The sequence below is a fragment of the Salvia hispanica genome, chromosome 1 (assembly GCF_023119035.1).
Source record: "Salvia hispanica cultivar TCC Black 2014 chromosome 1, UniMelb_Shisp_WGS_1.0, whole genome shotgun sequence".
Classification (NCBI taxonomy): Eukaryota; Viridiplantae; Streptophyta; class Magnoliopsida; order Lamiales; family Lamiaceae; genus Salvia; species Salvia hispanica.
The window spans coordinates 17054234-17338966 of NC_062965.1; the positions used below are offsets into that span (position 1 = coordinate 17054234).

The 284733-nt window shown below is 36.4% G+C and overlaps 30 protein-coding genes, 3 long non-coding RNA genes, 1 other non-coding gene and 2 pseudogenes across 60 annotated transcripts; 21 read left to right on the forward strand and 15 right to left on the reverse strand.

Annotated features, from left to right (window-relative positions):
• Positions 1-16292: 16292 nt before the first annotated feature.
• Positions 16293-18844, forward strand: LOC125188590. The gene is made up of 2 exons (XM_048085534.1): positions 16293-16635; positions 18282-18844. Exons 1-2 carry the CDS (start codon positions 16293-16295, stop codon positions 18842-18844), a joined length of 906 nt encoding a protein of 301 aa, XP_047941491.1.
• Positions 18845-23254: 4410 nt separating this feature from the next.
• Positions 23255-27559, forward strand: LOC125214895. Of its 7 annotated transcripts, none has more exons than XM_048116112.1 (6): positions 23255-23389; positions 23485-23575; positions 25186-25662; positions 25744-25893; positions 26013-26566; positions 26662-27559. In XM_048116112.1, the coding sequence occupies exons 2-6, from the start codon at positions 23521-23523 to the stop codon at positions 27265-27267; spliced, it is 1842 nt and encodes a 613-aa protein (XP_047972069.1). In that variant the 5' UTR covers positions 23255-23389; positions 23485-23520; the 3' UTR covers positions 27268-27559. The 7 variants fall into 7 exon arrangements, with proteins under 7 accessions (XP_047972069.1, XP_047972093.1, XP_047972117.1 ...); XM_048116136.1 differs by having other exon boundaries at positions 25189-25662; XM_048116128.1 differs by having other exon boundaries at positions 23271-23575; positions 26662-27279; positions 27329-27559.
• A 5585-nt stretch (positions 27560-33144) lies between these two features.
• LOC125188598 (ankyrin repeat-containing protein ITN1-like) lies at positions 33145-36838 on the forward strand. The gene is made up of 5 exons (XM_048085545.1): positions 33145-33226; positions 34474-34944; positions 35074-35223; positions 35320-35951; positions 36083-36838. Exons 1-5 carry the CDS (start codon positions 33145-33147, stop codon positions 36686-36688), a joined length of 1941 nt encoding a protein of 646 aa, XP_047941502.1. The 3' UTR covers positions 36689-36838.
• A 1631-nt stretch (positions 36839-38469) lies between these two features.
• LOC125200711 (protein NAP1) lies at positions 38470-48436 on the reverse strand. The gene is made up of 24 exons (XM_048098451.1): positions 48260-48436; positions 46889-47340; positions 46708-46782; positions 46249-46329; positions 45685-45765; positions 45502-45584; positions 45158-45242; positions 44830-44955; positions 44568-44675; positions 44356-44400; positions 43563-43705; positions 43045-43177; positions 42765-42875; positions 42540-42618; positions 41977-42170; positions 41702-41847; positions 41389-41470; positions 41207-41317; positions 40957-41082; positions 40734-40873; positions 40558-40654; positions 39476-40467; positions 39179-39391; positions 38470-39110 (listed from the first exon to the last, which is right to left on the reverse strand). Exons 2-24 carry the CDS (start codon positions 47291-47293, stop codon positions 38615-38617), a joined length of 4152 nt encoding a protein of 1383 aa, XP_047954408.1. The 5' UTR covers positions 47294-47340; positions 48260-48436; the 3' UTR covers positions 38470-38614.
• Positions 48437-50533: 2097 nt separating this feature from the next.
• On the reverse strand, positions 50534-53018 carry LOC125188608 (annotated as a pseudogene).
• A 420-nt stretch (positions 53019-53438) lies between these two features.
• Positions 53439-55597, reverse strand: LOC125207260 (glycine cleavage system H protein 2, mitochondrial-like). Its single transcript, XM_048106530.1, has 3 exons — positions 55436-55597; positions 54500-54759; positions 53439-53712 (listed from the first exon to the last, which is right to left on the reverse strand). Exons 1-3 carry the CDS (start codon positions 55509-55511, stop codon positions 53584-53586), a joined length of 465 nt encoding a protein of 154 aa, XP_047962487.1. The 5' UTR covers positions 55512-55597; the 3' UTR covers positions 53439-53583.
• Positions 55598-56237: 640 nt separating this feature from the next.
• Positions 56238-59566, reverse strand: LOC125209540 (pentatricopeptide repeat-containing protein At2g35130). The gene is made up of 8 exons (XM_048109145.1): positions 59468-59566; positions 58945-59123; positions 58635-58867; positions 58061-58310; positions 57835-57980; positions 57545-57750; positions 57200-57324; positions 56238-57051 (listed from the first exon to the last, which is right to left on the reverse strand). Coding segments are annotated over exons 1-8 (1776 nt in total). The 5' UTR covers positions 59470-59566; the 3' UTR covers positions 56238-56416.
• Positions 59567-60353: 787 nt separating this feature from the next.
• Positions 60354-65017, forward strand: LOC125201728. 5 transcript variants are annotated; one of them, XM_048099963.1, is made up of 3 exons: positions 60354-60463; positions 61287-61696; positions 61794-65017. In XM_048099963.1, the coding sequence occupies exons 2-3, from the start codon at positions 61295-61297 to the stop codon at positions 64710-64712; spliced, it is 3321 nt and encodes a 1106-aa protein (XP_047955920.1). In that variant the 5' UTR covers positions 60354-60463; positions 61287-61294; the 3' UTR covers positions 64713-65017. The 5 variants fall into 5 exon arrangements, with proteins under 5 accessions (XP_047955920.1, XP_047955918.1, XP_047955917.1 ...); XM_048099961.1 differs by having other exon boundaries at positions 60354-60374; positions 60831-61696; XM_048099960.1 differs by having other exon boundaries at positions 60390-60945.
• A 1712-nt stretch (positions 65018-66729) lies between these two features.
• LOC125218599 lies at positions 66730-67781 on the forward strand. The gene is made up of 2 exons (XR_007175990.1): positions 66730-66873; positions 67532-67781. It is a non-coding gene; the product is annotated as an uncharacterized LOC125218599 (long non-coding RNA).
• Positions 67782-68051: 270 nt separating this feature from the next.
• Positions 68052-71785, forward strand: LOC125203119 (uncharacterized protein At4g19900-like). Of its 2 annotated transcripts, XM_048101416.1 has the most exons (7): positions 68052-68223; positions 68853-69857; positions 69924-70097; positions 70312-70461; positions 70656-70790; positions 70951-71145; positions 71452-71785. In XM_048101416.1, the coding sequence occupies exons 2-7, from the start codon at positions 68890-68892 to the stop codon at positions 71636-71638; spliced, it is 1809 nt and encodes a 602-aa protein (XP_047957373.1). In that variant the 5' UTR covers positions 68052-68223; positions 68853-68889; the 3' UTR covers positions 71639-71785. The 2 variants fall into 2 exon arrangements, with proteins under 2 accessions (XP_047957373.1, XP_047957365.1); XM_048101408.1 differs by having other exon boundaries at positions 68853-70097.
• Positions 69639-87578, forward strand: LOC125188616. Its single transcript, XM_048085568.1, has 3 exons — positions 69639-69649; positions 80404-86279; positions 86373-87578. The coding sequence occupies exons 2-3, from the start codon at positions 81807-81809 to the stop codon at positions 87576-87578; spliced, it is 5679 nt and encodes a 1892-aa protein (XP_047941525.1). The 5' UTR covers positions 69639-69649; positions 80404-81806.
• LOC125203133 (protein EXORDIUM-like 7) lies at positions 72116-73251 on the reverse strand. Its single transcript, XM_048101427.1, has one exon. It carries the CDS (start codon positions 73221-73223, stop codon positions 72219-72221), a length of 1005 nt encoding a protein of 334 aa, XP_047957384.1. The 5' UTR covers positions 73224-73251; the 3' UTR covers positions 72116-72218.
• LOC125203142 lies at positions 76820-77331 on the reverse strand. Its single transcript, XM_048101439.1, has one exon. The coding sequence runs from the start codon at positions 77293-77295 to the stop codon at positions 77005-77007; it is 291 nt and encodes a 96-aa protein (XP_047957396.1). The 5' UTR covers positions 77296-77331; the 3' UTR covers positions 76820-77004.
• Positions 87579-93704: 6126 nt separating the features above from the next.
• LOC125202798 lies at positions 93705-95656 on the forward strand. The gene is made up of 4 exons (XR_007173193.1): positions 93705-93881; positions 93959-94040; positions 94919-94981; positions 95424-95656. It is a non-coding gene; the product is annotated as an uncharacterized LOC125202798 (long non-coding RNA).
• A 245-nt stretch (positions 95657-95901) lies between these two features.
• On the reverse strand, positions 95902-110972 carry LOC125201154 (putative F-box/LRR-repeat protein 23). 8 transcript variants are annotated; one of them, XM_048099118.1, is made up of 4 exons: positions 106590-106708; positions 97929-97985; positions 97492-97828; positions 95902-96789 (listed from the first exon to the last, which is right to left on the reverse strand). In XM_048099118.1, the coding sequence occupies exons 2-4, from the start codon at positions 97975-97977 to the stop codon at positions 96126-96128; spliced, it is 1050 nt and encodes a 349-aa protein (XP_047955075.1). In that variant the 5' UTR covers positions 97978-97985; positions 106590-106708; the 3' UTR covers positions 95902-96125. The 8 variants fall into 8 exon arrangements, with proteins under 8 accessions (XP_047955075.1, XP_047955074.1, XP_047955073.1 ...); XM_048099117.1 differs by lacking the exon at positions 106590-106708 and adding an exon at positions 98170-98291 and having other exon boundaries at positions 97929-98052; XM_048099116.1 differs by lacking the exon at positions 106590-106708 and adding an exon at positions 98170-98291 and having other exon boundaries at positions 97929-98057.
• An 851-nt stretch (positions 110973-111823) lies between these two features.
• Positions 111824-112764, reverse strand: LOC125202691 (protein PHLOEM PROTEIN 2-LIKE A9-like). Its single transcript, XM_048101139.1, has 3 exons — positions 112633-112764; positions 112466-112551; positions 111824-112337 (listed from the first exon to the last, which is right to left on the reverse strand). Exons 1-3 carry the CDS (start codon positions 112687-112689, stop codon positions 111968-111970), a joined length of 513 nt encoding a protein of 170 aa, XP_047957096.1. The 5' UTR covers positions 112690-112764; the 3' UTR covers positions 111824-111967.
• Positions 112765-113386: 622 nt separating this feature from the next.
• Positions 113387-115126, reverse strand: LOC125202695 (ribonuclease H2 subunit C-like). The gene is given in 5 exon segments (XM_048101144.1): positions 113387-114112; positions 114223-114392; positions 114725-114817; positions 114904-115004; positions 115006-115126. Coding segments are annotated over 5 exon segments (471 nt in total). The 5' UTR covers positions 115062-115126; the 3' UTR covers positions 113387-114061.
• Positions 115127-115737: 611 nt separating this feature from the next.
• On the reverse strand, positions 115738-119238 carry LOC125204796 (zinc finger protein ZPR1-like). Its single transcript, XM_048103569.1, has 15 exons — positions 119005-119238; positions 118460-118504; positions 118190-118230; positions 118015-118096; positions 117887-117931; positions 117739-117795; positions 117550-117609; positions 117342-117469; positions 116981-117239; positions 116837-116903; positions 116695-116765; positions 116527-116616; positions 116353-116461; positions 116086-116283; positions 115738-115983 (listed from the first exon to the last, which is right to left on the reverse strand). Exons 1-15 carry the CDS (start codon positions 119122-119124, stop codon positions 115856-115858), a joined length of 1500 nt encoding a protein of 499 aa, XP_047959526.1. The 5' UTR covers positions 119125-119238; the 3' UTR covers positions 115738-115855.
• A 1187-nt stretch (positions 119239-120425) lies between these two features.
• On the forward strand, positions 120426-122583 carry LOC125201823 (vesicle-associated membrane protein 721-like). Its single transcript, XM_048100083.1, has 5 exons — positions 120426-120798; positions 121297-121438; positions 121540-121660; positions 122017-122079; positions 122246-122583. The coding sequence occupies exons 1-5, from the start codon at positions 120594-120596 to the stop codon at positions 122387-122389; spliced, it is 675 nt and encodes a 224-aa protein (XP_047956040.1). The 5' UTR covers positions 120426-120593; the 3' UTR covers positions 122390-122583.
• Positions 122584-134691: 12108 nt separating this feature from the next.
• On the forward strand, positions 134692-135977 carry LOC125204684 (BOI-related E3 ubiquitin-protein ligase 1-like). The gene is made up of 3 exons (XM_048103394.1): positions 134692-134841; positions 134936-135221; positions 135316-135977. Exons 1-3 carry the CDS (start codon positions 134783-134785, stop codon positions 135856-135858), a joined length of 888 nt encoding a protein of 295 aa, XP_047959351.1. The 5' UTR covers positions 134692-134782; the 3' UTR covers positions 135859-135977.
• A 12808-nt stretch (positions 135978-148785) lies between these two features.
• LOC125202077 (E3 ubiquitin-protein ligase RSL1-like) lies at positions 148786-152086 on the forward strand. Of its 2 annotated transcripts, XM_048100401.1 has the most exons (5): positions 148786-148823; positions 148992-149050; positions 149279-149992; positions 150103-150839; positions 151506-152086. In XM_048100401.1, exons 3-5 carry the CDS (start codon positions 149597-149599, stop codon positions 151885-151887), a joined length of 1515 nt encoding a protein of 504 aa, XP_047956358.1. In that variant the 5' UTR covers positions 148786-148823; positions 148992-149050; positions 149279-149596; the 3' UTR covers positions 151888-152086. The 2 variants fall into 2 exon arrangements, with proteins under 2 accessions (XP_047956358.1, XP_047956357.1); XM_048100400.1 differs by lacking the exon at positions 148786-148823 and having other exon boundaries at positions 148883-149050.
• A 2845-nt stretch (positions 152087-154931) lies between these two features.
• On the forward strand, positions 154932-158331 carry LOC125200636 (BTB/POZ domain and ankyrin repeat-containing protein NPR1-like). The gene is made up of 5 exons (XM_048098326.1): positions 154932-155255; positions 155351-156309; positions 156767-157520; positions 157589-157786; positions 157869-158331. The coding sequence occupies exons 2-5, from the start codon at positions 155755-155757 to the stop codon at positions 158120-158122; spliced, it is 1761 nt and encodes a 586-aa protein (XP_047954283.1). The 5' UTR covers positions 154932-155255; positions 155351-155754; the 3' UTR covers positions 158123-158331.
• Positions 158332-162595: 4264 nt separating this feature from the next.
• On the forward strand, positions 162596-162696 carry LOC125202951. The gene has a single exon (XR_007173276.1). It is a non-coding gene; the product is annotated as a U6 spliceosomal RNA (small nuclear RNA).
• Positions 162697-164866: 2170 nt separating this feature from the next.
• LOC125188623 (germacrene D synthase 2-like) lies at positions 164867-167246 on the forward strand. Its single transcript, XM_048085582.1, is given in 7 exon segments — positions 164867-164997; positions 165389-165564; positions 165623-165841; positions 166166-166304; positions 166446-166628; positions 166630-166695; positions 166760-167246. Coding segments are annotated over 7 exon segments (1188 nt in total). The 5' UTR covers positions 164867-164883; the 3' UTR covers positions 167051-167246.
• A 672-nt stretch (positions 167247-167918) lies between these two features.
• LOC125188628 (bicyclogermacrene synthase-like) lies at positions 167919-170848 on the forward strand. Its single transcript, XM_048085595.1, has 7 exons — positions 167919-167945; positions 168200-168469; positions 168569-168945; positions 169081-169299; positions 169397-169535; positions 169916-170164; positions 170447-170848. Exons 1-7 carry the CDS (start codon positions 167919-167921, stop codon positions 170735-170737), a joined length of 1572 nt encoding a protein of 523 aa, XP_047941552.1. The 3' UTR covers positions 170738-170848.
• A 5997-nt stretch (positions 170849-176845) lies between these two features.
• LOC125196691 lies at positions 176846-182194 on the forward strand (annotated as a pseudogene).
• Positions 182195-188104: 5910 nt separating this feature from the next.
• Positions 188105-192136, forward strand: LOC125201262 (TLC domain-containing protein 4-B-like). 3 transcript variants are annotated; one of them, XM_048099302.1, is made up of 9 exons: positions 188105-188384; positions 189220-189445; positions 189905-189993; positions 190087-190228; positions 190811-190885; positions 190979-191100; positions 191177-191252; positions 191324-191383; positions 191701-192136. In XM_048099302.1, the coding sequence occupies exons 2-9, from the start codon at positions 189308-189310 to the stop codon at positions 191827-191829; spliced, it is 831 nt and encodes a 276-aa protein (XP_047955259.1). In that variant the 5' UTR covers positions 188105-188384; positions 189220-189307; the 3' UTR covers positions 191830-192136. The 3 variants fall into 3 exon arrangements, with proteins under 3 accessions (XP_047955259.1, XP_047955261.1, XP_047955260.1); XM_048099304.1 differs by having other exon boundaries at positions 189296-189445; XM_048099303.1 differs by lacking the exon at positions 188105-188384 and adding an exon at positions 188876-189002.
• A 21-nt stretch (positions 192137-192157) lies between these two features.
• LOC125201263 (ras-related protein RABF2b-like) lies at positions 192158-194706 on the reverse strand. The gene is made up of 7 exons (XM_048099305.1): positions 194532-194706; positions 193443-193520; positions 193210-193377; positions 193084-193132; positions 192885-192958; positions 192681-192774; positions 192158-192530 (listed from the first exon to the last, which is right to left on the reverse strand). Exons 1-7 carry the CDS (start codon positions 194568-194570, stop codon positions 192430-192432), a joined length of 603 nt encoding a protein of 200 aa, XP_047955262.1. The 5' UTR covers positions 194571-194706; the 3' UTR covers positions 192158-192429.
• A 1674-nt stretch (positions 194707-196380) lies between these two features.
• On the reverse strand, positions 196381-198404 carry LOC125201991 (trihelix transcription factor ASR3-like). 3 transcript variants are annotated; one of them, XM_048100302.1, is made up of 3 exons: positions 198297-198404; positions 197564-198038; positions 196381-196878 (listed from the first exon to the last, which is right to left on the reverse strand). In XM_048100302.1, the coding sequence occupies exons 2-3, from the start codon at positions 197997-197999 to the stop codon at positions 196544-196546; spliced, it is 771 nt and encodes a 256-aa protein (XP_047956259.1). In that variant the 5' UTR covers positions 198000-198038; positions 198297-198404; the 3' UTR covers positions 196381-196543. The 3 variants fall into 3 exon arrangements, with proteins under 3 accessions (XP_047956259.1, XP_047956257.1, XP_047956258.1); XM_048100300.1 differs by having other exon boundaries at positions 197564-198392; XM_048100301.1 differs by having other exon boundaries at positions 196646-196882; positions 197564-198392.
• A 9886-nt stretch (positions 198405-208290) lies between these two features.
• On the forward strand, positions 208291-210450 carry LOC125207506 (U-box domain-containing protein 30-like). Its single transcript, XM_048106881.1, has one exon. It carries the CDS (start codon positions 208796-208798, stop codon positions 210125-210127), a length of 1332 nt encoding a protein of 443 aa, XP_047962838.1. The 5' UTR covers positions 208291-208795; the 3' UTR covers positions 210128-210450.
• Positions 210451-219061: 8611 nt separating this feature from the next.
• LOC125202406 (probable phospholipid-transporting ATPase 5) lies at positions 219062-224648 on the forward strand. Its single transcript, XM_048100796.1, has 11 exons — positions 219062-219623; positions 219904-221351; positions 221433-221543; positions 221624-221900; positions 222000-222088; positions 222150-222228; positions 222325-222537; positions 222619-222744; positions 222823-222921; positions 223014-223205; positions 223892-224648. The coding sequence occupies exons 1-11, from the start codon at positions 219213-219215 to the stop codon at positions 224558-224560; spliced, it is 3714 nt and encodes a 1237-aa protein (XP_047956753.1). The 5' UTR covers positions 219062-219212; the 3' UTR covers positions 224561-224648.
• Positions 224649-227593: 2945 nt separating this feature from the next.
• On the reverse strand, positions 227594-233806 carry LOC125201084 (vacuolar sorting protein 3). 4 transcript variants are annotated; one of them, XM_048098998.1, is made up of 15 exons: positions 233367-233458; positions 232627-233281; positions 232042-232317; positions 231678-231874; positions 231330-231471; positions 230742-231017; positions 230585-230657; positions 229829-229877; positions 229369-229645; positions 229158-229213; positions 228930-228998; positions 228725-228836; positions 228553-228642; positions 228168-228338; positions 227594-228084 (listed from the first exon to the last, which is right to left on the reverse strand). In XM_048098998.1, the coding sequence occupies exons 2-15, from the start codon at positions 232894-232896 to the stop codon at positions 227992-227994; spliced, it is 2151 nt and encodes a 716-aa protein (XP_047954955.1). In that variant the 5' UTR covers positions 232897-233281; positions 233367-233458; the 3' UTR covers positions 227594-227991. The 4 variants fall into 4 exon arrangements, 3 of the variants coding, with proteins under 3 accessions (XP_047954955.1, XP_047954953.1, XP_047954954.1); XM_048098996.1 differs by having other exon boundaries at positions 232627-233795; XM_048098997.1 differs by lacking the exon at positions 227594-228084 and adding an exon at positions 228426-228451 and having other exon boundaries at positions 228226-228338; positions 232627-233803.
• A 2799-nt stretch (positions 233807-236605) lies between these two features.
• On the reverse strand, positions 236606-239730 carry LOC125200822 (delta(24)-sterol reductase). Its single transcript, XM_048098599.1, has 3 exons — positions 239654-239730; positions 237325-238589; positions 236606-237240 (listed from the first exon to the last, which is right to left on the reverse strand). The coding sequence occupies exons 2-3, from the start codon at positions 238570-238572 to the stop codon at positions 236797-236799; spliced, it is 1692 nt and encodes a 563-aa protein (XP_047954556.1). The 5' UTR covers positions 238573-238589; positions 239654-239730; the 3' UTR covers positions 236606-236796.
• Positions 239731-243139: 3409 nt separating this feature from the next.
• On the reverse strand, positions 243140-247285 carry LOC125200823. The gene is made up of 2 exons (XR_007172787.1): positions 247096-247285; positions 243140-243443 (listed from the first exon to the last, which is right to left on the reverse strand). It is a non-coding gene; the product is annotated as an uncharacterized LOC125200823 (long non-coding RNA).
• Positions 247286-258282: 10997 nt separating this feature from the next.
• On the forward strand, positions 258283-259056 carry LOC125188636 (anti-sigma-I factor RsgI-like). The gene has a single exon (XM_048085607.1). The coding sequence runs from the start codon at positions 258283-258285 to the stop codon at positions 259054-259056; it is 774 nt and encodes a 257-aa protein (XP_047941564.1).
• A 20592-nt stretch (positions 259057-279648) lies between these two features.
• On the forward strand, positions 279649-282968 carry LOC125188652 (transcription factor tasR-like). The gene is made up of 2 exons (XM_048085631.1): positions 279649-279834; positions 282726-282968. Exons 1-2 carry the CDS (start codon positions 279649-279651, stop codon positions 282966-282968), a joined length of 429 nt encoding a protein of 142 aa, XP_047941588.1.
• The last annotated feature ends 1765 nt before the right edge of the window (positions 282969-284733 follow it).

Consider the following 284733-nt stretch of genomic DNA (forward strand, 5'->3'; position numbering starts at 1 on the left):
GAGTCAATATGAAAATGGCATGAATTTAATTTATTGTGCGATCAAATGGTATTTGCTTGATAACTGATAAGTACATATTAGAATCCAAATTAGATAATAAAAATTGGAATCCAATTTTTTGGATTCCAAAATAGATAATGAAAATTCGAATCCATAATTGAAAACGATAATCCCACTTATAACTCTCAGCAAAAAAGAAGAAATGAATTGATTTACAAGGGTAAAAGCTTTATGAATATAACTTGATGATATGTAGGAGTTTTGGGTTCCAATCATAGAGCACTTGATAACACTAAGATAAGAAGATGATGTTTAGCTAGCTGTTTGTTGCTTGTACGATATAATTGTTAGAAATAATGGGATAAAATTTTCAAGCCGTGTACAGGCAGTACTCTAACTACTACAATCGAAGTAAATAACAACAATAAAAGTGGAATGAAAATTACAACGGAATTAATAAAACAAACCGAACTATAAGTCGAGTCGAGGGAAGCCCTCTTTCCGCAAGACAAATTACGCCCCGGCTAGTGCTCACGGAATGGCGTATTGCCCCCAAAGATAAAACGACTTCCTCCTAGCGTGTAGAAGCACCTCAAACCCGCTAGGCACCGGCGAACTTGATGGAGTTCCGAGAATCGAGCTATGCAATGCTCCTAAGATGCACACTATGATGTAGAGCTTGAGAGAAGATGTAATGCTTTTGTTGGTGTATTTTCCCTCTTCCAAACTCCACCTATTTATAGGATAGGGGAGGCCACCTCAAAGGTCTTAGCATTAAGGGACATCATAAACCAAATGGAGGTTACAAGAACATGAAAGGCCAAAGGACTTAGCCACATGAAAGGCCAAAAGCCTCTCCTTATTTCACACGTTTTCAACAATCCCCCACATTGGTTAGAGCACTGACAGCTCAAACCAACACAAGACGTGTTTGCATGCATGCAGACTCTTCGCTCAATTCTCGAGAAACAATATTGCATTTGGAATAGTAGCTTGGGGCTTTGAACTTTCCATAGTCAACACTATCGGGCATACCGGCGGCCTGGTGGACGTGATGCCTTGAACCATTCCTCCTTGGTGTATACCGAGACAATAATATTGACACAATACTATTTACAAACTCATCAGTTCTCACGTTTGTGCTTTACTGGCCATGGAACACCACTTTGGATTCATAAGTGATTCACATGTTGAAGCGGCCCACACTTCTTCACTTACATAGGTGATTCTTTTCCAGGTATCCTGCAATACCCACCTCCTCGAGGCTTCTAAGAATCATTAAAAGTCAAAACTTAGCCTCTTACCACATGCAGGTTACAACACTCAATGCTTTCTAAAGAATGGGCGAAGATAAAATATCTTCCGAGTGTTACAACTAGAGTCATATAGCTTTGTTTTCCCATTGAACCAAGCCCATGGGATCTCCAATCGTATGGTTGGGTTACCACTATAATCATCTTTTAAAATGTGGTTTTCAGTCCCATTCCTTTTAGCAATTTATGCATTTGATCACGGTTTAAACTTTTCGTTAACGGATCCGCTAAGTTATCCACTGACCTTACATAGTCAACTGCGATAACACCACTTGTGATCAACTGCCTCACGGTATTATGTCGCCGACGAATATGTCGAGACTTACCATTGTATAAGCCACTATGTGCTCTCCCTATAGCCGCTTGGCTATCACAGTGTATCACTACTGCCGGCACTGGCTTCTTCCAACATGGAATATCTTCTAGGAAGTTTCTAAACCACTCAGCTTCTTCCCCTGCTTTGTCTAAAGCGATAAACTCAGATTCCATGGTGGATCGAGCTATACACGTCTGCTTCGTTGACTTCCACGAAACAGCTCCACCCCCCACAGTGAACACATACCCACTCGTCGAAAACGAGTCTTTTGAATCAGAGATCCAATTTGCATCACAGTACCCTTCAAGTACTTGGGGATAGTTTGTGTACTGCAGCTCAAAGTTAAGAGTATACTTCAAGTATCTCAAAACCCTACGCAGAGCTTTCCAATGTTCCTTGCTTGGGTTGCTCGTAAATCGGCTCAGCTTATTCACCGTACACGCAAGATCTGGTCGGGTGCAGTTTGTGATAAACATCAAACTCCCTATGATCCTTGCATATTCTTCTTGAGCTACAGGCTCACCCGTGTGCTTACTCAAATGCACGTTGGGTTCCAATGGAGTCTTAGCTGGCTCACAGTCAAAGGAGTGAAACTTTTTAAGCACTTTCTCAATGTAATGAGATTGTGTCAAAGCTATTCCCTCAGGATTCCTTTTAATCTTGATTCCGAGAATCACATCAGCTAGACCCATATCTTTCATGTCGAAATTTCTATTCAACATATTTTTGGTCTCGTTGATAATGGCACTATTGCTGCCCATAATCAACATATCATCCACATAAAGACACACAATAACGAAGCCATTATTTGTGTTCTTAATGTAAACACACTTATCACACTCGTTGATAGTGAACCCATTTGACAACATCACATTGTCAAACTTCAAGTGCCATTGCAAAGGCGCTTGTTTTAATCCATATAGAGACCTCACTAGTTTGCATACCTTCCTTTCTTGGCCAGGTACTACAAACCCTTCAGGTTGCTCCATATAAATTTCTTCCTCCAATTCACCATTCAGAAATGCAGTTTTCACATCCATTTGGTGAATTTCAAGATTGTGCAAAGCAGCAATCGCAAGAAGCACCCGAATGGAAGTGATTCTCGTAACGGGTGAATACGTGTCGAAGAAGTCATATCCTTCTTGCTGCTTAAAGCCTTTTACAACTAGGCGAGCTTTGTACTTTTCAATAGTACCATCAGTTTTATATTTCCTTCTCAGGATCCACTTGCACCCTAAGGTCTTACAACCTTCTGGCAAGTCTACTAACACCCATGTGTTATTTCTCATAATTGATTCAATTTCACTATTGATCGCTTCTTGCCAGAATGGCGCATCTGCGCCAGACAACGCTTCTGCCAACGACTTTGGTTCATCATCCAACATAAAGGTTATGAAGTCGGGACCAAAAGTCTTAGCAATTTTAACTCTTTCACCACGTCTTGGTTCTACATCCTCAGGACTTAACCTCGTCCTTTTTGGAGGATTAGAACTAGTGGATTCATCCATCATTCTTTCACTAGAACGATCTTCCTGCCTCTTGCAAGGGTAAACATTCTCAAAGAATATAGCATTCCTTGACTCTATCGTTGATCCTTCAGCCACGCCAGGCACAACTGACTTATGGACTAGGAAACGATATGCACTACTATTAAGTGCATGGCCAATAAAGATGCAATCGACTGTTTTAGGGCCAATAGCAACTTGTTTCGGAGGCGGCACTTCTACCTTTGCTAAACACCCCCACACTTTGAGGTATGAATACGAAGGTTTCTTGCCTTTCCACAACTCATAGGGAGTCACATCCCTACTTTTTAGTGGAATCTTATTCAGGATATAATTTGCCGTTAACACAGCCTCCCCCCACATGTTCTGGGGTAAACCTGAACTAATCAACAGAGCATTCATCATCTCTTTAAGTGTTCGATTTTTGCGTTCAGCAACACCATTCGACTGAGGAGAATATGGAGCCGTGGTTTGGTGAATTATACCACTTGCATGACATAATTCTGCAAACGGCGCCACATATTCACCACCTCTATCACTTCGAACACACTTAATTCGACAATTAAGTTGATTTTCGGCTTCATTTTTGAAGTCTTTAAACGCTTCAATTGCCTCATCTTTACTTCTTAATAAGTAAAGGTAACAATACCTTGTGCAATCATCTATAAATGTGATGAAATACTTTTTACCACCTCTTGTTTGCACAAATTTCAAATCACATACGTCTGTATGGATCAACTCAAGAGGTTTTGTGCTCCGCTCTACCGAATGGAACGGCAGCTTAGCCATTTTGGCTTCAACACACACTTCACATCTTTCTTGTGAGTTAAACTTATCAACTTTTAGTAAATTAAGATTTACTAATCTTTTTATAGCATTTAGATTTACATGTCCCAATCTATTATGCCATAAATCAGAGCTCTCAAGCAAATAAGAGGATGTGTCATCTTCCTTATTGCATTTTCCTTTTCCACGGTGAATGACCGTAACATTCAGCTCAAAAAGCCCATTCACTAGGTGGCCTTCACCTATGAATTTTCCATTCTTGGTCAATATAACCTTTTCACACTCAAATTCTAGTGAAAATCCATGATTTACTAGAAGTGAGCCTGACACCAAATTATTTCGGATGTCTGGGACATGCAGCACATCCTTAAGGGTAAGAACCTTTCCAGATCCTAGTTTTAGGAACACATTACCCACACCAACTACCTCAGAAGAGGCTTGGTTTCCCATGCGTACTTTTCTACCTCCAACAGATCTGTAAGTAGAAAAAATGCTTCTCTCGGAGCACACATGACATGTGGCACCCGTATCAATAAACCATTCATTTGGATTATTACCATGGTCCACGTCGGAGACCATTGCGACCACCTCGTGATCTTTGTTGTTTATAACAACACGTTCAAATAATTTGCACAATATTGTCTCCATCAATAAGTACACAATTATATTGAACCATATGTGCATTGGTATATTCAACACCACATGCATCCCAATTATTACTACCAAGTCAAAATTGGTCTTGCTTGTCAAATGACAAACGATAAACACAATTCTCAAGAGAATAGCTCTCAAGGAATTAACCACTTCATTGCACATCGACATTGCGACTGTTCGTTTCTTCATTCCAGCTTTGGAGCTCATGTTTCCTCCAACTTCGATTGGTATAACCCTGTCTTAGAAGAGTACACTAATTTGTCTTGCGATTGTTAGAAATAATGGGATAAAATTCCCAAGCCGTGTACAGGCGGTACTCTAACTATTACAATCGAAGGAAGATAACAACAATAAAAGTGGAATGAAAATTACAACGGAATTAATAAAACAAACCGAACTATAAGTCGAGTCAAAAATATAATTACATATAGTATACAGTATATGAACTTTGATAACTGAAATAATAAAACACCAATAAAATATCATTATTGGTGTAAAATTAATTTAGTGGAGTTAGACAAAAAGTTGTCCTATTTTGTTGTCTTTCCAATTAAAAGAAATAGTGTGACTATGTTACTAACCATTTCCACATATTATCAAAATAAAATGAATTGTTCCATTGATATATATGTAGAATAAAAGTCATTTCACAATTAAAATAAAATAAAAAAGATATGTATGTTAGTATTTTTTTTGTTATTTGTATTATGCATAACTATTTCTTAATCAACCTCCACGTAAAATAATTGTGACGCCCCATCCTTTTTTTCTTTTATTTTAAGTTATTCTCAAAAGAACGTCAAACATTAAGCAGAATGTTATCAAAGAACTCAAGTTCTTTTCACTTTTACTAGATTGATTAAAGAGTTTTCAAAATGTCAAAAGATTATCTATTACTCCCTCCGTCTCAGATAATTCGTCATAGTTTTCCATTTCGGTCCGTCCTACATAATTTGTCCCACTTTATTTTTACCATTTTTAGTAGTGGACCTCATATTCCACTAACTCATTCCTACTCACATTTTATTATAAAACTAATATATAAAGGTAGGACTCACATTCAACTAACTTTTTCAATCCACTTTTCATTACAATTCTTAAACCTCGTGTCCGGTCAAAGTGACCCGAATTATCTGGGACGGAGGGAGTATCACACTATGCAAAGAAGAATATATGATTATATTATTAAATACTCCAAGTAAAATTAATATTTTTTCTTTTACGAAACAAAGGGATTTAAATACTCCAAGTAAAATTAATATATTTTCTTTTACAAATACCTTGTTGGGCTTAGCAATTAAATAAGAGCCTAGTTTTGGGAAGGCCCAAATCTGCAGCCTAATAAACCACTCCAGATCTTCAACCAATTTTTTGTTGGCGTGATTTATGTTCAGATTTGTCTGGGCGGTTCAGTTTGTAAGATTGTATCCAATATTAAATATGTATTGTTTTTAGTCCATGAGATTCAATTTCATAATTCAATCCTAAATGGATAATTAGGTATAGCTAACTCCCAATGACTAAATATCTTGATATTATTTTATCTAAGAAACCGAACACCACTGTTGTGTTCTAAATTTGTGATTTTGAAACGAGAGAGAGTTCGAGGAGTTATATATATAGTTCTCGGTGTGTGATCAAATACTAACTAATTTATAGTAATAACTAATAACTAATCACAATTTTGTATGTTAAAAATATCAACACAAAGACATAAATTTATCAATATTCTTGTGTTGATAAACTTATGTCTTTGTATTGATATTTAAATATATATTGTATTGATATAATTATATTTTTGTGTTAATAATTTTAATACACAAAATTAAAAGTTATTAGTTATTACTGTAAACTAGTTGGTACAGCAACCCGTTATTACTCCGATGGATTGGAGAAAGAGTGGGATATATTTTTTTAGTTGACTACTTATCTTTTATTAATGTTTGGGCCTAATTTCAAAAGCAACTTTGGGCTGGGAATATGGTGTGTGGGCCGAATTAAATAATTGGGAGAATGGTTTGGGCTGGTCTCCTTATTTATCCATGGACTGAATTATAATATTCACAAGTGGCTGGAATATTCCTTCATGGGTTGAGCTTATTAAATTATATATTGATGAACGCGCTTAATCAAATTCTCTAATTTAATTTTTTTAAAAAAAGAGTGAGAGTATAAAATGAACGCGCTTTTTACCTTTTATCTGAGTCCATACAAATTTAATTTTCACAAAATTGATGGAAAAAATATTCTACTATTGTGAAATTTTTCAGTATGCTAGCGTCAAGCCTAAGTCATAAGTATTGATTTTGAAACATAATGTTTCTGTTATAAGAGGATTTAATTATTATATTTACATTATTTTTTTATGTTAATTATTTTTAAATTAATATTTTTTATGTTATTTATTTTTGAATTTTATAATATTTTTATTGATTTTAATTGTTTTTAAAGTATATCTAATCTTTTTATACCAAATTCACTTTATCGTCCTAAAATCAGGCAGACAGTTTGAGTATTGGAAAAATTCCAATAACATGTATACGCATACAACAGTTTTAAATTTGCATGAAATATTTTTAAAATAATCAACATAATTTCGCAAGAAATGTTTAAAATCCAATTACAAGTACTATATATATTATATAAATATTACTTATTAAATTATTTTTCTTAAAATATCAGAAAAATCAATTTCATTTATATATATAGACAAATTTGATTTCAAGATTCTGTAAATTAGTAGCTAATTGATTTAATATACTGAAAATATGATATATAATTGTAGAAAAATAGGAATGATTAAAATGGGATATAAAAAATATGATTTTTCAAAGTAGAAGACTATAACAATTTTCTGTTATTAATATAAATTCTTCGAATGTGATATTTTAAAAGGTATTCACTGTTACATTTCTTTTCTATATAAATAGAATTTTGCTATGTCACTCAAATGCATTGTATACAACATTCTCTATTTCTTGAAGGAATGAAGTAGTTTTTCATCTTATTTTTTCTTGATATGTATCTATGTGTATGTGTCATATCATCTTTATATTAGCATACTCATACATCAATCATACTACACCATATTAATTTAATTAATTTCTTTAGATTTTTCCTCTCTAATTTCATAATGCTACTAAGTAGCCAGTACATCAACATCTCCAATATTAATACATGTATCAGTTAAATTAGTTGAATTGATATAAGGAACAATGAAAGAATACTTAGATATTTAGGAATAATGAATTATATTCTCCAAACCTAGTGAGTTCAATTCCTAAATATTTGACATATTGATAGGAAATATATTGATGGGCACTAGTCCTATTTGGAAATAATAAATTCTATTTCCCAACAATATATCCAATATATTTTGGAATTGGACTCACTAGGGTGTAAAGAATAAAATATATTATTCCTAAATAGGTATTATCCCATTGTTCCTTGTATCAATTCAGCTAATTTATCTAATATATATATTGTAATATTGGATTTGTTGATGTATTGTTCATAGCGACAAAATCGAAAAATGGCAAATTCTTGGTGGAGCTATTAAAATATGACCACAATTTACTATTTGAGTAAACAAGGACAAACACAATATATTTCATATTGTGTTTTTTTCTTTTACGTCAATGTGTTCAATTTGATGTATTAGTTGGACGGCACACATGAAGAATATTTGTAAATTGTAGCTTACATGAAGAATTCAAATACCAATATAAATTGTGATGCTTACACATTAATGGATTGTTTGTGGGATGTTGTTGAATTGGGTGCACAATGTGTTGAAGCAGCGGTAGATTCATAGGAATTATTCTTCCTAGCGGCGAAATTGGGAAACGACGAATTCTTGGTGGAGTTACTAAAAAATGACCATAATTTACTATACAAAGTAAACGAGGACACGCATAACATATTTCATGTTGTGGTTTCATGTCGCTATCTCAAAGTGTTCAACTTGATGTATGAGTTGGACGGTTCCAAAGATTTGATAGCAACATACGTAGGCACTGATGGTAACAACATATTGCACTTGACGAGAAAATTGGCTCCTCAAAGCATGGCAGCCATCCCGGGGCAGCTTGGAAGAATTGCCGAACCCCATAATATATATGCATATGTCAAGCCACAACACGAAATATGGTCCTCATTTACTTTTGCACAATAAATTATGGTCATTTTTTAGTAACTCCACCATGAATTTCATCGCTTTGAGATTAATTCCGATGAATCTACAGCTGCTTCAACATCTTGTGTACTCAATTCAACATCCTCTCACAAACGATCCACTAACGAGTAGGCCTCATACTTTACATTCATGTTGTGAGTATTTAAATTCTTTATGTATGCTAGTACCGGAAATATTTAGATAAATTAAATATAGTTAGTAGACACATGGAAGAAATAAATCTTGTCCGAAATATAGTTAGTAGACACATGAAATAAATTAAATATTTAGATAAATTAAATATAGTTGAATTGATATAAGGAACAATGGGAGAATACTTAGTTATTTAAGAATAATGAATTATATTCTCCAAACCCAGTGAGTCCATTTTCTAAATGTTGGATATATTAATGGGAAATATACTAATGGGCACTAGTCCTATTTGGGAATAATGAATTTTATCTCCCATCAACATATCCAATATATTTAGGAATTGGACTCACTAGGGAATGAAGAATAGAATACATTATTCCCAAATAGGTATTATCCCATTGTTCCTTATATCAATACGGCTAATGTAATGGATGTATGAATATTGGACTTGTTGATGAAATAGCTAGTTAGTAGTACTCCCTCCGTCCCAGTTTTATAGTTACATTTTGCTATAAAAGTCCGTCCCACATTTATGGTCAAGTTTAGAATTTTCTATGTTTGAACATAAAATTTTACCCCATTATTCACTAAAATTACACTCAAATGTCATTATCAACACAAAAATAAACCAAAACAAAAATAAAAAACCAAAAAGTCAATTCGTGATCCACTTTTAACCAACTCATTTAATTTATTACACACTCCATCATCTCACTTCATTTATTACACACTCCATCATCTCCTTAAAACCCGTGTCATAACTAAATGTGACTATAAATTTGAGACGGAGGGAGTATTACTTAAAAGAGGAAAAATCTTTTCATAGCAACAAAATCGAAAAATGGCGAATTCTTGGTGGAGCTACTAAATATATGACCACAATTTATTATATTGAGTAAATAAGGACAGACACAATATATTTCGTGTTGTGTTTTCTTGCTATTACATCAATGTGTTCAATTTGATGTATGAGTCAGGCGATACCAAAGACTTGATAGCAACCTAGATACGGTAACAACATCTTGCATTTGGTGGAAAAATTGGCTCCTCGCTAGCAGCTCGAACACATTGACGTAGCAATCAGAAACCGTAATATGAAATATATTGTGTCTGTCCTTATTTAATCTGTACAGTACACTGTGGTCATATTTTAATAGATCCACCAAGAATTCGTTGTTTCTCGATTTTGACAGCATCCGAGAAACATTCAGTCCACTATTGTGTAGACATCACATTTTAAGTTTATGTTGTGTGTATTTATTTGAGTTCTTCACGTAGACTAGTACAAAAAAAAATATTTAGATGAATAAAATATTGTTAATAGACACATGGAAGAAAAGAAAACAAAAGTAGAATTTAGTCAATCATATTTCTAATTTATACTCCTGTAATATTACCATACGAATTTATACACAAAACACAATTTTCTTAAATCTAGCTATCTAAATCATATAACAGGAAGTAGGAAATTTAAATAAATGATATGCACAACTAACAATTTCTTGTAATTTTGTCCCAAAATCCTTGGTCTTTGACAAAATAAATGCCAATGGCTTCCGCGCTTGCACTTGCAAAAGTGTCTCTCGCATGTTAGCATATTTAGTCACGGCTAACGTTTACTTCCACTAACCTCAGTGATCTTCTTCTGCCTTCTCGAATATTTGAGAATGACTCGTTTGAATTGCTCGACATTGGTGGAATTTCAAATTTAGATTAGGAAGTCCCATGTGTAGGGGTTGGACTCAAAGACGGAACCAAGTCCAATATTTGAGAATTTCATTAACGGGTCGGGTTCTAGTTAGACCTTCTAATAACGATCAAGTCTGCACGATTTGTCGCTCTTAATTTCATGTGTGTGGTATTGTGTGAATGGAATCTTTTCTTGATAACTAAAGCATCTTTAGATTATTATAAAATGCAAATCTTCATGAATCTATGAAATCACAGGTGTTGTGAAGAATCGATCTCAATATACAAATGCAATTAATACATTATGTCACAAGTCACAACAACCTACTAAACTCCACTGAATCGACTTGAAATTATTCTTCATTTGAAACTCATTGTAAATTTCTAATACATGGGGCCTATCTAATATATTTAAAAGGCAAATTTATTGTAAAGAATCACGAATTCAAATTCCATTTGATATCTGAATTCTATATCGACCAATTGTATTCAGTTATATACTTCTCTTATAGATTTTGTCCCTTTGTTGATGTTGATTTTATTGGCCAGCATTATTATTTCTTTCAATAATTTTACTTTGGCCCATATATTTATTGACTCGAAAGGTAGAAAATACATCACGCTTGTACTTGGCCTCTTTAAAATTTATTGTTCGAATTTAATATGAAATTAATATGCACTATCCTCTACCAATGGTTAATACTTGATAGTAGCTTTTTCTTTTCTATACCACTCACTTCATTTTTTTTATTTAAAGAGAATTAATAATAGGTTTGGTGAATCGAATCTCACATGTTTGAATGAAGGAGAAGCTTTTTACTAAGATGTGCTTCTTCGACTGAAATCTAGACTTAATGCTTATAGTCATGGTCCATCAAAAATAGTGTTAATTAGTAACTTTCTCCGTCTTATTTAAAATGAATCATTTAATTTTTTGGTGTGGAATTTTATGCAATATTATTTAGGAAAAATATAGTATGTTATTTTCAGTGAGATTTCTAAAAAGAAAAAATATAATATTTGGAGTAAACGAAGAGTATTAATATTGTGTGTTAAAGAATACTGAACTGAATAGTATAGTACTATATTCATATAATATTCAAATATATTAATTTGGAAAGTGACCTACTTTTAACGAGAGATGGACTATTAAAGATTACAAAATCATATACACTTTTGGCCTTAATATGTAGATCCGGTCGAACATGATTAGTCAGATTCCATTAAAGCGGGTCCAATACACTTATGCTCAAATCAAAGAAAAAAAAACATAATTTATACTTGACGTTTGCCTAAATAGTCTAAATACATGTATAAGAGTCTAGTTTCCCCAAATCGAAATATCAATGTACGGATCATTCGCCTTTTATAGCATGTTAGATTTTATAAAGTATTTTGTGTTTATTTAAATTGTTGACAGAACTTCCCTTTCAAGTTTCAATCCAACTTAATAGTTGTAAACTACGTTAACATTTTATAAATGTATTAAAACAATAAATAATATAGCCGCCAGCCTGGCTCATGCTAAATTTGCAATAAATATGTCACCCACAAGTGTATGGGGTATGTAGCACGTGGCAAGTTGAAATTATCGATCCTCGAAGACTAAATGCCGGCTTGAGTACTACGATGCAACTTTGAACACTATCTAGACTAATAGAAGGGGTTTTTGGGTTTTTTCTTAACTAAGATCAAAGAACAAGTAAGTAAGTAAAAGCAAAAGGAAATTAAGACAAGAAAAAGGATAGTTTTCACTCAAGTTGGAAAGATAGGGATATTGATCCGTTGGTATGGATCACGGGTGTTCACCTAGGGATCATGCTCATCTAAATAGTCCTATGTGTGGCTAGGAAGGTCGGGTTAATTGGTTAGACCCCCTCTTGGGTGCACCTAACGCGTTGATCGGCCTCTAATGTCGGAGTCTCCTCCCTACACTTCGAAACCAACTCCTACAACCTACGGACCCAAGCCCTCTCTCTAGCTATGTCTCTCTCGAGCACATACAACGCACGGAGTTGTTGGTCATTTAACTATCTAATTAAGCATCTTTCAACGACAATAATTAGAATAAGACATATCAAACTGGTAGCTAATCAATTGGATAATGAAAAAGCACAACAACCAACAAAACCACCACATAAGACATAGATAAGCATAAATCAAGATTTAGCCCATGAATTCCATACAAACTTCACCAATATCCCTAATAAGAACTTAGCTACTCATAATGGAAGCTAAGACAAAAGAAAATACAAAAACTTCAAAGGAAAACATAGTAAGAAAAGGTAATAGAACTCCCTAATGTAGACTTGATGTTGGGGAGGATCTTTCTTCTTCAATCTCTTGAAGATGGAAGCCTCCTTGCCTTCAATGACTTGTATCTCTCGATTTTTTCTCTCAATTTGTCGTGGGGAAGGTTAGGGTTCTAAATTGAGTTAGAACCCCTTTTATACTCGGAGTGAAAATCAGGGCAAATTAGCAAACACCCGGTCGGGTGATTTGTAGGTGATAAAACACCCGACCGGGTTTTCTTCCCGAAGCCCGCTATTTTGCAAAACACCCGACCGGGTTTTCCGAGAGATGGAAAACACCCGGTCGGGTTTTCCTCCTGGAGAACTCCTCGAATTTCAGCTTCGGCTCGTTTCAACCTGTTTTCATCACAAAACTACGACAAACCCATCAACTCACCTAATTAGTGTATATGCGGTGAAAAAACTTGTATTTAACATCTTAAACCATCAAAAGTACTCTTTAATCACCCATAAAACAAGCCTAAAATATGAGTTTGTCACAGCCCCACCCCAAGTAAAGGATCTCCATCGAATAAAACAAATACTAGTACATATATGCAAAGCATTGACCCCACTTTACTTTCCAATAGTCCATGTATGGTGCATCTATCACATATTTATATGATATTTAATATCATTAGAGTGTCCATTGTAGTTGACCGGGTCAAGCCACAAAGTATGAAAAAACTTATTTTACATTATAGTGGATAACTCCAAGCCATCAAATACATTGTTTTTTTTTTCATTTTGTGTATATTTTAATTTAACTACAATAAAAAATATCGAACTATAATAATTATAAAAAAATATAATTTAATTAAAAAAAGTTGACAATTACATGTAAATATATTACTGAAAATTTGAATTTTAATTATTTCCATAATTAGGATGTGAATTGAAATCACAATCCTTAATTAAAAAGTTGACTAATTTTAATTGAAATTTAGTTTTAGAGATGATTTATTTCCTAAATTAATGCCAAATTAATTAATTTTTGAAAACCATCGTCCCTCTCTCTCTCCATACTTCATCTTCTCCAAAATTCATCTCCATAAAATTAGCACAAAATTAAAAAAACAAAACAAAAAATCGGAATAGGGAGAGCCGTGGCGCCCGCCCAAGAGCCGCGGCAAGGCCACCAGAGTGGCCCTCTCATGGGCGCCAACCCCCCAAACCAAAGCCCATGACGCTCACTATAGGAAGTCGCGGTCCTCCTATAGTGGATGCTCTAAAGAGATTGACGTGTCATATAGATTGTTAGGCAACAGACCTACATATTTATTTATGGAGTCAGTGAATCATTCTCTTCACTCACTTAAAAATATTAGTGCTAGAATAAATAAATAAATAAATATGTTTCATGTTCTTTATTGCATGCAATTTTGGTCATTGGTTCTCCGTTCTCATAAAACAGATTCTCTATAGTTCCATAAAAGAGTCATTCTTTCCATTTTGATCCATTCTATAATTATAATTAATTTCGATTTTTGATAACTTTTTTCTTTAATAAAACAGACCTTGTTCTCCACTAATTGCATTCCAATCATTTATTTATTTATATATCTCTCTTATTTTATCAATTATGCACTAAACCTCCTATCAACCCAAAATTATTGCTTTTATGGAATGAAGTGAGTAATAGTATTTAGTAATACTATAAATTTTTATTTGAGATAAGTGCGATATGTGTCCCAAATTTTCGCAAACACTTTATTTTAAACTATAGATGCTCTCAACTTTCACAATATTTGAAAAATATTCCGAAATCAAGAATTTAGTCACGAGATTATGAGTCACATCTCCGGATTCTAGGTTTGGGGCATTTTTTAAATATCGTGAAAAAAGAATATATTTAAAATTAAACGAAAATTAGATACATTTTTGTAGAATATATTCATCAGTTAAGGATAAAAGAAAGATCTTGTTATTTCTTCAACAATTTCTTATAACTAGTGGACCTATTAGTAGGATTCGAAATTAACACAAAAATCCACATTGTGGGGACGTCCCCTTAGATATTATGAAAGGATACTTGCATGTGGTCCGCACCATGCGAACACGACAAAAATTAATAATTAATGGTTTATATTTCAATGGTCATAATTTTTGTGTTTATTTAAAGTGTTGACAGAACTTCCAATCCAACTTAAACAGTTGTAACAACGTTAACATTTTATAAATATATTAAAGAAAATATATAATATAGCCGTCAGTCCCACCCACCCCATGTGTTATGTATTTCCATCACAAAAGCATTGACCCCACTTTAATTTCCAATATTCCATGCATGATGCATCTATGATCTATCACAATATGATATTTAATTGGTAGCAGACAACATTAATGAGAGATTGATATGTGATATATTGTTTGTTGGGTGTAGACCTATATAATAGGTTCTTCATCCCAAAATGAGTAAAAACTTTTGTTCAAAGAGAGATTGATACGTGATATATTGTTTGTTGGACGTAGACCTATACAGTATTTCCTTCATCCTAAAATGAGTAAAAACTTTTTGGCACGGGATTTAAGGAAATAAGGTTTTATTAGTTAGTGGAAAGTGAATAAAATAAGAGAGTGAATAAAGTAGAGAAAAAAAGTAAGATAGAGAATAAAAAAAAATAGGAAATAGATCACTAGAGCATCCATAATGGGGCGGACAATGCGACGGACCATGAGATTGATATGTGATATATTGTTTGTTGGGTATAGACCTATATTGTACTTCCTCCATCCCAAAATGAGTAAAAACATTTTTGCACGGGATTTAAGGAAATAAGGTTTTGTTAGTAAGTGGAAAGTGAATAAAATAAGAGAGTGAATAAAGTAGAGAGCAAAAGTAAGAAAGAGAATACCAAAAATGGAAATAGATCACTTAGAGCATCCACAATGGGGCGGACGATGCGACGGACGATGCATCGTCCGCCACTGTGGCTACGCGGACGATGGCTCCTCCATCGTCCGCCAACTGTGGCATCGCGGACGATGCGACGGACAATGCACACGCGTTTTTTTTTTTGTTTTTTTCAAAAAAATTTCCTATTTAAACACCATAATTCTCTACCATTTCAAACACCCCAATTTCACATATCCTATCAATTATCTTCTCTCATCTCTCTCACTACAAAAATTGAATCCCGACGGCGACAATTTGGGTACATCGGAAGGCTGCAGACGGGTCTTGACTCGAGCCTTGTTCGATGCCGTTAATGAAGCCGCGGCAGAATGCTTGGCACAAATGCAGCGGGAGCAGGCAGAGGCAGAGGCGGAGGCGGCTGTGGTGGCGCGGGTCCCTCGGCCGATTCGACGTCGGACGTATGTCCCCCGCGAGCACGGCGTAGCTCACAAACGTCTGTTCGCAGTGCCAAGCATCCACGGTGGGGCCCGAATGTTTTTCACCGCCATTTTAGAATGAGCCGGGATCTTTTTCTCTGCATTGTCCGGACGTTGGAGGGACGTGATGAGTACTTCCGGTATCGGGAAGACGGCATCGGCAGACCCGGACTTACACCGTTACAGAAGTCCACGGTTGCGATCCGTCAGTCGGCCTACGACACCACAACGGATATGTTCGACGAGTACCTTCACGTCGGGGAGACAACCGGCCGCAGTTGTCTAAAGAATTTTTGTAGGGGAGTTGTGGAGGCTTTTGGCAACACATATTTGCGACCCCCGACTGCTGATGATTACCAGAGCCTGATGAGGATGCACGAGACGGTGCACGGCATCCCTGGAATGCTAGGGAGCATCGACTGTATGCACTGGGAGTGGAAGAATTGTCTGACGGCGTGGAGAGGCCAATTTACCAGTGGCTATAAGGGCACCCACCCGACGATGATCCTCGAAGTCGTCACGGACCATCGCCTATGGATCTGGCATGCATACTGAAGGAACTGGCAGCGAAAGCGGTGCGACGGATTAACATAATTTAAAAATTATTAATCGCACAAATAAATCACATAATAATCAGATCTATTTAGCATATTATTTAGACAAAATCTATTCGCGTAATTCTCACATGTATCATGCTCATAATTTGAATTAATCATGCTTTAAGAATATTGAAACATAAAACATGCTTTTCTACGGAGCAGAAATAATACCTAATTAATTCTCCAAAGAATTGAAGATGGCTAGCGAAAGCTTCTCCACGTGATGCTTTGAATACTAGACCACAAATCTTCTCTCTGGTTCCCGAACTGTACTCCGATATCAGTGTGGGTTGATCTCACCAGAATACTAGGACTTAAATAAAGAAGACAGAAGAAATTCTTTTGGGAATAGGACAAAAAATTCGAGCTCCACTCTATAGGGGGGGGGGGATGAAAATTTGAGTATTAAAACTTATGATTTCTGTCTCCCTTATTCTTCTATTTATATTAAGTTCCTTTTGGGTCCAGACGGGGATCTATGGAAGGTTTTGGATATGAGCTCATCCAATTTACTTTTAACTAATTAAATTGAACCCACAATTTAATATAAGCTTTAATTGGATATTACGAGCAGCCACTACAGAAGTAATATTGAACTCTCCCCATCCAAATCCGAAATTATAAGTAATCCGGGTTTCCGTTTAACTTTCATTTCTCGCGCTTAAGATAAAAATGTCCATTAATTAATTAGTGTCTGCTATGGTCTTAATTAATTAACTTCTTATTAATTCCAAGAGTGGACTTAGCATGAAACACTTATTTAATATTCATAGAGTAATCAAACTCCAACTAGCTAGGTTCCGAATAATAAAACCTTGTTTCGCGCTCCTCTTGAGGACATTATCAAACGAGACTCACTCTCGCGCACGATTCAACATAATAGCAATCCTAGCACCGCTAGATATTAATCACCACTACCCAATATATCAGGATCATTGGGTTACGAAAAACCGCACCATTTGATAAGTCAAAGTAATGCATAATCAATACCGTATGCTCAATGCTAACCTACATTGATTAATAAACAAATATTTATCAAGACCTCGCCTTTCAATAAATAGCCTAAGGACAAGTCTTGCTTGTTAGATTCGTTCAGTGCTATACCACACCAATGTCATCTTTTTTCAGTAAGGCTTAGAAATATGCGGACCGACATTGCAACCTTTCTCGATGGATAGTCTAATTCCAACTAGGTTGTGAAATTCATATTTTTCTTTGTTTAGGACTGACCGTGTTACCTTAAAGTGGACGCCGTCCACAACCGGTCTACTAAAACAAAGACTTAGACTTTGTTAAGGTAACTTATACATTTAAACATGCATAAACATCCATTAAATGTAAAACATAACAACATTATGACAAAAATAATCTGTTTTATTCATTGGAAAATAAAATAAGAGTTTTACGGTATTCAATCACTCGAAACGTGATTTCTAGTATACAAACTCTAACACATACTTCGGTGTAGCCGGGTCGAACAACGACATCAACGTTCTCAACTCGTCCACCCTCTTCGCCGATCAATGCAGGGGTTGCGGCCTGTCCATCGAGTTGACTGCCAACGGCCGTAGATATCATATGGGGTACAACTTGGCCGATGGAATATACCCAAGGTGGCATGTCTTTGTGAAGACGATCAGCTGCCCAATTGGGCAGAGGAGAGTGTTGTTTGCGGCAAAGCAGGAGGTTGCGCGGAAGGATGTGGAAAGGGATTTTGGTGTGCTCCAATCGCGGTGGGCAATAGTGAAAGATCCAGCGCATGTGTGGTTCAAGGAAGTCATCGCCGATATCATGTATGCGTGCATCATCTTGCACAACATGATAGTCGAACAAGAAGTTGGACATGTCACCGATTGGATCGATGATGAAGCCGGATCTAGCTCCAGCACGGTGACCCCGCCTGTCACTCGAGGATTACCGATGGGCTTCGGTGAGGTTCTAGAGAGACAGACCTCAATGCGCAGCCAACAAGACCATGCAGCGCTGATGAACGACATGATTGAAGAAGTTTGGAAGCGCCAAGGCCATTGAGGATTTGTAGTTTTTTTATTTCGTAATGTAAAATTTGAACTTTGAATGGAATGAAGTTGTTTTCTCCAATTTTTGTTTTTGTAGTGTTTTAAATATTCAAAAAATAAATAAAAAGCTTAGGGCAGGACTTAGGGCGGGCTATGGTCCACCCCATTGCAGGTGGCAGGGGCGGAGGATAAAATGCTGATGTGGCGGTGCATAGGGCGGGGCATAGGGCGTCGCATCCTCCGCCCCATTATGGATGCCCTTATCTTGGAACGTCCTAAAAAGAAATGTGAGCAGATTATCTTGGGATGGGGGGAGTATTTATTTATGAAGTCAGTGAATCATTCTCTTCTTTACTTGAAAACTTATTAGTACTAGAATAAATAAATAAATAAGTTTCATTTTCTTGACTACATGAAATTTTGGTCATTGGTTTTCTGTTTTCATAAATACAGTACTTCCTCCGTCCCATTCAAAATGGCCACTTTTCCTTTTTTGTTTGTCCCAATCAAGATGATCACTCAAGAATATGGCCATCTTGAATGGGACAGATGGAGTACTTTCTTTGTTCCATAAAAACAAACATTGTTTCCATTTTGATCCGTCTTGTAAATAGTCATTTACTATTTTTAGTTATTATTTTCTCTAATGAGACTGACCTCATTCTTTATTAACAGTGTTCTAATCATTTATTTGTTTATATCTCTTACTCCCTCCGTGCCATGGAAGATGACCCACTTTCCTTTTTGGTTTGTCCCAATCAAGATGATCCATTACTTAAAATGGAAATACTTTTATCTCTACTTTATTCCTTCTCTCTTACTTTACTCTCTCCTCTTACCACACAAAATAGAACTGCATAAAATCCCGTGCCGCCCAAGGAAGGGATCATCTTCCTTGGGACGGAGGGAGTATTTTAGCAGATATGCGTTACCACCCAAGAATGTCACTTTTATTGGAAAGAAATAAGTAATATTTAGTAGTTCTACAATACATTTCTATTTGAGATTAGTGCGGTTTGTGTACCAAATTTTCTCAAAAACTTAATTTTAAATAAATGTTCTCGCCCCTCAACTCTCACAATATTTTGAAAAATTTTCCAAAATCAAGAATTTAGTCACGAGATGATTAAATATCGTGAAAATAAATGTTTTTAAAACTAAACTAAAATTAGAGACATTTTTTATATTAACCAATTCTTTATTTTTTCGATCGATTAAAAGGAATAAATGAAAGATTTTGTTGTTTCTTCAACAATTTCTGATATCTGATGGACCAGTCAGTAGGATTCAAAATTTAACTCAAAAATAAATAATAAAGGCAAAACTAACACAAAAATCCGCATTGAGGGGACGTCCTAATAGAACATCCACAATGGAGCGCCCTATCGTCCACCCTATTGGGCGCTCTACCCTCCGCCACATCAGCATTTTATCCTCCTACCCATCCACCTACAGTGGGATGCTCTATATCCGGCCATATACTCCGCCCTATATCATTTTATTTATCTTTTGTACTCCCTCTGTCCCATGTTACTTGCACTCTTCCATAGCCATTGCATTGCTAGGTGAAGAGAGACGATGAGTTCCGGACGTTGATGTCGTTGTTCGTGTTGGGGTTTGTATACTAAAAGATGCTTCGAGCGTACATGCCTTTGTACAGTCAGCTTGTGCATGTATACGAGAAACGGCACGTCCACTTGTTTACCTAATTTTGAGAATAAATAATATAATATAATGGTTTATTATTGAAATATGATAAATAAGTCTAAGGCTTTTTACTAAGAAGGTCAAGTAGGGAAATTCGATTAATCTCCTCGTGAGTTTTCCAGTAGGGGACTTGACCAGATCTAGTAAGAAGAAAAACGTATTCACAACCTAGATAGGCTTTGGCTACCTATTGGTACGGTTGCGGTGTTTGTGATAATTCTCTCTTACCTAAGACGGGATTAGTAACACCGGTGTGGTAAAGCACTGAAAGGATCTAATATGAAATGTATTCTTTATTTTTATCTACTGTAAGAATATTTTTCAGAAATTTTAGTATTTTCTAGTCTATGGAATTAATATCAATATTGTTTATTCAGTCATACGCCATTTTGACTTATCAATGTGAGAGTTTGTACGTAACTCAAGTTCATGATATCTTGGGTGGTGGTAATTGAATAACATGAAGGTAATGGAATATTATTTCATAGAATTCACGTGCCCAGTATTGTATGATTAAATCCCTAAGGGGTGATCCCCAAGAGGTGTTTGAAAAGGGAATTTATTATTCAGAAAACTGCGCAGTAGGAATTTATTCCACGAATAATAAATAAAGTTTCAAACTAGAAAACTCTTTGGAGAATTAATTTAATTCTAGTCACATAGCAGACAAAAGAATTAAATTGACGGATCAAGATAATCTTAAACGCGGAAAATATTATAAAATAAAATGGACCCAAGTTTTTTGTATTTTGGTGATTTAAGTGGGAGTGCAATATTATTCTTTAGTGGAACAAAATAATATTCCATTGATAATATATTAAATCATGGGTCATTTGATTTAATTAGTAATTTATCTAATGGGTGAGCCCAACACTTAAATCATTCCATTGATCCCCTTACTAGCCCATTAACTCTATTATAAATAGTGAGGAGTATGGAAAACCCTAGCACTCCATTCAACACAACTCTCCTCCCCAAAACCCTAGTAGCCGTCGCCGGCTATCTCTCTCTCTCCTTGCCTCGGTTTTCGTGCCTTGGCACGTGGGAGAATTAGGGTTTTGTTTTGTTCTTGTTCTATCCTAATTCATAGGATTAGATCAAGACAATATCGAGTTTGTGATTGGTTTTCTTTAGATCTCTTCAAAGCTATTTGTTGATTATTCAAGATCCGCCCACACGGATGGATGATCAAAGACAAGGGAATAGTATGGAAGATACATGGTCGATAAACCAAGGATCTCCGGGTGGTGCAGCAAGCAATGTCAATCCGATGTCGGATTATGAGGTAACAATCGAATCTACATCAAATATACATGATTATGTGTTGATCTGATGTTGTATCTATAGATCTATGTTTATTGCATAAAATTGGAGTCGAATGCATAATCACCTAAATAGATCCGTTAAGGACCTGTTTGTTTTCCGTGTCTTCCGCTGCGGTAGCCCCAACAGTTCGACCCTGCCACACCAAAGTAAGCATGCCAGATTCAAAGCCAATGGTCAGCGATGGCTTCGAGGATCATCGTCGGGTGGCTGCCCTTGTATCCACTAGTAAATTGGCCTTTCCACGCCGTCGGACAATTCTTCCACTCCCAGTGCATACAATCTATGCTCCCTAGCATTCCAGGAAAGTCGTGCACCGTCTCATGCATGTTCGTCAGGGCCTAGCAATCTTCAGTAGTCAGCTTTCGCAAATATGTGTTGCGGAAAGCCTCCACAACTCCCCTACAAAATTTCTTTAGGCACTCGCGGCCAGTTGTCTCCCCGACGTGAAGGTACTCGTCAAACATGTCCGTCGTGGTACCGTAGGCCAATTGACGGATCGCAATTGTGCACTTCTGCACCGGCGTAAGTCCGGGTCTGCCGATGCCATCTTCTGGAAGTATTGATCACGTGCCTCTACTGTGTGGACAATGCGGAGAAAAAGATCCCGCCGCATTCTAAACCTACGGTGAAAAACCGTCGTGCCCCACCGTGGTTCCTCGGCAAAATAGTCTGCGAACAGACGTTAGTGAGCTAAGTCGTGCTCGCGGCGGACAATCGTCTAACGTCAAATCGGCTTTGAGCTTGGACCTGCTCCGCCGCTTCACGCTCGCGCTCCATTTCGGCCAAGCACTCTGCCGCAGCCTAATGAACGCAATCGAATAAGGCCCTCCAAGGTACTCCAGTCGTCGTCGGGTCTCATTTTTTTAGTGAAAGAAAGATTGGTGTGTGGGGAAAAGAGAATTGATGAGAGATAGGAGAGAAAAGCGTGGAAAATGGAATGAGAAATGTGAGGTATATATAGATAAAAATTAAAAAAAATTAAAAAAAAAAAGGAAAACGTGTTACATCGTCTGCGGTATCTTCCGCATGACCCCTAATAGGGCGGACAATACCGCGGACGATGCGTGTTCCGAGGCACATTGTCCGCGAACGATGCATCGGGCATCGTCCGCCTTGCTACAGTGGCGGACGATAGCACGTCCGATGCATCGGGCGGATGCTCTTAGAATACTAAGAATGTGCCCTTTAGATATGTGAAACGATATTTGAGTGTGGTCCGCACCATGCGAACACGACAAAACTTTATAACTAATGGTTTATATTTCAATGGTCATAATTTTTTCATCACCTTGTGGAAATTGCTAGTGATGATAAAGCAAATCTGTCGACGAATATGGAAATTACGATGACATTTCTGCAAATTAGAATATTCAAAAAGAAAAAAATAAATTAATTGGATACTCTCTTTATAATTAGGGTTTTCCAACTCACTAACATTAAGTGAGAAGAATCCAACCTTGTTCTCTCTAAAAATAGTCTCTCTGCAAAAACCGATCTTGAATTCTTCTCTCTTTCTCTGTTCAAGGCAGTAGTTTCTCACCCTTTTTCTTTAGGTGCATTAATTGTTAATTAATTATTTTGTGATAAATATGCATTAATTTATGTATTTGTTTTGTGTAGCCTGCATATTATTCCGTGGGGATTTTTGTCTCAAAAATGCTGGGAAGACAACATGAAAATGTGAATGAAAATGGTTATTCCTCATCCGATCGTAAGTGTTTTTTTTTCATATGAAATTAATGAAATGATTCTAATCGTAATTAAGAGCTTTTTCTCACATGAAATTAAGGGAAAATTGGAGGTTTTTTAAGAGGAAATATTAATTGAGACGTTTATCTAAAAATACTTTGATTAGTCATAAAACAAATTAATTTATTTTTAAAAGTAAAATGGAAAAATTGAACTAGTAAACTAAATAGGAAAAGTGATAATACATCGACCGTAAAGAATTTGTCATTAAATATAACACACACATAAAAAAAAAACTATATCTCGACAGTTTGGGGTGGAATTGTTAGTTATGTGTGGACTGGAGACTTAGGTCAATAGACATTTTGAAATTATTCTGTTTGCTGAAAATTCGAGATAAAATAGGATATTATTCATGTGTTTTCAAGCTATAGTTGGTCACGAAATTTATGAGACATATTTGTAGAACTGCGCCAAAGAATTTCATTTATAAATCTTTGATAATCGAGCATAACTTGGTCGAGTGTGTCGATCTCTCTAATCTTTCATTAGTTATTTTTAGTGGACTTTATAAAACAAAAACGAGCAAAATTACATTTGTATATGTAAAAATTAAACAAAAATACAAAATACTCCCTCTGTCCCGGATAATTCGTCTCACTTTGACCGCGCACAGGTTTTAAGAAATATAATAAAAAGTGAGTTGAAAAAGTTAGTGGAATGTGGGTCCTACTTTTATATATTAGTTTTATAATAAAATATAAGTAGAAATGAGTTAGTGGAATATGGGATCCACTACTTAAAAATGGTAAAAAGTGAAATTGGACAAATTATGTAGGATGGACCGAAATGGAAAATTGAGACAAATTATCTGGGACGGAGGGAGTACTACTCATCTGTCCCTTCAAGATGTTTCAACCAATATGTGATATCCTCATTAAAATATTCTCTCTGTCCTAAGTTACTTGAATCGTATTCCATTTTTGGTTGTCCAAGTTACTTGAGTCATTTCTTTTTTTTCTAAAAACAAAACATTTAATCGCACGTACTTTATTCTTTCTTTGACTTTACTCTCACTCATCTCTCTTACTTTATTCTCGTACTTTATTTAACTCACTAAGCTTAACTTTCTTAAATCTCGTGTCGAAATTAAACGCTTCAAGTAATGTGGGGTGAAGGGAGTATTCCTCAAAAAATCCCTACTTCATCACATTCAACAACTCTGCCTAAAGGAATCTGTCGATAAGAAAGTATCAATTATCTTAAATGAGACGAAAGGAGAATTATTAAATAATTGCTTTAGCGATCTTAGTGTTGAGTCCCAGTCTTTGTTCAGACCCTGCCTCATGGTGTGATTGGGTCGCGTCGGCCTGACCCAGACCCTACCCCTTTAGAATTAGCATTTTTATAAAAATTAATTGTCAAATTTTTGTTGAGAACACTAATTAATAGTAGTACTTAAAGAATAACCGCCAATTTCATTCAATATAACAGTCACTTTTATTTATAGTAAATAGTATTATCAAAATGTCACTTTTACTATAGCCTATAATGATTCAGTTTAATTAGATTTAAAATTCCACAAGGTCTTTTAAATCGAGCAATCTAACGAATCATTCTCGAACATTCAAGCAGGTGAAAGAAGACCATCGACCGATACCGTTGCGCTACACCGAGCCGCACTGATGGGCAACTGGGATGCTGCTTGGGAGCTTTTAAGCAGAAACGAAAACTTGATCAGAACCGCTATAACAGAAGGAGGTGAAATTGCACTGCACGTAGCTGCAGTTGAAGGCCATGAAATTTTTGTCACAAAATTATTGGAAAATATTGAAATAGATGACATGGAAACTCTGAACGAGAAAGGGTGCACTGCACTATGCTTTGCTGCAGCTGCTGGACACACTAAAATTGCTCAAATTATGTTACAAAAACACCCAGATTTGGCAAATATCAAGGGTGAGAATAGTGTTTGGCCGCTCTATATGGCTGCATTGCTAGGATTTGGTGAAATGGCTGACTTTCTCTACCATAAGTCAAATCTCGGATCATGGACCCCACTAGAAAAGGTCAACATGCTGACTTCAGCAATTGAGTCTGAGTTGTACGGTAAGGTCGTCTTAACTGGCATTAGCAATATTGTACTCATAGCATTCTATTATGACATCTTATAATGTGTGAATTAACTAGATTTAGCTAAGAGGATCGTGGGCGACGATAAAACGTTAGCTGTGGCTAAAGACATAAATGGCGAGACACCGTTGCAAGTGCTTGCCCGGTGTCCATCTGCATTTTCTTGTGACAACGGCCCAGGATTTTGGAACAAGATTGCAATAAATGGTTAGTATTTATGTATGGATCCAATCATCCAATCGTTATCTTGTTTTCTTTTTTTGGTTATATAGGATTTATAATTTTTTCAACATAATGACAAGGGTTTAATTACCTAATATATTTAGTACTGCCCTGTATGAAGAAGACAGCGATTGACGACATGAATGCAAGGTGTAATGCCAAAAGATTAATGTATTATTTGATGGATGCTGCTAAATTATGTAAAGAAGATATTGAAATAGGAGGAGCCGTTGAGCCAGCACATGTTGAAGCAACAGTAGTTGTTGAGTCAGCACATGTTGAACCAACAACTCATGTTGAGTCAGCAGATATTGAAGCAGATGAAGATAGGGTTACGGATTTTTCGACATCATTTTTTACAGCAGTGGATGCGGGAAATGATGTATTCTTGGTGGAATTATTCAAAAACGACCATGATTTATTGTACAAAGTTAACGAAAAATCACATAGCATATTTCATGTTGCGGTTTTGCGTCGCAACGTCAATGTGTTCAATTTGATGTATGAGTTGGGTGGTACCAAAGATTTGATAGCAACGTACATAGATGATGAAGGTAATAACATATTGCACTTGGCGGGAAAATTGGCTCCTCAAAATAAGCTTGACACTATTCCCGGGGCTGCTTGGCAGATGCAACGGGAAGTACTGTGGTTCAAGGTATGAAATGCGATACTACATTGGATTTTTCGTGTTAGTCTTTCACTTTATATCGAAAGATACGAGATGTAACATGAAAATATAAAACTTTTCAGGAGGTCGAGAAGCTCGTACAGCCCTCTTACAGACACAAGAAGAATAAGAAAGGGCAAACGCCTCACGAATTATTTGTAGCCGAGCACAAAGGTATACGAGCGGAAGGGGAGAAATTCATGAAGCAAACCGCGAAATCGTGTATGCTGGTGACGATACTGATCGCGACCGTAGTGTTCACAACGGCTTTCACTGTCCCCGGCGGATACAACAATAGCGGCGTCCCAATTCTCGAGAACAAGAGGATGTTCGTGATCTTCCCTCTGTCGGAGGCAGTGGCGATGCTCTCCTCGCTCACCTCGATGCTCATGTTCCTCTCGATCCTCACTTCCCGCTACTCCGACGAGGACTTCCTCAAAGCGCTGCCGATTTGGATGGTGGTGGGTGTGTCGGCGCTCTTCTTCTCCATCGTGGCGATGATGGCGGCGTTCTGCTCGTGCTTGCTGTTTTTCGAGCACGGTTGGGTGTCGGCGACACTGCTCTTGACTTTCTTCGGAAGTGTGCCGATAATGTTTGTGGTGTTAAAGTATCATCTCTTGAAGACTATACTGCTTTGTACCTATAGTTGTACTTGGTTGTTCCGGTCGCACAACCGGTTGCACTCCTAGGAATTTGCTTGGGATGCGGGATGTACTGTACAACTGGTTGCACTCCTAGGTATTTGCTCAGGATGCACCGTACAACTAGTTGCACTCTTATGTATTATCACTTATATAGCTCTAATTAAAGCACCTAGTTATGTCATATTGTAATGTAGTAGTGTACAAATATGTTTATGCATGAGGTTGGTAGTCCTACCTTTTATTCAAAGTTGATTATTAGAGGATCCACAATGGTCGGCGAGCGACCGGCTAGCCGATTCCCGGCGCTGATTATTAGAGCATCCACAATGTTTATGTATGAGGTTGGTAGTCCTACCTTTTATTCAAAGTTTTGAAATTTATACTCCATTCGTCCCGCTTTAGCAGTCCCATTGACTTTTCTGCCCTCTTTTTGTAAAAATTATAAGAAATAGTTAAAGAGGAGAAATGATAAATTAAGAGAGAATAATATAGAGAAAAATCTTATCTACATTATTGTCTCTCTTACTTTACCATTTCTCTATTTTAACTATTTTTTATCATTTTTATAAAAAGAGGGCAGAATAAATAATGAATTCTATTTCCTATCAATATATCCAATATATTTAGGAATTGGACTCACTAGGGTGTGAAGAATAAAATACATTATTCCTAAATAGGTATTATCCCATTGTTCCTTGTATCAATTCGGCTAATTTAACTGATATATATAGTGATATTGGATTTGTTGATGTATTAGCTAGTTAGTAATATTACTTAAAGAGGAAAAATCTTAAGAAATTAACATGGAAATTGTGGTCATATGTAGCGGTGTAATGTATTTGTTCATAGCGACAAAATTGAAAAACATTGATATAAGCAACAATGGGAGAATACCTAGCTATTTGGGAATAATGAATTATATTTTCCAAACCCTGTGAGTCCAATTTCTAAATATTGGATATATTTGATGGGAAATATATTGATGGCACTAGTCCTATTTGGGAATAATGCATTCTATTTCCAATCAACATATCCAATATATTTAGGAATTGGACTCACCAGGGTTTGAAGAAAAGAATACATTATTCCCAAATAGGTATTATCCCATTGCTCCTTATATCAATACTGCTAATTTGACGGATATATGAATATTGGACTTCTTGATGTACTAGTTAGTTAGTAGTATTACTTAAAAGAGGAAAAATATTTTCATATCGACAAAAACGAAAAATGGTGAATTCTTGGTGGAGCTATTAAAATATTGAGTAAACAAGGACAGACACAATATATTTCGTGTTGTGTTTTCATGCTATTACGTCAATGCGTTCAATTTGATGTATAAGTTGGATGGTACCACAGACTTGATAGCAACCCAGATGCTAATGGTAACAACATGTTGCATTTGGCGGGAAAATTTGCTCCTCACCAGCAGCTCGAACACATTGACGTAGCAATCGAATACCGCAATATGAAATATATTGTGTCTGTCCTTGTTTACTCTGTACAGTAAATTGTGGTCGTATTTTAATAGATCCACCAAGAATTCGTTGTTTCCCGATTTTGCTGCTATGAACAATAATTCCGACAAATCTGGAGCGGCGGCTTCGACATCTTGCATACACTATTCAACAGCATCCCATAAAAATTCACTCCACACTATTCAACAGCATCCCACAAAAATTCACTCCACTATTGTTTAGACTTCACAGTTTACTTTCATGTTGTGTGTATTTGAATTCTTCACGTAGACTAATACTAAAAATATTTTGATGAATTAAATATTGTTAATAGACACATGGAGAAAAAGAAAACAAAAGTTAGAATTTAGTCGATCGTATTTCTAATTTATACTCCTGTCACATTACCATACGAATTTATACACAAAACACAATTTTCTTGATCTAGCTATCTAAATCATAGTAGGAATTGTAAATAAATGATGTACACAACTAACAATTTCTTGTAATTAACTTTGTCCCAAAATCCTTGGTCTTTGTCACAAGAAAATATCAATGGCTTCCGCGCTTGCACTTGCAAAAGTGTCTCGCCCGTAGCCATCTTTAGTCGTGGCTTACGTTTTATCTTCTTCCACCATCCTCAGTGATCTTCTTCTACCTTCTCGAGAATATTTGACAATGACTCGTTTAAATTGCTTGACATTGGTGGAATTTTGAATTTAGAAGGGTTTGGACTCAAAGACAGAACCAAGTCCAATATTTGAGAATTTCCTTAACAGGTCGGGTTTGAGTTAGACCTTCTAATAATGACAAAGCCTGCACGATTTGTCGCTCTTAATTTCATGTGTGTGTGGTATTGTGTAGGCCTGCTTATTCGGCCGGTTCCGGTTCTAACCGGATCGGTTGACCGTTTAACTGATTTTAAATTTTTATAAATCCTAGAACCGGAACCGATCGGTTCCGGTTTGGAACTGGCCGGTTAAGAACCGGTCGATTCCGGTTCCGAACCGGAACCGATGTGTAATTTTAAGTCGAATTTATTAATAATTTTAAATAGTTCAATACTAAAAAAAAAATCCAACATCTAGAAATATAACAAATAATCCTTAAGAATTCAAATAAATACACAAAAATACAAACCAACAATACAATAATATTCATATATGGATAAGAGTGATGCCAAGTGTACTAGGTCGGACTAGTTTATGTTAGCAATTTTTTAATTCCATTTTCTCTTTTTCTGGCTAAACAAATATTCAATGGAATTTCCAATACTAATTAACCTTGTTGTGATTTTTTGCTTTATAACGGAACAGTTAATAAATTGTTCACAAACACGTTAAAATCGTATGTTAAATGAATTATTACATAAATTTGTTATAAAGTTAAATTTCTATCATATGAAATGATATTGTATTTGTAAAAGTTCTTTTGGAAATTAATAAAACAAACTTATGATGTTCTACTCATTCTAGTTTGTTCATAAAAAATGGATTGGGGAAATAATTATAGATTCAAAGTATTACGGTTTAAACATTTTAAATACTTCAGAGCTCGCAAATCTAACAATGTTTAAATCTAACAATCACTCAATGTTTTAAATTATTTTACTTTAATTCAAAATTAATTCAATTAAATTAGATTTATTAGTATATTAAATTATAAAAAAAATAAAATTGGATTATAATCCGGTTAGGAACCGGTCGGTTCCGGTTCGGAACCGGAACCGATTTTATTTAAAAAGTTAGAACCGGTACCGGAACCAATACTGATTTTTTTCGGTTCCGATTCCTCAATTAACCGGCCGGTTCCGATTCCGATTCCGGTTAACCGAGAACCGGAGAACCGATTAAGCACCCCTAGTATTGTGTGAATGGAATGTGGATATGACAAAGAATCTTTTCTTCATAAAGAAATAATCTTTAGATTATTATAAAATGCAAATGTTCATGAATATATAAAAACTACTCTATGATATCACATGTGGTGTGAAGATTCAATCTATATATACAATCAAAAGCAATTAATACATTATGTCACAACAACCTACTTAAACTCCACTGAATCGACTTGAAATTATTCTTCATATATTAATTTATTGTAAATTACTAATATATGGGGCCTATCTATACTATATTAAAAAGGCAAATTTATGGTAAAGAATCACAAATTCAAATTCCATTTGATATCTGAATTCTACATCGACCAATTGTATTAAGTTATATACCTCTCTGCAATTTCCTCCACCTTCCACAATATAGATTTTCTGTCCCTTTGTTGAGGTTGATTTTATTGGCCACCATTATTATTTCTTATGTTATTTAGGAAAAATATATGTTATTTTGAGTGATATGTCTAATAAGAAAAATATAATATTTGGAATAAACGAAGAGAGTACTGAACTGAATTGTATAGTACTATATTCATAAAATATTCAAATATATTAATTTGGAAAATGACCCTACTTTTAATGAGAGATGGACTATTAAAAATTAAAAAATCATATGCACTTTCGGCTTTAATATGCAAATTCGGTCGAGTATGATTAGTCAAATTCCGCGGGTTCGATACACTTATGTTCAAACCAAAGAGGAAAAAAAATATAGTAATTTGCATTTGACGTTAGCCTAAATACACGTACTATTAGAGTCTAGTTTCCCAAAATCGAAAAATCAATGTACGCACCATTCGCCTTTTATAGCATGTTTAGTATTTTATATTATCTTCTTTAAGTATTTTGGGTTGATTTAAATTGTGACAGAACTTCCCTTTTATAGAACTTCTTTAAGTATCTTCTTCAAGTTTCAATCCTACTTAATAGTTGTAAACAACGTTAGCACAAAATAAATATATTTAAAAAAAATAAATAATATAGCCGCCAGTCCCACCCCAAGCTCCCTTCTCTCCATCGAAAAAACAAATACTACTTTAATTTCCAATATTCCATGCATGATGCATCCATCACATATTCACATATGATATTTAATTGGTAGAGATGTCATATATAGATTGTTAGGTACAGACCTATATATTTATTTATGGAGTCAGTGAATCATTCTCTTCCACTCAAAAATATTAGCATTAGGATAAATAAATAAATATGTTTCATTTTCTTGACTGCATGAATTTTTGGGTCATTGGTTCTCTGTTCACATAATACATACTCCCTGTAAATAAAAACAACCATTGTTTCCCTGTAAACATAGTCCATTTTTATTTTTGATAAAAAAAATTTATCTAATGAGACATACCTTATCCTCTAGTAACAGCGTTCCAATTATTTATTTATTTATTTATATCTCTCGTATTTTATTAATTATGCATTAAACCTCGTCTCATCCCAAAATATCACTTTTTATGGAACGAAGTGAGTACTTCCTTCGTTCCCTCATAGTTGAGTCATTTTCACTTTATTCTCTTTTTTACTTTTCTATCTTACTTTATTCTCTCTATTCTATTCTATTCTATTCATTTTTACTTTATTCTCTCTCTTATTTTTTTATCTATTTATTTAACACACTCAACATCTCTTCCTTAATCTCCGTACGGATTTCACCTCAACTAGGGGATGGAGGGATTAATATTTAGTAGGAGTACTATAAATATTATTTGAGATATGTGCGGTTTGTTTCCCAAATTTTTGCAAAAACTTAATTTTAAATTATAAACGCTCTCAACTTTCACAATATTTTAAAAAATATTCCAAAATCGAGAATTTAGTCATGAGATGATGAGTCACACCTCCGAAATCTAGGTTTTGGGGTATTTTTTAAATATCATGAAAATTAATGTTTTTAAAATTAAACGTAAATTAGAGACATTTTTAAAGAATATATTAACCATTTCTTTATTTTTCGTTTGATGGGAAGGGATAAAAGAGAGATCTTGTTGTTTCTTCAACAATTTCTGATATCTAGTGAACCTATCAATAGGACTTCAAATGAACACAAAAATATTTTATGAAGGCAAAATTAACACAAAAATCCGCATTGTGGGGATGTCCTGTTAGAATACTAAGAATGTGCCCTTTAATGTTTTGAAACGATACTTGTGTGTGGTCCGCACCATGCGAACACGACAAAAATTAATAATTAATGGTTTATATTTCAATGGTCATAATTTTTCATCACTATGTGGAAATTGCTAGTGATGATAAAGCAAATGGTCGACGAATATGGAAATTACGATGACATTTCTGCTTATTAGAATATTCAAAAAGAAAAAATTAATTATTGGATCCTCTCTTTATAATTAGGGTTTTCAACTCACTAACATTCATTAATTGAGAAGAATCCAACCTTCTTCACTCTAAAAATAGTTTCTCTGCAAAATCCGATCTTGAATTCTTCTCTCTTCAAGGCAGTAGTTTCTCATCCTTTTCTTTAGGTGCATTAGTTTTTAATTATTTTGTGATAAATATGAATTAATTTATGTATTTGTTTTTGTGTAGCCTGCATAATATTCCATGGGGATTTTTATATCAAAAATACTGGGAAGACAACATGAGGGGATAAATCTGAATGAAAATGGTTATTCCTCATCTCATCGTAAGTGCTTTTTTCACATGAAATTAATGGAATAACTGAGATTCTTCTCTAATTTTAATTGCTTTTTTCACATGGGAAATCGGAGATTTTTTAAGAGAGAATATGAATTAAGACCTTTTTTTCTAAAAAAATGTAAATTAGTCATAAAACAAAATTAATTTATTAAAAGTAATTAAAATGGAGAAATACAGTATTAGTAAAATAAATAGGAAACGTGATGATATGACCGTACAACGATTTTTTTATTCATTTCGTTTGCCATGTCATGTAAATTTGTCATTAATTACATACAATACATATAAAAATAAAATATAGTATATATACTACTCCCTCCGGCCCACTGAAAATGACCACATTCTTGAGTGGCACGGAGTTTTAGGTGAAATATTTGTTTGTGATAGATTACAAAAAAAGTGATTGAATATATTAATGAGGAGAGAGGGATTTAATTCTAAATATAGAAAGTGAACATCTTAAATGGGACAAATTAAAAAGGAAATGTGGACATTTTGAATGAGACGAGGGGAGTATATCTCAACATTTTGTGGTGGAATTGTTAGTTATGTGTGGACTAGAAGACTTAGGTCAACACTCAACAGACATTGAAATTATTCTGTTTGCTGAAAATTCAAGATATAGACAAGTTCATTTATTTTTTTAATTTATTCATGTGATTTCAAGCTATAGTTAGTAACGAGATTTTGAGACAGATGTATAACTCCGCCAAAGAATTTCATTTATATATCTTTATAAATCAAGTGTAACTTGGTCGAGTGTGTCGAACTCTCATCTTTCATTAGTTATTTTTAGTGGACTTATTAATAAAACAAAAACGAACAAAATTACATTTTTATCTGTAAAATAACTAACCAAAATGCAAAATATAGTCCAATAATATTGCATCTGTCACATTCAAGATGTCGATCTTAAAAAAGTGATTATCTTAAATGGAACGAAATGGATAAGTTTTTATTGCTTTAACGATCCCAGAGTTGTGTTGTGGTCTTTGATAAGTCTCTGCCCAGATCCTTACCCTTAAGAATATACTTAATTCATCAAATTAGTATCATTTTTATGAAAAACTATAGTCATTTTTTATTGAGAAAACTAATACACTTTCTTAAAGAATAACTGTCACTTTTATTTATAAATATTATTCACTTTTATTATAGCCTAAATTTATTTTTAATACTATAATTTGAAATCGAGCAATCTGGCAAACAAATCATTCTCGAACATTTGAGTAGGCGAAAGAAGACAACGGACCGACAGGGTTCTACACAGAGCTGCATTAAAGGGCGACTGGAATGATGTTGAAGAGCTTTTGACTGAAAATGAAGACTTGGCCAAAACCGCCATAATGGAAGGAGGTGAAATCGCACTGCACATAGCTGCAGTCGAAGGCCATGAAACTTTCGTTTCAAAATTATTGGAAATTCTCGACATAGATGACGTGGCAACTTTGAACATGAATGGGTGCACTGCACTATGCTTTGCTGCCGCTGCTGGCCACGTTGAAATTGCTCGAATTATGTTACAAAAACACCCAAATTTGGCGGATATTAAGGGTGAAACTGGTGTTTGGCCGCTCTATATGGCTGCATTGCAAGGATTTGAAGAAATGGCTGACTTTCTCTACCGTAATTCAGATATCGGACTGTGGACCCCACTAGAAAAGGTCAACATGCTGACGTCAGCAATCGACTCTGAGTTGTACGGTAAGGTCGTCTTAATTGGAATTAGCATTATGCAATTCAAATCTTCTATATTGCATTCTATTATGACATCTTATATTACTATATTCGTTGCATTCAAGTATGACATCCTATAATGTGTGAATTAATTAGATTTAGCTATGAGGATCGTGGACGAAGATAAAACGTTAGTTGTGGCTAGAGACATAAATGGCGAGACACCATTGCAAGTGCTTGCGCGGAGTCCATCAGCATTTTCTTGTGACAACGGCCAAGGATTTTGGGACAAGATTGTAAGAAATGGTTAGTAATTTATGTATGGATCCAATAATTATCTTGTTTCTTTATAGTAATTTTTTTCTGCTTAGTGACAAGGTCTTAATTTCTTAATATTTTTAGTACTGCCCATGAAAAAATCGGCGATCGATATGAATGCAAGGTGTAATGCCAAAAGATTAATGAATTGTTTGTGGGATGCCGCTGAGTTATGTAAAGAAGATATTGAAGCAGCACGTACTGAAACGGTCGGAGTTATTGAGCAAGCACATGTTGAAACAACGACAGTTGTTGAGACAACACATGCTGAAACAACGGTAGTTGTTGAGTCAACACATGCTGAAATAGTTACTCCCGCTGAATCAGTAGAAATTGATCAAGCAGCGGGAGCTACTGAGTCGGAAGATATTGAAGCAAACGAAGCTAGGGCGGTAGATTCTTCAACATTATTTTTTATAGCAGCGGAGTCAGGAAATGATGAATTTATAGTGGAATTATTCAAAAATGACCATAATTTATTGTACAAAGTGAATGATAACTCACATAGCATATTTCATGTTGCGGTTTCGCGTCGCTACGTCAATGTGTTCAATTTGATGTATGAGTTGGGTGGTACGAAAGATTTGATAGCAACATACATAGATGATGAAGGTAATAACATATTGCACTTGGCGGCAGAATTGGCTCCTCAAAATCAGCTCGACTGCATTCCCGGGGCTGCTTGGCAGATGCAAAGGGAAGTACTGTGGTTCAAGGTACAAAATTTTCTACTATTATATTTCATACTCCCTCCTTCCTGTAAAAAATATGAAATTTCTACTTTATCAACTTTTTTCTTTCTAATGATGTGTGGTCATCCTCCATGAACTATACTTCAAATTCTCAGGCTGTCGAGAAGCTCGTACGGCCCGCATTCAAACATAAAAAGAACAAAGAAGGGAAAACGCCTCGCGAATTATTTGTAGCCAAGCACGAAGGCCTCCGTGCTGAAGGGGAGAAATTCATGAAGCAAACCGCGAAATCGTGCATGGTGGTGACGGTGCTCATCGCGACGGTGGTGTTCACAACGGCCTTCACCGTCCCAGGCGGTTACAACAGAAACGGCGCCCCTATCTTGGAGAACAAGAGGATGTTCGTGATCTTCCCAGTGTCGGAGGCGGTGGCGACGCTATCCTCGCTCACCTCGATGCTCATGTTCCTCTCGATCCTCACGTCCCGCTACTCTGACGAGGACTTCCTCACGGCACTTCCAATTTGGATGGTGGTGGGCGTGTCGACACTCTTCTTCTCCATTGTAGCGATGATGGTGGCGTTTTGCTCGTGCTTGTTGTTCTTCGAGCACGGGCGGGCGGCAGCCGCCCTGCTCTTGGTTTTGTTTGGAAGTGTGCCGATAATGTTCGAGGTGTTGAAGTATCGCCTCTTGAGGACTATACTACGTTGTACCTATAGTTGTACTGGGTTGTTCCGATCGCACAACCGGTTGCACTCCTAGGTATCTACTTGGGATGCGATATGTACCGTACATTTGGTTGCACTACTAGGGATTTGCTCGCGATGCCGGATGTACGTACAACCGGTAGCACTCTTAGATATTATCACTTATATAGCGCTCTAATTAAAAGCACTTAGGTTGTCTCATAGTGTAATGCATTAGTGAAACTGGGTGTAATGTATCTACTCGGGATGCGAGATGTATCGTACAACCGGTTGTACTCCTAGGTATTTGCTCTGGATGAGGGATGTACCGTACAACCGTCACACTCTTAGGTATATAATCACTGGGGAGTGTTATATTGCTAACTCAATACCTAATTTTTAACTACAACTAAATAATAGTCATTAGATATTCAAATTAAGAGTCTAGATCATTAGCCTCGGAATGTCAACACGATAAAAAAAACGTCAATAAGGGTATTAAGGTCAATTTACAACAAATTAGGTATAACTAACTTTTGAAAAATATCCCATAATTTTAAAATGCATATAACTTTCTCAATTTATATTATTTTTTCGCACAAAATATATCAAATTAAAGAAAATTTCATAAGGATTCTAACGAGATCCCACTTGCATATGTTCCGATGTCAAAATTTGAAAAAAAAAATTAAATTTTTTAAATTTTTTCGTACAGCAACAATATCAACATGATATATAAAATATGTCAATATAATACATGTAGGTGGCGTTCAGTTGCCATGACTAATTATCATGAGACTATCCATCTAGGATTAAGTTGTGGGATTATTTAGTTGGAGGTGGAGACTATGACTAATAATCATGAGACTATCCATCTAGGATTAAGTTGTGGGGGTCAATCTTATGAACCAAACATGATACATATTTAATCATGAGATTTAGTCTTGTCAACCGAACACCCCCGTAGAATGTCAATATAAGCTACTACCTCCGTCCACCAAAATTTGTCCCACTTTGACTCGGCACGGGTTTTAAGAAATGTAATGGAAAGTGAGTTGAAAAAGTTAGTGGATTGTGGGTCCTACTTTAATATATTAGTTTTATAATAAAATATGAGTAGGAATGAGTTAATGGAATATGGGGTCCACTACCAAAAATGGTAAAAGTGAAATGGGACAAATTTTGGGGGACGGATGGAAATGGAAAAATGGGACAAATTTTGGTGGACGGAGGTAGTATGTGTTAACATTCTCAAAGCATTGTGTTGATATTTACGAATCACTATATTGACAGTTTCATCTAAAACCCTAATTTGGTAGTTTTTTTATCTTTTTCAGTTTAATTAATAAAAATAAAAATTACACGTGGCAAATTGTATACCACAAGTTTTTTAAAATCCTACGATTTTAAATTAGTTGTGGTTAGCAATTAAATAACGGGTTAGCAATTGATCATCCCTATAATCACTTAATCACTTGTATAGCTCTAATTAAAGCACTTAGTTATGTCATGTTGTAATGTAATATTGTACAAATATGTTAATGTATGTGGTTGTTTGTCCTACCTTTTAATCCAAGTTGATTATTAAGCATACTGCATACATAATACTATCATTTTCTTGACTTTCTTTTTCCTGTGGAAAGGTGGGGTAATGGAAAGAGAGGCTGGCATTCCAAAGTCAGTTGTAACTTTTATTTGAAACTTAATTATTCCTTGTCTTTTTTCATAAATACAATTCACTTCATCGAGTTGATTATGACTCGAAATGAAAATGTAGAATATGAGAATCACAAACTAAATACTAGTATCCTTCCATTGTGACATTTAAATTTATGTTCATGTACAGTACTAAATAAATAAAAACATAAAGAAGAGTTATTTTTACATTAAGATTGAAGTGTTATTACAGGCAAAAAAACCACTTAAACTAGGAATATAAATAATGTTATAATAGAAGTTGTACAAAATATACAAAATTGCTTCACGATTGTTACAGCTCTCTTCATTTATATGATATAGGGCCGGATCTCGAAACAGCAAATCTGGGCAAGGGACTGGGACCAGTGCTAGTTGACGTGGACCCTCCGGCAAATTTCGATTTGTGGCTTTGGCTGTAATCCAAGGGCCCGGATCGCCTGACGTTCCTATTTCTGCTATCGATGCTTCTCGTACCAAAACTGTCCATCTCATACTGATCTTGACCGTGGGTGGACGACGGTTTGGGATAGCCCGAGTCGAGTGTGTTGGACAGTGGAGTTGATGAATCGCCACGCGGTTGCCTCAGCGATGGGGATCCATGAGCAAGGGACATGGCCGGAGAATGCCTTGGCGAAGAACCACTTATTTGTGCGAAGGGGGTGGAAGAATTCGAGTAGCATTGACTGTAGATGGAGCGAAGAATGGTGTAAGGCACGTGAGACTCCAACGTGCTCCGTGGAATGTGTGGTGAGATCTCGCAGATTTGATCGAGAAAGATCAGCTTCGCCACAAGGTGGGACCTGCATAAACCAAGATGAGTATGTGTAGGGAGGGAGAGCTGATCAAATTGTGACATTTTTCGAATTACCTATTGCTTTCACTCCAAGAATCCAGAATTATTACTGCTGAGAATTTGATGAAAAGCTGCATTGTGGATTTTATGCTTGCATCGATGGAAGCGTAGTTTGGTGCCTCGGGGTCCAATGATTCGCTAATGTGTCCGTTTGAAAGTGAGTGTTTCTGTCGATACTCTCTTTCGAGCCTCACGAGTTCACTTCCCGCAATCACTGCACATATGCACCTGATAAAAGGTTTTTTAGTCTCTAGATTTTGAGATCATTTTTATGTAATCTGCATAAAACAAGTGCCTATTGCATTTGCATACCTGGCTAAACAATGAACGTTGTTGCTGAAGCCTCCAGTTTCGACGTTGAAAGCAGTTGTATACCAGATATTAGATGTCATAAAAGTTGCAAATAGATACGGCAGCAAGCTCCATGATCCGTCAGTTGCACCCCCGACCTCTTCCAGTATCAATCTGATCCATGCGAAGTCGTGATCACCAGCCACGTTTACAGAGTTCGCTACTCTTCTCATTCTCCTGATCTCCTTGTTTTCCGGTATTTCATCAGGTAAGTGATTTGCAACACCCGTTAGCAGCGAATGAATCAGAGGAGCGCCTTCTTTTAAAACAATACCCGAAGCTTCGGCCAGAAGGGAATCGAAAGCAATGGCTTGCCCCGCCTGGATGCAAAACCTAACCATCGTATCCATATCAACTATCTGCTTTATATTCGCTTCCGTTTCTATCCTATCACCAGAATGCATACTCCCTGCAACTGCCTCCAGATTCTCACGATTTGCACGCAATGTTGTGTCAATGCAGTTCAGTAGAGCTGCAGTGTGCTCTTTTAGCATCCGATCCAGCCTGTCAACTCCGTAGCTCCCAAAAGTTCGAACAAAGGCTTTTAATTCCGTGAGGTCAGTTACTGACTCGGCAAAGTATCCACCAACTGGCCTTGTGCTCTTAAAGCATCGATGAAGAGGTGCAAAGAGGATTCCGGCACCAGCCACATCCTTAACAATGTTTTCTATGTACCAATTGCATACAGCTTCAGTAGCTGAGCCTGTCTGCTGTTCCGCGGGTTTTTCAAACAACTGTAGAGATGAAACGGGACCTGAGTAGGTCTCTGCAAGGAGAATTTCACGAATGCCATTGGTGAGGTCCATGCTGACATGTTGCTCTGCTAGATGAACTATGGAAGTATGTCTACGGATTAGTGACTCTAAGACTGATGGTCTCTGAAGATCGGAATCAGTTTTCAAGACAGTGAGCAATCTCCTTTTGAAGTTCCCTAGGATGCATTCTCTCATATACTGCATCACAAATGGAAATGAATTGAGAAAGATTCAGGTATGGGAATCTAAAAAATCAGCAACTTATATAACCAAAATGGGACGTTTTACCTCTCTGAGAACAAAAACATGGTTTAAAACACATATAGGCTCCATGTCATTCAGGACAGAACAGAGATTTGTCAACCTCTGCATTGCAGCTTCTAACCTGTCATCGAAACAGAAAATAGAAAATTTGCAACCTAGATAGCATAGAGGAAAAGAGGATAAAACAAAAGGAAACTCACATTTTGATGGAGCTGTTGTTTTCTGGATAGCTCTCGTAGCCTGGTAAATGAAAACCATATGAACCCTTTGGAGACTTTGCTGAAGGAATGGATAATCTGGATGTCAAGTTCATGAGATTCGCTGCTTGGTCTGGGAGAAGCTGAAACTTACACAAAATTAATACAAGAAGAGCAATATGTAAACTATGGTTCGTAGCTCAGAAGCAAACAGAGAAGTAGCAACCTGCATCTCCAGGGAACCGAATCCTCCATCAGAGTCGAGAATATTAATTAAACCTTCCAATCCTCCCATTATAGATTCAATAAGGGACTCAACATATAGAACAGCGTCACGGCCAATTTTAGTCACCTATATGTAAAAGAGTTGAAATTATGGACTCTGACGGGAAGTCTAGCACTAAAAACTAGAACAAAATAACACCACTTATTGACTATGACTTGACTAATGTGAGGCACTGAGTTTTTGAAGATACCTCCTCTGGAACAATTGGTGAAGCACATTCCGGGAAACTGCTAGCAACACCAAGCCAAGCACAGCAATGTTGGGGACGACCCTCGGGCCCAAACATGGTGTTGCGGAAAACCTACAGTACCAGTTAAGTCAGATTGACAGTATATTGTATTCTTATAAGATTTTGTACATTATGCAACTTACGGCTGTAAGATGTAGATGGTAGAAGTAAAGTTTCTTCAAACCCCCAAATTTTGTTAATTGAGTTTCAAGCTCATCAACACATCTGCATATGTTCAAAATGTGTCAAACTTTTCATACTCGAAAACTTTTGCGTTATGTACTGATCAGTCAAGGGGTGTTGTTAACATAAGAGCAACCATAGAGTATTTTACATAGAGGAAACAAGAGAAACGATTCTAAGAAGTTTTCCAAGACAACAACTTTGTTCAAATTAAAAAGTAACCAGACTGCATGTACAACATTCTTTCAGAAGATGTTTGGTTAAAGTGAGAACCTGGACCAATTGTATGCAGCATTTCCTTCTGACAGCAACCCCTCTTTGCCAGTGGATACAGTCGCTTTCTCTAAATGTCTAATGTTGATTGATGAACGAGCAGAAGTGACAATCATCAACACGGTTAACCAATCTTTGCGTAACTCCTGAATGTCAGAAAACAATCTGTAACTAGAAGCAAAACTAAACTGAAGAAGTGATGAAGCAACAGTATTTCTAGAACTTGGAAAAACTATGGGTCGATAGAATGAGCAGCAAGGGAATAAACAGCATACCGATAAATCACATGAGATTGTGGAAATATTTTCTCCCTGAGGTTTTGGTATGTTTTCTAGATGTTGAACAATCCTTTGGAAAAGTCCCTTTAAGGTAGCATCTAGGTCAAGTGCCACCATTCCAGGAGTGCCAAGCAGGAAACGGATTCTACCAGCACAGGATGATAGGTATGATAAGGCATAGCCTCTAATGGCTGAGAGAAACAAATTTCCAGATTTCAGTAATAAATCAAATAAAAAGGAGAGTTCAGATTATGCCACTTTGTTTTCCAGCAACCAATGTTAGCGGTGACACACTATTGCTGCAATAAAAGTGAAAAATCTCAGGAGGGCTCTACAAAGCTACTCTACAACACAATGCTATGTTGGAAGTATTATCAGGCCCATCAGATCAGAATCAAAATAATTAATTCCATGTTTTGACATCAATTTTGGAAGTTGATTACTGCAATGAATGAAAAGTTCAGCCATATGCTATAGGTTACACGGAAAAATATTTACAGTCTCATGCAAATCCAACATAAACTTCAAGGTCTGAAAATTTCCTCCACAAGGAACCTAACCTGCAATATACTTGCGGACCAGACAGCAAAGCCGGTCCATCCCATCCAATAAGAAACCAATGGTTGGGTCGTTTGGATCCTGTAATTGTAAATTAAGTAAAAAGATGAAGTGTTTAGATGCCAAAAAAATCAAGAAAGGTAAAAAGATTATATTTCAATAAAATAAACAGATCCAACAAAGAACAGCCCCACGACAAAAATACATTTGCAAGAAACTTTTCTTACATTTTCTACTGACACAACTCGAGCTGTTTTGGATTTAGAAGATGCTACTCCGACATGCTGAAAGTACCATAAAACCTCACTCTGTGCAAAAGCCAAGGCAGAAAAAACCATCTGCATAACCAGCAGCAGATAAAACTTAATATATACGTTGACCTGCCGTCGTCTAACATAATGTAAGTGAATTACTTGCTCCTTTCTTTCTCTGATCCATACTCTCTCAAACAAGATACATAGTCCAAATGAGGATATTGGAAATTCATTATGCCATAGACATGCACACCTGGATATTAGGAGCTAATAAACTGGGTTGATCAGTGAAGAACAGGACCATTCTTCCAATTTCCTGCTTTAACATTACTCTCCTTTCGTGGTGTATGCCATCACAGGAGTAAAGGGCTTGCTCGTGTACCTCACTGTACAGTAAAAAACCACATCAAAAAGGTAATTTGAAGAGGTATAATCATAATTTTATAAAAGATCCAAATAATATATAACAGTTCTGAGAGGAAAGCTTAAGGGAGAAAACTGAATTATGTCCAAATAAGAAATATGTTTGTGCTGAAAATGTAATGAAGCTATGGCCTATGTGTAGAAGTTTCTGAATACAAGTAATTGCCAGTGTGTTTTTATGTGTGTTATAAGCAGATTTTCCAGCAATGTGGTAGATTATAGGCAGGTGATACAATGTTGGCATATCTTCTGATCTTAATATGCAAAGCTTTAGGTGATGTTTCTTCCCAAATAGGCACACAGTCACCAGATATCAATAAGTTAGATAAGAAAGTCTGCATGTAATACCTGATCATTTTCTCTACCTGCTTTGCAACACTATACTCTAGGTCTGCTTCTTTTTGCTTCGTTCGTCCAGACTTTGCCATCTTTTTCGATTCCAATATTCGTGGTAAAACGTATAGCTGATAGTCCTCGTGCAATAATATATGCTGCACAAACAAAACAGAAGGTTTAGGGAAGCTGTTCCATACTAATCCAAAAGAAACAAAAGCAGTCACAATCACCTAGTTTGGGATTTAAAATAGATGAAAAGATACCAAACTATATCAATAGGAAAAGCTGAGTGCAATACAGAAATTTCTGCCCTTGTAACTAAATGGAAAATATCCCAATCTCAACATGAATAGTAGAGACCAAAAACTTTACCATCCATTAAAGGGGGAGATTGGTAACTTTTATGTAGCTGGTCATGGGAGGTGCAGAGAAATCTAGTTGTAAAATCCTCTTCACCACATTACCAGCAGTTATTGTTGTTAAGCAATACTTGCATTGCTTAAAGTTCATTATAATTAGAAGCTCAGAATCCAGTTTTCTTATAACTTTTACAAAAAAAAGCCTCATTATCAACACAAAATAGAACTAGCCGCCATAATGCAAACCTCTAATAGTCAGGATAAGCAGGTTCACAGCAAGGAATATACAGAGTATAGAACATTTAGTTTCATACAAATGATTAATGGAAAGAGGTTTGAAGGACTAGCAGTTCTCCATAGTTTACAACATCCTTCTATTCCTTGCAAAGTGCAGAATACATAATACCCAGACATAAAGTGTCCCTTAAGTAGGATATAAGACTTACTTCATCCCTGAATAGTGTAAGAACTAAGTTTTCCTTCAGCACAACCTGATATGAGAATGAGAAACACACATGAAGGACTGTCAGCTATAACTAGAGGACTGCATCCAGTAAATCAAAGAATGGAAAATATAGCATGCAACCAAAAGTACCATGGACGGCATAATAATAAACATTATAAAGACAAAGAAGAAAAGGGTGGCAACATAGTGTACCAAAGCAATGTCAATGCTGGTCACTCTAAGAAGCTCATCCGGACAAACCAAATATCCAAACAGCACCCACTCACGATAAGAAGTAACATTTGCAAGGTCCTGTGCTCTCTGCATGTATTGTAAAAGAGGTAAAAAAGACTCAGTCATATTTATTGCATAGCTTTCTTTGTAGATACAATTTGTCAATTACATGGTAAGTCATTCTGCAACCTTCCGGAACATGCAATAATGCATTAATGTCAAAAAATAGATGACTTGTTACCATTGGATGTGCAGCGTTTGTAAGTATGTCAGGGTATCTAGGATGAAATGGACTCAGAAAACCCTCATTCCGCAGCTTCCTTGTATCTGTAGATAAAAAGATAATTGGGCCCACAGCCTCTAAAACCTGATATAAGAATTTGCAGAATTAAAAACAGTGAACCCGCTGAACAGTACAAAAACAGCACAAGCAAACTCTCTATTTCTAAGGAAGCGAAGGGCCATGAAAATAATTAATTAACATTGGTTGGAGGACTAAGGATCTAAGAGAGAAATTTAATTTGCAAAGGAAGAAATGTAGGATTGTAGGTTGAGAAAGAGAATATAACCTCTCCGATTCTAGGACTAACAAAATTAAGATCTTCATGTAACCCCTTCAATGGTGGATCATAAGAATCTACAAATTGAATTAATCTGCAAGTCAAAAGAGAAAAGCAGATTAGCAGAGTTGTAATAAAAAATCAGGCATTCAAGAAAGAAAAACAAATAACAGTTTGTATGACTTTTCTTTAATAAGAACCTGAAATTTATGTTGTACAATTAATCATATGATTCATATCATCTACAAGACTACAATAGCATATTTCTTCAGAAAGAATATGTTCTCAAACACATAAAGCATGTCAGGAAATCCCCCTCAAAAGGTCTTGTATATGATAAGAAGTTATCTCACCTATGGTAAAAGTCACAATCACGATCATTCCGTGCCATGGAGTGCAAAAGATTGTATGTTTGCAGCATCATTTTCCTAGGTATCTGTAGTGCAAATATTTGTTCATGTAAGAGACAAAATCAACTTAATTTTCAGCTGAAAAGATGAAAGGAAACAGATCAGTGATGCCTGCCATAGACTCACCTTCTGAGAATATAGATTAACACGAATAAACGAGCAAAAGAGATCCATAAACGCATGTAGTATGAGAGAGTTTTGGTGTGGCTGCAAGGAAGGCAGTAAAACTATTAAAAAGTTATTGGTAATACAGTGTCGAATGTCGATAATAATTCTTTGGAGAATATCACATGAGTTCTATACATATATAGCATGGGTAGTAATAAAATGCAAACTCATATATTGTACAAACTCCAAACTATGATCTGGACCATTAAAAAATATCAACAGATGACAAAATAGTAGCAACAGAAAATGTCAACACAGTGTCAACACAATATCAACACAGTATCAACCGTTGACACTGTGTCGACATTTTCTGTTGATACTATTTTGTCATCTGTTGATATTTTTTAATGGTCCAGATCATAGTTTGGAGTTTGTACAATATTTAGAGTTTGCATTTGATTACATTTCTATATGGCCTTGTAGATAACAAATGTGTAACCATCACATGGATATTGTAACATTCGTAGTTTCGTACATCTCCAGCTTTTCAACAAGAAAATTAATATTGTTTCCATTCCATACCAGCAAGGTAATCACAGTACTGCTTAGGTCCAGAATAAGTCGCAAAGATTGTTCTCGGAATGCCATCAGGTCAAGAAGTAGCTGATGCAGAGATGGAAATAACCATGAAGTAAGTCATAAGTAATTTGATATCAGATAAGCTAATGGGACAAAAAATAATTCTGAAGTTTTTTGTATGAACATTTAATGCTTTTCTGAATGAGTATGCCTGCAAAATACTTCACAGATGCCTGAATGGATCTACCCCTAATCTAACCAAATCATAGCAAAAAGGAAAAACATAATAGTCTTAAACAAATATAGTTACTTTGTAGTAAACTTTTAACAGAAGCAGATTGTTATCAACCAAAACAGTTATCCCTGTCAACTACAAATAGAATGCCACAAAATGCAACATGGAAATTAAAGCATAAATAGCACAATAAAGGTCCCCCAACCCCAACAGGAACATTATCTTACCTGAATCCATGGCTCCATGCTCTGTAAATGAACCTCGGCACTATCATTAATGGCATCCAAAGCAAGCTTGTCAACCTACCACAGAATTTCATGAAACACTGACACTTTAAAGCCAATTCACATGGCACAAAATTGGATAGAATGTTTCTGAGACCAACGAAAAGGGATCTATAAGTGCTACCCGTTCGAGCTGCAGTTTGCTGTGATGTTCAGGAAACTTCTTCTCTAGCAAAGTACAAATCTTCGGGTAGTTAGGGAACAGACCAGCTTTCCAAAACGCTTCAGAGTAGATATGATTAACCAAATCAGGATAATCCAAAATCTGATTAAGTCTATACATTTTCGCCATTAGCCCTTCAGCTACATGAGTGAGCTGGTAAACCCATTGCATGTTCAGACCCTTCTGGGATGAACTACTTGAGTTTTGACTAGTCACTCCTTCGGCTCCAGCATTACTCCTGGATGCTGCATCAAGACCCAAGTACTCAGTCCACCTAGTCGGACCCTCCCATTCTCTCGACCTCACTGATCCTTGTGTGGATGATAATACATCTTGAGCTGGGAAATTCGGTCTGGACTTTGCCATCTCTGTCACTCTCAAGCAGAATTCTCAGCCAAAAACAACTCTCCTTCCTGCTTCATAACCCCATCTTCACGTAATCAGATAATTTACATGATTATCCAAATTAAAATTACCCATTCATTTTTCCAAACATAAACTCTCCAAGAATCTGCAACTGACATTTCTTTAACATAGATAATTTACTACTTTCGGGATGGAATTGGAAACCTCAGATCGTATAAACATGTATTATACCTGATCAACTCATGAACTAACTAGTAGCTTACTAAGATATCTTGACTTCCAATACACAATTTCAACGATTAGACATCCCTGGACTTTTTCCACCATTCTATTTCCTAAGTGCCACATGAAACAAACAATAAACACACAAACAAATGCAGAATCCCCGATCACAACAAGCAATTGACCGTCCCCGCCGACAACCTCAAATAAACACATTTAGGAATTACACACACATCAATAAGTAATTTCAAAATTCTCTCTCTGGCCTCTGCGTGTATAATTACTAGTAAGACAGAGGGAGAATGCCATTAAGTTGAATTCTCAACCAAATACCACTCTTATTCCTGGTTCATACCCCATCTCTCAGATATCAAGCGGAGTAATTCACAAGATTATTCAAATTTCCTAATTAACACAGATAAATTCACTACTTTCAGGAAGGAATCGAAACCTCACATCGTACTATAAACATGTACACACCACAGCTTCAGCACAAAAACATCTCCAATTCCTATACACAAGTAGAACAATTAGGCATCCCCGGACTCTCTACACTATACTCTTTTCCAAATGCCGCCAAAAAAACACATAAACGAACACCTTAATCCCAATCACAACAAGCAATTGGCCGTCTACCTCAAACAGACACATTTGGCGATCACACACGGCAATAAGTAATTCGAAAATCCTCGCTGCACAGTAAGAATACCATTAAGTTGAAATGAGGAGGTTACTGGAGCTCACCATCAAAATTGTGCGCGAGTGAAAACAGCTCCTTCGAGCTCAGATCCAGCTGCTGCAACTGCAACTTCAACTTCAGCTTCAACTATTACTCTCTACGCTGTAAATGCCGGTAGTAGCAGAAATTACTCAAGCTGATTTTGTGAGCAGATTGTTTAGAGAGAGAAAGCAAAATGCTTCCTTCCCAGCACGATGCGACCCAATTTTATTTTCCTCTCTCTTTTGGACTCGTGTTTTTCTTTAATTCGAGTATTAACCCCATTTTTTCTTCAAATTTCATCTGCGCCCCTCTTGTAATTGCAAATAATTTAAGAAATTTATAAAATAAAAACAATAATAATAAATTGTCTAATGAATCATATCTTTATATGTATTAGTTTTATTATATTGAATGTATGATATATTTACTAAAAATGGTATAAAAGAAAAAAAGTAAATAAAAAAGAAAAATGACATAATTATTTGCAAATAGTTAAAATATTAGCCTGTTTTTTTGCTAAGTTTTAAAAATAATTTCTTTTTTGGTTATTTAGAAAATATATGATCTTTGGACTCAATTTGTAGGAGATGACATGAAATCTTTTAGTCAGAAACGTGTAAAGTCTAAGCACGATGTGCATATTCTAATTTATTTCGTAATTTCAGTGTGGAATATATTTTCTACTTAGCATCTAAACAAAACAACATAAGAATTCTGAACACGAGTAATTTATTTTGTAATTTAATTCGCAATATATTTTTTATTTAAATATTATAACAATGTTGACGTGATACCAAAAATATTTTTCGAACATATAGACTCTTACCATATTTGCAATTACGAATTACGATTATGTTATACTCCCTATGTCCCGTTGTCTCATTGACTTTTCTATCCTCTCTTTATGAAAATGATAAAAAATAGTTAAAGAGAAGAAATGGTAAATTAAGAGAGAGAATAATATAGAGAAGAGTCTTATCTACATTATTGTCTCTCTTACTTTATCATTTCTCCACTTTAACTATTTTTTATCATTGTTACAAAAAGAGAGCAGAAAAGTCAATGGGACTGCTAAAGCGGGACAGAGGGAGTAGTACTTTATAAATGTTTACAAGATTAATCTATATTTACGATTCAACCATAATCACATACTGTGAAGTGTGAACTATAAACATGGGTGTAATAAAATTTTAATTAATAAATAGGGATAAAATCATTAAGTGAGATTGATTTTTTATCAATCCCACAACTTTAGACTTTAACAATTTTTTCAATTGTCACGTAGCCAAGAAAATCTAATGTCCTGCATGTCTTATTTTTTAATGTATAGTCGACTTTTGGGAATTTTTTCTACAAGAATGAACAAAGATGAACTTATAAGACATAAATGCATACGTACATCAAAAAATGAAAACAAATAAGTAGAATGCTAGTAGATTTTTGGTCATTTAAGAAAATTATCAAAATTATACTATATAATTGGTTATTTTTTTAAAATTATCATTCTTATAAATGGCGTTAGTAAATTAAGAAATCGTATAATCACACTAGCAATGGTAGCTCTCATTCATTAGAAAAAATTCATGAAGAGAAAAAAATCATGAAGAAATATATGGTAAGATGATTACATCTAATCAGTACGGCATTAATGTTTAATAATAGCACTAATCATGATGTTAGAGAATAGTAAAATCGCATTTTATTTACCACAAATTACGTCACTCTTCGATAAATACTTGGAAGATTACAAAAACAATGACGTAAAAATGATATCGATACCACTATCAAATTTTTAAATGAGAAAGTGGACAACATACTTAACTTTCACATCAAGCCTGAATCATTAAATATTTACTGTCACACACAGCAAAAATTAGCTAGCATACTAGGCTTAATCAAAATTATTACATAGGCACAAAAAAATTCAAAAATGTACGTACACAACTTTCTACAAAGATGAAATGGAAATTAACATGAAATAATGACTACTTGATGAAGATTGCTAACTATAATCATAGCTTCAAAATGAATGTTTTATACATGAAGATTGCTAACTTTCTACTAGAGACAAAAACGCAACCAATTGGAATCTTGATTTAGTAGATCATATGTATCAATATATGTAAGAAATGGCAGAAAAAGGTGAGACATTATTTAGCAAGGAAAAAGAATTCAGTAGCAAAAAGTATACAAGTAGTTATGTAGATGGATGAGTTCTACCTATCCCAGATATTTCCACATTTGCATCATCATTTTGTATTTGGTTAGTTAACATTTGCTATATTTAAATTTTTAGAAAGTGAGGAAGAGTCACTTTCTTGTTGTCACATTGCAGTTTGGGGAGTAATAATCTAATGAAACAAAATTTGCATTCCTAGAGTCCCACATAACAAATCCTAGGTGGTGCTAGAATGCCATGTTGGCGATGTACATGTCATCGCCAACGTGGCCAATAGATCAAAATTTCGTCATCAGTGGCACTTTCAAGAATTATACCTTCTACAAAGGGAGCGCTTCGTATTTCAACAATCCAACATTGTACGGTCTCCTTCTCGTTGGCACTAAAGCAAGGAGTATTTGTATCAAAGAATGGCGATTAATCAGATTTTCTAGTGTACCTCGTGGATTTCCTGTCTTCAAGGGGATATACCGGGAATCTGGGGAACGAGCGGCTTGGCCTTCTTGATTTGCTAGACTAGTATGGCTTGAGTGGTTAGGATCATACCAGCAACAGAAACGGCATTCTGAAGGGCGCATCTTGAGACCCGGCAAGGGTCAATGACACCAGCGCGAATTAGATCTTCGTATCTCCCAGACCCCAGTCATTGCATCATACCCGAAATTCGACTCACAAGCTTTAATTTTTTCCACAACCACATCTCCATCAACCCCTGCATTTGCTGCAATTACTCTTGCTGGTGCAAGAAGTGCCTGAAATTTGTTCCATAGAATAGAGTTTAGAACTGTAAACTAGCCAACTGAAATAGCATTCTCGTGTACGACTGAATTAACTTGCAAGATGCGCGGAAATAAAGCATCATAAGAAGGCTGAAAACAGGTCACAAACCAGGTAAGTACAAAGCAAGCATGGAAATTTGCTCCATTAATTTCATAATTTCTTTGGATTGATATCTTTAAATTTATGCTCTGATTATCAACATTCAAACATACCTGTCATAAGAGCAATATCTTGCAATATAGCTTTCTTTCCTTCTCCAAGCCCCGGACATTTTACAACGGCAACATTAAGCACGCCTTGCATTTTGTTCAAGACTAGAGTTTCCAGCACTTGCCGAGATATGTCTTCAGCAAAAATCAGTAGAGGGACACTCTATTGTGTAGTAACGGAACAATCTCCTTCAATCTTTAGATCGGTCACCAGAACTCTCGCATTTTCAAATTCCACCATCGATTTATCCTTATTTGTCACAAAGTGCGGTGACATGTATCCTTTATCTATCTGTAAGAAAGACTGCCTGAACAAAATTAAAGAAATAATGAAAACTATGGCAAAAGAGAATACTATATGTACGACAAGAATTGGCACAGAAAGAATTGTAGGTTCACAGTGTCTTCGAGGTAATAGAATTGGCACAGAAAGATGGCGATTAACGCATGATAATCAAGTCAGTTTATGCATAATTACCTTCATTCCTTCATCAACTGTCACAGAAGTTTCAGATGACGAAGAAGATTCAATTGATATCACACCATCAGGGCCAATTTTTCTCAATAGCTTCAGCAATCAAGTTTCCATCATTTCCAGCAGACAATGAAGCTACAGCTGTAGAACGAGGAAAAACAATTCAAAGATGCATAATGAATCAATGAGCTATGCATTGGATATGGGAAGGAGATAAATGAAACCTTTAATTTCATCACTCCCTCTTACAGCATAACTTCTCTCTCTCAAAACCTTAACCAATTCCTTTCTTTAAGGATACAGGGTTAGCCCCATTAATAATCCATATCTAATCAGGCCAACAAGATCGCAGTGGTCGTGCCATCACCAGCTGAACCATTTGTTTTGGTTGCAACCTGTAAAAGCCATCACCAATATGATAGCCAGAAGATTGGGTGCAATATAAAGTAGTTACCATCATTGAGAATCTGAGATCAACCTCTTGGATTAGCAGCACCCCGGCATTCTCAATAGTTACACCATCGAGTTTCTCGGACTCTGTAAGGACAACATTTCGCCCTGCATTGTTTAACAAAATGCAAATAAGATTTAAATGAATAGACCATCTATCAGCAAAATGAGGAACGGTTTCAAAGTAATATACAGACATAAGGCAACTGAATCACCCATAATTTACAAAAACAGGATCACCGAGCTTTACCGAAAACCGAGTAATAGGATCAATTTTTACCAACTTGCATTTCGAAAATATTGAAAATACAAGCACAGGAGATCATGACACTGAGCCAAAGCACCTCCACAACGAATAATTCAGAAATGCATTACAACCAGAATGAGTTTAAAAATAAAATAAAAATGATAGAAATAGAGATGCATTTCCAAAATATTGAAATCATGCTACTGAGCCAGACAGTTTAGCAACGATCAATTCAAAAATCTAGCTCCAGCAAGATTGAATAAAGCATTACCTACCAACACAAAAATATCCAAATTTCAAAAATCGAATTTATAAAAAAACAGAAGCAGAAAACCTTTCGGCCCGAAAGCAAAGCATCTCTGCATTTTTTTTGTCAAATTCGATTCTCTTAGGACCTGCTTTCACCACTAGCATCGTCTTCCTCGCGCCTTTTCTCTGCCATAGCCCGTTTGCATTTGATTTTCCACGTAATTACTGAGCAATATCGGAAGAAGCTTCAAGCTGAAATTCTGGAATTGATGAAGGTAAACAGCAGTTGGGTTTTTGGGAGGGTTTTAGTGTTTTACTGATAAGATACTCCAATGTGTGTATTTTTTTATAATAAATTATTCATTGATATTAAACAATTATAGTATCATAACCTCGTTCACACAGTAAAACATTAGTATTGCTGTATTGGTAAGTAAATAAAGAAATCTTCATAAAATTTTAATTTTGAAAAAAAAAAAAAGAAATGATAGATTCACATTTGTTCTTAGTTGTTAACCACTCTATTTATCAATAAACGGTGACAGAAAGAAAACAGCTAACCATTTTCATCCCATCAAATAAATTCATATATGCAACACGACACAACAAAACAAAACAAAAGGAGAATAACTGCAGCCATTTATCACCATTGTCCAAATGTTCAAACACAACAAGAAACAAGGAAACTTGAAAGAGAGAATAAAATATAAAATCCAAAATCCCTTCAAAGAAAGTGATTATTGTGGCATTGAAATTTGTCAGTGGCTAGCATCTTCTTCTTCACAGAACTTGGTGTAGCGTTCGGGGTCCATTAAACAGGGGAGGTCGCTGTCGTCCTCCAGCTCTACCTTTATGATCCATCCATCTTCGTAAGGGCTCGTATTTACCTGAACGAAGGTAAGAGGCAAAGATGTTTACATGAGTACGAGGACAGATTAGTTGGTGGAGACAATAATTAGGGAGGACATATAAACACAAAATCTGGCAGTTCTTGATGACTGATGCAAAGATTTATGTTTATATGCAGCTCTCATTCAAGCAACGGATTATCTGATAATAATCGAGACATGATAAAGATATGGATTTATAGCAGATGCACAAATATGTTACTTCCAAAGATAGTGTGGCAAAGAAAGGAATATGAGGATGATGCAGCAGCAACGACACAAAAAGGACGCAAATACATGGCTGCCAATATACATATAATCGTCGTATCATTTCCTTTTTCATTTTGTGGAACAAAGGAAAATTAGCATGATATCAACGAGCGGTTTCTAATATGTATCAGCACAATACACTTGGATTTAACGAGCGGTTTCTAATAGTCCTCTTCATGACTCATGAGAAAGTAGACCGATGAATTTCCACTTGCTTGGTGCTACTCCAAAGATCTACAAATAGGTTAATTACATACAGGCTAGATCGGAATGAGAGGAATCATATTGCAAATTCAACTCCGGGGTCGCACATTCTTTTCTTATTATCTACATGAGGGAAAAGTTGTAACCACAGAACCTCCCCAAATCTAGAAAAAACATGCTTCATCGAGTCCATGGAAAAAAAAAGAGTACTTTCAGGATAATTGGGGGAGTGGGAGGCTGGGAGCAATCTATGAATAATATGCAATCATGTTAACAATGAGAATAAAGTTAGGCTAGTCTCAGAAAGGCTCACCAAACCAGGAGAATCACTAAGCTTTGTGTTAACTTCGACCACTTTCCCTGAAACAGGCGAGTTCACATCGCTGGTAGCTTTGACACTCTCAACAGCACCGAAACTTGCACCTCGCTCTACCTTACTCCCCTCCTCGGGTAGTTCGACGTATACAACTTCACCCAGGTGGTCTTGAGCATGATCAGTAATACCCACGGTAGCCGACTTCCCATCCACTCTCACCCATTCATGAGAATCAGCATACTTTAGATCCTTCAGAACTGCATTAATTGAAACAAAAAGCATTTACACAATTCACAATTTCACATATCGACTATACACACCATGGAATGTCACACTAATCACTAAACAGCTTAAAAAATTACCATAGAGTGCAATGAAATCTGTACATTTCTCCACAGTCCAATAAATCTAATTATCCTTACCACCTCCAATTAATTTAGAGATATCAAACAAAGCAGATCAAATTATATAGTATTCCACATAATGTCAACACTAAAAAACCAAAAAAATCACCGTAATTTTCAATGAAATCTCTACGGTGAGTGACGATTAAGGAAAAAAATTCATAAACATTAATCCACATTTCGATTCAGCCCACTGCAACTCTAATCAGCCATTCCACCTCAAATTATTTCACAAATATCAAAAAATCACATCAGATGATTTTAAAACACACACAGAGAAACGCAGATCGTTTCACAATCGGAGGAAATTCCAGATAGCTAACATTTCGCATCACAAATAAACGTCAATCAATAAAAGCAGCAGCGATCTCATAGAAATATAACGCCAGCTAACATATCGGAATATCAGATCCTTCATAGCACAACAGATCACAGTGTTTCCATCAAATACAGAAAATGCGCGACGTTAAAATGGTGAAAATGCCAAATCAAATATACACCGATGCAAATTAAACACAGAGAGACTTACCGGTAGCAAAGCCTCTGCAAGGAACATTGATCCGTAGGAAAGAAGCAGCTCTGGTTGCCCACAAACTAGTCGCCATTTTCAAACACAAACACCTGAATCCACCGCTTCGCAGCTCTCAGTGTGTGTGTGTTTTTTTCTGTGAAATATTTCGTTTAATTATGATTTTTTGGAAAACGGCTCTCTTAAAGTGGCGAAGGTTGGTAGGGTAAATCGAGCTACAATTAAAAATTAATTAAAATATTAGTGTTAGTAAAATGTGAAACTCACTTTATTAATGGGATAAATTTACTAATATACTCTATAAAATTTGAAAAATATAGTAGGAGTAACTACTATGTAGTTATTCTTTTGAAAAAAAAATACACTTTCTCTCATTATAGTAAGTAATCGACAGTAATTAAATAAATTACCGTTTTAACAAAAATAAATAAGGAACAATAATAATGAGATGTTGGTGGTTGATGTGTCAGCAAACCAACTAAAAAAGGTTGGTGAATTGTGAGTATGAGTGCTGTCCAATTATGTCCCAAATGCTATAATATAATGTAGTCATTCACAAAAGCATATTCAATTTATTTTTCTCAATATGTCGTTAGTGGAATATAGTAGTAGTGTATAATAATGTAACATAAAATTTTAATCAAGAGTGTTTAACCTGTGTCAATTTATTAGCATCTATTACAATAGTACAAAATATTTTTTCAAATTATCAAAATTCAGCGTAAACGCATTACACACTACTAAATTAATTCAAAAGAACAAATTGCACGGTAATAAATTGTTTCAAAATAACAATGATAACTAGTCGAAAGGTTTTTCATAGATAAAAAATACAATAGTTTAGTTACAAGTACAGAAGTTGAACTGAGTTCTAACCGGTTTCAATTTCCGACACTATGAGCTCAATCTCAACCGATAAAACTAGGTCGAAATCGGTCAGGTTTCGGTGTTCGACTAAAGGTGATAACTAGTGTAAAAAGATCAAATAACTCGACCCATCTCATTAGATGGTTCGATTCGATAGTCGACCGAACCGGCCGTATGCTCCCCCCTATACCTATGAATGGTTCTAATCACATTAGTAACTTGCTCTACTTGCTCATCACTAGAGCAAGAAGCTAGCAACACTCTAGCAGTCCCACTATCAGGATAACAACCACTATCAATCATCTCTTCAAATATCTCAATGCACCTAATATATTGCTTTTTCCTAGAGTATGCTCCAATCCTTGACGTCCACGTCACCGCATCCGCCATCAAATTCTTCGTCGCGATCGACGCGAAAACCTCCTCCATCCTCTCCACGAACCCCGCGCGCCCGTACACGTTTATCGCGATGTTGTACGTGCTTATGTCGGGCTTGCACCCGCCCCCGCCCTCCATCGCGGCCATCACCTCCTCCATTTTCTCGAGATGCCCTAGCCGGCCGTACAAGTTCATCATGGCGTTCAGGACGAACGTGTCCGGCTTGATCCCCGACTCCTGCATCCGCCTCACAATCTCCTCGCACCTTGAGACGTCGCCCGACCTCGAGTAGGCCGAGATCAATAGCATGTGCGATTTCATCGTTGGTTCTATCCCAAGACGATGCATCTCATCAAATACCGCTTGCGCACCTGATTTAAAAAATATAAAAAATCAATAAAAACATCACTTTACCTCAATTTTGGCAAAAAAAATCAAACCAAAAACCGAACACTCAAAAGTCAAACCTATTCAAAATGTTGCAGTAATACACCAACATAACGGATTTAAAAAGAGTACCTTTATGGAGACCGGCTCGACCATACGCGTCCAACATTATGTTATACGAAGCCCTATCTGGCTCGCACCCCATTTGTTGCATGAGCGAAAAGATCTCCGCTGCGCCATAAGGGAAACCTGCACGGCTGTCAACATCCACCTCTTAGACGGGATACGTACACGCCAAGTAGGTAGGGGGGCTTAAGCTCCGTCTACAATTTTTTTAAAAAAACAGCCCTTATCGAACCTGATGCCTAGACAATTATAAAAAAACACTAGAGCCCCTCCCAATATTTTTTTTTGCGTCCACCACGGGATATATACATAACATATATGCCAAGCAGACGCCCAAACGCGACAATTTACCTGTAGGCTTCCATGAGAGCATTGTAAGCATAGACATCAGGCTCAAGCCCTGCCTCTTGCATCAGCTCAAAAATCTCCTCTGCTTTCTCACACAAACCATCTCTTGCACAAGCATTCACCAAAGCAGTGTATGTGCAAATATTAGGCTTACATTTGTTAGCTCTCATCTCTTGAAACACCTCTAATGCCATATAAGATTTATTATCCTACAAAAAAAATTAGTATAAAAATTTGTCACCAGATTTTGATACTACTACTAATTTACTTATAAAAATAAAATAAAATTATACCTTCCCATATAAGTTGATCAGCAAGGTGTAAGTCTCAACATTTGGTACACAATTTTCTCTCTTCATCTTTTGGTATACAGCAAGAGCATGCTGAGATTTTCTTGCTTTCATTAGCCCATCAATATAGGCATTATAAACAATTGTGCCTAAAAAATCGAGTTCGTTAATGCACCTAAAGCCAAAGGTATCAGGTTCGAATCAATACGAACATTGGATATATACATACTGGGAGGAAAGCTGTTCCTTCGCATCTCAGCAAACACGGCCTCAGCGTGCTCCATCTTCCCGCACTTGCAATACGCCTTGACAAGAAGCGCATATGTGTCCTGTGTAGGGATGCAACGAGCTTCAACGAGGTCCAAGTAGATGGTTTCGGCCTTCTTGAACTGTAGCTTCTGACCGTAAGCCTCTATTAGCAGATTGTAGCAGATAATATCGGGCTTGAACGTGCTCCGTTGCGACATCCATTCGCACAACTGACAAAAAAAGTTGCAAATATGGCCCGAAATGTTTAGGATCGACCGCACATTATTAGTTTGATATTGTCCACTTTGGACAAGTCGCGCAGATTGTTTTCCTAACTAATTGAGATTGGACAACAATTATACTGCTTCCAACTTCCCTCATTCTCTTACGTGGAAAGGATTTGCAACCCAACAGAAATCAACGTGTTGTACCTCGAAAAACGACAATAACATGACAAAAACGACGCCAAACTCCCCATTCCCCGTCTCAAACGCCACACACGCGGCAAAAAAAAAAAACAGAACGCTATGCGCAACGAGTGCTAGAGCACGTACCACTATGATCGGGTCCCATTTCTTGTTCAAACGAAGGCGAACCGCGATGCTGATCAAGTCATCCCAAGTAGTATTAGTAGGAGGCAGAGTGTCCAAAGAATACCAGATTCTGCTAACATCCTCCTCCTTCTGCACGAAGTTGAGTATCTCTAGTGCGATAGGGCTCAAAACGGGGAAGACCCCGTCCACAAATCCCGAGCCATACTTCCATCCCTGCCCTCTCAACGAGCCGCCTACACTCGCATTGCAACGACTCAGCCACATGTTAGAGAAGAAATAGAGCAAACTATTATGCAGTTTTAGCTGTGACCTTTTTTTCTTGAGACCTTTTTATGGTTGAAATGTCTCAATTTTCCACCTTTGTTGATGTAGAGGCTGTCTTTTTTCCACTTCTCAGTAGATTGGTCAGTGTTGGTACATTTTGGTCTTAAGTTGAATCCACATTCACAATTAGAGATAATGTAGTTTGAATAGTATTTCAAAGATAACCTTCATATGCCAAGAAAAACGCTCAAGTCAAAAAATGGCGAGTTAACAATACTTTAAACAGAAACAAAAAAACAACAAAGCAATCGTTCTATCTAAAATCAGAATGAGAAGTTGCGATATTAAACTCAAAATAATTAACGGGTGCCGCCTACCCTAAGCGGGCCACACATGTATTATGGGAATTTGCACTTCTAAGAAACGAAGAAGCTAACTGAACTTGCACTGTTCATCAATGGCAGATATCACACAAACCCATATAAATATACATTAAACTACAATAAAATTTGTGTCCAAAAAACTATTGATATCCAACAAAACCTTACGTTAAATAAAAAAAAACTTACATGAATACACAAAAATATGAAGACACAGCTCGATTTTGATTGCTTATTTGAGTATTCTATATACATTATGTAGACAATTTCTATGGATACATATAATTACATAATGCCAGTGTAAGAGATAATATGTGTGCGGTTCGGTTACCTTAAATTATCCGTAGCAGAAGAAGACAATTTGTGTGTGTGTGTTTTCCCATTTCTAAAATAAATAATCACATTCATTTAAAATGGATGATGCAAGATAGAGAGAATTCATATAGCTGGAAAATATTTAATCAATTTATAGTTTGCATTTAAAAGTTGTAGAATGAATTATAATTTGACAAATTTTATAGAATATATAATATGAACAATAGATAATTAAATCAAGCATTACAATTGAGGCTATTCAAATCAAATTACTCTCACAGGTTTTAACTTAATCAATGCTTTTTCGATGCGAGATTAAAAAATTGATATTTAGTGAATTAAATGGAAAAAATATTTATCAAGAGAAACAATAAATACATAAATATGAGAAAGAAAGAAGTAAGAAAAAACATAAAAAAATTAATTTTTGAGGAAATAATATAAGTTGGCACGGTCCCCAAAGAAACGCAAATTGATTATATCGAAATGAGAGAATGTACTATATCCGTCATATTCTGGATCATCTATCAAAATTAGTGTTTTACTTCTTTTGTATGTACTATATCTCAATAATAAGGTGTTCTTATTTTCACTTCAATCATTTTTTATTTCTCATTTTTTAAAATTATGAATTATTTTTTTTATCAATTTTATAGTATTAAAATATGTAGCAAATTATCTAGTGTAATTATTTTTTCAAAATATAAAACGTAGAAAAATGTCATGCCCCACTCCTGTATTCCCATCTTCACCACCTATACATATATATAGCTATGAGTCGGTATAGTTTTTTCGCCGCTCACTCAAGCTCTGAATATTGCAATGTTCTGATTCATGTATGCTAAAAACTTGATTATATAGAATTAAAAGGTAAGGATTAGGATTGGAAATCCAACAATTTGGCTACCCCTCGCTGAAAAAGAGGAGCAGTTTTCACGAAATCCTCTGTTTCTCGATTTTTCCGCTATCTCAATAACCCTAGCGAGTTGGTAAAATTGCCTCTTTTCAGTAAGCGTTGTCGTGGTAATTGTTGTTGTTTTCTGATTTAGAATATCTAGTTTTTTGAATGCATCGTAGCAGCTGTGGAATTCATGAAGTGTAATTTGCTGGATGTTTTTTTTGGTTTTTTTGTTTTGCATTGGTGTTCAATTTCATTCGGTAGTGTGTTTTGATCGCCATACCGCGATCTTCATTATTGCTACATTAATGCGAATTCCTGTTTGATTTGGAGGTATAGATTTATTGTTGTCAGTTTGAGGAAGGATCCAGATCTTCACAATTTTATAGCTGCTGTGATATTATAGTTACTGTTTAGTTTTATTCCCTATGATTGGTTCACGATGAGGAACACGGTGATTTCTCAATTCCTTCCTTGTATGTAGATCTATCAGTGGTTTTACTTGGAATTTTATGCAGAAATCATACATAGGTGATTCTTTGGTAATTAGAAAGTAATCAGAGATATTGAAATGCTCTGTATCACATATGATGCTTTAAACTTGAGAAGATAATCAATATTTTCCATATGTGCTTTGCTTGAAGTTCCATTTGATAGATTGTATCTCAAACCATTAAAAAAAATCTTTGCTATAGTTGATCTTTGCAATTTTTCTGCATGTTGGTTGATTTTTCATCTTCTCTGTGGGTCTCTCGTATGCTAATTTCTACAAGTGGATTGCAAATCCGCTTGCAGTTGGAGTAATGGACAACCATGGGCATGGTAACGGGGCTTCTGGAAATGTTCCTGAATTTGGTGCAATCTTTCTTTCAAACACTCAGACCAAAAAAGAATGCCTTCGACGGAATATATTTGCACTACCATCTTCGCATGCTGAATTTGTGAGACATGTTAAAGAGGGAATGGTTTTGTTCCTGTTTGAAACTAGAAAGAGACAACTCTTCGGAGTTTATCAGGCATCCTGTGATGGCGCGGTGGACATTAATCCCCACGCATTTAGTAGTTCAGGGCGGCATTACCCAGCACAGGTTCGCTTTAGACAAATATGGCATTGTGATCCAATCTCTGAGAAAGAATTCCAAGATGCTATCATAGGGAATTACTTTTGTGCAAGGAAATTCAACTTCGGCCTCTCTAAAGATCAGGTTAGAAAAGCAGGTTTCTTGCTATTTACTATTAACCTTATCAAGGAGATCAAAGCAGCTAAATGTTATTGTTTTCAATTTCTTCTTTTTTGTTTAGGTTCACAGGCTTCTTTATTTGTTCAGTTCAAAAAAGATAAAAAGAAACATCCCCTCTCAGCCGCAGTCAGAAGCTATTGTTGAAGTATCTAAGGACAGAAGGCTGGTAGGAGATGACAGAGACAGACATGGACTAAGTGAGACAGGATACATGGAATCTACTGAATATGATGACCATGTGAGCTCGTTGGCTAAAGGCAGAGAAGAAAACGTGTTGGTAGAGAATAGGGCCAATGCTGATGGGAAAAAATATCATTTTTCTCATGATGATTTTATTGCTAAAAGGAGAAGAATAGGTAAAGAATACCCTGAGCATTTTCTGGATCCTTTAGATGCGAGAGTCCGCGATGATTATACTTCTTTGCAGAGGAGTACATTGCGGGAGGACTATGACATACTCAATGGTCGGCAACAGACATTTGCAAGTGATAACTATGGGAGTTCCCTGGCTCAAGGCAAACGTGTGATTGATGATGATAGGTTCCTGTTAGATGATTCTGTGATAAGAGACTGCGATAGTAATGTGGTTAGGTCTGTTTCTATTAGTGATCACGACATGAAATTATGTAGGCAAGAAAGAGGAATGGTAAAGGATTATGAGCGGTTGATGGGGAGGAAATCGGAAAATACCTTTGATCCTTCTACCAGCCATTTCCATAAAATAAGAAAAACAAATGCAGCTGGGAGGTTTCAAATCGACGAGAATGAACCTCGTCTTGGAACATGTTTTTCCGGAGGCTTATCTTCCAAAACTGATTTACCTCCATGGCATTGTGGTTACAGAATTATTGAGGGAAGGAAGTACCCAGTTCTGGAAGGAAGATCAACTGAAAATATGGTGGATAAAGGTCCACCTGCACTGGCCACAAAAGATGGAAATGTTGCGGATGAAGACAGGCAAGTATTAGATAATGCAAGGTATAGAAAGAGTGAGAGAGTAGATAATAGAGAGGCTAGTCATACACATAGTAATCCTGTCATTTCAATGAAGTACCCTTGTTTCTCCAAGCCAGAACAAAATTTATCTTCATTTCCTGATAAGTTTCCGAAGAAACAGCTCTCTCAATTTACCGTCTCCAGTAATTTTGACATCTCGCCCTCCATTTTTGAGGATGCAACTATTACAAGGACTGTCCCTTACTCACCTGATCACCCCAGTCTTTCTCATGGATGCTCCTCGTCAAAGGAAGCTAACCGATTTTCTACTTCAATGCAAAAAACCCACCCGCGTGATGGTTCTTTGGGGGACTTCTATCCGCTATCTAGTAGTAATAGGTTGCAGCTGTATCCTTTGGAACCGGAAAAATCTATCATACCTCAAGATGCCACACTTGGATATAGAGATAATGGTTTAGCGATGAGCACACCAGGTCTCCAGAGTTCTTTGCTTCGAGAATCTTCCAGTTCTTTTGTAAACCCGGACCTTTCTATGGACATGGATCTGAATACATCTGCTCCTGTTAATTACAGACGGTCGTTGTCTTCAAGGCTTTCTCCACCCTGCAGTGATCCTGAGAACTTTGAAGGCAAAAAAGGTTTGTTGGCTTATTACTCCAAATCAAGAGACCATAATTTCAAATATGATGGATATCTTCCTGAGGCATCAGAAAATAAGAGAACGCATGTTCCTCAACATGGGATGGACATTTTTGCTGGCAAATATTCCATTTATTCCGAATCTCAAGATCCGGGCATGGATATTTGTCAGCGAAAAAGAAATTTGGCGATTTATGGGAATCAGCACTTCAGATTGTCTAGAAATATGAATCCCATGGAACTCCACAAAATTTCTGGAGCTAACTCCACTCTTAAGAGGAAAAGTGTTTTTACTCGTTTGTCTTCTACATCAACCCAGTTTAGTGAAGAGAGAAATGACATTGATGTTAATCTTCAAGACTGCTATATCAATGCTACAGCTGATGAACTCATGGAGATGTTGAAGCAGAATGACAATCTGTCACCGAGAAGGCTCGGGAAATCTGGAGTTGTTGGACAACAAGCTAGAGAAAGTGCAGACCATGAATATAAAACCCAGTATCATATGGAAACTGAGCACTCTACAATGGAGACGGAAAGGCTGAGTAATGCAACTCAAGCTACTGCAGATAGTTCGGATGAAATCCCTAAAGAGACTCGAGCTTTGGATTTCAAACGCCGTAGTGAAAGAAAGTTGGTTGGGACTAGTTCTGGTTCAGCCTCTCATAATATTCCCACTGGTGCTAAAGAAGAGGTCAAAAGTTCCACTAATTCTACTTCAAGACGCAAAAAGTTGGTTAGACCTGCTTTCGATAAAATTGATCCAGCTAGTGATGCTGCCCCACTTGGTACTAAAACATTACAGCTTCATGCTTCAATCCTCGTGAAGGATGATAAACAGAGTAGTGAAACAGCCACCAGCTTACTTGAGCCTGAGAATCCCTTCAACGGTACCAGGTCTAGCAATGTGTTGGCTCCACACACTCATCAAGAGGGGGACTGTAATAAAGAACCCCAATGTCCCAAGGAGAAAAATGACGCAGTATCTCAAGTCTTGTCATCTACTAGCGTTGAGCATGGAAACGATGACCTTCATGTTGGTAAAGAACCCCCATGTCCCAAGGAGCAAAAAGACGCATTAGCTCAAGTCTTGCCATCTACAGGCGTTGAGCATGGAAACGATGACCACCACATTGGTAGTTCAGAGGTTCCAACGGAAACATCTCAACAGTTGATTTCTGATATTCAAACTTCCGTTGATGGAATTTCAGCCGAAGATACTGATGATACTAACATCACCAGCCGGAACCTTCCGGAACCATCTTTTGAAGGGTCCGAACCTGGTGCTGGTTCCAGGAAGGAACTTACTATGGAGAAACATCTGAACAAATTAAAAATCATACTAACTACTGTGAAAGATATGAAGGCTTCTTCTTCTCAGTGAAGCCACAGCACATGGTTTTTGTTCGTTACATCATCTGTAGTCTTATAGCGCGTTAAAAAGCTTTTGGCAGATCTGTGTACTAGCATCAATATGGATGTCCCTGTGAAGGTCTCGAAAGCCAACCTGGCACGACAGCTGATCGGTCAGGCTTATACTTTTTTCTTTCTTTTGAATGATTTTGGTGATATAAGGTGGGATTGATTATCTGCTTGTTGTCTCATTTCATATACTGATGCCCAAATCAGGATTCCTCTTCTGCTTCATATTTTTTCAAAACCAAGTTTTTCAAATCTCTCTCTTTTAAAGTAGATGTTTTCTGGTTACATATTATGTTTCAGTGTCCACAAATCATTTGTGTGTGAGATGTATCTAAAAACATTACTACTAATGAAGAAAAAAAAAAGTTGATAGTAAACAAGATGATGGATTTCTAATGATGGTATCGAACACTCACTCAATGGCCCAACGTATGTACGTTTTTACGTCGGATGTTAATGGGTTCGTGTTAATATCCTATGATCAGATATTAACACGGACGTAGAAACGTGTATGCATTGGGCCACTAAGTGATATTTACCTAAATTTAACCGGAAAAAAACAAGTACGCACTATGCGAGAGAGAGGGAGAGGGGCGTGAAAGAGAAGCATGGAATCTCCTATAGCTTTCTATGTTATCGTTACATTGCCTTTGAAAAAAAACAGAGTTGTCAATATACTATTTGCCTGGATAACATTCTGCTAGAATTAGAATATTTCAATTCCACAACACCTAGATAACATCACACACATTCCCATCATCCTTTTATCTTATCTTGTATTTCGTCAACTACTCCATTGGTCCTATTATGTGGTTGTCCAACTATAACCGGCCTAATTCGATAAAAGAAAACTTCTATATACGAAAATTTAGTCGATTCTAATGAACTTTTGGCGAAGTCATCAATTTTTGGTCTGTTTTCCATGATTTTGCCATTTTTTTCGAATTGTAACTGAAACCAGAGACATTCTCAGTTTTGGATCGAAATCGCTGATTCACAGTTCAGAAATATCAGAATTGGAATCAAACTAGTATAACTGATACGCCAATCCGGTTTAGCCGGGAAGCACCAATTACAGTTCCAAAAAAAAAGGCATTTCCAATCCGGTTCCGAATTTTAAAGCCGGTCCGATTTTAAACAGGCATCTCTCCGATATCATATTTGATATATTAACACTATTAACCTTCTATCACTTCCACAAAATAATTCACACTAATATGGCTAATTCGTATGTAAAATACCAAGTTCGTGCTTCGTTCAAAAGCAAAAAAGTTAAGAAAAGAAAGAGCATTCTTCGTTAATAGAATCATGATATCTAATTAATTTTCACATCAATACTATTTCTAACCAAAGAAAAGGGAAATTACTTTCAAATAAGCCACGTGATTCCATGCATCAATCGACAACTAGACGATGACTTTCCACGATTAAAAGAATGTGATTCCATTACAAGATCCTCCAAATAGTCAACGCCACAAACCACTCTCAACTCACTATAAATAGGGCATGCTTCGACTCTAACCGAAATCATGTCGAAAAACAATGGAAGCATTGATTAATTTTGAGAAGAGGAGAGGTCTAGCATGAAAGATGCAGAGGCTCATTGGACAGCCAGGAATGGCTTGCCTATATAGAAGCCTTCGCCACGACATCAGATATAATTATATGTCGTGGCATGGCTTCTCGGGCAAGTTTATTCCTGGTTAACTGATGGCCTCTGATTGCTCATGCTCGATCTTCTTCTTCGATGATGATGTCACATTGTCTGAGTATTTGGATGGCGCGACAAGAAAGAGGTCTAGCATGATGGATTGGAGGCTATTGGGTTAGCCAGGGATGACTTGCCTATGGGTTTCTTGCACATACTTCCAATTGCTTTTGGATGTTTGGTTTGGCTCATATGCAAGTAGGAACTGGCTATCTGATGGCCTCTTATCATTCATGCTTGATCTACTTCTTTTTCAAAAATGCATTAGTTCATTGTTATGTTTATTTGTGATTGACAGTGATGTATATTCTTATCTCTTGATCGATCGTCTTTTCCTCAAAAGCTCGGCCCTTGGGCCTTGACAATGTATATTGGGTCCGTCTCCATAGTGTCAAGATTACATTGCAAACCACGGGTATGCATTTCTCCTCCACTCTTGTGACTAATTATTCTCAAAAAAATCTCATTTTTGCTTATCCCATGTATCTCATGATTATTTTTGTAATGAACCGAACTCCACCATGTATGCTCGTGATGGTTGGGTTCTCATGTGAATTATCTCTAGTGTATGTGAAATTACACTCCCTCTACCTATAAAAATAGAAACTTTTAGGATGATACGGGTTTTAATACATACTTAATTGGTAAAGTAAGAGATGTAGAAAAAAAGGGTTATCAAAATTAGAATTGTGCTATTTTTATGGGACAAATGAAAATAGAAAAATGTCTATTTTTATGGGAAAGATGGGATATAATGACTTTGCATATATGTAATACTATGATATTACCTAATGGCTAATGCATTTATAGTGGTAGGATTCACACAACTCCGAACACTTCAACACATAGATTTAGAATGAGATATTTATTTCACTTAAACAACTACAAAATTCTTTTATCAAAATTTGTGTTGTCCATAGAATGATCACAATGTTTTTGCAGATGATGTGAGTATTATATAGATGAAACACATCCGTCAACATATATTTATATCTCATACTACTAATAGTTGATCCATAAATGAAACTCAAGAAGTCGAACACAGTGAAAAAGATTATCGCATATGTTGAAAGGTACATGCAGCCTTCACCGACATTGGATGGCAGACGAAGAACAATATTGAACCTCAATCCTAAAGGTCTGGGCTTAGCTACTGCACCTTAGACCTTACAACAACTCCAAAAGTCAAATTTAATGAAGTTTTTCGACTCTCATGGACCGACGGTGTAGACGTGTAATCAGTAAACCTCCGAGCCACGTGAATGTCTTATCCTATACTATTGTATTTTACACAAATCACCTATCCTACATTTTTATCAGTCTCATCGTGTTTCACTATATATCATGCATTACCATACAATACAACATGTGATAACAAATTGAAATACTAGGCTTATTACGGAGTATTAAACTTCAAGAGTCAAATAAATCACTATAAAATAATTATTGAATATGTATATTCACTTGGAATAATTACATTTATTATGCCAATTAATCACCAAAAAATTAATTAATCTGAACTCATTGTGCCAATAATTAAAATAGGCAACCCAATTAATACTCCTATGTACACTTAATTCTTTACCCCAATTTTCAATTTAGCAAAAGGCCCTATGTTAAAGCCCAGCCCATCTCTCTCTCTTTCTCCTTCATTTCCGATCTCTCTCTCTGATTTCTTCATCTCAAATTCCGGCGAGCTCCTCACCGGATCCCCATTCACGCCTTGGATCAGCTCAGGAGGCTCAAACAAAAACACAAAATCAAGGTCGCTTGTTTCCTAATTTGTTTTGCAACTATCTGTTTCGATTCCAGTTTCATTTTCACGATCCATTTCACATGAAATTGACCGGATGGAAAGTTGAAATGCACAATTCATACACTGTTTCACATAGTTGGAAGAGATGATTTAGGTCATGTGTAGTGTTCTGTAGAAAACTGCGAAATCTGATGATGTGTCTGCACTATCAAACTGTATATTTTTGTGTTGGATTTTCTGTGATCAATTGGTTTTGATGTGAAATTAGGTTATGCTTTCTATCGGTTTTTCTGCTTCTACGGTTTAGGCTGGCTTAGTTTGTGGAAAATAACAGAAATTGGATGTGTTATCTATTTTTGAATTGTGAAAATCTGATAAGGCAAAATCATTGCTTGTATTAAGCACAGGATTGGATAACATTCATCTAGAATTAGAATATTTCTATTCCATCAATTCAGATAATGTAACTTAGAAAAATTTCTGATGAAATACACAGAAGCTCTATTCAGCTCTCTCCTAAATCCGCTAGTGGATAACAAGAGTGATGAACTTTGTGAAAATGTCTTTTTTCCTGATTAACTGCTATGGCAATGCAAATTTCAAGTCGGTGAATAATCTTACCTTTGGCCTTTTGACAGGTAAACATCATTTTACTGCTGGCGCTGCCCTCATCGCATGCTTCGTCAACTCCGTACGCGGCGGAGGCCCCGCTACGGCGCGCACATCTGCGCCCTAATCGCGGCGGTGCTCCTCCTCCTCTCGGTGTCTCTCCTGTACAGCCGCCTTTCCTTCTTCAGTTCGCAACCCCAACACCCCCTCCATCACTCACGCGACAACTCCTTCAACCCTCTCCTCGACGATCTCGACTCCGAAACCCTCACCACCACCAATCCCAATGACGATCGCATTGACGAGCTCGATGACGTCATTTTGGAAGAGGGCGGTAGCAAGAATAACGAGGAAAACCTCGCCGACGAAGAGGATGATGACTCCACTGTGCAGAATCAGGGCGCTGCCAGTAAGTCTAGTTACTTTTTTGACCATGTGAACAGCGTCGTTCGGAGATCATTCAATCGGCGTTCTATTGATGAATGGGAAGACTATGTTCCTTTCAGTTTGAAACATAAGTCTGACTTAGGCTTTGGCATTGATGAGTCTAAACTTGTGTTTGGATCGGACGATGTTTTGGTGGACGATAAGTTGAGAAAAAAATTGAGTGAAGTGAGGAAAATTGAGGATGCATTGCTGTTGAAGGGGTCTGTTTTGAGGGAAGGGTGGGGAGATTGGTTCGAAAAGAAGGGTGATTTTTTGAGGAGAGATAGGATGTTCAAGTCGAACATTGAGATTCTAAATCCTTTGAATAACCCAATGTTGCAGGATCCTGATGGAATAGGTGTAACTGGATTAACTAGAGGAGATAAGATTTTCTTGAAGGGTCTACTAAATGAATTTAAGCGGACTCCGTTCTTGGCTAAGAAGCCATTGGCTGTTTCTGAAACACAAGACGTCGTTATAGGCGAAAGAGGTGCTGAACATGATAAGGAGGTCAATAGAGTGGAGAGAAGAGCTTTGACCAATGACAATATTCGCATGGTGAGGAAGAATGAGGGTTTAGAGAGAGAATACTATGCAGATGGCAAGAGGTGGGGTTATTATCCAGGTTTGGATGAAAGGCTGTCGTTTGGGAATTTTATGGATGCTTTTTTCAGAAGAGGGAGATGCAATATGAGAGTTTTCATGGTGTGGAATTCGCCTCCATGGATGTTTGGTGTTCGGCAGCAGAGGGGTCTGGAGAGTCTTCTCCATCATCACCCAGACGCATGTGTAGTGGTGTTCTCTGAAACAATAGAGCTCAATTTCTTTAGTGGATTTGTGAAAGATGGGTAAATTCCTTTAATTTTCAAGTTTTTCTTTTTTTATTATGTATGTTTTGCATGTGCTTCGTGTTTCCATGTTGGGATGCATGCGTTTGGCATACAACATCAAGGATTTTTGTCCATGGCATGCTTATGTTAACCATATTCTTGCTGATCAAGTGCAGTTTCATCTTTTTTGCTTCTGCTGTGTAATTTAGAGTTACTTTTTAAATCTTTGAAGATATAAAGTGGCTGTTGTGATGCCAAATCTCGACGAGCTGCTGAAAGACACACCAACACACATATTCGCTTCAGTTTGGCATGAGTGGAAGACGACAAAATATTACCCAGTTCACTACAGTGAACTAATCAGGCTAGCCTCCATCTACAAGTAAGCAATTAGTTTAAATTTTTGCTTCTATGAAGAAATACTGCTTTAATTAAATATGCATATGAAAAAAGATAAGAGATCTTAAATTTGTGTACTGTGATTTCTTGATTAATGAGAGATGAAGGGAAGTGTTTCCCTGATTAGATCATGATGTGCCAGTATACTTATATCTTGTTTTTCTTTATGAACTTTAGGTATGGTGGAATCTATCTTGATTCAGACATTGTAGTGTTGAAACCTCTCTCCGAACTCAATAACACTGTTGGATATGAACACGAGCTTGGTGATAAAACTTTGAATGGTGCGGTGATGGTGTTCAGAAAGCACAGGTAATATAGAAACTTCCTTTCTGCTTCCGTGTTTTGTAACTTTTCAACTCACTCTTTATGTATCTCAGTCTCAACTATCATTCTGCAGCATTATCTATTTCTACTTAGTGCTTCGAATAAAGCAGTAGATTCTTAGTTAACATTCTTAATTTCCACGCAGTCCTTTTATCTTATCGTGCTTGGAGGAGTTTTATGCGTCATATGATGATGCCCAGCTGCGGTGGAATGGAGCTGATCTTCTAACTAGAGTGGCCAAGCAATTTTTGAGCAGCAAAGACGTTGCTGATGTGAATGCTGAACTCCGGTTGCAACCATCTTCTGTCTTCTTCCCCTTCGACCATAATACAATCTCTAGGTATATACATTCTCACTGCTTTCTAACTTCATCTTATTTATTAATAACCGGAGAGGAAAATAATCGTTTTGCCAACTTGCCTGGATCTGTTTGCTATAGATTATTTACTACTGAAGTCAGCATCAATTCTTATGACATTTACCGATATGAGTGTTTTGGTTGGATCAGCTCGGCATAAGTTTAGACTATCTCGTTTCCTTGCATTTTCATTGAAGTGTCAATGTACTAAAATTCCGGGTCTTTGTTTCTTGAAGTGCTATCCGCTCAGACAACATTTTCTTGATGTCTTGCAACATTTTTTCTCAGATACTTCACTGCTCCGCAAACAGAGATCGAAAAACACGACCAAGATAATCTCTATAACAAAGTTATGCAGCAATCAGTCACCATTCATCTATGGAACAGCGCGACGTCTGCTCTGATCCCGGAGCCTGAGAGCCTCGTTTTTAAACTGCTTAACCTGTATTGTATCCATTGCACTGATGCATTATGAAGATCTAGTGAAGGAGATCATGTCTCTTTTGCCTATTGCTGTCTGTACTCTGTATAATGTATATATTTAAGAACCTAAAGCAATTTTGGAATGTATTGATGCGGCAAAATATTCAAAAAAAATTAGAGTTTTTATTGTTCGGATTTAGATATACATGTAATTTTGTATTAAATCAAAAAAATTATCATTCCTATATGTTGTTCATATTTTTCGACCAAATGACATCTTTCTAAATAAATGGATAACATTGATTAACTTATCATCGACGACATTCACAAATGATTTTTCAGTTATCATATCTGATATAATTTCACTAACAAAATTAATCATGAAACATTTGAGAGTAAATTCAATATTCATAGTTTTTTCTGGCAGACTTTCAAAATGGCAAAATGGACCATATATATAGACAACAAACCTACTAGTCTACAACTCTATAACAAGTATACTTATCAATCAACATAAACACCTAAAAAATCACCAATACTCATCAAACTTAATTGTAACCAGAAGTTGTACAAAAAAAAAATCACCAATTGTCTTCAAAATTAATGATTACCAGAAGTTGTACAAAGCTTATTTAATCCAATGCATTAGGCCCAAAGCACCTCCCCCTCACAGGGTCCCACACCCACTGCACAAGGTACTTCCTCCCCTTCACCCCATTAAAATTGAACCCATTGCCCTTTGAGTCCTTACCCACATTTCCAGTATAGCCTCCACCAGCTCCACTCCCATACACACCCAAACAAAAATCCCCTATCTCGTTCGGCGCGAGCGGGTCGTCCCCCGCGTACCACGCGTTGATCAGCGGATTGGTCGACACCTCAGCAAGCTCGTGCGCGATCACACTGATCATCCCGTCCGTCCCGGGGTCCCCATTGGGCGGGCCCATAACCCCGCTCCCCGCCGGCGGCGGCAGCCCACCCCCGGGCCACGCGAACGGGTAGGCGCACATCCCGGGGCACTGGGCCCCGCTGTTGCCTATCCACGCGTACGGCACCGTGGCCCCCGCCACTGACGCGTACGTGAAGTAGTGGAACCCGCACACCGCCCTGCAGAAATCCTGTACCTGGACGTCAGGCGATGTCAGCACCAGGTACAAACCGTTCCTGTAATTGAGGGGGAGCGTGCCGTTTTTCGATGTGACAGCATTCTTGATGATGGACTGCATAGATAGTCGTGTCAGGCTTTTTCCATGGGAGTAGGCGTGGTCGCTGAACTGGCCTGACAGGGCCACGTTTTTTGTCACGTTGGAGCCAGTCTGGTCGGTGTAGAGGGTCACGGTGCTCCACCACTCGGCCACCGAGGGAGATGGGGCCGGCGAAGAAATACTAGAAATAAAATCCCTTATGGTGGATTGATGGTTGGGATCCCATTTCCCATACCATATTATGTAAATATTGATAGGGGATGTAAGAACCGGCCCCATGTGATATTTGAGGTCTATGAGGTTTGATGAACCCTCATGGTTCTTTTGTTGGTTGAAGGAAAAAATTGGATGGTTTTGGCTTCTTGAAATTGGAAGAGAATGGAATAGTGAGGTGTACAACACTAGGGCTAGAAGAATTTGGTTTTTCAACATTTTTTTCTATAGGATTAGACTAGGCTACAAATATCTCTTATATATAGGGAGAGGAGACATTTCTTGTGGTGGGTAATGGGAGCATGTTCTACATAAATCATGTTTCATCATTGCCAACTTTTAATTAATGGCCATGTTACACTTTTTCTTCTTTAATTATTCGTTTCTCCACATTTGAAATAAGGCTGAAATAGAAAGTTGAAAATTTATTTATTGGAGTTTACGAAGTTGTGATTTATTTAGATTTTGGTTTTTAATGCACTATGCGAAGGGTGTTTAATTATAATAACGGCAAATTGCTATTACTATCGTAAATTTTAATCCAATTCTAGCCATTTTCACAACGGTCAAAAATAGCCAATTGGAGTATATCATTATTTTGACAGTTTTTTAATTGCCCCATTAATTTCGATTTGGAGGGAAATTGTGTATGTTTTGAAACCCAAAAATACTTTTGTGAATGATATGTACATAATTGCAAATAAAACATGGATTTCGGCATAATTTCATACGTCAGTGGGACAATTGAGAAAATTGTCAAAGTTATGATACCATTGGTTATTTCTGAAAGTTACGGGATTGTCCAGAACTTTATCAAACTTCATAATTTTTTCGACAATTTGCCCCAAAATAAAATTTCTTTTATCAAATTAGTAGAGGGGTATGCTTTTTGGTGATTATTTTTTAAAATTTTCAATTTTATAATACTAATATTTGACAAATTATTAAAATAGAACAATTGTATAGTATTTGCACATTAATCAGAGTTATTAATTTTTATAGTCAAAAGGCCATATAAAAATGACAATATATATAATTTACTGTCCTTCGACTAAACCCCAATTATTTATTCTCCACCAAATTTTGTAGAAAAGGACCACGTATATTAATTGTGTTTATGACTTTATGTGTTCTTTACATTGAATAGTAAAAACTAGTGGGGATTACTTTGTCATAATTCATAAAGCTAAAATATATTTGTAAGAATGAGTATTTTTTTTTCAAGATAGGGATAGATGAGACGCAAATTTAAAATTATATTTTTGTAAGGTAAATAAAGAAATAATTAATAATTACTAGTATCAGTTTGATAACTAAAAGCATCAAAGTTAGACAACAACTTGTAGATAGTATTTTATAGGTAAGTGTACACAAATTAGACAGACTGTAAATTTCTACAATATTAAATATTTTTTTTTTATAAGTAAATGTACATAAATTAGACAGAGTGTAAATTTCCTCAATATTATTAATACTTTTGTATTTTAGTCATTTGATAGGTAAAGTGTACACAATTAAGACAGGGTGTAAATTCTCATAATATTTACAGAGTGTAAATTCCCACAATATTATTAATATTTTTGTTTTTTAGGTTTTTGATAGGTAAGTGTGCATAAATTAGACAGAGTGTAAATTCCCATAATATTTAGACAGATTGTAAATTTTCACAATATTATTAATACTTTTTTTTAAAGTTTTTTGATAGGTAATTGTACACAAATTAGACAGAGTGTATTCTTACAATATTTATACAGAGTGTAATTTCCTACAAATATTATTAATACTTTTCTTTTTTAAGTTTTTTAGTGGTAAATGTACATAAATAAAATGTAAATTCCCACAATATAATTAATACTTCTGTTTTTGAAGTTTTTGATAGGCAAGTATACATTAATTAGACAGAGTGTAAATTCCCACTATATTAATTGTACATTTGTTTTTAAATGCGGTTGGCAGATTATCAATAAAGTATTTAGTTACCAACGGTAAATACCTAACAATTGTCAATATACCTTGACCAATAGTCAAATTTACCATGACTAAATTGATTGCATGTTTATGTGTTTGGTATAGTGGTTATAGTATAAAATGTCTGAAATTATAAATTAAAAAATTTGAAAATTATTTGTTCAATTATTTAAAAAAATAAAATAAAATAAACAAATCGAATACATAGATTTGATTTATTTTTCTAAATATATTATGTTGGTTTGTTTCCATAAATTCATACCTACCCTACCTTCGTTAGAACATGTAGAAAAAGGTTAAATTTCATCATTAATTTTTTGCTTTAAGATTTGTCTAATCAGAGACACGATTTTAGGCTAAACAACTGAGCAAAGTTGATTAGAATTGTCTAAGGCAGAAACAGAAAATTATAAAAGCGTTAAAAAGTTAATAGTGCTACTACTACTTTATTATTTATACTATTTTTAAAAAAATTATCATTTCTAATTACATAATTTGAGGCAGAAAAAAGTGCAAATAATTGAAAATACTCAAAATAAGGAAAAGAAATACTCAATTATGTGAGATTTATCATACAAAGAAAAAAGATAAAAAAACGAAACAATTTAAAATTTTAAAGGACCGCTCTCCCTATTTTGCGTCTATAATTTACTTATTTATTTTTTGGGGCCAAATTCTTTAGTGTAACTTTTTTTTAGAAATAATTTAGTTTAACTTTTGGGTTGATTGGTCATCGGAAAACTACTTAATTTTGATTCCATTATCTGAAGCATGTTTTTTTATAAAATTATACTCCTACTAAGTAAAACTTTGTTAATTAATCTTTTATATATGGGCTTTTGATTGTAAGTAGTGTAAGGGACTTTTTATTAATGGTTCCGTTTTTGAATCGGGTAGGGCCATAAATTGCACACATATAACATACGTATTTGCAAATTGCAATCACTCAAAAAAATGGAGAATAAGAAATTATATTTCTGAAACTGCAAAATATGCTAACAAAAAATAATCATAATATAGCCGTGGATTTTAATACTATAATTATATAAATAGATAACATTATTTAATTCATAGGCGGTGATGCTCATGTATGACTTTTGAATTGTCATAAAGATAAAATCTCATTAAAAAATTTCATCATAAAATAATTGAGAATAAATTCAAACTTCATAGACTTTTTTGACAGATTTTGAAAGTTGCATGGCCAAATTTTATGGTTTTTTTGACAATTTACCATATATAAGTATCAGAATAAGAATTACATTTTGCCATTTTTATTTGTCCCTAATAAGAAGTATAAAGTCTTTATTTAGTGCGGAGTAATTTCAAACTACCACTCCACTCTCTAAGTGTCGTTAAAGACTAATGCGTTCTTGAATAACACTATTTTAGATGTAATTATTGAGTGGATTGATGTAGAGAAAACAATATGGTAGCATATTTTCATGAAAAGAGAGACTAAACACATTTTGTTTCAAACAATGAAAGAAGTTATCTTAATTAGAACAAAATTAAAAATGAAACAAGAAATTACGACGTGAGTACACTAAGAACATTTTCTAGATCCCCGACGTTAGCATCACGATGAACACGGAACGCATCAAGAGGCACTACGACGACGACCACCCTAGCATCGACCCGTTCAAGGTTCGGACATCGACTACTCGGCTCCGCGCACACAGGCACAGGTTCCCTAAGTATTTATTCTCATGTTGCTCTGTTCAAGTTCATGTGTGATAACAATTTCAAGAAATGAGGTTTTCAGTTAATTTGCTTATCCATTTCTGGTGAATTAATTGAAAAAGATTCGATTTTTGCTGCTAAATCACAAATTGAAGGCGAATGCATTTCCTCAAAACCTTCAATCTTCAATCTAAGCTCAATGTTTCCTAAAAAATCACAAGAGCATAAAATTCAAATTCGAAACCCTAAATCCTACATACATATTCAAAAATCCCCAAATTCGTGTACACATACATACAAATAAAATCCCCAATTTTGAAATTAGGGCATCGGAAAATTGGGCGGATTTTCAAAATTCGGCTTGATGAGTGGAGAGGCAGACGGAGAGAGAGAGCTTCGCTTGCTCGCACTGGCGGCGCTTGACGGCGGTGCCGCCGCTGGAGCAGAGGGTGCGCACGGCGTCGGACTCGTCGGGGCAGGCCGCCGCCACCATGCACTCGGCCAGGGAGCGGTTGAGGTGGCGGCAGGCCGCCTCGCGCGTCGGTCCAGCTGAGATGCGGCGGTGGCAGTCGGATAGGGCGCGGTAGAGGCGATCGCAGGCGGCGATCGGCGGCGGCGAGTTTCGTTCGCTTGTTGACATATTGTGGGCCCGGATTCTCAAATCACAGCTCTCTCTTTTTCGGTTCTTTTAATTATTTAAATATCTGAAAAATAACATATAAATTAATTTTGATTATTTTCATTTTTGCAATTTTGTCGGCCCAATTATGGTAATGGGTTTCACATTGTTGCAGGCCGGCCCATAACGATATAATGGAATTAAATAAATCTTTTAAATTTTAATGTTATATCATGATTAAAATATATAATCCCCACTTTTTGAATATACACTTTAAAGTATGATAGCTTCTACTCATAAACAATATGTTTTGGTCCATGTTACGACTTGATTATTGGGGTTTTCACGCGCTCTAGGTGGTGAAAATATTTTGTAGATACTTTTGTTCTTAGATATATTTATTTTTACTTTTTAATCAATATAAACTATACGTGCAGACAATATTCAATTCCTAAGGAAATTGTAGATGCATCTAGCAATTCATGATATATAAAAATTCTGGATGTATATGGTGGCAAATGGCAATTCATTTCCTCTTCCAAAATTATTTGGTTAATGAATATTTGGGCCTTGATTGCAGGAAGATTGGATCAAATCATTGGCCCAATACACAAAATCAAGGACATTTGTGGTTTTTTATTGGGAGAAATTAATAAGCTACTCTTGCCATGTTTGTATACTTTATACTCATTCCGTCCTTTCTCCGTCCTCTAAAAATAAAAATAAAAATATCCGTCCTCTAAAAATAAAATTTTCTATTGTTTCTTTGAATGATATGAAACTCATTTTCCACTTATACACTTTTATTTCTACAACTCTCTTATTTTACCAATTTTGAATTAAAATTTGTGTCATTTTCAAAGTTTCTATTTTTAAGAGACGGAGGCGTGTATACCAAAAATTGTTAAATAATATATTAATGAGAATGCAACGAATGCAATACTAAACTCAAAGACCGTAGTAACTTTGATTGCAAGAAAAAAAAAACAAATATTGTGATTATGATTGATGACCCACAAATTAGAACTATGTGAGACAACATTACGAATAAAGATGGTTCTAGCATTATATTAACGATGATAACAAAACAATAATGCATTGTAAATGTGATGTTTTTAGGTCAATTATAGTAGTAATATTTAAAAAATAGGCACCACAATAAAAATGAATATATATTTTGTCCTAAATGAAAAGATTAAATTTAAGTGGAGGAGAAGGATAGAATATTAGAAATATTTTCTCCTAAATGAAAAGATTAAATTTCAAGGCTTTTTAAGCAACTAATTTCAGCAATTCGATCGCCAAAATTTAGTAGATGTATAACCATTATAGTCGTTAACTTTCAATACGAATTCTTTTGGTTTATATTTTCAATATAAGTGGTTTTATATTTTTATAACAACCCCATTCTTTTTCTATAAATAAATTGAAAAACAGATCTCAATAGTTGTATTTGAGCCTTAAATATTAGCCACTTTACTACTACACCAACACAAACATGAAAGAGAGAGTGGTCCTTTAATCTTTCTCTTCTTTAGTTAAAGCTAGCTGTGTCTTTTATTACTCCCTCTATCCCGTAATAGGAGTTCTATTTAGTTTTGTCACAAGTTTTAATAACTGTAAAGAAAAGTGAGTTCAGTAAGTTTATGAAATTCGGGTCTCACTTATATATATTATATTATATTTTATAATAAAATGTGATTGAAATAAGTTGGTGGAATGTGGGGTCTACCTACCATTTATGATAAATGTGAAATAAGCCTCTTATAATGGGATGACCGAAATGACAAAACATTACTCTTATCGTGGGACAGAGAGTATTTGATTTCATTATTTAATCATAGACACAGACAACAAATCCCAACTAAAGACAAATATATGTTCCCCACCCTCTTTAGTTGTACCCTTCCCCACATAAACTTTTTAGTTTTTATTTTTGGAATTATTTGATTATTGGTAGAATTATGGACCTTGCACTTAAACTGTAATTTAAATAAAATAAAATTATTGTTGAGAATGTGAGAACATATGCATTGAACATGGAAAGTTCATTCACTCACAATGGAAATTAATTTTACTAAGAAAATATATATGCTCCCTATAAAAGATCTATATATTCCCTCTATTATTTGAACTCGAGTATGCGACTAGAAAATATGACCAACGTATATCTTTATAATCGAATAAACGAAAAAAAGTATCGATTTTCCCAACAAAGATTTTTAATAGAATCTTTCACTATTCTCTAATCTAATAAATATCTTAATTGGAATCTAATTAGCCAATAGTTAACTTGAGAACTCGAGATGTTAATTTTATGTCGCTCTCCTGATTATCTTTCCTAAACCACGCGTTTAGTAAAAAATGATGATAATATCAATACGTGTCAAACATTTGATGGAGTCTAATTTTAGTAAAAAAAATCAATTTATCATTAGCTTAACCCTTGATCTTATCCAATTAAAAACTCTATTAACAGATGAGGAATAACAGTATTAGCCAAATAAAGGAATAATTGAACTTGAACATTTCATATATATTTAGGAAAACAAACAATGGCCTTTTCTTAAAAATAAAAATTAAAAAAAAACCTCTCCAACCATCCTTGGTATATTTCAGAGACTGGAAAAACTAAGGATTTATTTAACTAAGAATCTCCAAACTCTTTGATATAGATCAAAGTATAATCCTAATTTATAAAATATATGAAATTATAGACTTAGGTTTAATTGAAATGCGGATCATTGTAGTTTCATAGGAACATTATTATATGAGTAATTCATAATCATATTTACCGCAATATTATTATTAAGTACTCCTAGGTTGTTGGCTGTCATTTACAACATTACAAATTTAAATATATACTTTAGCATATATAGTACTATTGAATTCCTTTTATTATGACGTTAAATTTAAATCATCGTAGTCATGAATCTAATTTTTAATAAAAGGTTATATGGGAATCAGACGATATGAAACACATTTCAGTTGGTAAGACGCTTCTCCTCCAATCAATAGACGAGAGTTCGAGTGACTATAGGGGTAGATGATGAACCATATTATATTAATTACTACTCCCTCCGTCAAACATCACATTTCTGCTGGATCTAACAAGTTTTGTTAAGCCAGGTGTGTGTAGCGCTAGATCCAGGAGATGCTGGAGGAGGATATCTAGCGAGGAGCAGGAACGGAATCACGAGGAAAAGCTAGAGGAAGGAAGCCAAAAGCTGAGGGCAATCAAGTCAATCAATACCTCGCTGGGCCCCACCTCGAAGCTTATAAATAAAGGAGTGCGCAACAAGAATGGCAGATCGGTTACACTCCACACACAGTCACGCTCTTAGCACACACACTAGGGATATGGGAAATTTGGGGTGGTTTTCGTTTTCAGGAGTCTCGTATCAGTGCATCACCGTCCCTTGAGGGCGAAGAAACAATTGTTCTTTTAAAATTTCTGTTTGGTACTCAGTTCAGTCTCGAACTTCACGTTTGGAAGTCGAGCTTGTTGTTTTGTTGCTGAATCAGTTTATCCGTTCTATTTACATTTGATTTGCTTTGATGAAGTTAGATTTCGTGTTGATTATTATGATGCTTGCTATTTTGGTTTGTTTATTTGAGATGTTCTCTTGAATTTGTTGCTGAATATTTTAGGAGATTCGAGAATCGTGGTATTGAAGTTGTGTTCGGTTGGATTTTTGTTCGGATGCTTGGATCCGGAGTGGATTTAGCATCCGAAGTGTGGATCTGAACAGGGGAGGTGAAATTTGTGCATGAGATTATGGGGATTTTGTTCTGCTTGGTTTGCTTCGTCTAGTAGTGTGATTTCCGTCGTTGTTTCGTTTACCGTTAAAATTATGTTTCCAATCTACATCTGAGTTTGTTTTTCTCGATCTCTGCATTTATTTGTGTTCGTTGAAGAAGATGAAGTCATTTTCAGTTGATGCTTTAGTTAGTTAGGCTGCAGATTCGATTCTGTCCGTACTTACCTTTTTCAGAGTTTGGTCCCCACTTGTTTTAATCTCCTTGGTCTAGAGATGTTCGTAGAAGTCCCAGATCTAGTAGTTGATTTGATTTAGTTCTTATACATAATTCATTTTTTGCCTAGATCTAGCAGTTAGCATAGCATACTTTATTTCCAAATTCACTTAGTTAAATTCCTCAACCCAAAATATGCGTGGCAGCAGCCAACCCAAAAATAGTTTCCAATTCTCTACGCATGTATTTTACGAGTCCATCTCTGTGGGATCGATCCCTACTTCCCTGTGCTAGTTTAGTATCTGTGGTTGAGGGTTTTGAAGGTTTGCTTGCGTACCAACGACCAGACTTCCAGTCTTGTGAGTCTCTAGACCTTGTGATCTAGTTGATTTACTGGATCTAGGAAGTGTGTAATTAGAAATTGATAGGATACAGCAAGCAAGAAAATCAACTCTTCAAATGGCGCCGTTGCCGGGGATGGATGGCGTAGTTTGTTTATGTGTTTAGAGATTTGGTGTAAATAGTTTTAATCTTTTGAATTTCGCTTTTGGCAGTTTATGAGCAAGGGCTCAAGGTCAGGAATCTGGAGCAACCCATCTTGGTCAAGGAACGTGCAGTTGAAGTGGCAAGTTAAGGAATCAACATCCGCCATAACTACCAGATCGGGGTTGTCAACTGTAGATCCATTTCCGTTTGAATCAGGGAGTGAAGAAGAGTGGAATTCATCGGGGAAAGAGGATTCACGGTCGTCGTCAGAAACTGAGCATTCGGAAAGGGAGGAAGAGGAGTCTGTAATGGCAAACTTAGTGGACCTAGACCCAGAGATTGGTTCGCTAACTGCACATCTCGACGGAGAGCCAGCTCATGCCATAGTGTCAAATCAACGTCAGCGGTCTATTGAGATCAAGACGAATGTGCTGGGCGTTTTACCTACATTCTCTGGACGGAGGAATGAGTGTCCTTATGAGTTTTTGAACGAGTTTAGTAAGCTATGTAGCATCCAGAAAAGGCCTAACGAAACTACCGAGGAGGACTATCGCCTGCGAGCGATTCCATTTGCATTGAAAGGAGAGGCAAACACTTGGTTGCTGAGGCTTCCACCTGACTCGATCACCACATGGAGGGATTTCAAATTGGAGTTCCTGGACTATTTCTTTCCGTCCAATAAGACAAACGCTTTGAAAAAAGAAATTCAAGAGTGTAAGCAGGACTACGATGAATCTTTAAGCCAATATTGGTCTCGGTTTAAAGGCCTGCTTGACGCTTGCCCAAATCACAGGATGACGGAGGCTGAAACATTTTATCTATTCTACGAAGGGGCAAATCCTGAGTCCAAGGACTTAATGAATTCCTCGAGCGGGGGGAATTTCACCAAGAATAAGGCAAGCGAGGCACGCGAGATTCTGGGAAGATTAATCGACGCGAAGAAGGCGTATGACTGCCCGCGTGCTATCATGAGGAGAAGCTCCGCGAACACAGTTAAGGAACGAGAAGGAGAAGAGGTTAGAGACAGAATAGATCGACTGGAGAAGGCACTGCTAAATGCCATTGAAAAGAAAAATACCCCTGGGTCGACTGATAAGGAAAAAAACCCAGGTCAAGAGGAACATCAGCTTCAATTTTACAATAATCCCTCACTCGATGGAGATTTCCAAGCTCAAGTGAATGCAATGGGGAATTGGAATCAAAGTAATCAAAATACCAACTGGAACCAGTGGAAGATTAAGGAGGCACCATGGAGGGACAATCCTTGTTTCAGATGGGCTGAAGGGAACCAACAACCACAGTCACAACACCCAGGTCCAGCGGAGAACCAGCAGACATGGCCCAGCCGGAATCAGGAAGGACCACAGCATAATTCTAACTGGGCAGGGAAGCAGCAAGAGGGGCTGAACAACTGGAATTTCCGTAACCAAGGGGATCAGCATAACTGGAACAACAGGAACCAGAGCAACCAAGGGAATTCTTATGTGCCACCGCATCAGAGGAACAATTCAGGAAACAATCAAAATTTCCAACAGAGTCACCCAGGTCCAGCAACCCAGTACAACAATAATCAAGGAGGTCAGGGAAATTTTCGCCAGAACCAGGTGGTTGGAACCAATCAAAATCAAGGATTTAATCCCAGTTCAATTCAAGGTTTCCGACCACAGCGGAATCTTGATGACATGGTGCATGACCTGGTAAATTTCCAACAACACATGCAGAATAACATGCAGGCTAACAATGACGTGGTGCACAAAATTCAAGATGCCCAGCAGGAGCAGAAGTCTGCCATGGACATGTTGGCAAAGCAGATGTCCCAGTTGGCCACGTCGCTGAACGAAATGCGGGGAAATGAAGGGAAATTGCCTGCCACTGTCAAACCACCAGACCGAGCAAATATTAGTCAAATTACCTTGAGATCGGGGAAAGGCTATGAAGGACCGAAGCAAGTGATAAACGAGGAGACACCCTCACAGATGAACGGAGAAAAGGGGAATCAGAAGTCTCGAGGAGATGATCCTGGACTCAGAGAAATTCCTATACAGGATGACCTCCAGGAGGGAGATTTAAGGGGATCTATGCCTCGACTAAGTGACCCATTTTTCCTTGATCCAGAACCTGAGTTGGAACTTAAAGAGGGAAGCAGGGAGACAGGTGCAGCCCCAGCAGGGAGTTCCACGAATGCAGTAAAGCGACCCAAACCATTCCCATATCGAGGAGAAGCCAAGAAAAAGAAAGATGATACTGAGGACCTTGTGGAAATATTTAGTAAGCTGGAGATTAACCTACCCTTTTTGCAGGCTCTGAAAATACCCACCTTCAGCAAGTTCATCAAGGAATTCATAGCAGGAAAAACCAAACCTGATGGGAAGATTGTTATAGGAGAAAATGTATCCGCCGTGATACAAAAGAGGAGGATGCCGTCAAAGTGTACAGATCCAGGTATGTTCACTCTTCCTATTTCTATAGGTGATATTAAAATTGAGCATGCCATGTGTGATCTAGGTGCTTCGATAAATGTCCTACCGCTGTCAATATATAAAAAATTGGTGGGAGTCAGTTTGGTCGATACTAAAGTAGTGATTCAGTTGGCCGATAGAACATGCATATCGCCTGAGGGAGTATTGGAAAATGTCATAGTCAGAGTGCATGATTTCCTATACCCAGCTGATTTTCATGTGATAAAAATGAGGGGTAATGAATCTGCTGAGTCTAGTGGGGTGTTACTGGGGAGACCCTTCCTTCGCACCGCGAAGACTGTTATTGATGTGTTTGATGGAACCATATGCCTGGACTATCATGGGGAGAAATACACCTTCAACATTGAAGAAGCTATGAAAAAACCGCTTGATGTTGAAAACTTGCATGTTGTAGATGTAATTAACCCCCTAGTCCAAGAATATCTTGAGACTGAACTAATGCAGGAACAGTTTGACAATTCGGAGCTGAGCCAGACTGTAGAAAAGGAGGTGACAGGATGGTGTGAAACTTTTTTCACACAGGACTTGACAGATGATCAGATCAATGAAGCGATCATGGCATTCTGCCACCAGCCACTATCATTCCAATCAGCCAGATCTGTTCAGGAGAAGAGCCCAGACGAGGGAGCGAATCTAGAGGAAATGGCGCCAAGAAGTAAGGCGGAGAACCCTTTACCTCAGGAAGCCATCACACCGAAGAAGGAGTTGAAAACTTTGCCTGAAAATTTAAAGTATGCATACCTGGAGGAAGGAGAAACTTGTCCAGTGATAATTAACAGCCGCTTGACTGAAGACCAAGAGAGTGCGCTGCTGGAAGTAATAAGGAGGAACAAGAAGGCCATAGGGTGGACACTTTCTGACCTAGTTGGAATTAGCCCTGATCTTTGCATGCACCACATCAGACTAGAGGAAGGGGCAAAGGCTCGGCGTGATCCACAAAGGAAACTGAATCCAAACATGAGGGAGGAAGTGCTCAAGGAAGTTCTGAAACTACTGTCCCTTGGAATCATATACTCTATTCCAGATAGCGAGTGGGTCAGTCCGGTTCACATGGTACCGAAGAAATCTGGAATACAAGTGGTGAAGAATGACAAGAACGAGTTGGTGCCTACTCGACTGGTCACTGGATGGAGGATGTGCATCGACTATAGGAAACTAAATGAAGCCACCAAAAAGGATCATTTTCCTTTACCATTCATTGACCAGATGCTAGAGAGGCTGGCTGGCAAACAGTATTTCTGTTTCCTCGACGGATATAGCGGTTATTTCCAGATTTTCGTGAACCCAGAGGACCAGGAAAAGACCACATTTACATGCCCTTTTGGAACTTATGCCTACCGAAGGATGCCATTTGGTCTATGTAATGCACCAGGGACATTCCAACGTTGTATGATGAGTATTTTTTCGGATCTACTAGAGGTGTGCATCGAGATATTCATGGATGATTTCACTGTATATGGAGGCTCATTTGACACTTGTTTAGCCAGCCTTGACCTAGTGCTGCAAAGATGTCAAGAGAAACATCTAGTTCTGAATTTTGAAAAATGTCACTTCATGGTAACTGAGGGGATTGTTTTAGGTCATGTGGTCTCTGAAAGAGGAATACAAGTGGACAAGGCAAAGGTGGAAGTGATTGCAAAGCTACCTTACCCTACAAATCAAAAGGAAGTTAGAGGATTCCTCGGTCACGCAGGGTTTTATCGAAGGTTTATCAAGGACTTTGCAAAAATTGCGCAACCACTCACTCATTTGCTGCACAACGATGTGGAGTTCGAGTTTGATGAGGGATGCAAGAGGGCATTTCAATTGCTCAAGGAGAGACTAGTGTCCGCACCAATTATCAGGGCACCGGACTGGAATCACCCTTTTGAGATAATGTGCGACGCGAGCGATTTCGCTGTGGGAGCCGTCCTAGGGCAGAAGATAGATGGGAAAAACTACGTAATTTTCTATGCGTCCAAGACACTAAATCAAGCTCAGAAGAATTACGATACTACGGAGAAGGAAATGTTGGCTGTCGTCTACTCGTTCGAAAAATTCCGCCCTTATCTTCTTGGGTCAAAGGTTATTGTTTTCACTGATCATGCAGCAATAAAGTACTTGCTAGCTAAGAAAGAATCAAAGCCAAGGCTAATTCGATGGGTCCTACTTCTACAGGAGTTTGATTGGGAAGTAAGAGACAAAAGAGGAACAGAGAATCGAGTGGCTGACCACTTGAGTAGAATTCATCAAGGAGATACGGACGAGGCTATTCCCGATGTTTTTCCCGAAGAGCATTTGTACTATATGGACGAACCACCTAGACCGATAAGCTGGGAATCTGTCTTAGTTTTAACCGGTCCAGGAGAATCTGATCGAGGAAAGCGCGTACGTAACGCAGAACCATGGTACGCAGACCTGGCAAATTACTTGGTCACGGGAGAGGTGCCAAGTTCAGAGGAAGCCTCCCGGGCCCAGAAGATGAAGCTTAAAAGCGAAGCCAAATATTACTTCTGGGATGATCCTTATCTTTGGAAGATGTGCGCAGATCAGATAATTCGACGCTGCATTCCTGAATGGGAACAAAGAGATGTACTCCATCATTGTCACTCCTTGGCGTGTGGAGGGCATTTCGGACCAAGGAGAACCGCAAGGAAAGTTTTAGACAGTGGATTCTACTGGCCTACATTGAACAAGGATGCCTTTGAATACGTGATGTGCGACCGCCCAGAGGTTTTCAGCGTAGACTACTTCTTCAACAAGGGCTTGTTGCAAACTCAAGGCAACAAGACTTACTTCTATTCGCTGGGAGATAAAGCGAAGGCGGAGCCGGAGGAAGCTGAGGAGGCCATGCCAAGTGAAGAGGTGGAAGAGCTTAGGAAGGAGGTGCAGGACATGAAAAAGGAAATGCAACTGATGAAAAAGGAGATGATGAAGGAACTCGGGGGAATACGGAAGGAACTCAATGGGAGTCGGGAAGAAGTAAAAGTTCTGAGCAGCAACGTAGCAGATTTGGCCACGAAATGTGCCAAACAAAGTGAAAGAGTGGCGGAAGCTGTGGAGATATCTACGCGGATGTTGAAATGGCTGCATCAGACGCTTCCCTTGACCCAGTCGAAGTCGACTCCTGGGTCAAGTGGCGAGGCACAGAAGATCATCCACAGCAGTCCCTCGATCAAGCCATTCCAGCAGTTGACCACCCCGACTATTCCCGAGAAAGTTCCAAATCCACCGAGGACGAAAATGCTAATGAGGAAACCAGGACTCGATCAAGCTGCAGAAGGAAAGGAAGAGCTGGAGCAACCAGCGAAGAAGAAAGTGAAAACAAACCGCCCCAGTGTTCCACCACCGTCTGGCTCTCGCGGGAGCCAGCCCCAGAAATGAGCAATTTCCCCAGACCAAGTAAATTTTAGTTTTTGTGTTTCTTTTTCTGTGTTTTATTTCCATGCGTTGCTGTGTTTTATGCTATCTTCTCCCACTTAGCCCAATGCTTGGTCTAAGTGTGAGAAGTTCTATGTTTTCTGTTGGTTTATTCTTCTCCCACTTAGCCCGTTGCTCGGTCTAAGTGTGAGAAGTGAAATTGTTGTTTAATTCTGCATTGAATTCTCTGTTTTCCCCCCTTCACGACGATGGCTTGAGGACAAGCTTGAGTGAAGTGGGAGGGGGAGAGGAATCAATGCAGTGTTATTATGCTTTGAGGAGTCGTAGGTCTAGGGGTGTGTCGCATGAACTAGTGGATATAATACGGCAGATTCCCTTAGGGAGAGCAATTGAAAATAGGAGGTATTCCAACTTAGAAGCCTGATTCTTTAGTAAGCCGAACCAATCTGAATGAAGCGAGAACGATAGTAAATGCCTTTACTTGCTCAGTTGTGAAGCCCTACTCTAGAGGTGAGTTATAAGCCTGTGATAACACTTAGAGCTAACATATGTCAAAAGTCTGCCACTGAATGCTGAAGGAAAAAGAAGAAAAAAAAAAAAATATAAATAAAAAAGGGGGAAAGGAGAAAATATATAATCATAAAATCTGGAGGTATAAGCTGGACGAAGTCCAGAGGAGGAAATAAAAAGAGAGAAAAAAATCAAGGAGGTATAAGCTGGACGAAGTCCAGGAAATCAAGGAGGTATAAGCTGGACGAAGTCCAGGAAATCAAGGAGGTATAAGCTGGACGAAGTCCAGAAAAAAAAAAAAAAAAAAAGAAAAAAAGGGGGATAGTGACGGAGGATAGAAGGAGGAATTCTCATAACCCGAGGTTTCAGTGGTTTGGCAATAACTTAAGAGAGAATCGGTCCTAACATCCCTGGTAAGGAATGAGCGATCGAGTGAATCTAACAATTGGGGAAGTAAAAGGCTATCTTGACGAGCTGACAGATTGGCTAGGTAGAGGGGAGAAAAGGGCCTATTTGGAGGAGTGCAGCCTGTTGGATTGATCTTAATCTTGTGGGGACGGTTGCCTAAAAGTTGAAACCAGTTCATGCATATGTGTTTATATGTTTTCATCCTATGTGATTATGTACTCTTTGTTTTAGTGTCTAGCTTTGCCTCAGTTGTGTCTAGGTGTAGGAGTTTTGTCTAGAGTCTGTAGAGTCGGTCAAGGGGATAACCATGCTTGAAATTCGCCTTATTCTTCTTTTCTTCTTGTCTTTATACTTGAGGACAAGTATGGTTTAAGTGTGAGCAGTTTGATAAGGCTAATTTCATGCATTGGTTATGTAGTGAAAAACATCACATTTCTGCTGGATCTAACAAGTTTTGTTAAGCCAGGTGTGTGTGTAGCGCTAGATCCAGGAGATGCTGGAGGAGGATATCTAGCGAGGAGCAGGAACGGAATCACGAGGAAAAGCTAGAGGAAGGAAGCCAAAAGCTGAGGGCAATCAAGTCAATCAATACCTCGCTGGGCCCCACCTCGAAGCTTATAAATAAAGGAGTGCGCAACAAGAATGGCAGATCGGTTACACTCCACACACAGTCACGCTCTTAGCACACACACTAGGGATATGGGAAATTTGGGGTGGTTTTCGTTTTCAGGAGTCTCGTATCAGTGCATCACCGTCCCTTGAGGGCGAAGAAACAATTGTTCTTTTAAAATTTCTGTTTGGTACTCAGTTCAGTCTCGAACTTCACGTTTGGAAGTCGAGCTTGTTGTTTTGTTGCTGAATCAGTTTATCCGTTCTGTTTACATTTGATTTGCTTTGATGAAGTTAGATTTCGTGTTGATTATTATGATGCTTGCTATTTTGGTTTGTTTATTTGAGATGTTCTCTTGAATTTGTTGCTGAATATTTTAGGAGATTCGAGAATCGTGGTATTGAAGTTGTGTTCGGTTGGATTTTTGTTCGGATGCTTGGATCCGGAGTGGATTTAGCATCCGAAGTGTGGATCTGAACAGGGGAGGTGAAATTTGTGCATGAGATTATGGGGATTTTGTTCTGCTTGGTTTGCTTCGTCTAGTAGTGTGATTTCCGTCGTTGTTTCGTTTACCGTTAAAATTATGTTTCCAATCTACATCTGAGTTTGTTTTTCTCGATCTCTGCATTTATTTGTGTTCGTTGAAGAAGATGAAGTCATTTTCAGTTGATGCTTTAGTTAGTTAGGCTGCAGATTCGATTCTGTCCGTACTTACCTTTTTCAGAGTTTGGTCCCCACTTGTTTTAATCTCCTTGGTCTAGAGATGTTCGTAGAAGTCCCAGATCTAGTAGTTGATTTGATTTAGTTCTTATACATAATTCATTTTTTGCCTAGATCTAGCAGTTAGCATAGCATACTTTATTTCCAAATTCACTTAGTTAAATTCCTCAACCCAAAATATGCGTGGCAGCAGCCAACCCAAAAATAGTTTCCAATTCTCTACGCATGTATTTTACGAGTCCATCTCTGTGGGATCGATCCCTACTTCCCTGTGCTAGTTTAGTATCTGTGGTTGAGGGTTTTGAAGGTTTGCTTGCGTACCAACGACCAGACTTCCAGTCTTGTGAGTCTCTAGACCTTGTGATCTAGTTGATTTACTGGATCTAGGAAGTGTGTAATTAGAAATTGTTTTGTGATGTTAATTGATAGTACTAATACTCTATTTATATGTGTGTGTAATTGGATATAGATTAGTTATGCAGTCATATAAATCCAGTTTTTTCACTCGAAAGTCTGCGGCGTGTTTGCCTGCGTGGATTTGTTTTTTTATGAAAAAGAAGACCAGATTCATGAATTACTCCGCCGAAGATGCGGCGTTTCAAACACGTCTCTAACGGTCTACCAACAGTCTCACATTTGGACCCTTGTGTAAAACCCATATGTAAGGTCTCAAACATGCACAAATATCAATTGTAATCAGATAAGTTGAAAAAAATATCTACTTAGGAACAGGAAATATCCATTTGTTTAATTAGTCATAGAATTTGTGTTGTACATTTAAATTGGGATGAATTCTTCTTGATTATGTTGGAGTACATATATTTGATCACTAAAAAAAAAGGGTGGTTTATCGACAGGGTGCAATTCCTCAGTAATCACCGACGGAAAACAGTGTTATCGACGAAATCACTATAATACCGATACATAAATTTTCATCAATAAGTTGTTATTTTAGTGGATGAAATATGTTGTTTTGTTTATTGAAATGTCAATGTATATATAGTGCCTAGAGGAGATATGGTGTAGTTATTACTACAACGTTTTTATATATAGTTGTAGGATTAATTCATGAGTTGCTTTCATATAGAGTATAAATTTTGGTGTAACTTTAGTACAAGGGTTGTATTACTCTCATATACTTTTGCCTTCAAAATAGGGTATATAAATGTTTTTGTCTAATGTATTTATTCTTGTACACCCTATTGTTTGTTTGTTTTTTAATGAATAATTAAATTTAATTAAAGAGATATAAAGTTTTTTAACTGTTCATGGTCGCCAAATTCTATATACTAAGAAGGTAGATAATTTTACCCTTATACAAATAGGGATGTGATCAAATGAAAACTCTAAATATTGTACAAACTCAAAACTATGATCTGGACTATTGAAAAATATCAACAGATCACAAAAAAACATCAACAGGAAAATGTCAACAGAATTTCAACGGTAGTCAATGATTAATCTTTGTGTTGATATTGTGTTGATATTGTGTTGACATTAAAATCTTGAAATTTTACACTGTGTTGATATTGTATTGAAACTGTGTTGAAGTTGTGTTGAAGAGTTTTGAGTTTGTACAATATATAAGTTTGCATTTTATCAGTACCATATACTAACATATTCAATTACATATCAAATTAAGATATTAATTAAAGATGGTAAAATAAAATGGGGAAAATTTTCATAATTTTATTTTTAAGGTCAATGTATTGCGAATAAAGCGTTGCACTGTAGGATTGGAGGTAACTCTAAAGAGCGAATATAATGAATTTTTTTGTATGCGAATAGCAAATTACTATACAATATTTGAAAAAATTTAATCACTTCCATATTAATTTAGCATTTAAGCTGCAACAGCAGAACAGCTAGCTACCACACAACATCATAAATTGCACATGCTCATTTAATAACTTGCATCATTACATAATTTATTTTCTTATTTATTGAACCACTAATTACATGATATACTATTATTCTTGCACACTTATTATGGCACAACGTGACAATACTTCAACATCAATATTAAACAAAATTAAACATAAAAATATACCATCTCCAACAAAACAAAAAATCTAGCTCCATCACCAATCAAAATTCAAAACGTAGCAAAATCACAGCAATTAATAGTAATATACACACCTTTTTTTTCTAGATAACATGCATGAACATGGGCCCCAACATAGAGACAACGTGGGTTTCGATTTGATTAATTACCATATTTAGACGTTAAAAAGCTAATTAAACCTAATTAGTGAGATTAAAGGCCACTAATTAACAAAATATATGTTGAAATTGGTGTCACGACTTTTGATAAATTAGTCTGAAAATGGAAGTGGTTAAAGAAGATTGTCAAAGACAAATCAAAACTAACAAATCAACAACAACCAAATTGCATGGATTGAATAGTTTAATGTTTCAAATCAACATTAATTAATGTGAGTTCGACTTATACAAGATGGAGAGACAGAATTTGACTTGTTAGCTGAAATTTTATCATGATTTAGTGACATGATTAAGTCATATCCTATATCACATAAATCATGGTATCAGCCTCGTTAATTTAAGGACATGGTACGAATTAGATTTGCCAAGTAAGTTCGGTCTATTTAGATGTTCTCCGTCCACGAGTTTCATGCGTGGGCGCCACGAGTTTTAATGAAATATTCACAAAATAAGAGATAGAAGGGAAAAAAAGTGCGTAAAATATAAGAGAAAGCAATAAAAAGTCAGTAAAATATGAGAGAGAAATTATTTCATTTTTAGAAACGAGACTATTTTTGTGGACAACCCAGAATAAAAAAAAATGAAACTATTTTTCGTGGATAGAGGGAGTGATATAGTATTAGACTGCAAGTTAAGTAGTTTTTTAGTAGAAAATACTTACTAGTTTTTTATACATTTTTTTAAATTTCTTAAATATATTTATTTTTTATTAAATAATAAATTAAACTTAATAACAATAGAAGGGTTTCAAGTTATAAGATTTTTTTCAACAGTAATTCTTACTAATGATTTTGAAATACATATTTCATTATAATACGGAGTATATTTTTACTAAAACATATTGCTCCATGTTTGTTTACAATTTAGTACTATAAATTAATTTTGTGTGCAAGCATTAAATACTTCCTTCGTGTCATTAATAATGATCTTAACTTTTCGTCGCATTACTAAGGACTAAAATTTTGGACACTGAGTATTTAGCACTTAGAGAGTTGAAATTTATGTTAAACAAGGTGCTTTTATCGGGCACCAAAATTATATAAGTAGAGTTTAATAAGGTTTAGTGAAAAAAATGAATAAAACAAGTAGGAAAAACATAAAATAAGAGAAAATTAAGAAAGACTAAAATAATTGATCTTTTATCACAAAATTAAATGGGCCATTTAACTTGGAGTATCCCGAATATTGGTCACTATTTTAGTAATCGTACCCGCTTCTTATTGTCTGTTAACAATACTTCAGTTTTTCTTTCTATATCTCTCTTATGTTATGTAACACCCGCTTTTATTATACCTTTTTACGTTAAGATTTTGTTTTGAGAACGAGCGAATGATAGACCTTAAGTAAAATATCGTTTTTTTTGTTTTGATTGGTTGCGATTGGAAATAGTGAAGGCTTGAATTATTGTTGGTTAATCGTGTGGTGGAAATAGTCGACGAGTTTGACGCGAGATTCATCGATTGAGGAAATTGAGTGATCATTTACAAGTACTTGGAATAACACCAAAGTACTAAAATAAAACACCACAATTTAATTAAAGTGTTAAATCAAATAATTGGGCCTATCAGTTTTATATATCTTGTTTTAGCCCATTTATCCTATTGCAATTGGGCTAATTCTATTCTATGAAATTTATTCCAATTTTTCCCACTTATTTTTATCAGTCAAAATATAACACGGTTTTCTCCCATGTGTCCATGTTCCCTGAAAATCTCAACTGAAAGATCATACTCCTATCTTTCTTCCTCCTCATTGTAATGCACGCAGCCATTCTTCCATCCAAAATCGCAAAATACCGCGAGTTTGAAATCCAATCTGCTGTTATTAACAAAAAGGTAAAATCTTCCACTTCAATTCAGTATATACAAATCTCTGGATATTAAATCCATAGCACCATATATTCATGTCACAGTTGAGAGGAAAAACCGAGCAGCCTGTGAATTCAAATTCTCCCCGTAATCTCAATTGTCAATTCATTCTTTCGTGCTATAAAGGTATACTCTTTGACCTCTATTTCGTGGGAATTGAAATTTTGAAAGTGTTGAATGATTTGTGCTTGATAATGTCTCCATCTTTAATGCCATTAGAAGCTATCCTCTTGTTACTTCTTAATTCCACTCTTGAAAATCCTTTTCTGCCCATCAATAATTGAAACCGAATAATTAGAAAGTTAATAAAAGGTTTAGATTTGGGAAAAAGGGGAGGAGGCTTGCCTGTAACAGAAAGGATTGTGAGCGGAGGGCAGCGGCGGCGAAGTCCAGTCGCACGCCGGCGAGCTGAGACGGCTGGAGCTCGGTGACGGCAGCGGAGACAGAAATGGCGGTGGCGGCAGCGAGTTTTACCGACGGTGTAGTAAAGAGCGATAGAGAGAGATAGTGACTTGATTTCAGTTCGAGAATTTTGAGTGAGGGAGATGAGAATATGCGTTGATTTGGGTTTGTGATTTTGTAAACTGTGATGAGAAGAAAGAAGGCTGTTGCTGCTTGAGAATGGGGGATATTAGGCGTGAGTTGGGTTGGGAGTACACATTTTTACTCTTTTCATTTCCTTTTAGAACATACGTGTGCATGGTTGGGAGTATGTAGATTAAATTCTTTTAGTTGATGGGATTAGGAGTATTTATTTTAGTGTGGGCTTATAGAACAAATGTTGTACTGCTTTTCATAATTGGGACACTTTAATTCTTTTAGTTTTTGGGCCTCTTTAGTTTGATAATTGTGTGTTGGATAGTTAATCGTTGTGCAGGTTTTGGGGTCATGTTTTATATCCGAAAGAAGGATAAGTTGAGCACACACAAATAGGATGCATGCATTGTTTTATATTAAATTTTTTGGCAAAGTCTAATTTTTGCTTATCATGTTATTTCGAAAAGGGTGAACTTGTGCACGTTGTTTGCGGTTGGAACAGAAAGTGGTTAAGGAGTTAAGCTTTTGAGGTGGGCTTTCCTTTTAAATAAGGACTATGTCCTAAATATTTTTATGTGAAAGAAGGTGAAAAATGTTTGTCTTCCCATGTTTTGTGTTTGAATGAATCTATCTGATGGCTATGCCATGTATGTTAATCGAATTCGGGTCCCAGTAGGGCCGCAAACCCTGCTCGGACTGGTGTACACCCAGTAGATCGTGCGCTATCTCATTGGAGTTGGCCGGTCTAGTGACTTGGTTCGTGGCCACGTTCCTTGTCATGTAGTTCAAATATGGTGATGGTGGATGTGGATGGAATATGGTTGCAACTGAATTTTTTGTAAATGCTTTTAGTGACTTGGGTTCTTTTAAATTAAAACCCACAAGATCATTGCTTGACAATCTATATTTTGGCATGTGTCCACTGAGTGCATCAAGTACTCAGCCCTGCATATTGTTTTTCTTAATGTGCAGATTGAGCGGCGATGGATGTGGAGGATGTTGAGCACTGTCGTTGGAAAATTATGTCTTGTTTAATTGTCGGATTTGTCGGGTCTTCATACCGGCATTATCCCATGTCTTGATGCTTCCGCTAGTTTCTATGTCTTTTCCTTTGGATTGTTTATCTCTGGATCGAATTCTTCGAAGTTAGTTTGTTGAGACAGTATTTGTCGTTCTAATTCTTTAGTTAATCTTTTGCTTGGTCACATATATTTTGTTCTTCCCCTTTTCTCCCCCGCTTCTTTAATCCTCTTCTAGTCGCGATCAACCGTGTTTTCTATTCTTAGAAAATGCAGGCATTGGTCGCGATCAACCATATTTTCTATTCTTAGAAAATGCACACGTGACATGTTACCAAATTCGCGCTAAAACTTGTATAGTCTACAAAATCTCTATTTTCAAGCACGAGAGTATATCGTTAAGTAAGAAGTTAGGTAGGTACACAAAATCATACACCCAAGAAAGAGTCTACTAAACAAAGACATCATGCACACTAATAAAAGACATAAAGCAGCATTGACAAAACTAACTGAACCAAAAGGATAGCATAACAATTAACACCACCTAATCAAGCAACAAAAAACCTACAAAAGGGGGGAAGAGGTGAGTGTTATTTATCCATATATATGCCGGAAAATGATAGAAAAGATAGCTTTACCGGCGTCTACCATATGCCTAGACTAATAAGCCAAAGGATTCGTGTAAGTCTGCATATCCGTAACGTTGAATATAATCATCCATATCTTCATTATAATAGTATATGTCCGGATTATAAGTGGAGAATGGAGGAGAGGTAAATGGATCACCGCCTCGGCAACTCGGCCATGGGACATCACTAGTCGAGTCATGAGGAAGTTTAAGATGTTTAATTTGTTGACGGCATCTTTTCCCCAAATCCCCTTCAAGATCGAGATCAAAACACCGCCGAATGTCAAGTGACTCGAGGCGTGGACAGCCGTTAAGGATGATTTCAAGTCCTTTATTTCCAATCAAGAGCCCATAAACTTGAAGATGCTGCAGATTGGGCATACTTTTGCTGATTGCGAGAGCATACAGATTCCGATGAATTGATTCAATAAAAGGACGATCATCATTTTCGTCAACATCCTCTATCAGAATGAACTTAAATGCGTTCAATGAGAATGATTTCAACGTCGGGCATGCATTGCCAATAGCCCGAATATCAGCAGACATAACCCCTGGTTCAATCACACCAAACCTTGGTCTAATCGTAATGTGCAACTCTTCCAACTGTCCAAGCTTTGCAACTATTCTAGCTGCACACGGTCCTGATATGAAAAAGCAAGTTCCAAGTTTAAGGCGTTTGAGATTCGGTGATCTGTCAAACATCAAAAAGATTAGACCTGTGTTTACATAGAGCAAGATCAAAAAAGCTTCTTAAACCAATAAATGCAACTCGTACATTCACTTATGTGATATAAAATCGAGAGGAAGGGTCAAATTTTGTCTATCGTCTACTGCATTATATTAACAACCAAACAAAATCGAAGAAATTTTTGACAGAATTTGTATGATCTTGCAGAAACATAAGCTAACAAACATGAGCAGAACACAGGCTACGATTCAGCGAGAACAAAAACATACAGTTATGATACTGCAGAAAATTAAACCAACTGCTTGAATGATCTTTGCAGAAACAGTAGGCATAACAAGCTAAGATCTTGCACAAAATGGGGGAACATCGGCCGACACTCGACAGCAACTTAAAAATATCTTTAACGAATAATTTCAATTTAATCCAACTTCTGCTAAACGAGTTGAAAATCTGAGGTGGCAAAACTTCTCAATTGAAATGGGATGCAATTGACTAAAATCAATTTGAATATGAGGACGAAACTTGGCCCGGGTAGTGAACAACCAGACAAAATATGGAAAAACTGATAAACTTGAGGAAAATAAGCAGAAGCAAATAAATTCAAGCAAAAATACAAATTTCTGAGAAAAAATATGAAAAAACAGCTCTATAAATTTTTGGAAAGACACAATCACACAATGAACAGCAATGCCAATAGAAATGTACCGATCAGCGATGTATTCCATGAGTTCGTCGCCGCCAAAGTACTGAATGGTGAAGTCGGTCAGCTGCCCCCGGCTGCGGTCGACAGCACGGCGGCACATGGCGGTGTACTTGGCGGTACGATCGATCTGCTTAGTGCCGGAGAAATCGATGACTCGCCACAAGGAAGGATCCTTGCAAACGTTCCACCAGGTAGCACACACTTGCTGCGCGCTGCACAGCATCTCCTCCGCCCCGAGCCTCTGGAGTATATTGGCGGTCACATCTAGAGGCAACTCGATCCACGGCGGCGAGGATGAAGCAACCGCCGGAATTTTGGATCCAATATTCATATTTCGACCTGCAAATAACCGCTCAAATCGATCTCCAAATTATCGACGGAAATGAGGGAAAAACTTTGTAAAAATAAAATTAGGGCTCAATATTGGGGCTAAAATAACCTGAACCGCTAAATTCCGCCGCCGCCCGAATTTTCCGTCTAGTATTCATACTTAGACCTTCAAATTATCGATGGAAATGATTGAAACGATGGAAAAACTTGCTCGATTTCGCAGTAAAATAGGGCTACACTGCAAATAACGGCTCAGCTCGATTTTCAAATTATCGGTGAAAATAATGGAAAAACTTACTCGATTTCGCAGTAAAAGTAAAATTAGGGCTCAAAATTAGGACTGCAAATACCTGAATCGCTGAATTCGCAGCTAGTGGTGAAAAATAAAATTGCTCAGCGCCTCCGATATGAACCCTAGGGGAGAAGAAATCAATATTTATTGAACGGAGCGAAGGGATTTGTTGGAAATGGGAATTGCTGGACTCTTTTGCGCGGGAAAGGTAGCAGAAACCATTAACGGGGCTAAACCCGAACCGGGCCGTAATTCGACTATAACCCTACTCGAGTAAATATGAAATATTTGATTTTCATTGCTTAATTTTATAAACAATTGTTCCGTTGTGAGTTAATGAAAAGAGAAGACATGTAAGAAGAAAAAGTTAAAATAATTATTTTTATTTTAAAAAATATTTTGTTTTTAATAGGCAATTTATTTTTAATAGGATAAAATGAGTACTCCTATATGATTAGATTATGTCAATAGAAAATTTCAATTTCATGAATAGTTAAAAAAATGCTTCATTGACCCAAACAACCGAAAGATAAAGTCTTGACGATCTTAACTTATTAGAGCGTCTTCGGTGGCGACCCTCCCACTAGGACTTCCCACAAAACTGTCTGTCACGTCATCACTAGCCCTTTCCATTCCACTGCCACATCACTAGGACTTCCCACTGCACTAGGACTTCCCACTAGGACTTTCCGCAATTATTCAATTTACGGACTTAAAATTTACGGAATTAAAATGTCGACACGGAATACGGGAAAATTCGAAAACTTCATTAAAAAATTACATAATTAAAAAAAAATAATTACATAATTTAAAGAAAATTACATAATTTAAAAAAAATTACATTATTTAAAAATAAAATTACATAATACCCTCGGCTCTCACTCCTCCTCGTCCTCGTCCCCGTCGCCCGTGCCGCTGCCGCCTCCGACGTGTCCGTCCCCAATCTCGACGCCATAATCATCAATGGGTGGCATTCCTAAATCGCATCCTTGCATACATGAATTTCACAAAGGCTAGATTTGACTCGTTTTAAATGTCAATCATGCAAATTATGTTCTTAAATTGCATATGTTATACATTTGGTATTTTTAATGTGTTTGTTGATAAATGATAGAAAAAGATAGAAAAAGGTGCAAAAACACCAAGGTGCAGCAGCCTCTGTTCGAGCCCATTCTGCCTGCGAGTTTGAAGTCCAATCAGTGCTTAATTCATATCATTCTCTTCGTCTTCGAAAGATCTTTGCGTGGACATCTCGCACGTCTCCATCGGAGTTCTGTGGAGAAAGTTATGACCATTCTACGAACATTGCGCAGTGCAGTCAAAGCTGACGGAAATTAGGCGGAAATTCAAGGAAGGAATAAATTATTGCTCAAATCTCTCCTATTAATTGAAGAATTCGAAAATAATATCTTTTATATTTCTTGGAGGATAATTTTTACCATTCCTAAACCCTTTTTCTAGCCTATAAATACCCAAACCTAATTCACAATCTCTATCTCAGAACCTCCAATCCTTTCCCCTCTACACATTCTTCCATTCCATATTCCACACATCAATTCATCCATCTTCCATTGGAGCGGAGCTCTGCAGATCCAGGCAAGAGAGACTGAAGATTGAAGATTCAACCTTGGGTTTTATCTATTTCTTTCATGTCTAGTACTTTTATTGATTTTTACTACTTGTCTATGAGTAGTTAAATATCTTTTGTATGGTTTTTGGTGAAGACTATTATAAACATGTTTTGATTTATTGAATTGAACTTTTTCCTAGCTCTTGTGATTGTTTTGCTTGTTCTTGTGCTTTTATTGTTCTTTTGTCTGGCCAACTTTAGAACTATGTCCGTTTAACTAGATTAATCGAGAGATAGCTAGTTTTACGTGGTAAAAGGAACGGGTACAACACATAGGTTTATCTGCACTCGAGAGAGGGGACCCTTTGTGAGGACTTGAGTCTTAGGAATTTAAGGAGTTAGAATCTAATCTATTGGAAGGACTTTGATAGTTAGAGTCTAATCTACTAGATAGGTGCACTCGAGAGAGGGTTTATCTTAAAATCGCGACTTTCCTAATAATCCTAGAGACACATAAAGGTAAAGGTTCTATGAGATTAATCATCACTAGGTCGTAGTGGTTGGATCCTAAAACTCAACATTCTTTAGCCTGTTTTGTATTATTTTCTTTTTCTTTTTTTTTTGTTTATTTATTTTTGCCTAGTTTATAAATCCAAAACCCAAAATACTCTGTGTCTCTAAATAGTATATGATGCTTAGTATATGATAGACAGTTGCAATCTTATTCCCTGTGTTCGATATCCCGGTACTGACCTTTAGCTATACTAGATCTACCCTGTAAACTTGCAGACATTTTTAGTGCTAATAAATAGTTCATCAGATAGTCAAATTCCAACTAGGTTGTGAAATTCATCTTTTTCTTTGTTTAGAACTGACCGTATTACCTTAAAGTGGACGACGCCCACAACCGGTCTACTAAAACAAAGACTTAGACCTTGTTAAGTTAACTTATACATTTAAACATGTATTAACATCCATTAAATGTAAAACATAACAACATTATGACAAAAATAATTTGTTTTATTCATTGGAAAATAAAATAAGAGTTTTACGGTATTCAATCACTTGAAACGTGATTTCTAGTATACAAACTCTAACACACAGGATCGTGGTTGTTAAACCACTTACTCGTGATCTGCATCAGGGTCTTCGTAAGCTGCGCGCGGGCGAGACGGTCGCTACTTGGGTCTCCTGGGGCCTCCGATTCGACCTCGTAGGACCCGCTGCCACTTCTCCTCACCATCCGCTGCGCAGCCTTTTGCCCCATCGGGCGACGACGACGTCGAAAGTATGTTCGTGGTAGCGGGGCCACTTCCTCGGCTTCGGGGAGCTCGTGCGAACCAGCACTAATGCTGTACTCACCGGAAGAGTTGATCTCCGTCCGCTTCCAGCCCGAGTCGACATCCACAACAAACTTTTGCGATTCCTTGACCACGAGAAAGGCCTCCCATTGGTCAAACTCTTTGAACTTCAATTATTTGTCGAGGTACTGGGCCAAGGCTCGTCTCTTCACATCATTCTCAGACATGCCGATGGTTGCCATGCGCATGTTGTTTTGGTAGAAGGCGGCAAAACGACTGAGCTTAGGCCTCAACCGAAGCCACTGTTTCCGACATTGCTCGGAAGTGCGAGGCTTCGCCCCAGACGGTTTGCATATCCGGTAGGCCTCACTAATGCGAAGCCACAATCGGTCAACATATTGGTTCGGCCCGACATAGGGATCCTCTACTACACCGACCCAGGCCTTCGCAAGTGCGGCATATTCTCACACGGTCCAGATCGCCCTCCTCTCCTCCGCCTCATCCTCACCCTCCTCCTCTGCCCCCGTGTTCGAGGAAGAGGTCGGGACTTTGCCCTTGCCCCTACCTCCGCCCCTGGTCTTGCCCTTGCCTTTGCTCCTGCCCCTTGCAGCAGGCTCCGCCTCATCGGGAGTCTCACGGATCGGGGATAGCCCCAACTCCGCTCTCAGCTCCTCAAAAGAGAAAGTCTTGATGTCGGCGTACTGAGTCTCCGGAACAGTACTAGGGGAATCGTCGGCCAACAATCTATATATGGGCGATAGACAGATTCCCTAGGCGTCCTCGGGCTCCTGTGCTGCATCGACCCACCCACCGCCATATTTGGCGGCATGCCGCCCATCCCCACTGCCTCGGGCATCATCCCACCCACCCCCGTCATATTTGACGGCATACCGCCCATCCCCGCTGCCCCTGGCATCATCCCACCCACCCCCGTCATATTTGACGGCGTACCGCCCATCCCCGCTGCCCCGGGCATCATCCCACCCACCCCCGTCATATTTGACGGCGTACCGCCCATCCCCGCTGCCCCGGGCATCATCCCACCCATCTGACTCATCCACTGGAACATATTGTAGAACATTTGGGGAGTCATCCTCGCCATCTGGGGATTCATCCCCGCAAAGTTTCCCTCTATTCCGGTGGGAATCGGGGGTGTGTTTCCTCCGCTCGTGGTGGGGGAATTCCTATTGTACTCCATTGTAGTAAAAATGAAATTTGTAGATTTAGAGAGAGAAACTTGTCAACACAAGTGATGTGAATGAAATGAAGTTCAACGAGCCTTATTTATAGAGTTTTTTAAATATATATATATATATATATTCCCATTATCCACAAATCCACTCTTAAAGACCGAACCACCGAACCCTACCAAATTAGGGCTTTTAGATCTAGTTTTTTATGGATAAGATACAAAAATTTATAAATTATTTTCGCCTTCATCACGAGCCTATTTTAATTCATTTGAAGGTAAATAAGTCATACTAACATGTTACGAAGAATTAACTTCGTTCCAGAATATATTACTTCATTCTAGTAGGTTTTTACTTCATTCCAGTAGGTTTTTACTTCATTTCAGTACGTAAATGTGGTTTCGCCGTCGCGTGCCGTTCTTTCTCTCTACAATATCTATCACCAACGCCATGGCGCTAATATGATTTAATAAACACATAGAATAATGCAATAAATTATTGGAATGAAGTATGTGTAGAAGCATTTGAAGTCCTACTGGAATGAAGTAAAAATCTTATCCAATGAAGTAATAATGTTTCTGAATGAAGTAATAAACTCACTTGAATAAATTGCATTTTTAAATGTTAATCAAGCAAAAACCAACGTCAATGAATTTGAATGAAGCATATGTTGAATCATTTCAAAATCTACTGGAAGCAAGTAAAAACATGTTGTAGTTTCAAGGTATTATGTAGAGAATGAAGTAATAAACCTATATAATGAAGTAAAATGGGCTTGTAATGAAGCCGAAAAAATTTTCACAGCAGCACATCTCATCGAGTTGTGATCATTGTCGAACCAATTTTAAAGACCGAACTAGAGACCAAATCTGGGCCATTAGATCTAGTTTTTTTGATGAGATGTGTTGCTGTGAAAATTTTTTCGGCTTCATTACAAGCCCATTTTACTTCATTATAATAGGTTTATTACTTCATTCTGCACTTCAAATGCTTCTACACATACTTCATTCCAATAATTTATTACATTGTTCCATGTATTTATTAAACCATATTAGCGCCATGGCGTTGGTGATAGATATTGTAGAGAGAAAGAACGGCACGCGACGGCGAAACCACATTTACGTACTGGAATGAAGTAAAAACCTACTGGAATGAAGTAAAAACCTACTAGAATGAAGTAATATATTCTGGAACGAAGTTAAATCTTCGTAACATGTTAGTATGACTTATTTACCTTCGGATGAATTAAAATAGGCTCGTGATGAAGGCGAAAATAATTTATAAATTTATGTATCTTATCCATAAAAAAACTAGATCTAAAAGCCCTAATTTGGTAGAGTTCGGTGGTTCGGTCTTTAAGAGTGGATTTGTGGATAATGGATTTATATATATATATATATATATATATATATATATATATATATATATATAAACCGGACGTCCGAGTGTCGCCACAACGGCGTACGTCCGCTCGCCCGTGGGGAGGACGGGCGAGCCCATGCGACAGGCATATGGGACGGGCGCGGGCGCCCTTCGGAGCCACTGCGGCGGACGTCCGATCGGACGTCGGCGACGTCCTACCGGGATGTCCGCCATTGGAGACGCTCTTAGATAGTCCCAAATGTACAAGTCATGTGTATAGGAGTAGAATTTCATACTAGTCAAATAAAAAGGAAAAAAATAATGTAAGAAACAGACTAAAATAATTGATCTTCGTCACAAAATTAAATGATCCATTTAACTTGGAGCGTTCCAAATATTTTTCCGGAAAAAAACCGATGACTTCAAATTTCATGCCAACAGGTTAAAACATTAAATTGGGTCAATATTTAAGTAATTAATTAATACATATTGATAGATTAATATCAATAAACCATCATATAGCTGAATTTCAGTTCCATTTTAAATAATAAAAAGAAAGTAAATCGCATTCTTCATTAATACTAATATTTTCTACATTTTTCTACGTTATCAATTCACATTAATCTCTGCAAAGAGTCGACTAAATAAAGACATGAAGCACTAATAATAGACATAAAGATGTGTTAGTACAAAAGTAGCTAAACCAAAATGATAAACCTGCAAAATGGAGGGGAAAGGTGAGTGTTATTTATCCATATACATGCCGGAAAACGATAGAAGAACGATATCTTTACCATCTACCACGCCTAGACTAAGCCAGAGACTACGTCGCTGTAGCCGTGACGTCGAATATAATCATCCAAATCTTCATAATACCAGTATGCGTCAGGATTATAGGTGGAGAATGGAGGAGAGGTAAATGGATCGCCGCCTAGGCAACTCGGCCATGGGACATCACTAGTCGAGTCTTGAGGGAGTTTAAGATGTTTAATTTGTTGACGGCATCTTTTCCCCAAATCCCCTTCAAGATCGAGATCAAAACATCGCCGGATGTCAAGTGACTCGAGGCGTGGACAGCCTTTAAGGATGACTTCAAGTCCTCTATTTCCCATCCAGTGTCCATAAACTTGAAGATGCTGCAAGTTGGGCATGCTTTTGCTGATTGCGAGAGCATACAGATTCCGATGAATTGATTCAATAAAAGGACGATCATCATCTTCGTATTCGTCAGTATCCTCTATCAGAAGGTACTTAAATCCGTTCAGTGAGAATGATTTCAACGTCGGGCATGCATTGCCAATATCCCGAATGTCGGCAGACATAACCCCTGGTTCAATCGCACCAAACCTTGGTCTAATCGTAAGGTGCAACTCTTCCAACTGTCCAAGCTTTGCAACCATTCTAGCTGCACATGGTCCTGATATGAAAAAGCAAGTTCCGAGTTTAAGGCGTTTGAGATTTGGTGATCTGTCAAACATCAAAAAGATTAGACCATTGTTTACATAGAGCAAGATGAAAAAAGTTTCTTAAACCAATATTTGCTACATTCGCTTATGTGATATAAAATCGAGAGAAAGGGTCAAATTCCGCCCATCGTCTACTGCATTATATTGATCAACAATCGAACAAAATTGAAGAAATTTTTTACAGAATTTGTAACAAGGAGCGGAATCTGGCAGAAACATAGGCAATGAACTTGCAAGAATTAAAGCATACAGTTATGATTTTTCAGAAAATTGAACTAACTACTTGAATAATCTTTGCAGAAACAGTAGATATAACAAGCTAAGATCTTGCATAAAATGGAAGAACATCTGCCGACAGCAACTTTAATATCTGTTTAACAAAGAATTTCAATTTAATTGAACTTCTGCTAAACGAGTTGAAAATCTGAGGTGGCCAAATCAGTGGAGTTTACTTATCCTTTTCGATTGAAATTGGATGCGATTGACTAATATCGATTCGAACATAAGGGCGAAACTTGGCCCGAGCAGTAAACAACCCGACAATATATAGAAAACAGATAAACATGAGGAGAATAGTATAGTAAAACAAGGAAGAAACAGAAGCAATAAATTCAAGCAAAAATACAAAATTCTGAGAAAAGAATATGAAAAAACAACTCTTTAAATTTTTGGAAAGACTTATCACATTTCACAATGCAAATTCAATATGCCAATTTCCAAGGCTTCTTTGCACATGCTTAGCTAGTGTTATGACTTATGAGGGCACTACCCAATATCTAAACAATTCTAGAATTTTCAATCATTAAAAACTAGTAGAGAAATGATTAGACACAAAAAAGATGAAAATCAACCAACGCATATCTCCACAATCACACAATGAACAGAAATGCATACAGATATTTACCGATCAGCGATGTATTCCATGAGTTTGTCGTCACCAAAGTATTGAATGGTGAAGTCGGTCAGCTGCCCTCGGCTGCGGTCAACAGCACGGCGGCACATGGCGGTGTACTTGGCGGCACAATCGATCTGCTTAGTGCTGGAGAAATCGATGACTCGCCACAAGGAAGGATCCTTGCAAACATTCCACCAGGTAGCACACACTTGCTGCGCGCTGCACAGCATCTCCTCCGCCCCGAGCCTCTGGAGTATATTGGCGGTCACATCTAGAGGTAACTCGATCCACGGCGGCGAGGATGAAGCAACCGCCGGAATTTCGGATCCAGTATTCATATTTCGACCTGCATATAAGCGCTCAGATCGATCTCCAAATTATCGACGGAAATGAGGGAAAAACTTTGTAAAAATAAAATTAGGGCTCAAAATTGGGGCTAAAATAACCTGAACCGCAAAATTCCGCCGCCGCCCGAATTTTCCGTCTAGTATTCATACTTGGACCTTCAAATTATCGATGGAAATGATTGAAATGATGGAAAAACTTGCTCGGTTTTGCAGTAAAAGCTAAAATAGGACTACACTGCAAATAACCGCTCAGCTGGATTTTCAAATTATCGGTAGAAATAATGGAAAAACTTACTCGATTTCGCAGTAAAAGTAAAATTAGGGCTCAAAATTAGGAATGCAAATACCGGAATCGCTGAATTCGGCGCCGGTGGTGAAGAATTAAATTGCTCAGCGCCTCCGATGTGAACCCTAGGGGAGAAGAAATCAATATTTATTGAACAGAGCGAAGGGATTTGATGGAAATGGGAATTGTTGCACTCTTTTGCGCGGGAAAGGTAGTAGAAACCTTTAACGGGGTTAACCCGAACCGGGCCGTAATTCAACTATAAGATATGCAATTAAAAAATAAAATTATTTTATTTTGATAGGATAAAATAAGTACCCCTCTGTCCCATTAGAAATGCAACGTTTTCCTTTTTGGGTTGTTCCTCTAAAAATGAAACGTTTCCTAAAATGGAAATATCACTCTCTTTACTTTTTCCTCTCTCCTACTTTACTCTCTCTTCATCAACTCACAAAACAACACTGCATAAAATCCCGTACCGGAAACCAAATGTTTCATATTTATTGGGACAAAGGGAGTATATGATTAGATTATGTCAATAGAAAATTTCAATTTCATGAATAGTTAAAAAATGCTTCATTGACCCAAACAATCGAAAGATAAAGTCCTGACGATCTTAACTTGTAGTCCCAAATGTACAAGTTCTGTGTATAAGAGTAGCATTTCATGAGCTTAAAGAAGAAATAATACTAGTCAAATAAATAGGAAAAAAATAATGTAAAAGACAGACTCAAATAATTAATCTTTATCACAAAATTAAATGAGCCATTTAACTTGGAGCGTTCCAACTATTTTTCCGAAAAAGACCAATGACTTCAAATTTCATGCCAGTAGGTTAAAACTTAAAATTGGATCAATATTTTAGTAATTAATTAATACATAGTGATAGATTAACATCAATAAACCATCATATAGCTGAATTTCAGTTCCATTTTACCCGTGCTATGCACGGATTATTAAGTTACTTTTTTATATTTTTTAATTATAAAAAAATGAAGCAATATGTACATGACATAAAAAAATAATATAAATAAATATATATGCAACAATAATTTAAACTATTAGAAAATAATAACAAATTTAGTAAATTCATAAATAGTAATATAATTACACACTAAAACCCTCCATAACAATATTAAAAAATTATGGAAACCTAAAATCCTAACAATAATTGAGCCAAATACACTTAAACAAATCTGAATTGAAATAGTATTAAATAATTGAGCCAAATAAAATTTTAAAAAAATCTAAACTGAACCAAACAAACCGAACTAATTAAATTAAATTAACTAATTTGTCGTCCCTATTCTTCACTCTCGGTGTAAATTGACCTTTGTTGCTCTTTTTTTTCCAGGGTAATATCAATTATCAAGTGTGCTTGAAACAACATTCCCGAAAGAATACACAAAATACCCACAAATCTAATTAAAAAACATAAACATGGAGTAGTAAAATAAGGAGAAAAAGAATAAAAAAATTAAAAGAAAATAGCCTAACAAAAACTATTACAATAGCATGAAATTTTCACAATCTGATTCAGCTAAAAGATCATCAAACCATGCACAACATCAGCAATATAACTTGAATGATTCAAACTTCATAACCATTAACACGTTTATAATTGACATAAAGCCTGAACCAGTAAAGAGCTTCCACAAGCCAATTCCATAAAAATAAATATAAAATTATAGACGCTAAAAAAGTACATTTGGAAAGCAACATTACACCACCTTAAGATTGAATTCTGGAACTCTTTTAGTTGCTAGAAAGACAAAAGGGAAGATGCACGTACGGCAGGGTATTCTAACTTCATTGAAATTGAAACCATTCTAAAGTGATATACGATTATAGCTCTTTTCCCTATCAAAATGAAGAATGAACAATTAGACAAAGTTAATAATACTGGGTTGCTAGATAAGTGAAAAGATCCATATATATATAGATGCAAAAGCTATGAGTAGAAGAATAGGCCGTAAATAATCAATCATGGTGGAGGGTCAATGCTCCTAATTAATTGTCTGTTTTATTCCTGAAACTGAAAATTAATTTTCATACACAATATTCATAAACTTTATTGATAAAATATTAAATGCTAATTGGCTAGCTAATTTACATCATTAGAATACTCTCACGTTGTATGCTAACTGGCTGCCTAAATTACATCATTATACATTCACATTGTCTTCATTATTTTTTTTCCATGGAATCGGTTACATCTTAAATCTTAGTAGGCTAATAGCTGCTTAAATTACATCATTTATCATTTTATTTAGTGGGAGCCGTTCCAAAGTTAATGATAAATGACCAGTGATAATATGAAAGTATTCAGCCCGAAGATAGTTGGGAACCGTTCTCTTCGTCATTTTAAAATTGTATTTGTATCCCTGGCATAAAATAATTATTCAAAATAACCCAAAACTCACCTTTTATATATGTATAGATAAGAATTCATAAGTAAATCTCATTCTTCATTAATACTACTGATGTATTGTTAAGAAAGAGTCTACTAATATATAATGGACATAAAGATGTTAGTAGTACAAAACTAGCTAAACCTGATAGCATAACACCACCTTATCAAGCAACAAAAACACCCACAAAAGGGGGGGAAAGGTGAGTGTTATTTGGATCCCCTGTCGTGCAAAATGCCGGAAAACGATGGAAGAAAGACATCTTTACCATCTACCACTAGTTAAGCCAGAGCGTCCGTATACGTCTGCGATGCCGTGACGTCGAATATGATCATCCACATCTTCCCCATAAAAGTAGCACTCCTCTATATATTGGTACCTGAGTGGAGAAGCAGCAAATGGATCACCCATTATGCAACAAGGCCAAGGCACGTCCTTGGTCGAGTCATGAGGGAGCTTAAGATGTTTAATTTGTTGACGGCATCTTTTCCCTAAATCCCCTTCAAGATCGAGATCAAAGCATCACCGGATGTCAAGTGACTCGAGGTGTGGACAGCCTTTAAGGATGACTTCAAGTCCTCTATTTCCCATCCAGTGTCCATAAACTTGAAGATGCTGCAAGTTGGGCATGCTTTTGCTGATTGCGAGAGCATACAGATTCCGATGAATTGATTCAATAAAAGGACGATCATCATTTTCGTCAACATCCTCTATCAGATCCAGCTTAAATCCGTTGAGTGAAAATGATTTCAGCATCGGGCATGCATTGCCAATGGCCCGAATGTCGGCAGATTGAAACCCTACATTAAGCGTAAGGTGCAATTCTTCCAACTGCCCAAGTTTGGCAAACATTCTAGCTGCACACTCTCCTGATATGTAAAAGCAAGTCCCGAGTTTAAGGCGTTTGAGATTTGGTGATCTGTCATACATCAAAAAGATTAACAATTGAACACTGATAGAAGCAATAAATTCAAGCAAAAATACAAAATTCTGAGAGAGAAAAAGATGAAAGAACAATTTTTGGAAAGACTTGTAACATTTCACGATTCAAATACAATATGCCAATTTCCAAGGCTTCTTTGCATAGCTTAGCTACTGTTGCCAAATTTCAGATATGAATCAAAGCAGTTATCGAATTTCAAATCATTAAAAACAAGCAGAGTATTAGAATTGAAAATAAAAATAGAATTAAGAATTAGTTTAGGATTTATTAGATGTTATTTTGTGCCTATATATAAGGCTTTCCATTGTATTTTGGATTAACACTTTACAAAATGTAGTCCATAAATGAATTTCCCTTTTTCTCTCCTCTCTCACAATCGACGATTTTCTTCTTCCTCCTTCCAGGGAGGTTTCTCCATTCCTATTCAATTCTCTATATTTTACACAGAGAAATGATTAAACACAAAAAAGATGAAAATCAACCAACGCAATCTCCACAATCACACAATGAACATAAGAAATTTACCGATCAGCGATGTATTCCAAGAGAGCGTTGTCGCCAAAGTACTGAATGGTTAAGTCGGTAATCTGCCCCCGGCTCCGGTCAACAACGCGGCGGCACATGGCGGTGTATTTTTTGTTCAAACCGATCTGCTTAGTGCTGGAGAAATCGACGACTCGCCACAAGGCTGGATTCTTGCAAACCTTCCACCAGGTTGCACTCACTTGCTGCGCGCTGCACAGCTTCTCCTCCGCCCCCAACCTCTTGAGAATGTTGCCAGTCACATCTGCAGGCAGCTCGATCCATGAATCGACCGCCGCCGTCGCCGGAATTTCACATTTAGTGTTCATACTTCGACCTGCAAATAACCGCACAGCTCGATTCTTCAAATTATCGATGGAAATGAGGGGAAAACTTGCTCGATTTCGCAGTAAAAGTAAAATTAGGGCTCAAAAATTAGAACTACAAGTACCTGAACCGGTAGTGGTGAAGAATTAATAGCTCAGCGCCTCCGATTTGAAGCATAGGGAAGAAGATATCGATATTTATTGAACAGAGCGAAGGGAATTGATGGAAATGACAACTCTTTTCTTGCTACATACACCGAGGTGAGAATTGTTGCATACGCTTTTTTGGGCGGGAAAGCTAAGAGGCCTTTAAGTGGGCTTTAAGACTTGTAACCCGACCCGGTGATAGTTGGACGAGATATTCCATGTTTGTTACTCCCTTTCTTCCATATAGTTTGTCTCATTTTTCTATTTCGGTTAGTCTTACCTGGTTTGTCCTATTTCATTTTTAACCATTTTTTATAATGGACTTTATATTCCACTAACTTATTCATATAAAAGTAGGATCCACATTACACTAACTTTTTCAAATCATTTTTCATTATGTTTCTTAAAACTCATGTCCGATAAAAGTGAGACAAACTATCTGAGACGGAGGGAATATTAGTTCTCTCAAGACCAACGTTTCTCATATTTAAACCTCGGCCAATGGCATCTGTTAAATCTATTCTAAAAATTACTTTCTTCGTCCCACAATAAGTGTCATGTTTTGTCATTTTGATTTATCTCACATATAAGTTATATTTCACTTTTACCATAAATGGTAAGCAGGTCTCACATTCTGCTAACTCACGTCACTCACATTTTATTATAAAATTGATATAAAAAGTGAAATTCATATTCTATTAACTTTTGCAACTCACTATTCTTTACATTTCTTAAAGTCTGTGTGCACACCAAATTTGACAACTATTACGACGGAGTGAGTACTTGAATTAGACTATATATGTAACGAAAATGAAGTGAGGATTGGAAATTGCAATACCATGATTCGTATAGCTCTCTAGGATATTGCAATTGGTACGAATATTTGTCTATACCATTATCTTAATTAAAGAGAGGAGGGTATGGTAGAAAACATGATTTAACCAAATGATAACAAAAAATGATCAACTTTTTTATTAGACATTAGAAAACTACATAGAATCATCAATCTCTATATGAAGACACAGACATCCTCAAATTAAATGAAATAAATCTAGTAGTAATCATATATTTAAAAAAATTACTATTCAAATCAAAATTCCTTGACATATGCATGGTGAATCTTGAGACCTCCCTTCCACTTCCCACTCCAAACCTCGTACAATCCGAAGCTCAGCTTCCCACTGTCCGAACCTCCGATTTGATCATTAGATTTCATCAATTTCCCCTTAATCTCAAACTGCCCTAATTGATTAGGGTTGATCTGAATTTTAGTCCACGTAGTATTCTCTTCATTCCCTCTCTTAATCATGATGTAAATCGGATAATTTCCCCATCCAAATGCATCTGCATTCAACGACACACTAAACCCTACTTCGTAGCTCTTCGCAGCCGTCGTCCCCTCCACGCCTCCGGTCACCTCTAGCCAGCTCACTTGATTCAGCTCTGCCGCAGCCGAATCACTAAAAAATAATAAATGGTAAAAAATACTGATTTCAGCAAAATTCTCGCGAAATACTATGAATTCGTTATAAAAAAACACTAATAACTTGATGAATCCACAAATATATGACCGATAAATTTAACTCACTTGTTTTTGTGTACTTTCCAATAGCGGTCGTCGTTGCCCCATACAATGTTGAGGTTTCTAGGTGAAATCTTCATTCCATGCACCTCCTGCATACATCACAACGATTAAACACGACTTAGATGGTAAGACGTCTTTAAAAAAAAAAACTCAAGTGTGTTTATATGTACCTTTGTGAATTTTAATGAGGAATTTCCAGAATGATGTGCGGTTGTGTTGGAGGCCATTTCTATATTTGTGATGGTGAAGAAACAATGTGTTTATGAGCTGAGGTTGTAAATTTTGATGGTTTTGTTGTTGGTTGGTGTCCCTCATATTTATACATATAGGTGAACTAGAAAAAAATAGAGTAATTTGATTTTATTTTTTCTGAATTAAAGTTGGTGGAATAAGAATAAATACTTGTGACAGATTGGACGTGTGAATGTATCGAATAAAATGTGCGCGTAATTTGATAATTATATTACCTCACAGTTTAAAGTGGCCTCCAACTTCGACTATACTTTATAATTCCAACGATATAAAGAATAAAGCTTTTCAAATATCATAGTAAATTTTAATACCCAATTATGTCACGATTTTTTTCTGGGAGTGATCTTTCTAATATATTCAAAAGCATCACAAATAAACTCTTCACAGAATATATAAGTAGTGTATTAGTGGTGAACAACCATACAAATGGATTCCGGTCAGCCCTCCGCGTCCTATGTGGATTCCCCGGCTCACGGACATGAAAACGATACCTCACCGAACAAGATCCTCTATTCCAAAATAATACTCTACCCGTCCCATTGTTGGAATATGAGACGGAATTGAAGTTTGGAACAGAGGATCGCATCGTCTCAATCGCCCACCCCAACACAACCTTATTCATATCCTTCACACACACACACATAAAGGAGTTCAGAAAGTAAGAGTAAAGAGTGCAATCTGCATATATTTAATTCAAGTAATTGCATCAAACTATCAAAGTATTTCCCAGGAACTAAACAAGATAAACAATTTAAGATACTCCTCAAAATAAGTGAGAATAAATAAAACATAGTGGAGCAATAAGCTTAATGCATCTATACTAAAGAGTAAAGAGCCAGCCACCATTTCTTCAAGAGCTGTGAACCGTGGGCTTCAACTACTTTTAACTAAACTTTTCGCGCCCACTTGTCTTACTCGTGGAACGCAGAACTTAAAGACTAATTCACTCTACTGCAAAGAAAGAAAACAAGAGAATCAATGAAAAGAAGAAAAATATTCCTAAGCCATATTTAACAGCAAGAAATTATAGATGGAGAATCATATTGTAATGCGTAGACAATTTCAAAGCACATTCCTTTCCTCAAGAGCTATGAGCCGTGGACTTCAACTACTTTTAATTAAAAGTTTTGGCAGATCTTAAATACTCCGTACTAGTTTAATCTAAAGCAAAGAAAGATAAAAGAGAGAATCAATGAATGAAGAATAATGTTCCTAGCCATATTTAACAGCAAGAAATGATAGATGGAGAATCATATTTTGCATATTGTAAGGCATGGAAGAGTTCAAAGCACATTCCTGCCTAGTCAAGGTCTGTCATCATTGGCCATTGTAAAATAAAACCAGCCTCTAATCAATGCACGCGGATTCCAAATCTTCAGCAGTTACAATTTGATGCAGCTGCAGTTCGCAAAAGAGAAACTTTCAGCAATGGAAGCCAAGAATTCTAATCTCTTTCAAACTGCGTACGTCTATGCATCGAGGTTAAAAACAATCAAACCGAAACTTACAGCATTGGCAGCGGCAAACCAGTGAAAAGCGCGCAAGAATGCATCATCTTTTGAAGGGATTGCTTCGTGATTCCAGACCGTGATATCATCAAAAGTCGCAGCTGTCTCCCAGCAGTGCGAGTTCGCGTCATTATTCCCTTGATCACTACCTTTCTTTCCTATGATGAAACCTATAAAAAGTGATACAGTTATAGCACATTCATTTGAAGCTAAATGTGATTAAAAAAGAAAAGTTTCAAAATCTCCCATCAAATTTGATCACAGCAGAATCCAACTGAACTTTTTTCTATACTAGATTTCACTGGAAATCGGTTCAAAAGCAGATAATGTTGAATCAAAGCACAAATTCCAAAATTATGAAATCACCACACGAACAAATTGGGCGTAGAAATTAGGTTATCTTCCAATACTCAATCCACAAAATATTTCAAACATTTCTTCGCAAAATCAGACCAAATAAAAACGACGGAAATCTGAGGATAAAAAACGCGATCACCATTACCAGAATAGCCAATTGGAAGAGCAACAGTGGTTCCGTGCAATTTCCTCCCTCTGAAGTGTGCTTCCTCCACTTTGAACCCATCCACCTCCATTTCTACACAAGTGAAGCATTCAGTGTTTAGATCAGCGCATAAATCACTTGTACATCGTAGAAGAGTTGTACATTCATCGAATTTTTACCAGTGGGTTTGGGCTTGAAGTAGTGAGAAACAGGGGTGGGTCCATCGTGCTTGATGCAGCACGGCAGCTGATGCACCTTCCCCGTCAGGTCCACTTCTGCTCAGATCGACGGCTACCGGAGCTGCTGAATCCGATGATCCCTCATCTTTTCCGTCCATCGAAGAGCAATGAACAAAGATCGGCTGCAAAATCTCCACTCTTTCGTTGAAAAAAAACACCCTAATTTTAAGCCCCTTTTGTTTCCCGCGCTTTTTAGTTGTTTGTTTGTTTATTTTGCTTTTATAACTTGGAACTTACTCTTATTTCGAACTTCTTATTAAATGTCACATCAATTACGATTATTATGCATTTTTTTATCATAAAACTTAAAAACCTTTTTGGTTTTAGTTTAGCATAAATCTAAAAATTAATACCCCGTTTCAAAATAAGTGAGTAAAAATTTTTCGACACGAGATTTAAGGAAATTATGTTTCGTTAGTAAAGTGAAAATGGATAAAGTAAAAGAGTTAAGAGAAAAAGTAAGAGAGAGAATACCAAAAAAAAAAATGACTCACTTATTTTGAGATGTCCCAAAAATGAATGTGATTCGTTTATCTTGAAACAAAGAGAATATTTTTTACTTAAAATCCAAAAATAAGATTGATTATAAGATTGATTATTGAGGATCAAGAAGCTAATTAATTATCTCATTTTAGATTTAACTGCCTTAGTCCACTTAAACTATTCAACAAGCCACATATGATTCAATTTTGCCGGCGTTAATGGTGAGAAATCTCAAACACGTTCAAAATTCTTGACTTTTAGTCCAAAATTTGATTATAATTTGTATATTAGTGACCAAAGTATAAGAGAGATATGTCATAGCATTTAAACGAAATTCGAAGATTGCTACAAATTACAAAAGAAACTACACTATAAAAATAACAATAATTTGCTCACAAGCAAAGAACAATCATGCATCATTAGCCTTCTCACTTGGCTCAACATTAGCAGACTCATAAGCAGCGTCGCCGGCCGACGTATCCATGTCGTTAAGACCGAGTTCCTCGTTCTGCTCCCACGACCTCTCGTACTCCTCGACTGACCACAAGCACGACGTTCAAGTGGCCGGATCAGCACGGGGGAGACGAACATTACAAGTACGAAAAATCCAACGAAAATGGAGAATGAGGACGAACTTACATGATAACTGGGCATCGTCCTTCATTTCATCGGTCACGGGTGCAACGAACGAATTGGATAGCGCATCGTCGAGAATCAAAGTCCACGGCTCTTCTATCCTTTTAAGCTGCTCGATTTTCGCCTGGAATTCTTTCCACTTGCTCCGCTTGTCGTCATCGATGCTATCACCAAATGTGAACCCGTGCACTCTCTCGAGGCCTGCAATTGCGCGTTGAAGACTTAGATAAAGATTCGAGCTAGAGACGAGATGATGCGTAAGATACTTACTTTCACCAATCTTGGATATCAAGCCTTCAACGGTCGTGACAAGTCCGCCTAATGTGCCACTCGACAGTTCCAGCTCGAGTTCCGGTATTACCACGGAGGCCGTATCCGACTAAAACGATCAAGGGTAATAATTAGGAACAAGGCCTTTGAAGAGATGAACAACGGCTTACATACCTTTATGACGTCGCGGCTAAGATCTCTGACGTTCTTCACACGAACGACTATCTTTTTCCCTTTTTCGGGAATAGCACCACCGGGCTTCACCTGAAAAGTAGACAATTATTGAATCATCGGTGTGAAGATATGATGAGGGCACGGAAGGAACTAAGAGGCCGAACGAACCTCTGAGTTGCGGTAACCACAGCTGTCACAAGTTGAAGCCATGACAATCACTTCTTGGAAGTAAGGGATGTCTGTTTACAGTTAAAGCTAACAACTTTGATACGAAAAAACGGAAAATGTAATGCCACAATCGAAAGGATACTTGTCACGAACATACGACACACGCAGCTCGCGGCACAGGCACCGCAAGTCGATGGAAATGTCATGACCTGTCACGAGAAAGTGTTGTGATCGTTACTCGAAAACATGGTGTAACGTATAGACTCGGGTTTGATGGCGAATGTACCTCTTCCGGAGCTGAATACCGAAACAGAGAATCTGCAATTTCTGCACTGTTACCCTGTGCAATAGCTCGGCGGCCAGCTCTTGCTCCAACCGAGCCGTGTGGCTCCTCTTGTGCTAGAGATACATTGTTCGAGCCGTCTAGGTTTTCAACACCGGGTTCTCGTTGTGACGTGTCTGCGACGTAGCCTAAGGCCGCTTGTTGTTCGGGTGTTCGCTCGTAGAACTTGATAGTCAGTGATGGATCCGACGATGGAGCACACCTATTTCACATTGCAACGTTATCATAAAGAAACATATTTGACCACACCCACAACTACGGTCGTGATTAATCCGAAGGAATGTAGAATTAGAGGATCGCTTACGGATTCTCAATAAAGCTGTTTCCAGCAGGATCATCGAGGATGAAGGTAAAATGCGACTCGCCAGATGCACAAGCTCTCAGTTTCACCAAGAATTTGTCGATTGCTTCAGCCGTCTCGGGATCTACTCTCTGAAACGAAAGGCATTCATCATTATTAGGGCGATGACAATGACGACGTCTGATAGCAAGCAAACACAAGTGAACTTTACCTTCCGCTCTTCCTGGAGAGTCTCCAACCCCTCGATAGCTCTGGCCAGTATCCCTTCTACCTAAACGTGCATCAGAGAATATTAGTACTAGTACTAAATAAGCAAAGACGACGCAGGTTCACTTTGAAATATGAGAGAACCAAGAGTGAAGTAACCTATTCCGGTGTAAAAGAGGTACAAAAAACATACTGTTGACAAAGAACCACGTTGAGCCTCCGGAGGGATCTCAAATTCCAATTCCGGAATCTGCAGAATCGACACAAGAATGAGATAAAACGGAAAAGCCTCTGCATTTGTAAGAACTATTAAACAACAGAGTTGTAAAGCAGCGAAGTACCTTGATTGTGGCCGCCTCGGATTTCACCACTTGACGATTGAACATCTGCGGATAATGATATCAAAATGAGCAACTTTTACAGTTTAAGCTCGAAAATTAATATCAAAGATAAAGCAAATATCAAACACCTTTTTATCGCCTGATGGAACATCCAGTACATAGTGGCAGCCTTTAGGTTGGATTTCACCGGCAAATTGCACGTAATTATTCCTTGTGAAAGAAGGCACAAAAGGGAATATGAATCAACAAAGTTACAAACTCGAAAGCAAAAACATCAGCTGATATCATTCTAGACAGAATTACCTCTCACCACAATGTGGACATTCAAAGGCTGACAGCAATATCTACCACAAAAGATATATGAAAAACGGAACAATTAAGCTTCGAATATAAGATGGATAGTTCTCTAAACATATGTACAATACGCAGGCAAGCACTCGTTACTCCAATTTACACCGAATCTTGAATCTTTAATAGGTAACTTCGAAAAGGCAAATCCAAATAGAATATGATTATGATATAAACAATACAGTCAGAATCGGGATAGTTCAACGAGTAAAGGGAACTAGTTACCTTTCTGAAATGGGGAATTACGGTTAGCAAGAACCGAGTCGTGCCCTGCAAAAAAGTACTTCATCAGGGAGAAAGAAAAACAGGTAAACAAAAAGCTAAAAACCAATAATTGATCAAACACACAAAGGCACACAAGAATGGTAATCTAACTCATACAAATCAAGAGACAGACAAATAAGGAGCTAAAAACCAATAATTTGATCAACAAAGCTTGATTTATAGCTGTAAGTTTCCAAAAGCAATCAATAAAAAAACATAAGAACTCAAACAACAGCAAGAACAGATCTTCAGTCCATCAAATCTACACAAATTACCAAACTCACGAGCTAAATTTAGAGTATTCACCAATCAATCCACACAGTGTGAAGTTCAAACGACCATACAGCATAAATTCAATTGTAATTTTTTAAAATTTGATGAAATGAAATAGAAAAGCAATCTTGCAACTTGGGACGCTCTAATACAATTCCAATTGAAAAACCCAGATAACAGAATTGAAGCATCCGCAGCAAAATTGATGAAAAATGAAATGGAAGAGAGCATACGTTTTCGCGGCAGCGCATGCAGAGGCTCTCGACTTCGTAGAGAGGGGCGTCGAAATCGTCAGCTGAAATCGCCTCCACCACCGAACCCACGTCCACGATTTGGGGCGCGTTGGCTTCCATTGACAGTTCAAACTCTTGCAATTAGTTAGGCTTTGCTCTTGGTGATTGATTCTCGATGCTTCTTCTTGCTTCGCATTTTAAAGAACGGATTTTTAATGGAGTGAGATGAGAACTCTAGAAAGTCATGATTTTCTTTTTAAAGTTTTATTTTTTTATGCTTAATTTTTTTCATTTTTTATGTTTGTGTTAGCTTAAAATAAAGGGGGCGTTCAAGTAGGTTAATTGTCTCATTTTGCCGTCAAATTTATTAAACTTTTTTTATCATATTGCATAATTTGTTGAGTCATATGTTATCTATATATATTTTTATGCATGAATTGTAATTATATATTGAGAGACTTTCGATTTGCTTATTTAAGACTAAATAAAAGTCGATTGATATATAATCCAACAAATTATTCTTTATTGGTCAATTTTTGGTTATTAGTTATACGAATTGACCTACTTTTATTAAACCTTTAAATAATCAAATTGAAAAATAAATATCAAGAATATTGTAACTAAGAACATATGACACCATTTTTTTTTAGCACAAGTTTGTTTTTAGGCAGTTGTATATAGTATTTAGCGATTAAATGAAAATAGAATAAAATTGGAATGAGAAAAAATACAGATAAAGTAAGAGTGGTGAGTGTTGTTTTTTAAGGCCATAAAAGAAAACGTGTCATTTATAATGGGATGACCCAAAAAGTAATACATTTTATTTACAGTGTAATGGGGAAATACTTTATTCATTTATCGTACTTTTCAATGCAATTTTTTTTATTTTCGTATCCAAAAAAGTTTTGCATCAACCTAATTGGGACGGACTTCATTCATCTTTAATGATCGGATGTGATGTTTAACAATATACCAACCGTTCATTCATTATAATCAAATTACTAGTATATGAAAAGTGATAACTATAAATTCAATTAATTAAAATATAAAAAATGTTAAAAGCGCATGTTGTTAGAGTGCATGAAACATAATGAATGAAAAAATAAAAGAAACGTAACGTTGATGTGAATCATACTCATTTTCAATCTCGATCACATTTATTGAAAATGACAATAATTAACCTAAATTTCTATTTAATAGTAATCGAAAATTTAAATAAGCAACCAATGACTTAAAAGTCAAAATGAATATTCGTAACACAAGTAAATTTCAGGAAAAATGTAGTCGATAAAATTCTGGTCTGCAACTTTGAAAATCATCAGAAAAATTATTAAATTTTGATCTTGTTGACAATATTTTTATACTCTTATATTACAAATGTAATATTGCTTTATTAAAGATTATTTAAGCAGATTTAATTGCATTTCAAAATACAAAATCTAAGGAAAGCCGAAGAGAGAGAGAGGTTTCTCTTTCTTGAAATTCAACTAAAGTGATCCATCTCGAGATTAAGAAAGGAATTTATACGGTTGAGAAGAAGAAGTGAAGAACCCTAAATTAGCGCTGCAAATCGAATTAGGCCGTTGAAAATGGGGCAAAACAGCCGGAAGACGCTGATTTACGCGCTGGTGGCGCGCGGAACGCCGCCGGTGGTGCTGGCGGAGTACACCGAGTTCAGCGGCAACTTCAATTCCATAGCCTATCAGTGCCTCCAGAAGCTTCCTGCCTCCAACAACAAGTTCACCTACAACTGCGACAATCACACCTTCAATTACCTCGTCCACGACGGATTCAGTAAGTTCGATAATCGTCGCTGTTGTTCACCTTAGTTGATTGCTTCGGCGGTTTATCGTTTATTTTTTTTGAATCGGAAGAGGCTTGATTTTATTTGCTATTTGCTCGATTAGATCGTGAATTCGCAATTGTTTAGTTTTATGCTCGTGTTGATATTTTAGGTGTCGATTCATACACCGATTTCTGTGTTTTATTGAAATTTTAGATAAACTTATGGTCCTCTCTATGAACAACTAATGATTCGTGGTGATTTATGCTTGTAGAGACCTAGTTCATCTAATTGATTCATAAAATCGATGTGAAAAAATAATCTAGTATAGCTCTACCTTCGCCGAAATGATTGAAGCATTCGAAACAAGTGATTGTTTTGTTATCGTATTTTGCTATTAATGCTAAATTGAAAGCTGATTTATGTTCGCAGAGAGTTAGAAACAAGTGAATTATTAAGGATTCAAGTTGAATTGAGCTCTAAAATGGTAGTTTCTACTTTCTGTGCAGCATACTGTGTCGTTGCTGAAGAGTCAGCTGGAAGGCAGCTTCCGATGGCTTTTCTAGAACGCATAAAGGACGAGTTTGTAGCAAAATACGGTGGTGGAAAGGCTGCGACAGCTCCTGCAAACGGGCTTAACAAAGAATTTGGGTGCATAATTTTCTAGTGATAGTAACAAACTAGCAATATAAAATGTTTTCTGTTGGATATGTCTATATCAGTAATTGATTTGGAAAAAACATGTATTGCAGACCGAAGTTGAAGGAACAAATGCTATACTGCAGCGAGCACCCCGAGGAGATTAGCAAATTTGCAAAGGTCAAGGCTCAGGTTTCAGAAGTGAAAGGTGTTATGATGGAAAACATCGAGAAGGTATAGACGCCACTTTTCGATCATGTGCAATGACTTCCATCATTCCATGTTGTTAACTATGCTCAGGAAACTGAAAATTCAATATGTTTTATGTTCATTTAATTACTTTTGGTCGGTTTGCTAGATCTACATTTGACTCGATGCTGAAAGTAAGATAATATATCTTCCACATTTTCCGTATTGTTTTGACAGCTTTCCGGTTGACTGATTACTTTATTTGTAGCTATTAGTATGACTATCAGCCATATTTGTTTTCTAGTTTTCCTGTTTACATTTAAATATTCGTGTGTATATTTGTTTAAACAATGGCTGTATCTGGAAAGTAGGATACAATCTCATATAGTCATCTAATGCAGGTTCTAGATCGTGGTGAGAAGATCGAGCTTCTAGTGGATAAGACCGAGAATCTTCATCATCAGGTATATATCCAGAAAACACTCTCCTAATTATATAACTTCCGGTTTTCCCAAATTTGCAAAGCACCCTTATGCTTCATCTACTGTTCGAGCTGCATTTATTTTTATGCTACGGATTCTTCATACAAAGATCGTCACATATATCTATTCATTGCTGGATTTTAATCAGGCCCAGGACTTCAGAACCACCGGAACACAAATCAGGAGAAAAATGTGGCTGCAAAACATGAAGATCAAGCTGATCGTTTTGGCGATTATCGTCGCGCTGATCCTCATAATCGTCCTCTCTGTGTGCAATGGGTTCAAGTGTTGAGAAATCGATCTCTGCTGGGAAGATTATGCATCATCACACATCCATTTTGTATAAAGCAGTAAAAACTATACCATGTTTGGTAGGAGAGAACTCTTTTCGAGTTTTTAGGCCATTTTAAATAACTACTACTATGATCTTATATGCTGTGACTCCTAACGCCAATTTTATTTGATAACATATCCGGTTTATGCAAATCGGAGTCTGGTCTCATGTATATTTATCCGTGTTACGTATAAACTAGTGTATCACATGTACGATGCATCAAATGGGTCGGATGTGTAAAGATTTGTCACTTGAATTCGAATCTAACCCAAATAGCAGAATACTGAATAATGTCGCTTGATACGAATATGAATCGAATAAAGTCTACATAACACTTATTTGTATATCGAGTTGAATTGAATCAAATCTATATAATATTTGTGTTAAAATTGTAGTACTCCATTTTGATAGATGATTATATGTCAAATTGTATATTAAATTGGTTTGTGTTTAGATATTGTTTCCACGATATTGCAATAATAATTTTTTTTTAAAATCTTGCAAAAATGGAGCGGATAAAATTGCAAATACTGCAAGGGTATTATGAAAAAATAGTTTAAAATACTTTGAAATTTAGCCCAAAAATTGGACCTTTAGTTAAGAGTGTAAATATATTGGGCTAGGTGCACATGGATTACTCCTTAGAAATTTATAGGCTCGTTTAATTTGGGCCCAATTAAAACACAATAAGTAGTTGGGTAAGCATAATTAGTTTGTAGAATGCTCAACTAACATGACTATAGTTTTTAATTGCAATTAAATATATGGGATATAAGAAAATAAATTTAGGTTATCGGGTAATTATCAATCCCAAATTGAGACCAATTTTCAACCATTAGATTAGAAGATCTTTTGGTTAATATAATGCCAAGTGTAATATATTTTAAATTTAAATAATTATTAATTAAATTAAAAGGATATTAATGTTAGTAATTATAACTAACTACTTTCTCTCTCCTCAAAATCATCTCAAATCTTTAAATTTACGTAACTCTCTCAATTTAAATTATTTTTTCGCAAAAAATATATCAAATTAAAGATAATTTACTAAGGATTCCAACGAGATCTCAATTGCATATGTTCCGACGATGTTCGGGTGATGAAATTTAATAAATTATATTTCAATTTTCGTATATGTTGATAAGCAGCTATTTTCAACAAATGCAACAAAAAATCTCAATATATTGTTAGGCAAAATCTCAATATTATGCATGTCCAATCTCAATAAAAATATGTTGATATTTTCTTGTCCTTGTGTTGATATTCTAATGTCATATTGTTGTTATTTGTAATACACAATGTTGATATAAAAAAACACTCACGAAAATCATATGATAACATAATGACGATATTACCCTTTTGTTAATATTTTGCCTACTATTTATTGAGATTTTGTAAGCTTTAATCTTATCCACTCATTTTAAAATCTAAGGTAAAGATTTAGTCTTGATTTTAGATTAAAATACTATAAGCATTAGAATAGGACCCTGTCATAGATTTATTAAAATCACTAAATATCCATTTATTCTATTTCCCTATGTTCGTTAACCGGCTTTCCGATTTTATAAGGACCATTGCTTACGTATATACGTTGATTTTGCTGTTGGTTATATTCTGACTGATGTTCAGCGAATTTTGTCCGTGACCATTTCCGATTGACAACCCTTTCATACAAAATTCCGAGGAAAAATATTCCATCAAGCACTTGAACTAATTCAAACACTTCAACAAGCAATTGATTGAACTAATTCAATGTATACATATCAAATCAAGTTCAAGATTTGAATAAATCACATAAATTCTAAATAAAAGAAATTTCAACATCATCAACAAACAGTGACATTGTTTATTAACTTATTATATAGGTGATTGCTGACCAGACCTAGGCAACAAACATGAGGCTTATGTAATTACTATTTTATTTATTTAATCAGCAGCCCTAAACAGATAAACATCAAACAACAGAGTCACAATCAAGTTTGGTTTTCATTTACTATTATCAAACAACTTTATTTCATGATTTTGGGCTTATTTGATTCCACGTTTGTCACCACTGTTTTGTTGCATTCAGAGCTGCTTTTTGGATATGTATAGAGTTAGTTGTCATTTAAAGTCAATAATATGAAAACTGACACACAATAACAACGGTCCATACAAATTAATCTTCTCTAATTTTTTTATAAAAAATCAAAATGTTTAGGGTAAATTGCCGAATTATCATTTGTCAAATTCTGATACATTCCAGAACTAAAAAATTAGTCAAAAAAAATCATGAATTTGAAATTTGTTCTTCCATCATGAAAATCTCATATGAAAGTAAAACAAATCATACATGCTCCTAAATTATACTACTATTTATTCATAAAATAACGATATTGTCTTGTTGAAAAATTGGAACAATATATTCTATGAGGCGTCCAATTTTCTTGTTCTATAGAATAATTAAGAACAAATCTACATTTTGTAACCTTTTTCTTGTTAATTTTTAAAGTTAGACCATAATTCAATTAAACTTCATGGTGTTTTCTGATAATTTATCCAGATATTTATATTCGATACAAGCAAGAAATAAATGTCATTATAAAAAGTGCTCAATATGTCCGCTATTATTCCATTTCAGAACGAAGCAAGTTTTAAAATACGAAATTGGTAAAGATAGAAAATGCTACTAAAATGTGATTCACATTTTAATATATTAATTTAATAATTAAATATAAATAAACAAAATTAGTAAAATATGTTAACTATTACTCTCCTCAAATATAGTAAACATGAAATAGAGATATGGATATTAGATAATAATAAAATGTGACATTGAAAAGTGAACCATAGTTTATATGGGAATACGACCGATTCAAGTTAGACTCGTTCTTGAAATTTCAATGTCTAGATTCAAATTTTTAAAGTAAGTTGTTTAATTTTATTTCCTAAAAGTAACAAATGTATCGTTTGTGGGAGTGGGTGACATCAATTATTCTGAGAGGTTGCAACTGTTTAAGAAAAGGACAATTGCTTGCCTAATTATATTTGTATAAATAGCATTTCTTATAGTTACTTTTGCTCACATTTTATCATGAATGACGTGGGCCTATTCTTGATTGGAGTACTAACACATTTAATTATATAATATTATCATAGTCAAATAAAATATTTCAAATATTTTTATGGGCTTGCTTAGAAAAGCTAGAGAGAAAACTCATTGTGTCGGTTGACTAATTTTCTCAATCTTAAGTTGACAAGAAAACCATTTATTTGATGATTCATAAATTCGTTGATTATATTTGCCATGATTCACAACTAGTTCAATTATTGATTAATTAAACGATTTTTCAACTTCATATTTGTGAGAATTTACAATCAAAATGGGTGATGTGATGAAATATATGGACAGCAATGGAATTTTACACGTAAAATATGAGGCTCAAGTTTTCATATTTGACAAACTAGAAAAACATTACCTTTTCTCTTAAAAAACATTAAGTTGAATTTACAATATTATTGTGGAATTGAAACTCATTGTGTTCAAATCAACTTCTAGACGAAAACATGCTAAATTAAATGATTGTATTTCTTATGAAATAAAAATGCTCTAAACCACTAAAAGAGAAGAAGAGAGAGCTATCGTCAGGCGAACAGTTATAAAATACACGTCAAATCATCCACTAGTCAAACAAACTAAGAGAAAGAAAATATTAGCAAAGCACACAAAAACAATCAACAAAACCAGATAATCACAGACAACAAGAAACGAAAGGTTAACAATAATCGAATCATAGCCTTAAACAACGCTAGTCGGCAATTTTACCGAATCTTACGCATACCCTAATTAATCCAATAATAAAGTTGATTGGCCAAAATTGACAATCCAATCTTCTCAACTTCAAAAAAAATCCAAAACCATGACTACAATAAGGTAACGTATCACATCGATGTAACTCTCACATTAAATGCATCAACATACATTTAAATGGACAATTGAATAAATGAAAATTGGGCAAAGCAACGTGCATGGCGTGAACACAAACATACGTTTGTTTTTATATAATCAAGTAGTCGTGGTCCAAGATACGGCTGGGGCCCCACATATTTTGTTCTTTTATACAATTAAGCTTTAAATTGATTGAACCAACACTTGTATTCGTCTAATGTGACACCCCATCAATTCACATAAATACAAATTGATCGAAATTATGATTTCATTTTACAGATGTGAAAATGTGACATGGTGATGGGGGGAAGGGTCCCCAAAGCAAGAAAAATTAAATAAAAAGAAAATTTAATGTGACTCGGGCAAGTGTGTTTCAGACTCTAATGTCATACATAAATATTTTCATATTTGATCGGTAATATTGATGCTTTCATTGAGAGTTTAAGACTTACGAGTGATGATTTGTGAAAAACAGTCGTGATCAACAATGATATTTGGAATATGGCCCAAACTGGTGGTTTGGCAAAGAATCAAGCACGTACGATCAATTTGGTTGTGACCAACGAGAACTCAAAGTGGTGGTCTGGTAATGATAAACCAACCGTGAGCAATTCTCGTTGGCCTTAAGGAGAATCGATTGTTACAAACTCTAATGTTCTATATCTGTTTGGGCTGTAATAATAAATAACATGTGAAGTATTTTTGTCGATTCGAGGTTTGAAAATGGTGAAATCTTTCTATTAATATTTAAACGTTTGATTGTGATTTTGAAATATATAGTCAAATCAAGGAAGCCATCATCTAATAATATAGGATAATGCAAGTTTATAAGTGGTATATTATCTAATTGGATATATGCAACTCACTATGTAATTGACATGTATATTCGAACTATTAAAATTTATATTATACAATTTGAATTTTTATCAAGAGTAGGGATGTTTTAATTGAATTCATATCAGTTGGTACATCTGTATTGACAGAGATTTAATTTAATTCATTTTTTTGAATGAGACCTTGTGAAGAAACAACTAGAAGACTTGTCAATTGATGATCTATTACGCGTCATTAGTTTAGATGTTTGATTTGTATATAAATAAAGTAAATTGTTGATTTTATTTAATAATAAGAATAATGAGTAACACTTGAACGCAACGTCAACGTTTCGGCTGCTTTTGTTTTGTGTGATTTGTATTTAATGTCAAAAGAAAAGTAAAGTAAAAGAAATTTGGAGACAACTTTCTTGGCTAAGTTGCTAATCAATCTAGAATAAGATTAAGGGATATGTTTAAATAAAAAGTGACTAAATAAGTATAATTGCATCACCTAATACATGAAAAGGACTTAGGGTGTTTGGATAATCTTGCATTAAGTAATTAAGTTGAAGAGCTTACTTTTAAGCAATAATAATATTGAATTTAAATACATCCAAAGGAACTAAAACAACATGCAAACAATGTCTAAGTTTAATAGTGGAGTAATATACATTGAAATTGACAACAATAAAAATTGTTTTCTATATCTAACCGAACAAGTACTATATGTAACTAAATTTTTGTTATTGAAAGACTAAAAATAGTTTATTTGTCATGTGAATAGATAAATGTAACTATTTGTAATTACTAATTAGTGTATAACTTAATTGTATAATGTTCTAAATTATAAAATTTGGTCAGATTATGATGTCACTGTAAAAAAATAAATTGGGAAACTATGACGTTTAATCTAGTTCGCAATCAATTATTTTTAGTGAAATTATAACATAACAGTCAAGAAATACATATGGAGTTAAACGACGTCATTTATTTCATCAAAATAATAACGTTTATAGTTGAAAAACATCAACAATATATTACATGTATGCGACCAGTTTTTTTATTGTGAGCAAATTGTGAACAAACCAAATTTCAGAAATTTTTAGCCGAATTTGAAAGTTGCGGAGTAAACAATAATTTGACAAATTTTATTTTTTTTTTTCAATTTAGCCGAATAGGAATGTGATCAAATGAAAACTCTAAATATTATACAAACTCAAAACTATGATCTGGACCATTGAAAAATGTCAACAGATCATAAAAAAAGTATCAATAGGAAAATGTCAACATAATTTCAACGGTAGTTAATGATTGATGTTGTGTTGATACTGTGTTGACATTAAAATCTTGAAATTTTACACTGTGTTGATATTCTATTGAAATAGTGTTGAACTTGTGTCGATGAGTTTTGAGTTTGTACAATATATAAGTTTGCATTTTATCACTACCCGAGCCAAATATAAATATATAGATGATGGTGGCAAGAATTTTATATTAATCTAAAGGGAGTGATTAGTGATAGATTAGCCACTTAATTTTTATTCCAACCGCACAAAACCTTAAGATTCGAGGAGAAGTCGGCAAAATAAATCAATTTATAAAATATGTCAACTATTTCATGTCATTCAAATGTTTTATTCGTAAAAATCAAACTCAATAAGGCTGTTGCACCTCATCTACAATAAAATATAATAAAATAAATTACGTTACCCTTTATTAGTTGTTAAAGGTTGAACTGTTGTCAGCAACATTGCTTTGAAGTTTTGCTATATGTAATTACTAATAATAGATATATAAAGAACTTAAATTAGTTATAAGTCGTTCATAAAAACAGAAGCGACAAATATTTAGTAAAAAAATTCAAACCACGAGAATGAGATTAGAGAAAATAATAATTTAATAGTCTGAACTGTTAGGTTTAAAAAAATACAAAACATACTTTAATGGTATAAGATAAGATGAGATGACATATTTATCTGATTAATTATTATTTTAACAAGTAGTTTGAAATAATTAATTACCACTAATTGAGGAAGGGGATCTATTTCAAGATTGCCAACCACATTAGAATCAATTTCAGTCGTTGTCGAATGAAGTGATCAGCTTCAAATTAAAGTAATTAAAAAATAATGATATGTTTTTTTTCTTAATTATTTCTTAATTTGCAATGATTTTGGTGAACGTGTGAAGACTGAAGATGCGCACTCAATTTTTATTTGTGGAGAATTTCAATAGGGTCCCACTAACCTTAATCTCGTGTAATATTTGATTTGATTGGCCAACAAATAGAAAATTAAACAAAATTAGGAGAAAATTAAGAGACATGTCTACACTTTAATCCTAATCTTTAGGCCAAACCACTCAATACATATTCTTATCATATTATTATTGTTTAATTCCATTGATTTTGTTTTGATGCATACAAATGGCATTCATTAGTAGTAAGTATTTTATTTTCTTTATATTTCTTTTAATTTTATTTGTCACTTTTTAAATAATAAAGCATAATGTCACATTAGTAGTGGGGATGCCTTGTAGACAACCCTATATGCCGTGAAATGATTCCAACATGTTGTAGACTATAATAATTCCATAATAACACATACCTTGATCATCACAAAAGTTAATTTATATTGATTAAACCTTGGTACAAATTTAGTACATATTTACACGTGAAGATCCCTGCATTATTGCTTCTTTTTTGACCAAAATTGATAGAAAATTCAGTTTATAGTAAATTTAAAATTCCATTATTCCAAGCATTTGTTCTTGAAAATATATATATTTAAATTGAAAACGATAACCCTAAGATTTATTCCCATAAACGTAAAATGATTCTAAATAATTAAAGAATATATTCTTGATCTGTACTTATCAGTCATCGCTTAATTAAAAATTAGTAGTTGATGATACACTCAATTAGAGTTGTCAAACTTTAGAAAATCATTGAATTAACCAAAATTGGTTTACTTAAATGTATATACGCGACAGGGAATATTAGAATTTAGAATATTTAAATTAAACAAATCCCTCAAGTCCAACTTAATGAATCTGTATTTAATTAATACATATAATTGCATGTGACGTTCTTACCATCAGTATAAAAAATATTTGGGTAGTTAATATCCAAGGGAAGTAGTATTAATTGAATAATTAAAATTACGGTACTAATTTTAATTTTCGATTTTGGTTCTAATCTTGGAATAATTACTTTTAGTATCAATTTGACAGCCAACAAAATGTTTCCGATTAATAGTTTGATTAATTTAGGGTACGTTGCTATAAATGAAAATTAAATACAAAATCTGAAGATATATTATTTTTTGTATTTAGATTTCAATTTAGTAAAATTGACTTAAAATTTTAGATTTAAACTATTGATAAATTATTTAAATAGAACAATAAAATTGTCTCCGTTTAGTTTGATGAACGAAGGAAAATAAACTAAAAATCATATCTCTATTTATATTTAAGTATGAGAGTTATATATGCATGTAAAAATAATTGAACATTAATTAATTATAATTTCTTATTTCATTAATAAATATTATATATAATAAAATTTTTATGGCATATAATAATATGACAACATAATCTTATTGTAACATTTAAAACAAAATTTATGTTACTTTCTCGAGATATCGCAATCAATTACTAATTGAAACTGAGAAATGTATAGACATTAATTACAAGATGGGAAATTGAATGATAAAATATTACTCTAAAATGTACTTGACTTGCAATTAATATGGAGTAAATTTGTTCAACCCTATGTAAATGGACCACTGAGTTAGGACGAAATGCATCTGTAGTTCTGTACCTAAATCCAGTTGAGAAATTAATAATTGAATTAAAAATTACATACATGTATAAATATCAATAAAAAATATTTTATTTTATTTTTAAATTTTCTAAATCCTAATACGACAATATATGATTTGGACGTTTGTGAAGATAAGGTGGTGAGTTTCAAGAAGTGGTTTTCCAAGATTTGAAGGATTCTTTATTCTCTTTTTCCTTTCTTTTTTTCGAGTAAAATGCATGATTTCAAGCAAAGTATTTTGTTTGTTGCGAAAATTTTGACACAAAAAGTAAGAATGCATCAGTACAAACATATGAACATTATATATATAGGACATCAATTATTTAAAAAAAAATTGGTAAAATTTTAGTCAGTTATAAATGGATAATAAATTTTAAAATTTTATTATTTGCAATTGTTCAATTAAAGTATAAAATGACATTTTTTAGTGATACTAATTAAATACGGGAGAGTCAATAATGTCCAAACTATTGATTCTATCCTCCAAATAAGAGAACTCAAACTAAAAGAATAAATAACTTTTTTTGCATTATTCTCTTGATTTCACTATGCATCCATTATCAAACAAGAATCAACCATATAGTATATATGTAAACTCACAAAAGATAATCGAATAATACAAAACCCACACATATCATACCAACTTTCCAAAAAAAAAAAAGCTCAATATGTAGGTGAATTAACATAAAAACTAACACTCCCTTTTACCATTTTGGTATATCCAAATTACTAATTGAGCAGCATACAAAACTATTCATTCACATCGAAAATAACTTCAATAAAAATCTCATGAAATTCCCAAGCAATTGGACTTACTATAGATTTTCAGTAAAATTTCATTCCATCTCACGCCTTTAAAAATTAGTCAAAAAAAAATCATGAAGTTTGCATTGATCCACTGCAAAAAGAAATCTAATCGCTACACATAATAATTGTTCACGAGTGATTTTAAGAATAGACGATATCGTTTAAATTATCGACCGTAATGTCGTTGTACGAGTTCCCATCTGGTGTAGGTGCACCGGCGAAGTAGACAATAGAAACCCAAGGGTTGAGGTTGTCCTAGCTAAGGCACGCACAAGTTCTGGGAATGGGGACAAGGTATCAAAAGAGGGGAAAAACTGCAGATAAAAACATTATGAAACTGGGCCCACGCAACGGCCTTCTCTCACCAAACAACCATAAAAAAAAAGTTATTTTATTCAATTTTATTTTCTTTCTGAAAAAAAAGGAAAAACAGAAAAAGAAGAGAATCAACTGTGTCTGTCCGCATAGTACATACACACACACACTCACACCTCACACGTGCTCCGTTTTTCCCGAAGCGGGACCCACGCTCTCCCATCCCCTCACGTTTCTGCAACCGCATCTTTTTTTTTTGGTAAAAGAAATTAAATGGGAAAAGAAAATATTAATTGCCAGAAACTGTGGCGTACGGTGGTGTGGGGTCCAGTACCTGCAGCTGCAACGTGGCGGGGAACCCCTTCTGTCAGTTACCGTATCAAACCTCTCTGCCACGTCAACTTTTTTCATGATTTTATATTTACTATTTAGTACCATAAAATAATTATTGCTTTTATTTCTAAGAAATGTTACTCCGTACTTCCTTCAAAAATATGGATTTTTGTGATGACATAAATTGTACTCCCTCTCTCGTTCCATAGTAATAGACTCATTTTACCATTTTGGTAAGTTCTACAGTAATAGAGTCATTTTTTTTTAATAAAATTCAACACATTTTTTCACATATACTATACTCTCTGCTACTTTTTTTTTCTCTTCATCTCTCTATCTTTTTTATTTTTCACTTTATTCTCTATTTATTTAACTCACCTAAAACAATTTTTCTTAATCTCCGTGCTGAAAATAACATCTACATTACTATGGAACGGAGAGAGTAATACGAGTTGATATGTAAAACATAAGAGAGAATGGATAATGTAGATTAAATATTTTGGGATAGATTAAAGTAATAAAATAAAATTTTATTTGTGGAAATATGAGTACTAATACAGCTATAACAATAGACCTGAATTGGATATATAGAAATGATCTGTAGTCTAATGCGCACAATCTAGAAAAACTTCATTTTTTTAATACTTAAGATTTTTTTAATACTTAAGACCGTAATTATTTTGTTCAATTTTTTTTGGTATATGAATTTAAATTATAAAGATCTGTCACGGATGACTTGAACTAGAGATCTTTCATCTCAAGCATTAAACTTACCGCTTAACTAACCCACACACACAAAGTATATTTTTTTTCTTAAATCTATGGAGACGGTCATGACGTTTTTGTCTCTAGTTAGTTTACCGCTTGAAGACGATATTATATTTATTTGGAAAAAACATTATTTATAGTCTACATGCCTTAAGTTAATGGATTAAGTTAAGTGACTTACTTGTTTAGCAAAAAAAAATTCTTTTAATTTCTTTAATTCTCTTTTTTTTTATATACTTTATTCTATATCAACATAATTTCTTAATACTGATATTTAAACTTTATGCGGAAAAGATTTATCTCGATCTCTTGTGATACACTGAGTAATATTATTTTAAATAAATGAGAAAATCATTAGGCGAATACTCTAGGATGGCCCCATTTGCCGTTTGTTGATAAATTTAGCTGAAAAATTTATGAACATAAGTAATGACAACCTATAATTGTTGGTTTTGCCCAAAACTATGTGATCTATACACATGGATCTAGAAGAAAATAGCTACACTACAGAGATTATACATTATAAAGTAGTTTCACTTTCACATCATCTTCTTTTGATATGTTTTCTATAAAAGTATATTATGTATATGTCACACGAGTAATACTGAATCACAAACCTCCTTATAGTATTTCAAGATATAATAAGAAATAAGGAACGTTACCCATATTTCAAAATAAAATAGACCTAATCCAATCATAAAATATAAAGAGTTAACTTTTAAATTCGTATATTTTCGTCAAATTCTAATTTTCCCACTAGCTTTAAAATCCATCTGTGAATTACCCGAATAGTACTATAAATTTATGTTGATTTTGCAACTAATCAAAATTTTATCGTTTAGTTCGATAGCTTAATTATATGACACTATAGAATAATTCAAAACAACGTCACATCGTAAGAATCGAAAAAATCTCGCACTATATATATTGAATTAAATCGTTCTCATCTTTTCATTCCGTCTCACTATTCAATATGACGATGTTTTATTGCCTAATATGTAACGTCAGTTTTGATTAGCGACTGATAGTGTCATTTAAGTGAATCGTCAATCTATATCGAATTTCAAAATCTTCACCGGTTGTAAAACCAGAATTAATTAATATTTTGTTATAAGATTAGACTAAGTCATATTTTAATATTTGATTAGCAGATTTAAAGCTAATGTAATTTGCCTAAAAACATAAAATTTTAATGTGAATCACCGAAATATAAATAAATACACATGAGCCCTAGATATGAGGCCGTTACAAATAATGGAAACCGTGATATGGGCTTTAATAGTGCTGACTTAGGTAAAAATAAATATTTAAATCCTGATTTTGCTCAAGTACGATTTCTCCCTTTATTTTATTTTAATAAACATAACCGGCCATACTGTTTGCTGAATTCAATACAGACCCACTTTTCTCTCTCTAAATTTATTGACTTTCCTTAGCACTTTCTCTCTCCTTCCTTTATATAAATCCATTTATCCCAATCCATTTCTCTAGTCGCCACCTCGTTTCTTCACTCACATTTTCTCTCTCTAGAAATCGAAAACACGAATTTGTTGTGATTCAAAATGGCAGTGGAAGCAAGGCATCTGAATAATCTCTTCTCTCCTCAGCTGATTCAAGACAGGTGTGTTGAATTTTACCGATTTGATTAGGTTTCCGTTGCTTTTTCCGATTTCCGATCGGATTTGTGAGATCGATTTTGTTGATTTGATTTGCAGAGAGGCGATGATGAACGCCTACAACTCGCAGTTCCTCGGCGTTCCTACCGCCGCGGCATTGCCGGAGAATCAGTTCTATTATCCGTCCGCGGCAGCGAAGACCTCCGTCAACACCGACAGCGGCGTCACCTTCAACAACAACATCGCGAGAAAGCGCTCCAGAGAAGCCGATTCCTTCAATCAGTTCCAGAATTTCGCGTCGCAGAAGGCGACAATCGCCGGAGAGGAAATCGTGCCGGGGATCCAGCAGTATCAGTACGAGATCGACGCGATCATCACACAGCACGTACGTATTCACTCCATCGCTTCCGATTTCGCCAAACTCGCGACGATTAATCGAATCTGATCTGAGATCTAAAATTTTGTTTATGATAAATCAGACGAAGAAGATACGATCCGAGCTCGAATCGCGGCAGAAGCAGCAGGCGCGGCTCCTCGCGGCGGCGATCGGCGACGGCGTGGTGAAGAAATTGAAGGAGAAGGACGAGCAGATTCAGAGAATGGCAAAGCTGAATCTAGTCCTTCAGGAGCGCGTCAAAAGCCTCTACGTCGAGAATCAGCTATGGCGAGACTTAGCTCAATCGAACGAAGCCACCGCCAATTCTCTCCGCACCGATCTCGAGCAAGTCCTCCACCACGTCGGAAACGGCGGAGGCGAGCAGCATCTCTCCGCCGCCGATGTCGCCGACGAGGAATCCTGCTGCGGAAGCAGCAGATCCGCCGATGCAGAGGAAAACGACGACGGAAACAGTAGCGAGAGGAGGCGCTGCAGATTGTGCGGAGAGAGAGAGGCTTCCGTTTTGCTGTTGCCGTGCCGGCATCTCTGCCTCTGCTCCGCCTGCGGGAGTGGGTCCCAGCAGCTGCAGTCGTGCCCGGTGTGTAACTTTAGCATGACCGCAACGCTGCATGTTAACATGTCATGATTTTTCTGTTTAATTTTATTCGAAAAGAGGGGAGAAAATACACATTTTGCGATGTAAATTAATTAGCCATATGTAAATTCGTTTTTTTAGGAATTACTAAGAGATTATTATTCTTTTTATTTATTTTATTTTATTTTATTTTGTGGACAATCTTCTGCCATGCTTTAAGCTTTTGAAAGATACCTTTTCCTTTTGTTGGCGAAAACACGTCAATTGGGAAAACAGTAGAAATGAAATCTTTATATCTTCTTTTTTATTATCCTATAATAAAAAATCATGATTCGGATCGTGACAATTTATATTGGGAATCCAACTTTTTTACTCGTGACGCTTTTTTAACCGATGTGGGCCTATCAAAATTTCATTAGGTGGGTTAAGTTGATTTTGTGCTTTGATGGATATAAAGAGTAAATTTTGTCTATAAATATAAAAAATACACTTTGATTTGAAGGCTATGTGCGACCGACGTGTAAGATTCACTTTTTGAGCATGTATCGATATTGCAAACCACTGAGCGCGTCGTGTTCATTGCCCTAATAGAGTCCATCGTATAGGTAACAATCAAATACAAGTAAGACGTTTAATCTGTCAATTCTTAGTGTTAAGCGTTGTGGTTACTCTAATATCGAGATGAATCAAGAATATACCTCATCTATATACTAGAACAAAACACTCTTTAATAACCTAATATTTTTATAAGTCAGTTCTTTGATATTAACGATGTGCATAACGAGTCAGCGTAAGATTCACTTATTGAGCATGTACCGACGTGATGTATAGTTTTTGCTGGCTGCTAAGCACGCAATGGTCGTTGTTTAATCAGAGCTTATCATATGAATAGGTTAATCGACCGATTTCATAGTATTCTGCGTTGTGATTATCCAAAAAATAAGTTTAGGCAAGACAAGAATGATTTCAATTTAGTAGTTTTAGTTTGTGGGGAGATAGATACAATGCAATAAAAGGGGATGGACCATTTTCAATTGATTTTTTTTCCAAACTTTTATTTGTCCGGCCATGTGAAAGCAACTTATTGGATTGATAGGTAGCAAGTTGAAAATTCCTCCCTTGGGGCATGGGATTTTTGCCTAAACCTAAAGCAAAATTAAATTTCTTGCCTTTTAATTTTCTTCCATAATTGATTGATAGGTGGATAGTGATAATAAATAGTAGTCCAATATTGTTTGGTCATGAGTTTTTGTGGGATATGAATTGGTTATCAGTCACCACATCTGTCCCGAAAAATAAGTGGTATAGTCAAATCATCTCTAGGCATTGGGTTATGTCAACTGTTTGGTTGATTATTTATTATACTCCATATATGTCATTTATTGTCCTTGTCACACCTCACACATTTATGGCCAAATTTCATGCTATGTCTAGTCAATTTTATGGTATGGTGCAATTATGTGTAGGTATACTAATTTTAGGGCCTTTGAAATTCTAGTACAACTTAATTGCTTCTTGAATAAATAATTATGCAATTTGTTTGATTTTATTATCAACACGATTTGGACACAATTTTAAGAGTAAATTGTGGAAAAAATTATAAGGTTCCGATGATTTATGATCGATCCCACAACTTTCGAGAATATATGATTGTATCATTAATACAATACTTATCTCGTTTGTTTGATTGATTTTTATTAGAGAATTATTCATGATAAACCAAAATCCGTGGATTTTAGGCAGATTTGTATATATCACTCACAAAAATAAAAAAAATTTAAGTTTTGAGTTAGGTTAATGTATTTTAGTTTCAATAGTCATATTTAATTTACCCAAATCCTAATCTATGAAATAATTATAAAAATATTAAAATAGTGATATAATAGGTTATTTTTAAAAATTATGAAATAGGTCAGATAATGATCAAATCTTCGTATTGTAGTTTTTTCAAAAATTTGCCCATACTTTAAATATGTAGAGAATAGTAGGTTATCCCAAAATATAATTAGGCTGAAACTTATCTCGTTTGAATTTTGTATGCAACTTAAATTAGCTAAATGATAGACATACTGAAAAAGTTGAGAGGTAAATAGTGAATCTTGCATTCAATATATATTGCCAAATTCATATAAAAATATTATATGTAACGTAAATAGACCGTAAAATATGGCATTAATTTCACTATAATTTGTTGTTGGATTTTTCCTTTATGGGGCACAAATACAGGTGCTACGAAGACAAACATGTCAGTGGAAATTTAAGCACTTTCACATTCTCTATTATTGCTTCCTTCAATTTTGGTGGCTCCCATTTCTCTCTCTAAATTTTATTTAATTTTTTTCCCTATGTAAATTTCCCATAAAATCAACCAAGAAAAGGCCAATTCCCTCTTTCCTTCCATCAATTTCCTCTCTCCTTCTCTCATCCTTCCACATTTCACATCTTCTAATAAATAATCAAACTTGCAATTATAAATGATTTCTTATCTTCTAAGATTTTGAATTATATAATGAGTCCAAGACTTGGAGTCATTTTCTAGGAATCATCATATCCTTAAGGAAACATTACAATAAAGTGATGATGATTGTTTTAAATAATATTTTATTCTATATATTGCTTCAATCTTATTATATTGTGTTTTGCCTTTTAAAAACTAAATAACTAATCATTAGTCCAAATTAGAACGTGGACCAGACATATCTAATGGTGGTTTATTTTTTGTATGGACCACAAAAAAATCTTGACGCCATTATTAATTATTCTTGGAAGCTAGAATCCTCTATTATTAGTTGAAAAAAGGGAAAAAAAAATTATATTTAAAGCTCAATGAGATCTTTATTATTATTAGGTAAAAATAAAATTGATATGCTGGTGTATTGATACCAAATTATTCATCTTCTTTTTTAGTGACCACCGATAAGTCCAAATATTTAAGTATTTAACCCTCCAAGATCGTAATTCGACTTTTATTCTAACAATTTTCCATCAAAGAAATTATTTAATGTTCTAAGAATGAAAATTACATGATGTGGTGAAGCATGATCAGTGTCCAGTGACACTAAAAAATGGTTAATTGCAAGTAGAATAAGAAAATATGATCGAATTATGATATATCCCATCTATTTTAATATTTGTACTATAAAATATCACGAAATATGCACATGGAGTGTAAGTTTCGTGATTTAGGTGAATAGTATCACTAAACATGGAGTATTAATGTGCGACGTACTTAAAATAAATTTGATCATATATGAAAATTGCAAATTTTTAAAATTATGATTTATAATTCTAATATGAGAGGTACAAAATAAATTGAAAATGACATATTCTGTATTATTATGGATAATTAATTCTAATAATAAAGACACAATATTTGAAAAAATAACTAATTATTCTGCTCCATTAAGTGTCTACTTTCCCACAATCCAATAGTAATAAATCATTGATATTCTAATCAGAAACATAAATGAAGTAGAATTTCCATTTTAGAGGCAATAATTTATTAATCTACGCAAATATATTGATAATATTAATATCCATAAACGTTAAACTGATTAGCACGTGCCATGTGGCTGCCAAGATTCTGACACTCCACTTTCGGAAATTAAAAAAAGAAAAGAAAAGAAAAAAGTATTTTGATTTTGGTGATGCTTTGATGGGTTGATTGAGCCCACAACGTGTGGATCGAAAACACCACTGCTTCACTTCATATCATATCTGCTGCTGTGCGCAGTGGCGCATTTTAGATGTCTTATTAAAATCAACGCCATCCTGAAACAGACTTAATTGAGTTGGGTGCAGTGGGGCCCACCCTGGCTCCCTCTGCCTGCGCACCCAGTCGGGAAAAGAAGAAGCCTTAAACAGCGCCGCTGCTGCTGCGCTGACCCCACCCCGGCGTATTTTAGTGGACGGTGTACTCGATGTATCATATCTTTTCTTTTTCAATTTATTTCCTACTAGTACATGATATTTACTCCATTTATTACACATTTTTCTAGCATCCACTACGCAATTGCTCTCTATATTGCAATTTATGTTTATACTCTGTCTCGTAAAAATAGGAAATTTTATACTCCTATTACCCGTGTTTGATTCAGTACGGGTTTAAAGAAATGTGAAAAAAGATAATGGAAAAAATTAGTGGAATGTATGCCCACATTTATATATTACTCTCTCCGTCCTGTCTAAGATGACACATTTTTTGCCAACACGGAATTTTAGGAGTTATTGATTTGAGAAAATGTGAGTGTAAGTATTAAAAAGGAGAGAGAAAAAAGATGCATATTTTAATAGGAGTGAGAAAAAATGGTTGAGTGTATTAATTAGAGAAAAAAAATTAACAAAAAATGAAATATGTCATCTTAGTTGGGACAAATTAAAAGGGAAAACGTGTCATCTTAAGTGGGACGGAGGGAGTAGTTTTACAATAGAATATGAGATTAATGAGTTAGTGGGAAGTGAATTCTATTTGCCAAAAATGTAAAAAAAAAAGAAGCAAAATGGACAACATTTCATGGACGGACCAAAATGGCAAAACTGAATAATATTTCACGAAAGGAGTGAGTAGTAAAATTAAAGAAGGACTAAATGCAACATACGTGAAATGAGTTAGTGAAAAGTAGTGTGTACTTACTATTTATAGTAATAATGAATCGAGACTCGTAATGACCGATAGATTAAAATAGTAAATCACAACTTTTAACGGCGGATGAAGGAAGCATGAAATGTAATTTGTGTATAACAATATTTTGGTAAAATAATGATTCACATTTCTCATGCCGACTTTTAGGTCAAAATACATACAATTTCCTAGTGTTTTAGGACACTTAAAATTAATTATTAAAACTAGACCAAATTGCACCTAAAAAGCAAGGTGAGGGCCTACTAGTAATAGTTCATGTGGAAATTTAGCATATTGTTTGTCTTTAGTGCTTTTTGAGTGATCACGTTTCATAAATTCAATTCATATCTTTATCACATTTTGGTTTGTTTTGGAGTGAAGTAATGGCAATTAGTTTTAGATCCTTTTCACAATTGGTGTTTCCTCATGCTCATGTGCACCATTATTATTGCTTTCCCCACATATTATTCAAAGTGATCTGTCAATATAAATTAATACTATTATTTTAAACAGATTAGGACTAAAATGCATAAAATGAATTAATAATGGCAAACTAAAATGGATAGTGATTGGGCCCACATCGTCTGGTCGATGATGGTTGAATTGATGTGGAAATCTTAAATGTGGGCCCCGCAAAATGGGACAGGTTTGTCCCTCTATATGCAGCACAAAGTACCATAATTTAGAGATTTTAATATTTACTTTTATTATAATATTAATATTTTATTTGCTTTTGAATTAAAAAAAGTGTGAGGATATACATAAATGGTGAATATTTACATCTTTTTTTAGTGAATTATATACTCGGTACTTATTATTCTTAATATTGAGAATTTGAACACAAAGATAAAAAAAAATAATGCAACATAGAAATATTTTGATATGTGTTGTACTTTTACGGTCTTACGCGTTGTAGTTGCGAACACAACGTACTAAAATGCCAAAATATTCTACTTCGGCGATAGAGCACGTTAGTGCCCGCTCTAGAAATGAATCTTGAATGCTGATAGTGTATGCATTAATATCACACCCATAAAGGTCATTATACATAATAATATAAAAAAAAATTGGTAATTATCATGAGTATCCACTAGCATGCTCAGTAATTATTTCTCGCTCTGATTTGTAGGCACCTCAATGGTTGAGACAACTGGCCCAAAGATTTTAAGCTGTTTCATATCCAAGACATGAATTACTTGACCATTTAGTTAAGTATGGACGAGTCTCATGCCACTCGACCACACTCCTTGGATTATAATACTATAAAGTTTAGTTCAATGAGAATGAGGAGTGTTATCTACGTGGAAGTTTAGGTTAAACTTGTTTTTCTTTTATATCACATATTAGACGATCAAATTTGCAAAATAATTAAAACATAATTTTAAAACTTCATTCTCCTATTTGAATTATATGATGAAAATTATAAAAATCTTTCTGAATGGTATTCAAATAGTACTCGTATATAAAATAAGAGTTAATTTGACAAAATGAAGGTTCATAGCAACCTCTTTGTTATAATTCATACTTTATTACTACTATTAGTTAGTAAGATAGTTTGAAAATCCATAATTAACGTTGGGTAGCCTAATTACTTTGACTAAGTTAGTGGCTCATTTCAACGATATTTTTACACTTAGATATTTCAATTTCCTTATTCTAGTGCTATTGCGAAAGTCACACATGAAATGGTAAATGCGATATTATGAATCTAGTATTATAGGATATATAAGTCAAGATTAGAAGTTGAAAATTTTCACACATTGTTTCTAGAAATTCTTTTGAATTCAAACAATCTAAGTGAAAGTAATGACCTTTTACTATTCCTACGTTCAATGTTCATGACTCACGTTTCTATCACAAGAATAATTCTGTAAATTTGAAGTGGGATGTACACTAAAAAGTGTTAAATTAATAGACACTTAATTTCCTTTTTTTAGTTTTTTCGTAATGATGAACATAATTTTTTTTTCTTTGGTAGAAAAAAAATACTCTTCTATCTCGAAGAATGAATGGAATCTGGTGCTCGAATACATTATTTTATTGAGTCTCACTATTTTTGTAAAATACATTTCCTTTAATTTTCTTTTCCAAATTTATTCTCCACCTTCTGCGTGTTCATGCTACGAATATTCTCTCCGTTTTATTTAATTTAAAGATTTGAAGATTTATATTTTATATTTTTATATCTGATATTAAATGAATATTTCACCAAAAAGATAAAATAAAAAAGGGAGTAAGTTAAATAAATTATAAGATGTGATTGAAGTGAAGGAAGTAATTTCCATTTCTTTGAAGTCGTCCATATGCAATCCTTGTGGAAAAGCATGTTAATAATTTGTATTATTACGAATTCCCTTTTTGTTGGTAAAGTTGTTAATTAAATATTAGTCGTAAGTCGTAACACACTATTTTCTCTATAATATTTTGACACTTTTAATTTTCTTGTAATTGACTAGCACTTTCAAAGTATTCCACTAAATTCTTCCTTCGGTTCTATTGCTCCAAATTGATAATGGGGGAAAAAAGATGAGTGGCATATGCTCCCATTAAGTTATCTTTAATTCTTTATCACTTTCTTGAAATTATTTCTTTTTAAGCATTTATGAATCAAATCTATAGATTACCAAATCTTTCATATTTAATTCATCAACCAAATTGTTACAAAATAAAAAATTTAAAAATAAAGGCCCCTCCATTTTTTACATTCTCCCCTAACATAATTTAAAAGAGGAAGACATCAATACTATAATGAGATTTTGGAAAGAGAAAGTGACAAATAAAAAGAAAAGAACACATAAGAAAACACTCGAATACATTGAAATGTGACATTATGATGAATTGATGAGAAAGAGAAAGAAGAAGACAAATAATTGAGAATTAGATGGCACAATTATAATGGCATTGATCCAAAACGAAGAATAGACATCATCATCAAAATGCCAACCTAACAAAAACCCCACATTTTTATCTCCTAAATCAGCCTTTGTCAGTTTTTTTTTGACAACCAAGAATTTATTGTTCAATTATACCTATTCCCACCCTTGGTTACCCCACCCCACCACCCACCCACCCTCCCTAATGAATTGACCCAAGCAAAGAATCCCAGTATTGTTGGCCCATGTTTGTTTCTGTACAGATTTGTGATGAGAGCTTTTGTGGGCCCAATAGAAAGTGATTGCACAAAAAGTTGTCCAATGTGCACATTTATTCCCATATTCCCATTTTCTTAGGTAGATCATATGTGAAAGTGGACAAAACCAGGCAATGAATAAATTGACCCCTATTATGGGTGGGGTGGGATGGGAGTGTTCAACCTTTTATGGGTTTGGGGACACATACAAATCTCTCTTTGAGATGATTCTTTTGTTGATGTTGATTTATTGCATTGTGACGACCGATAGATCTAGGAAACGAAACTTGTGAGATCAGACATAATGGACAAGGTCATCATCAGCGTCGATAAGTAGAGGTACTGGTGCGGTCGTCAATAGCAGTGGATGTCGGACGAATAACGAAGATGAACACTGCCACACCGAATTTAATGGAGTCTTCTGACCCTTATAAGCCAGTTGTGGATCAGTCGACTCCCCCGACCCCACCTGCATCCGCTATTGATTGTGAGAGGGGAATTTGATTAGTGGTGATTAAACTATTTTGTCCACACTCCTCATAATACATAAAACATTTTTATGGTGTTTTCTTTATTTTTAAAAGGTAGGTTCTTGAGCTTTCACATCCTTGTAAGTGAAGAAAAATATGAAATGGACCCTCCAAGAATTGTGCCTTGATGGCTACCAAAGTGTGGAGCAAAAGTGAATTGGAGGTAAAGGTAAAGGTATTTTTAGTTTACCCCATTCAAAGTGGGAATCCAAAACCCCAACTAAGTTGAATGATTGGGAAAAAAGCAATATCTTGAAAAGAAATCACACTTCTCCAAAACCCATAGCATTTTCATGGTCCACACATCATATTCCACCACCAAAAACACACACTTGTATGAATATAAATATATTTGTATTTTCACATAGTGGAAACCCAACTCCTCATCTATATCTTTGGTACAATGATTATGCCTACCTTTTCATAGTACAAAGTACTACACAAATCCTGTTACACCAACATCATGACAATGTCAATTTGTCTTAGTGGAATTGATATTTTTCCACATTCTTTAATTTTTTTTTATACCAAAAGTGAAAATGATGCACACAAAGGCAAGAAAAAAAGATATTCTAATGGAAAAAGAGAAGAGTAGTGGACTTCCAATAGCACCATGCATAATTTAAATTACACTTTTTGTTTTCTTTTTTTTTCCCCCACTTTGTGAAGGAATATGAATCCAAGATAGTGCTATTTTCACTATAAAATAAAGTTCACAATATCAAGAATTTTGTTGCCTTTGTTGGGTGTATGGATAGACCAACTTTTTCTTTTTTCACCCTACCTTTTTCACTTTCTTTAGTAATCCTTAATTTAGTAGTATTATTTTTAGCCGCAAAGTGATTAATTTGTTAATACAGCTAATTAGATTCTCTCTCTCTCTCTCTATGATGGGCTTTACTAGGAACGAAAGTAAATGGGCCATTACTATATTGGGTGTTAATTCATTTTAATGGGCCATTTTAATTAAATTTATATATTTGGGCCTTTCAATTCAATTTAATTTGGTCATATGTGTTGTGGTTTTATTCTTGTTACAAACAACGTTTGGAGTCTTTTAGCAATAGTACAAGTCGATTTGAGTTAAATAAACAAATATCTAAGTTTTTTTTGTAGTTTAAATTGAGTCATAAAAGAACTTTATTTTGTTACATCCTGTGAATTAAATTCTTGTTGCACTCATACAAACATACCATTAGTATTGTAAAACATAAATTATGAATTAAATTTTAATTTTAGTATATGGGCAGATATATGTTTTGGGCTTCAGCAAATGCTGTGATTATTATTACTTCTACAAAGTAATGCGACTAAACATTAAGTGGGCCAGATATGTTTTGTTTGGGCCGTTTTTATTTGAAGGCCCAATCACTTAATGGGTTTGCTATTCTAGAAGGTAGCTGAGCTCACATGTAAATGAAATTAGCCCTAGCTGGTACAATAACTAATGGCAGTGGCAACCGTTGACAATATGTGATCGGGCCTAAGCTGCACATAGATCGCCCATTAGGCGGAGCAATCTGGGCCCTCTATACGGACTGTATAGAGGTCCAGGTTGCATGGAATTAATCACTCAGTGAACACCATGTGGTAATGAATGTTGGAAAATTTTGAAACTTTTTTTTTCATATAGCATCAGTTAGAGGGTGTTATATGGGGTTAACTAATGTTTGATTTGTCATTTACATATTGTGCTAGGCCCAAGTTATGGGGTCAGGCCCGCCTAATAAAGGCGGATAGTGTCAGTTACCATAACTCTAAAAATTGGTCTGATACATAACTGGGGAGTAGATATTTTGGGTGCAATTACTGAAATACCCTTGCCATTTACTCATTCTCATCAAAATTAAATTTCTGAATCTCCTCTTTCATCTTCATCGGAAGCGAAGTTCTTCAAACTCTTCGAGTTCGCCTCTATTCAGGCCGAGGCGTTTCCCGATCACTGCTCAGGTTGGCGTACTCGGAGACCCAGCTCGCCTGCAGTTAGGGTGATGGTTTGCGGCGGCAGCGGAGGGGTGGGTAGAGGAAGGTGCAGTGGAGGTAATGGAGAAAGAAAGGGGAGATGAGGGCGGCGGTGGGTGGAGACTGGAGAGGGAGAGTTTTTTATGAGGGGGAAGAGGAATAAGCTGTGAATAAAAAAATAAATGAGGTTATGGTGGAAAGTGATGTTCTTGCACAAGAATCAAACAAAAGTTTTAAAGCAATACAGAATTAAAAAATGACAAACCAAACGTCTAAGTTGGAAAAGCTAACTGCACAAAAGGAACTCCCTATCTGATTCCAAACATTTTCTCAAGAAAAGAAAACTGACAAACCAAACAAGCCCTAGCGTTTTAGAACTTTGTGGTCTCTTCGTGGCACATAGGTGGTGTTTGAAATTGACACGAAAAACAAATGCGATATGAGAATAATATAAGCATGATTCGAATTTATAGCCGTTGCTATGAATGTTCTAAGAGATTATATATTTAAATATCAGGACATTTTCGAGGCCGAACTACCGAAGTACTACTACTATATTTTTGAGTACTACTACTATATTTTTGAGTAACTAGGGCTAGATGAAGATGTAAAAGAGGAAATAATGACAAATGCAATTATCTAGGTGGTCTCTGTCTAAATTCCTATTCTCTCTCATTTCAATTTTTTTACCTACTATACCTAACTTCTTCCATGAAATGTGATTGAGTGGACTCCCTACTAATCCTATTTTCAACACATTTTGTGACTTACTTTATTATACGATTGAGACAGTTCGACGTGGTACATTTTTATACTAATAATTATAACAATAAATTAATACCCATTGATGATTGGATAATTGGTTGTATATTTTTTCTATTATTTGTTAGAGGGTTGATAAATTTTAGCAACTAGTTTAACGACATTCACGTGTAGAGGTGGTTACATATCCTTTTAATAGTTGAAGTTCAGTACAATTGTTTTATTTGTTTTAGTAATAAGTCATACTCCACACTACTTTTCAATAAATTATTCATGCTTTGTAAATGTAAAACAAATACTCTCCCATCTCATATTAGAATTAAGTTCAGCATGAATTTTAGTAAGAAATATTAATTAAAAAATAAATAAATTATAAATCTCATTTTTATATTTATTATAGTAGTATAATGAATCTCTATTGCCGGATAAACTTATATTAACAATGTTATATCGGTGTTCATTTAAGTTCCCACCAATATTATTTTATATAAAAATACAGCAAAATTGCAATTAAAAAAAAGTTGGTCAAAAAGCATTGAACAATGTGATTAACTAAATAGATGGCTGCATATAACCTACCAAGTTCTACCAATTACTATATTTAATTTTGTAAAGAAATTTAGTCAAACAAATTTCTGTACAAAGTTCTGACTTCTGACATTCAAATAGTAATTAAATTAAATATTTGTAAGTCCCACTTTAAGGATGCAATAATCTAGATTATCAAATACAGAGCATTTAAATAGCACAATCAAACTATTGGATAACTGATTAATAGATAAAAAAAAGTAACATCAGCTCTGGGAATATACCATGAAAAAGTGGTCTATATACTTACGAGTCCAATTAGGTTCCATTACTTTAAATAAGTAAAATTTATTCATATAAATAAAAATTTAAAATAAGGGGAAAATTTTATGTGCCTTTACTATCTAACTAGTTCCATTGTATACTTCAAATAAAATTATAAATAGTAGTATAGTACTAGTACTATATACTAAATGAAATGGACTGATATGTTACAGATAATCTATGAGCACCATTTATAAATTAACAAATCATTAAGGTTTATATAATTTGTAAACTTCATCATTCTAATTTCTAATGTAATAAAGTAAAATAAAAATATTCGAACGCCGACAAATGAAATTCCTTCGAATCCATTCCTAGATATTGAATTTTAAAATAAAAAATCAGAACTATATCGATCGCCAATATAGAATTAAAACACACGCACCACACTTTATAGATAATACAACGTTTTATCTTTAATTAATAGATCGGATATTCGAGTCGTCACAATCACGAGTTAAACGGAAGTTGCTGCATAATTTAATTAATTCCGTGTGGGACACCTACCTACAGTTTATAATTGAGGACTGTTTGTTAATGTCAAAAAGGAAATTCAACATCCATTATTGAACTACCAATTATTGTGGTTGCAAAACTTTAATCATATTTAATAGCCATTTTGGTTCCTCTTTCTAATTTTTTTATAATAGTATTTTATTGTTAGTCATGCACATTAATTTGGGATTTCCGTAATTACTTAATTTAATTGCATCAATTTTATCAACGAATTGAAATCCGGCCCAAGCACGATCACTTGTAAATTTAAGTTGACCAAATCAATCGAGAGTAATTACCAAAACATTATCATTTTAGATTAAATTAAGCTAAATGTTCAACAATTATTAGATAACATTTTAAATTAGTATACAAAAATCTGGTCAAAGATCTGTAATTCATAAATAATTAGTACTCATTTTTACTATATATTGGTAGCAAATATAAAGGAGTTTAAGTCCGATTTTTAATGTATTACGGAAATACATAAACAATAATAAATTATATGAATGATTTGACATAAAATACACACAACAATTAATTATTTTAATTATGACTTATACAAATAATACTAGTGTGGTAGTACATGAGTTGGATTTAGTTGGAGAGTGCACTGTTAAAGTAAAGATTCTGCAATAATCACTTGATTCTTCTATTAAATAAGGTATTTTTTTTGTGCTAAATTCTTGGATTTCTTTTGACATTTTCATCGTGGTAAAATCTCCAACTTCCTCTGCAAAAATTAATTTTGATAAATTGAAAAACAATACAATCTGATCCAGAATTTTAGTCTTGCCACCACACACTAACTCTCTCTCTCTCAACAAGGAAGAAAAATTATGGGAAGGCTTCTTTGCAGACACAAATCAGGATTAGCAGAAACAGTGTCAGGTGATTAATTCCTTCCATTCTCTTCTAATTGGTTTCTTTATTATTGTTTAATTCTTGGATTTATTATTTCTGCATACATTATTTTTTAATTTTACTTTGTTGGGTTTATGCACAAAGGAAAGCTTCTTTTTGTGGGCCGAATTTTATGTATATTTGTTTTTTTTTTGTTGCTTTATTTCGAAAGTTTGGATCTTGAAACTGAATTGTAGTTCTTGAATATCCGTACAGAATTCAGTGTGGAGATTGAAGATAATTTGAAATGCTGATTAGGTTTTGGTTAGTATTTGGGGAATAATCTTCTTGGTTTGTTAGCATTTCATTTCCCCTAATTTTGTTGGAAGATAAAGATTCGATTTTTATTTCTAGAAATTTGGGGATAATCTTCTTGGTTTGTTAGCATTTCATTTCGCCTGTTTTTGTTCGAAGATAAATATTCGATTTTTATGTTTATTTCAAAAAAATTGGGGGATTTCTAAATGTGGGAAATCAGTGAATAAAGAGAGAGATTCTTGGTGAGTGATTGGGATTTGGGGGTGATTGGAAGATATGACAATGGAGGAAAAAGGAGTGAGTGAAGCATTGTTGAGGGCGGAAGAAGACGAAGACGACTTCAAGAGCTGCTGCGAAGACGAGGATGAATTGGATTTGAAGGAGAAGGAAGACAATGTGAAGGTGGATTTAGATGAAAATGTAGTTAAGATGTATTTTAAGGGTGTGTCTGTTGCTTGCCCCGGTGATTCGGGCTCTAGGATATCAGGAATTGGGGTGGTTATGGAGAGGCCGGGTTGTTCAGCCCCAGTTCGGATCCAGAAGAAGCTCGATTTCTATGTCGAGGAGCCGATTGCAGAGTGTTTGGCGTTGCTGGATGGTTTGTCCGAGGCTATACAGCACGAGGCGAAGTGCGTTTTCGCCTTCACAGATTCTGAAATCTTGCATAGTCAGGTGAATCTTGCAAAATTTTTAGCGTTTAAGATGTTTGATTTGACTATATTTGATCAAGAATTGGTGTTTTTTAGGTTGAATGTTGAATCTGATGTGAATTTATGTGTTAGATTGTTGATGAGAAGATTGCTGAGAGTCCTCTTTTGGTGGCATTGAGGCAAAGAATCATGGAACAAGCACGTAATCTCGAGACGTTTGTGTTAAAACTCGTCCCGGCCAGCGACCTAGATAGGGCTTTGGGTTTAGCTCGAGTCACTGTTGGTATAGTCTCCTCTTGTGGTGGTGTCGGGGAGGATTCAACGGAGAGCTGCTCGATCTGTTGTGAGGAGAAGCTCTCGTCGATGATGCTCTCGTTCAAGTGCTCCCACGAGTTCTGTTCCAACTGTATGAAAACGTACGTCGAGGGTAAAGTGCGTTGCGGTCGAGTGCCGATCAGATGCCCTGAATCAGGATGCAAGTATTGTATCTCGGCTTCCGAGTGCAAACTGTTTCTCCCCGTTGCCTCGTATGAGTCTCTGGAGAGAGCAAATGTGTTGAGCTCGAACAAGATATATTGCCCGTATCCTAATTGCTCGGTGCTGCTTGATCCCCGTGATTGCTTGTCATCGAGCCAGTTGGACAACAGCTGTGTGGAGTGTCCCGTCTGTCAAGGGCTTGTCTGCGTTAACTGTGAGGTCGCGTGGCATTCCTCCATGACCTGCGAGGAGTACCAAAGTCTCCTGTCGGAGGAGAGGGACGCGTCCGATTCGACCTCGCTTCGTCTGGCTCGGATCACGAGGCGCAGACGCTGCGATCGTTGCAGGACAATGGTCGAGCTAACTCACGGTCGCTACCACATGAGATGCTGGTATGATGATTTCTTGATATTATTGTTGACAGGGTTAATAGCCGTTTAAATCATGAAATTTGGTCACATTCTGGTCGATCCCATGAAATTTAAAATTGAATTATTAAATCACGAAATTTTAGTCCTTTCTCAATTATCCAAAAATGTTGTCTTTTGATGACGTATAAAATGACGTACTCCCTCCGTCCACGAATAGGAGTCCCGGTTGGCCATTTTCATCCGTCCGCCATTAGGAGTCCCGGTTAGACATTTTATCTTGGGAGTATAAAAAATGACCTCATTGTTCCCTTAATTTAGAAGCTGCAATTAATTTTAATCCACTTTGATTGCAATTTCTCACTTTCTCTCTTAATGTTAGATTTCATTATTCCAAAGAATAAAGCAAATAATAATATAAATGGGTCCCACATTCCACTATCACACACTTTAATTATTACACTCAAACTTTTCTTAAAATCCGCACCCAATTCAACCGGGACTCCTATTCGCGGACGGAGGGAGTATTTCATTAATGCGGATGTGGAAACGTTAAACGACTACATTACTTAACACTACTTCAGCTAGTCACGATGACATTAATTTCACTAGAAATTGTTGATTCGTGTACGAGAAATTGTTCGCTACGATTTTCGTTCATAATTCACATGTGCGTGCTCGATTCTTCAGGTGCGGTCACAAGTTCTGCTACTCGTGTGGGGAGGACTACGGGGATGGGAATCGGACGTGCCAGTGCGCGTTTTGGGAGGACGACTTCACGGAAGGGATGGTCGCGTACCCTTCCCAGCAGCTGGAGCAGTGGGCGTGGGACTCGTTCGAGCCGCTCCCGATCGCATCGGGCGCGTACTCGGAACAAGAGCGGTCACAGCTGGCGCTGATTCAGAGGTTCCTCGCTGGGGGCTTCAGCTTGGGCGACGAGGATCCGCATCAAGCCCCTCCGCAGTGCACGGACTCGTATGCGGACACGATGAAGGATCTGCGCCAGCTGCCTTGGCTCGAGAGGTTCGTCTCAGTGATAAGCGACGACTTCTACGAAGACTACGTACAATGATGCGAGATTTAGGAGAGGTAGAGCAACTCACTCTCACTCCTTTAGAAATTACGAGTTTTAGCTGCGATTACCGAACTCGTGCTCGTGTTTGTGTTCGTGTTTCGTGATGTTTAGATTACATCGGATGTATAACGGTCAAGAGATATATGTTTGCTATATGATTTAAAAGCAAAATAGATCACAATTGATTGATTGTTCACTATTTGAGTTATTGCTTTTTTTTTTTCAATTCCATTTTAGTTATTCTTCAATACCATTTTAGTTATTCTTCAATTCCATTTTAGTTATTCTTCAATACCATTTTAGTTATTCTTCAATACCATTTTAGTTATTCTTCAATTCCATTTTAGTTATTCTTCAATACCATTTTTTTAAAGGAATTGTCATTATAAATTGAAAATAATTAACTAATTTAAATTCCTAAATTACATTACATATCAATAAGTGATTCATACGACCGTTCCAAATTAAGTGATACAGTAAATATTTTTTTTGGCAAAAATTAATTGTTTAATCCTTTTCAATTTATTACTTTTTCACTTGTAAATCATAGTATTACTCCTTTATACTTGACTTCAGTTAAATCAACTAAATACCACTTTTTAATTCTTTTTCGAAAAGAAATTTATAATGCTTACTACTTTTCATGCCTCACTCGGTCACTCCTTAATTTTTTCTCCAACACCCACTTCTCAAAGAAAGATTCCAAAGTTTTAATATATCAAATTTAATTATATTAAATCGAGGGTTTTCAAATTTTGAAATTGGAGTCTATTAAAAGAGCATTCACGTTTTGGTCATGATGATTAATCATCAAGCAAAAAAGTGATGATTTATTACGCCTCAAAATTTTTTTTTCTGGTTGTCATCATTGAAATAAGATGAATCAATTTCAATTTAAAAAAATTGACGTTCTTATATACTCCCTCCGTCCTATGTTACTTGCACGGTTGCTTTTCGGCTCATCACAAACTCTTTCACTATTTATAGTTTTAGAATTAATGCATTTTATTAATATATTAGATTAAGTTAAGAGCTCATTTATTAAGTAATTTCTCATTACACTTAAAATTCTAATTTAATTACATTAAAAAATCAATCTCAAATTTACTGTCTACAATGAATAATGCGAGTAACCTGAGAAGGGGAGAGTAAAATTATAATAACAATACAATAAAATCCCATATTTTTTATGAGTGTTTGTGAATAAATCCCATGTTTTATACGAATGTTTGTGAATAAAATAATTAGTAATCACTAATTACACTCACAATTGGACTCATTCAACGGTCTGCTAATCCTTTTTGACAAACATGATTATCAAATTACTTAATGTTGCTAAACTATTAAATATCCAAATCCCAAGAAGCTCAGCCACGTATTTCATTATTTTAATTTAAAAATGGGCCCAAATGACAAATAAAGTCTTAATCTAAAAGACAAACACCAAAGTCGTGCGTAATAAAACACATCACCTCAACTATTTTATTCTACAACGAAGCTTCCTCGTAGGACCCACCACCAAAGAAAAAAATCAAACATTTCAATTTTAATTATTAATCCCACATTCTTTCGGTGTGTTTTACTCATAGCGAAATATTTCTAAATGTCAATATTATTTTCTCAATTCGTCCACCATTAATATATTTAATACTTTTTTATGTCTCTTTTATATTTTTATTAATAAATCACATAGTATTATATTAATTAATTTATAAAAATTATGATTCTCCTCATTTTTATTAAAGTTTCAAATTCAGTCGAGCCCAAATAGATTTTTCATGTGTACTAGTAAAACACTCCTATTTTTTTTAAAAATAACAACTATTTCTATTTTAGGCAGTTTCTTAAAAATAAAAACTTTAGAATTTTTCTATTTAGGATTGGCCCCACAATCCACTAACTCTACTTTCACTACTTTTTCTCTTCTTCTCTCTGACTTTACTCATTTTTCATTTCCTCTCTTTTACTTTACCAATTATTCTCACTTACTTACCAATTATGCATTAAAATTCGTGTCGTTTCAAATATTTCTATTTTTTGAATACGGAGGAAGTAGTATTTCTTCCGTCTCAAGATGTCCACATTCTTGAATGACATGAGATTTTGGATGGAGATGGAGTAAGTAAAGAGAAATGTAATTGATATTATAAAAAATGAGTCACTTACCCTTTAAAAAGCCATATAAGTGGGAGAGTTATCCATACTTATATAGAGGAGCTTATCCATACTTATAAGAAGGAGGGTTTTAACATGCCCCCACGTGTGGACCGGAATAATACTTCGGATTTTCATCACGTGAGTAGGCAAAAGAAGGATAAAGAGATAAAATCCATCATCGACTTGGATCCGCTCTGATACCATATTAGAAATGAGTCACTCCCTCCTTAAAATGTCTTATAAATGGAAGAATAATCTCTACTTATATGGAGGAGCTAAGATCATCACCAAGTCGAGGTGAAAAAAGATTTAAGAGTTTCAATAAATACTTTTAATGAGGATAATGTGGAATAGATGGATTTATTTCTGAATATAAAAAATAAATAACTTAATTAGGACAAACTAAAAAAAAATATGGATATCTTATTATTATTAGTATTATTTTTATACATATTTTATTTTCTATTTATACAATACGTTAAACAATACTATTAGTTTGAATTTTGTGAACAACAAAAACCTGTCCATTTGAATAAAAAAAGAAAATAATTAAATAAAGAAGCAAAACTAATTACGTAAATCCATGATATAAGAAGGTGACGCGATAGCTCATGAGCGGTCGCCGACATCCGAAGCCTGACGTCATACGTGACGCCTTCAACGCAACTAACTAAGTGACACGTCATCATTTATCAGATTAAATTTACTAAACAACACAAAAGCCACCCGACACCTCACTTTGTGGGCCCGAACCCAACCACTCCGCCAAATTTTCAGCCCGCAGACCCGACCCGACCCGAATCCGGTCGGTGGAATTTCCACCTTCTTTCCTTTTAAACACCATTTTTTCCCCCAGAAATTCCTCACTGTTCTTATCAAATTGGGTTAGTGGGTCGATTAAAAAAAACATTTTAAAGCGAATTTCTGTAGTGCATTCGTCTGCAATTTACTGGGACCCGAAATGGCGCTGGAACAAGTGTGACTTCACTGTTAAATTAAAATCAAAAGCTATTTTTCCTCAGTCAACTCACGCAATTTCTTTGATTCCATCACGAAATTTCATTAAACCCACGTGGGTCCCTCTTTGGACTGTTTTCTCCCTTGAATTCTAAGCTTTAATTTTTGTGTTTTGGGTTGGGACTTGGGTGGCCTCTGGATCTAGCTCAATTGCAAATTCCTCCACCTTTTTCATCGCCAGCTTGAATAAGGTAAGGTTTAATTTCGGTTGAAGGGCTTGAATTCGTCTTAAAAAAGTGTTCTTGATTTAAGGGCTTGTTTGTTTTTTTTTTTTTTTTTATTTCAGCCGCGCCAGGAATCAAGAACACGTGAAATCTGTGGTGAATTGGTGTTATGATTGAGGGAGAGGGAAAAAAAACGTGTTGATTTGATGTAATTGTGAATTCTGTGGCTTTGTTGAAAAGGGGTGCCGTAGTATTTGATTCTTGGCAAAAGGGAATTTCTGCCGTGTGTTGCTTCTTTGGCATCATGATTCTCTCTCCTTTTTCTTTGCATAAGAGTGGGAGGAATTTGATGGTGGTGTTGTCAAATCGTTGCTGTTTCCTTGCATTTGTGAAGGGCATGAAATATCTCGAGTTTGTTTTTGGTTAGAGCTTTTTCAGTAGGTAGATTCAATATGAATGCTGTGGGAATTCGAATTCATCTTAGGTAGGAATAAACTCTTTGCTCATATGCTGTGGTGAATTGGTGATGGAGACCTCTGCAGAGCCATCATCTTCAATCAGCTTCACCTCCTCCTCCCGTTTCTCGAATGGATCAACCGCGAGCAACAGAATGCACGCCTCCGGTGGTGGATCGGATGCAGGGCCGAATCTCGAAATCATCAGCTTGAGCAAGCTGAGCAGCAATTTGGGGCAGCTGTTGTCGGATTCTGGTGGCGATTTTAGTGATGCGGAGGTTGTGGTGGAAGAGAGTAGCGTGGGCGTGCACCGGTGCATCTTGGCTGCCCGGAGCAAGTTTTTCAGTGACTTGTTTGCCAAGGATAAGGTTGTTGGTGGGAAGGAGGGGAAGCCGAGGTATTACATGGCGAATATGTTGCCTTATGGCAAGGTTGGATACGAGGCGTTTGTGATCTTCTTGAGCTACTTGTACACGGGGAAGCTTAGAGCTTCCCCGTTGGAGGTGTCTACGTGTGTGGATAGTTTGTGTGCTCATGATGCGTGTAGGCCCGCGATCGACTTTGCTGTGGAGTTGATGTATGCATCCACCATTTTTCAAGTCTCCGAGCTTGTTTCTCTTTTTCAGGTATAAAATGGCTAAGAACTCTACTCATTTGTTCAAGAATCGGATAATGCTTATTTGTATGTCGTTTTACTTGTGACGAACTAATGAGTTGTGAGATGTTTTCAAGTCTCCGAGCTTGTGAATCGTTATGAGGTATAATTGTGATCTTGAGTTGTTTTTAGATCGACTAATGTTCGAACAAGTTAATGGATAGTTTGTAGATAAAAATTAGCAAGTGCTTTCTCCTTCGCGAAAATCCGAGCATTTAGTGATGCAATCTTGAATTGCAGCGTCGCCTTCCGTTGTCAATTGAGTGATGAACAAATGAGTTATGAGATTTTTTTCGTGTGTATGAACTAATTGTGAATCGTTATGAGGTTTAATTAGGAATGTCGAGTTGTTTTTTGATGGACTAATACAAGTAGTTTATATGCTAGTCGCCTTTCAACTAATGTTCGAATGCGTTCTTAAATTGCAGCGTCGCCTTGTTAATTTGGTTGGGAAGGCTGTTGTTGAGGATGTCATCCCGATTCTCACAGTCGCGTTCCATTGTCAATTGAGTCAGCTCCTCACTGTGTGCGCCCACAGGGTAGCTCAGTCGGACCTTGAGACGATCTTCATTGAGAAGGTCCTCCCGTCTAGTGTTGCAGAGGATATTAAATTGCTTCGTCTCAATTTCCAATCAGAGCAAGAAAATCAAGCGCCTCCCGTGGATCCTATGCTCGAGAAGCACATCAAGAGAATACAAAAGGCGTTGGACTCGGACGATATCGAGCTCGTGAGGCTTCTTCTGACCGAGTCCGATGTAACCCTGGACGAGGCCTGTGCTCTGCATTACTCTGCAGCGTTTTGTGATCCCAAGATAGTTTCGGAGGTGCTTAGTCTAGGTCTAGCCGACGTCAATTTGAGGAATTCACGGGGCTACACGGTGCTCCATGTTGCTGCTAGGCGGAAGGAGCCGTCGATTATAGTGTCGCTTCTGACCAAAGGAGCGTCTGCAGCAGAGCCGACGTTCGATGGGCAGAGCGCTGTTAGTATCTGCAGGAGACTGACGAGGCCGAAGGAGTATCAGATGAAACGAGAGAAAGGGCAGGAAGCGAACAAGGACCGGATATGCATCGACGTGTTGGAGAGAGAGATGCGGAGGAATCCAACTGCAGGGCACGCGTCCTTCTTGTCCCTCGCGATGGCCGATGATTTGCACATGAAATTGCTATACTTAGAAGATCGAGGTAGCTCGTTGATTTTGATTTTTCAACTCGATTAGTAGTTCTTGATGTTTGTGTATCGTATTTTACAGTGGCGTTTGCTCGGATGTTCTTCCCTACCGAAGCGAAGCTAGCTATGGAGATCGCGTACGCTGAGTCGACTTCGGACCTTGCTGGCCTTCTAGCATCAAGAGGTTCGAGCGGGAACTTGATGGAAGTGGACTTGAACGAGACGCCCATCTCCCAGAATAAACGGCTCATTTCAAAAATAGAAACCCTATCTAGAACAGGTATAAGACGTTTCTCCTCCAACCAGTAGGTTTGAATGTCGTCTAGAGCTTCGGATTAACTTTTGTCGTTTTTTGGTGGCAGTTGAGTTGGGGAGGCGATACTTCCCGAATTGCTCGCAGGTGCTGGACAAGTTCATGGAAGACGACTTGCCCGATGCGCTCTACCTTGAGATGGGCACCCCGGAAGAACAGAAGATGAAGCGGACGCGCTTCATGGAGCTCAAAGACGAGGTTCATCGAGCGTTCAGCAAGGACAAAGCGAAGCTCCATCGCTCCGGGTTTTCGTCGTCGTCTTCCTCCTTCAAAGACATACCTCACAAAATATATAAAATTTGAGAAAGAAATAGAAAGAAAGAAAAGAAAGGTGTTCTTGCACTGTTTTCTACACTTGTAGAGATGTGTTTTTAGCAAGTTCTTGTAATAAATGTTTTAAGATGCATCAGTTACTAACCTTGTTTATTGAAAGGTAGTTTCTAATTTCTTGATTTTGTGAAGATGTGTAATTTTTAACTTTTGGTATTTATATTGTAAGTTTATTCGTTTTAGAATTTATTGGTAAATTTACCATGATGAATTATTGGTATGGGCTAAAACTGGGTTTCAATGCCAAATTGTAGTAATAGATAAAAATTAATCTAAATATTTGGGTATAATTTGTGTGTTTCCATACAAATGGAGTATACAATTAAGTCTTCCTATTTTAGATTTTGCTAATGTTGACTCAGATTGGGCTAAGAAACAATCGGCCTCAATTTACATTTTACAATGTGACATGTAATTGATGCATTTTTGTTATAGCCCAAAACATTAGTTCATTCCATCTCATTCAAGATGCCACATTTTTGCGTGGTAGTATGAGATTTTAGGTGAATTGTTGTCGGTTGAGTGGAATAAAATAAAATAAAAAATAATAATTGAATATTTTATTAAAAAGAGAAGAGAGAGGATAGTTAATTCCAAAAGTAGAAAATAGACATCTTAATTAAGATAAAAAAAAAACAGATGGGGATCTCGAATGTGATGGAGGAGTATCTTATACTGCTACTTAGAGATGTCAAGTGGACTGGGCTGGCCCGGCCTGGCCCAGGCCCGCTGAAGCCCGCCTATATTTTGGCCCAGGCCTGAGTCGGACTGGGCTGGGCCGGACTTTTCTTAATTTTGCTAAGCCCGGCCCAGCCCAAGCCCACTTGGCAAGTGGGCCGGGCCGGGCTTTATTTGATTTTTTAATTCATGTATGATAAAACAGTAACCACGCATCAAGACATCTGAGCCGTCGATTTTGTTTGATCACCAAAGATCAACGGCTCACGTTTAAATGCAATGGTCGTTTTGGAGATGAATGAGCTACGGGAGATGCGCTCCTCGGCTGGGACCACAAGCTGAGAGGAAGAGCTTCCACGTCAGCATATAAAAGTAGACGGGTAGCTCAATAGCTCACTTTTTGTATGCGTGCGTTTTCATCCCCAATTCAGAGTCTAATTTTAGGGTTCTTCTTCATCACTTGATTAAGCTTAGAGTGAAGCTAGATTAGAAGCGAGAGTTGGAATCTACTCAACGATTCAGTGTTTGTAATCTCTGTAAATCACCATCAATAATATCGCCCCCTTCCTTGCCCGTGGACGTAGATCGATTGGATCGAACCACGTAAAATTCTTGTGTGTTGTTTGTTTCGTTTCTTGCTCAACCGATCGACCCTCGTTTTATATCAAGTGGCGCCGTCTGTGGGAATCGGACGATCAGAGAAATCACCGATGGCGACGACGAGATTCGAAGCAGAGAAGTTCTCGGGTAAAAATGATTTTGGTCTGTGGCAGATCAAAATGAGGGCTCTGCTGATTCAGCAAGGCCTTGATGAAGCGATTCAGCCCATTGACGCGAAGGAGAAGGGAAAGGAAGAGCTCGACGAGAAAGATGCGTTGAAGATGGCGCAAATGGCCAAGAAGGCACACAACGCTATAGTTTTGAATCTGACCGACAAAGTGTTGCGGGAAGTATCGAAGGAGACTACGACATATGGGATTTGGACGAAGCTTGAAAGTTTTTACATGACCAAGTCTCTCGCCAACCGCTTATACATGAAGCAGCGACTGTTCTCATACAAGTTCTTGGAGGATCGCCCCTTTGCCGAGCAGATAGATGATTTCAGCAAGAATCTTGATGATCTTGAGAACGTGGATGGCCAGATGAAGAATGAAGATAAGGCCATCTTATTGCTAAATGAACTGCCTAAGTCTTACCAACACCTCAAAGATGCTATGCTTTTTGGTCGAAATGCGGATGCGGGCATCACCTATGAGGAAGTGCAGTGTGCTCTGCATTCAAAGGAGCTGGAGAGATCCTCAAATGCACCAGCTGATGGGGCTAATCAAGCCTTGAATGTCAAACAATTCAAGGGAAAGAAAAAAAAGGGGCAAAATGGTTTCAAGAATCCACAACAATCCAAGCATTTTGATGCAAGTGGAAAAGAGACCAGGAGCTGTCACTATTGCAAGAAGCCCGATCACCTTAAGAAGGACTGCTTTTCTTGGAAGAAGAAGCAGGCTGAGGGATCTTAGAATCAAGCCGATCTGACTCTTGAAGCAGATCCAGCTTAGGTTTTGAATGTTGTCGATAGAGAGATTGAGAGGGCTTGGATTATGGACTCAGAATGCAGCTTCCACATCTGCTCCTGCAAGGAATGGTTTGAGAACGAACTTGATGCTACTGGCTCAGTGATTCTTGGAAATGACCAGGTTTGTGCTGTCAAAGGAGTCGGGGATATCAGGCTCAGGACATACAATGGAGCAGTCAAGATAATCACACAAGTCAGGTACATTCCTGACATCAAGAGAAATCTTATATCAGTTGGCATTCTTGAATCTAAAGGTTATAAGATCATTACTGAAAAGGGACACATGATAGTTTCTAAGGATGGTGTTGATCTGATAAGAGCTAAGAGAAAAAATAGCTTGTATTATCTAGAGGCAGAGGCTATAGTAGGTTCTATGAATGCTGATTTCCAAAGATGGCATAAGAGACTTGGGCATATTGGTGAGAATGGGTTGAAGGAGCTGATCAAAAAGGGTGTTATAGAGTTACAAGCATCCTCAAAGCCTACCATATGTGAGTCTTGTGTGTTAGGCAAGAGTAAGAAATTTCCCTATGAAACTGGGATTCATTCATCAAAGGAAATTCTGAATTATGCTCACTCGGATCTGTGGGGGCCTGCTCAAACTCCTTCCATGGGTGGAGGAAGGTATTTCCTATCCATCATAGATGATTTTTCTAGAAAGGTTTGGGTGTACATCTTAAAGGAGAAATCTCAAGCTTTTGAGAAATTTAGAGAATGGTCTCTGCAGATGAAGCTCAAGAATGGAAGGTTTCTCAAGTGTTTGTCGATTTTGTTTGATCACCACAGATCAACGGCTCACGTTTAAATGCAACGGTCGTTTTGGAGATGAATGAGCTACGGTAGATGCGCGCCTCGGCTGGGACCACAAGCTGAGAGGAAGAGCTTCCACGTCAGCATATAAAAGTAGACGGGTAGCTCAATAGCTCACTTTTTGTATGCGTGCGTTTTCATCCCCAATTCAGAGTCTAATTTTAGGGTTCTTCTTCATCACTTGATTAAGCTTAGAGTGAAGCTAGATTAGAAGCGAGAGTTGGAATCTAATCAACAATTCAGTGTTTGTAATCTCTGTAAATCACCATCAATAATATCGCCCCCTTCCTTGCCCGTGGACGTAGATCGATTGGATCGAACCACATAAAATTCTTGTGTGTTGTTTGTTTCGTTTCTTGCTCAACCGATCGACCCTCGTTTTATATCAATGTAGATTAAAGAGGTTCTAAAAATATTTATGTCTCAATTACACGAAATATAAATTGAAATAATGATTAAGTTCATTTACTGAATTTGTACTAATATCATTTTCACATTCTTTACTGAATGAACAACCACTATTACAAATAGATGAAGTGGGGAGTGATCAATTGCTAACTCATCATTTAATTGCTAACTACAACTAATTTAAGGCCATATGATTTTAGAAAACGTGTGGTCTACAATTTGCCACGTGTAATTTTTATTTTTATTAATTAAATCGAAAAAGATAAAAAAAAACTTCAAATTAGGGTTTTGGATGAAAATGATATAGTGTTTCGAAAATATCAACACAATGCTTTGATAATGTCAACACAATTTAGGATTGACATTGTATATGCTTTATATTGACATATTATCTTAGCTGCATTGACATTAACCTGTGTACGAAAAATACGAAAATTCTAGATTTTTTTTTTCAAATTTTGACGTCGGAACATATGCATGTAGTATATCGTTGGAATCCTTTAAAATTATCTGTAATTTGATATATGTTATATGAATTTAAAGTTTTAGAATTTCTTTTAAAAGTTAGTTATAACTAACTTGACATTAATACCCCTATTAATATTTTTTGGAATTAATCCTATGGCCTTATTGATGTTTTTTGTTGATCGTATTGACATTTCATGGTTGATGATCTAGGCCTTTAATTTGAATATCTAATGACTATTATTGAGTTGTAGTTATCAATTAAGCATTGAGTTAGCAATATAACATTCCCCTAGATGATGATATATAAGTTATGAAATAACTAATATATGAGTAGTATATTCATTAGAGACTGAGGTTTGAATACCAAGATATGAGTAGTATTTTTAAAAATAAATAAACTTCACAATCATCCTTTAAACATCTTGGACAAAAATATTAGAAAAAAATTGCATATGGTCAAGATGGAATATTGTATTCATGTGGATTTAGTTGAGAACTTGGATATATATTAAATCTATTTGGTGAAATCTAATAAAATTGGAACAATACACAGAATATTAGCATGACTCATTCACAAGATTACGTGCATAAATCAGAAAATATATTATTATTAATGATTAATTAAATTAAAAATATTAATTATATATAAGGTGGGCCTCTAATGGGCCGGTCCTGGACTGGGCCTGGGCCTAAGATAGGCCCTGGGCCTGAGTTTATAAAATGGCCCAGATGGAGCCCACTTCAACTATTGAGCCTAGCCCAGGCCTGTTTCGTTTCACTGATGGGCTGGGCCAGCCCGACCCAGTTGACAACTATACTGCTACTACTATTTTTTAACTAAAAAAAGATTTGTTGGTGAATTGGACAAGGCAAAAGATAAGAAAATTGCTAGAATATAGATATGATATTTTATTAAAGATTGACGTGGCGTTAATCCGAAATTTATATTGCAATTAAAATTTTGATCGATTTTTAGCCTCTAATAGCTGGATTATTGCCCCATGTCATCAACAAAATCTATCAAAATTATTTTATGATAATTTGGTAAAAGTAGTAATTTTTTCTGTTCCACCACATTTTTCTTATGTCGCATGTTGCTTTCCAAACGCCAAGACAAATATATACAGTACTTAAGGTATTTTTTTCATCATAGATAATCCAAAACATTAACATCTCGATCGGTAAATAGGTTATTATTATTGCATTGAAATTTTAACACATGGCATTTTGCAAAAGGAAGTCAAATTATATGTATAGACTTTCAAATAAACAAAGAAAATAGTGCTTAAGATTCGTTCAGTATCAGGGAATCAAAATTATGTTGGAAATTGGAATTGATATTAATTTGAAGTTATACTACTCCTCCGTTCTTAGAAAATAGTCCATTTCATTTTAATGCATGTCTGCTCAAATTAGTTTACTTATATTATTGATAAAAATAATTCCATGGAAATGGACCTATACTATATTGTGAATGCTTCAATCACTTTTTCTTTCTATCTATTATCTAATTTATTAATTCTCAATTTTTAAGGGACGGCAGAGGTATTATTTTCGGTTCGAAAGCATTTGCTTGGTGTTAAGTAATTATAAATTTGTGTTCTACTTTCCATTTTTTATATGTCAAAAATCAATCAAAATTTGATGACTTTTTACCCAATCTTTTAATTGTGTAAAAAATATTTTGAGTTGTTTGTGTGAGTGTATGCGTGTGTGTGCGAGTGTGCAATGTGTTATTGTATATGCAACGTTGTGTAGGTATTTGTATGTGCGCATGTGTAGTATGCAATGTGTTTTATATGCAGTGTGTATTGTATTGCATATAGTACGAGTGCAGTGTGAGTCAATGACAGACCCGGAAAATAGAATTCGCGGGGTCGAAACTATTAAATAAAAAACATATAAAATACTTATAAAATAATAAATAACTATTAGTTTAAAAAAATATAATATTTAAATTATTTTAAAATATGAAATTACAATGTAAGTAACATTACATTTTGTTATGCATTATAGTTAATTCTTATTTTCAAATATTTTATTTTAATTTGCGAGACATTATAAGTATAAATCTTTGTATCATTACTTTTTTAGTAGTATAATTTTATTTGCTATTCTACAAATATTATTCTTATTATTTGTATTTTAAATAAAAATAAAACTCAATAAAATAAATCAATGAAACATAATACTAACAACGAGTACACATTGATTAGTTTAATGAAATTAAATTAAAAACATAAAATAAATAACTTGGGGTTTTTTGCGGTCAAACGAGAAATTATGATCTATGCATAAAACTAAAATATATAATAAAATAATTTTACTAGCCGCCGCCTATGTAACAGCCTCCTCCTCCTCCTCCTTCTTCTTCTTCTTCTTCAAATTGTAGAAACGGAAGTATTTGAATTTATAATTCAATTATAAATCTAAATATTTTTATAATAAAGAATAACAGATTTGAAATTGACTTACTTTATTTGAAGTGTATATTCTTAATTCCATCGTACAAACAAATTGTTTTTAAAAAAATTGGCGGCGAATTTTAATGTTAAGGAGAACAATCTTATCAAAGTGAAACACGTTCATGTAGTTAGTGTCAAATAGATTCACTAAATCTATTGACCAAATCCAATAAATGTGACAGCCAACCAATCAATATATCGGCACCACTTAGTACACTAAAAAAATGTTCCATAGCAACACATTTCTGTCTATTTATAAAAGCCACATATACTTGAGATTTATGTCACAAGTTTGATAAAAGAAATAATTTAGTAGTATTCAAAACTATCACAAGATGGAGCACAAGAATCATATTGCTTCAATCACTACTTCTTCTCGACCTCTTGCAAATTTTCACCCAAATGTATGGGGAGATCGCTTCCTAGTCTACTCTCCACAACCATGCAAGGTAATATATTTTCGATACGAGATTTTATGTGTATTTTAATACTATCTTCACCATCGTCTATATAAGTTATACTATTAATCACAGTATAAGAGAGTTGGCAATGGTACAAAGTAAGTGTATGTCAATGTTATATGATGATACATATCCGTACTTTATGTTAATATGATATCGTATGTTATCAACACAAGTTATACGTACTTTAGTGATGGATACTCGAACTCCACGTTAGCATGATATTGTCTGTTTTGGACTAATCCCATCACATTTATTTTTTGTGACCAATTTTTGGACTAAGCCCATCATGGAGTATATTGTTTCAGTTTTTATTGTTCATCAACGTGGAATGAGTTTGCACGCCAACACGAATTTAATGAAATGTTGTGTGACATAGGATGGTGAGAAGGGATTGGTTGAGAAGCTAAAAGAGGAAGTGAAAGTAGAGCTTAAGGAGGCATCAAACGACATCATAGGGCTACTAAAATTGGTGGATGCAATACAAAGATTGGGCATTGAGTATCACTTTGAAGAGGAGATCGATCAAGCTAAAATGCAAGTTAATTACATCTTGTGATTTTATTTACGTTGATATTATATGTTGTTGATTTTATTGTTGATTTGTGGGTAGGTGGTGGAAAGATTTGGAGGTTCCAACAAAGTTATTTTATGCGAGAGATCGAATGGTGGAGTGCTACTTTTGGATAATGGGAGCCTATTTCGAACCAAAATATGCTAAGGGTAGACACATTACAACCAAAATGATTGCAATAGCATCGCTGTTTGATGATACCTTCGATGCCTATGCTACTTTTGAAGAATTGGAGCTCTTCATGGTAGCAATTGAAAGGTTGATTTCTTAAAGTAGAAATTATGCGAAATACTAAGACCATCAATAACACAGGCTATGCATATTAAAAATTCTAATCAGACCACAACTCGTCCTCTCAAATTCTAGCCATGTCACAATCCCAACAACTTCATATCCCAAATCACACTATGACTTAATTAGTCCTAGACTCATACCGCCAGAGGGGTCTAAGGCCCAGTCCCGGACCAGACCCCTACTTTTGTGGCTTGACCCAAAAAATCCCTACCCTTATCGATGCTCTAAGAGAAACATAGTTGACAATGGAATTCAAATTCATAATGCTAGTCGATCTTATGATTGCAGGTGGAGCATGTCGTGTTTGGATGAAATTCCGGAATATATGAGAGGTTTTTACAAGGCGCTATTGGAAGCCTTTGAAGATATTGAGGAATATATGATCAAAAAGGGGACTTTGTATCGCCTTGACTATGGAATTGAAGCAGTAATTACTTAAACATAACTCCATTTTGAATTTGTTTGTGGAATTCAAATTCATAATATTGGTCTATCTTATCTTATGATTCGCATGAACATTCTTAGTCATTAGTATAATTACAAAATGTTATTTTGTGGGCATGGGCAGATGAAAGTGATGGCTCGAGACTATTTTACTGAGATTAAATGGAGGGAAGAAAAGTACAAACCGAAGAGCGAGGAGTACATGCATGTTGCAACGGCTAGCTCGGCTTATACTTCACTAATAATTTGCTCATTTCTTGGAATGGGAGATTGTGTGACAAAAGAAGCATTCGAATTCGTGCTATCTTTTGCAAGATATTGTGAAAGCTACCTTAAATATTTGCAGGCTCACTGATGATATTGTGGGACATGAGGTAATTATTCTAATTGTCTACATTTTTATTTAATTTAGTAATATAATTTTATTTATTTTTCAAGTTTGAGAGGAAAAGAGAGCACATACCATCTATGGTGGAGTGCTACACAGAGGAGCATAACAAATCAAAGGAAGAAGCTGTTGATGAATTGCTAAAACGGATTGAGACAGCATGGAAGCTCATAAACGAGGCCTTTCTCAAACCAACTAAAATTCCGACCCCTCTACTTACTCGTATTCTCAATTTCGCCCGTGTGATTGAGGTTATTTACAGCAAGGGCGATTGGTACACACATGTAGGTCCTGAAATGCAAAAGCTCATCACTCAACTTCTCATCGACCCCGTCCCGTGAAATTGGGCTGATTTTCGGGGCAGTACTGTGGATGCCCTTATGGTGACTCGTTTCGTGTTGAATTAAAATAAATTATGTTGGTTATTTTTAAAGAGTGTACTCTACGTGCTAATTAAGTAACGTGTATATTAATAATGTAATGTATGTATTTGGTGATGTATTATGTAATAAAAGAGTGTTCTTTGTGTGGTAAAAATCAACGCCTTTTCCATTGTTTTAACACAAAAACAATCAACAATAATATTTCGTGTTAGGACTCACAATTTTGACATGACACGAAAACACTTGAGTCCAGTCTTATCGTGGTAATGTTAGTATAAGCTTGACCAAATAAGGACATGGTAATTTCAGACTGAGTTCGAGTGGTACTTGGGTCAGATTTCAATAACCCATTAATTATTATTTTCATTCTTTATTAATTTTATATTAATTCAGAGTTAAAGTTAGGTTTTTATTTTCTCACTTTTCATATGCCACATGTATTCTTCCATTCCATGTCTTCACCACCTATTTCACAACATTTAATTTTGCGTCACTACATATCAAATCAATGCAAGCTATACGTAGTTCTGTATTACACATCCATAGGTCTTTCACGGTTTTGTTTTAGGGTCATTCCAAAAAACGTCTCATACTAGTGGAACTGATGAAACATTTATATATATTGTTGACTAAAGTTTAATTTTGGTCCCTTACATTTGACCTAAAATTCTTTTTGGTCTCATACATTAAGTCTGTGACCTTTTGGTCCCTAATATATTATTTTGGTACAATTTGGTCCCAAACATATTGTTTTGGTCCAAAATAACCATTTTCTGTTAAAACTAACAATCAAAATGTTTAATCAATTTAATAACTTAATTATAATATGGGACTAAAGTCCAATTTTGATCTCGTACATTTTTTGTAAAATTCTTTTTGAGTCCTATACATTTAAGTTTGTGACCTTGTTTGGGACTGAAATGTACTAAAACAATATGTTAGGGACCAAAAGGTCACAAACTTAATGTATGAGACCTAAAAAATTTTAGAGCAAATGTAAGGGACTAAAATTGGACTTTAGTCTATATTGTTTCAACTTTTGTTGTTCATCGACGGGGAATGGGTTTGCACCCTAATATGAATTTAATTAAATGTTTTGTGACATAGGCTGTCGAAAAGGAATTGGTGGAGAAGCTGAAGGATGAAGTGAAAGGAGAGCTAAAGAAGGCATCAAACGACGTCGTAGGGCTACTGAAATTGGTGGATGCAATACAAAGATTGGGCATTGAGTATCACTTTGAAGAGGAGATCGATCAAGCTCTGCAAAATTTGTCCCAAATCTTTGAAGAGTTTTGCAAAGACAGAGATGATTTATACACCAATGCTCTTGGTTTTCGCCTTTTGAGACAACATGGATACAAAATATCATGTAGTAAGTAATTAATTTTTTTATTTTACCATTCATTTTCTAAAACTTGAGTTTTGGATCTTGAGATTTCAAGTTCTCAAACTATAATCTTCTATGTGTGTACCAATTTTGAGAAATTTAAGGATGTCTTAAAAGTCAATTCCAAATCTCTCAACACAGCGGAGGGTATTTCGGGAATCCTTGAATTTTTCGAGGCCACGCATCTGAGAGTCAACGGCGAAGACATTCTTGATGACGGCTACGTTTCTAGTCGGAAGCTTCTAGAATCTTCTCTGCCACTTCTGACCAATCCCATTGCTGAACAAATGGACCACGCGCTGCACCAATACTCGAAACGCAGGGGACTGCCACGTGTCGAGGCGAGGCACTACATCTCCATCTACGCCCAATTTGACTCTCATCATCCTAAATTGCTCGAGCTAGCAAAGTTGGATTTCAACATGCTGCAGGATATGCACAAAGAGGAGCTATGTGAGCTTTATAGGTGAGTTGTTTTCGCTTTTACGAGACGAGAAACGCATCCTTAGGTCTGTGTACTTTCGAATTTAAAAATGTAAGATACTTAATTAGGTATGTTGATTTTATTTATGTTGAGCTTATACTGTTGATTTGTGGGTAGGTGGTGGAAAGATTTCGAGGCTCCGACAAAGTTATTTTATGCAAGAGATCGAATGGTGGAGGGTTACTTTTGGATATTGGGAGTCTATTTCGAACCAAAATATGCTAAAGCTAGGCACATTACAACCAAATTGCTTACATTTGCATCGCTCTTTGATGATACCTTCGACGCGTATGCTACTTTTGAAGAATTGGAGCTCTTCATGGTAGCAATTGAGAGGTTAAATTTCTTAAATTAGAAATTAAGCAAAATACTAAGACCATCAACAACGCATGTCGATTCAAATTCATAATGCTTGTCGATTTTATGATTACAGGTGGAGCATGTCATGCTTGGACAAAATTCCGGAATATATGAGAGGTTTTTACAAGGCGCTGTTGGAAGTATTTGAAGAAATTGAGGAATATATGACCAAAGAGGGAACTTTGTATCGCCTTGGCTATGGAATTGAAGCAGTAATTACAGAAACATAATGCTCCAATTAACATATTTTATCGAGTATAAAAATGACAACCCCTCTTAAAATGACACCGTGACACCGCTTATACAACAATATTATAAACGTTACACAACAATATTAGAAACACTACACAGCAATCTATAGATTGCTGTATAGTGTGTCGGATATTGCATTGGACAAGAAATATTGCTGGATAAAGACCAGCAAATTGCTGACCGTCTTTTTCCAGATTTTTTGCCACGTGACAGCTTATTATTCGTCCACGTGTACAAATGAATGGCTAGGAATGGTGGTATGATGTTATTTTAAGGGGTGGTGACACCCTAACATGCCCCTATATATATGTATATTCTAATAATTTGTGGTAATGGACAGATGAAAGACGTAGCTCGAAACTATTTTACTGAGATTAAATGGAGGGAAGAAAAGTACAAACCGAAGAGCGAGGAGTACATGCAGGTTGCAACAGCTAGCTCTGGCTATACTTCACTTATAATTTGCTCATTTCTTGGAATGGGAGATTGTGTGACAAAAGAAGCATTCGATTTTGTTCTATCTGAGCCAGATGTTGTGAAATCTGCCTTGAATATTTGCAGGCTGACTGATGATATTGTGGGACATGAGGTATTTATTATAAATGTCTAATATATTTTATTTAATTTGTACTATATGGTTGGTGAACTATTAGTTTAAACTTTAAATCAATGATGAATGATCTATTATCTTTGCTCACCTTCTTAACCATATTAATGTTCTATTCATACATGAATTATTGGATAATTTTATTGTTAACTTTGTGTGCAATGTGTAAAAGTTTTGTAATCAAAATTATGTACTATTTCCTAATAAAACATGATATAGTACGATGAACCTTGTGTATATAATTCTATTTTATTTTATTTTCAGTTTGAGAGAGACAGAGAGCACATACCTTCTATGGTAGAGTGCTACACAAAGGAGCATAACAAATCAAAAGAAGAAGCTGTTAAGGAATTACTAAACCGGGTTGAGACAGCGTGGAAGCTCATAAACGAAGCATTTCTCAAACCAACTAAAATCCTGACCCCTCTACTTTCCCGTATTCTCAATTTCGCCCGTGTTATTGAGGTTATGTACAGCAAGGGCGATTGGTACACAAATGTAGGTCCTGAAATGCAGAAGATCATCACTCAAGTTCTCATTGACCCTGTCCCGTGAGATCGGATCGGATAGGATCCTCTTATCATGGTGACTCAATTTGTATTAAGTTAAATAAATTATATAAATCTTTATACTACTAAATAATTGCCATATTTAAGTTCGACCATTAGTCCAATCGATCCGATGTAATTACCGGTCCAATTTTTTAAACATTGATTCACATGGTTTGACAACCATGATAACATGATTGTAAAATAAGATGCAATCACATTTTTTTTCACTCATTTTGAAAATCTGGTAATAAATATTTAAAGTGAAGATACGATACAGTAAGAGTGAATAATATAGAGAAGAGTCTACTCTACAATATTTTCTATCTTACTTTATTATCTCTCGACTTTAAATTTTTTTATCATTTTTTTAAAACGAGTGCAAAAATGAAACAACTCAACTACCTTGGGACGGAGGGGGTATAATGAACTATATGGAAGGGAGAGAACGCCGGTTATGGCGGCTAGGGTTAGGGTTAGGAGTGTTGTGATGTGTGTTTTGCTAGGGCTGGGTCGATACGATATACCGTATCAAAAATTTTGTTTCGTTATCATACCGAAAATATCGATATGAAAGAATTTCATATCGTTATTGTTTCGAAAGTTTCGGTATACCGTATTTCGTTATACCGAAATTTCGATATGGAAAAAAACTATACCGTTACCGTTTCAAAATTTCGGTATATCGTACCGAACTTCGGTATACCGTTGTGAACGGCATATTGATATTTCGTATGATATACCGAAATTTTATACAATTTCAAATACCTGTATACCAAAAAATATAATTTCAAAACCGAAAAATAAAACCAAAATTAATGTATAATTTTAACATAATAAAATAAACATTGTCCACATCTTCATAATCAAAAAATATATAATTAAGTTATATGGATACATTTATGATTTAAACTTTTAATCTTAAAAAAATAAATTATTATTATTATTATTATCATCATCATCATCATCATCATCATCATCATCATCATCATCATCATCATCATCATCATCATCATCATCATCATCATCATTATCATCGGTATAAACGGTATAACGATATGTATCGATAATTCGATACATATTGATTTTCGATATATTTCGGTGTACCGATAATATCGATATATATCGTATATTCGATATAAAACGGTATACCGCGGTATAAGAAAATTCATATCGTTATCATACCGAAAACTTTCGATACGGTATTGTATCGTACCGAAAGTTTCGGTATGCCGAAAATTCAATATTGTTCGATATTTTTCAATATGATACGATCGATATACCGTTTTTTCGGTATATTTACCCAGTCTTTTTGCATACTAGGGTTTCCCATCTCTTCACTATTTATAAGCTTGGACTTATTGGGCTAGGATGGGGGTCCATGGAATGACTTAGATGTTGGGCTCACCCATTAGATAAGTATCTAATTAAATCAAATGATTCATCATTTAATATATTATCACTGGAATATTATTTTGTTCCACTAAAAAATAGTATTGTACTCCCATCTAAATCACCAAATTACAAATAACTTGGGTCCATTTTATTTTACAATATTTCCTGCGTTTAAGATTATTTTAATCCATCAATTTAATTCTTTTGTCTGCTATGTGACTTGAATTAAATTAATTCTCCGAATAATTTTCTAGTTTGAGACTTTATTTATTATTCAATTGTCGATTGTTCGCGCCTTGATTCTCCACGTGAATCGTCGATTGTTCGCGCCTTCTCCACGTGATGATCTTCAATACTAGACCACGGATCTTCTCTCTGGTTCCCGAACTGTATCTCGATATCAGGGTGGGCTGATCTTATCAAAATACTAGGACTTGAATAAAGAAGACATAAAATTCTTCACGGAGGAGGAGCTGAAAAATCTCACGGATGAGAAAAACAATGAAAAATCGTTTCCTTCTGTAGAGAGAGAAACGAAAATTTCATTAATGTAATAATTAACTATTCTGTCTCCTTTATTCTCCTATTTATATTAAGTTACTTTTGGGCCCAGACAGGAATCTATGGAAGGTTTTGGATATGAGCTCCCCCAATTAGCTTTTTACTAATTAAATTGAATCCACAATTTAATACAAGCTTATATTGGAATATTACGAGCAGCCACTACAGAAGTAATATTGAACTCTCCCCATCCAAATCCGAAATCACAAGTAATCCGGGCTTCCGTTGTTTATTATTTATTTTCCGCGCTTAAGATATAAATGTCCATTGATTAATTAATGTCTGCTATGGACTTAATTAATTAATATCTTATTAATTCCAAGAGTGGACTTAGCAAGAAACACTTAATTATTATTCATAGAGCGATAAAACTCCAACTGGCTAGTTTTCCGAATAATAAAATCTTGTTCGAGCTCCTCTTGAGGACATTATCAAACGAGACTCACCTCGCACGCGATTCAACATAATAGCAATTCTAGCACCACTAGATATTAATCACCACTATCCAATATATCAGGATTATTGAGTTGCGAAAAACCCGCACCATTTGATAAGTCAAAGTAGTGCATAATCAATACTGTATGCTCAATGCTAACATATGTAGATTAAGAAATAGTATTTTATCAAGACCCAGTCTTTCAATAGATAGCATAAAGACACGCCTTGCTGTTAGATCCGTTCATTGCTATACCACACCAATGTCATCTTATTTCAATAAGGCTTAGAAATATGCGGACTGACATTGCAACCTTTCACGATAGATAGCCAAAGCCTATCTAGGTTGTGAAATTCTTCTTTTTCTTTTGGAAAGCATTGCATAGATCTGACCGTGTTACCTTAAAGTGGACGTCGCCCACAACCGATCTACTAAGCAAAAGACTCAAGCTTTGTTTACTTCTTACCATTTAAATGTTTATAAAACATCTTCTAAATGCACAAGCAAACACAATGTAATAATAATAGTGATTCTATTCGTGCGAAACTGCTCGAATAATACTGAATCAGGTTGTAGAGTTTTACGTATACAAGCAAGATTCTCTTCGCGCGAAACTTGCTCGAAACATGCTTTTCAGTATACCAAACCTAACATAAATTCCAACTGCGTAGCTTTCTAAATAATAAATAACTTTTTTAAACACCTCTTGGGGATCATCCTTTGGGATTTAATCATACCACACTGGGCACGTGATTTCTATGAAATAATATTCCAATACATTCATGTTATTCAATTACTACCACCAAAGATATCATGTTTGAGTTACGTACAAACTCTCCTATATTGATAAGTCAAAGTGGCGTCTGACATAATAAACAATATTAATGATATTAATATAGTAGACTAGAAAATACTAAACTTTCTTAAATATATTCTTACAGTACATAGCAATACAGAATACATTTTGTATTAGATTCTTTCAATGCTTTACCACACCGGTGTTACTAATCTCTTATTAGGTAAGAGAGAATTATCGCAAACACCGCAACCATACCAATAGGTAGCCAAAGCCTATCTAGGTTGTGAATGCGTTTTTCTTCTTACTAGATCTGGCCAAGTCCCCTACTGCAAAACTCATGAGGAGATTCATTGAATTTCCCTACTTGACCTTCTTAGTAAGAAGTCCTAGACTTGTTTATTATATTTCAATAATAAACCATTATATTATACTCCCTCTGTCCCACTTTAGGAGTCCCAGTTTACTACTTTTGGGTGTCCCACTTTAGGAGTCCCGGTTGGAATATTCCATAATTGGTAATAGGCCCCACATTCCACTCACCTTTTTCCACTCACATTTTATTATAAAACTAATATATAAAAGTAGGACCCACATTCCACTATCTTTTTTCATCAACTTTCCTTTATATTTTTTAAAACCCGTGCCGAACTCAACCGGGACTCCTAAAGTGGGACGGAGGGAGTATTATTTATTCTCATAATTAGGTAAACAAGTGGATGCGGCGTTTCTTGTATACAGGCATGAGTTGACTGTACAAAGACATGTACACTCGAAGCATCTTTTAGTATACAAACCCAACAAGGACCCCGCATCCCAACAAATGGGGCTGATTTTCGGGGCGTATTGTGGATGCCCTTATGGTAACTCGTTCGTGTTGAATTAAAATAAATTATGTTGGTTTTTCTAAAGAGTGTACTTTATTTGCTAATTAATGTGTATAATAATCATGTAATGTGTGTATTTGGTGATGTATTATATATGTAATAAAAGAGTGTACTTTATGTGCTAAAGATCAACGTTTTTTTTGTTAGGGACTCACAATTTTGACGTGACACAGAAACCCTTGAGTTCAGTCTTGTCGTGTTACTTAGGGGTGAGCAAAATAACCGAAAACCGAATATCCGAATCGAACCAAACCGAAATTTTGAAATTCGGTTCGATTTTTTTGATTTTTCGGTTCGGTTCGGTTTTAAAAATACAAAAATTTCGGTTTTTCGGTTCGGTTCGGTTTGGGCGAAAAAAAAATTCGAAAAACCGAAAAACCGAATTATATTTTAAATATATTATTATATATTTTTATCCTATTAATTTATATTATATCATATATATAATATATATTCTTCTAATATATTTTTATATAATAAATATTATATATATTATATTAATTTTATGTTATATATATTTATATTCTATTAGTATATATAAAATAAAATAAATTAGATATATTAAAATATACTATTTTTTTTTTCGGTTTTTCGGTTTTGTTTTGAAATTTCGGTTTTTTCGGTTTGGTTCGGTTTTTTAAGTTCGGTTTTCGGTTTTTCGATTTTTCGGTTTTTCGGTTCGGTTCAATTTCAATTTTAGCCTAAATTCGGTTTTTCGGGTTCGGTTCGGTTTGGGCGAAAAACCGAACCGAAACCCGAATGTACACCCCTAGTGTTACTGTTAGTATAAACTCGATCGAATAAGGACATGACAATTTTAAACTGAGTTCGAGTTGTACTCGGGTCAGATTCCTATAACCCATTAATTATCATTCTTTTCTAATTTTATATTAATTCAGAGTAAAATTAGGTTTTTATTTTCTCACTTTTCCTATGACAATTTCAAACTGAGTTCGAGTTGTACTCAGGTAAGATTCCTATAACCCATTAATTATCATTCTTTTTTAATTTTATATTAATTCAGAGTTAAATTAGGTTTTTATTTTTTCACTTTTCATATGCCACATGCATTCTCCCATTTCATGTCTTCACCACCTATTTCACAACTTTGTGTATCTGATATCTCCATATCTTACCGTTACCATCACGACGACCACCACCACTGCCAAGTCATATATCCTTCATAACACACATGAGTAATATAGTGTGAGTAATATAGTGTCATTATCCTGAAAATTGTCGTGTACTTGTGTTGGATTCTTGTCATAATTATCGTGTTGTTATTGTATTGTGTCGTTTAGCAAACTACGAATTCATGTCACGTAAGTGTTGTGAGTGTGTGTGTGCATTGTGTATGCCGTGTGTTTTAAGATATGTGCAAGTCTATAATTATTCAAAATTTTAAATATAGATATTGATTATAAACTTCAAACTTTAGAAGTGGAAGTATTTGAAATTATAATATTATAAATCTAAAACTTTTTATTAAACCGTTCAAAAAAATTATCTCATTTCGTCATTTTGAACTGTCCACAAAAAATATAGTCTCATTTCAAAAATAGAAACTTTCTCTTACATTAACTACTCCTTTTTATTCTCTCTCTAACTTTTTCTCCTTTCTCGCTTCCTTTTTATCTTTCTTTTTCTCAATTATTTAACTAATTTTTTATTAAACTCAGGCCGTATATATATGTGACTATTTTTTTTTGGATGGATCGGAATTAGGGGAGTAACACATTTGAAATTGACCACTCTTTTTCAACTCTATAGTCTATACTCTTCATGCCATATAGCAGACAAATGGTTTACAAAAAAATTGGCGGCGAATATTACTTGTATTGGTAACAGTCTTATTGGTAACTATATGTCCATATCTATTGAGCAAATCCAATAAATGTGACAGCTAACTAATCTATGTAACTACGCTACTTAAATACAGTAGTTAAAAAATGTATACCTAGCAACATATTTCTTTCTATTTATAGAAGCCACAAATAGTTGAGATTTATCTCACAAGTTGCTAACAGAAAATAGTTCAATAATATTCACCTATATATCACAAGATGAATCAATTTGCTTCAGTTACTACTTTTTCTCGACCTCTTGCAAATTATCACCCAAATGTATGGGGAGATCGCTTCCTCGTCTACACTCCACGACCATGTAAGGTAATAAAGTTCCGATACGAGATTTTATGCATATATATATTTTTTCTATATTCACATTTGTCAATATAAGTTATACATATCAAATCATGCTACCAGAGAATTGATAATGGTATAAATTAAGTGTATATATGTTAGCATTAGTAATTCGATCCGAACTCTACATTAGTAAGATATCATCTGTTTTAGACCAAACCCTTCACAATTTAATTTTGCGTCACTACATATCAAATCAATGCAAGCTATACGTAGTTCTGTATTACACATCCATAGGTCTTTCACGGTTTTGTTTTAGGGTCATTCCAAAAAACGTCTCATACTAGTGGAACTGATGAAACATTTATATATATTGTTGACTAAAGTTTAATTTTGGTCCCTTACATTTGACCTAAAATTCTTTTTGGTCTCATACATTAAGTCTGTGACCTTTTGGTCCCTAATATATTATTTTGGTACAATTTGGTCCCAAACATATTGTTTTGGTCCAAAATAACCATTTTCTGTTAAAACTAACAATCAAAATGTTTAATCAATTTAATAACTTAATTATAATATGGGACTAAAGTCCAATTTTGATCTCGTACATTTTTTGTAAAATTCTTTTTGAGTCCTATACATTTAAGTTTGTGACCTTGTTTGGGACTGAAATGTACTAAAACAATATGTTAGGGACCAAAAGGTCACAAACTTAATGTATGAGACCTAAAAAATTTTAGAGCAAATGTAAGGGACTAAAATTGGACTTTAGTCTATATTGTTTCAACTTTTGTTGTTCATCGACGGGGAATGGGTTTGCACCCTAATATGAATTTAATTAAATGTTTTGTGACATAGGCTGTCGAAAAGGAATTGGTGGAGAAGCTGAAGGATGAAGTGAAAGGAGAGCTAAAGAAGGCATCAAACGACGTCGTAGGGCTACTGAAATTGGTGGATGCAATACAAAGATTGGGCATTGAGTATCACTTTGAAGAGGAGATCGATCAAGCTCTGCAAAATTTGTCCCAAATCTTTGAAGAGTTTTGCAAAGACAGAGATGATTTATACACCAATGCTCTTGGTTTTCGCCTTTTGAGACAACATGGATACAAAATATCTTGCAGTAAGTAATTAACTTTCTTATTTTATCATTCATTTTCTAAATCTTGAGTTTAGGATCTTGAGATTTCAAGTTCTTCAACTATTTTGTTTTCATAACATCAGCTTTTCTACAATCTATATTATGCATGTGTCACATTTGAGACGTATAATTGTTACTCCTAATTGATAATTTGTGAAATGAGTTTTATAAAATCGTAGGAGTATTTATTTACCAAAAATGAATGTCGTAAAAGTCAATTCCAAGGCTCCCGACACAGCGGAGGGTATTTTGGGAATCCTAGAATATTTCGAGGCCACGCATCTGAGAGTCAACGGCGAAGACTTTCTTGATTACGGCTACGTTTCTAGTCGGAAGCTTCTAGAATCTTCTCTGCCGCTTCTGACCAATCCTGTTGCTGAACAAGTGGACCACACACTGCACAAATACTCGATCCGCAGGAGACTGCCACGTGTCGAGGCAAGGCATTACATCTCCATCTACGCCCAATTTGACTCTCATAACCCAAAACTGCTCGAGCTTGCAAAGTTGGATTTCAACTTGCTTCAGGCTATGCACAAAGAGGAGCTAAGTGAGCTTTATCGGTAAGCTGTTTTTTTGCTTTTACGAGACGAGAAACGCATCTTTAGGCCCCTGTCGGGCTCACGCGACGAGTTAATTAGGTCTTGTGATTTTATTTATATTGAGATTATATTGTTGATTTGTGGTAGGTGGTGGAAAGATTTGGAGGTTCCGACAATGTTATTTTATGCGAGAGATCGAATGGTGGAGGGCTACTTTGGATATTGGGTGTCTATTTCGAACCAAAATATGCTAAGGCTAGACACATTACAACCAAATTGATTGCATTTGCATCGCTATTTGATGATGCATTCGACGCCTATGCTACTTTCGAAGAACTGGAGCTCTTCATGGTAGCAATTGAAATGTTAGATTTCTTAAATTAGAAACTTAAGCAAAATACTAAGACCATCAACAACGCATGTCGATTCAAATTCATAATGCTTGTCGGGCCCAACAAATAAATATCGGCTATTATGAAGTTCTTATATTTATTTATTTGTGAAAATTAATTTTTAAATATAAAAATTAGTTAAAAAAAATTCATAATGCTTGTTGATTTTATGATTATAGGTGGAGCATGTCGTGCTTGGACGAAATTCCGGAATATATGAGGGGATTTTACAAGGCGCTCTTGGAAGTCTTTGAAGAAATTGAAGATTATATGACCAAAGAGGGAACTTTGTATCGTCTTGGCTATGGAATTGAAGCAGTAATTACATAAACATAATTCCACAAGTAACATATTTTATCGAGTATAACATATGTAAATTCTAATTATTTGTGGTAATGGACAGATGAAAGACTTAGCTCGAAACTATTTTACTGAGATTAAATGGAGGGAAGAAAAGTACAAACCGAAGAGCGATGAGTACATGCAGGTTGCAACAGCTAGCTCTGGTTATACTTCACTAATAATTTGCTCATTTCTTGGAATGGGAGATTGTGTGACAAAAGAAGCATTCGATTACGTTCTATCTGAGCCAGATGTTATGAAATCTGCCTTAAATATTTGCATGCTGACTGATGATATCGTGGGACATGAAGTAATTATTATAAATGTCTAACATTTTATTTAATTTATATATAGTTAGTGAATAATCTATTATCTTTTCTCACCTTCTTAACCATATTAATGTTGTATCCATACATGAATTGGATAATTTTAATTTTAAGTGTGTGTGCAATGTGTAAAAATTATGGTAATCAAAATTATACTAGTAATTTTTAATAAAACATGATATAATATTATATGGCTTTTAAATGAGTTTGATTTGATTTCACTTGATTGGTAATTTCTTAAAATTCCAAAATATTATTTTTAGAATTTCAATTTTTTATCTTTACTAACTTCACCTTAGAGCATCCGCAATGGTCGGCTAGCGACCGGCTAGCCGATTCGTCGCGCTAGCCGAACCATTGCAGCCCGGCGAGAGCGTAATCGGCGAGCGGATCGGCGTGGGCTGGCCGATCGGCTAGCCGCCATTGTGGCGGCCCGATCGGCCAGCGCCGATTTTTTGTTTTATTTTTAAAAAAAAAAAAAACCTATATAAACGCGATTTTCATTTCATTTTCATTTGCACCACTTGTTTTAACGAGTTTTCCTCTCTCTAACTTTCTGTACAAGAGCATCATCGAGCGATGAGTAACGCGGGTGGTAGCGGTGGTGGTAGTGGTGGTAGTGGTGGGGATGCTTGAGGAGTACGAACGGAGGATGAACGAGGCTATGGATGCCTACATGAACCGCGGGATGGAGCGGTACATGCGTATGGTGGAACAGCAGGCGATACCTCGCCCTCCATGAGTTGTCCACCACCGAGCGGTGATTGATCGGGATCACGTAGCTGCACATCAGCGGCTGTACGACGACTACTTTTCAGAGAACCCGCGGTTTCCCGCCAACATGTTCCGGCGGCGTTTTAGAATGCGCAGGAAGTTGTTTATGCGCATCGTTGGGGCATTAGAGCGTCAATATCTGTGTTTCCGCTTCAGGCACGATTCGGTTGTGCAGACCCGGCCACACCCCTATTCAAAAGTGCATGGCGGCAATCAGGCAGTTGGCCTACGGAGGCGCGGCAGACATGTGGGATGAGTACCTCCACATCGGTGAGTCGTCAGCCCTGAAATGTCTGAAGGATTTCTCGTGGGGCGTGATCAGCATTTTCGGTGAGCAAGTACCTTCGAAGCCCTACTCCCGAAGATTGTCGAATTTGATGCAGATGCACGGGGAGAAGCATGGGTTCCCCGGGATGTTAGGCAAAGCATAGATTGTATGCATTGGGAGTGGAAGAACTGTCCGACTGCCTGGAAGGGGGCCTACACGACCGGCTACAAGTCAAAGAACCCCACGATAATCCTCGAGGCCGTAGCTGATTACCGGATGTGGATCTGGCATGCGTATTTTGGGGTAGCCGGGTCGAACAACGACCTCAACGTCCTGAACTCGTCTCCCCTCTTCAACGAGAAGTGCCAGGGCGTCGGTCCAGCCGTCTCATTTGTGGCCAACGACAACCGGCATGATATGGGCTACTACTTGGCGGATGGGATATACCCTCGGTGGCCGGTCTTTGTGAAGACGATCCGACAAACAAGTGATGAAAAGAAGGCCTACTTTGCGCAACGACAGGAGTCGGCGCGCAAGGACGTGGAGCGCGCATTTGGTGTGCTCCAGTTTCGATGGGCGGCAATTAAGGGTCCAACGCGTTTGTGGGATGTCGGATGCGTTTCCCAGATAATGTACGCCTGCATTATCCTTCACAACATGATCGTCGAAGACGAAGGCGTACAACTGACTAGTTGGGTCGGTGACGATGAAGCCGGTCCAAGCCACGGAACGGCCACCCCTAGTGTACGACGTGGGGTACCTCTCGATGAAGCCGGCCGCCTTCAAGGAATTTGCCAACATGCGCCAAGTGGATGCTCATATTCAACTCCAAAAGGATATAATTGAAGAGTTGTGGGCACGGAGGATTGCACGGCGATAGTTTTTTTTCTTTATTATGCATGTAATTTTTTTTATCTATGTAACTTTTTTAAATGCAGTTAATGAATTTTTCCGTATTTTAATCGTAAATTTAATTCCGTATTTTAATCGTAATTTTAATTCCGTAAATGTAGTATATTTTGAATTATTTTTATTGCGGCTGGCCTATGGTTGGCCTAAATCTGATGTGGCAGGTAGATTTTTTAGTGTTGCTGACGTGGCAGGGGAGAGAATGGCTGGCCTATGGCTGGCCTAAGCACCATTGCGGATGCTCTTAAAACATTTATTTTATTTTCAGTTTGAGAAAAACAGAGAGCACATACCTTCTATGGTAGAGTGCTACACAAAGGAGCATAACAAATCAAAAGAAGAAGCTGTTAAGGAATTACTAAACCGGGTTGAGACAGCGTGGAAGCTCATAAACGAGGCATTTCTCAAATAAAATCCCGACCCCTCTACTTTCCCGTATTCTCAACTTCGCCCGTGTTATTGGGGTTATGTATACCAAGGGCGATTGGTACACAAATGTAGGATTGGAAATGCAGAAGCTCATCTCTCAAGTTCTCATTGACCCCGTCCCGTGAGATCTGCTATGCTTATTTACCTCGTGGTGACTCATTCCGTGACGAATTAAAATAAATTATATAGGTCTTGGAATAAAGAATGTACTTTATTGCTACAGTTAAAATGGCTTCGGGTCAAGTTAAAATTAAATTATATAGGTCTTTGGAATAAAAAGTGTAATTTATTGATCATATAATGTGTACATTCGGTAATGTAATGTGGTATTAATCATGTAATGGAGAGTTTATTTTATGTGTTAAATGAACGCTTCAACAATTTTCCTCATGATACAAAAATACGATTAATATGTGTACATTATATTAAGCCGGAATTGTATACTAATCATGTAAATTGGAACTTCTAATCGGAGAAGGAGAAGTACACTGATATACTTACAAAATAATGAATGAAAAACTAAATTTTTTATTTATTTCGGATATGCTTACTTTCCTTGTCATTAATCTTTAAATATAGGTTTTCTTTTACGAATTTCCTTAATTATGAATTTATAAACATTGCAATTACTTTGTCATTAAATTATTAAATACGAAGTATGTTAAGAAAATCATAATTTACAATGGAATTAAGTATTTTTATAAATAACTAATAGGATTAACAATTTACTATTATTCCCTGCGTCTCTAGTTATTTGAGTCATATTTCATTTTGGATTGTCCCAAACTACTTGAGTTATTTTTTTCAGTTAAAAATAAAGCATCTAATCCTACACACTTTATTCTTTCTTCTACTTTATTCTCTCTTACTTTATTCTGTCATCTGCTTATTTTATCTTTATTTAACTCACTAAACACCATTTTCTTAAATCCCGTGCCGAAAAGAAACACCTAAAGTAACGTGGGACGGAGAGAGTATATACAAAGGACACAAAGGTCTTTTTATACCTTATCTTGAATTATATCTTGATGAACCAAAATTTATAAATTAATTAATATTTTAAGATAAATTATTAACAATGAAAATAGCATTTTGGATTAATATTCTCTCTCATTTCTGTCTTTCTCTTATTCATGGTTGCGGTTGGAGATTCTATTCACAGCATTCACGAATTTGATCACTCACCATATCCATTTCCTCGATTCCTCCATAATCTTTTGTTGGAATCTATGTCCGATCAATGAACTTTGACCAATTATAATTTCAACGAGACATTTAATTTTGTAAAATTAAATGAGATAGCATCGATCTACATTCGGAGTAGATGACCGTGGTATATTCATTTTCTCAAATCCGATTCCCGGTGAGTGGGAAATAAGGGATTAAAGTTGTGCAAAATTGCAAACTTAATGAGCTATGAGAGAAGCTTAGGGAATAATTAAGAGAGTTAATTATCACACATTGGAAGTTACAACCTTATTAAACTAGTATTTAATAAGAAGGATTATTACATGGAATAATTATAATGGACTAAGATGGGCTGTAGAGCCCACATGCGCGCGCCGCACTTGGACTTGGACTTGGATCTTGGCAATTGGTCTTTGGGTGGTCTTTGGGCTGTTCTTTGGGCCTGGTTGCGGGCTTGACCCAAGTTTAGTAGGTCTAGTTCTTTTTAGACCATCACCGTTTCCACGTCAGCGAGCCAAGCGGGATGCCACCTCGTCGGTATGACGCGGTAAGCCAACGTGGCTGACACGTGATAGTCCACGTCATGAACGAATCTAGAAGCTTCTAGATTCAGACTCTCAGCTTTGTAACGTTTTGTAACGCTTCGTAACCGACGACCGTTACGATCTAGCATTGATGACGGCCATTATGGCCGTTGACCCCCTGCAGTGGACCGAGCCTATAAATAGGCTAGCCATTCTAGCATTCTAAACACACAGAAACTAGAATCCACTCTGCATCATACACTCTCTCCTCCCTCTGCATTGTTCTTCTGTCGAAGCTCTGCCCTCTCCTCCATCCAGTTCGCCGGAGCTCTGTTGATAGTGGTGCTGCTTCACCGGAGACGCAGCCTTTTTATCTTTGGGGACGAAACGCCAATCCGAAGAGCACTACCGGGGCGTATCTCGTCTTGCGGAAAGAGGCCTCCTCGACTCAGCTATTTCCTTTTCCAGTTTATTTGTTTCGAATCTTCTTTTGTCATTTCGATTCAATTAGCTCTTTGTATTCCTTCTTGTAAATCCAGAAACCAACATCTTTCATCGATTCTACTTTCCTTTTTCACGTCTTATAAACTATTGTTTTATTGTTCTAAATGTTTATAGGTGTGTCCTTTTTATTTGTTTTTTATATTATTTTATCTTTTTATAATAATGATATTATCCTAATTATACTTTTTAATTGTATATTTAATATTTTATATCAATTTAATATTGATATATTTTAGTAATATTAGTATTGAAGTATATAGTTGTAATGATAAAGTGTTCGTAATTAAAAAATATTTTCATGTTGGTTTAATTTAAAATTCATTTAATTTTATATCTATAATATTTAACATATTTTTACTATATAATATTATATTTTTAATCTTGTGTAATGATGATGTTATTTTTTTAATTTATTTAATTTATTCATAATATCTAATTAATAGAACAAAAATATTATGTATCGCGCATAGCGCGTGGGCTAACACTAGTATATATTAAAAAAAAACAATATGTAGAAGATTCAGAAGAATACCTTAAATCAAGCAACATTTTGCAGAAAATAGCGAGTAAGTGAATTATAAACTGTCAATGGTCATCTACTCCCTCCCAATCCTAAAGCCTTGTCTCTATCTCCAATAGTCTCACTTATTCCGGTCATAATCTCCCGCTCTTTCATCGCCCCGTGCCGGTGTCATCTTCTCCATCGTGTCAGATTGCCTTCATCTATATAAGAACTTTAAGCAAAAAATAATAACAGTACATATAAACACATATATTAAAATTTGATGATAATATAGAAAATCATTTGATGGGAACATGAACTTATGCCATGATCACAAGTATAAATATATATCAAAAGCAAAAACAATACGTAGAAGATTAAGAAGAATACATGAATTGAAACAAATTTTTTTATAGAAAATAGCAGGTTGAGTGGATTATAAATTATCAATTGTCATGTATTTATAGTCCAAACAAATGAATTTGGGAGCTATGCTAATTATAAACTTTAGTAATATATCTTTTTATAATGAAAAAACGTTTTCTATTAATGATAATAATAATTAAAAATGTAACAATATAATAAAATATCATTATAGAAATTTTTCATAGTTGAATAATGTGTTCTGAGTTGAATTGCCGTCTACACCGTCTAACTGAACTGAAGCCTAAAGATTATCGATTATGACTGAAATTATTGATAAATACAATAAAATAACAATTATTTAAAATTTTATAAAAGTACGCTAACGCATCAGTAATAATTAGAATAATATGCACACATAAGGAAACTCCACCGTGTTTAACAATAATAATAATTTTATTATAATAATTATAATAAAAATTCGTTCTAAAAGTTTAATTAGTTGAATTATTAGCTCAAAAATAAGGAAACAAAATATATGTATGTACATATTTGCAGATTCCATAATTAAACTGAGAAGTTTTCATAATTACAATTTCTTCACGAAAGGTAAATTTCCTAAAATAAACTCAATTATTTTCCATGTTGGAGTTGGATTAGGAATCAAATCCAAATTAAAACTAATACAACAAACCACCTATAAAATGTAGTCACCGAGACAAGTTGCAGAAGCTGAAACACGTAGAATTGTCATTTATCAATTATGAGGATGAGGAGACTTCCAAAGAAGAATGGAGTTTCATATCTTCAAATTATACCTCGTGAATTGACAACACAAATTTTATGTCGAGTAGCATCATCCTCAACAGCCAATATCTCTAGCATTAAGTTAAGGTATGTCTTAATTTTCATGGTTGATTTAATACTACTTGTTTATCAAAGTTGGCTAATTTTATCATACAAAACTTTTACTATATGGAGTTTGAGTTCGATTCTCATCAAACATTCTAAAATACATTAAAAAAATCGAAACCTACACAATACACGTATTTATATTTCCTTCTTTTATGTCCTTTTTAAAATGCACAGATCTTCATTATTCTTTGTGTTTAAATCTTATGCACATCTTATTTATTTTTAAAATATTATACGCATTTGAAACCTGCAGAATTTATACATGTATTTATTTTTTTCTGCTTTTCAGATCTTTTAAAGAATTTTTTTATATCTTTTTCATTTTAGTTTTTTTAGTAATATAACTAATGCATTTTAATAATAAATCATGTTTTTTGATTGAGAAAACAAATTTTAAAAAATAAAAGTATTGATCAAATTTTGAAGCTCCGAAATTTGTCGCATCCCCAAAGAAGAAATCTTGGATATGCCATTGCTATCTTGTATACATTTTATTTAATTTTGCAAGTTTACAACGCTGCATAATACTATTTAAAGTTTAAAATAGATAGTAAAAAAAATATTAGCACACCTTATTTTTTACACATGAAAATCTTGATTCAAGATGATCAGCCGTTTCACTTGTTTTTCAATATACTATACTTTTACGAACTTTCTTACTCTCTTTTACTTATCTTATAAAAACAACATTATTTTACTTGATTTATTTATTTGTTTTTGGTATCACAGTTGTAAAGAATTAAGAGAAATTGCTGAAGATGGAGACGTCTACCGACATGCATGTTTAGACAAATTTCCGATCATAAAGTGGAGTCCATTATGTGAGAAAAAATAAAAGTTTCTCAATAGATGCAAACAAACCTCTAATCCTGAAATATGATATAGAGAAGCACTGGTACGTATTTTTATTTGTAAAATATGCTACTATTTCACATTGAAAATAGAAAAATGTTGCATAAGTTAATATATTTAATTGGTTGGTGTGACAGTTGGATTTTTTCAACAAGGCAAGCCTAGAATCAGCTATTCCAAAGTTGGACAAGGCCGTGGAAGTGGGGCATGTTAGAGCCCTGTATGCTTGTTGTATTATTTCTCTTATGAGTGGGATCGATCAAGTCAAACAGGAGGGGATTAAATTGATGGCTAAAATGATTAGGAATGGATATATAAAGACAAGATTGAGATGGTGTTGTCGAAAACTGAAAGAGGAATTAGGACAAATGTGGATATCCAATCTGGTGCTCAAAGATCCGCCCATCTTTTCTAGCAAACTCCACCGTTGCTACCAAAAACCTAATAATTGGTCCAACGAAGATGAAGAAGACGATTGTGAAGCTTGTGTTGCCAATAGACATGTTCTTAATTTCTAGTTGTGCTAAGTAGTTGTTTTCTCTCTCTTTTTCAATTTCTTTGTTTTGTGAGATGGATTTTCTTAATTTCTCCTGTTGTATGATGATATTCCTCCAATCTCATTTCACATCCTTAATCCCAGTTTCCATTTTGTGGTTGTTCAACTCAAATTTTATTTACTATACTGTACATATTTACTTAAGACATATTTACTTAAGACTTGATCGATTTATGATTGTTCAAAACTTTATCGAAATCAAAAAGTTATGGATACAAATCAAGTGGGATTAATACAAGTAATGCTTATTCAACAATAAAATAATGCAAACAACATCTTATACTAACCATATTTTCAAGACATGAATCAAACATATTGCCTGACTTCTAATTTATAATCGGTACTTATTTTGTGTATGCTGAAAGCAGATTTACTGCAGAATACTTGTGTGTGTGTGTGTGAAAATAAGGGGGAGATAGGTTCTTAAAACAAATATAAATTCTTTAATTTAAATTATTATAATATTAACAAAAACATGGATGCCAAATTCACTAATCTCTGGTATATTTGTGTGCATATTTTTGAATTCTCTAAGTTATTTGATTTTATATTTTTATAATATATTTTTATTATACATATTAGTATTATTAATTAGATTTAATAATAATCTCTCTCTCTCATTCATGGTTGCGGTTGGAGATTCGATTCACAGCATTCACGAATTTGATCACTCACCATTTCCATTTCCTCGATTCCTCCATAATCTTACATCGATTCTCCTTTCCTTTTTCTGGATTGCTTCAATCTCTCTCCAACCTCTCCTTTTCCCCCTTTTTATTCGCTTCATTTTCATCAATTTTCCCCCAAACCAACGAACAATCACAAATCACATTCCCTCCCCCCCCTCTCGCTCGCGAATGTGGAATGCGATTGAATGCCCTAGGGGTTTTCGCGATTTCGCAACTAATTAGGTATTTCCGCGTTCAATTTGTGTGTTTCCGTTTGTTTTGAGGTGTTAATCGTTCAAAATTAACGAGCTTTGAGTTGAATAATGTTATGATCTCCTGCTGCATTTGCCGTGATTTGAGTATTTTTGATTGATTTGGCCTCGCCGTGGCTGGTGTTGTACATTGCGCTATTGATTTTGTACTTTTCGGTTTGCGAGCTTGGCATTGTCACACTGGTCTTGCTGTTTGAGATTAGGGGTTTTGTTTGTAATGATCTTTGCATAGAGAGGATTTGGTCTTGAATCTGAGCTTTGTGATGTGTGATGTGTGTGATAACTAGGCATTTCTAGGTCGGGAAAGGTGGATATTAGTTGCTTTCAGTAAATGTAGGTGGTCCTTATCCGCCGCGTAGCTCATTGTTGCATTTATTCGTATCTCAACCGCGTGATTATTTCCCTTTCATTAATGCAACTTGAATTTATGCACTTATTATATATGCATTGATTATATGGCATACCGAATTTTTGGTAAATGTTGCGTAGTCTTGAAATGAGCTCCTGAAAGCAACCGCACAAGTGAATTTATGATATCTCTATCTCTGCTGGCTCTCGCATTTTATGATCTCATCTCGGAATTTATGAGGTAGAATTGTTTGTGTGTTGGCTTTCTTTTGGAAAATTGGTGCTTGTCTATACATTGGCGTTATATCGTCTTTTGCCTATTGCCGATTGTTTTTTGTGGTTATTCTTATGGATTAAGCATGCGAAAGTCTATTCCTTATGTAGGGGAATGGTGTGTCTTTCCAAAGATTCGATATCTTGCCTTTTTTCCTTTGTGGTTTACGATAATTTATACGCAGATTTGGCTTTTACCGAGTCTGAATCTGTCAATTTGTTTCCACGAGCCCGAGTATTACCAAGTTCTATATGGTACAGTAACTCAGAGTGATGGGGCGTTCTTTAAGAACTGTTGAGACACTTAAAGCTTACCAAAATCAGGCTGGTGTGCTGGTCAAAAACTATGTACTAGCGGATCCTTACATTCCATACACTTCAATGTTTCTTGGAATGGTTACTTGCAAATTGGTATGTCAGTCCTTCCCAATTGCTTATAGATTGGTTTAAAGTGCAGCGCATACTCTGGTACATTTGGAAGTTGTAGTTGTCAAATACTCCCTCCGTCCGCCATTAGGAGTCTCAATTGTTGATGGCACGGGTTCTGAGAAATGTTAAGAAAAGTGGATGGCAAAAAGTTAGTGGAATATGGGTCCCACTTGTATATATTAGTTTTAAATGAAATGTGAGTGGAATGAGTAAGTGGAAGGTGAGACCCTATTACCATTTATGGTAAAAGTGAACCGGGACTCCTATTCAGGGACGGAGGGAGTATGAATATTCGTCCAGTTTGGAAATTCAAACTACATGTAGCAAAATCTAATTATTTATTCGGCGGTTAAAAGTTACTATAAAGAAGCATGTTTTCTTCAGTTCTCTCTTGTTTCTAAGACTTTACTGAAATCCAGTCACTCTTTGTCCCTCTGGCAGGCCTATGATCTGAGTCAGCTCATCAGCACATTTTACTTCATAAATTATAATGCCCTCACTAAGATCCAAAGGATGGACTGGAATAACCGGTGAATTAATTCTCTCTGCGCATTTAGTTTTGCCCTTCTTTTGTATTTAGTTTTGTTACTCTGCTGACAATCGTCATATCATCTTTTTTGCAGTGCCGTTTCCACTCTTCATGCCGTTTTTATTTCGATTATGGCTTTATACTTTGTATTCTGGTCTGAACTTTTCTCTGATCAAAATCATTCTGCTGGACTAGTTACTTTCAGAAATTCATCTATCTCGACATTTGCACTTGGGGTAAGTGCCTGATGTATCTATTCGCTTGCATTTTTATTGTTGCAAAATTATCCATAATAGTGAAATGGCTTTTAAATTCTTAATATTTTCTATAAATCTTCTTAGACATGCTACATTTGTTGATAGATCTATCGTTCAGCAGCATATATTCAACATTTCAATCAAGTACTCTATTGGGGGTTTATGAGCATATGTTAAACATATATTCTGTGTAGAAGGAAGACAGCATGTGGCCACTATAACTTCTGCTGTTTCAAGTATTACAGATAGAAATAGGAGTAGCCAATAAAAGACAATTTTCTTATTAAGTTTTTTTACTCGTTAATCTCTATTGGGGGTTTATGACCTTAATATATGCCATCAAATGAAAATACAGCCACATTTACAGTTTCTTGTTTTGTTACTGCCATATTTTAGTTAAAAAAAAGAGACACAAGTGAACAGATAGTACACAATGAAACCATAAAATTTGACGGTGAAGCACTTCTACCAGGGGTTCTTGTTTCAGCTCTGATGGTATATGTGGTGATGGGTTGTCCATGATATTTATTTTCTCTGTTTGCTTTTGTGAATTTTTGGCAGCTCTCTGTCGGCTACTTCTTGTCAGACCTTGCAATGATCTGTTGGCAATATCCTTCTTTAGGTGGACCTGAGTATGTAAGTGAACTGCTAGAATGAGAATTATTAGGCTCAACCTATCTCTCCATATGCATTTGTCTCTCACTCTAAACAAGTGCTTTTGGATCCTAGGTTCTCCATCACTCCCTGTCGGCAATTGCAGTCGCATATGCCATGTACATGGGGGAGGGCCAGCTCTACACATATATGGTCCTGATATCCGAGATAACAACACCATGTATCAATATGAGATGGTAAGTTTTCCAGGCTGCAGTTCCCGGAATGGGGAGGGAATTAGAACTCTGATTGATTTGTCTGTAATTTGGACAGGTATCTTGATGTATCTGGATTGAAGAATTCCATTGCATATCTTATCAATGGAGTCATCATATTTTTCAGTTGGTTGGTAAGTCAATTACATCATATTAGGCTTCGTTTCTTGTCCATGCTTGATGAAGTTATTATTGGGAAATGCAGGTTGCAAGAATTCTTTTGTTTGGTTACATGTTCTACCATGTTTATCGTCACCACAACCAGGTATGCATGCCTTTCTTAGCACCTCGTTGCGACATTGTATCGTTTATTGCATTTCATTCCTCAAATAAGATGTCTCAACCCAGTATAGTTCTTCAAGTTTCTCATGTTTTCCACTTTCCTTGGCCCTCCTCTTAATAGCATTGTGACATGTTTGTAACCAAGGATTCTTTAAACTTCTCATAGTAGTATTTTGAAATTGAAGGTCGTCTGCTGTCTCGTCTTGACATACCCTAAGCAATTTCAATCTAGCTAGGTAGAGTACTTTATAAGAAGGGAATCTGGCTAGGTGCCTAATAGAATTTACAAACTTTGTGCAGGTGATGCAGATGCACATATTTGGTTCTCTTTTGGTGTTTGTTGTGCCCTTGGCACTCGGAATCATGAATTTGATGTGGTTTGGGAAGATCCTCAAGGGTATGAAGAAGACCTTAATGAAAAAGACATGAAAAACATAGTGCAATGCTTCACCAAGACATGAAGACGATGCTGTACATATCCCCGGCATTTGTGCTCGGATTCCGTGGGAAAGAGGCGAATCCAACGATACACACACACAGTAGCAGATAGATTTCACATTTGGTGCTGGAAATCAACCTGCTGTCAATACTGACCACACATTTTTGTGTCTGAAAAGATGATATGATTCTCTACTTTTAATTCTTCTACTCTTGTAAATGGGCTTATTTTGACCAGGAAAAACAGAGTTGTGGGGAAGAAAGTTAAGTAATTGGTAAACGACGTCGTTTTTTGTCCGTTCGAAACAAGCAACATCAATAAGACTAGGCCAAAATATAAGCCAATACCATTCATAAAACCAACTTACAAAACTAAATAAAACAAACTTCCAAACGCTCAATTTTGTTTTATTTTCACAACATTCTAATTTTGTGATTGTGTAAATGGACCAGAGATTTCATGTGACATATTTTCACTACTAAGTGGGAAATGCTTATATAAAGCTGAAATCATATGTACAAATATGGAGGGTACACAAGAGTAAGCTCTCACTGGTATGGACATAACACCAGCTTGATACGGTCGAATTTTCAAGAACAACAAGAAGCACTGTTTGCACTTTCCGCTGGTCGATCCACGAGGACCATGCCCGATGGATTTGGTGTCTGCTGCAGCCGCGGCAATCTCTTTGCTGTATACACAAGTTTATACAAAGAAAATGAGTGATGCGAAAGAGTTATCACGGCATAAATAGTTACTCATTCGCACGCGGTCACACACCTACAACATATCTAGACTACTGGCGCTTGATTACATGGTAAAAGAGTAATAAAACGCTTACCTATTTCATAAAATACTTCGTTGACGTTGGTTGCTGTCTTTGCAGAAGTTTCCAAATAGAAAAGACCATTTTCTTGGGCATAGGTTTGAGCATCCTGCAAAACAAAGTCCATTTTAGAACCTATGTTTTCTATCCCTAAAAATTCAAAACACTTAGCATAGTTATTCACAGAAAATGAAGGAGAAGAAAATGATAAATGCTTGCCTCGGGTGCAACCGTTCGTCCATCCACCATATCTGATTTATTCCCAGCGAGTGCCATAACCATATTTGGATTACCTTATTCCACAATGCGATAGAGAGTCTTAATATAAAATTAAGGGAAATAGGGCACATTGAATTCACAATTAAGTGTACAAAGTATTGTAAAAAGTTGCTTAGAACCAAGACAATAAGGATATTACCTTGTGCTTGTAGCTCTTTAACCCATTTTTTGGCTCGGTCAAATGAGGCCTGCAAAGTTGACAAGAATAGTTAGAAACGGAATCCATTTTTTGGCTCGGTTGAGTGTGTTAAGTAGTCGGAATTACTTGATTCGTGATATCATAGACAATGATGGCCGCAGCAGCCCCTCTGTAATACATTGGAGCTAAGCTATGGTATCTCTCTTGACCAGCCGTGTCCCATATCTCGAATTTCACAGTTGCGTCATCCACAGCGACTGTTTGTGAAAAAAAGGCAGCCCCTATTGTCGATTCCTAAAACACCAGACCAGTTAAGTCGCACGAAAATTTCAAATCTTTGACGTTTATCATATACCAACCTGGAATTCAACGAACTGCCCTTTCACAAAACGCAACACTAGACTAGATTTTCCAGCTCCGACATCTCCTAGGAGTACCTAAAATAGGGGAAAATCAACAAAACCTCATTTAAATTTGCAATGAGAAAGATAAGACGACTTTACGAGTCACAAGTATGAGCATTTCAACTACATTTCTAATCAGGCCTACAAACAAAATGCAGAAAGCTAATCAAATCTTCCAAAATATTGTATGCAATCTTATCATACAAGAAGAAGTCCCAATTCTACCTTATAACGGCTGATTTAAACTACTCGACATAAACGAATCATACTAGACAAATTCACTCTTGAAAATTAAAGGACTAAACAAGAACTCCACTGCAAAAAAGTACTCCCTCCGTCCCAGATTAAGAGTCACTTTTTGCCATAAAAGTCCGTCACAGTTTAAGAGTCACTTTTAGAATTTTCCATATTTGTTCATACAATTTACCCCATTCTTCATCAAAATTACATCAAAATACCATTATCTACATTAAAATAAACCAAAACAAAAATAAAAAAGGACCCACCTTCAAATAACTCTACCATCTCACTTCATTTATTACACACTCCACCATCTCACTTCATTTATTACACACTTCAACTATTTCTTAAAATCGAGCCATAACAATAAGTGACTCTAAATGTGGGACGGAGGGAGTAGTTGATTTGCTCAAAAAACCAAATCAAACATGGTTTTGGACAGTCTCACTTTTCTGAAATATTCTTTTATCTATTCAATCAAATGCATAATTAACTACCGTAATTCACAAACTAAACAAATATACATACAAATTCAGAAGGCTAATAACTAACTACAATTTTTACAATCAAATAATTTATACAGATTTTTCCAAGACTGTTAACCTAATTATCAAAAATTGGCACAAATTCTACTGCTGGAAACTTAAAAAAAACTCAAATTGGCAAGAAATCAAACAAACACATGGTGTTCGTGACAAATTAAATCAAGCACGAGTTGAAATTTGTGATCTTTTAACGAAGTATGCAGCTGAAATTGATTTAAATACAGGGGAAAAAGTAAAGCGATCGTAATAAAGTAGAAACCAGCTTAGCGTTGATGTTCTGGTTTGCGCTTGATGCCATTAGCAATTTTTGGGGAAAATTCAGCAGATGAATCCGGTGGAGTAGCAATTGAAACTTGGCAGCTGCGAACAAAAATTGGATTGAAGGAAAGGGATTTTAGGTGTGGTTTTGCAATGACGCCAAGAAAGGAAGAAGTTTAAGCATATAATTATAAATTATAATCATATAATGAATCAACCCCCCAATTTTAGTGATTTCCCATTTTTGACCCTCCAAGTTATTTATTTTTCTTTTAAATTAAAATGATTTTGGGATTTATAAAATAAAAATATACGACATGTGTCGCCCAATGATTGGACTATGGTGAAAGTGCGGCACCCGTGTTCAAGCACGCGGTATCGTGTCACCACAACCTGCTCAACACCGTGCTTCTTACTTTTGAGGACAATGGACATTTTGCGGACTATTGCAAGTAATCACAAAAAAATCAGTTGCCCTAATTTCACTACATTTTGTGATTGAAAATGCAGCCTTATTGCATGTCACACTGGAAGTCGATTCCAAATTTTTTCAAAATGTTATACATTTTGACGCAAGTTTTAAGAAAAGTACTCCCTCCCTCCGTCCCACAAAAGATGTCACACTTGTGGAACGGCACGGGATTTAGGAGGTTTTGTATTGTGTGTTAAATGAAGAGTATAAAATATAATTTTTATATTCATGCGAAAGAGAACTTTTTCTAAAAAGGAAAATGTGACATCTTTTATGGGACAAATTAAAAAGGAGAGTGTGACATCTTTTGCGAGACGGATTGAGTAATAAAAAAGGAAAAAGTTCATGAAATATGATTTCCACTTTTATGCGTAAGTTATATACTCCTCTCGACCCACAATAGATATCACATTTTTATTTTTAGTTTATTCTAAAAAAAGTTATTTTCTTTTTAATTTATCCTATAAAACATCTCCAAAAAATCCTATACTAATAAACTGTGATTAGATTAGGTTAATATGATATGAAAATATTACATTTGTAGTAAAAATTAAAAGTGGATTATTATTGTTGTAGATGGACCATAAACAAACAGAGAAGGTGGCAGTCGGTTCACGAGTGTGATCAAAAGCTGAAATACCAATTGATGACAAAGAGACAAAGAGAGCGTAAAGACACTATAAGTTTATTTAATTTAATATTTTTCATTCTTCTCAATACTAGTAGTAAATAAAAATTAAATAAAACCCAAAAACAATGCTGACACCAATAATAACTCACAAAAGGCCACTCTGTTGTAATTGCAGACTTGCAGTCTTTCCAAACTTGAAATCTTGACTCTCTTAACCCTATTTGACCACCTCCTTTTCCCACGTGGCACACACAAATTTTCCCTAATTAATCAATCATTTTAAATTTAAACTCACTAATTAATTAAGTGGGAGTTAAACATGAAATAACGAGTCTCTATACTGTAGACTATAATTGGGTGACGTTTAGTTCATTGGACAATTAAATACACAATATCAGATAAACTAAAATAAGTTACTAATAGAGATAGTAGTGATTTGAATATTTATAGAATACTACTACCTCCGTCCCCCAAAATTTGCTACACTTTGATCCGACACGGGTTTTAAGAAATGTAATGGAAAGTGAGTTGAAAAAGTTGGTGAGATGTGGGTCCTACTTTTAAAGTATTAGTTTTATAATAAAATGTGAGTAGGAATGAGTTAGTGGAATATGGGGTCCACTACCAAAAATGATAAAAGTGAAGTGTATCAAATTTTCAGGGACGGACCGAAATGGTAATATGTATCAAATTTTCAGGGACAGAGGTAGTACAATTTAATCTTAGTATTATGAAGATGAGCCAAACTTTTGAGAAAATTCAATCGAACAAGAGATAAGATTACGCAAGATATTTGCAAATAACCATGATAACCGAAACGGCCCTCTATCTCTAGATCTATGCAATATTTATTGCAATGACTATACATACTATATAAATTATAAGAATTAATCATCAATTAACGAAATGATTATTTGGAAGAGGGTTGGGTTGTATTGGCTGCCAAAGCAAGCATGGAATTAGCTAGCTTGTTAATGGCATCGATTAGGCCGTTGATGCCTCGTCGATTGATCTCAGCCTTTGATTCCTCAATCTGCAGCCTTCTTTTGTATAAACTCGCCATTTCTTTGTGCCTTTCATCCTCCCTATTCTCACATGATTGAATTGCCTCAGCTATGATCGAAGCACTCCTTGATATCTCATACCCTACTTCTTGCAATGTAGTCGCGGTCGTGCCACTCGTTCCTTCTCCCCCTTCGCCTTCGCCTCCTCCTAGTCGCCTTCTTTTTGATTGCGAGCCGGAATCTAGCTATCACAAAATTGGATGATTAATGATTAACCTTAGTATACATTTGGTTCAAATGAATATACCACTCACAACATTAAGATCCATTTTTTTATCTTAAATTCAAGAAACCCTAAAAAAAATAAAGATTGGAACCCATAAAATATAAATTTGTTGGCAAATGTAAAAACAAACAATCCCGCCCACATAAGTATAAAGAGAAAACTGTAACCAATGTACAAGTCTAACGAGTTTTCGCCTTTCATCACCAATTGATTTTAGGATTTACTCCCGTAGACTTCTATCAAAATCAAGATCGCATTTTTTATATTAATTTGATGCAAACATGGCAAGACCATGCATAAAGATTGATAATTTGCTTACACGCCCACGCACTTATGCATTTCATCGTCGATTAATATCTTAACTAACTTAAATAAGTTCATTGAGAAAAATATTAAGACAAGGGTTTTCCTTATGCTTAAACAAGGATAAAAAAAGATGAACTGAACCAATAAATACAACAATATCAAGAAATAGGTAGAAATCTAAAACCTATGTCTATAATTTTCAACCACATTATAGCTTTTAGGGTAGAGTTTGTTACTATTTCAAATTCACATTTTGAATAAAACAGACACGCTTCTCTTCAAATCAGAACCATTATAGATCCTTTTTTTCAATAAAAAAGAGAGGAATAGATACCTAGTGTGGGCAATGGCTGAGCCGCCGGAGATTGAGGAATCATCGGAGAGCGAAGCATAGGATGGACCGTTGAGTGCAAAAATTGTCCGGTAGATTTCTCCACACCGGTTGGTTGGCCTTTCCTCTCCACCGCCGCGACGAGCGCTTCGTATATCTGCAGCAGCATGTTTGAAGGCAAATTGCTGTCTTTCCTCTCGCTTCTCTCCATTTTCCAATACGAATTCCTTTCCTCTCTCCGCTCGAATTCTCTGATTTTCTTGAAATCCCTCATCAGATTGTCCCACTTGTCGTTGCACTGATTCTGGCTGCGGAAGCACCCCCTTCTCCAGCAGTAGTCCTCCACCCATTTCCACCGCAGCTCGGCCGGCTTCGCAGCATCGCCAAGCCGCTTCATCCGCCGCTCGTCGTCCATCCTTTTCGCCTCGATTAGGATCATCGTTTCTTCGAGGCTCCAGTTCCCCCTCCTGTAGTCTCTCTGCACGCCGCCGCCTTGGTTAGATATTGTCAGTTCCATGCAAGAGAGAGAGAGAGAGAGGGAATTAAGGGTTGTTTGGTGAATCAGTTTTTGAGCTTGTTATTGAATGAATCTTTTCATCGAACACGTTGTGCTCAATTTCTGATTTAGGGATTTTAATGCATCATAGCTTCTCTCTCTCTCTGGTCTCTCTTAAAATCATCAAAAATCTAGAAAGTTAAAAGCTTCAAATCTAAAACTGCTAATGCAATGACTAACCCCACTTCACCCTACCACAGCCATGGAAAATTCTAGAGAGAGAGAAAAGCGTTGCCATTTGCCATTAAGAAAAGGCCAAGGAAAGAGACTGTAAATTTTGACCGACTGTCTACACAGATTCTGATTTTTTTTTCCTACCCTTTATATAATTAACAACTTTAATTAGCACTAGTTATCCTTGCCTCTTTAAATCTACTTCTTCATTGTATAAAAAAATTAAAATTTTAGTAAATGGTTATCAATATCAAAGAGAGTGACAATTTTTAAAATGGTAAAATTAGGCATTATGGATGTGGTTTATTTGACGACCGAATGAAATTTGTCTGATATACATGACTAGAGATTTTTTGCATTTGTCTCAGCGCGCAACATCCTATGTGCACCGTATGTGCTAGGTTGTTGCGTGCGATGAAATATATGGATTGTTATCATTAATTCGTATAAAATATTCCACAACTAATAATTGAAATTTATCGATTCGGCCTTGTGTATCAGGTATGAGTGCGAACAACCTCAAATTGTACTTTGTGTATCACGCTGCACGCTATCAATATGAATCGTTAGTATTCGTAACCAGTATTTGAGAATCTCTTCATATCAAAATACGGAGAATAATTTATTTAAATTATTCAAATTGTGCATTTCCTAACATGAACTCGTACATAAATATAGTACTCTATCCGTTCTCGATTAAGAGTCACACTTTGACCAGGCATGGATTCCAAGAAATGTAAAGAAAAGTTGATTGAAAAAGTTAGTGGAATGTGAGATCCCTTTTTTATATTGGTTTTATAATAAAATGTGATTGGATTGAGTTAGTGGAATGTGAGACTTACTTACTATTTATGGTAAAAATGAAGTGTGACTCTTAATTGGAGACGGACCGAAATGGAAAAGTGTGACTCCTAATCGAGAACGGAGAGAGTAATTAAGTTAGATTAAATTAATGAATACGAGGTTGTTATGTCAAAAAAGAAAAAAATCTACTTGTAACAAAGAAGATCGTGTCGAAAGGTAAACCACGTGAGCTCAGTGTAAATATTTGCAGCTTTAGCGAATCCAAGAAAAATTTCACACCAACTAACTTTCTAGAGAGAGAGAGAGAGAGACTGTGATCGTGCACTAATAATTTGTTTGTCATCTAATCTCATCATTAACTTGGTACCTAGATGCATAATAAATGATTATGTTACCCTCGAAAAAATACGAATAATTAATATGGAATTGTGTGATAGTCATAGTATACTCTACTTCTCTGTCTCATTAAATATAACACAATTTTCATTTTAGTTTGTCTCACTCAAAATGATCTATTACTAAAATGAAACACCTTTTATATCTACTTTATTCCCTTCCTCTTAATTAAATCTCTCCACTCAACACACAAGATAAAGTTACTCCCTTCGTTCCATAGTAACGGAAGCGTTTCTTTTCGGCACGGAGATTAAGAAAAATTATGTTAGGTGAGTTGAGTAAAGGGAGAATAAAGTGGAAAATGAAAAAAGGTAGAGAGATGAAGAAAGAAAAAAGTAAGAGAGAGTAAGTAGGTGTGGGAAAATGTGTTGACTTTTAATATAAAAAAAAGAGAAATGACTCTATTACTATAGAACGTACCAAAATGATAAAATGACTATATTATTATGAAACGGGGGAGTACATAAAATCCCAACAATCTAGAGTTGAATTTACTTGTCACAATTGATTTCCTGTGACGATTAATTGTCGCAAAGTCTTTGCCTTTTGTCGCTGTCAATAATCTTTTACCACTGTGTTTAATCTCACGAGTTACATTTCCAGTTGCAAAGTCTCTTCTGACGCCGTCAACAACCTTTTTTTCACTGTGTTCAATTCCACGAGTTCAGTTTCCGGTATCCGCTATTAATCTCATCCTGGATAATACTCGATTGTCATACATACCATGTACAACATGTACATTACTAATGGCACGCACATTTTATTTAAAAATTAGGCAATTGTTGGCATTAGAACATAGATGGTAAGAGTCAACGTTAAAGATGTTGAGTGATCTCAATCTTAGTACACCTTTGTATCAAATTATTGACACTCCAAATTACCCCGTGGGGATAATCATTTGTATTCATGCATGGTTGATACTATTTTTTTTTTTTTTTTTTGCCATTTCAGTTCTTCTGCTAATAAAAGCTTAATTTGATGTTTAAAATAAATTATGACTATGAATATATGTTACATTTCGCTTATATTTCATTATAAAACTTATACTTTATATGTCTAGAAATATTTAAATCATGATTTTTTCATTTCGATCACTCCACCAAAATTAGTCTCATTTAGTCATTTTTCAATATGGTTAGTCCGCCGAAATTAGTCTAATTTTTATTCATGAAAATTTTTCACATTTTGTTTCTCTTTGCTTTTATGTTTTTGTAATTTTGCATTAAAAGTATATCATCCACTGATAAGATTATTTTTTTGAAGGGACGAAGTAGATGAAAGTCCAAATTCAATAACTTTTTCAACCCTTATCTATTTATAGTATTGTTTTTTAAAATTTGTGTAGGAAAAAAAAATGAACTCCTAACAGTAAACATGTGAAGTGTGGAAGTCACACAATTTTTTTGTACGAAAGTTAGTTATTTAAATTATAAAATAAGTTATAAAAAATTTTATACTCCCAATTTTATGTATAATACATAAAACGTTATGTGTTAAATGACAATAATATTAAACACTCAAAAAAGAAAAATACTGCACATCTTATTTGGTGGGACAACAAAAATATTGTTGTATTAAGATGGTGGGGTTGGTCGTGGCCAATTAAAGCTGAGGATGCCACGTCACCAAATTCATACTGCCAGCTACTCCTTTGACTGGCTCTGACCCTTTGACTGAACCAAGTACGGTCTCGTGGGATCCACTTACCATCTTATTTCACATTTCCTATTCTTTTTTAATATAACAATGATTAGTCCATCCTCGACTTGATTGATTAGACAAGATTCAAACACGTGATATGTCGCACATACTAAGGTCCGTGTCTGTATAAACGAGTCGATGAGCTAGAGACGGACACAGAAATAAACGTAATTATGAGCCAAATTTTACCATTGTTGTTTAAAAATATTTTTATATTTATAGGGACTTTTATATAATGATATATAAATAAATTTTGGAATGTTTTAATTAAATTAAAAAAAAAAATTGAATTGTATACGAGCTAAAGCCATTTGGCCTCTCCATGTTGTTCCGCCTATGGCTAGCATTGTCGAGGTGTGGCAAGGGCGACTAAGACTACAGGGCCCAAGGTGTGGCAAGGGCGACTATGACAACATGGCCCAAGGAGATTTCTTACTTGTGTGTTTGTATGTGTTGTGTGTTTTTAGACGTCTTACACTAAATGACACATTTCTTAAAATAGAAACATTATTATATAATTTATTTATTTGTTTACTTTATTATCTCTTCACTTAAATTATAAAATGACACTACATAAAATCACATGTTGAACAAGAAATATTCTACATAGTATGGGGCGGTGGGAGTATTTTTTAACTTTAATGCTTATTTTAAAAATTATGTATATCAATTTAATTAAGACATACTCCATCCGTCCACGAAAAGTGTTGAGATGTGTTATGTACTTATGTTTCTCTTCTAAATTCGTGGAGTATTTTTTTTTAATTATTAGTAAAGGAGGAAAAATAATACTTGTAGAAGTGACTTAATTATCTAATTAATTATTTACCATAATTTTTAAAATTGGTGAATAAAATCATCGACATATGTATTTCACAGGACGGGTTTATAGTGTCATAAGTTCATGATACCGATTTGCAAAGATGATAGTCATTTTGATTATCTTAATCAAATTCTTATTAGCTCCATAACATTTGAAAACAAAATATTAAATTCGAACTTTCAGTTTTCCATAATTGTCCATAGATTATGTGACATAAACAAATCCCAAAATAATAAAATTCAAAATACCATAATCACGATGAAAAAAAATCTAAAATACGAACATAAAATGGTTGATTCACTTGTGTTCCTCCTCCTTCTCCGCAGCCAGTGACGGACCTAGGTGGGGTCGCGCGGGGTCGGCCAACCCCACCGCAGGTCCGTGAGTGATGCCGTGAAGCTTCATAATCGACAACGGGAAACTCCGCCCTCCGACCCCACGAAAGGTATACCTTCATCTCTATTGAGGAAGAGAGTAACTGGAAAATTAGAGAAAAATAGAAAGGAGAGGGGAGAAATAGAGAGAAAGTGTTATTGTGGAAGTGAAGAAAAAGAATGAACTTGAGGAGAAAGTTGAATTGAAGAAGAGAGCTTGATGAGAAAAAGTTGCAGAATCAAGGAAAGAGAATTGTGGAAGAAGCTGAGAGGCGCCGTTGCTATTCATTTTTTTTTCAATTTAATTTATGTTATAACTAATTAACATATTTAAGTACTATATGGCAGTTAATCTATGTGTAATTCATTTAGCAATAGTAGTTTATGAGTAAATTATAGTTGTATAAAATTAACTACAGTTCATAACAAAATAAAAATAAATTTTAAATTTTAAAAGTTTTTATAATAATTATTTAAAAAATATATATTTAAAATAATAATAATTAAATTAGTAAGTATATACTACTAATTCTTTTATCCGACCTCACCATTTCTATTTCCCGGGTCCGTCATCGTCCGCAGCACTGAGTTTGTCAGCGATGCTACATACAAATTTAAAAGGAGCATTCAATATATGTACGAGTAAATGATTAACGAAACTGGTCAAATGATATGGAATAAGGGGCTCACACACACAAACCGGTACATAAACAGACTGTTAGGAGACCAGTGAAGCGAAGTGTAGCAACGTAATCCCCGGCCTTGGTTTGGACAAGTTGAAACTTGGAATAGCGAAGACTAGTATCCAAGTTGTCCCTATCAGACTGGAATAGGTAGAGTTGAATGTTGGTCCCTGGACCATACACAGCTCCCAAGACTACCGCATATCCATCCTCATTCTCATCCTTATCCTCCTCACTCTGACCCTCAACCTTCACTTTCCCAACCTCATTGGAAGACAGATGGTAGAAGAACCAACCATATGTGCTGTCGATAATGAATAGAGAGTCACACCCTACATAGACAAGGTTCCTCTTCCCCACGTGGAATAATGGTTTAGGGAGGTCTTGTGTTATGACTTTCCACACATGTGTGTGCATGTTGTAAGAGAGGAAAGACGGTTTTGTTTCTGTGTAGGAGAATGTTGGTTGGTAGAATTCTTTTGTTTCGTATAAACAACAGTGATAGTATATCACAACCACTTGGTCGGTCCACTGGAAGCAAGAATTTGGATAGGGATACCCGATTTCTTCATCATAATCATACGTCAATTTCCTAGCCTCGAACTGGCCTTTTACTGGGTCGTAGATCTCAGCCCAACTTTCTAGTTCGGCAGTGCCCCCGCAGATGAATATTCTGCCATCACGTAATGGGAGTAGCATGGGGTTGGATCGCTCTACATTCATAGGCGTGGGGCAAAGAGTCCAATCCACATTTAAAGAAGCAACATCTACTTTCCACATACACTTGGTGGGTTTAAAAAGGATGTTACCTCCCACCATGAACAATGTAGCATCCACACGGAAAATTTCATGACAAATTGGAAGGTCTTTTCCTAGTTGTCCTTAAAAATCACACATTTTAGGATGTACATCACTACAATCCTCCAAATCCGACTCGTTGAAACTACAATAGTGCAGAGTCTTATTCAAAGGATCCGCCCTTTGGGTAAGCAACGTGAAGCGTAAACCGCCCTCCATATGCTATGCTGCTCAATCAAATTAGCCCTAATCCTAATCGAAATTAGATAAACAAACATTAATCACTGAATCTCAGTTCAAATAAATTTAATTGAAACTGAAACTGTTTCACCGATCAATCATTCTACACCACTCCCAAGAGCATCTCTAACCATTTAGACCAAACTCAAATAATTTTTTAGTATACGTCACACCAAAAAGTAGTTTTACTCCAACAATTTATACCAAATTCAAAATTTACACTATTTTTGGATTTTTGTCTCATAAATTTTTTGCAGCAGCACCATATTTGGTGTTGTTTCACAAAAAGCACCAAAAATAAGTTTGAGTTTGGTGTATGGTTGGAGAAGATTTCTACACCAAAACTCATTTATAGAGTATGGTTGGAAATGGTCTAAATTAGATAAACAACAATCACTGAATTGTGAATAAATTTTAATTGAAACTTGTTTCACCAATCATCCTAGGCTAATTTAGATTCAACATATTCAAAACGTAAAATAAATAATTTCTTACACTATTTTCGATCGATCGAGAATTTTGGGGGATGGCCGAATTCCGCCGCCGATTAGAGAGAAAATGACTTGAGAGAGATGGAGGCGTTTCGAATTATAAATAATGAAGTTAATGGTTCGAATTATAAATAATTGTACGTAATTATTTACCTTAATTATTTTTTTTACTATAATTACATTTTGACTAATATACTCTACTATTAACAAATTGATCAAGATTTGATACGGCTTCTTTTTTCTTTCCATTTTGTAAATTTAGTCCTTAATTTTAGTAATTATTCTTTTTTGCATATAACGTTATTAAAATCTTTTGATCGTGCTTGATAAGAGTTTCAAAAAATTATTCATCTAATCAAATAAGATACCATAAAACCTAAGAAACAAATCTCAAAATACTGAAGCAATCAACACGTTGCAAATATCATAAAACATGTCACATCCATAGAAAAGATTTATAGAACTATGGTAAACATGTCACAATATTTTTGTACGAAAGTTAGTTATTAAATTATAAAATAAGTTATAAATATTTTTTATACTCCCAATTTTATGTATAATGTTTGGTGTGTTAAATGAAAATAATATTAATTTTAATTTTAAAAATACTACTATTCTTTTATAGTTTAAATGAAACAACTCAAAAATATCTGATTTGGTGGGACAAATGGAGTAATATTATTGTATAAGATGGTGATTGGTGGGGTTGGTCATGGCCAATTAAAGCTGAGGATGCCACGTCACCAAACTTCATACTGCCAGCTAGGGGTTGGAAAGTTTACCCGTACCCAACCCGATATCCGTCGGGTATTGGGTATCCAATATCCACTTTTGTGGGATTGGATATGGGATTAGATATTGAAATTTAAGATAATTCGGGTATTGGGTAACCCGAATGGATATCGGGAATTACCCGAATACCCATTTATTATTTTAAGTATTTTTATAAGTTAGGTTTAGTCATTTCGGGCTTCAAGTGTCGGACTAATTTATTTACTAATTATAACTTTCTCTAAACTTATACTCCCTCCGTCCCATTGAAGATGATCCACTTTCCTTTATAGTTTGTCCCAACCAAGATAACTCATTACTTAAAATGGAAACACTTTTATCTCTACTTTATTCCCTCTATCTTACTTTACTCTCTTCTCTCAACACACAAAATAAAATTGTATAAAATCTCATGCCGCCCAAGGAAGGGTCATCTTCCTTGGGACGGAGGGAGTAGTATAAATAAGTCAATCTCTCTTACTCTAGGTCACTGCTTCTATATTTTAATTAAATGCGTAACTTTTACTGTTTTACTTACATTACCAATCCTCATAAATATAATCGTGTACACTAAAATAAAAGTAACCCATTTTTTTTTATAGTTTTATACTACACAATAAATGCAACAATAAATATATTAGTCTATTTAAATATCTATAGTAATATAAATATAATTATAATTTGAATTTTTTTTATTAGTTATTAACACCTTTAAAGAGTCGGGTATTTGGGTACCCGATTCGTCGGGTTTGGATACCCGGGGCGGGTATTGGGTTATCTGAAAATATATTGGGTCGGGTATCGGGTGGACATTTTAGATGATTTTCGGGCTTGGATACCCGATTTTTTCGGGTCGGGTATCCACAGATACCTGTATTCCCACCCCTACTGCTAGCTTCTGACCCTTTGATTGAACCAAGCACGGTCTCGTGGGACCCACTTACCATCTTATTTCACATTTCCTTTTCTTTTTTTTAATATAACAAAGATTAGTCATTGCTCGACTTGATTGATTAGACAAGATTCAAACACGTGATATATCGCGCAAGCTAAGGTCCGTTTCTGCATAGACGAGTCGATGAGCTACAGTCGGACACAGAATTTAATGTAATTATGAGCCAAATTTTACCATTGTTGTTTTAAAATATTTTTATATTTATAGAGACTTTTATATAATGATATATAAATAAATTTTAAAATGTTTTAATTGAATTTTAAAAAAAATTGAATTGAATACGGGCTAAAGCCATTTGGCCTCTCAATGTTTTTCCGCCCATGGCTAGCGTTGTCGAGGTGTGGCAAGGGGCAAGGGCGACTAAGACTACAGGGCCTAGGGAGATTTCCACTCGATCTCACATTATCAACTTTTAGGTTCCACCTCGACTCATTATTCCATCGTCCCATCATCTGACACTACTGTCATATCGCCTCTAAAGCCGATCAAGACAATATTAAGAACTAACCCATCAAAACCTCAATATATTTATTATTTTAATAATGATTTACGTAAAATATGATTTTTAATTTTCATAAAGAATTAATTATGAACAATGCCAAAATAATGACACGAACGCAAGCTTTAATTTATGTTATAGTTGATCGAGATGAAAGGCTTCTTTCCAACTATTATTGAAGAAAACTATGAAAATTTGAAAATTATAAATTATTCTAAAACTAAGAAAAAAATATCTAAAATTTAAAATCATTTATAGAGGAAAATTTTGATACAAAAGATTATTTTCGAACGGAGGAAGTAAAATACATAGGGATTGTTTGGGTTTATTAGTTCTATGGTCTGCTTGGGCCATTAGTATTATGCTAATTGAAAATGTTCAACTGTAACAAAAGCAATATATTTCAAGGCCCAAAACTTTTATGATCCGTAATTACAGATTTTCATTGCATTTATTAAAGTTTTTCTTTGAACTAAAATTTTGAGATGTGTTAGGTTTCTCTTCTACATTCTTATAATCGACTCATATTTTTTATTTCTTATTAAAGGAGAAAAACAATAGTGGTACTCCCTTCGTCCGGCACTAGGAGTCCCGGTTGATTATGTTGACTATTTTCATCCGTCCGACATTAGGAATTCCGGTTAGACATTTCATAGAAAGTGAAATAAAAATATTATAAAATAAAACACTAAAAAACACAAGTAAAAACACATCCAAAGATTAAAGCAAATAATAATACAAATGGTCCTACATTCCATTATCACACACTCCAATTATTACACAGTCAAATATTTTTTAAAACCCACAACCAACTCAATCGGAACTCCTAGTACCGGACGGTGGGAGTACTACTTTATTAGGTTGGAGGTGATTTAATTATTGTCCATGATTTTAAATTGGTGAAAAAAAAACTCATTTTCACTTAAGAGAATAGTGTTAATTTTTCACAATGGGTTTTATGGTGATTGGTGACGGTCGAAAATTAATTATAAAAAAATATTCTCTCTTTTCCATTAAAAATAAAATATTTTTCTTTTTAAATTATCCAATTAAATTATTTTAAAATTAAAATAACATTATTCTTACTTTTTTCTCTTTCTTACTTTCCTCCCTCTTTGTTAACTCATAAAACAACACTATATATAATTTCGATACGAAAAACAAATTTTTCATATTTATTGGAACGAAGGTAATTATAAAAATTAATTTAATACTTTGCTTTAATTTTGTTTTACTTACTGGAATGATCGAAAATCTTGATTTAAATAAATACTATTATCCTCAAAATTCATTTTATGAACTTCTCAACATTTCCCAAAAAAATATGCTAGTATTTTTTTTTGGTAATTCAAGTTTATTTAATAGAAGTGGATCTGGATTCTGGGCCCAGAAAGAAAGGAAGAAAAAGAGAAATGTAATATAGCCTAAGCTGGACCAGATTTGCTTTCTCTATCCTCACTTTCTATCTATCTAGTTATCTGTCCCTTTGCCTGGATTGCCTTTGAATCATTATTTGTCACAGGTTTTTGTCATCTGTGACTCACTTATTTTCTTGATTTTCTGTTGCATTTTGATAAAAATCCAGTCTTTTTTACCCTTTATGCATCTCTGTCTATTTTGATTTGTTTGCTCCCATTTTCTTCTCTGTTGAGTTCATCTCTATTTTGGGCTTGATTGAAAAAGATAGAAAGATTGATTTTTGGGAAGTGTGTTGAAGTATGAGTGTTGAATGATGATGGTGATGAGTCTTTTGACCAGTAAAAGGGGGAAATGGATAAAGTAGAGAGAGAAACCCCCAAATAAAGATGTCCCCTTCCCAACAGTTGTTGATGTAGAGCCTTTTCATTCTTTCATTACCCCCTTTTCATTCATACACATGTGTGCTTTATATATGCTTGAAATTCTAGGTTTTATTACATGTTGGTTGATAATTGAGTAGTTTTTTTAGCATAATAAGGTTTTTGGTAAGAATGCCTATGTTTAAGGAAGATGGGATTCTTGGAATTGAGGTGAGATTAGATGGGTGCATATTGGATGTAGATAGAGAGGTTAAAGATGGGATTTTTAGTGGAATTGTAGCTGGGAATTGTAACTATGTGGGAGGGGAGAAGTTGGATCTCAAGAAAATGATTGAAGAGCTGAATATGGTTGAAGTTCCATCTGTTTTCATTTGCCCCATCTCCCTTGAGCCAATGAAAGACCCTGTGACACTCTGCACGGGCCAAACCTACGAGCAATCAAACATCCTCAAATGGTTTAGCTTGGGGCATTACACGTGCCCCACGACGATGCAGGAGTTGTGGGACGACACACTCACATCGAACAAGACTCTCCTCCATTTGATCCATATGTGGTTCTCTCAAAAATATGTCCAAATGAGGAAGAGATCCGAGGACGCTTATGGGAGGGCGTCCGAGCTTCTTGGTAGCCTTAAAACGGTGAAGGGGCAATCGAGAATCCTGGCTCTTAAAGAGCTGAGGGGAGTTGTGGTGAGGCATTGTTTAGGTAGGAAGGCGGTTGTGGAGGAAGGGGGTGTGGCTCTGTTATTCTCATTTCTTGGCCCGTTCACCTCTTATGGTGTGGGGTGTGAGGTTGTTTCGATTCTTGTGAATTTGGACTTGGATTGTGAGACGAAGAGGGAGTTGATGCAGCCGGCAAAGATGTCATCCATTGTTGATTTGTTGAATGAAGGGTCTGTTGAGACTAAAGTGAATTGTGTTAGGTTGATCGAGACGTTGATGGAGGAGAGCGATTTTAGGGCGCAAATCGTCTCGAGCCATAGCTTGTTAGCTGCATTGATGAGGCTGGTGAGGGATAAGAGGCATCGTTTCCCCGGTCTTCGCCTACTCAAGCTCGTTTGCACTAGTGAAAAAGCCCGAGTCTTGACAGTCAGCATCGGGGCTATACCTCAGTTGGTGGAGCTGATACCGGCCTTGAATCCGGAGTCCGTAGAGCTGGCCCTTTTCGTTTTAGACGCCCTGTCGTCCGTGCCAGAAGGTCGACAAGCTCTTAAGGATTGCTCGGGGACTATACCAAATGTCGTGAAGCTGTTGATGAGAGTGTCCGAGAATTGCACAGAACACGCCTTGTCGATCTTGTGGTGTGTATGCAAGGTTTCACCCGAGGAATGCTCACCCGTTGCAGTGGAGGCCGGCCTTGCGGCGAAGCTCCTCCTCGTCATCCAGAGCGGCTGCAGCCCTGCGCTCAAGCAGCGTGCGTCCGAGCTTTTGAAGCTCTGCAGCCTCAATTACTCGGACACGACATTCATCTCCAAGTGCAAGCTAACTAGGACAATGAGATGAGCTGTTGATCGAGGTGGTTCGACGAATGTGGAGATCCATGTTGTACGTAAACGCACGCACGCGCCTTGGCCAATGCGGCTCGTGCTCGTGCGTTGCAATAAGGCACTAGAGAAAGTGTCATTGTAAAGATATTTGTGAGTCTCCACATTTCTTGAATGTTTGATGTTTGAAGGCCCTCCAAATTACTTCTGCAGATTTTGTATAAGTTTTTTTTTTGTTTTTTTGTTGATGTGAACTAGAGTGTAAAATGTAGAGAAAAAGGGGCGTTTGGGCTCCAATTTTTATATTTTTCAATTATTATTGAATCTTGAGTTGGTTTGATTGTTGATTGATACAAATTGAAGAATTAGAAAAAAAAAATACAGTGAGATCTCACAGTAAGTATGTAATCATAGGCAAAGGTACATGATGGGCTGGGCCCCATGATCCCCAATAATTTTGTAAATTTTAGAGATATTTTAGTATGTAAATAGACAAGATTTTGAATGACACAAGTTTTAATGTATAATTGGTAAAGTAATAGAGATATAAGAAAAGTAAAAGGTAGTGAAATGAGTGTTAGTGGATTGTGGATCCACAGAATGATGTATAAGTTTAGTATTGATTGAAAACTTTTCTTTTTGAACTTAATTTATTTTTGTGGACGGTTCAAAATGATAAAATAAAATTTGTCTATTTTTCGTGGACAAATAGAGTATAATAATACTTTCTCCATCTCTGAAAAGTATGCACTATTTCCGTTTTTGTCCGTCCCCAAAGAGTGAACATTCCAATTTTGGAAACTCTCTTCTCTCTAATGAATGGGACTCATTCTCCACTAACAATACTTTAAAATTTTTTCTATCTATCTTTCTCTTACTTTATCAATAATGCATTAAAATCAGTGTCATACTCAAATTCATACTTTTTGAAGACGGAGGAATAGGAGTAGTATGTTAAAATTTTAAATTATTAGTAACATTCAGTTACTTGAATTTGAGTAACACTCAATATAACTCCCTTATTAAACGCATGTAATTAATCCAAATCAAATAACACCCAAAAATTCAATTTTGAAGATGAAACTTACCCTTGCAAAGGCATCAATTAATTACTCCCAATTAATGACACAAACTACTATATAAAACAAATCAATCTCATCAAACAACTCCACACTAATACCTAAAAATGGCTTCCTACTCCAAAAAACTTATCCTCATCACCCTCATCCTCACCATCACAATCCCAATCTCAACCGCCCATAGAAGAAGATGGGGGAGAAGATCACCTAGCCGCGGCGACGACAAAAACGCGGAGCAATTCCTCAGAGACATTTGCTCCAATCACGAAAAAGCCGACGCGTGTCTGAGCCTCATAAAGGGGGACCCGCGCCTATTTGACAACTCAAACAGCGCTGACGCGGTCTCCGATGTGATTGATTTGGCACTAGAGAAAATTAATGCTTTTGGGGAGCAGCTCAACAAGTGGTACGAGGATACGAACGACAACACCATCAGAGAGAGGTATGGCTCGTGCGCCGAAAACTATGATGACGTCAGGGCCCACATTGAGGATGCCAAGAGGGACTTCGGGTCGGATGACTTGCGGAGCGTGGCGGACCGGGTTGACGAGGCTAGGGATGAGTTGGACCGGTGCAAGCGGGTGTTCGGGCCCGGTTCGATTGACCCCGGTCATGTTGAGAACCGGAACAATGAGATTGGGATTTATTTGGACATTGTTCGGGCTGCCACTACCCGCTTGGACTAGTTAATCAGATGGAAATATGAAATAATATGGAGTTTTATGAGATTAATTAAATTATTGTGGAAGTAATAATATATGAAAATATTGATAGTAGAATATTTGTTTTAAAACTTGACATAATAGTGATAGGACATGGTGTGATCGATCGAGACTATTAAAGCATAAGCATGATTGCTTGAATTTTATGAAAGGTAATGGAGTATAATATTTTTGTTGTTTCAGTTTTATTTAGTGTATAACAGAAGAAATAAATAATTGAACATTATTAAACTAAAATAACACCTCATTTTAAACCTAATTTTTAAATAACAAAGCTAGACAATACCCTAAAGTAGGGGAACATTAGGGTGCCATCATAGTTAGAGTGACAATGTACAACCAACCTCGTGCTGCCACGTGGCACGCTATCCAGCAATATTAGGGGCTTATCCAACAATATCATAGTAAGCGTTTTAGATGGATTTCCACAGATTGCTTGATAGTACTACGTGGATCGTTGTGTAGAGTAATGAGTATTGCTGTATAGGCTATACAACAAAATAAATGTATAAAAAGGCAATATGTCTATGTATATACTGCAACTGAAACATTCTATGCGTATACAACAATACTCAATAATCTACACAGCAATCCACCTACTACTATCATGCAATCAGTAAACGCATACTAAATGAGTATTGTTGGATATGCCTCTAATATTGCTGGAAAACATGCCACATGGCAATACGAGATTGGTGGTACGTTGTCACTTTAAACAGGGTTGTCATCTTAACATATACTCCCTCCGTCCCATTGAAGATGACTCACTTTCCTTTTTGGTTTGTCCCAACCAAGATGACCCATTACTTAAAATGGAAACACCTTTATCTTTACTTTATTCCCCCACTCTTACTTTACTCTCTCCTCTTAATACACAAAAATTAACTGCATAAAATCCCGTGCCGCCCAAGGAAGGGGTCATCTTCCTTGGGATGGAGGGAGTATATCACTAAAGTATAAACAAATTTTTTAAAAGAATAAAAATAATTAAAATAATAATATTATATATTAATGGGCTATCCAAATCTAGGGCAACTTGAAAATATCAGATTTCTAGCAGGCCAACCCGATAAGGACATTAGATTCGATCCAAACTCATTAATTTTGTGTGTGTTTGTATTAGATTTTCTTATCGTGTTGCTTAGGTCAAAACAATGAGCTCGGGGTTTACATGGACATGACTTGAGCTGCAACGGACGTTTACAATTATAATGATTTGGATCACAATTAAAATAATATTTTTAATAACAAAATATGGAATTAACTTCGCCAATTATGGAATAAAGTAATAGTAATGAATAGATTGCCAGTGAATTGTTTTATTATTTTTATCTGTCTAGATCTCAAAAAATAAACGGCTAATTAGGGCATAATACAATAAATTAATAGCTAAACAAAATAAATAATATGTAACAAGTATTTTCCCCTTTATATACATAATAATAATAATAATAATAATAATAATAATAATAATAATAATAATAATAATAATAATAATAATAATAATAATAATAATAATAATAATAATTTGTCAATTATTTCATAATCGTGTGCAATGTTTTGAAAGAAGCGTAGTGTTAAAGATCTTAGAAACTAATAGTTGTAGTAAATAAGAAAAAGAAATTGACAAAAGCTCAAATTAACTAACACTTAAATAACTCCCTTATTAAACGCATGTAATTAATACCCATTAACATAACTCATTTATTAAAAGTATGTAATTAATCTCCCACACTTCACAATTTGAAGTTGAAACTTACCTATGCAAAGAATTAATGACACCAAGTACTATATATAACAAATTTATATTTCAACAAATATTCATCACCAACAATAAATTCCCACACTACTAGTAAAATGGCTCCTTATTCACAAAAACTAATCCTCATCACTCTCATTCTCACCATCACAATCCCAAATTCAATTGCCTACAATAGAGCAGAATGGAGAAGAAGAGGAGGATGGAGACGAGGCGGCAACGCAGAACAATTCCTCCGAGACATCTGCTCTCAAAACAACCGAGCCGACGCGTGCTTGAGCATCATCAAGGCGAACCCGCACCTATTCAAAAACTCTAACAAATTAGACGCGGTTTCCGATGTAATTAATCTAGCACTAGAGAAATCCAATGTGTTTGGAGACCAGCTCAACCAGTGGTACAAAGATACCAGCGACAATAAAATAAGAAAGAAATATGGCTCGTGCTCCAAGAATTACGAAGAAGTGAGCGCGTACCTCGAGGATGCACAAAGGGATTTTGATTCCGATGACTATAGGAGAACTGCGGATCGGGTTAACAATGCTCAAAAGGAATTGAAAAAGTGCGGGAGAGTGTTCGGGTCGGGTTCGTTTGACCCCGGTCATGTTGAGAACCGGAATAATGAGATTCAGATTTATTTGGACATTGTTCGGGCTGCAGCAACCCGTTTAGACTAGTTTCCGGTGAATTTCAAATAACAATAGTTTTGATTTTGTGGAAATATGAATTTAAGTTGGATAAATTATTGCTGAAGTAATAATATGAAAATATTCTTGCTTGTATCATTATTGAGAAAATTTTCCTTTTAAATTCGTACGATTCTATATGTTTCACTTTCACGTTGACATAATTGTGACACGACTATATGATCTAGACACAGAGCTAAGTATATTAAGATACCTGTTTAATTAGATAGATACGATAGTTGAAATATTAAAATAACTAATAATAATAATAATATAGTAGTAAATATTTTTTGTAATTTGGGTTTGATTTCCTCTAATAATTTTGCAATTTCGGTTTTTGTAATAATAAGATAATAATGATGATATATTTACTTGGATAATTTTTAAATTTCGGTTTTATATAGGGAATGATAGAGAAGAAGTAAATAGTTAGTTTAATAAATACTATTATAATAACAAAAATTTATCCAGTGAATATTTTGATAGCGTCAACAGGTAGTATAGTAATTTACTTCTTAAAATAGGACAATATCACTAACAAATTATTTTTAGATACTTGCAATTTGGATTTATTAATACTTTGGTACGTAAGTAGGTATATAGTAAGTTATTTTTAATTTAAAGTATATATTTGTGTCTAGAAACCTTCAAAAAGTATATATTTGTGTCTTATTTATGTTGATACGATGATTTGTTTTTTTTTTTTTATGGGAAAGTTTCATCCATAATATTTTATGGTTACGAAATAATAGATGGCCATACTACATTATTCATAATAAAACCGTGAAAGAAAACCTCTTAATTTATAACCGAAAAGAAATGGATATATATCTAAGTAACTCGAGTTTATAATGTGTGAATAAAAAACAAAAAATATTAAACATCAAAAGTTCAAAACTATTGATACTACGGTGTTTTCATTTTGTTTACCCATTTTATTATATATTCTTTATAAAGATTTAATATGTTTATTTTACTAAAAAAATTCGTATGATAATTTTAAGTTTTGAAACATCCCAAAAAGACAATGGAGGGAGATTAAATATTGACAACTTGGCAAAAGCGCATTAAAATTAAAGTGATCAATTTATAAAGACATGGCATTAATAATCTAACATCATAACTATATAAAATACTTAACGTAAGCAAACACTAATGACACAAGTTACAACTATATAACGTTATAAACAAATTAAATTCAAGAAACATTTCATCAACAAAATCATAAAGAAATGTAACATAACCTATAATAAAAAAACATGGCTTCTTATTTACATAAAACGATACTCATCGCTCTCATCCTCGCCATTACCATTCCAATTTCTAGCGCCCGATATCGAATAAAATCGAAGACCTCAAACGACGTCGTTCAACAATTGAGAGATCACTGCTCTGAATCCGACAGTGTAAGCATCGCCGATTGCACGATTAGTGTGGCGATGCAAAAGGCAGAGGCATTCAGCGACGAGCTCTACAAGTGGTACAAAGACACGAACGATGTGAAGTGGAAAGAGAAGTATCGTTTGTGCTCGAAGAATTACATTGAAGTAGACCGCAACCTAAAAATGGCGCGGAGGAGCTTAGATTCCGATGATTATCGAATAATTTCGGATCAGATCGATGATGCTAGAGAAGAACTGGATAAGTGCAAGTGCGAAATTGAGCCCAGTTTGTTTGAACCGGGACATGTTGTGGACCGGAACAATGAGCTCGGGTTATATTTGATATTTGCTCGGGCCGCAACAGGTCGTTTGTATTGGTTGTGACAAATTCAAAATATTACTATATCTATGATATTATGAAATTATGTGGACACTGCGTTATTTATCCAATTTTCATATTTATTACTATATCTATTGAAGTATTTTCGATTAAATTAATTTACGAATAAAAAACTAAAATTCTATTAAGTAACTAAAATCACGCAACTGAAATTAAAACATATGTAACTGAAACGAGCCCTGATTGATGAGGAAAGGTCTTGACGAAAGTCGGACACCTCAGATGGATGTCGTTCGTGAGGGTGTGGCCCTTTTCTCTCCAAGGTTCATTGGCCGTGAAGTTTGTAGTGGATGTCCTACCATCTAACATATCGTTAAAGACGTAAAAGTGGTTTAAAATGTTGATGTCTGTTGTTTGGTTTGATCACCAATGACCACATTTCAAATTTATATTAGGAATTTGATCCGGGTCATGTTGTAGGAGACCTAGACAATGAGCTCGAGCATTAGCATTGAGCCATCTAACAATAACAAAACGCCAATATAGTTGGCATATAAATTATTCCAAAAAATAGAATGTTATTTGTTAAATGAATTTTGAGAGAATTAATTTTGCATCTTAGCTCATTCTTTGAGTATTTTGTGACTCAAATTTAGTTCTTAGTAAGTGATTCTATTTAATTATATCCTATGGTGTCATTCTATTGCTTACTCATTATTATATAATTAATTATTTAAGATTAAATTAAAAAATTATTTTAATTAAAAGAACGACTATAACTTATTATCACATCATTATTCATTTAAGATTAAATTATAAAATTTCATTTAATAAACCAAATATATAAATATTTAATCATATAGTCCCATTATTCATAAATCTTATAATCTTTCAAATCAAATAAGCTATATTACTATATGGGTCATATTCTAATGCTTTTAGCACTCTAATCCAATATCAAGACTAAATCTCCACCCTTGGATTTTAAAATGAGTGGATGAGATTAAAGCTCACAAAATCTCAATAAATAGTAGACAAAATATCAACAAAAGGGTATATCGTCATTATGTTATCATATGATAATTTTCGTGAGTGTTTTTTTATATCAACATTGTGTATTACAAATATCAACAATATGACATTGGAATATCAACACATTTTTATTGAGATTGGACATGCATAATATTGAGATTTTGCCTACAATATATTGAGATTTTTTGTTGCATTTGTTGAAAATAGCTGCTTATCAACATGTACGAAAATTGAAATATAATTTATCAAATTTCATCACCCGAACATCGTCGGAACATATGCAATTGATATCTCGTTGGAATCCTTATTAAATTATCTTTAATTTGATATATTTTTTGCAAAAAAATAATTTAAATTGAGAGAGTTACGTAAATTTAAAGATTTGAGATGATTTTGAGGAGAGAGAAAGTAGTTAGTTATAATTACTATATATAGAATTTGACATTAATACCCTTTTAATTTAATTAATAATTATTTAAATTTAAAATATATTATACTTAGCATCATATTAACCATAAGATCTTCTAATCTAATGGTTGAAAATTAGTCTCAATTTAAGATTGGTAATTAGTTAGCAATTGATTACGTCCCATTACTATATTATTATTGCTTGTACGGATAGTACAATTCAAAAAAGTACTATTAGTATTAAAATTAGAAGACTCACATCGATAATTCATCTTTATTTTTTACTTTTATATAATTTCAACATTTTAAAATATCAAAAACTATAGAGCCGGACTATATAGATACCACTAGGGTGTAGTAACTAGTACTAAGTCACAAGGATACAAAAATATACTGTATGTTTCTAGGAAGTCTTAATTAAGAATTGAAATTAGTGATGAACTGTTGCATTAATCATGATCCTCTTTCCCCATAATATTTTTATTTTTATTGGACATTTGCAAAAAAACTAACACCCAATTTCAGACTGTACGAATCAGCTTTATTAATTAATTCCTAGATTCTAGCCGTTTCAATTAAAAATTTAATCTAGCCTATCTACGACGTAACTTCATTTCTTGTATAACACATAATCTCGAAATCCACACTACAAAATCTGCTGGCCGTTTGTAAAATTCATTTTAATCGTTCATCAATATATTGTATCATTTTATTTTATCCGATATTTTTTTAATTTTTTTATAATAAATAAATCTTATATTCTATTAATGAATTTACTCATATTTCACTGTAAATTCAATACATAAAAAGTTAAAATCTAAACTCACATATCATTAACTTTTTTTTTACCATTCTCTTATAATTTAAGCTATTAAAAAGTAAGTAATACGTTTATGAATAATCTGATAAAATACTAAAATAAATGTCTCCCATTCCACTTTTATTTAAACTTTTTAGCAGTAAATTTCATATTTCACTAACCTTTCGTATTTCACTAACCTTTTTTGCTTATTTTTACTAATAAAGTTAAATAATTTACTAAAATTCATATTGGTCAAATATGAGACGGGACCAAAGTGAGTATTTCATCTATTGTAAAATCTTGGTTCTTTCACTTAAGGAAAACAAAATGAAATTTGCTTACTTTGTTTAAAAATTAAGCAACCATAAAATGTGGCTAGTTTTATGCCGGATTACATAGTGGAACAAGAAGATGAGCAATTAATCAAATCCAACAAGTCAAATAGAGAATCAACTAGCTATCACTCTATCACATGTAACACTAATTATTTTAATCTAATTAGTAATTACCACTTTAAAAAACTATGGGTTTTCGGATTTGTCAATGCCTTTTCGTAGAGATTCATGTCACTTGGTTTTTAGTGCTTTTTTTCACTATTATTTATGCATGCAGGCCAGCCTGATTGATCCAAGAAAATCCCTTGAATTAAAAAAATAATTATGTGATTAAATCAAGAATGACAGACAAGCATATATGAACAAAGTTTTGGATTAAGAATAATTATTTTTGGTAGTTTTTTTGTTTCCTTCTTTTCCCTCTTCTAACATCATTGTTATCTTCGAAGCTCTGTCACGATTGATTGTACAAGGAAGTGTCATCATCATCAACATCAACGAATCTAGTTTTTATTAATAGATGAATGGTGAAGAGAGAGAGTAGTAGTGAAAGAGAGGGATGAAGGAGAAGAAGAAGCATAAGCTTAAATGGAGCAAGCTCTACACGTTCTCGTGCCTCCGGCCGGGCGCGGACGATCAGTCGTCCGCGCCCGTGGCCGATCGGCTTCTCGGGCAGCCGGGGTTCTCGCGCGTCGTGTTCTGCAATGAGTCCCGGCTGCACAGGAGCAAGCCTTACAAGTACTCCAGCAACTACGTGTCGACGACGAAGTACAACGTCGCGACGTTCGTCCCAATCGCGTTGTTCGAGCAGTTCCGGAGGGTCGCGAACTTGTACTTCCTTCTCGCGGCGATCCTCTCGCTCACGCCGCTGGCCGCGTTCAACCGCGTCAGCGTGGTGGCCCCGCTCGTGTTCGTCATCGGGATTAGCATGGTCAAAGAGGCCGTCGAAGACTGGCACAGATTCTTACAGGTAATCAGTGGACTCGAATCCGAGACTTTAGCTGCTGATGTCACTTTCAGAACCTCCAACCAAAATATTAGAGTGGTAACTTTAGGACTTTGGCTTCGTGGCAAATTCGGCACGGGGCCAAAGTCCTAACCAAAAAATTCAACTTTCGACCTGTTCGTTCTGATTTTCGGAAAATTCAATTTTAGCTCGTTGCAACTATTTTTCGTGTTCGTTACTCGCTTAGGCATTAACCACTCTACCGATAGTCGAGAACACTGAACTCGATTCTCTCGAATTGCAGGATAGGAAAGTGAATTCGAGGAAGGTGTTGGTTCACGCCGGAGAAGGATTGTTTGTGCAGAAATCATGGGAGAATTTGGGGGTTGGAGATGTGGTGAAGGTCTCCAAAAACGAGTATTTCCCCAGCGATCTTCTTCTCCTCAGTTCGAGCTACGAGGATGGACTTTGTTACGTGGAGACGATGAATCTCGACGGAGAAACAAATCTCAAAGCGAAACGGAGCTTGGAATCGACTCTCTCTCTAGACGAGGAAGCCTCGTTTCGCGATTTCAGAGCTACGATTCGCTGCGAGGATCCGAATCCGAGCCTCTACACATTCGTAGGTAATCTGATTTTGAACGAGGAGACGCATTCGTTAACTACGGCGCAGATTTTGCTGCGCGATTCGAAGCTCAGGAACACGGAATTCGCGTACGGAGCGGTGATTTTCAGCGGCGGAGACACGAAGGCGGTGAGGAATTCGACGAGATCGCCGTCGAAGCGGAGCAGAGTGGAGAGGACGATGGATCGCGTGATTTATCTCCTCTTCGGAGTGATGGTTTTTATATCTCTGGTGACGGCGGTCGGATCTGCGGTTTTCACGATGAGATCGGATGTGGAGAGGTGGTATCTGCGGCTCCACGGCGGCGATGATGAGCTGTTTGATCCGGATCGGGCGGTGTTGAGCGGTTTTCTGCAGTTTGTGAAGGCGTTGATGCTTTACGGCTACTTGATTCCGATCTCTCTGTATGTGTCGATTGAGGTGGTGAAGGTGCTGCAGGCGATGATGATCAACAATGATTTAGCGATGTATGATGAGGCGACGGGGAAGGCTGTGGAGGCGAGGACGTCTAATCTGAACGAGGAGCTCGGGCAGGTGGAGATGATCTTATCGGATAAGACGGGGACGCTGACGTGTAATCAGATGGAGTTTAGGAAGTGTTCGATTGAGGGGATTTCTTTTGGTGGTGAGGTGACTGAGGTTGATTTAGCTGCTTCTAGGAGGATGAACATTGATGTGGAGAGGCATAGGTTTAGTTTGGACGGCGCCTCTGATTCGACCGCGAGGAGTGTTGAGATGTTTGATCTGTTTACTGCGGATGGGAGCACGGAGAAGGAAGGTTTGAGTGGCGGAGGTGGTGGTGGTGGAGGGAAAGGGAGGGATTCGAGGGTGTCGGTTTCGGAGAAGGAGAGGGGGGTTAAGGGGTTTAACTTTAGGGATGGGAGGTTGATGGATAAGATGTGGATTTACAGGTCTAATGTGGGGGAGATGGTGATGTTTTTTAGGGTGATGGCTCTTTGCCATACTGGGATTCCGGTTGAGGGGGAGGCGGGGTACGAGGCTGAGTCGCCTGAGGAGGTCGCGTTTCTTGTTGCAGCCAGGGAGTTCGGGTTTAGGTTTTGTCAGAGGACTCAGTCTGCTATGGTTGTTGAGGAGGTTGATCCTATGTCAGGGGTGGAGGTGATGAGGTGTGTGTGTGATGCAATGCTGCTTTGGTTTGTGTTTATGTGTGTGTTTTTGTGCGTAACAAAGTGTCAATTTGTGTGTAGGGAATATAAGCTTTTAAATTTGTTGGAGTTCAATAGCTCAAGGAAGAGAATGTCTGTGATAGTGAGGAATGAAGATGGTGAAATCTTCCTTTTCTGCAAAGGGGCTGATGAGTATGTTCTTTTGTTATCAGAGAGAGGGATTTTGGTTCAATTTTGTGTGTGTTGTGTAATGATTTGGTGTGTGTGTGTAGGGTTATCTTTGATAGGCTGAGCGACGGCGGGAGGACGTACCAGCAAGCAACGGTGATGCACCTGTCGAACTATGCAGAAGATGGGCTCCGGACAATGGTGTTCTCCTACAGAAGAGTAGGTGCCTCTGAGTACGAGAAGTGGAGCGGGGTGTTTGCCAAGGCAAAGGCCGCTGTAGGCCCGGAGCGAGACGAGCTGCTCGAGAGTGCATCCGATATGATAGAGAGGGATCTCATCCTGCTAGGTGCTGTGGCAGTTGAAGATAAGCTCCAGAGAGGGGTGTGTGTCAATCTTGAGATTCTGTTAGTTATTTATTATTCGATTTCGAAGTATGATGTGTTTTTCTATTTTCGATTTTTCGATTTTGGTTGGTCACAGGTTCCTGAATGCATAGATAAGCTAGCACAAGCAGGGCTGAAGATTTGGTTACTAACTGGTGACAAGAAGGAGACAGCAGTGAATATAGGGTGAGACCTTCTTCATTGTCTTTTTCGTCGAAAATCCCTATTGATCCGCCTGTTTTTGCAGATTCGCCTGCAGTTTGCTCCGCCACGACATGGAGCAGCTCCATCTCTCCACGAGCAACGAGGTGCGGATGAAGGCGAAGGTCGGTCTTACACTCAAAAAATCCAATCTTCATCATTCTTGGATGATAAAAATGCTTGAATTTGGGATGAAAGACTCTTTGTTTTTAGTTTTTCAGGATGCAAAGGAAGAAATTATGATCCAATTGCAAAGATTCAACCAATTGTTTATTGAAGAAGACATAGGAGAAAAATCCCCTTTTGCTCTTGTGGTGGATGGAAAGGCTCTGGAGCTGTGTCTGAACACCAATCTGTCTGAAAAGTTCTTGTCGGTTGCTATGAACTGCGACGTCGTCATATGCTGCCGCGTCTCCCCCAAGCAGAAGGCATCGGTAGGGAGAGGGTCGTGTTTCTCTTGATCTTTTCTTGGCCTAATGGGTGCTGTTTAGCTCATTGAACGTCATTTTTTTCAGATCACGAGGAGGGTGAAGGAGTACTCGGGAAAGACGATCTTGGCCATCGGAGATGGAGCCAACGACGTTGGCATGATTCAGGAAGCTGATATTGGAGTTGGGATAAGTGGGATGGAAGGAATGCAGGTGTTTTTTCAGTTAGTTTTTTGCCATATTATTGTGTGTTTGTGTGTGTTTTTATGATGTTTTTGCATATGCTTGCAGGCAGTGATGGCAAGTGATTTCTCATTGCCTGAATTTCGATTTTTGGAGAGATTGTTGATCATCCACGGCCAATGGTGTTATAGAAGGATTTCTAAGATGGTGATAATTTAATTTGTTACAAAATATTCAATTTTTATTTCATGCTTAAATAAAAATGTGACAGAAACCTGATTTTTATGATTGTTTTGCAGATTCTTTACTTTGTGTACAAAAATGTGGCGTTTGGGCTGACGCTGTTCTACTACAACGTTTTCACCGGCTTCTCGGGGCAAGAGTTTTACGACGATTGGTACATGGTGATGTTCAACGTGCTCCTAACCTCGTTGCCCGTCGTCGCCCTCGGCGTCCTAGAGCAAGACGTCTCGTCCGATGTCTGCATCAAGGTAAAAATTCGACTTCGAATCAATGTCCTTTTTACTCCGATTAAGGCCGAATCTAATTGAACGGTTCAAAAAGATCGAAGCGAACTAACCAATTCGGTTTTTGGTTGATAATCGAATAAGTTAGGTCGAAAACCAAACCGGTCTAACTAAGCTAAGTGCTGCATCCATTTACAAATTTAATGTTTATATTTTTGTCCATCCACCAAAATTAGCCTCATTTTCATTTATAATGACTTTTTCTTCTATTTTACCCATATTATCTTCTTTTTTCTATCATATTTTACCCATATTATCTCTTTAAACTTCATATCGTCCACCAAATGAGACTATCTTATGGACGGAGGAAGTATCAATCTAGCAAGTCCTGCAATTTTGAAAATTAATCAGGAAATCCATGAAATTTGAATTTTTTCACAATTTTCTAATGGCGGGAAGAATTGATTTATCTTCGTATAATTATAATATTGATATATTTATTCAAACAATACAATATTGTTTTTTTATAATCTTGATACCCTCCATATATACATTTTTAGGCTATCATAATGACCAGTATACATATATTTTTCGAGTGTCATATCAATAGTAGTATAATTTCATTCAAAATAGTTTGAATAATCGCAAATAAATCTAAATTTCATGATTTTTTCGACTGAAAGTTTTTAACTGAACCAACCGTTATGCAGTTTCCCGCCCTTTACAAACACGGCCAGCAAAACACATGCTTCAGCTGGAAACGAATCCTTGGGTGGATCTCCAACGCCATCCTCACCTCCCTCATCCTCTTCACCCTCCCCATCTCCATCCTCTCCCCCTCCGCCCTCGACCGCCGTGGCTCCCCCGCGGATGCCACCCACCTTGGTGCCGCCACCTACACCTGCGCCATCTGGGCCGTCAACTGCCAGATCGCCCTCATCACCTCCCACTTCACCTGGATCAGCCACTTCTTGACTTGGGGCAGCATCCTCTCTTGGTACGCCTTCCTCTCCCTCTACAGCTCCGCCTACTCCGATGCTGCTGCGTATAAGGTCTTCACGGACCAGATAGGCGCCGCGCCGGTGTACTGGCTCGCGACGCCGCTGGTGGTGGCGGCGGCCCTGATGCCGTATTTCGTGCACCTGGCGGTGCGGCGGTCGTTTTATCCGGCGGATGAGGATGTGATAAGGGAGATGGAGCGGACGGAGAGGGACGCCGTGGGGGACTCGGTGGTGTGGGAGAGGGAGCAGGAGAGGTCGAAGAGGGAGACGCAGGTCGGATATTCGGCGAGGGTGGAGGCGAAGATTAGGCATTTGAAGGAGCAGTTGCAGAAGAAGAGGAAGAGCTTCATTTTGTCTGTTACTAATAGTAGGCAGTGATGAACATTTCTTTTGTGTTGGTAGATTGGTTTGATTCAATGTAACTACAACAAGGCGATTATATGAGAAAATGTAATTAATTTTTACATATAAAGTATATCAATGCTAACTATTTTTAATTCAGTTTTTATATTACAATTATTAATACTAAGATAATAAGTGTACTAACACAAGATTGATGATATACTTATAGATGTGATAACTAAATTTATATGCTGTGTTGGTAAAATTATGTTATTATGTTAATAATGTTATTATACATTATTGAAAGTTTTGCGTTTTAGATTGAAAATTAATTTTATTATAATGCGATCACATTATTTTTTTACTTGGGGTTCCAAATTACACTAACAATAATTGCATATTTTTAGTGTCAGACAATTATAGAAACAAACCTATACATAACAGAGCTGCAAGAGAAATGAATAGATTGCAAAAATAGCTAAAAAAATTGAAATTATCAGTTATGCATAAATTTTGAATAAGTTATTAATGAAGTGCTATAAAACATGAATTCTTTATGTATAATTGATGTAAGAAATATAAAAAATAGTAAAAACACAAATAACAAGACTAATTTTCATGTCATTTACTTATTATTAACTACGTTTATATTTAACAGTATAAGTATTCATATACATGAAATGGTAAAATAATGGTACTATAAGAATGAAACTATATTAACTCATAATTTCACCTAGTTAAAGTAAAGCTATTAAATTTTATTTATGATTTAATTATGATTAATACTCCCCCCGTCCCACTTAAGATGACCACATTCTTAAGTGACATGAGATTTTAGGAAGTGTCGTAGGTGGAATAAAGTGGAGAGAAAAAATGTAGTTGAATATTTTAATGAGGAGAGAGGGGTTATTTCCAAAATTGAAAGTCATCATCTTGATTGGGAAAAACAAAAACGGAAAGGTGACTATCTTGAATGTGACAGAGGGAGTATGTTTTGTTTGCCGTGATAACTTAAATTTCTTATTTTCTTATCAAATAGCAATGATTTGTTGAAATTATGAGTGATTATATAATTTTACTCTTATAGTATTATTTTATCATTTTACATGTATGAATAATTATAATTACTATATAAAGGTAGCTATTAGCTAATAATAATAAGTAAATGACCTGGGAACTATTTTTTATTTATTTACGTCCTCATCTGTGTAATAGTTAATGAGTAAATTCTAAGATCAAAATATACGAGTAATATAGTATCATGGATTTGATTTGATTAAATTCATATAACTAAAAGAGAGTAATTAAATGAATTAACTAGAATGGAACACTGTAATAAAGTATTGGCGGGGTGTTTTTAACTAGTACTCCCTCCGTTACATAGTAATAGCGTCATTTTGTCATTTTAGTATTTTCCATAGTAATATAGTCATTTCCCTTTTTAGTAAAAGTCAACACATTTTTTCACACCTATTTTACTCTCTCTTACTTTTTTCTCTCTTCATCTCTCTATCTTATTTATTTTTCCCTTTAGTTAACTTACCTAACACAATTTTTCTTAATCTCTGTGCTGAAAAGAAATGCTTCCATTATTATGGAATGGAGGGAGTAATATAGTACTCCCTTCGTCCCAAGATAAGTGAGCAAAAACTTTTAGGCACGGGATTTAAGGAAATGGAGTTTTGTTAGTATTTTTTCGGGTTATAAAAGTTTAACCCTAACCCTAAAAGCTCGGGTTTCGGGCTAGCCCAGCGGGTTAATCGGATTGCTACCGATAAAATTAACATGCGATCAATCCAATAAATAATGGTGGAAATTAGTTATATTTATAAAAATGTAAAATATTTAATTATGATGAATTTGAGATATATGCTTAAACTCAAACATAAATATGATCAAATACTAATATTTGAGATTTATGCAAAATAAAATATAAACATCACGAAATTTTAAAGCATGTTTTAGAAATTTAAATATATTTTTTTAGTGTATTTGAAGTTTCTAATTTATTTATCTATTATTATAATAAAACCCTAACGGGTGGCGGGTTAATCGGGCTGCAATTTTATCGACCCTAACCCTATAAATTTAGCGGGCTATGCGGGCTGGCACACAGGTTGCGGATTACATTGAAAGTGTCCACTATAGAAGAGCCGCGGCCGGGCCACGGGAGAGCCGCGGCTCCCTATAGTGACTGGGGTGGGCAGCCGCGGCGGGAGGGGGTGGACGTGGGCGCGCCACGATCGTGGCCCGGCCGCGGCTCTTGGGCGGGAGCCGTGGCCCTCCTATTGTATTGGCCATGAGCCGCGGCTCTCCATATTTTTTGATAATTTTTTTAAAATTCTATAAGTATACACATTTTTTTACCTCTTTCCTACACAAATTCTATAAATATACCCGTCTTTAATTAAAATATAAATAAAATGGAAAAAATAAAATTTTTGGTGGCTTGACCATGTCCACTATAGTGGGAAACATGGGCATTGGTGGCCCGGCCACGATTTTGTGGTCTGGCCACACTTTGTGGCTTGGCCCGGCCATCTACAGTGGACACTCTGACATTCCTAGCCAGATGCGATCATCTAACCCATCCGACCCCACTTGTACGGAAAGTCTAATACGGTAAATCATAAATGAATACCGTATTTATTTTCCCACCAAAGATGCATTGTCTATTTCCCCGCCAAAGCTGTGCCACGTGGCAGGAAATCGGTAGTTCACCACTGTAAATAGAGCCCATTCACCAAACATTTTGTTACAGAAAAATGGTCGCCCGGAGAAACCCCTCGCCCGTGCAGCGCCTGCAAGCAACTCCGCCTGGCTGCAGAACGAGAAAAATACTCTCATTTGGAAAGAACTGCAGGAGCCATAGCAGCAGATCGAGTCTATGAGCCTCTTGGTGAAGAACATATCAGCAAGCAGCCACCCGCCACCACGTCTTACAACATGTTTCACATCATCATAGACGCCCTTCACATCCAAGGGAGGAGGTGGCGTTTGGAGCCCACTTTAACTGCGTATCTGTGTGTTCTTTTTTTTTGGTAATCAGACAAACTCAAATCGGTGATATGTAAATATAAATAATGTCATGTTATTCAGCGATTCGAATCTTGTTTGTCGTTACAAAATCAATCGCACAAGCACAATGCGTAACAACAGTAAGGAAAGAATTGGAACTCGAGTCAGAAATTTAGCTAGTTTACAAGATTATATACATCGTCTCCAACAAAAATTTCTACTTCTCCTGCAAATTTTTACTCTAAATTTCCTCAAATATTACACATCTATAACTTGGTAAGAAGCAAACAGCTGAGGCGGCTATCTCAGATCAACTAACCTCATAGCAAGTTAAACTAACCCAGCAAAATTCCGATTGAAAGATGAATTTGACTAATATCTGTTCGCTTGTCCAGGTTTAATATAGCTGTACCGTGTCATCTTGAATTGAGAATTATATATTCAGCATTTCATCGAGTAACCAGCCATCCGGGTTTAAGCAATATCTCTCTCTTGAAATCACGGCCACTGACTGAAGTGGACTCACCTTGACGGCGGTAGCACTGCAAGAAAGGCGTCCATCAATCCAAGATGGAGCATAAAATTCAGACATAAACCATAGAGAGGAACAAAACAATCAACAAACCTTGTAACAAACAACAGAATCGTCTGGGTACATTGCAAACAGCTTGGTACCGAGACGAGCATGGCAAGAATCACAAGTACTTTCATCATTAATCTGCACAAGGCGGGACCTCTCTTCCAGTCTTGCTAAACTCGCATCAACATTCAAGGCATGAGACATCTTGTGAACAATCTGCGAAAAAGGTGGTATATTTAGCAGTCTCGAAGGGCCTGATTATCATTGCTATCATCAACAAATTTCTTTTTTACACAAACTAACCTTCGAAGCCTGAATCATGTCAATTTCTAATGATTATCCAAAACAACCGAATAATAAGTAATTTTTTGACAGAAGGGCATATGGAAGCATGGCAGTGCAAAGAGAAAGAGCATATCACGAAACATACTTTTCCTTGCAGTCGATGATGTTGCCGGGCTTTTAACATTTTTAATATTGTATCTGAAGCAAGCTGAAGAGGCATATCCGGTGATAATCTCTGGGACAGGAAATAAGTAACATAAATAAGTCGTATTCATAATCAGAAAAAGAAGATGGGAAAGTGGGATGCAAACTTATACCTCGAGCACTTTCAAAGGATCTAGCATTTCTCCATGATTGTGGAGAAGACGGACAGCGGCTTTGAACATGGGCTCTCTGCCATCCTTAGGATCCAAATATATGTCGAGCAACCTGATGGCATCGCAGAGAAAGAATAATATTAAGCCATGGAGAAAGTATCATCCCCAGCATTTTAATGAATAAAAGGAGAGAAAGATAACTGACTGCATATAAGCATCTGGTCTACCAATCTCTGCGCAGTAGTTTTCAGCAGCTTCAAAGTTCTCCAGTTTCCTAATAAATTAAAAGGGACATATAAACCTTGTCACTCTTGATTATATACCATGAATCTCCCTATTTTACATGCACTATACTTCAACAATAAGTAGGCTCTTATTCAGTTTCTTGGAAACTTATACGGCAATCCTACTTTTGATTGTGTTGCAAACTTACAAAGCCAAAATATCAAGCACGAGGGCTTCTTGGCCAAGCCTCCTATAAAGAATAGCCTGCCAAAGAAAACCAAGCCAGATTAGTTAGTATTAGAGAGTAAAGTTAAATGTTCAATATCAGATTCATCTGTTAATATGGAAAAACATCTTACTATGTATTCTTATTATTTCAAGTAAAATAGACATACTGAATTCGAGAATTATTAGTCAACCTTTTCAAGCCAAAGTTCTGACTCTTCAATCATATCGAGGACCTCTTCTGCATCATATAGGGCTGATGACTGTAAGAATATCTGGAGTCTTTCCCTAACAGGAGTATCAAAAATTGAACTCCTTCCATTTTCAGACACGTTCATCTCACTGAGAACATTTTGAGTTGAAAGCTCCTCATCATAAGTTTCAAGTGCTGACTTTGCAAGCAAGAGTGCATATGTTGTATGGAACTGCAGGTCCTCAGAGTCTTGGTCTTCAATCAACCACTGGAGATATCTGTATCACAACACGCAAAATCATTCGTGGTTTACAAAGCAATCATGATAAGTCGAGGTAAACTAAGATTTCTTAAAATGATTAGGTAGAAATGTTATTGTATTAACTGGAAGAAGTATACAAGGAAAAGTAAGAAATGCACCATTTCCATTTAATTATAAAACAGCATAAATATTAATATACCTTTGAAGAATTTCTACTTTTTTGGGATCAATTGCAGCGATAACTTCGTCTGTCACGTTAAAAGTTGTATCAAAATCAGCAACGTAAAGAAGGATTAGTGCACCATAATATAACAGCAAAAGTATTACAACTAAGAATCACAAGTTTTGCAGATAAATTCAGGGATACCATTACTAAAGTTCAACATAAAGTCATTTGAATTGCAGAAAACTAGCCAAAAAGGTCACACGCCTAAAATTTATATACTGTACTAAATTTTTATCTAAAGGAACTGATGAATAAACTAGCAAAACCGCGGCAGAAAAGAGATGTGCAAGTCTACTAGCAACCAGCACAGTTCTTTTCATTCAAACAAATAATAGTAGTAACTTCGGTTAATACTCCCTCCGTCCCATTAAAGATGACCCACTTTCCTTTTTAGTTTGTCCCAACCAAGATGACCCATTACTAAAAATGGAAACACCTTTTATCTCTACTTTATTCCCTCTCTCTTACTTTACTCTCTCCAACACACAAAATAAAGATGCATAAACTCCCGTGCCGCCCAAGGAAGGGGTCATCTACCTTGGGACGGAGGGAGTATATCATAGTATGTTACCGCAACCAACTAGGGAGCTCTTCTCTTTAGATACAAGGACATAATAGTCCATCAAACTTAATCCTGGAAACTTCTCAGGTCTTGAAATATAGTAGTAGAAAATAAATAGCACATGCTTGGAATATCATGACGCCTATTAATATCCCTGTTAGCCTTGCCTGGTGATAGTAAATCGCTCCTTTTTTCTGATATCAGAATTTGAACTGCAAGCACCTGGCTAATATCTGCAATCTAGAAAGAGAAACAAAAGGTCCAACACAAAATCAGATATATCAAGCAAAAAGCTGAAAATATTCAGAAGGGTTAGTCACCAACCCATCCGAGGTGCTGAAGTATCAAATCCTGGTCTGATGATTCCTCGAGAATCTTAGATGCCTCTATTGCTGCAGTCTCCCTATTTGAGATAAACCTTCTAGTGGGATCTTGTAAATCAATTTCCTCAGATTGTTCATTACGATAGCTTCCTGACGAATATTTTCTGGCCAACACACGCCAAGTAGAAACAGCCTTAGCACTCATTCCTTTGCCAGCATAAAGGAAAGCAAGTGTTCGCAAATGCCCAGATTCATTCATTAGTGCTTCTAGCTCCTCCTGCACTGCCCATTGAATTCCCATGGTCATTGTTTAGACAAGTCGGTAATTTGATTTAGATAGAACTTGTGCCATTATTAACACAAAGCAAGATTTATTCACTTATTCTAACACAATTGTTACAAAATCTTTTAGTTGACTCACAAAACTTTGCAGCAATAAGAATTTAGAAGCCACTCAAGCAGTCAAGCACTGAATGCTAACCAACCTCATATTCAATCTTCCATTATTACAGACCATAAAAGGACATAATAAATCAGTCCATAACAGATACCTCAGCTAATTGAGGGAGAAGTAAAAGGCAATCCATACCACTACACAGCAGTTCTCCGAAGAAGCAAGCCTTTCCATGTCATCAACACAATTCCGAGCTCTGTAAAGATACATCAGAAGAGTGTCAACTCCCTCCTTCACTGAAATGGCTAGATCTCTTCCACGACATGTTTGCAAATATCTGCAGCACATTAGTGAAAGTGAGACAAACAAAACTAGCCAGATACAAAGTAGTGCACCATGCAACATGCCTTGGGAGGGAAACCGAAATATTTCAAGCACTCATAGAAAGAACTCTGGCCCTCGGACGACGCTGAATATAGTGAACATCAAATAACTACCAACTGAAATTCAGAAACACCTCCTCTCAAAAAAAATTAGAAACACCTTATCATGTTCTCTATGGCAGACTCTAACAGATCAGCTCTTGTTGGGGGATTTAGAAGAAACTCATCATCAACAGCAGACTCTACACCTGCCTTCTTTAGAAAAACAGCTCTTTGAATAGCTGTCAATCCATCATCTATTACATTTTCAAGAGGTGTTGGAGGAGGATGCAAACCCCAATACCGATTTCTTGGGACCTGGATCCAAACAATTTAACATACATTAGTAACAACAGATGCACATGATAACATGGACAAAAGTTTTAGAGAATAAGACTAAGATAGTGGTGTGACATTCAAAAAGGACAAAAAGAAAAACTTAAAGCTGCCCAATGAGCACAAAACTGAAAGGAATTTACACATACCAGCAGTGTCCAGCGGTTTGGGTCTGGCATGATAAATGGAAAAAGTTCAGAAGGCTGCATGTTTTCTGAAAGCAAGAAGTGATCTACTGCTTCCTTGAAATGCAAATCAAATAGCAACAGGAATCCCACCTGTGCATGGACAAACGAGAGCATCTCCTTTGTCATCTCATCATCGTTCTCTAGCTCTTCAACCAAGGAGATGGCTTCCTTGAAGCTCTTTTTCCTGAGCAGATCTTTAATTTGCTCTTCTCCAGAAACTTTCCAGTAGCAGATCAGCTTCGATACAAAAAAATAAGAGACATATTACAACAAAATAAGTGTCCGGAAAAGAAAGGCGATCAACAAAATTATCGACAATCAAGTCTCAGTTAAATTTGACTCCAAATTCATTACTTAGACCTTTTTCAGTAACATATTAGGTAAAAGATCGAGCAATCTACTGTATGCAGCTGATGCCTTGATCTAAATTCTAAACAGAATAACATTATAATAAAAAACAATGCAAGTACATAATCTATGATTCACAGTGACGCATTACACATTCAACTCAAGATTCAATCACTATTTTTCAAGCTCTTTAGATACCTTTAAACTCGTTGCAACTGCAACAAGCTTCCCATTCTCGCTCTCCTCATCCGCCAGCATGCACGGCCCTGCGCCTCCATTCCCAAACGTAAGCCTCTGAACACAGAATCCCGTTTTCTTGTGATACACTTCCAACGTCAGATTCCTCGCAGCAATCACATAACTTCCTATCTCCTTAATCGAATCAGGAGCCTCCTTAAACACCAAGCTGCCTCCCACAGGCTGCCCCACCAGGTCCACAACAATCCCTACATTGTCAACCATTAACATCACCCTCGACTCCTTTGCCAGCAACTTCAATCTCGGCAAACTAGACGAATCTGGTAGTGAAAAGATCAGCTCGCACCGCCCGTTCACACAATTATACAAATAATACCCAGTTTTGGTACCAACAAACACAGAATCATCAATCCACTGCACAGTCGTAATAAATCCATCAAAAACCCCTTGAATCTCCTTCAATATCACCAAAGAGCCACCCAAAACCAATTCCGCTAACACCAATTTTTTCCCAATCCCAACCGCGAAGAAACTCTTCACATCATTACCATCGCCATTTCTATGAACATAATCAGCTTGAGCAACGCCATTGCTATGAAGAGATTCCGAACTACAGCTTCGACTTCGAAATTTCCGAGAAATCGCAGTGACTCCTCTAAATAGAGCAATTCTCTTAGGCGTTTCAGCTAAATTGGAATCAATTAGGTATAAATATCCATCAACGAGGACAATGACTTTACCGATGTGAACGAGGGGGAGGATCGAGCTCAGCGCGCCGGTGCCGGGCAGCGCGAGGCGTCTGACGAAGGCGATTTGCGGCGGGGAGGTTCGCAGCGAGTAGAGTGAGAGGACGCCGGAGAGATTGGCGATGTAGATCAGAGATTGGTCGTCGGAGAGTTTGGAGAGAGCGGCGTGTTTGATCGGAGAGGCGGCGGAGTCGACGGCGGATTGTGCGAAGGGTTCGAGAACTGTGCGGGACTTGGGTTTAACAGCCATTGGTTGAGATTGGAGTTCAGCGGATCGATAATTAAGCGATTGAGAGAAGAAGAAACGGAATTGATGCGGCCGACGGTGAGAACTCGGCCGCCGCGAGATCGGTTTTTGGTTGATCTGATCGCCACCGACGGCCGTGTGTGTAGGGAAGCTTGTTGAAGTAAAGTCGTATTCCCGGAAATGCGTTTTATCTTTTACTCTTTTTTTTGTTATGTTTTTAAGTGAATAGTAAATAAAAAATTACTAGTACTACTACTCTCAGATGAAGGTTTATTTTTGAAAAAGAAATTCTTATTTATCTCGAAGTATTGATGTTAGTTTAACGGAAAATGTCTTTAACTATATTTCTTTTTTTTATGCGTAAATTGTTCCTTGTCAAATGATTTACATTTCTTTTTATGTTTTAAAGTAAATGAATTATGCTTTGGTAAAAATAAGTACTGTAGTACTTTTATTTTTATTAACAAAACATAGCTTTACTTAATTCAGTATTAAAAAAAGTGTTTCAATTAATAATGGATGGGGTGTCTAAATTAAAGGATATGACAAAATACAAATCAAAATGTCCAAAACGATATTTTCTTAATTTGATATGGCATGTGAGAGTCTCTAATTAGACCAAAATGTCTTATCTTATCAAAACAATGTTAATCATCATAGCAATATTCCTTTAATATGTTACTCCTACTTCATTAGTCTCACGACAGTAGATGTAGATTCCACTTATATTTAGTTTTAAATAAAATGTAAATAAAATGTAAGTGAAATAAATCAGTGAAACATATTACTCATTCCGTCCCATTATAAGTGATGCGTTCTAAATTGGACGTTGTTTTGCAAAAATGATAATAAAATAGTTTGAGTATAGATAAAGTGAAGTGAGTAAGATAATAATGTATATACAATTCTCTTTTATGTAATTCTTCCTCTTACTTTACTTTTTCTTCATTTTAACTACTCCCTCTGTCCCATTAGAAATGACACGTTTTCTTTTTTAGTCTGTCCCATTAAAAATAAAACGTTTCTAAAAATGGAAACAATACTCTCTCTTACTTTACTCTCTCTTCATTAACTCACAAAACAACACTACATAAAATTATGTGCTGAAAAGCAAACGTTGCATATTTAATAGAACGAAGGGAGTATTTATTACTCTCTCCGTCCGCGATTAGGAGTCCCAGTCAATTTTGCGCATCCGTTTTATAAAAAATATAAAAAATAGTTAAAGTGGAGAAATGGTAATGTAATAGAGAGAATAATGTTGACAAGAGTCTTCTCAACATTATTCTCTTTTTTATTTTACTATTTCTCCACTTTAACTATTTTTTATCATTTTTATAAAATAGGTGCACAAAAGTGACCGAGACTCCTAATCGCGGACGGAGGGAGTATTAGTTTTTGTAAAACAACGGTAAAAAAAGAAACATCTCACTTGTAATGAGACAGAAGGATTACTATTTATGGTAAAAGTAAAATATGAAATGAAAATAGCAAAATAAAACTTTTGTCGTGGGTGAAAGGCTTATCTTGTAGTAGTCCAAATTTAATCAGTTAAAATAGTCAACCGACAATTTTGCCAGCGTCGGAAATAGAATAAGTACTAAAAATTCACAATTTTTTTCACGATAGATATAGAATTATTTGCGGGTGTGATATTTCAACAAATATAGAAAAAATATAGTAGTGGACCTCCTCCTAGTTTTATAATCATACTTTCTGAAATACACACTAAAATGTAGAGAGATTGAGAGATAAGATAGAATGCTTTTGTTGATGTGTAATTCATCTACAACTCTATATTTTTTATAACCACAAAATAAGGACATGGAAGGTCATGAAATTAACACACTATAGACCACAAAATTAAGACAATGAAGGTTACTTGAAAGTGAAAAGCCAAAGGACTCCCATGATCACCTTGTACTACTCACGCCATTATTCCCGCAATCTATTCTTTTAATTGTTTTCTTAATTTCTTTGCATGCTGTTACATGTAATTTGATGTGGGGAATTGATCTACATGATTGCGACGTAACATTAGTGATGGTTTCAAAACATTATCACACATTAAACCCAATAATCAAGAACTTTTCAATTACTACTATAAAAATTTCCAATGCGTTTTAGTCATGTGTGCATTTAATGTATTGAACTAATTAAAATCAATATTTTGACTGAATGCTCTAAACACATGAAAATTAATCCCACTATATAATAACCCTTTAAATTTCTAACCGCATGATTGAAAAATTTAATTACTCCATGGTGGATTGCATTTATACATATGAAACTGCCGGATTTCAAATTTAAATTAATTGCAATGACACCCAAAACTTATATATATTCAACATGAAGTCCAAAACTCGTCTTTTATATATGTATAGATTAAATGATGACATTTTATCAATTAATAATTTATTAAGTAAATATTAATATAATTGAATGTTATTAATCATATGATTGTTATTGATATTGTATTAATTAAAAATATTGCTGCAATTATTACATCGATTATTTAATTTAATTATAATATAATTGATTAATATAAATTAAAAAAATTAACCAATTTTTTTTTTCTATTTTCAATACAAAATATGTAATCAATTAAGAATATTCCACGTAATTCTATTATTAAGAATCGTAATCTTCAAAAATACTACTCCATTTTCTAATAAACAAAATGGAAAAATGGAAAAAGTAAAAATATTGGCTATGGAGGAAGGACTTTTATATTAAAGACAGAATATTTAATTGCCAATAATCAGCTTTAGGATATAGTAATATTTCGGAGAATAATCTCATTTAATCAAAGTTGGGAAATCATGAACCCAAATGATAGGCTTAGAAGTTAGAATACATTGAATGTGTTTAAAATTTAAATGGATAAAATAAACTTTAATCAGACTACATAATTTGTCACATACACAAAAATAATAGACAACCCTTTTTCTTTCCCTCAACAAACAGATCATAAAATCACCCAAAAAGAAATAAAAGTGCTCTCTGAGATTAAATAGTCAAACTGAGCAAAACTACAAGTCCTCAATAAATAAGCAAAACAAAATACGCTAAAATTCAGATAAAAGGGAAAGAAACATCAAAACAACTCAATCCTACTCGAATCTCAAACACAACAACAACAGCTACAACAACCAGCATTCGCCTGTGCTATATAGTCTAGTTAGCCTCCGCGTCGGGGGCTTCGCAGATCGCCTGCTCGGCTTCCTGCACCTCCTTCTCCGTCTTCCTCCCCTTCTTCGATTTATAGTACAAGCTCATGAAGGTTCCCACAGCTCCGTACTTCCTCCTGGCGTGCTCGTAGAGGCCAGCATCAAACATTCTCCAGAAGTTCTTCTCGCTGAGCTCGGACACAGCATACTGCGGCTGGAATCCGTGGTTCTCGATCAGCCAGCTCTCCATCCTACGGACCGCCTCAGACCCGTCGAACTCCTCACCTCTCAAGACTGGCCCCGGAGCGTAGTAGACTCCAACATCAGTGTACATTTGAGCATACTGAGTGTCGCCCTGTCTGCGCTGGAGCTCGAATCCTGGCTCGGGATAGACCATGGTTTTCACCGGGAGTTTGTACAGCCTGTGTGGACAGAGCCAGATTGGATATACCTATACAACATTCACTTTTTTAGCATCAATACAAAACTAACATCAATATTGTAAAAAACTGACTACATCAAAACTAAGTTATACCTCCATCTCTTTGTGGACCCATTCCAGAGCATCTCCCACCTTGTAGAGCGGGACGAGCATGTCCTGAATGACGTGCATTTCATGGTAATAGTTTCGAATAGCGTCGCCCTGAGTAGCCTTGAGGAGAGAGACCTTAGGGGGCATCAACCAACCGAAGAGAAATCTGAACCACCACTGATCACCGAAGGGAAGAATGAGCTTCCCCTCCCAATACAAGCACCGAGTATGCCTGTGGTAGTATTCTCTCGTTGGGATATACTCAACAAATTCACCTTTCTTCAATGCAGTCTGAGCATGCTGGTAGAACCAGGTCTTGTACCACCAGCCAACGCTGTTGGTCTTGTTTCCCTTCTTCTTGGCTTCCTCCTTCGAAGCATATCTACCCGTCATGAAGACAGCTTCGGTCGGGGAGTAGATCATGGTCTCAACGAAGTCCGGTACCTTTTCAGGATTGTCCTGATCCCCATCCCTTGGTGCGAAAGAATCAATATAGCCTTGGGCAAGCTCCTTGAGATTACCCACCAAAGGCTTGTATGTTACCCTCATGTATTCCTTGATGGGGATGAGTTTAATCTCGGCTGCGACAAGGAGTCCTAGCGTCCCCTGTGACCATGGGATAGCATAGAACAGGTCGGAGTATTCATTGTCTTTCGTTGCTCTAACCAACCGGCCGTCAGCCAAAACAATCTCATAAGCCACAACAGTGTCAGAGAACAGACCATAGATATGGGAGCTTCCTTCGATACCATAGCCGTTGATCAGACCTCCAACAGTAAGATCATCAAGCTCTGCAACAACTGCAAGAGCCAGATTCATCGGGACAGTGACCCTGGAAATCTGTCCCATATTGACCAAAGGTTCGACTCTAGCTATCATTCTCTCCTGGTCGATCTCCAGAACATTTCTGAAGGCCGAAAGGTCAACCTCGAAATGGCGAGCACGCTTATAGTCCACATTTCGCATTCCAACAGCAATCCATGGCTTGCGGGCGGTGCAGACTAAACCATCCTTCTTCGGGTTCCTCTCCTTGAGCCGCTTCACAACCTTCTCGACATTTTCGTCATGCTCCTTCTGGCGCTTCTTGAACGATTTCGACTCAGACCACACATCCCCAAGATACGTGAGGAAGTATAGAGTGAATGAAATCGGAAGGACGACAAAGATAACAATTATCCATCGGAATTGGACAAAGTAGTCCACCCAAATCTTCTTTCTCTTAGGGCGTAGGGGAGCCTCTAGATCCGACATTGTTATAAAGTACAGGCCTACAAAATTGGAAAAGGAATAATGAGAGAAAAGTAGCAAACAGTCTGTCCAGGAAATGAACAGCATAAGCTAGGAATCAAATTTGAGGTAGAGCAATCACAAGATTCACAACCACAGATTCACAATCCCCTATCAATTCTAATTTATGAGGGAATGGATACACACAAATAAATGCCAATCTAATTCCCCTATCAATTCTAAGGATATCTGATCCAATCTAATTCAGTACAGTGGCACAACAATTTTGTAAACAGTGCTTCTATTCGACTGAAAAAGATAGACTCATCTTAACAAAAGTCAAAAAGCATCCAATTTTGCAATATTCAGTAAATGCCAAAACAACATTTTCACTAAAAATCGAGAAAGCAGTCAATCATGATGTGCAGCAACAAACTTGACTAGTAGATATATACATATACTTCAAGATATACTTCAAGACATATTCAGGAACAGAGAAGCATACACAACTCACAATCCACTAAAAATGAACAACAATTACTACAGTGCTAATTAAACATCCAACAACTAAATTTTGTATGTATCATTTTTGATGTTTGTGTATGTGTACCCGTGTTTCAAGTGCAATTTACAGTTGTTGTATCAGTAAAACAAGAAAAAGAAGATGCCTTTAATAAGTAAGGTTTGGTTGCAGAAAGGTTCAGCTCTTTATCAAAAAAGAAGATTTTCCAAATTCACTAGTGAAGATTCACTTATTTTTAACCAAAATGCACAACTCATGCATGAACTAGCTAGATCTGCAAAAATGAAGTACACGCGCAGCTCATTATCCACAAACAAACACATAAACACATAAAACAACAAATCAACAACACAATCCCCAAATTCGACCAGATCGCAGCAAGTAGCAGTACAGAATAAATGAAATCCGATGCGTTTTCTACAAATTGTCACTAAAAATCACAGCATTACTAATTTCACAAGCACCAGCGGCAATTTTTCTCAGTGATGCAAAATCATTCAAATTGAACCTCGAGTCAATGCCAACGCAGATTGATAGCCACAACAGCGAGAAGACAAAGATGGAGAGAGAGAGAGAGAGTACCTCAATGGTGAGAGTGGCGAGGCGACTGTGCTCCACTCAGAATCAATGGCTTCTTTAAATGTGAATTATCTGAGGCGTTAAATCCGAAGATAGAAATTCATAAAGTTATTGGGTTGGTGGGGAGCAGAGGGCGCAAGATTGATCAGTGATGGCTAGATCTCAACCGTTGATTCCGTTCCATTCAAAATAAAAATAATTTTGGTAATCTAATTATTTCTAGTAGTATTTAAAAAAAATGAATATGCCATTGATGGTAAAATGCCTTATATAAAATGCCATTCTGAGGATCTTCAAAGAACTTTTTATAAAAATAATATTATCGTATAAAATTATGTGGATTTTATATTTGAAAGAATTCAAGAAGTAATGAGCCTTATTTTCCTTATGGAGATGTTGCACAAATAATATTGACAAAAAATATCACTCCAATTTATCTCATAGTAGTTAGCATTTATTTTTTTATACACATCTAGTTTCTTATGATATATGCTTTAAATTCTTTTTTCTTTAGTACACTCTGGAGTATGAAATTTGTATATATATAGCAGTTGTTTTTGTTAGTATTTTCTAGTAGTAGTTCTGATGTTTATTACTAAGGCACAAACTTGACAATATCTAGCTAATTTTAGGAGTCTTGGAGATCGATTAAATTAAATACTACTAAAATAGTTTAATGTCATGAATAAAATTACGTTCCATTAATTACAAAACATGGCAGATATATAAATGATACTCCATCTATCAATTACATATCTCAATAAATTATATAGGGACATTGGTCATTAAATAAATGTTTTTACTATTATATTTAGAAAGTAGGAGTAGTTTTTAGTAGTCCTATAAAATTTTAATACTATGTAAAAGTGAATTAACAGTACATTAACCTTTCTAATTATATTACTTGTGTTGTGTCATGAAAAAGTAAGAGGTGTGTTGGTGGATGGAGAAATAATGAACAATTAAAATAAAAATGAAATGGACATGTCGAGATTTGATTCCGACATCAGCATGTGATCTTGGTTCATGAGATTATCTGATTTTCTTTTTGGTCGTGCCATGTTATTTCCATATCCGGTGAGATCCATTTTAATACTATAAATTAATCAAGCAGTGATACAAACTATTTCCCTTTTTGTATTCGTTTAAATTTAAGATTGCAATGTACTATGGTCTTCACAATCCAAGAATTATTTAATTTAATCATATAAGTATATTATATAATATTATGAATTTAATTAAATTTTTTAATTTTAAAAGTATACTTTGATTCATTTTTATCATCTACATTGAATTTTATTATGAGACACTTACATATGACCAAAAATATTTGAAAAAATCTTGTAAAATTTTGAATCATTAATCGTAGTTATGGATAGGTGGAGAAAAAGAAATACTCCACTATATATTATTAGTATTACGATTTAGTCGTAGAGTGTTATTAATAATTGACATCGCCACCATCTATTTCATATATACCATTAGCTCTTTCGATATCGACATTGCTTTTAAGAATAGATAAACCATATATACTATTGTCATCCTCTAATTATTTATCTCTCATTGTCCATCTCCCTTTCAGTCCTTACTACTCGTGTTTGAACAGCTTCCGACAACGCTAGCAACGAAAATTACTCCACAAATGTTAACAATGCTTGGGTCACCACGAAAGAAAATCTTAGCTATGCTACCGTGATCATGTAAGTATATTTCATGATATGATTTGCATATCCATATATATTTTTACGAAGATATATTCCCTTTTTTATAAAAAAAAATAATGCTCCATGACTAGAAAATTATAAGTTTCTTCTCTAGTTTACTTGGTCGATTATTTTGCAATGAGTCGTACAACGATGTTTTAGCAATTTGATCAACCATGAGTCATGACTAGTAATGGCTCCGAATAATTTAATCTCTTAGAGCTCCACCATGGAGCGCCCTAAAGCCTGCCCTATGCATCGGGCTCGCCTTAGGGCGCCACTGCAGCACTCCACCCTATGCGATTTCCTTATAAGTCCGCGCCCTATGCATCGTCCGCGGACTATGCACACATTTTTGCATAGTCCGGCCTATCCTCCGCCCCATTGCAGGGGGTAAGAACAATAGTCCGGACTATGCACACACATTTTTTTTTTTTTTTTTGTATTTTCTTCTATATATATCACCAATTTTTCTTACTTCATTTCACACCTTTCACTCTACTCTCTTCCCCATCTCACTTTTTCTCTAAATTCAATAAAGAATTCCGACGATTTTCATATTTGCAAGCATAAAATACAAAAAATAAAAAATGAATACTGACAATAGGATATGCCTTTAATTTGTGGTGTTTTTATATTTTTAATCTTGCTAATTGATATATTTGCAAACATAAAAAATAAAAAAACAAATACAAAATAAGAGTTAAAATTATAAGGCGGGCTATAAGACGTCCCATTACAGGTAAATGAGTTGGAGGATAAACTGCTGATGTAGCGGAGGATAGAACGCCCTATATGGCGCGCCGCATCGTGGATGCTCTATGCAAATGCTGCCTTATAAGCATAAATAGATTGATGCAATCTTAACTAAAGACGCCTAAAATATCGAATACTATATCGGAGTGACTTCAAATTCCTTTCGGCATTTTCACGCAGTTTAGTAATTATTGTGATAAGTTTTGCATAATTCGATTATTTTTTTTAGTCAAAGATATTACGTACTTTGTTATACTGATATTTTGATATACTATCTCGGTAACCAATTAAAATGAAGCTTAAAACTTAAATTATGAAATTTACAAGAAAACGACCATATAGTTAATTAGTATTCCCTCCGTCCTGAGTTCTAACTAAATTGAGTCGTATTCCTTTTTAAAATATCCTAATTAAGTTGACTCATTCCCTTTTAAAAAAAAAAATAAAACATCTAATCATTCTTACTTCATTCCACTATTTACTAACCTCTCTTTATTTTTCCTACTTTATTCATCTCTCCTACTTTTTAACATAATTTTAATCTCCGTGCCCAAAAATTATATCTCAACTTAGTTGGGACGAAGAGAGTACTAATTAGTACATTATGTATTAATTAATGTTTATTATATATGTCAACGACGCACTTTAACTTCAACAATAATATAGATATAGTGACATCTTTGTTAGAAGAAATATCACGTAAGATCAGGGAAATTATATGAAATTGATATGGAAGAATATTGTGCCTTATATAGAATAGCAATTATTGTAAATTAGGTTTACCATATGTAGAGATACTCTAGCCTATATATTATTGTAATTTATGTATCGTAACTGATTCTCCCATTGAATTTCTACATGGCCTCAGAGCAAATCGATCTTGGCTCAGAAAATTTTCATCATAGTCGATAATACCTATTTCTCGACCCTTTTCCAAACAGATTAAGCCCAGAAAACAGCCCCTACAACTGAAAATGTCAGACACAGAAGACACGAAAATTGATCCAGAACAGATAACGAGTCTGAGGAATAGCAAAAGCATCACGGTTGCGTTCAAGTTGAATGGAAGAAACTACCCCCTTTGGTCTCGATTGATCAAAGTAAAAATTGGAGGCCGAGGAGCCTACTCATACATCAGGAACGAGCCCCCGGAACCAGGAAGCAAAGGGTTCGATGTGTGGGAGGAAAACGACTTGGTGGTGTTCTCGTGGATCGTTGACAACATCGAGAACGATATCATCGCCAACTTCGCGCACCATCTGACTGCCAAAGCGCTGTGGGACAGCCTTGCCGTGACCTTCGAGAACAAGACCGATAAATACCACATCTACGACCTGGAAGAGAAAGCAATAAACATCAAACAAGGAAACCTCGATCCGGAAACTTATTACCGGAGAATCCACGGTTTGTGGATCAATATCGACAGAAGCCAGAAGCAACTACTACTTATTAGTTTTGTAAAAGATTGTGAGTGTAATATGTGAGGTCTGTACTAAAAGTGGAATAAGGTAAATGGTTCTGTAAATAGGCGCAATATTGAATTAAGGGTAAGGGGTAATGTAACACCCTCTACCCGATTGGCTACCAACCGAATAGGTGATGTCACAATTTCGGTACCATAATTTCGTAAATTCAAAATTCATTTCTAGCGGCATTTTAAAACCGTTTTCAAAATTATATAAAATCAAAACCTATTATAGAGTAAGCTATTGCATGCATATATTCCGAGTCACAAACATGTTGCATCTAACAAAATTAGACAGATACGCCGAAATCCATAATCAATAACCATTGACTCTCCGACCAACCAATTTATATCATTTTATGATTATATTGTTTATTCTTAATATAAATTGAGCAATATTTCCTCTATAACCAGCACATGCCCGGGAGCCAACAATATGCATAAACATAAATCATAGAATTTGGATAATACAGCAATAAAGATCAATATCCACACAATCCAATAATTTATACGGTTATCAATTATCAGTGATTCACATAAAGCATCGTCAACCACACATAATCAAGCAAAACATCAGCTCATATCATTAAGCCCTCTTCTTCCACGTGCTTGGTGACAGCATGGGTATATTGACAATAATATGCCCCCGCGTGAGGCCCGATCGATATCATATAATATTTCCACCGCGTGTGGACCGACCGAATAAGCCGCAACATTGCGCACTCATACATGTACCATCTGGCCTTATAGCTCATGGGGAAATTCATTATCATATATCATGAACCGCCTGGCCTTATAGCCCCATGAGTGAACATGATGCACCTACATACTTATTACCACCTGGCCGTATAGCTCATGGGGCAATTTATCATCATACCTCATCATGAACCGCCTGGCCGTATAGCCCCATGAGTGAATATGGTGCACAAAACATATCATTGCCACCGCGCGTGGCCTGATCGAATTAATCTCATCATATGACATGCCAATTTTCCCCAACGAGATCAACTAAGCACGGGAAATCACATAAGTCATCATGTTCACTTGGCAATCCATCTTATTCCCAAATCATTCGTCAATTCATCTCATTACCATATTTTATCCAATATTCTCATATTTTATACGTCATTTCCAACAATGTTACTATATCGCAGATAAATAATCACACGAATCATGAGTTTACGATTATCACATAATAGCACATAGCGTCACACAATAGAATTAGGCTCTTAAATGTTAAGTATACTACATGATGGACATATGAGCATAAGCCCTTTACCACCTTAGCGTTCAAGTCACTGCAAGTCCTTCCTTTTTACTGTTGCCGATAAGCTTCTCGCTTCGTTTACTACTCACACAAAACTCATAATGATCTCATAACCTCAAATTTATTCTAGAAGCTTTAACATAACCCTTGATTTCTACATTACATTTGCTCTTAATCTTATTCCTTCAATTATTATTTAATAGCCGGGTTTTTGGCTTTTTAAACCAAAACCTTTCCCCGAATTCCGGTTTTTCCCATGAACTGTGAGATTTTTTTTAAAACCACGAACTTTCATTTCGTTAGGATTTTCCCAACCCGACCCGAATAACACATTTCCGACCCGAATAGTATAATTCAAAATGTTAAAGTTGTGTTTTGTTTATTCAAAAGTTGTCATTTGTTATGTAATAATTGTGACTGTATGTATTATTGTGACAAATAGGATCCAAGTAATCAATTTAGTAACAAATAGGATTAAAATTGACATGTAGACAACCCGGGTTTCGTCGTTGACCTGCCCGGGGAAAATCCTAACGAAATGAAAGTTCGTGGTTTTAAAAACAAATCTCATAGTTCATGAGAAAAACCGGAATTCGGAGAAAGATTTTGGTTTAAAAAGCCAAAAACCCTTAATAGCCTTCGTTAACACTATATGCGGCATATTTATACTCTAATATGCGGCATATTTATACTCTAATTTCCTTTATTCATCATCTAGCAATATTGACTAACAACTATTCATAATCTAACTCCATTATGTTACAATTTCACTAAATATTCTAAATGGCTAATAAAATTCTAAATTCCATTCTACTTACTTTCCATATTATTATTATTAAACTATTGGGAAATTGGTCTCTAAAACCATGAACTTTGCTTAAAATTTGGTATTTCCCATGAACTTTGAAATTGGTATATAATATCACGAACTTTGCATTTTGTTTGGTATTTCCCACGGCATGTTTATTGCTATATTTGACTAACTTACGAGGCTTTTTTATCATACTTGGCACAATTAAATCAACGTAGTTTTCAACGTGACTTTTTATGCTACATGTTATGAACTTAAAAAGTGGTTTCAATTATTATAAAACATATCAAGGTTGCCTATATTAAATAAGATTTTGATGAAAATATCTTATTTGAGTGAGTTTGGGAAATACCAAACAAAATGCAAAGTTCGTGATATTATATACCAATTTCAAAGTTCATGGTAAATACCAAATTTTAGACAAAGTTCATGATTTTAGAAACCAATTTTCCTAAACTATTTAACTGAATTGAGACAACCCTCTGTCACTATTCACCCGTCACTATTCACAGCCAATATGAATTCACTAAATATACCTTCTGATTATATTTGGTCCTCCAATTAATTATAAACATTCCTCATATTATCAATATTATCATCTATAAAGTATATTCACTTCTTCTCAATTGTTCCTCATTGATCCTTTCAAATAAAAATGTTCACTTATTCTAATTCTATTCATGGGTTACTATTCATAGTTTATTTCTTAAGAGAGATCAAATAGATGATTAAGAATATTAAACCTTCTTTGAAAATCTTCCTAAGTTTATTAGTCGCTTATATTTTGCCAAACCATATTTCTAAATTCTAAGCTATCTAAATATTTCATTTCTATATGAATTTAACTTCTCCTTCATCTCCAATATTCTAATTTAGTTTGAAAATCCATTCATTCTTAAACTATGAATTTCTATGAATTCATAACATATATTAAATCAATGTCTAGAATATATTCATATGATTAAGTTGCATAAACTTAGACGTTTTTATCAAATTTCCAAAGTCTATTATTTGATCTCTAATAAAATTGGATTATGCAAATGATCAAGTCTAAATTATATTTATGCATTTAATTCAACCAAATAAGATTCACAACATTAAGCCCTACTCAAATGAGTTTCTTGATCATCTCTAATCTCCCATAAAAATTACTCTAATTCCTTTCTATCCTATCACATATTTGACATGCTATTAAAATATATATCTACTTCAACCAAATAACATCCTATTCTTAAAATTCATCAATTCTCTTTATCTTCGGAACTTTGATTTGAATAATGAATATATAATATTTGACATTCTATAATAAGCATATTAACTCATAAACAATAGTTCAAAAGGCTCATAAATCATTCCTATGATTTCTTTTCTAAATTCCAACATATAATTCAATATAAATTTCATTAGTATCAAAACTATAAAAGAATAAGGTAAGAGTGTTACCTCGATAACGCCCTTCTCCAATTGTCTTGATTTTGCATTGACAATAGCTCACAAATTGGGAAGAAGATTACTAGAATAGCCGACGTTTTGTCGCCTTTTCATTGATTCACACTTGAAAATTATGAAGAAATTGAAAAGGAAAATCTTCCTATGTATTTAGTGAGATGGGCCGAGGGTCTCCCCCTCCCAATTCTCTTCCTCCTCTATATTTATAAACATAGTAAAATATTACATGGTAATTCAAGTGTACACATGGCATAAAAATATTGAAGCATGTAAATATCTCATTTTCTAGATTATTCATTATAATTAAAAATTATCTTGTTGGTATAATATCTCCTCCCAACTGACCTTCTCGACACTTCTTGAAGAGAGAAGAAAATTAGTGTCATTCCACTTCCTAATATTTGGTATGTATATATATATATATATATTGAAAATTAATATTGATAGAATGGATCAAAATTTAATGTACTTAACTATTCTATTATAATACTACACGCTACTTCCACAATTAGCTAAGAAAAATATTTAAGAATTCTAGCAAAATCAATTTATCCTCCAAGAATTATTTAGGCCATATACTAATCCTAACTTCACTTTATAAACTATTTATTTCATAAATAAAGTATTACTCATTTCAAATTAATTATCACATCCTTTTATTTTATTTTCTAACAATATTTATTCAAGATATATATATCGGAATAGTAAATTCATTCTAAGCCAATTTTCGGGATGTTACAGGTAAAGGTAAAGGGAAAGAGAAAGGAAAGGGGAGAAGAAGAATGGCGAATGCAGCATTTTGAGTTCTGAAGCAGGGCTCCAAAATACTGGTAATAACTGATAGGGTATTTTTTTATGTCGGCGTAGTTAAAAGTTGTGACATTATAAAGATGCAAATGAGATGAGTAATGAGATAAAAATAATTAAATAATATGAAAACTCGAGATAGTATTAGTATTTAAAAATTATGAATAAACTTTGAAATAAGTTAAGTGATGAAATACTATGTAACATGAAATTTATTGTGCATAACAGTTATAGAAAAAAAGAGCACAGAAAAAGCAAAAAAATTAAATTATCAATTATGAATAAATTTTGAAATAAGTTAATTAATAAAGTACTATAAAACATAATATTTTTTTATGCATAATAGTAGTAAGGAAAATAAAAGATATCACAAAAAATAGTAAATAAACAAACTAAAATAATAAAAACCAAATTGAGCTTGGAAGGAATTGAACACAGTCCAAGAAGTTGGTAGCCATGGTAGCTTACCACTGGCGCAGGTAAGGAAAGAAATAAAGTTATGCATATAAAATATATAGACTGAAATTGTTGGGGGTTCCATGGATTCCCAACACCCTTTGTATGGGGGATGGTGGAGAGGGTGGAGGTGGAGGCGGAGGCGGGGGTGGTGGAGAGGGTGGGGTGGCCGGGGCGATGCAGATGGCGATGGAATGTGGGTCCTACTTTCATATAGTCTTTCTGTTCCATAGAAATATACCATATCTTTTTGCCCTCTGACCAATAGATATAATCCATATCCATTTATAACAACTTTTTTCTTTTATTTTACTTTATCATTTATGCGCCCCACTTTCTACTACACGATTTCAACTGTTTTTACTCCTTCTCTTTTATTTTACCGATTATGCATTAAAAGTTGTGCCCGACTCTAAATGGCCTATTTTTATTGGACTGAGGGAGTATTAGTTTTATAGTATAATGTGAGTGAGAATGAGTTAGTGGAATATGAGATCCATTGCCAAAAATAGTAAAAGGTAAGTATGTCAAGTATTAGCAGACGGACAAAAAGAAAACTAAGATATTTAATGGCGGACGGAGGAAGTAACAGATTTCAATGCTGGAAAATAGAGATACGGTTTACATACATAGTAACATGAGATCATATCAAACACGGGAAACAAATCAAGTAAATTTATTTATAATTATCACGTTAAACGTGTCATAATCCGCTCGAACAAACACACTAGCCCTTTTCTTTGTATTGTTCATTGTTATCATCAACAACAGAAACGTTTTCAGTGTTGGTGCTGGTGCTGGTGCTTCTTGGATGGATATTGATTTAAACCAATGAAATTCGAGCTCTTTATAAATAAGCCACATGATTACATAAGCTTACTTGCAGTACAAAGCATTAAAAAAATTAAATGATAATGGAGCACTCTATCAAAATGCTTTTCTGTATCTTCATTGTTTTATTACGAAGTGTAATTTTTTAGTTATATAAATATAAGAGGAATTCATTCCTTTAATTTGGCTGGAAAAAGTTTCGGTGATTTTTATAAATAACTTCGACAAAGCATCCATAGATAATAATTTATTTATTTATAATATACTCACATAGAGAACATAGTACATATTACAAACTTGATCTTTGAAATATAGTTGCTAATTTTCTATAGCTAGAGTTGCCATATATAGGCAAAATCTAGCCAACTATTTTTCTTAAACAAGAATGTATTATAGAGCCAAACACATACAGGCAATTTTAATTGCTATTTTATTTATTCATAAGGTGGTTTGGTATAATAAAGGAGTAGTGAGGAATGTGTATGTGTGTGAGTGAAGATTTATTGTGGGTAGTGACACTTTTTCCTAATTTATTAGGCACGACAGAATAGTGGAAGGAATTGTGGAAAGTTTTGTCGAAGGAATATGCAAACAGGAGAGTCGGGTGGAAGCAGCTGAGACGGAGGTGGTGGAGGCGGAGAAGGCGGTGGAGGAGGTGATGGGGGTGGAGGCGGAGGCGAGGGAGGTGGGGGAGAGGGTGGAGGAGGAGATGGAGGTGGTGGAGGTGATGGTGGTGGTGGAGAGGGTGGTGGAGGGGGCGATGGCGGTGGTGGAGTCGACCGTGGTGGTGGTGGAGGTGAACAAAAGCGGGTGGAGAATGGTGGTAAGCAAAGAGTTGCGGAAGTGGTGGAAATGAAGATGGAAGAGAGAGCCACCACAAGTAACAAGTTGAGCTTCATATTGAGCTCAATGCTTCTAATACTTAGATGTGTTTGGTTGAAAATTGTTATGAAATGTGATCATATTTATAGGCATAAATATTCATGCCGAGTATATATGTTAATTAATGGAATGCATGCAACTTGTATAGTAGTTGCTACAAGTCATATATAAATCATCAATTATACAAGTTAGGCCATTTTTACATAATATTCACAGTTTACTTCACCTTAGGCAGGAGTAGATCCAGAAAAAAATTATGTATTTCTATGATGGCATTGTGAATAAACTTATAATCGCTTCTACTTAACCAATATTATTGTTATTTATATTGTTTCAATGAAATATATCATACATTATCCTATGATATATTAGTATTAGTTAGTTTGTACATATTTAATGCGAGTTTTTCCAAATTGTATTGGTTACCAAAGATCTGTTCTCCTGAGCGGCATTAAGTGAGCGATATAGAGGCGACAAATTACGTGGCAATGGAATAATAAATCTTCTTATTATTTTTTAATTTATTATATGTAACTTCATTCCTACCAAGTAACCACGCAGGTAACAAACCATCCCCAATATTCTGAAATCCGAACAGCAGATGTTGTCAGTTCACTACATCAGTAAGTTTATCTTGCCCGAATTATTGTTCAATAGTCACCGTAAAACATTTTTTCTCTCCTCGCCTCAATATTTCATTCTTCCTTGCCAAATTTCTTCCTTGTTGGCATGCAATTCTCCACAAATCTCTTTTGTTCCGTCTCCAAATAATCCCCAAACTTCATCCATGTGGATTATATCACAACCTCACCAATTTTTTTTGATTGATTTCAAGATTTGGGTTATGAGTTTTGCGCCTCACACTATGCAATTTTTCTAAATTTTTTAGGAGAAGAAAGAGAGTTGAAGAATTTTACATTTCTTGCTCTGCAATTTTGAGATTCCTGAAATTGTGGAGAAGTTTTGATTTCTGAAATTGTAGGAGAAGCAAGAAATCAAAAGCTGAAAAATCAGGAAAAATGGAATTGCTGGGTTACACAATGTTGAAGGAGAATTCATCCGGAGAAAAAAAGATGATTTGAGCGAAATTGTATGCCTTTTTTCGATTCGACATCACCGATTTGGAGCCCGGTGAGGAGGTCTTTGATGTGGAAAGGGAGGTCAGGATGATGTGTTGCAGAATATGCAACGGTGAGGCGAGATTTAATGAAGAGCTTTACTAATGGTGAGAGAATTGCAGAAGGTTGAGAAATACGTTGGATAGAGAAGAAAGAGAAAAGAGATTACAGAACTGATATACGGAAACAACTTAAAATCAGGCCTACGTGGCATGTAAGCGCTCACAGTCGCTCATATTAGGTGTGCAGCAGATCAGTTCTCTTGGTTACCACATTGAGGATTAAAGTTTGAATTCTAGAGTTTTCTATATAAGTAAATGAACATATTTATCACTTGAATATTATGATAACAATGACTAGTAATACGGTACAGATTTGAACGTTAAATGCATCGTTGACATACAGCATTGATTTGATTAATAAACATTAATTAATATGAATAAAGCATGTACTATAGTAATGATCATTTTCTTGTAATTCTCATAATTCAAATTGATGAAGAGGAGACACCACACATATTATGGAAGTCTTGGTCGATAATTGCAAATGGGAGACATGTTAATTATCAGTAGACAAATACAAAGCTCTATTGGTGGCCAAAGGGTACACATGTGGCTAAGAGTGGACTATGCAAAGATATTCTTAAATGTGGCGAAGATGAATACGGTTCAAGTGCTATTTTCAGTTGATGTAAACCGAGGTCAGTCAGTAGATGTCGCCAATAGATTCTTGCATGCTGAGCTACAGAAGAAGTGTACATGGGAGTTGGGACGCACCAACAGATCTTTTAAATGAGTTTTGAATTAAAAAAAAAAGTATGCAAGTTGAAAAACACATACCACCTAGACCTTGGTCCAAATAACATGGATCGATCCGAATAACATGGATAGAATTTGATTTAATAACTTCAATCAATATGCATAATGCACTAATTATGATCATTTTCTTGTAATTTTCATAATTCAAACTCCATAGAGATTCATTTTCTGAATTGTTGTGTGAGATACATAAAAATATCGTAAAATAATGTAAAATGTTGACTAAAGAAAATAATTTAAAATTTTTTAATGCTTCAAAATACGTAGATTATGGAGTAATGTACATTAGTACTAAAAATAGGAAGACAATTATAACTGGAGACTTACCCGCAAAACTGACCACTTTGACACACTTGTAAGTTTCATCTCATTTTTATAATACAGAGGAAAGAGTATGAGAAAATTGAAGAAGAAGAGATCCCACATATTATGGAAGAAGCAGGAAAATCGAAATACTGGAGAGAGGCCATGCAAGATGATATGGAAGCCTTGCTGCCTTGGTCCATACTGTAAATAGGAGAAATGTCAATTATCGGTAGTATTGACAATCTGTGGGTTTTCACTATCAAGCAAACACCAGATGAATCTATTGAGTAATACAAAGAGTGGATGCATGCGGAGACATTATCACATATGTGGCGAAAATGTGTTAAGATTTTTGGCTGATCAAGGGAGTAGAAACCAAAAGCTTTTCGAATCAAGAAACTAGCCGTTGGGAGAGGCTCTTCAATAATTCTGTTTCGGCGGTTACAACCGCTTGAGCTCGTTGGAGCTGAGTTGGAGTTCTGGCTGGTGTAACCGCACATACTCACGCACATTGGTATAAGTATGATGAGTGTGTGAGCTGGAGTTCAGTTGTGAGAGTATTCTCAGAGAGATTATACACAAGAGTAAAAGGAGATTTTCATCCACGGTTGAGAGAGTTTTTCTGTGCGATTCAATGAGAAACAAATCACGAGAGTTGAATGTTCATCTTGTTGTAATCTAGAGCTAGCTGGTTCGTTTGTAGCTCCACTTTTCGACTAAGCTCAATACATATCATCTTCTCTGTGCGTGGACGTAGGCTTTGGCCGAACCACGTTATTTCTTGGTGTTCTTGCGTTTTTGCTTTCTTGTTCGATCGTTATTTTCACAACGTGGCGCCGTCTGTGGGAACAGAGGAATAGTCGCGCAAGGAAGTGAAGATGGCGATTTCCAGATTTGAGGCTGAGAAATTTTTGGGAAAAAATAACTTTGGTCTTTGGCGCTTGAAGATGAGGGCATGCTAGTGCAACTGGGGCTAGCCGAGGAATTAAATGGAGAAGACAAAACGAAGGCGGCGGAGGAGATCGATCCCAAAGAAAAGGCTAAAAGGGATGAGATCTTTGAGAGGGCGCATAGTGCGATCATTCTAAATTTGGGGGATAAGGTTCTTAGAGAGGTTGCAAAAGAGACAACCCCTTCTGGACAAAATTAGTCATTATACATGACTAAGTCTCTTGCAAATCGCTTGTATGTTAAGCAGAGGCTATATTCCTTCTAGATTGCAGATGAGAAGAGCATAGAGGAGCAACTTGATATGTTTAACAAGATCATTGATGACCTTGAGAACATTGATGTGAAGCTCGAGGATGAGGAAAAGGCAATAATATTGTTGAATGTCTTGCCAAGATCTTTCGAGCAGTTGAAAGATGCGATGCTCTATGGGAGGGAAACCTCCATAATATTGGAAGAGGTGCAATCAGCTTTGAAGTCCAAAGAGCTACAGAAGCAGGGCAGCAAAGGGCATTCGGATCCGATGGTAGAGAGTCTTGTGGTCAAGAATGCAAAGGGAAAAAAGGGGTTCAAGAAGAAGGGTTCTGGATCTAAGCAGCCCTATCCTCAAAAGGCAGATCAAGATCAAGAAAAGGAGACTAGATCATGCCATTATTGCAAGAAGCCAGGCCACTTGAAGAAAAATTATTTTGCCTGGAAGAAGAAGCAAGATGAGGAAGAGAATGGGAAGAACACTACTGATTTTGCAGAGGAGTTGGAGATTCCTAAGGCTCTGAATGTTTATGACAGTCATGAGGAGCTTCCTTGGATAATGGACTCCGGATATAGTTTTCATGTGTGTCCAATCAGAAGCGGGTTCACTGATATGAATGAAGCTACTGGATCAGTTTTGTTGGGTAACAACAAGATATGCAGGATCAGAGGGATAGGGAGCATTAAACTCAGACTTCATAATGGAGCTATAAGGATGCTCACTGGTGTGAGGTTTATTCCAGAAATCAAGAGAAATTTGATTTATGTTGGGGTTTTGGATGCTTCTGGTTATACTTGTGTTCTTTCTGATGGGATTATGAATATAGTCAAAGATGGAAAGGTGATCATGTTGGCTGAGAGGAGAAGGAGTCTGTACTATTTGCAGGCATCTGTGATCACTGGTGCTGTGAATACAGTTCAGAGTCTAAGTTTGAAGACATGGCATCTCAGGCTGGGGCATTTGGGTGAGGCTGGAATCAAGTAGCTTGTGAAGAGAAATCTGATCTGCATAAGTGATCCAAATGAGCAGCTGGGATTATGTGAGCGGTGTGTGTTGGGAAAAAGCAAGAAGTTGTCATACTCAAAGGGAATCCATAGTTCCATAGCCCCTTTGGACTATGCCCACGGTGACTTGTGGGGACCAGCCACTCCAGTCACCATTGGTGGAGGTAAATATTTCTTGTCCATCATAGATGATTTCTCTAGAAAATTATGGGTGTTCATATTAAGGGAGAAGTCAGAAGCCTTTATGAGATTTAAAGACTGGTGCAAAGAAGTTGAGGTTGGAAAAGGTAGCTCACTGAGGTGTTTGAGAACTGACAATAGATTGGAGTTCTTGAGCAGAGACTTTGATTCTTTCTGCAAGGAGAAGGGGATGAGGAGGCACGGGACAGTTCCATCTAATCCACAACAAAATGGAGTTGCTGAGCGAATGAACAGGAACATCTTGGAGAGGGTTAGGTGCATGCTATTTGGTTCTGGAATGCCCAAGAGGTTCTGGGGGGAGGCTGTTAGCATGGCTGCAGTTCTCATAAATAGAAGCCCCTCATCTGCAATAGCATTTGAGACTCCAGATCTGTAATGGTATGGGAGAGATGTGGATTACTCAAGTCTGAAAATTTTTGGTTGTATGGCCTAGGCTCATATCAAGCAGAGTAAGCTTGAGGCAAGGGCTCTGAGTGTGTGATGATTGGTTGGTTATCTAAAGGGAGTTAAGGGGTGTGCAGAGCCAGGAAACCAAAAGGTTATCATTTCCAGAGATGTGCAGTTTGAGGAAAGTAGAATGTCTTTTCTGGAGAAGGCACAGGCAAGCAATGATTCAACAAAAGAAAACCAGGAGTCATAGCATGATGGTACAGTGCAATTGGAGGTTTTGGAACCTGAGAGATCAGCTCAGATGGAGGCTTCTGAGGATAGTGGGAATTCTGATTCTGAGAACCATATATCTGGGCAACAAGGAGCTGAACAAGGAGCACCAGTTCTTGATGAAGAGGAGTTAGGTGATGGTGCAAATGAGCCACAGGTTGTTCAGCAGAATCTAGATGATTATATGTTGGCCAGAGATAGAACAAGAAGAATCCCTAAGCCTTCTTCCAGATACAGTGAGGCTGAGTACTTATTATATGCTCTATGTGTGGCAGAAAATATATAGTATGCTGAACCATCAAATTTCAAGGAAGCCATGAAGTCTAAAGAGAGTAAGCAGTGGATGAATGCTATGATAGAGGAGATACAGTCTCTGATGAATGATAAAGCTCGTTTCATGCATCGGTTTAGAGTTAAAATTCTGTGCATTTGGGGCGCTAATGTGCGTTTATGAGTTCAGGTGCGTAGTAAATCTGATGGGTCTAGGAGTTGTTGTTACCTGACCTGGCAGATGCAAAAGAGATTAAATTGAAGCAAAAATTAGAAGTCGTCGTTCGGACCTGGGAGAATCAAAAGTTGGCGACAAGAGGAGAATGGAGCGAGAGCAGATTATTTTAAAGAGTCTTACTCAAGGGCAAGAGCGTCAAATCACCAGAGGGATACCCTAGGGATCAGAGCCTCACATATATAAGGAGCTCAACCTTGAAGAACAAGACAGACCTTGGACAACCACTTCTACACTTTCCTAACTCTAGCTTTCGTTCTATGCTTTAGTTCCACACTTCAAATTTCTCATTTCGACTGCTGCGCACTTGGACATGGAGGATTCTGGCCACCGTGGTTCTCATCATCATCGTTATTTTGTTGTGTAACACCGCCTTGTGAAGGCGAAGAAACAATCTTACTTGCTTTCGTTTAGTACTTTGTGGTTTTTAAGTTCGCAACTCCAGTTTCTGACTTTGATCTACTGGGTTCAGACTTATTTCGAGTTATTATGGAAGTTTATGTCTGCTTTTGGTTGGATATCGTTGAGTTTATGTTTATCTCTTGCTTTTAGCTTGCGTTCTTTGTTTATTGTTGGATGTTTGGAGCTGAAATATGATGGTTTGTTGATGGAGGCTGGGGATTTGCGTATGGAGATGTTTGGATCTGTTGAATCGTGGTGTTTTTGAGTTGGAATTTCGCGTATCTTGTGTTTGCTGTTTACGTTGTGCATGATTATGGCTGTTTACTTTTGTTTCTGCATCCTTTAGGTCCAGTAGCGTAGATCTGTTAGTTTAGGCTTTAATTTCTTGTTTTAAGTCTAGATCTAAAGTTTGCTCTGTTTTCATGGTGTTTAATACTCTGTTTTATCTGTTATTCTCGTTTGATTCCCGAAGAAGATGCAGTTGTTGGTAGTTAGAACCAGATCGCTTTATGTCAAGTACTTTTCAAAGCATGTACTTTACTTTTTCTGCATATCCTCCGGACCCTCTGCGATACGATCTGCTTTGTCTTTTTTACTTTTCCGCATGCTTTTCCAGACCCTGGTAGTTTAAGGAAACTTGTCTTGCTTTTCGCTTTATGCTTGTCTGTCCAGATTAGGAAAGTCTGTCTAGTTAAGTTTACATCCAGTTGTCTTAGAACTTTAAAATATCTCAGTTTCTCTAAGTCATGTATATTCCGTACGCTTTCGTTTCTTAGACCCAGTAGGTAGAGTAAAGTTTTTTTCTATCCCTCAGACCCAGTAGTTTTAAGTTCTCGACCCACAAAAATTGTGTGGCAGTAGCCAACCCTTTTTCCCAAAACATCCTCAAATGCAGTTTCGTAACACCTTCGTCCTCGTGGGATCGATCATTTACTTCCCTATGCTAAGTTGTAGTATAGTGAGTTGGGGTTTTTGAAGGAATAGAGTGCACCCACCGACCCCTTTCCGATAGTTTCATGATCTTCTAGTCTCTGAAGTCTAGTCGCATCCTCTGGACCTGTTAGATCGAGTGATATCACACCGCACCTGCACTGCACTTCTAGGACCTGTCAAAATGGCGCCGTTGCCGGGGATGCATGGTGTTATTTATGTGTTTGCGAATGTTTTGGTGTAAATAGTTTATTTACTATGTTTTCTTTTGTTTCTTTTTTCAGTTTATGAACAGGAGCTACCGGTTCGGACACTGGAACAACTCACCTGGTTGGAGAAGCGCCCAGACTAGTTGGCGGGTCAAGGAAGCGATATTCCCAGTTACCACCAGATCGGGTCTTACAACAGGGGATCCAGTTCACCTGAGTTCTGAGAGCGACGAGGAGTCAACTTCGTCAGTTAAGAACGAACCAAAGTCAACCTCAGAAACAGAGGAGGAAAGCGTTGAAAGCATGGCCACCGCAGGTGACGACGACCCAGAGATCGGCTCGCTCACTGCCCACCTAGACGGCGAGCCCGCCCAGGCTATCGTCTCCAACCAGCGCCAGAGGGCGATCGACATCAAAACTAATGTGCTGGGTATTCTACCCAATTTCTCGGGTCGGAGGAATGAATGTCCATATGAATTCCTCAATGAGTTCAGTAAGCTTTGCAGTATTCAGAAGAGGCCCAACGATGCAACAGAGGAGGATTACCGACTACGCGCGATCCCGTTTGCGCTAAAGGGGGAGGCTAACACATGGCTATTGAGGTTGCCACCCGACTCAATCCATACATGGAAGGATTTCAAGTTGGAATTTATGGATTACTTTTTCCCTTCTAACAAAATGAATGCTCTTAAGAAGGAGATCCAGGAATGCAAGCAAGAATATGATGAATCGTTGAGCCAATACTGGTCCAGATTTAAGGGGTTGCTCAATGCTTGCCCAAACCACAGGATGATGGAAGCCGAAACCTACTATCTATTCTATGAAGGGAAAAACCTGAGTCCAAAGATCTGATGAATACCGCTAGTGGAGGAAATTTCACCAAGAGGAAGGTGAGCGAGGCCCGAGAGATACTGGGAAGATTAATCGATGCAAAAAAGGCATATGATTCACCTCGTACCATCCTAAGAAGAGGAAGTGTGGATGCAGTAACAGTGCAAAATGAAGAAAGGATGGATGCCCGAGTGGATGCAAGGATGGATGTTAGAATGGAGCAGCTAGAGAAGACTATTCTAACCGCCCTGGGGAAGAACGACTCGCCGGGTCCAACAGAAAAAGAAAAACAAGCACTGGGTCCAGAGGATGGTTACAATTATTGCGGATCTCAAGGAGGGATAGATTGTCCAGCCCATATAAATGTTGTAGGAAATTGGAACCAAAATAATCAAGGCAGCAATTGGAACCAGTGGAGAATCAAAGACACTCCATGGAGGGACAATCCATGCTTCAGGTGGTCCGATGGGAATCAAAACCCTCCACTCCAGATTACTAACTCAGAAGGAAACCAAGGGAACCAATCCAACTGGTCCGGAAGGAATCAAGAGGGACAGGGCAACTGGAATCAAGGAGCACAAGGTAATTGGAGTCAGGGAGGTCAAGGAAATCAACCCAACTGGAACAATAGGAATCAAAATAACCAGGGAAGCTCATATGTACCCCCACACCAGAGGAACAACAACTATCAGGGACCAGGGAATCAGTACAACAATAACCAAGGAGGTCAAGGAAACTTTCGCCCGCATCAAGGGGGTGGACCAAATCATGGTCAAGGGCCAAGTGGCAGTTAACCGAACTCCAGGACCCAGAGGAATCTGGATGATATGGTCCATGACCTAGTGAGTTCTTAACAGCACATGCAAAACAACTCACTGGCAAATAATGACGTGGTCTACAAGCTCCAGCATGCTCAGCAGGAACACAAGGCCGCGATGGATCTGATGTCGAAGCAATTATCTCAGATCGCAACGTCCCTGAGCGACATGCGAGGAAATAAAGGGAGGATTCCAGCCTCAGTAAAGCCACCAGAAAGGGCAAATATCAGCCAAGTTACCCTAAGATCCGGGAAAGCATATGAAGGACCCAAGCTGAAGGTAAATGATGAAATGCCAGTGCCGATGAGAGAAGATGTTATCCACCCGGTCCAGCAAAAAGAAGAAGTTAGGGCAGAGGATAATATCCAAGCCGGTGACTTGGGAGGATCGTTACCTCGGATGGCTGACCCATTTTTCTTAGAACCGGAGCCTGAGGTAGAAACTGAAAAAGTGAAGGGAGAGGCGGAAGAGCCCTCTAAGGAAGATCCAACCAACGCAACAAAGAGGATTAAACCTTTTCCCTACCGAGGGGATGCCAAGAAGAAAAAGGACAACCTCGTAGATTTCATGGAGATTTTTGGAAAGCTGGAGATCAATCTCCCGTTCTTGGAGGCTATGAAGCTGCCCCCGTTCAACAAATTCATTAAGGAGTTCATTACGGGCAAGGCAAAATCCGATGGAAAGATCGTGATCGGGGAGAATGTATCTGCAGTAATTCAAAAGAGGATAATGTCGTCGAAGCAAACTGACCCAGGTATGTTTACCTTACCTATCACTATAGGAGGTGTCAGAGTCGAGCATGCTATGTGTGATCTAGGTGCGTCTATTAATGTGTTACCGCTTTCCATATATAAAAAACTGGTAGGAGCAAGAATGACTGATACGAAAGTGGTGATCCAGTTAGCTGATAGATCATGCATTAGCCCTGAAGGAGTGTTAGAAAATGTGATAGTAAAAGTTCATGATTTCCTATACCCTGCTGATTTCCATGTGATAAAGATGAGTGAAAACGAAACTGCTGAGTCTAGTGGCGTTCTTTTAGGAAGACCATTTTTAAGGACCGCCAAGACTATAATTGATGTTTTTGATGGCACCATCTGTTTAGATTACAATGGGGAGAAATTCACTTTTAGCATTGATGAAGCTATGAGGAAACCACTTGACGTGGAAAACCTCCATTTTGTTGATGTCATTAACCCCCTGGTCCAGGAGTTTCTTGAGACCGAACTATTGCAGGAACAGGCTGATACCTCGGAGATGACAGAATCTATGAGGAAAGAAGTTGCAGGATGGTGTGAAGCAGTTATTAAACAAGGGCTATCTGATGAAGAAATCACAAAGGCAATAATGGACTTTTGTGGCGAGGCACGATCCCCTGGGTCCAAGGGATCAGTCCAACTAGCCAGTGTAGAAAAGTTGCCAGAGTTGGACGAGCTGGTCAAGAAAGGAATGGAGAAGAATCTGTTGCCACCTGAAGTACCCCTCCAAAGAAAGAGTTGAAGAACCTTCCTCCGGGTCTGAAGTATGCCTACTTAGGCGAAGGCGAATCTCTGCCTTTCATAATCAACAGCCTTCTGACCCAGGAGCAGGAAGTCAAGCTATTGGAAGTGCTGGGGATGAACCAGAAAGCAATAGGGTGGACTCTATGTGACCTAGTGGGGATCAGCCCCGATCTATGTATGCACCACATCCGTTTGGAAGAAGGAGCCAAGGCACACCGGGATCTCCAGAGGAAACTCAACCCCAACATGAGAGAGGAAGTCTTAAAGGAAGTATTGAAGCTGCTGGCCCTGGGAATCATATACTCCATTCCCGATAGTGAGTGGGTGAGTCCTGTCCACATGGTGCCGAAGAAATCAGGAATACAAGTAGTCAAGAATGACCGCAACGAGCTTGTGCCCACAAGGCTAGTCACGGGGTGGAGAATGTGCATAGACTACAGGAAACTCAATGCGGCCACACGCAAGGATCATTTCCCACTACCCTTCATCGACTAAATGCTGGAAAGGTTGGCGGGAAAGCAATACTTCTGCTTTCTAGATGGCTACAGTGGATACTTCCACATCTATTTCAATCCGGAGGATCAGGAGAAGACCACATTTACCTGCCCCTTTGAAACATACGCCTACCGGAGAATGCCTTATGGTCTGTGCAACGCACCTGGGACATTTCAGCGATGCATGATGAGCATTTTCTCGGATCTACTGGAGGACTGCATAGAAATTTTTATGGATGACTTCACCGTATATGGAGATTCTTTCGAGACTTGCCTGGGGCACCTGGATATTGTTTTGGAGAGATGCAGGAAGAAGAACTTGGTGCTGAACTATGAGAAATGCCACTTTATGGTCAAAGAAGGGATAGTGCTGGGACATGTTGTATCAGAGAGGGGCATCGAGGTAGATCAAGCAAAGGTGGAGGTAATCTCTAAGCTTCCACACCCAACGAATCAGAAGGAAATTCGAGGATTCTTGGGGCATGCAGGGTTCTACCGAAGGTTCATTAAGGACTTCGCAAAAATCACCCAGCCCCTGACAAGACTTCTCCAGAATGATGTGGAGTTTGAGTTTGATGATAAGTGTAAAAAAGCCTTCCAGCTACTCAAGGATCGTCTGGTCACAGCTCCAATAATCCGCTCGCCCAACTGGGATTACCCCTTCGAGGTAATGTGCGACGCAAGTGACATTGCAATAGGAGCAGTGTTGGGCCAGAGGATCGAAGGAAAAAGTTATGTCATATTTTATGCCTCGAAGACGCTCAACCAGGCCCAAAAGAACTATGACACCACCGAGAAGAAGATGCTGGTTGTGGTGTACTCATTTGAAAAATTCCGACCATATCTACTGGGGTCGAGGGCAATAGTGTTCACTGACCATGCAGCCATAAAATATCTCCTAGCCAAGAAGGAATCTAAGCCAAGGCTGATCCGATGGGTGCTGCTATTGCAAGAGTTCGACTGGGAAGTCAGAGATAAGAAAGGGACCAAGAATAGAGTGGTTGACCATTTAAGCAGGATTACCCAAGGAGAAGATGAGGAAGCCGTACCTGACCCTTTTCCAGAGGAGCACTTGTATTGCTTAAGAGGATCCGCTAGACCGATTAGATGGGTAGCAGTGTTAGCATTAACTGGGCCCGAGGAGTCAGAGAAACGGAAAGGCAAGCCAAATGACGAGCCTTGGTTCGCGGACCTGGCGAATTATTTAGTTACTGGAGAACTACCTACCGCACAAGAAATCACTAGGGCCTAGAGGATGAAAATTAAAAGTGATTCCAAGTACTACTTTTGGGATGACCCATACCTCTGGAAGATGGGTTCAGATCAAGTGATAAGAATGTGTATTCCAGAGTGCGAGCAAAGAGACGTGCTAAACTGATAAGTCGTATTCTAAGCCTTGGTTACTGGTCAGTATGTTGTGAAATGCGTGTATTATCTGCAAAACAGTTGCTTAAGTGTGCAGGGTTGAAGGATCCAAGTCAGTATGAGACGATTCGGGTGACGCAAGTGAAAAGGGCGCCAGGAGGGTGCGAAACTGACCAGGATGCATGCCAGATAAAAGGCTCGAGATGGAGAAGGAGGATAGCTGGGATGATCATTGACGAGGGCAAAAAGGTCAAAATGCGGGAGAAATCTACCCTAAAAGCAAGGGCAAGCCTCCCTATAAAAGAAGCCACTTGGAGAGAGAGAAGGAGTTCGGTTCGGAGTTTGACAATCACACTTAGTAGAATTCTCTCTAGAAGATCCATCCTTCAGCATTATCCCACCTCTCATTCCTCGCCACAGCCATGGTCACTTGACGTCCAGAGTTTGCCGGAGAAGTCATCAGTCCGCCGTTCCAGCCAGTTATCGTAGCAGTGTAGTAGTATCATCGCCCGGAGTGGAAAAAACAATCTTAATCGCTTTCTTAGTTTAAAGTTTAATGGTTTTCATCATTTAAGTTTCTTGCAAACACTCATCGTTGTTGCTCTTTTGAAGTACCTTGTTATTTTCCAACATTCACGTTATGAAGTTTCTATTTCGCATGTCACTTTGGTTCGAGTTTGCTTCATTCTGCCTAGGAAAGTTAGATTTAGTTATTGCTTTCAATTTCTAAGTGTTTTCTTATCGGGAGTTGTTGATATCGTAAGTTGCAGCTATGTTTAGCAAGTTTTCATGCATGAGTTTCCTTTCTGCGCCGTGATTACCACCTTGCATGTCAGTTAGTAGAAGTAAAGTTACAGTTTTACCGTATAATTTAAGTTAAGCATTTTAATCGATGGATCTTGAGTTTGAATTTATGAATCTGAAGTTTTAGTTATGGTGTCTGTGTTCATATGATTTTTGTCAATACTTGGTGAGGAAGAAAACGTCAAAATCAACTTTATTGGACCACCTTTTACTTTAAGTTACTTTTACTTTTGTTCCCTACTTTTCAGATGTACTATCCAGACCTGTCAGAGAGCCCCAGCCAACAGATATACCTTGTAGCCTAAATTTCCTCTTTTAGTAACTGTCCACTTTCCATATGTCTCTGATACACCTTGTCCCCTATTTTCACGAACACTCCCACATGTCTGTTATTTTCCCGCCTACTAGTCAGTAGAGTACCATCTTTATTTCCCGTCTAGGTAAAATCTCAACCCAAGCGTGGTAGCTAACTAAAACACCCAGGAAAGTCACCACAGTTATCAAAACGTGTCCATCCTCGTGGGATTCGACCCTTACCTCCATTATACTAGCCAGTAGAAATGGGTTGAGGAAATTTGTTTGAAGCCAGGTCCCGGTTATCGTACCAACGACTCAGCTGGGTCGGGAACACTTCCTGATCAGTTGGATACACTCCAATTCACATACGAAAACCACTAGGACAAAGAACCTGCGCTTCATAAACCATTGCCATGCACTAGCGTGTGGTGGCCATTTCGGCCCAAGGAAAACTGCAAGGAAAGTTCTGGATAGCGGGTTCTACTAGCCTTCGCTGAATAGAGATGCTTATGAGTTCTGCCAAAATTGCAATAGGTGCCAACTGACCGGAGGGATTTCTATGAGAGATGAGATGCCACAGACTCCGATAATAGTCTGCGAAATCTTTGATGTTTGGGGCATGGACTTCATGGGTCCATTTCCGTCCTCATATGGAAATACGTATATATTGGTTGCTGTGGATTATGTGTCTAAATGGATAGAGGCCAAGGCTACAAGTTCAAACGACGCGAAGGAAGTTTCAAAGTTCCTAAAGGCCAATATATTCAACCGATATGGCGTGCCCCGAGCGATCATCTCAGACCAAGGGACTCACTTCTGTAATAGGACGATTGAAGCACTGATGAGAAAATATGGAGTCCACCATTGGTTATCTACTCCGTATCATCCCCAGTCAAATGGGCAGGCTGAAATCTCAAATCGAGAGATCAAGGGCATCCTAGAGAAGACGGTGAATACCTCAAGGAAGGACTGGAGCAAGCGTCTGGGTGATGCCCTCTGGGCCTATAGAACCGCTTACAAGACACCAATAGGAATGTCACCCTACAGACTGGTATTTGGAAAAATGTGTCACCTGCCCGTGGAGATAGAGCACAAAGGTTATTGGGCAGTCAAGGAAATGAAAATGAAGGCTCATGCCTGTGAGGAAGAGAGGAAGATGCAACTACAAGAGCTAGAGGAATTGAGGCTGGAGTCATATGATTAGGCCATGTGGTATGAGGAGAGGACCAAACTCTGGCACGACAAAAACCTTCGGGTCAAGGAGCTGCAGGTCGGGCAGAAAGTACTCCTTTTTCAGTCAAGGCTCAAGCTCATACCTGGGAAGCTGAAGTCCAAGTGGATAGGGCCTTACACAATCGTTGGTATTCGAGTGGAGCAGTGGAAATTCAGGGAGTCAATGCTAACTCTGTTCCTTTCCTTGTTAATGGTCATAGAGTGAAAGTGTTTAGGGATAGTTCGGAGTTGTGTGAAGTGGAAGAAATTCCACTCCACACACCTTCCACTATTGCCTAGTAAGCCATGTTTAAATATTCTTCGGGAATTACTGGGTCAGGTAGATAGGGTAAAATTTTCGATCAGCTGACTGGACCAGTTAATTCCCAAGAATATTTAAACATTTAGGTGTAAATAACATGAATAAGTTTTTTTATGAAAATACAAAAATATATATATACTTCTAAAACCCAAAAAGATTTTTGAAAATTCTGATCGTCTATGGAAACGCACAAGTGTGAAAGGATCATCTCTTTGACCCAGACGTTCAGCAAATTTCGTTCTTTTTACTAAGTGTTAAAGATTACCCGGTCAGAGGGAAGTAAGAAAAATCAGGGGGAAGTTTGAATTTTGAAATTCAAAAAGCTGGCGAGGCGTACGGTTGCTTGCGTCAGAGACGCGACCGTTCGCCTGCAACCAATCATGATATTCCTTTTCTTATTTTTATTTTATTTTCTTTTCTTTTACTTTTATTTCTTTTATTTTCCTTTTATTTTCTTTTTCCTAAAATAACTTCCCTAAAAAAAACTAATTAACTTCCCTCACCTAAAATTATTTTCTCATAACTCCTAATTCCCAAACTTTTCTTTCTTTCTCTGCAGATCCGAGAACCATCAAACCCACCGCCGTAAAATACCGCCGTAGACGAAGATGCAGAGAAATCTGGCGTCACTCTCAACCCGCGGGAAGAACCCGCCGAAGGAAAAAAAACCAAAAAGAAGGCAACAGAGGCGGCGAGTTCGACTCCCGCGGCCGAGAAAACACCCACGCCGCCACCAGAAGAAAACCCCACTCTGCCAGAAGTTCCACCGCAGCCCATACCGACCGAAGTGCAACCAGAGACTGACATCGGACAAGAAAACCCCGCCGAGGCAAAATCCGACGAAGCAGAACCGGACCCCGAGGAAATCATACAAGAATTCATGAGGAAGTACGGAAAGGGGCCGAAGGCGAGCAAATTCTTTGCCCAAATGTCGGAGGCATGCCGGAAACAAGAAGAGGTAATTCCTGCCCTAACCCCACTTACAATTCCACCAAGACCCCAAACCTTAATCGAAACACCCACTGCACAAGCCTTACCCACACACCCAGAAAACCCCCAAATTTTACCCGAAACCCTAACTCAAGAGACGAACCCCCCACACACTATTCCTCAAACAGAAACTGAGCCCCATGCCGAACCCTCTGTAAATGAAGAAGAAACTGGACAGGAGGAGGGTGATAGGATGGATACAGAGGAATCAGAAAGAGAGGAGGGAGGGGGTAGTCTAGGTGAGCAAGAAGAAACACCGGATGTAGAGGCCGCTGGGTCAGGGGACGAAGGGGAAAAAGAGGAGGGTATAGATGGTGGGGAGAATGATGGAGCAGAGGAAGTGAATCAAGAAGAAACTGGGGATGTGGAAGAGATTGAGGAACAGGGTGTAGAGGAAACTGTGGATGGTGGGAAGGGTAGTGAGGGCAGCGTGGGTGAAGAAGGTGAAGCAATTGATGACAAAGAGGCTGAGAAGGAAGGCGAGAGTGTTGATGAGGAAGTTGTTGAGAAGGAGACAGAGGAGGAAGAAATTGCTAATAAGGAGGATGTTGGGAAGGAAGAGGAAAGAGACGGTGATGGACAAGATGCCGAGGAAGCGTGTGAAGAGATAGAGACTGACATCGTCGTGGTAGACGATATAACTACCGATGACCAAGGGACCCCAACTGATGAGAGGCTGACGAGGAGGCACTCCCGTCGTAATAGGAAGCAAGTGGATGAGGCAGAGGCAGGCAGGCCCAAGCGCCTGAGGCTGGAGGACACAGAGGAGGCAGGGAATGATATCCCCCTGGTCCAGGAGACTGTGGCAGCCGAGAAGGAAATCTCTCCAGAGGCTATGGAGACGAGATACGAGGCGGAAAGGAAAAGGAAGGGGAAGCATACTGCTAAGCCCCAACGGAAGAAATCTCGCCCCGCGAACACCACTGTGGTGATTAGCGAGCCGGAGGCGATCCGTGTGCCGTTTGCCCATCCAACTGAAGAAGAGGAGGCTGAGATACCAGCCGTGGAGGAGAGCCCTTTTGAAACAATGGAGGTCCTTGTGACCAAGAGGTTGTTGGAAGCCATGGTCCAGTTTGAGGACCCAAAGCTGCAGAAGGCATGTGATGGCCGAGCCACGAATGGGAAGTCGGCGAAATCCGGAAAGAAGTTGTGCCTCTCGGACCTGGAGGATCTGGGAGTGGAGAAGAAGTTCATCTCCTACTTCAAAAGCATCGGGTTTGAGTGGCTTCTCAACCACAGCAACGCGGAGGTACCAGTGGCTCTGGCGAAGGAGTTCTTCACGTCCTTCAAGTTCAAACAATCTACAGATCTCGATGCAGACACAATCTCTTTCAGGATGTTCAACGAGGAGATGGAGATGAGTATAAGGGAGTGGTCGTTGAGACTGGGACTACTGACACCCGAGGAGGAGGAAGAAGGAGCGTGGAACGAGAGAGAGATCGGCGCACCCAAGTATACAGCAGGCTTCGATGCTGAGGAGGCCTGGAGGATGGTTGCCCACAAGAAGGTGGCCAAGTTCAAGACAAGCACATCGAAGGGGATACACATCACTGACCCTGTACTCCGATTGGCACAAGTATATATCGGGTACAATCTCTTGGGTCAAGTGGGTGCAACCCTCACTACTCCAGAGCTGTATTTCATGTGGTGCATGCTGAACAACGTGAAGGTCCACCTCGGGTACTGGACTGCCTATGCATGCCAGAGAGTCAGAACTCACTCCGACCGCCATCTCTACACGTGCAACTTGCTGGGAGCATACCTCCAGAGGAATGTGTCAATGAAGATAGCCAACTCGGTCACCAACCTGCCAATGTGTAGCGACCCAGGATACTTCGATCTCCCGTTCTTCTTCAACAAGGGATTGACGATAATGAAGGATGGCGTGCTGAGATTTTACGAAGTAGGGAAAGCTGATGGAGTGAAGATAAAGACCGAGAAGGCGGATGAAGAAGGTGATGAGAAAGTGGCAAGTGAAGGGTGGCAGACAAGGATGGAAGAAACGATGTTGAAGCTGGGAGCAAATACGGTGCAGCAACAGGAGATCTTGCTGAAGCTGCACCAGGAGGTGGTAACTCAGAGGGAGATGATGGCCGCGCAAGCTGACAAGATGGCCCAGGCCGTGGAGACAATGATGAAAATGGTCACCGTGGTTGACCAGAAGATCCTCCGGGCCCAGCAGCAGCGCATGCCTCCGAAGTTGCCCACAGAATCTAGGCAACTGACCCCGGGAGTCACCCCAGAGAAGCCAGCCTCCGGCGCCCAGGGAATGCCACCAGAGAAGAAGAGGAAGGACAGTGAGACCACCACCAGTGTACCAGTGAAGAAGGATACCCCTAGGCCAGGGGAACAGAAGGCCAAGAAGGATGATGAACCAAAGCCCAGCCAGAAGAAAGTGAAGACGGTGCCCAAGAAGTCTGGTCCCACGGGGGACCAGAGCCAGAATTGACCCCCCCATAACCAAGTAATTTTAAATTTCAGTTTTTTTTATGTCTTTTTATGTTTTAGTTCTTTTTACAAAGCATGCCCGTTTTTATGTGTCTGTGAATATTTGTGTTATCTTTTTATACATATGTGTTAGCTATCTTCTCCCACTTAGCCCGATGCTCGGTCTAAGTGTGAGAAGTTTGTTTTTTTATATAGCATGCTTTGGTGTCTGTTTAATTGTGTATCTTCTCCCACTTAGCCCGATTCTCGGTCTAAGTGTGAGAAGTTTGTTTTTATATAATATGTGTTTTGTGAGTCTGTTAAGTGTCGCACTAACTTAGCCCTGTTTTCCACTTCACCAAAAATGCTTGGGGACAAGCATGGTGAAGTGGGAGGGGGGAGGGAGTTAGTGCAAGTTAGTGTCAAGTATGTGTGTCTGTTTACTAGGTCTAGGAGTTAGTAGTAGTCGTTTAGTAGGAAATTTTGTGTTCTATGTTTATGCATAACTGGTAAATAGAAAGCAAAAGCCCCTTAGTGAGAGTAATTGAAGAGAGAATGCATGTCAACTTTGATGCTCTTTTCCTTAATAAATCAAAATCGGTTTGGATGAAGTAAGGACGATAGAATATGCCTCGACTGATCTAGTTGTGAAGCCCTCCATAAAAGTGAGTTATAAGCCTTAAACACTTCATACTAACACAAAATGAGAGGGCTGCCACTTGATGCTTAGGGAGAGAACTTAGAAGAAGAAAATTTTTGGTGATAGAAGTAACCTCTCGGGCCTAGGAAAAGGGTACTGGAGGTATAAGCTGGACGAAGTCCAGGGTCTAAAAAGGAGGAATAAACGGGACAAGGTCAAAAAAAAAATGGAGGTATAAAAGCTGGACAAAGTCCAGGGAGGAATAAGCTGGACGAAGTCCAGAGAGGGAAGGAGAAAAAAATTATAATAAGAGCTAAGACAGGGGAACTCTCTGACCCGAGGCATCAGTGGTATAGCACTATAAGAGCGAACGATCCTAACATCCCTGGTGAGGAATGAGTGATCGAGCGAATCCAACAGCTTAGTGAAGTTAGAGGCTATCTTGACAAACTGACAAGCCGATTAGGTAGAAGAAGGGAATGGAAAGATTCAGAGACTGTAGTTTCTTGGATTGACCTCAATCTTGTGGGGATGGCTGCTAGAAAATGAACCAGTTTATGCATTAATGTGTCAATGTGTTTTATTATGTGTCTTTATCTGTTTTGTTTGTCCAAGTCCTTTAGCGTCTAGGTCTAGTAGATTGAGTCTTTTTCTTTTTTTAGAGTCGGTTAAGGGGAAACCATGCATTGAAACTTGCCTTATTCCTTTTTCTTGTCTTTATACTTGAGGACAAGTATGGTTTTAAGTGTGAGCAGTTTGATAAGGCTCGTTTCATGCATCGGTTTATGGTTAAAATTCTGTGCATTTGGGGTGCTAATGTGCATTTATACATTTATGAGTTCAGATGCGTAGTAAATCTGCTGGGCCTAGGAGTTGCTGTTACCTGACCTGGCAGATGCAAAAGAGATGAAATTGAAGCAAAAATTAGAAGTCGTCGTTTGGACCTGGGAGAAACAAAAGTTGGCGACAGGAGCGGAATGGAGCGAGAGCAGATTATTTTAAAGAGTCTTACTCAAGGGCAAGAGCGTCAAATCACCAGAGGGATACCCTAGGGATCAGAGCCTCACATATATAAGGAGCTCAACCTTGAAGAACAAGACAGACCTTGGACAGCCACTTCTACACTTTCCTAGCTCTAGCTTTCGTTCTATGCTTTAGTTCCACACTTCAAATTTCTCATTTCGATTGCTGCGCACTTGGACATGGAGGATTCTGGCCACCGTGGTTCTCATCATCATCGTTATTTTGCTGTGTAACACCGCCTTGTGAAGGCGAAGAAACAATCTTACTTGCTTTCGTTGAGTACTTTGTGGTTTTTAAGTTCGCAACTCCAGTTTGTAACTTTGATCTTCTGGATTCAGACTTATTTCGAGTTATTATGGAAGTTTATGTTTGCTTTAGGTTGGATATCGTTGAGTTTATGTTTATCTCTTGCTTTTAGCTTGCGTTCTTTGTTTATTGTTGGATCTTTGAAGCTGAAATATGTTGGTTTGTTGATGGAGGCTGGGGATTTGCGTATGGAGATGTTTGGATCTGTTGAATCGTGGTGTTTTTGAGTTGGAATTTCGCGTATCTGGTGTTTGTTGTTTACGTTGTGCATGATTATGGCTGTTTACTTTCTGTTTCTGCATCCTTTAGGTCTAGTAGCGTAGATCTGTTAGTTTAGGCTGTAATTTCTTGTTTTAAGTCTAGATCTAAAGTTTGCTCTGTTTTCATGGTGTTTAATACTCTGTTTTATCTGCTATTCTCGTTTGATTCCCGAAGAAGATGAAGTTGTTGATAGTTAGAACCAGATCTGCTTTATGTCAGTACTTTTCGCATGTACTTTACTTTTTCTGCATATCCTCCAGACCCTGTCAGTACGATCTGCTTTGTCTTTTTTACTTTTCTACATGCTTTTCTAGACCCTGGTAGTTTAAGGAAACTTGTCTTGTTTTTCGCTTTATGCTTGTCTGTCCAGATTAGGAAAGTCTGTCTAATTAAGTTTACATCCAGTTGTCTTAGAACTTCAAAATATCTCAGTTTCTCTAAGTCATGTGTGTTCCGTACGCTTTCGTTTCTTAGACCCAGTAGGTAGAGTAAAGTTTTTTTCTATCCCTCAGACCCAGTAGTTTTAAGTTCTCGACCCACAAAAATTGCGTGGCAGCAGCCAACCCTTTTTTTCCCAAAACATCCTCAAATGCAGTTTCGTAACACCTTCGTCCTCGTGGGATCAATCCTTTACTTCCCTGTGCTAAGTTGTAGTATAGTGGGTTGAGGTTTTTGAAGGAATAGAGTGCACCCAGCGACCCCTTTCTGATAGTTTCATGATCTTCTAGTCTCTGAAGTCTAGTCGCATCCTCTGGACCTGTTAGATCGAGTGATATCACACCGCACCTGCACTGCACTTCTAGGACCTGTCAATGAAGAATAAAACTTGGGTGCTAGTCAAGAGGCCTAGTGATCAGAAGCCAGTCAGTTGTAAATGGATCTTTAAGAAGAAGGTGGAAGATGGAAATAAGATCAGATTTAAGGCAAGATTAGTAGCAAGGGGGTTCACTCAAGAGGATGGCATTGATTACAATGAAGTTTTCTCCCTTGTGGTGAAGCATGCTTCAATCAGAGTCTTGTTAGTAGTGGCTGCACAGAGGGATTGAGAACTGGAACAATTGGATGTCAAGACGACCTTCTTACATGGGGACTTAAAAGAACTGAGGGGTTCTTGATGCATGGCAGTGAGGATAAGGTTTGCCTATTGAAGAAAAGCCTATATAGCTTGAAACAAGCAAGCAGGCAATGGCATATGAAGTTTGATGAACACATGGAGAGAATGGGGTTTGGAAAATCTGAGTATGACAGTTGTGTCTATTTCAAAAATAGAGATGAAGCAAATGTGGTGTATCTATTGTTGTATGTTGATAATATTTTGATCTCTAGTCCAGATAAGGAAGAGATACAGAAAGTAAAGAACATGCTGGTTAAGAGCTTTGAGATCAAGGATATGGGCTGTGCTCATAGAATATTGGGCATGGACATACAGAGAAATAGGGAAGAAAAGATTTTGTGGCTGTCTCAGAAAGATTATATAAGGAAAGTGATACAGAAATTCCAAATTGATGGCAGTAAGGGAGCTTCAATCCCAATCTCATAGCAATTCAAGCTTTTTAAGGACCAGTGCCCAAAGAGTGAGGTTGAGGAGAGGGAGATGAATAAGATCCCTTATGCAAACATAGTTGGGAGTATAATGTACATGATGATATGTACTAGGCCAGACATTGCTCATGCCATTAGTGTAGCAAGTAGATACATGTCATGTGCTGGAAAGGATCATTGGCTGGCTTTGAAATATATTCTCAGATATTTGAAGAGTCATGATGATTTGGGGATAATAATCAGATTAGAAGACACAGGTGGATAAGATGCTTTGATTGGATTTTGTGATTCAGATTATGCTACAAATCTGGACAACAGAAGGTCTCAATCTGCTACATATTCACATTGTTCAACTCGGCTACAAGTTGGAAGTCAAGTCTTCAATCTGTGGTAGCACTTTCAACAACAGAGGCTGAATATATATCCTTAACAGAGACTGTGAAGGAGAGTCACTGGTTAAAGGGGATTGCAAATGATTTTGGAGTAAGGTAGGAGAGTGTGGCAGTGAAGTGTGATAGCAGCAGTACTATATATCTGGCAAGGCATCATACTTTCCATGAACGCAGCAAACACATTGATGTGAGGTTGCATTTTATCCATGTCTGCATAATGTTGCAGACATGCTCACTAAGGCTCTACCAAAGTCCAAGTTCAACCATTGCTTAGATTTGGTGGGGGTGGTCCGAAACTAGTGGTTCTGAAATGGGAGATGGAGATGTGGTATGTAAGAGGACTTGATCATCCAGGTGGAGGATTTGTTAAGATTTTTGGCTGATCAAGGGAGTAGAAACCAAAAGCTTTTCGAATCAAGAAACTAGCCATTGGGAGAGGCTCTTCAATAATTCTGTTTCGGCGGTTACAACCGCTTGAGCTCGTTGGAGCTGAGTTGGAGTTCTAGCTGGTGTAACCACACATACTCACGCACATTGGTATAAGTATGATGAGTGCGTGAGCTGGAGTTCAGTTGAGAGAGTATTCTCATAGAGATTATACACAAGAGTGAAAGGAGATTTTCATCCACGGTTGAGAGAGTTTTTTTGTGCGATTCAGTGAGAAACAAATCACGAGAGTTGAATGTTCATCTGGTTGTATGATTCACTTGGATTTTACATGATTTTAAAGGGTAGTTTTACTTGGTTTTGATCATATATTGTGTACTTTGAGACATGGTTATAGCTACTTCATTATTATGTTGGTATTTTGACCATTTTGTGAAGAATGTGTAGAAAAATATACAAAATATGTTGTGGATGTGCAGCTGCTCAAAGTTTGAAACAGATTTTCTGGATATTTTGAAGTCCGATTCGCATGTAATGCATACCATTCTCTTCTTCTTCGAAAGAGCTTCGCGTGGATATCTTAAGCGTCTCAATCGGAGTTCGGTAGAAGAAGTTATGGCCGTTTTACCAAGACTGCGCAGAGCAGTGACATAGCTGGCTACCCGCCAGGTTCGCATGCAAACGAACCTGACGACCCGCCACCAAAACACGAGAAAAACGCCGTAGGCAGCAGGCGACTCGCCAGCTTCGACGCACACCCAACCTGGCGACCCGCCAGCTTCGTCCGATAGTTTATTTTGGGCCCAAAGTCAACCCTAGGTATATATATGCCTAGGAAACGCCTCCAAACATATCACGTTATTTCTTGTAATCTAGAGTTAGCTGGTTCGTTTGTAGCTCCACTTTTCGATTAAGCTCAATACATATCATCTTCTCCGTCCGTGGACGTAGGCTTCGGCCGAACCACGTTATTTCTTGGTGTTCTTGCGTTTTTGCTTTCTTGTTCGATCGTTATTTTCACAAAATGAATATGGTTCAAGTGTTGTTTTCAGTTGTTGCAAATCGAGGTTGGTCAGTTTGATGTCACCAATACATATTTGCAAAGTGAATTAGAGAAGGAAGTGTGCATGGACGCACCAACAGATTTTTTAAATGAGTTTTGAATCGAAAAGGTGTGCAAGTTGAAAAACACATTGTCTGAAATAGTCACCTAGAGCAGTGTCCGAATAACATGTTATGTTCTGATGAATATCTGTAAGTTTGTAACAATAAATTTTAATTAGTACCTTCATGATATAAATTTTTGTATAGTAATTAATTAATGGATTTAAAAGTTTGTACTAAGAAAGTTCATCAATAATTAATCGATCATTATATTTAAATCCATCAGATTAACATGCATTGAGTGTAAATTCACCAGCCGGATTTCATTTCCAACACGGGAAATATATCATACAACAAATAAATGTTTAACCGTGGTGTTAACTTTGCAAGCGTGCCATAATCCGCTCGAACAACAAACACACACTCGTCCTCCTCTTAGCGTTGTTCATCAGACTATATTGATGGGGCGTATTCCTCTTTTCATTTTTCGTTTCCATCACCAACAACCATCTCCATTGTTGATCCCTGTGCTGGTGATTCGAGCTCTTGATAATTAAGTAATTGATCATCAATACATTTATCACACACCCAAATGTTGACAAAGCAATTTTGTTGAATTTGTATATCTAATCTGGTGTTTTTGGTTCGATTTCTGGATATACTATTTTAAGATGCATCTGAAATAGTATATATTTGACCTCTTTTTAATGCGCGTCTCTTTCACTTGGAAATTGGATGATACCATAGATGAAGAACTTGTGGAATTTTGTTCAGTAAGAAACTCAAAAGTCAACTTAGGTGCGAGAGGTTCCTCGAAGTTGAAATCATAAATTTAATCGGATTCAAAAGTTTTTAAGACAAGACTACAAAAATTATGGGTGATTTTTCTAAGGAGTAAACTATATAAATAGCATCTGATCATTCACTTTTGCACAAAAATAGTACTATCGGACCTTTGCTTTATATCGTTTTTGGGGTTAATGATATAAAACAAAGATCAGGTACTATTTATGTCTAGTCAGATTGATGAATGGGGTTAGTCAGTTAGAGATAAATCACATTGTCTACAAGTATCCATCGATAGTATTTTATTTATTCATAATATATAACATAGTGAAATCGTACATATTACAAACTTGGTCTTGAAATATAGTTGCTAATTTTCTATAGCTAGAGTTGCCATATATAGGCAAAACCTAGCCAACTATTTTTATTAAACTAGATTGTATTATAGAGCCAAACACATACATGCAATTTTAATTGCTACTATTTTATTTATTCATATGTTGGTAGTAGTTTATTTGGGTGATGATGGAAGTATAACAAAGGAGTGAGGGATGTATATATATAAGTATAAGTGAACATTTATTGGTGGTGTGGTCACACTTTGTCTTAATTTATCAGGCTGGTAGACAGATTAGTGGAAGGAATTGTGGAGCTATTGCTTGAATTATTTGGCAAAGAAGAGAGTTGGCCGGAAGCAGCTGAAGCGGAGGTGGTGGAGGGCCTGGAGGCGGAGATGGGGGTGGAGGCGGAGACGAGGGAGGTGGTGGAGATGGAGGTGGGGGAGAAGGCGGCGGTGGAGAGGGTGGTGGTGGAGAAGGTGGTGGTGGAGAGGGTGGAGGAGGAGGGGGTGATAGCGGTGGTGGAGGTGGAGGTGATCGTAGCGGTGGTGGCGGAGGTCGACAAAAGATGGGAAATAGGGGATTACATACAGTGGCGGAAGTGGTGGAAATGAAGATGGAAGTGAGAGCTACCACAAGTAACAAATTGAGCTTCATATTGAGCTTCATATTGAGCTCTATGCTTCTAATATTTAGATGTGTTTGGTTGGAAATTGTTGTGAAATGTGATCATATTTATAGGCATAAATATTCATGTCGAGTATATATGATGCCATTGTGAATAAACATTTAATTTAATCGCTTTACCAATATTATTGTTATTTATATTGTTTCAATCAAATATTGAAATATATACATTATCCTATGATATACTCCCTCCGTCCCACTTCAGGAGTCCGAGTCATTTTTCTGCACCCATTTTATAAAAATGATAGTAATTAAGGGCTCGTTTGATAAGAAAGATGATATATAACAAGATTTGTTAAATAAGATAAGAAATGCGGGCTTCGTGTCAAGATAAGCTCGGATGAAGGTTTTTTCGTTGTTGTTTGGTAGACAAGAAATTATCTAGATTTTGTATTAATAAATCATAATAAATGAGTTAGAAATGCTATCCGACCAAATTTGTGAGATACATATCTTTGTATTTTAAGGAAAAATTTGCGGGCTCGGATGGGCCATAGAGAAAACCACGGGCTGACATAATAGGTTAACTATGATATCAAACACTTAAAAATAGTCATATAAGTATCTATATCTAGGCATTACTAACTTATCAAACGGACCCAGTGTAGAAAATGGTAAAGTAAGAGAGAGAATAATGTTTAGAAGAGTTTCTCAACATTATTCTGTCTCTTACTTTACCATTTTTTCACTTTAATTATTTATTATCATTTTAATAAAATTGGTGTAGAAAAGTGACTGAGACTCCTATTTAAAGTGGGACGGAGGAAGTGCTATATTAGTTAGTGTGCACTGCGTACACATATATAATGCGAGATTTTCCAAATTGTATTGGTTACCTTATCGAGGATTAACGTTTGAATTCTAGAGTTTTCTATATAAGTAAATGAATATATGTATCACTTGATATTATGGTAACAATGACTAGTAATACAGTACATATTTCAACGTTAAATGCATAGTTGACATAGAGTGTTGATTTGATTAATGAACATTAATTAATTTTCATAATGCATGTACTGGTAATGATCATTTTCTTGTAACTCTCATAATTCAAATTGAAGAAGAGGAGACTCCACGTATTATGGAACAACTGGTAAAATCAAAATATTGGAGAGAAGCAATGCAAATGCAAGGAGAAATGGAAGTCTTGGTCGATAATTGCAAATGGGAGACATGTTAATTATCAGTAGACAAGCGATATATTGGCAATCGGGAGATTTTCTCTACGAAACGAAGACCAAATAGATCTATCGAGCAATATTAAGCTCTATTGGTGGCCAAAAGGGTACGCATGTGGTGAAGAGTGGACTATGCAAAGATATTCTTAAATGTGGCGAAGATGAAAACGGATCAAGTGCTACTTTCAGTTGCTGTAAACAGAAGTCAGTCAGTTTGATGTTACCAATAGATTCGTGCATGCTGAGCTACAGAAGAAGAGCACATGGATACACCAATAGATCTTTTAAATGAGTTTTGAATCAGAAAAGTATGCAAGTTGAAAAACACATACCACCTAGACCTTGGTCCGAATAACATGGATAGAATTTGATTTAATAGCTTCAATTAATATGCATGCACTAATTATGCTCATTTTCTTGTAATTTTCATAATTCAAACTCCATATAGATTCATTTTCTGATTGTTGTATAAGATGCATCAAAATATCGTAAAATAATGTAAAATGTTGACTAAAGAAATTTGGTAATGCTTCAAAATACGTAGAATATGGAGTAATGTACATTAGTACTAAAATAAGTAAGGCAACTATAACTGGAGAATTACCCGCAAAACTGACCACTTTGACACACTTGTAAGTTTCATCTCATTTTTATTACTCCTCTGTCCCACAATAATTGTCACTCTTTTCCATTTCGGTCTGTCTTACAATAATTATCACACCATTTTTACCATTAAATGGTAATTAGGTCTCACATTCCACTAACTCACTTCACTCACATTTTATTATAAAATCAATATAAGAAAGTGAGTCTCACATTCCACTAACTTTTCCAATTAATTTTTCTTTACATTTCTTAAAACACGTGCTCACAATAATAGTGGCAATTATTGTGGGACGAAGGGAGTATCATAGGAAAGAGAATGAGAAAATTGAAGAAGAAGAGATCCCACAGATTATGGAAGAAGCAAGCAGTAAAATCAAAATACTAGAGAAAGGCCATACAAGAAGATATGGAAGCCTTGGTCAATACTGTACAAGTAGTATTGACAATCTGTGGGTTTCCACTATCAAGCGAAAACATGATGAATCTATCGAGTAATACACAGAGTGGATGCATGCGAAGACATTATCACATATGTGGCGAAAATGAATACGGTTTAAGTGTTATTTTCAGTTGCTACATACCGTGGTTGGTCAGTTTGATGTCACCAATACATTTTTGCAAGGTGATTTAGAGAAGGAAGTGTACATGGACGCACCGACAGATCTTTAAAATGAGTTTTGAATCGAAAAGGTGTGCTAGACCGCTAGTTGAAAAACATATTGTATGGTCTGAAATAGTCGCCTAGAGCATGGTCCGAATAATATGTATTGTTATGATGCATATATATCTTTAAGTAAGTTTGTAACTATAAATTTTAATTTCTTACTCATATATTGTTATGATGTATTTTTGAATAGTAGGAGTAAAGAATATTCTTTAAACGTGTCATAATCCGCTCGGACAGATGCATCATGCTCATACTCTTTTTGGTCTTGTTCATCATACCACATATTCCTTTTATTCTTCTTCATTGATATCATCAACAACCGTCTTCGTTTACAAAGCATAATAGAAGTAAATTGATTATGGACTACTGCATCAATATGTTTTTATATAACTTTTGATCGTCACATGTTTTAAGAAATTGTTTGATTTTGTGAATAAAAGTAAAGAAAGAAAATAAGTGGAACGTGGGGCCCATTTTTAGTAGTAGTTTTATAAAGGATTGTAAGTATAATATGTGAGGTCTGTACTTAAAAATGGAATAAAGTAAATGGTTCTATAAATCATGAACAACTTAAAATGACAAAATAACTCTTTAAATGGTGGATAGAGGGAGTATTTTATTTATTTATTTACATAGTATATGAGAGTGAATTCACAACTTATACTGTTCCAATTTTCCTTTAATTTTTATCTAGACACTATAGTAGATTAATTGATGAGGTTAATTAGCTAGAGATAAATCACACTGTGTGCAAGTATCCACATATAATAATAATATCTTTATATAGTATAACATTAAGAACATATACATATCACAAAGTTGGTATTGAAATATAGTTGCTAGTTCCATAGCTAGAGGCATATCTGAACTAGCAAAATCCAGCCAACTATTTTTCTTCAACAAGGTTGTAGCCAAACACATACAGACAAATTAAATTGCTGTTTAGTTATTACTACTAATAAGGTGGTAGTTTATTTTGGTAATGAAGGAAGTATATAAGAGTGGTAGTTAGAATACATTATTTCGTGGACAGACGAAGTATTTATTAGTAATGACATATCTGTCATCTATTTGGAAGGCGGTGGTGGTGGAGATGAGCAGAATATTGGGGGAAGAGGACGGGGAATGGGAAAGGGAAGAGGTATGCATGGACGTTGTACGGGTGGAGGTGGTGGAGAGGGGCGGAGGGGGAGGGGGAGAGGGTGGAGGCGGAGGCGGAGATGGAGGTGGAGGTGGGGATGGAGGTGGAGGTGGAGACAGGGGTGGTGGAGAGGGTGGGGGAGGAGATGGAGGTGGGGGTGGTGGAGAAGGTGGCGGTGGAGAGGGCGGGGGTGGAGATGGAGGTGGAGGGGGTGATGGAGGTGGTGGAGGCGATCGCGGAGGTGGTGGTGGAGATGGACAAAGGATGTTTAAGCCTGACAACTGTATGCATAAGGTTGCGGAAGTGGTGGAGATGAAGATGGAAGTGAGAGCCACCACAAGTAACAACTTGAGCTTCATATTGAGCTCAATGCTACTAATACTTTGATGTGTTTGGTTGAAAAATGTTATGAAATGTGATCATATTTATAGGCATAAATATTCAAGCTGAGTAATGGAATGCATGCAACTTGTATAGTAGTAGTTGCTACAAGTCATATATAGCTCATCAATTATACAAGTTAGGCCATTTTTACATAATATTCACAGTTTACTTCACCTTAGGCAGGAGTAGATCCAGAAAAAAATTGTACAACGTTATTTCTATGATGGCATTGTGAATAAACTTTTAATCCCTTCTACTTTATCAATATTATTGTTATTTATATTGTTTCAATCAAAATATTGAATATATCATACATTATTCTATGATATAGTAGTATTAGTTAGTGTGTACATATTTAATGCGAGATTTTCCAAACTGTATTGGTTACCAAATAAAAGATTAAAGTTTGAATTCTAGAGTTTTCTATATATGTAAATGAACATATTTATCACTTGTGACTAGTAAATACGGTACATATTTCAACGTTAAATGCGTCGTTGACATACAGCATTGATTTGATTAATAAACATTAATTAATATGCATAATGCATGTACTTGTAATGACAATTTTCTTGTAATTCTCATAATTCAAATTGAAGAAGAGACACCGCATATTATGGAAGAATTTGTATTATGGAAGAATTTGTATAATCCAAATATTGGAGAGAGGCAATGCAAATGTAAGGAGAAATGGAAGTCTTGGTCGATAAAATTGCAAATGGGAGACATGTTAATTATCAGTAGACAAGCGATATATTGGCAATCGGGAGGTTTTCTCTACGAAACGAAGACCAAATGGATCTATCGAGCAATACAAAGCTCTATTGGTGGCGAAGAGTGGACTATGCAAAGACATTCTTAAATGTGGCGAAGATGAGTACGGTTTAAGTGCTACTTTCAGTTGCTGTAAATTAAACCGAGGTCTTTTAAATGAGTTTTGAATCAGAATAAAGTTATGCAAGTTGAAAAACACACAGCACCTAGACCCTGGTCTGAATAACATGGATCGATCTGAAACATATTTGTAACCATAAATTTCATTTTCTTCTTGACATATTGTTATTTGTTTAATTAGTACTTATTTATTATATTTAAAAGTTTGTAGGACATGAGTAAAAGTTCGTAAGAAAATTTGACAATAATTCATCAATCAATACATTTAAACTCCGTAAGCGTGCCATAATCCATCATCGGAAACAAATCACGCAACATGTGAATTTAATTCTAACTTTCGTGTAAACTGTGCATACGTGCCATAATCCGCAAGAACAACAGATACATGCTCATCCTCCTCATTGTCATGCTCACGTAAAAAAAATATTTTACATAGAGCTGACAATTTTTGACACGACACGATAACACGACATGAACCGGCACGAAATTAATGGGTTTGGGTCAGAGCTTATTGGGTTCGTGTCCTTATCAGGTCGACCCATTAAGGACACGAAAATTTTGTGTCGTGTTCGTGTCGGGTTCGTGTTGTCCGTTAACAATGCGTGTTCGTGTTATCCGTTAACAAATAATATTTTAATATTATTAATTCTTATTATTTTCATTTTTCACTACTTATTAAATGACTCTTACAATCTCATTTTTCAATACGTGTTGTTATCGTGTCGTGTTGACCGGAAGTGGTTCGTGTCGTTAATGGGTTCGTGTCGTGTTCGTATCGTGTTCGTGTCTGAGGGTAGCGGGTCGTGTTCGTGTTGAAGGTTTTCTTAACGGGTCGTGTTCGTATTTGTTGTTATCGTGTTCGTGTCGTTATCGTGTCGACACGATAACGACCCGACACGCAGATTTGCCGGCCCTAATTTTACAAAGTAAATTTTAAGTATTTAAAGGATGAAAATATCATTATGAAAATGAAAATCATAGAACTTTATAGGTGCAAAATATAAATTGCATACAATATAGAGGGGAATTATAATTAAAAATATTTATGAGAGTCATTTTGTAAATTTTCAAATTCATTTAGTTAGAGTAGTTGACGTCATTTTATGACGCGTTTTAGTGTAACCTATGATCTTTTTCATGACGTTTTACGTAAAGGGATAGAGATTCTATCCTCACACTTAACCTAATATTACACCTTATAACATGACACTTGTATTAATTAAGTGTTAATACAGATGAGGTGTCACAAACTCTCAATCGTATATTCTCTTGAAATTTTCATTCTATCTCGGAGATGAATTACCACTGACAATTGGATACACCCAAGGATTCTATGGTTGCAGTTTCTTCCGCTGTAATTTACACTAGTGCGAGTGACTAGCCAATAAAATGTGAGTGAGATAAAATTATTATAAAATGTGAGTGAGATAAAGTTATAGTGGAATGTGAAGATAATTACCAACAGTATTAAAAAAGCAAATGAGACATTATAGCTGGACGGATGGAGTATATATATAAGCAGAAATTCACAACTTAGAACATCTGCAGCGTAGGGCGTCGCATTCCCAGGGAAGATACAACAAAGGGCTGCATTGCAAGCGTCCCATCCCGCGTCAAGTGAAGGGGTTAATTAGTTAAACATGAATCACATTGCCTGCGAACATCCATTAATGATTAGAAACATATAGTTGCTAGTAATCTATAGCTAGAGAGATATCCGAACTAGCAAAATCTAGCCAACTATTTTTCTTCAACAAGATTGTAGCCAAACACATACACACAATTTTCATTAATGTTTTATTTATTCATAAGGTGGTAGTTTATTTATGTAGTGGTGGAAGTATAATAAAGGATGTAAGGATTTATTGGTGGTGACACATTTTCATAATTTATTAGGCACGTGATGGACATAATCTTGGAAAGAATTGTCCAAATAATGTGCAAAACGTGGATAGAGGCGGAGACGGAGGTGGTGGAGGCAGGGATGGAGGTGGAGGCGAGGGAGGTGGAGGGGATGGGGGTGGAGGCGGAGGCGAGGGAGGTGGTGGAGAGGGTGGAGGCGGAGATGGAGGTGGAGGGGTGATGGGGGAGGCGGTGGAGGCGATGGCGGTGGCGGAGGTCAACAAAAGATGGAAATAGGGCACTACATATGGTGGCGGAAGTGGTGGAAAATGAAGTTGGAAGTGAGAGCCAACACAAGTAATAACTTGAGCTTCATATTGAGCTAATATATAGATGTGTTTGGTTGAAAACTGTTGTGAAATGTGATCATATATGTAGGAATGTTTGTTACTGTGCCAAGGTTACTATATATGTAAATTATTTATGGAATGCATTCAATTTGAATAGTAGTTGCTACAAGTCAAATATAGCTAAATCAATTATCAAAGTTGGGCCATTTTATTATTCATAGTTTACTTCATTTCAGGAAAATGTATTTGTGCAGCGTTACATATCGTAGTGAATAAATATTTAAATCGGTTGTATTTCACTTTTGTACATTCGAATCCATGCATGATGCATCCAAAATAAATTTCAATTAAATATATCACATTTTACTTAAATACTCCTATATCACACGTTATACGTGGTTACAAAATGGAATTTCCGTTCATCACAATCTCTTAGTGGAGCAAAAAAATTTAAAGTTTTTATTCATTTTATATAAGTGATAAAAATGACTAGTAAATGTATTGTTTTTCAACGTTATGTAGATTCAAGATTGTAGAAATTCAATGGGAGAATCGGTTGTTTTATTCAGTCAGCCAATGATACATAAATTACAAGAATATATAGGCTAGAGTATCTCTGCATAAGATAAACCTAATTTACAATAATTGTTATTCTATATAAGACACAATATTCTTCCATATCAATTTCATACTTACGTGATATTTCTTCTAACACTCCCCCTCAAGCTAAGTAATGGGATTCCAAATGCTTAGCTTGTATAGTACTTCTTGGAATGACTTCGAATTCACTGGCTTTGTCAAGATATCCGCCAACTGATCTTCAGATTTGATATAAGGCATTTCCACCACTTCTGCTTCAATGTTCTCCTTAATAAAGTGTCTGTCTACCTCCACATGTTTGGTTCTATCATGTTGCACTGGATTCTCCGAGATACTAATGGCCGCCTTGTTGTCACAAAACAATCTACAAGGAAGGGCAGGTCGAAGACCCATTTCCGTCATCAGTCTTCGCAGCCATAATATCTCTGTCAGTCCACTTTTGATTCCTCTAAACTCTGCCTCTGCGCTAGAAAGCGCTACTACCTTTTGCTTCTTACTTCTCCATTTTACAAGACTTCCGCCCACAAATGTGAAATACCCGGCAGTCGACTTCCTATCATTTGTGTTCCCTGCCCAGTCAGCATCAGTAAAACCATGTATCTCCATGTGTCCATGCTTCTCAAACATAAGTCCATGTTCAGCTGTTCCTTTCAGATATCGCACGATTCTCAAAACCGCCTCCCAATGTGCTTCTTGCGGTGCATGCATAAACTGACTTACTACTCCAACTGCATACACAATATCTGGTCTAGTATGAGATAAATAGATAAGTTTCCCGACTAACCTCTGATATCTCCCCTTGTCGGTCGACTTTGCTCCTTTCACTATCTGCAATCCATGATTCTGCACCATAGGAGTATATGCGGGCTTACAATCGATCATCCCTATCTCGTCCAACAAGTCAAGTATATACTTTATCTGATTTATGAAGATTCCCCCCTTTGACCTTAGTACCTCTATCCCCAAGAAGTATTTGAGGAGACCAAGATCCTTCATTTCAAATTCATGGAATAGGTTCTTCCTCAATTCGATTATCTCTTCCTCATCATTTCAAGTAATGATCATGTCGTCTACATATATAATCAGACATGTGATCTTTCCTCCTCTTTTCT

Bases quoted from the DNA above. Each gene is read 5' to 3' on its own strand.
- LOC125188598 (XM_048085545.1), top strand. From the start codon at position 33,145: ATGGGGATTTTTATATCAAAAATACTGGGAAGACAACATGAGGGGATA. The intron at 34,945-35,073 runs GTAAGGTCGTCT...TGAATTAATTAG, and splicing joins AATCGACTCTGAGTTGTACG to ATTTAGCTATGAGGATCGTG. The intron at 35,952-36,082 runs GTACAAAATTTT...TCAAATTCTCAG, and splicing joins GGGAAGTACTGTGGTTCAAG to GCTGTCGAGAAGCTCGTACG.
- LOC125201991 (XM_048100300.1), bottom strand. From the start codon at position 198,077: ATGGAACTGACAATATCTAACCAAGGCGGCGGCGTGCAGAGAGACTAC. The intron at 196,879-197,563 runs GTATCTATTCCT...TGTGATAGCTAG, and splicing joins TCAGCCATTGCCCACACTAG to ATTCCGGCTCGCAATCAAAA.
- LOC125200822 (XM_048098599.1), bottom strand. From the start codon at position 238,572: ATGTCGGATCTAGAGGCTCCCCTACGCCCTAAGAGAAAGAAGATTTGG. The intron at 237,241-237,324 runs GTATAACTTAGT...AATGTTGTATAG, and splicing joins GGGTCCACAAAGAGATGGAG to GTATATCCAATCTGGCTCTG.
- LOC125209540 (XM_048109145.1), bottom strand. The intron at 58,311-58,634 runs GTACGTGCTCTA...TTTTTTTGTCAG, and splicing joins AATGGGACCCGATCATAGTG to TTGTGCGAATGGATGTCGCA. The intron at 57,325-57,544 runs GTAAATTGTCGC...GGATGTTGACAG, and splicing joins GCTCTCATGGAAGCCTACAG to CCGTGCAGGTTTCCCTTATG.
- LOC125201262 (XM_048099302.1), top strand. From the start codon at position 189,308: ATGGGGCGTTCTTTAAGAACTGTTGAGACACTTAAAGCTTACCAAAAT. The intron at 189,994-190,086 runs GTGAATTAATTC...TCTTTTTTGCAG, and splicing joins AGGATGGACTGGAATAACCG to TGCCGTTTCCACTCTTCATG. The intron at 190,229-190,810 runs GTAAGTGCCTGA...AATTTTTGGCAG, and splicing joins TCTCGACATTTGCACTTGGG to CTCTCTGTCGGCTACTTCTT.
- LOC125202077 (XM_048100401.1), top strand. From the start codon at position 149,597: ATGACAATGGAGGAAAAAGGAGTGAGTGAAGCATTGTTGAGGGCGGAA. The intron at 149,993-150,102 runs GTGAATCTTGCA...TTTATGTGTTAG, and splicing joins CTGAAATCTTGCATAGTCAG to ATTGTTGATGAGAAGATTGC. The intron at 150,840-151,505 runs GTATGATGATTT...TCGATTCTTCAG, and splicing joins CGCTACCACATGAGATGCTG to GTGCGGTCACAAGTTCTGCT.
- LOC125207260 (XM_048106530.1), bottom strand. From the start codon at position 55,511: ATGGCGACTAGTTTGTGGGCAACCAGAGCTGCTTCTTTCCTACGGATC. The intron at 54,760-55,435 runs GTAAGTCTCTCT...CAATTAATGCAG, and splicing joins TTGCAGAGGCTTTGCTACCG to TTCTGAAGGATCTAAAGTAT. The intron at 53,713-54,499 runs GTGAGCCTTTCT...ACCTTCGTTCAG, and splicing joins TTAGTGATTCTCCTGGTTTG to GTAAATACGAGCCCTTACGA.
- LOC125204684 (XM_048103394.1), top strand. From the start codon at position 134,783: ATGGCAGTGGAAGCAAGGCATCTGAATAATCTCTTCTCTCCTCAGCTG. The intron at 134,842-134,935 runs GTGTGTTGAATT...TTTGATTTGCAG, and splicing joins CCTCAGCTGATTCAAGACAG to AGAGGCGATGATGAACGCCT. The intron at 135,222-135,315 runs GTACGTATTCAC...ATGATAAATCAG, and splicing joins ACGCGATCATCACACAGCAC to ACGAAGAAGATACGATCCGA.
- LOC125188652 (XM_048085631.1), top strand. From the start codon at position 279,649: ATGGAGGTGGAGGTGGAGACAGGGGTGGTGGAGAGGGTGGGGGAGGAG. The intron at 279,835-282,725 runs GTATGCATAAGG...ATAATTTATTAG, and splicing joins GATGTTTAAGCCTGACAACT to GCACGTGATGGACATAATCT.
- LOC125188590 (XM_048085534.1), top strand. From the start codon at position 16,293: ATGAGCCGGGATCTTTTTCTCTGCATTGTCCGGACGTTGGAGGGACGT. The intron at 16,636-18,281 runs GTATGCACTGGG...ACTTCGGTGTAG, and splicing joins AATGCTAGGGAGCATCGACT to CCGGGTCGAACAACGACATC.
- LOC125203133 (XM_048101427.1), bottom strand. From the start codon at position 73,223: ATGTTGAAAAACCAAATTCTTCTAGCCCTAGTGTTGTACACCTCACTA.
- LOC125204796 (XM_048103569.1), bottom strand. From the start codon at position 119,124: ATGGAAGCCAACGCGCCCCAAATCGTGGACGTGGGTTCGGTGGTGGAG. The intron at 116,904-116,980 runs GTACATTCGCCA...TTCTCGTGACAG, and splicing joins GGTATTCAGCTCCGGAAGAG to GTCATGACATTTCCATCGAC. The intron at 116,284-116,352 runs GTAAGTATCTTA...GCGCAATTGCAG, and splicing joins GATATCCAAGATTGGTGAAA to GCCTCGAGAGAGTGCACGGG.
- LOC125188616 (XM_048085568.1), top strand. From the start codon at position 81,807: ATGAGCAAGGGCTCAAGGTCAGGAATCTGGAGCAACCCATCTTGGTCA. The intron at 86,280-86,372 runs GTTATTGTTTTC...CTACTTCTACAG, and splicing joins CTTATCTTCTTGGGTCAAAG to GAGTTTGATTGGGAAGTAAG.
- LOC125201728 (XM_048099963.1), top strand. From the start codon at position 61,295: ATGGACAACCATGGGCATGGTAACGGGGCTTCTGGAAATGTTCCTGAA. The intron at 61,697-61,793 runs GTTAGAAAAGCA...TTTTTTGTTTAG, and splicing joins TCGGCCTCTCTAAAGATCAG to GTTCACAGGCTTCTTTATTT.
- LOC125203142 (XM_048101439.1), bottom strand. From the start codon at position 77,295: ATGTCAACAAGCGAACGAAACTCGCCGCCGCCGATCGCCGCCTGCGAT.
- LOC125188636 (XM_048085607.1), top strand. From the start codon at position 258,283: ATGAATACCGCTAGTGGAGGAAATTTCACCAAGAGGAAGGTGAGCGAG.
- LOC125202406 (XM_048100796.1), top strand. From the start codon at position 219,213: ATGAAGGAGAAGAAGAAGCATAAGCTTAAATGGAGCAAGCTCTACACG. The intron at 222,229-222,324 runs GTCGGTCTTACA...TTAGTTTTTCAG, and splicing joins AGGTGCGGATGAAGGCGAAG to GATGCAAAGGAAGAAATTAT. The intron at 222,745-222,822 runs GTGTTTTTTCAG...ATATGCTTGCAG, and splicing joins GTGGGATGGAAGGAATGCAG to GCAGTGATGGCAAGTGATTT.
- LOC125201823 (XM_048100083.1), top strand. From the start codon at position 120,594: ATGGGGCAAAACAGCCGGAAGACGCTGATTTACGCGCTGGTGGCGCGC. The intron at 121,439-121,539 runs GTGCATAATTTT...CATGTATTGCAG, and splicing joins GGGCTTAACAAAGAATTTGG to ACCGAAGTTGAAGGAACAAA. The intron at 122,080-122,245 runs GTATATATCCAG...GATTTTAATCAG, and splicing joins CCGAGAATCTTCATCATCAG to GCCCAGGACTTCAGAACCAC.
- LOC125201084 (XM_048098996.1), bottom strand. From the start codon at position 233,622: ATGGCTGTTAAACCCAAGTCCCGCACAGTTCTCGAACCCTTCGCACAA. The intron at 232,318-232,626 runs GTATCTAAAGAG...TTTGTATCGAAG, and splicing joins CAGTTGCAACGAGTTTAAAG to CTGATCTGCTACTGGAAAGT. The intron at 230,658-230,741 runs GTTGGTGACTAA...TTCTCTTTCTAG, and splicing joins TACTTCAGCACCTCGGATGG to ATTGCAGATATTAGCCAGGT.
- LOC125202691 (XM_048101139.1), bottom strand. From the start codon at position 112,689: ATGGCCTCCAACACAACCGCACATCATTCTGGAAATTCCTCATTAAAA. The intron at 112,552-112,632 runs GTACATATAAAC...TGATGTATGCAG, and splicing joins CCTCATTAAAATTCACAAAG to GAGGTGCATGGAATGAAGAT. The intron at 112,338-112,465 runs GTGAGTTAAATT...ATTATTTTTTAG, and splicing joins TGGAAAGTACACAAAAACAA to TGATTCGGCTGCGGCAGAGC.
- LOC125214895 (XM_048116112.1), top strand. From the start codon at position 23,521: ATGCTGGGAAGACAACATGAAAATGTGAATGAAAATGGTTATTCCTCA. The intron at 25,663-25,743 runs GTAAGGTCGTCT...TGAATTAACTAG, and splicing joins AATTGAGTCTGAGTTGTACG to ATTTAGCTAAGAGGATCGTG. The intron at 26,567-26,661 runs GTATGAAATGCG...AAAACTTTTCAG, and splicing joins GGGAAGTACTGTGGTTCAAG to GAGGTCGAGAAGCTCGTACA.
- LOC125201154 (XM_048099118.1), bottom strand. From the start codon at position 97,977: ATGAATACTAGACGGAAAATTCGGGCGGCGGCGGAATTTAGCGGTTCA. The intron at 97,829-97,928 runs GTTATTTTAGCC...GGTTATTTGCAG, and splicing joins GGCGGAATTTAGCGGTTCAG to GTCGAAATATGAATATTGGA. The intron at 96,790-97,491 runs GTACATTTCTAT...GATGTTTGACAG, and splicing joins ATGGAATACATCGCTGATCG to ATCACCGAATCTCAAACGCC.
- LOC125203119 (XM_048101408.1), top strand. From the start codon at position 68,890: ATGCTTCGTCAACTCCGTACGCGGCGGAGGCCCCGCTACGGCGCGCAC. The intron at 70,462-70,655 runs GTAAGCAATTAG...TATGAACTTTAG, and splicing joins AGGCTAGCCTCCATCTACAA to GTATGGTGGAATCTATCTTG. The intron at 71,146-71,451 runs GTATATACATTC...ATTTTTTCTCAG, and splicing joins GACCATAATACAATCTCTAG to ATACTTCACTGCTCCGCAAA.
- LOC125207506 (XM_048106881.1), top strand. From the start codon at position 208,796: ATGCCTATGTTTAAGGAAGATGGGATTCTTGGAATTGAGGTGAGATTA.
- LOC125201263 (XM_048099305.1), bottom strand. From the start codon at position 194,570: ATGGCATCAAGCGCAAACCAGAACATCAACGCTAAGCTG. The intron at 193,133-193,209 runs GTAATTCCGACT...TCAACTTTGCAG, and splicing joins TCTATGATATCACGAATCAA to GCCTCATTTGACCGAGCCAA. The intron at 192,775-192,884 runs GCAAGCATTTAT...TTTGTTTTGCAG, and splicing joins GACGAACGGTTGCACCCGAG to GATGCTCAAACCTATGCCCA.
- LOC125200636 (XM_048098326.1), top strand. From the start codon at position 155,755: ATGGAGACCTCTGCAGAGCCATCATCTTCAATCAGCTTCACCTCCTCC. The intron at 157,521-157,588 runs GTAGCTCGTTGA...CGTATTTTACAG, and splicing joins GCTATACTTAGAAGATCGAG to TGGCGTTTGCTCGGATGTTC. The intron at 157,787-157,868 runs GTATAAGACGTT...TTTTGGTGGCAG, and splicing joins AGAAACCCTATCTAGAACAG to TTGAGTTGGGGAGGCGATAC.
- LOC125188628 (XM_048085595.1), top strand. From the start codon at position 167,919: ATGGGACTAAAGTCCAATTTTGATCTC. The intron at 167,946-168,199 runs GTACATTTTTTG...TTTGTGACATAG, and splicing joins TAAAGTCCAATTTTGATCTC to GCTGTCGAAAAGGAATTGGT. The intron at 168,470-168,568 runs TAATTAATTTTT...GTGTGTACCAAT, and splicing joins ACAAAATATCATGTAGTAAG to TTTGAGAAATTTAAGGATGT.
- LOC125200711 (XM_048098451.1), bottom strand. From the start codon at position 47,293: ATGGCAAAGTCCAGACCGAATTTCCCAGCTCAAGATGTATTATCATCC. The intron at 43,706-44,355 runs GTAAGTCTTATA...TTGTTTGTGCAG, and splicing joins TTACACTATTCAGGGATGAA to CATATATTATTGCACGAGGA. The intron at 41,318-41,388 runs GTAAGTTGCATA...CTGGTACTGTAG, and splicing joins ACCATCTACATCTTACAGCC to GTTTTCCGCAACACCATGTT.